Here is a 288358-nt window from a genome sequence, read left to right as displayed (position 1 = left end):
AAAAAAATCAGCGCAGACAACAATTACACTTTTTTAATTAAATACAGGATAAGTAACCAAGATTTAGGAAACTAACTCATGTGGAAAAAGGTTTAAAATTGGATGCAGTTTCTAAATGCACAATGGAAATTAATAATATACAGGAATGGAATGAGTATATAATTTCACAATCAGAAACAAAAACAATATGGCTTACCCTTGACAGAGAAAGGTTAAAGGTTGTGAATTGGGCTCACAGACTGTTTTCAGCATGCTAATTAAATCTCAGATTTGCACTTCATATGGGCCAAATTGTTATTACCGGTTGATGGATTTAGTTGTGAGAGTTCCTGAAGTTAATTACAGTATTAGCAATGCAATGCCCCAAACCTGCTGTGACTTGTTAAATCCAAAGCCTCCCCAGGATGCAGCTTAGTCTCTCTTTAATGATCCATGCTGTTATGTTGACATTTAAAACACTGTGTATGAACACAGAGACTAACATGGATGGTAAAGTATGGGTGAGATAAAAGTTTGTGTAAATAAGAAAACGCAATGTTCAAAAGATGTTGCAAAGCACATCGTGATAGAGCTATGAAAATAAAGATTTGATGTTATTCTGAGTGTTTGGACTGTTAAAATCTAGAGGTTAAGGCATTAATGGAACTTGTTTTTCATCTCGGGCACAGGACAAAGAAGGGGACATATAGGTTTACTTGAAAACTGTTGAAGGTCTTGGAGTAACAGAGCTCCCTAGGGGTTAAAATGTGATAATTCACTCAAAGTATGCTGCAGATGGATAACATTAGTAAGTTAATAGAATTTTGAATCTTATGAATAGGGCCAAAGAGAAATGGAGTCATAAGCAGGTAACGTTAAATTCATACCAAATCCCGAATTAGTCCACGTTTGAGAACGACTAATATTCCTGACCACCCAACTCATAAATACACAAAAAAGATTCACCCGCATGTCACCGGGATTGGGAAAAGCTTAGCAATGAGGGGATACTAAGACTATTCCTTCAGGATCAAGGAAAGCTAAATTAAGTTTCAGAAACAATTTGGATATAAAGTCTGGAAGAACATTGTTATTGGTATAAGTTTGTCGTAAACTCATCAATTTATAATTCTCTGCGAAAGAATGTAGACTGAGTTTAGGAAATAGATTTATTTCGACAGAAAACTATTTGGTACATTGAATGTTTTACATGATTGAGAAAGAGGTGATGTTTCTTTGGATACAAACTTGCCTCGCATTTGAATTGGAACGAGCTAAAGATTGGAGAGCAGGGTAGTGGAATTAAGTTTGGATTTTTCAAGAAAATGCTGGTATCTGCAGAGATGGTCTGTGCAGTGTCCATTTTTAGTGCAATTCTTTGAGTACTGGGAAAGAGTGCAGAGAAGATTTACAAGGATGTTGTCAGGACTAGAGAGCAGGGGGTAGAAGGAGAAGTTGGGCAGACTAGGACTTTATTCCTTGGAGTGCAGGAGACAGAGCGAGGATCTTATATAGGTATATAATGTCATGAGGGGAGTAGATAGGGTGAATGTACACATACCTTTTCATTGAGTAGAGGGCATAGGCTTGAGGTCAGAGGGGAGCAATTTAATAGGTCATGAGGGGCAGAGAGAGTGGTGCAGAGATTGGAACTAGCTGCTGGATAAAGTAGTTGAGGCAGGTGCAATAACAAGATTTAAAATACATTTGGACAGGTGCATGGACAGGAAAGGATTAGAGAGATAAGGCTATGTGTGGACAAATGCTCCCAGCTTGGATGCGCATCTTGGTTGGCATGGACAAGTTGCACCAAAGGGTCTACTTCCATGCTGTATGACTTCATGACCCCATGACTCTACCAAGATTTCATTACGGTGGGAAGGAAGCCATGTGCATATTTCTTCCTGAAAGTATGTCACCCACTATCTTTGGTAAGGACAAATAGGAGCTACATTTAACCACACCTGAAGTAGACTTCAGGTAGTTTGTCTTTCTGGCCCAATGCCTTCTCTTCCCTTCTTTTAAAACTTATTTTATTTGGCCATCAATCTGGTCAGGGCTCCTGAATCTTCTTCCATTCCATGGTGTCTGCTTTGGACTTGATATACTATCTTGTACACAGTTTACTGTGCAGATGTATTGTGTGGGGATTAGTAGGCATAGATATGACCATGGTGGACATTTTAAAAGCAGATTTAATGCAATAAATGGCCCCAAAGATGTTCGTGAAAAGTCGAGAAAGGAGACTTTAGGATCATAAAGAAGGACACTGGATATCAAAAATTACAGCAGGAATTTGATCAGTTGAGCAAATGGGCTTAGGAATGGTTAATGGAGTTTAATGCATTTAAGTGGAAGGTACAGCATTTTGAGAAATCAGACAAGGTTAGGATCTACACGGTGAATGGCAAGGCCCTGGGGAGTGTTGTAGAGTAGAGGGATCTAGGAGTGCTGGTATATAGTCCCTTGAAAGTGGTGTCACATGTAGGTAGGGTGGTCAAGAAGGCTTTCAGTACATTGGCCTTATTCAGTAAGGGTACTGAGTATACAAGTAGCGATATTTTGTTACGTTTGTAAAAGACTAAACATTATTCCCTTTATCCTGTGTCTGTAGACTAGACGGCTTGATTGTAATCCTGTTTCATCTTTCCGCTGACTGGATAGCATGCAACAAAAAAGCTTTCCATAGTACCATAGTACACATGGCAATAAACGAAACTAAAATAAACTAAACTAGACATTGATGTGGCTGCATTTGGTGTATTGTGTTCAGTTTTGTTCCCCCTGCTTTCGGAAGGATGTTGTTAAGCTGAAAAGAGTGCAGAGAAGATTTACGAGGATGTTGCCAGAACTTAAGGGCCTGAACTATAGGGTTGGGCAGCCTTGGACTGTTTTCCTTGGGGCTCACGAGACTGAATGATCTTATTGAGGCGCATAAGTTCATGAGGAGAATAGACAAGGTGATTGCAGAGTCTTGCCAGAGTTGGGAAATAAGGAACTAGAAGTCATAGATGTAAGGTGAGAGAAGAAAGATTTAATAGGAACCTAAGGGGAAACATTTTCACACAGAGGAACAAGCTGTCAGAGGAAGTAGTTGAAGCAGATATACTGTAACAAGATTTAAAAAACATTTGGACAGAGACATGGATAGGATAGGTTTAGAGGGATTTGGGCCAAACGTGGGACAGGTATGACTGAGTGTAGATGGGGCATCTTGGTAGGCATTGACAAGCTGGGCTGAAGAGCCTTTATGACTTCAGCACTCTATGAGGAGAGACATATGGATGCATAAAATCTGGAATCTAGGTTCTACATAGATGAAGGCAAGCCTGTTAATATGGGGATGAAGTAAGTCCGAGATGCACAAAATATAAGAATTGGTATAAAGCACAGCTATTATTGGTCACTTCATGCAAAGTTATCATACTCAAGGTGAAATCAATGTACATATTGTTGAGTTGTAAGCTAGGGCCACGGTGGCGCAGCGGTAGAGTTGCTGCCTTACAGCAAATGCAGCGCCGGAGACCCGGGTTCGATCCTGACTACCGGTGTTGTCTGTACGGAGTTTGTACGTTCTCCCCGTGACCTGTACGTTCTCCCCTTGGGTTTTCTCCGAGATCTTCGGTTTCCTCCCACATTCCAAAGACGTAAAGGTTTGTAGATTAATTGGCTTGGAAAATGTAAAAATTGTCCCTAGTGTGTGTAGGATAGTGTTAATGTGTGGGGATCGCTGGTCGGCGTGGACCCGGTGGGCCGAAGGGCCTGTTTCCGCGCTGTATCTCTAAACTAAAAAACTAAACTACCCAAGCAGAATATGATGTGCTGTTCCTCCAGTTTGCATGTGGACTCACCCTGGTGATGGAGGAGGTCCAGGACAGTAAAGTCAGTCTGGGTGGACAGGAACTGCAGGTGCTGGATTGTACAGAAGGTAGACACGAAGTGCTGGGGTAATTCAGCAGGTCAGGCACCATCTCAGTACGGGAATTGGAAGGGGAGTTAACATGGTTGACAACTGAAAGATCTAGCTGACAGAGCACAAACGTTTGTCAAAATGGTTGCCTGATCTACGCTTGGTCTCGCCGATATAAAGGAGGCCACTTTGGGAATACCAAATGCAGCACACGTGGTCAGACAACATGCATATGAACCTCTGCCACACCTAGAAGGGCTGCTGGGATCCCTGGATGGGTGTGAGGGAGGAGGTGTAAGGACAGCTGTTACATCTCGGGCGGGTGCAGGAGGAAGTACCTGGGGAGAGAATGGTTGGGTGCAAAAGGGCTGAGTGAACTAAGGAATTGTGGAGGGAGTTAATCCCCCTTTTTTCCCTCTCTTCCCTTTGTCCCATTTGGTTGAGCACCCCTTTCTCCCACTCTAGTTCGCCCCATCACCTATAACTCTTCCTCAGGTTTCACAATTTACTCCTTTCCTTATCTTACAGCCTTTCGTCTTCTTTTCATCTCTGGCCTTTGTCCACCCATCTGCCAATAATAAAACCCTTACCTATATCCACCTATCTCTCGCCAAGCCTTGTCTCATTCCTGCCTCTTTTCTCAGCGTTGTCCTCCCTGCTACAAATAGTCTGAAGAAGAGTTCTAACTTAAAGCATCGCCTATTCATGTCTTCCAGAGATGTTCCCTGACCTGCTCAGTTGCACCAGTACTCTGTGTCCTCACATGCTGGTTGGCATGTTAATTGGCCAGTGTAAATCGCCCTATTTTGTCGATAAGTGGTAGAATGAGGGGGAAGTTGATAGGGATGTGGGTTGAATTAAATGTGATTAGTGTGGGATTATGGTAAATGGGTGCTGATGGTCACTGTAAACTATTTCCTTATGACTCTATAACTTAACAGCGTGGAGTTATAGTCATAAATTGTCCCGACACGGAGGGCCCGACCGCCAGCTACGGGAGACAAGTTCGTCCCGTCAACGGAAGGCTCAAGGCCCCCGACTGCGGAAGAACAAAGAAGGGAAGTAGATTGACCTTTTCTTTGCCTTCCATCACAGTGAGGATTGTGGAGGAGTCACTGTGGTGGTTGTTTATGTTAAAATGTATTTTATGTGTTTTGTTGCTTTTTATTGGCATGACTGTATGGCAAGTCAAATTCCTCGTATGTTGCAAATCATACTTGGCTAATGAAGTATGAGTATGAGTATAAAGTCTATTCTACATCGACTCTCTAAAGGGTTTCACAATCTATCTTTAGACTGGTTCTGAAATCATGTGCCAATCAACCAGCCACAGTCTTCACGGACCTCTTCAACCTTCCACTTCAACAATCTACTGTCCCCAATCCATCTGCTTCAAGGGAATCTCCATCATTCCAGTCCCCAAGGGAAACAAAGTTGACCTATATAAATAAAGGAGGGAATTAATGCTTGGAGTGAGGGGTGTAGGTGAGGTACTCAACGAATATTTTGGATTTGCTACCACCAAGAAGAAGGACATGAAGAACAGTAAGATCAATCGTGCAACGTGACCTGGGTGTCATGGTGCACCAGTCATTGAAAGCAAGCGTGCAGGTGCAGCAGGCAGTGAAGAAAGCGAATGGTATGTTAGCATTCATAGCAAGAGGATTTGAGTATAGGAGCAGGGAGGTTCTGCTGCAGTTGTACAGGGCCTTGGTGAGGCCGCACCTGGAGTATTGTGTGCAGTTTTGGTCTCCTAATCTGAGGAAAGACATTCTAGCCTTAGAGGGAATACAGAGAAGGTTCACCAGATTGATCCCTGGGATGGCAGGACTTTCATATGAAGAAAGACTGGATAGACTAGGCTTATACTCGCTGGAATTTAGAAGACTGAGGGGGATCTTATAGAAACATATAAAATTCTTAAGGGGTTGGAGAGGCTAGATGCGGGAAGATTGTTCCCGATGTTGGGGAAGTCCAGAACCAGGGGTCACAGCTTAAGGATAAAGGGGGAAGTCTTTTAGGACCGAGATGAGAAAACATTTCTTCACACAGAGAGTGGTGAGTCTGTGGAATTCTCTGCCACAGAAGGTAGTTGAGGCCAGTTCATTGGCTATATTTAAGAGGGAGTTAGATGTGGCCCTTGTGGCTAAAGGGATCAGGGGGTATGAAGAGAAGGCAGGTACAGGTTACTGAGCTGGATGATCAGCCATGATCATATTGAATGGTGGTGCAGGCTCGAAGGGCCGAATGGCCTACTCCTGCACCTATTTTCTATGTTTCTATGTTTCTATGTTTCAATCTGGAGAATATTAATATGCGTGGTAGTTTGAGATCAAAATGGAGGAGGTGTTTGGGCTTTTGAAGAATATTAAGGTGGATAAATCTTCAGGACCTGATGGGATCTACCTTAGGTTATTGAGAAAGGCAAGAGTGGAGATTGTGGAAGTCTTGATGAAGATCTTTGCATCTTCTCTTGCCATGGATGAGATTCCAGAGGATTGGAAATGGTTTTTTTTACGAAGGGAAATAGAAATAATCCAAGGGATTATAAACCAGTAAACCTCATACCAATGGTATGATTTACTTACATACGGTAGAGAATGGGTTATCTACGGACAGTCAGCATGGCTTTGTATGTGGCAGGTCATTTCTCATGTATGCAGTTTACTCTGTAAGCTCCATGTGAACAATACATTTCACAAACTCATGTAATTTTCTCTGAATCTGATCTGTACATTGTGTCGCTTAGTGTAGTCTGCTCTGACTGTTTTCCAGTCTGTCAGAAAAGGAACAAAAAAAATGGAGTATTTCAAATTGTTTGGAACTTTTAACACTTTAATTGTTCACTTTCCTGAAGAAGTTGTAACAATTATCACCTAATGAAGGGTTATCATCTTGAAGCATTATCTGTTTCTCAACAAATACTGCCAGATTTGTTGAATGTATTCAGGAGTTCAAATGTCCAACGTGTGTGATATTTGGCTTTGGATGATCAATTTTTTAATATTTATTGACTACTTTGTTTCATGTGATGACATTCCACAAATTCTAATAGACTTAATAGCGATTAAAATGGCAAAGAATGAAAATCTTTATTCCTGTGGATTGGAGGGTAGCTAATGTTATCCCACTTTATAAGAAAGGAGGGAGAGAGGAAACAGGGAATTATAGAGCAGTTAGCCTGCCATCGGTGGTGGGGAAGATGCTGGAGTCAATTATAAAAGATAAAATAGCGGCACATTTGGATAGCAGTAACAGAGTCAGCATGGATTTACGAAGGGGAAATCATGCTTGACTAATCTTCTGGAATTTTTTGAGGATGTAACTAGGAAAATGGACAAGGGAGAGCCAGTGGATGTAGTGTACCTGGACTTTCAGAAAGCCTTTGATAAGGTCCCACATAGGAGATTAGTGGGCAAAATTAGAGCACATGGATTGGGGGTGGGGTACTGACATGGATAGAAAATTGGTTGGCAGACAGGAAACAAAGAGTAGGGATTAACGGCTCCCTTTCAGAATGGCAGGCAGTGACTAGTGGGGTGCCGCAAGGCTCGGTGCAGGGATCGCAGCTATTTACAATATACATTAATGATTTAGATGAAGGGATTAGAAGTGACATTAGCAAATTTGCAGATGACACAAAGCTGGGTGGCAGTGTGAACTGTGAGGAGGATGCGATGAGAATGCAGGGTAACTTGGACAGGTTGTGTGAGTGGGCAGATGCATGGCAGATGCAGTTTAATGTGAATAAATATGAGGTTATCCACTTTGGTGACAAGAACAGGAGGGCAGATTATTATCTGAATGGTGTCAAATTAGGAAAGGGGAAGTACAATGAGATCTGGGTGTCCTTGTACATCAGTCACTGAAAGTAAGCATGCACGTACAGCAGGCAGTGAAGAAAACTGATGGCATGTTGGCCTCCATAACAAGAGGAATTGTGTATAGGAGCAAAGAGGTCCTCCTGTATTTGTACAGGGCCCTGGTGAGACCACACTTGGAGTATTGTGTGCAGTTTAGCTCTCCAAATTTGAGGAAGGACATTCTTACTATTGAGGGAGTGCAGCTTAGGTTCACAAGGTTAATTCCTGGGATGGCGGGACTGTCATATGTTGAAAGAATGGAGTGACTGGGCTTGGATACTGGGCTTGGATACACTGGAATTTAGAAGGATGAGAGGGAATCTAATTGAAACATATGATCATTAAGGGATTAAACACGCTATAGGCAAGAAACATGTTCCCGATGTTAGGGGAATCCAGAACCAGGGGCCACAGTTTAAGAATAAGGGGTAGGCCATTTAGAACGGAGATGAGGAAATTTGTTTTCAACCAGAGAGTTGTGAAACTGTGGAATTCTCTGCCTCAGAAGGCAGTGGAGACCGCTTCTCTAGATTCTTTCATGAGAGAGTTAGATAGAGCTCTTAAAGATAGCGGAGTCAAGGGATATGGGGACAAGGCCGGAACAGGGAACTGATTGTGGATGATCAGCCATGATCACAGTGAATGGCAGTGCCGGCTAGAAGAGCCGAATGGCCTACTCCTGCACCTATTGTCTATTGTCTATTGTCTATTGTCTATTGTAAAGACATCTTTGCCTAAACTATTGGAAACTTGTGAGAGAAATCAATTTATAGTTGAACGTGGAGGACTGGGGAACAATTTACAATTCATCTGGTCATTAAAGTCAAAACATTGCCATATTATGTGGGGCAAGCAAAGCAATGTGCTTTTGAGTTGCTGTTACTATTGCAATTTCGGGGATTGGACCCATTAACAGTTGATTTATATTGAATGCACAGGAAACATTCCCTTGCTTCCTGGTTCTAATGAAATCCTGCAGTGCAAACAGTTGGCTGCTCTGGGAAGGTTTGGATGGATGTAATTTTGTCAGACTTCCAGAACAGTTTGGAATTTGTGTGTTTGGATGCTATACGCCCAGGGTTCCTCTGACTGCCTATTCTTTAAACCATGGAGATTGCAGGACAGTGATGCAGTATTTCATTTGCATAGGTCAGGCTAGTGCGAGTGCCATTTTCTTGCACTGGCCAACTCTCTTGCTTGCCAAAACCCTGTACCACAGAGCAAGAGAGCCATCTGTCAAAAGACACCCTTGACAAAAATTGTAATTCCTTATTGACTCCTGCCAAGCAAACAACAGTGGGACTTGCACAAACCTTGCAGAGCCATATGCCTCCATTCACTTGATGTACCTGTTACAACACAACAAAACACAATTGCTCTTCCCTGTATGGGAATGGGAATATGTGGTTTAAGAACATCTCCCTTATTGTCCACCCATCAACGCACCTCCCCCACCACCCACCCTCCCCCACCACCTACTGTGCCGACTCTCTACTTCTAATGCCATTTGCCCTATGAGAGGTAGATCAAAGTTCTGTTCCTGTCAGAGGTAACTAAGATCCGACCATAACCAGAGAGCAGTGTTGAACTACTATATACCTCATTGGTGACCCTCGGGCTATCCCTGATCAGACTTTGGTGGCTTAACCTTGCACTGAACGTTATTCCCTTATCATGTATCTATACACTGTAATGGCTTGATTGTATGATGTATTGTCTTTCTACAGATGCACCATAAAAAGCATTTTATCACAATGCATCACAGCTTGGTTTGGGAACAGTTCCATCCAAGACCGCAAGAAATTGCAGGGAATTGTGGGCGCCGCCCAGACCATCACACAAACCAACCATTGATTCCATTTATACCTTATGCTGCCTTGGCAAGGCCAGCAGCTTAATCAACGAAGAGTCGCATCCTGACCCCTCCCTCTTCTCCCCATCAGGAAAAAGTTATAGAAGTGTGAAAATGCACACCTCCAGATTCAGGGACAGTTTCTTCCCAGTTGTTATCAGGCAATTGAATCATCCTACCACAACCAAAGAACAGTCCTGAACTATTATCTACCTCATTGGTGACCCTTGTACTATCCTTGATTGGATTTTGCTGGCTTGACTTTGCACTAAACGTAATTCCCTTACCATGTATCTGTACACAGTGAATGGTTCGATTGTAATCACATATTGTCTTTCTGCTGGCTGGAGAGCATGCAACAAAAGCTTTTCACTGTACCTCAGTGCACATGACAATAAACTAAACTGAACTGAACTCTCTTAAAGATATGAAGGGCTCAGCTCAAACTCAATCTTTGCCAGTTTTATGTTGTTTCTATTCCTACTGGAATCATAGCTTCCACAGCTATTTAAAACATATATGTATTCCTGAGCACACCCAATGGGTTAGTTAACAAACAAATTTATGTCCTGCAAAGAAACCCTACATGCTAAGTAGATCCCAGATCTGATTATTCATCCAGGCTGTGATCTCCAGAGAGTAAGACCATTTTTCTCAGGTAATGATGCCTCCAAGAAAAAACACAAAAGGAAAACAGAGCAAGTAAAAGATTTGAGTAAAAATCAAGCAGATTTTCCCCTGAGTTAACTTTCATGAGAAAAAGGAAAATAAAATTACTGTTGGTAATTTGGTTCATGATTCTCATTGGCGTTGTCCCTACATGTCCAATATCCAACAATCCTGACTGAAAATTGTCAAAAATAGCATTGCTGCAAGGTGTCTAATCCTAATCCTACAACACGGACCTATTGTCACAAGCAAGAACCTCCTGTGCTTCCACGATGGTTTGTTTAGCTCTTCCGACAGACTCATTTTCTGTCCTTCCCTCATCTTCTGAGAATGTATGAACATTAGAAAGAATAAAACATGGCCATTTGGCCCTTCGAGCCATCTGCACCATTTGTTGAAGACCACTGTGATCTTTCTGTTTCAGTCCCCCTTTCCAGCACTAACCCATGTCCCTCAATTTCCTCAATATCCAGAAATCTATCAATCTTTCACGCTATCGCCTTCATCGTGTATCTGTACACTGTGGATGCCTTGGTTGTAATCATATATAGTCTTTCCGCTGACTGGTCAGCACGCAACAAAAGCTTTTCACTGTACCTCGGTGCACATGACAATGGACCAAAAGCCAAACTCACACTCTGTTTTGAATGAATTTAATGACTGAGTCTGCACGGTCCTCCAGCAGATTTGTAGAGGTCAAACCACCTCTAAGTGAAGAAATTTCTCGTCATTTGAGTGACCCCGTCTTGTTTGCAAACCATGCTTCTTGGTTTTAGACTGCTCAGTCAAGACAAACAATCTCACTGAAATCATCCCATCAAGCATTTATCACCGTTGTAAGTACAATGAGAACTTATCTCACTCTTCCAAACTCGAGAGAATATAAACCCAGTCTACTCAATACTTCCTCGCAAGGCAAACCTGAGATCCCTGCGCCAATTCTGGTTGGTCTTTGCTGTACGCGCTTTGTGTCAAGAGCATCCTACCTTTGGTTAGGAGACCACAAGTGTGGACAATACTTCAAGTACAGTCTCATTAAGGTCTGATACAATTGCTCTTATATCCAACCCCTCCTGTTAGAAGGTTGCCATTTACTCTTGCATGGTGCACCTGCATATCGATATATGAGGCATGTATTTCACATGCCTTCTTTACTACTATATGTACTTGCATTGCCACTTTCAGGGAGTTATGGACTTGGACTGCATGATCCCCCTGTAAACCTCAGACCTCCCTGCCCTGGGGAAAAGATTGTAGTTATTCACCTTATCTATGGCCCACAGAATTTTATAAACCTCTCTAAGGTCATCCCTCTATGCTTTTGGGTAATAATGTCCATCCTGTCCAGCCTCTTCTTATAATTCTACCCCTCCAGACCCAGTAACATCCTCTTAAATCTTTTTTATGGCTTTTCCAGCTAAATGGCATCCTTTATACACCATTATAAGAACTCCCATGGTCCAATTTTTATATTAATTATTATCTTGATTTCTATTCCTAATATAATTCCTGTTGAAACCCATTTGTCCCAGCACTGAGCTTCAAGCTTCTCTCACCTTCCAAATCGCTGAAGAAGCTTCTCTGCAGTTTTCTGCCTTTGGTTTTCCTCACAACAACTGATTAGCAGACTCGTTTAGCTGACTCTAAGTGAAGTAAAAAGTGTTCAATTGTTTCACTGTTGCATTGAGCATGAGCTCTGTGTCGCAAACTGGGAAGTACTTCGTACACGCTCTCTCACATATTCATTTTGTCTCGGCAGTATCCATCCTTCAGAAAGTTTGCAATATATTGTTTTCTCTTACTTCTTCCAAACTGACGATTCTTGATTATACAACTGCCGTAGTGTTGAGTACCTGAAGATAGACACAAAGTGCTGGAGTAACTCAGCGGGCCAGGAAGCATCTCTAGACAAAAAAGGATGGGTGACGGTTTGGGTCGGAACCCTTCTTCAGACTAGAGTGGGTGGGGGTGGGGGTGGGGAGACTGGACTTAGGAAAAGACCAGAACAAATCAGGGCTGGCACTAGATGATCATGGAAGGGTGGAGAGCCGGAGTAGGAATCACAGACAGGGAACAGCGAAAGAGGGTCTCACAGGACGCTCATCAGATAGAGGAGGAGAACAATAGACAATAGACAATAGGTGCAGGAGGAGGCCATTCGGCCCTTCGAGCCAGCACCGCCATTCAATGTGATCGTGGCTGATCATTCTCAATCAGTACCCCGTTCCTGCCTTCTCCCCATACCCCCTGACTCCGCTATCCTTAAGAGCTCTATCTACCTCTCTCTTGAATGCATTCAGAGAATTGGCCTCCACTGCCTTCTGAGGCAGAGAATTCCACAGATTCACAACTCTCTGACTGAAAACGTTTTTCCTCATCTCAGTTCTAAATGGCCTACCCCTTATTCTTAAACTGTGGCCCCTTGTTCTGGCATACCTTGAGGAGATTTTGCAGTGATGCAGACAAAATGTGTAGGCAGGAACTGCAGCTGCTGGTTGAGTACCGGATGCTTTCTCCTGCCTCATTGCTGGGGAATCATTGCTTTAGATTGATCATCCTCACTACTTGTAAGGATGCGTTTGGTTTCTGAAGATTCTAAATGCTCCTTACCAAATGATGATGTTTCTTCCAGCTCCTGGAGAACATTCCAGTACAATCTTTTATCCAATAAATTCTTCTTCCTCTGTGGTGATGAACTTAATGTTGGTAACTATCCACCACTTCTTCCTGTCAGCAACTGGATGAACATTTGAAATCAGCCAGAAGAGTTATCTCCCAACATCTCCTGTAACTTAGATGTTTGTGAGTAGACAGCCTGTGCTCTCTGAGAAATTATTTTTTCAGACATTTCTATCTGCCACCAAAGGCCAACCATGACTTTAACAGGTGGCCATAGCATCAAAATGGTTGCAGCATTCCTAAGGAATAGGAGTAGAATTTGGCCATTCGGCCCATGACTTCTACACCATTCAATCATGGCTGATCTATCTTCCTTCCTAATCCTATTTTCCTGCCTTCTCCCCATAACCTCTGACACCTGTACTAATCAAAAATCTATCTATCTTTGCCTTGAAAATATCCACTGACTTCTGTGGCAAAGAATTCCACAGATTCACCACCCTCTGACTGAAGAAATTACTTGCACTAAACGTTATTCCCTTTATCCTGCATCTGTACACCATGGATGACTGGATTATATATAGTCTTCCCGCTGACTGGATAACACTCAACAAAAATCTTTTAGCTGTACCATAATAAACTAAACTAAAAGGTGATATTCTGCCATCACTCACATGTCTCTGAACCTACATATTTTCGATTACGAAGTATCAAATCATTTTCTGACTAGGGTTTCCTTCTAATATTTTAATAAAGGTGGCACGGTGACGTGGCATTGACTATAGGTGCTGTCTATATGGTGTTTGTACGTTCTCCCCGTGACCTGCGTGGGTTTTCTCTGAGATCTTTGGTTTCCTCCCACACTCCAAAGACGTACAGGTTGGAAGGTTAATTAGCTTGGTATAAATGTAAATTGTCCCTAGTGTGTCTAGGATAGTGTTAGTGTGTGGTGATCGCTGGTCAATGCGGACTCGGTGGGCCGAAGGGCCTGTTTCTGTCCTGTAGCACTAAAACGAAAAAAACTGAAATGTATAAATCAATTTTCATTGATAAAAACATAACATTAAGGTCAATGCTGGATCTGTGCTAAGATAGGGGATCTGTGCCAGGGGATCTATTGCAAAGGCCCTGAGATTGGAGCGGTCTTTTCAACATTGGGCAAAGTCCTTGACAACAGAATCGTGGTGGTCTGTGCATCATGTGTGGTTCTCTTCTCATTCTGAAGGGAGGAGGGGATAAGCAGGGACTGGGATGAAAACCAGAGGGGATCATGCCTCAGTCTAGTCTGTCGGAAGAAGTTTGAACAAAATATTTAAATCCAGCAGTTTTTGTTGCAAATGTCATTTTAAACAATGAAATATCAGTGTCGAGCTTCATGGTACTTCGTGCAAAGATTGACTTGGTTCATTTCTGGGTTGCATTGCCAACATGACAGGTTTCATGCTGACCTGTTGAGCATAGAAACATAGAAAATAGGTGCAGGAGAAGGCCATTCGAGCCAGCACCGTCATTCAATATGATCATGGCTGATCATTCTCATTCAGTAGCCTGTTCCTGCTTTCTCCCGAAATCCCTTGATTCCTTTTGCCCGAAGAGCTATACCTAACTCCCTCTTGAATACATAACTCTTGAATCAGTCTGTGAGTCAAACAATAAATGATGTTTCATAAAAGGAGGCTTACGTAGATTTTGAATAAAGATTGGTTTGGTAGACGTTATGTCCTCTGGGGAAAAAAAGAGGGAAAATTACTGGGTGTATTCATACTGCTCAATCTTACACTCACTCATTTAGCTGTTGGGTTGTTTCGGTGCCTTAACTGCTGTGCTTTTGTTTCAGTTGGATACGTAAATGTCAAATACTGACATTTTGTTTACATGTTATTTATTTGTGTTTTGCAGCTAATTCCTGTTGTTGAGACAATGATACATTCTGCCTTTAGCCGCTGGAAATAAAACATCTCAAGCAGAGCATTAAGCAGATCGCACATGAAGTGGAGCTTTTGCTACACTGCTCCTACAACGTGACTTAGACCAAACTACAGGAAAATAGTTCCAGACTCGATTAATCCTCAGCCTCGGCCAGGATGAGGGATGCTTGACCGATTGACGTCAATGTCAACATTTTTAGGTCCTAAGGTTGTTGTTTAACTTTGGGCCCATTGGATTCTAACTGGGATAAGACACTGTAGGTTCTTGGCCATTCTATTAGCTGCAGTCAAAGCCCAAGTGCTCTGCAGGTCTGCACTAATTGATATGGAGTTTGTTCCCCACCACAATATTCCTCTTTTGCGTCAGGAGGGTAAAGAAGACAAACACTGAGATGAATGAGATAAATGTGAGATGAGCATTTAGCTCCTGGCACTAAGGCACAGGTTATCAATAAGATTTTTGTATTAATACCGAGGTTTTGGTAAAAGCTACTTTCATCTCACACTTCCACTTCTGATCCCTCGTCCTCTCTTTCCAGTTCTATAACTGAAAAGTTATTTGGGCCAACCAAATCGGTAACAGTGCTGAGGAGGAGGATTTCCTGGAATGTATATGGGATAGGTTTTTAAACCTATAAGTAGAGGAACCGACTAGGGGGCAGGCCATCCGAGACTGGGTATTGTGTAACGAGGAAGGATTAGTTAGTGATCTTGTTGTGCATGGCCCCTTGGGCAACAGTGACCATAATATGGTGGAATTCGACATTAGGATGGATAAAGGAGACTTTGAAGGTATGAGATGGGAATTGACTAGGATAGACTGGCAAATTATACTTAAAGGGTTGACTGTGGAGATACAATGGCAAAGATTTGAAGATGGCACGGATGAAGAGGCATATAAAGTGCCCAGAAGAAGTCCAGAGGACTGGGAGAAATTTAGAACTCAACAGAGGTGGACAAAGGGGTTAATTAAGAGGGAAAAAAGGAGCATGAAAGAAAGCTTGAGGGGAATATAAAAACTGACAGTAAAAGCTTACAGTATGTAAAAAGGAAAAGATTAGTGAAGATGAATGTAGGTCCCTTACAATCAGAGACAGGTGAATTTATATGGAATTTAGAAGGATGAGAGGAGATCTTATCGAAACATATAAGATTATTAAGGGGTTGGACACGTTAGAGGCAAGAAACATGTTCCCAATGTTGGGGGAGTCCAGAACAAGGGGCCACAGTTTAAGAATAAGGGGTAGGCCATTTAGAACTGAGATGAGGAAAACTTTTTTCAGTCAGAGAGTTGTAAATCTGTGGAATTCTCTGCCTCAGAATGCAGTGGAGGACAATTCTCTGAATGCATTCAAGAGAGAGCTAGATAGAGCTCTTAAGGATAGCGGAGTTAGGGGGTATGGGGAGAAGGCAGGAACGGGGTACTGATTGAGAATGATCAGCCATGATCACATTGAATGGCGGTGCTGGCTCGAAGGGCTGAATGGCCTCCTCCTGCACCTATTGTCGATTGTCTATTGTCTATATTGGGAAACAAGGAAATGGCAGAACAGTTAAACGAGTACTTTGGTTCTGTCTCCAATAAGGAAGACACAAACAATCTCCTGGAAATACTAGTGGACGGAGGATCTAGTGGGAGGGAGGAACTGAAGAGAATCCACATTAGTCAGAAAATGGTGTTAGGTAAACTGTTGGGACTGAAGGCAGATAAATCCCCAGGGCCTGATGGTCTGCATCTCAGAGTACTCAAGGAGGTGGCCCTAGAAATTGTGCATGCATTGGTGACTATTTTTCAATGTTCTCTCGACTCTGGATCCGTTCCTGTGGACTAGAGGGTAGCCAATGTAACTCCACTTTTTAAGAAAGGAGGGAGAGAGAAAACGGACAATCATAGAGCAGTTAGCCTTACATCGGTAGTGGGGAAGATGCTAGAGTCGATGATTAACGATGTTATAGCAGTGCATTTGGAAAGCAGTGACAGGATTGGTCAAAGTCAGCATGGATTTATGAAGGGGAAATTATGCTTGACTAATCTTTTGGAATTTTTTGAGGATGTAACAAGTAGAATGGATAAGGGAGAGCCAGTGGATGTGGTGTATCTGGACTTTCAAAAAGCCTTTGACAAGTTCCCACACAAGAGATTAGTGTGCAAAATTAGAGCACATGGTATTGGGGGTCGGGTATTGACATGGATAGAGAACTGGTTTAGTTTAGTTTAGTTTAGTTTAGAGATACAGCGCAGAAACAGGCCCTTTTAGCCCACCGGCTCTGCGCTGACCAGCAATCCCCGCACATTAACACTATCCTATACCCACTAGGGACAATTTTTTTAAACATTTACCAATGTAACCTACATACCTGTACTTCTTTGGAGTGTGGGAGGAAATCGAAGTTCTCGGAGAAAACCCACACAGGTCACGGGGAGAATGTACAAACTCCGTACAGACAGCATCCGTAGTCGGGATCGAACCTGGGTCTCCGGCGCTGAATTCGCTGTAAGGCAGCAACTCTACCGCCTTGTCAACATGCCGCCCTAAAATTGGCAGACAGGAAGCAAAGAGTAGGAATTAACGGGTCCTTTTCAGAATGGCAGGCAGTGACTAATGGGGTGCCACAAGGCTCGGTGCTGGGTCCCCAGTTGTTTACAATATATATTAATGATATGGACGAGGGAATTAAATGTAACATCTCTAAGTTTGCGGATTAAATAAAGCTGGGTGGCAGTGTGAGCTGCGAGGAGGATGCTATGAGGCTGCAGGGTGACTTGGATAGGTTGGGTGAGTGGGCAAAAGCATGGCAGATGCAGTATACTGTGGATAAATGTGAGGTTATCCACTTTGGTGGCAAGAACAGGAAGGCAGATTATTACCTGAATGGTGTCAGATTAGATTAGGAGAAGGGCAGGTGCAACAAGACCAGGGCGAGCTTGTACATCAGTCACTGAAAGTAAGCAAGAAGGTACAGCAGGCGTGAAGAAAGCTAATGACATGTTGGCCTTCATTGCGAGAGGATTTGAATTTAGGAGCAATGAGGTATTCCTGTAGTCGTACAGGGCCCTGGTCTCCTAATTTGAGGAAGGACACCATTGCTACTGAGGGAGCGCAGCATAGGTTCACCAGTTTAAATCCTAGGATGGGGGGATTGACATATGATGAAAGAATGGGTCGACTGGGCTTGTATTTGCTGGAATTTAGAAGGATGAGAGGAGATTTTATAGAAACAAATAAATTTCCTAGAAGATAGGACAGGGTAGATGCAGGAAAAATGTTCCCGATGTTGGGGGAGTCCAGAACCAGGGGTCACAGTTTAAGAATAAGGGGTAGGCCATTTTCACTTTTTCACCCAGAGAGTTGTGAATCTGTGGAATTCTCTGCCACAGAAGGCAGTGGAGGACAATTCATTGGATGTTTTCAAGAGAGTGTTAGATTTTGCTCTTTGGGGTACGGGAATAAAGGGATATGGGGGAAAAAGCCGGAACGGATTACTGATTTTGAATGATCAGCCATGATGATATTGAATGGCAGTGCTGGCTCGAAGGGCCTACTCCTGCATCTATTTTCTATGTTCCTATAAATGTCTTCCTTCTTTTCAACCAGCTGCCATCTATTCCATTCTGTGGAAACAAAGAAAAGCAGATTCTGAAGTATGCAAAAGGAGTATGAAGAAGGGTCCCAACCCGAAACATCACCCCTCCATGTTCCCCAGAGGTGCTGCTTGACCCGTTGTTTTACTACAGCACTTTGTGTCCTTTTTATCCTATTCTGTTATCTCCTGGAAAGATGATCCTGCTTCTCTTGACTGCATGAAGACGCAAGGAAATGCCGATGCTGGTTTACCAAAAAAAAGGACACAAAATACTGGGGTAACTCAGCTAGTCAGCTGCATCTCTGGAGAACATAGATAAGTGATGTTTCGGCACAGGGTCCTTCTTCAGACTATATGGGGAAGACCCCCACCCCCCTCACCCCACTTCACCTGCATCCACCTATTATTTGCCAGACTTTGTCCTGCCCGCACATCTCTTTCAGTTTTCCGCTCCCCCTCCCCTCCCCTTCCCCCCCCCCCCCCCCCCCCCAACCATAATCAGTCTGTGGAAGTCTGTCAGAGTCATTGGAAACATGCTGAATTTCCTCACGCTCCTTTGGCAGCATAGGCGTTAGTGCACGAGAGATGTTTGATAATATTAAGGCCGATCGTTGAAGCTCTCAACCATCACCAGTCGATAACTGGCCCCTTTGCCTTGCTGACATTAAGGAAGAGGTTGTTGTCCTGACAATACTTTACGAAGTTGTCTATCTCCTTTCTACACTTCTTCTCATCATTGTTCATGATCCAACCCGCCACAGTGGTGTCGTCTGCAATCTTGTAGATGGAGTTAGAGCCGAATTGGGCCGCACAGTTGTGAGTTTGTTGATTGGCTGAACGTAAGTGTGCTACTGTCTTGCCAACTATGAATAGACTGACTAGTTGCCTGCAGATGGACCCATTGACAAATTATGAATAGCCTGACTAGTTTAGGGTGTGCCAGCAAAATGTTTATTGGTGCCCTGCCTAGCTAGTTGCTCATGATCTGCCTCCCTTTTGACTTTTTAGTTTAGTTTAGAGATTCAGAGCGGATACAGGCTCTTCGGCCCAACGAGTCCGCGCCGACCAGCGATCCCTGCACATTAACACTATCCTACACACACTAGGGACAATTTACAAATGCACCAAGCCTATTAACCTACATACATGTACGTCTTTAGAGTGTGGAAGGAAACCAAAGATCTCGGAGAAAACCTACGCGGTCACGGGGAGAACTTACAAACTACATACAGACAACACCCGAAGTCGGGATCAAACCCGGGTCTCCGGCGCTGCAAGCACTGTAAGGCAGCAACTCTGCCGCTGCACCATCGTGACCTGCCAGCTAGTTGCTCATCATCTGCCTCCCTTTTGACTTCTGGCTACTGCAGCCTCCACACTCTCCACTCACCTGTTCATAGAAAGTTTATTTTCCAAATGTCATTTGTTAAACAGTAAATTTAAAAGAACAGCTTCTTTAGTAATGTGCCACAATTTAGTAACGTGCTGCAGAATTTAATTGGATTTGCCACAAAAATTGATATCATATACTATGGACTTCTAGTTTAGTTTATTCACAAAATGCTGGAGTAACTCAGCAGGTCAGGCAGCATCTCGGGAGAGTAGGAATGAGTGACGTTTCGGGTCGAGACCCTTTTTCAGACTGAGTTAGTTATGTTTACTAATGTCACGTGTACCGATATACAATGAAAAGCTTTTGTTTCGATCTATCCAGTCAAGTAAAGACCATATATGAATACAAGCAAGCTGCCCACAGTGCACAGATAAAGGATAAAGGGTACAACATTTTAGTGCAAAGATGCACCTTTGAAGTCCGATTAAAGATAGTTTAAAGATCTCCTATTAGGTAGATGGGAGGTCAGGACCGCACTCTAGCTGATGAAGGATCTTGACGATAGATTCTAGGCCAACATCATCATCAAGTTTAGCATTTAGAACATAGCACAGGAACAGGCCCTTCAGCCCACACTGTCTGTGCTGAATATAATGCCAAGTCATACTAGCCTCATCTGCCTACACATGATCCATTCCATTCCTGGCTAATGCACGTGCCTATCTAAAAGCCTCTTAAATGCCACTAAGGTATCTACCTCCACCACCACCCTGGCAGCACGTGTCCAGATTACCTTCAGTCTTAATTTCAGTAGTATTACGTATTTGTTCCCAAGATCAAAGCCATTTATAGTTTTCTGCTCTTCTATATCTTGCCTGACTGCTTGTGCCATGCATGGCATTGACTTTAGCTTCTCAAGAGAAAGAGAGAGAGAGAGGGAATAGTTTCTGAAGTATGGCTAAGCCAGCTGGAGCTCTTTATCTCTGTGGTGTAACGGATTCACTTATCACACCTCTCTTATTGTTACTATTAATCCTACGGTGGTTTTTACCATTTGCCCTTGAACACATGACTGAGAGCAGGCAGGTAGTGAACGTTGTCATCGACGCAGCTGAGGAGATCAGGGTGAGTATGTTCGCAGTGATGTATCACGAATAAAATAAAATCTGTGCGAGTTGACATAAAAAGTAAAATAGCAACAGAAGATTCTGGAAATGCACTGACACTCAGTGAACATGTGGAAAGAGAAGGGCAGGTGGGACTCATCAGCAAGTCCTTTCTGACTCCGAGTCATCCTTTAGCTTCAGAGATGACAGTGAATAATATGGCGGCGTTGCGTTTGAGACAGATCAAGCGATCAGTACAAATGAGAAGGGAGGGAAAGGAATGATTGTGATGAAAGAGAAGATGGCACATAGTTTTTTGTACACACATTGCTGAGCAGGACATTTCATGGTGTGTTAATTTGCTCCAATGCTAACTTTGTGAACTGAGATTTCTAGTTTAATTCATGATATATAAAGCACTGAAAAAAATACAGCAAGATAAATAAATTGGCTGTCTGAAGAAGGGTTCCAACCCAAAATGTCGCTTGTCCATGTTCTCCAGAGATGCTGCCCGACCTGCTCAGTTACTCCAGCACATTGTGTCTTTTTTAAAGATAGACAACAGACAATAGACAATAAACAATAGGTGCAGGAGGAGGCCATTCGGCCCTTCGAGCCAGCACCACCATTCAATGTGATCATGGCTGATCATTCTCAATCTGTACCCCGTTCCTGCCTTCTCCCCATACCCCCTGACTCCGCTATCCTTAAGAGCTCTGTCTAGCTCTCTCTTGAATGCATTCTGAGAATTGGCCTCCACTGCCTTATGAGGCAGTGAATTCCACAGATTTACAACTCTCTGACTGAAAAAGTTTTTCCTCATCTCCGTTCTAAATGGCCTATCCCTTATTCTGAAACTGTGACCTCTGGTTCTGGACTCCCCCAACATTGGGAACATGTTTCCTGCCTCTAACGTGTCCAACCCCTTAATAATCTTATATGTTTCGATAAGATCCCCTCTCAACCTTCTAAATTCAAGTATATACAAGCCTAGCTGCTCTAGTTTTTCAACATATGACAGTCCCGCCATTCCGGGAATTAACCTAGTAAACCTACGCTGCACGCCCTCAATAGCAAGAATATCCTTCCTCAAATTTGGAGACCAAAACTGCACACAGTACTCCAGGTGCGGTCTCACTAAGGCCCTATACAACTGCAGAAGGACCTCTTTGCTCCTATACTCAACTCCTCTTGTTATGAAGGCCAACATTCCATTTACTTTCTTCACTGCCTGCTGTACCTGCAGGCTTCCTTTCAGTGACTGATGCACTAGGACACCCAGATCTCGTTGTAAATAAATCGCCAGTTTTTTTGTAGAGCAATGACTGTAGTCTAAACGATCTCTGGGTTTAATGACTTTAGACTTTAGACTTGAGAGATACAACGCGGAAACAGGCCCTTCAACCCACAGAGTCTGCACCGACCAGCGATCATCCCGTGCACTAACCTACACACACTAGGGACAATTTTACAACTTACCGAAGCCAATTAATCTACAAACCGGCACGTCTTCGGAGAGTGAGGAAGCCGGACCACCCAGAGAAAACCCATGTGGTCACAGGGAGAATGCACAAACTCCGTACAGCCAGAACCATAATCAGGATCGAACCCAGGTCTCTGGCTCTGTAAGGCAGCAACTCTACCACTGTGCCACTGTGCCACCCAAATGATGCAACTTTGACTCTCCAGAAGAAAATTAAATTAAATTTGTCTCTTCATCACTATTGTCTAAAAAAATGTATTAACCCTGACTAAGAGACCACATAGCTGCTTAGCTCAGATGATATAGTCGTACATCAGGAGATGCGTGGCAGCATCTTGTCAAATACATTGTTAAATGTATCTGGAGACATAGTTTAGAAACCACAAACAAAAATGATGTTTGAGCCCAAGATCACAGTCAATCTCCCACTAATAGACATTACTGCCTCATAAAAATCAGATTATTTCTTATATTTACCCCTCTTAGGTTAAATACTGTTTCTATCCTGACCTCAGCTAATGATGTATTTTAATGCTTACTAGACCAAGTGGACTGTTGGGCCCAAACCTCTCCTGTATTGGTGCAGCACCCTCTCCCCCCTCCCTCCCCTCTCCTCCCCCATCCCCCCTCCCCCCCTTCCCCCGACCTCTCCCTCCCTCCCTCCCTCCCTCCCTCCCTCCCTCCCTCCCTCCCTCCCTCCCTCCCTCCCTCCCTCCCTCCCTCCCTCCCTCCCTCCCTCCCTCCCTCCCTCCCTCCCTCCCTCCCTCCCTCCCTCCCTCCCTCCCTCCCTCCCTCCCTCCCTCCCTCCCTCCCTCCTCCTCCCCTTCCCCTCCCCCTCCCCCCAACTCCATCTCCCTCAACCCCCCTTATCCTCCCTCCTCTTTAAAAGTATTACACTGATTTCAATTAAACTTCTTCCATTATCACCAAAGGGATGATGGTGAGTAAGGTGGGCCTAAAATTGTTGCGCTATCATGTACCGTTTTGGCTGTAGTTCAGGAACAAACAAACAAACAAACAAGAGTTTTAGTATATAGATACAGTGCAGGGAAATGTAGCACCCAATTTTTCCAAGCAAACAACAATGTGTAGCGACCATAGAGAATGGTCCAGGTCGTCGAACCCTCGGATTGGCCAGCGAGGTCACGTGGGAACGCGACCATGGGGATTGGTCCAGGGAACGACATCGCTGATTGGCCAGCGATGTCAGGTGCGCGTTTGGCGCCCGTTTTGGTCAGTTCGGCGAAGTCTTCAAGGAAGACAGTAAGTTTGTATTGGTTGTCCTGTACCTTGTTGTTTAACTCTGTATTCGTGTATTGCGGCTGCAATAAACTTCGTCTACAACCAACAAGTTTCGGACTCGCCATATTGGTGACCCCGACGTGATCTGGACGATCACCGACTGAGCAGGAACCCGACGCCTCGTTGACGATGGCTGAGCAGGGCACACCGGAGTCAAGCGCGGCAGGCGTTCATCTTCCGTTATTTTGGACGTACGCACCGCAAGCTTGGTTTATCCACGCCGAGGCTCAATTCCATATAAAGAAGGTGTCGGACGAGTCCACGAAGTACTTCTACCTCGTCAGCGCGCTATCGCCGGACACAACCAAGCGCGTGATGCGGTTCATCGTAAATTCACCTGCGGAAGACAAATACGAGGCCATGAAGAAGGTATTACTACGAACCTTCGGGTTGAATAAGCATGGTGGTGCGGCAAAACTTCTGCACCTACCGGATCTTGGAGACCAACTGCCTTCCGTCCTCATGGCCGAAATGATGATGTTAGCCGGTGAGCATACGGATTGCCCGATGTTTGAACAGGCATTCCGCGAGAAACTTCCCGAGGATGTCCGACTGCTGCTTACGGATTGTTCTTTTAAGGACCCCGAAGCATATGCAGCGAAAGCGGACGCGCTCATAGCGGCAAAAAACAAGGCAAGTGGTTCAATCAACAAAGTCTCGACATCAGTGACCGCGCCACAGCGACGGCAAGATGGCGCCATGTCTCCCGCCAATTCTCCGAAAGCCCGCCAAAAAGATCCGCACAAGCGCGGCTGGTGCTATTATCACCTACGATGGGGTAACGAATCCCGCAACTGTCGTTTGCCTTGTACCTTCGCGGGAAATGCCTCGGCCGATCGTACATAGGGGCAGTTACGATTGGCCAGAACCGGCCAATCGACCGGCCAATAGAACATGATCGATTCACGGACACAGAATTTTTGGTAGACACGGGAGCCATCGTCAGCATAGTGCCGCCGACCGACCTCGAAACCAGATCGGGTAAGACAGGTCCCACCCTCATCGCGGTTAATGGCAGCCCAATTCGCACTTTCGGTACATGGAAGATGTCCCTTGTGTTAGGCCTCCGCACGTACGAATGGCCATTCATCATAGCCGACGTCAAACAAGCGATCCTGGGCGCAGATTTTCTCTGGGCTTTTTCACTGGTTCCTGATGTCCGCGGTAACGACCTCCGACCCTCTGCCGAAGATGAGCAAGTCGCTCCGACAATCGCCTCCTCGCCCAGCCCTACTGTCCAGGCCGTCGTCGCGGCCCCCGACTCGTATGCTGCGATTCTGGCAGAGTTCCCAGAGCTGCTCGTCCAACGTTTTGACGCACCTTCGGCTAAGCACGGTGTGGTCCATTACATCCGCACCGAAGGCCCTCCCGTTTTCGCTCGGGCCAGGAGACTACCGCCAGACAAACTGGTGGTGGCAAGGGCGGAGTTCAGGAAAATGGAGGAAATGGGAATTGTCCGTCAGTCTGACAGCCCGTGGGCCTCGCCGTTACACATGGTCTCCAAGGCATCTGGGGGGTGGAGGCCATGTGGCGATTATCGGCGTCTCAATGCTGTCACCACGGCTGATCGCTACCCCATACCGCACCTACAGGACTTTTCATCTGGGCTGGAAGGAGCGGTGGTGTTTTCCAAAATCGATTTGGTGCGAGGATACCATCAGATTCCGGTGCGACCGGAGGACATACAAAAAACTGCAACTATTACTCTGTTCGGGTTGTTTGAATGGTTGCGTATGCCTTTCGGTTTAAAGAACGCGGCACAGGCTTTCCAGCGCCTGTGGACCGCGTGGGCCGGGGTTTACCCTTTTTGTTTATTTATTTAGACGACATCCTGGTAGCCAGCCCCTCAGTGCAGGAACACCAGGCCCATTTGCGGACCGTGTTCCAGCGGCTCCAAGACCACGGGCTCATTATCCAACCCTCCAAATGTCAATTCGGCCTGCCTGCCCTCGATTTTCTAGGGCACAGAATTACTCCTGCCGGCGCCGCCCCTTTGCCCGAGAAGGTGGAAGCTATCCGGGCTTTTCCCAGGCCTACCACAGTAAAAGGGCTGCAGGAGTTCGTAGGCATGGTTAATTTCTACCATAGATTCGTCCCGGCAGCGGCGCGAGTCCTGCGCCCGCTTTTCCAATGCCTTGCAGGGAATCCGGTAGAGTTGTTGTGGTCCCCGGCCGCAGAGTCGGCTTTTACGGCAGCTAAGGCAGCCTTGGCAGACGCCACCATGTTGGTCCATCCGAGCCCCTCCGCCCCCACGGCCCTGACGGTTGATGCCTCTGACGTGGCGGTGGGTGGAGTTCTGGAGCAGCAGGTCGGTGGCCGTTGGCAGCCTTTAGCGTTTTTCAGCCGGCAACTAAATTCGGCCGAGCTGAAATATAGCGCTTTTGACCGAGAGCTTCTGGCTCTCTATTTAGCTGTCCGTCATTTCAGGTATTTCCTCGAGGGCCGCCCATTTGTGGCATTTACGGACCACAAGCCATTAACATTTGCTTTTTCGAAATTGTCTGACCCATGGTCGGCCCGCCAGCAGCGGCACCTGACTGCTATCTCCGAATTTACCACAGATGTCCGTCATATCGCGGGTAAGCTTAATGCCGTGGCTGACGCCCTGTCTAGACCTGCTTTTCCCCCTATTTCGGCGGTGGACTGCGAAGTGGATCCCCAGGAGCTCGCGGAGGCACAGCTCCTAGCGGATACCGTTTCGGCTTACCAGTCCACCACTTCGGGATTGAAGTTGGCCCAGGTAGCTTGTGGGTCGGAGGGCACGAAAGTCTGGTGCGATGTTTCTCTTCCTCGTCCCAGGCCGGTAGTACCGCCCTCCCTTCAGCGCCGGGTTTTCGATGCCATTCATGGGCTGGCGCACCCGTCCATCCGCTCCACCTCTGCCTTGGTAGCAGCGAGGTTTGTCTGGCATGGCCTGCGGAAACAGGTAGCGGGATGGGCACGTTCCTGCGTGCCTTGTCAGACCGCTAAAGTCCAGCGCCACGTCCAGCCCCCCGTACAGGATTTCGAGGTCCCGGCTTGTCGTTTTTTCCACATCCACGTGGATTTGGTCGGGCCTTTGCCTTCTTCCCGGGGCTACACCCACCTCCTCACGGTGGTGGATCGGTTCACCCGGTGGCCAGAGGCTTTCCCATTGTTTGATATCTCGTCAGCGTCTTGTGCTAGGACTTTGGCCCTTCATTGGGTAGCTCGTTTCGGGGTCCCGGCAGTTATTACAACTGACAGGGGGCCACAGTTCACTTCGTCCCTCTGGGCCGCGCTGGCGGAACTGTACGGGTCCAAGTTACAACCCACAACTGCATATCACCCCCAGGCAAATGGACTCGTAGAAAGGTTCCACCGCCAACTTAAGGCGTCCCTCAGTGCAAGGCTTGAAGGCCCGGACTGGGTAGACCAACTCCCTTGGGTTCTTTTGGGCATCAGGACTGCTCCTAAGCCAGATCTCGGTGCGTCGTCCGCAGAGCTAGTATATGGCTCGACACTTCGAGTACCCGGAGATCTGTTTCCGGACCCTTCAGCCCTGCTCCCTACAGTCCCATCAGCGTTAGCATCTCTCCGGGAACGGGTGGGCTCCCTGGCTCCAGTGCCGACTTCACGTCATGGGTGTCCCATGGTACATGAACCGTCTTCCCTGAAGGACTGTGAGTTTGTTTTACGTAAGGGAACGGCTACTTTCACCTTAGACATGGGCGGCAAGAGTGAACTCGTCTCGGTGTCCCGGCTTAAACCTGCCCATTTGGACCCGGATCAACCAGTCCTGGTCGGTCAAACCCCTAGGAGAGGCCGACCTCCGTTAGTTCCGCCCAGTCCAGAAACCCCCGTTCCGACAGTTCCTCCAGGACCCCCCGTTTCGGCAGTTCCTCCAGAACCCCCCGTGCCGGTAGTTCCTCCAGAACCTCTCGTTCCGGCTGTTCCTCCAAGTCCGGAACCTCCGGCTCCTGTGGTTCAGGCTGTCCCTCTCCGTACTCGTTATGGTCGCGAAATCCGGCTCCCAGCTAGGTTCCGCACCTCGGGTTCTGGGGGGGGTCATGTAGCGACCATAGAGAATGGTCCAGGTCGTCGAACCCTCGGATTGGCCAGCGAGGTCACGTGGGAACGCGACCATGGGGATTGGTCCAGGGAACGACATCGCTGATTGGCCAGCGATGTCAGGTGCGCGTTTGGCGCCCGTTTTGGTCAGTTCGGCGAAGTCTTCAAGGAAGACAGTAAGTTTGTATTGGTTGTCCTGTACCTTGTTGTTTAACTCTGTATTCGTGTATTGCGGCTGCAATAAACTTCGTCTACAACCAACAAGTTTCGGACTCGCCATAAATGGATCAATGATCAGAAAGTGTGCTGGTAAACTATGCTCAAGGATAAATATTGGTCAAGGCACCAGGGATATGTTCCTGCACTACAAATTATGCTATGGGATCTTTTACACTTAACTGACAGTTCAGACTATGCATCAGCTTAATGCCTTATTTAAAAGATCGCAGTTCCAACTGTGCAACACTCCCTCAGCACTGCACCGATGCGTCAACCTAGATTATGTGCTGAGGTTTCTTGATCTGGGCTTCAATCCATGACCTTTTAACATAGAGGTGAGAATGCTACCACTGAGCCAAGGCTGACACCTGGGATACTTAAGATATGTACATTTGTCAGCACAGAGGGCTGAAGAATATTTACAAATGGAACTGACATCGCTATTTGTCATGCATATCAAAATCTGAATAAGTAACACAGTCAAAACCTGACTTTTCCATGCTGTCTTTAAGGACATGCTTTTAAACTTATCAAACAAGAGAGAGAAAAAAAACAACGAAAAGAGAACTTGAATCTTTCTTATTTTCAAAGGTACATAAATCTAGTGTGCAGTTAAAATTTCAATTGAAGTAACAGTTTTACTTAATGCCCTGGAGTTTGGTTAGTGGACTGTCTTAAACAAGGCTTAAGGCTTAAACAACTGGAATTACTAAGTGCCGATGTTGGAAATCTGAAATAAAAACAGAAAGGATTCATAAGTTCATAGGTTATAGAATCAGAATTAGGCCATTCTGCCCATCAAGTCTACTTCACCATTCAATCATGGGTGATCTAACTTTCCCTCTCAACCCCATTCTCCTGCCTTCTCCCCATAACACCTTGATGTATCACCATTCAAACCACTTATGAAATTGGGTAGCATCTGTGGAGAAAGAAACAGAAAGTTAATGTTTTGGGGTGAGAACAGCCTGAAATGCTAATTCAATACCCAAGAGTCAAAAGTGTTCGATAATACCAAAAAGGAGCAATGGAATTCTTACTTGCAGGCGCACAACAGGTTTGTAAACAGAGTACACAATAGATAACATAAGAAACAAACATAAAAAGATTCAATAAATATAAAAGCCCAATATTGTACAAAATACAAAACAAAGCCCCAAGTCCCCAGTCCAACCAAGATAGTTTGTAGTTTAGAGTTTAGTTGGAGTTGTAATGTTCAATAACCTGATGGTTGGTGGGACGAGTTGTTCCTGATGCTGAATGACACAGTTTTCACACTCATATACCTTTGTCCCGAGTAGGAGTGAAATGATAGCATGACCAGGGTGGTGTGGGTGGCTGATGATGCTGGCTGCCTTTTTGAGACAGCGCCTCCTATAGATCCCTTTGATGGTAGGGAGGTCAGTACCAGTGATGGACCGGGCAGTGTTCACCATCTGTAGGTAGTGCTTAACCTGCTGAATATTTCTAGCATTTTCTGTTTTTACTATGTTGGACAAATCACAGGATCACAGAATCATCGCCCTGAAGGAGGCCATTTGGCCCACTGTGTCTGCACTGACTTTACCAGAGAAACCGAACAATTCCATCCACCAACTGCTCTGAAAATTGTTGTCTATATATCTAGGCAAATTAGCTTGAAGACCACTATGGGAACTGCCCCCTCTATATCTGCAGGCAATGCATTCCAGATTCAAAGCACATTCTGTGTAAAAAAAGATTTTCCTCGTATCCTCATGTCTTCCTCGTTATTTTATATTAGTCCTCATCCCTCTACCTAAAGTGCCTGTCCCACTTAGGCGATTTTAAGGCGACTGCCGGTGACTAGGCTGTCGCTGACTGTTCGCCGGGGTGTCGCGGGCATGGTTGTGAGGAGTCTTCAAAGAATCGTAGTGGATCTCGGCGCGTCGCTGAGAAACCAACCGGTATGAAATTTCTCAGCGACAGCTGGCTTGTCACCAGGTATTGTTGCTTATTGTGGGCGCTGTTGCATGCTGTCCCCAGGTTTGCTAGATGCATTTAGAAGCACGTAATATAAAATTAAGTAAAGTCATTTGAAGATACCATAAAATACTTGTGTTTAACCAATTTATTTACCGTCCGGACATTTGACAGGTAGATTGGAGGCGACAGTTTGATGGTCAGGTAAGCGTGGGAATTTTCGCGATGTCTATGGCCATCAGCGATTACATTTAAAGTAGGCTCCCAACCCAGATATGCAACCCAGAAACCAGATATGTATCTCTCGTACATTTTCAAAGAATGCCCACACTCCGCACAAAAATCCATTGAACCACTTTTAAAATTAAATTTCTTAATACTGCTATTAGTAAACTGGAAGTCAATCCAGTTTATGCCGTTACCGTGAAGCTTGGTTTTCAAGTAACCCGGGCAAGATGTTATATTTCAAAACTCTCAAGTACTTACTGACTTGTCAGTGATTTCAGCGAAAATTAGGACGCCGGAGAAGCATTGACAGCGTGGGAATTTTGCGATGTTTCCGAAGACGGTGTAATCTCAACCGGGCTCGGCATTGTCGTGGTCATTGTCGTCAGGTAAAAGAAAATTTTGGCGATCTGCTATGACTTTGACAGTCGCCGGCAGTCGCCTAAAAAATCACCTAAGTGGGACAGGCCCTTTAGTGTCATAGAGTGATACAGTGTGGAAACAGGCCCTTCGGCCCAACTCGCCCACACCGGCCAACATGTCCCAGCTACACTGGTCCCAGCTGGCTGCTCTTGGTCCATATCCCTCAAAACTTGTCCTGTCTAACTGTTTCTTAAATGTTGGGATAGTCCCAGCCTCAACTACCTCCTCGGGTAGATTGTTCCATATACCCACCACCCTTTGTGTGAAAAGGTTACCCCTCAGATTCCTATTAAATCTTTTCCCCTTCACCTTGAAACTATGTCCTCTGGTCCTCGATTCCCCTACTCTGGACAAGAGATTGTGTGCATCTACCCGATCTATTCCTCTTGGAACTAATCCATTATCTCACTATCTGCTCTGCTGTAACCCCACAAATATTGTTTATTTATTTACCCACTTCTCTGAGATTGTCCTAGATGACAAAGATAAATTCTGTCTCTTTTTTTGAATTGCCAGCTGTCTCCTGAACTTCTAGTCCCGTCACGTCTATTCTCACCTTCAACAAGATGGAAGAAACTCAAAGATTTAATTACGACTAGGACTGAGATCAATCATTTACATGTCTCTGTTGCTTCTACCTTTTTTACTTCCCAGCTGCTACTGAGCCAGATTTAGACTTTAGACTTACAGGTCGTACCTGTGGAGCGAGAATCAGTTAACATTTCAGGTCAATGATCATTTCTCAAAACTAGTAAGAATAACTTTCCTGGTTATCCAACACACTACAGAAGGGACACAGCATCAATAGACAATAGACAATAGGTGCAGGAGGAGGTCATTCGGCCCTTCGAGCCAGCACCACCATTCAATGTGATCATGGCTGATCATTCTCAATCAGTACCCCGTCTCTGCCTTCTCCCCATACCCCCTGACTCCGCTATCCTTAAGAGCTCTATCCAGCTCTCTCTTGAATGCATTCAGAGAATTGGCCTCCACTGCCTTCTGAGGCAGAGAATTCCACAGATTCACAACTCTCTGACTGAAAAGGTTTTTCCTCATCTCAGTTCTAAATGGCCTACCCCTTATTCTTAAACTGTGGCCCCTTGTTCTGGACTCCCCCAACATTGGGAACATGTTTCCTGCCTCAGTGTTGTCGAGCAGAGCCAACCGAGTAGAGAGCTTCTGTCATGCAATTGTTCAGGGCAAGTCTCTTGAATGCTTCAGTAAGAGAAAGGATGGTGAAGCTCAGCCTCCAGGTGCGTTGGAACACATTGTAACAACCACTGAGCTTCGGGTGACATTGTTGCTGTCACCATAGTTCAAACAGTTTTCCATGAGTTCTGAAGATTAGCTCTGCTTTCTCAGGAGGTTTGTTGGAGGTGATGTGAAGAGAAATAAACGTTTGGGCAACGATACAGCCTTTTTGGAAACAATCTTCACTGAGGTTGTCCCTGTTGTAGACTTGTTGATTAGTATCATTGCTTGCATATCGTCAAGGAGTAAAGGTAAGATGGAGATGCATTTCTCTGAGCATTGGATTTGAGGAAGATGTTTCACAGTCCTTTCTGGTTGATAGGGTCAATGAGATCAAAATAGACAATAGACAATAGGGGCAGGAGTAGGCCATTCGGCCCTTCGGCCCTTCGAGCCAGCACCGCCATTCAATGTGATCATGGCTGATCATTCACAATCAGTACCCCATTCCTGCCTTCTCCCCATACCCCCTGACTCCGCTATCTTTAAGAGCTCTATCTAGTTCTCTCTTGAAAGCATCCAGAGAATTGGCCTCCACTGCCTTCTGAGGCAGAGAATTCCACAGATTCACAACTCTCTGACTGAAAAAGTTTTTCCTCATCTCCATTCCAAATGGCCTACCCCTTATTCTTAAACTGTGGCCCCTGGTTCTGGACTCCCCCAACATTGGGAACATGTTTCCTGCCTCTAGCATGTCAAATCCCTTAGTAATCTTATATGTTTCAATAAGATCCCCTCTGATCCTTCTGAATTCCAGTGTATACAAGCCCAGTCGCTCCAGTCTTTCAACATACGACAGTCCCGCCATTCCGGGAATTAACCTAGTGAACCTACGCTGCACTCCCTCAATAGCAAGAATGTCCTTCCTCAAATCTGGAGATCAAAACTGCACACAGTACTCCAGGTGTGGTCTCACTAGGGCCATGTACAACTGCAGGAGGAGCTCTTTGCTCCAAAGAGCCATGCCTTGTGATTAGAGCTGTTCCCAGGCATTTCCTTGGAATTCTGGCAGGATGAATATCATGCCCACCATGGATCTAAGTGGATGGAATCCATGCTGCAATTTGGAAAGCAGTTCTTCAACCACATTTTACTTTAGTTTAGTTTAGAGATACAGTGCGGAAACAAGCCATTCGGCCCACCGAGTCCGCACCATTCAGCAATCCACGCACATTAACACCACCCTACACGCACTAGGGACAATTTTACATTTACCCCAAGCCAATTAATCTACAAACTTCTACATCTTTGGAGTGTGTGAGGAAACGAAAGATCTCGGAGAAAACCCCCATAGGGGAGATTGTACAAACTTCGTACAGACAAGCACCCATAGTCAGGATCAAACCCAGGTCTCTGGCGCTGTAAATGCAGTAGCTCTACCGCCGCGCCACCGTGTACCCACTGGTGAGGAGATCCCTAGCAAATAGTTCTCTTGTGGCAAACAACAGGGAGACTCCTCTGCCTTTACAACAGGTAGTTTTGTCTTCTTTCTTGAAAATGGTCACAACTGCAGCATCTCCCTTTATCAATAGACAATAGGTGCAGGTGTAGGCCATTCGGCCCTTCGAGCCAGCACCGTCATTCAATGTGATCATGGTTGATCATTCTCAATCAATACCCCGTTCCTGACTTCTCCCCATACCCCCTGACTCCGCCATCCTTAAGAGCTCTTTCTAGCTCTCTCTTGAATACATTCAGAGAATTGGCCTCCACTGCCTTCTGAGGCAGAGAATTCAACAAATTCACAACTCTCTGACTGAAAAAGTTTTTCCTCATCTCCGTTCTAAATGGCCTACCCCTTATTCTTAAACTATGGCCCCTGGTTCTGGACTCCCCCAACATTGGGAACATGTTTCCTGCCTCTAACGTGTCCAACCCCTTAATAATCTTATACGTTTCGATAAGATCCCCTCTCATCCTAATCTATCTATCATCCTATCAATCTCATTCCAGATGCAGACAACAAATGTGTGGGATTATGACTGAACCTTATCATTGCCAAGTTCCAGAATCTCATTGGGGATAATCCTAATGCCTTTTTTTGATTTTTATAAAATATTTTGGCCTCTTGTTAGTCAGCCAATGGCAACAACATTTCCACATTTATCAACATTCCCATATTCTTTTGTGTTCTGTTGCTGATTTAACATGGCCTACTTTGCCCATAATGCATGTATAAAAGACAACATAGGTAAATAATCCAAAATGTATTAAAAAATCAAAGCAACTGTATTGCAAAAAAATGCAACTGACTATTCTAACCTGGGAGCCTGCCTCTCAGGTACTTTAGCCCATCCTGTACTCTTGTTCAGCTCTCCCTTCCAGGTCTGCAACATGGGTGTTTGAAGGATGTTGATTTACAATGGCTTCTAAGAATGACCTTAAATCAGCTTTGGTACTAGGAAGCTCAGTGCAGACTGTACCACATTATCAGGTACCACTGTACCATAATGGTATACCACTGCGTATGATACCATTGTACCATATTCAGCAGACATCTAAGATTAGCAAGTTTGCAGATGATACAGAAGTGGGTGGTTTTGCAGATAGTGAAGATGGTTGTGAAAAATTGCAGTAGGATCTTGATCAATTGGCCAAGTGGGCTAAGGAATGGTTGATGGAATTTAATGCAGAAAAATGTGAGGTGTTGCATGTTGGGAAGTCTAACATGGGCAGAACCTTCACAGTGAATGGTAGGGCTCTGGGTAGTGTTGTAGAGCTGAGGGATCTAGGAGTGCAGGTGTATAGCTCCCTGAGGTGGAGTTGCAGGAAGATCGGGTGGTCAAAAAGGTATTTAGCACATTGGCATTATCAGCTAGAGTATTGAGTATAGAAGTTGCTAAGTCATGTTGCAGTTGTGACCTTGGTGAGGCCATATTTAGAGTATTGTGTTCAGTTCTGGGCACCATGTTATAGGAAAGATGTTGTCAAGCTGGAAAGGGTACAGAGAAGATTTACCAGGATGTTGCCAGGACTAGAGGGTCTGAGCTGTAGGCAGAGGTGGAGTGGGCTGGGACTATTCCTTGGAGGATAGGAGGATGAGGGGTGATCCTATAGAGGTGTATAAAATTATGAGAGGAATAGATTGGGTAGATGCACAGAGTCTCTTGCCCAGAGTAGGGGAATCGAGGACCAGAGGACATAGGTTTAAGGTGAAGGGGAAAAGATTTAATTAGAATCTGAGGGGTACCTTTTTCACACAAAGGGTGGTGGGTGTTTGGAACAAGTTGCCAGTGGAGGTAGTTGAGGCAGGGACTATCCCAACATTTAAGAAACAGTTAGATTGGTACATGGATAGGACAGGTTTGGTGCGATATAGACCAAATGCTAGTAGGTGGGACTAGTATAGTTGGGTGTAGTTGGCCGTTGTGGGCAACTTGGGCTGAAGGGCCTGTTTCCACACTGTATCACTCTATGACTCTTTGACTCTATGCAGAATTGCAAGGGTTCTGCCAGAGTAACAAAGGAAGGTTTACTGTGTTCAGGTTACAATTCATGGGTATCTGAGAGGAAGAAAAGAAAAATAGAGTTGGATTGACACGCGTAGGAGGAATATGCTTATATCACCTGCAACCTTTGAGCCTGAAGCGATTGTGGCTTGAGAAGCTTTGTGAAGCAAGTAGGTAGGGTGGACATGAGGAGCCAATATCTTTGATAACTTCTGCATTCCCACCAGCCACAGCACCAGAACGGAAGTCCCAGAGGTGGCTTCACTCCATCGGGTGTTGGATGTTGGTAGGACAGGAATCAGTAAGTTCCTTCATCACTTTAAAATTGAAAAAGAGAGGCAAGTGTGCCAATGATTGCCCTACAATCTGTTTTTTGTGATGTAGCTGTGATGGCTGAGTAACTGGCACTTTGTGCAAGTGTGAGATGTGGATGTCAGTCCTGAATCAGCACTAAAGGTGTGAAGAAGAAGTGGAGCATTTTAATGTTATGCCTAAGCCCTGACTGGTAGTTTGTTGCCAGGTGAGTAATGAGCTTGATGTGAATTGAGGAACGGCTGACGTGAGTGGTGATTTTGTTGGTATGCAGCATTTGAAGATACTCTGGCTGACCATGACCACTCATGAAAGATGACTGAACCCCTGCCGGACCTCCAGATGGGTCCCCTGGTTTAGACTCATTGCATTGGCCTCACCGGCTCTCACTGTCGTTTGGCCATGTGTCAGGTGGGACTCTCAGGCTCTCTGACTATACACAATTCCTCTCCTGAATGAAAGCCAGCATATCATTTGCCTTCTCAACGGATTCCTGTACCTGATCACTTGATGTCAGCAGGACGGATTAATACGTGAATGGGGATAGACTGGGAAAGGGGAAGGTGCAGCAAGGGCTGGTTGTGCTTGCCCACCCATCACTGAAAGCAAATGTTCAGGTGCAAATGGTCTGCTGCCTTACATAGCAGAAAGGATTTGATTGCAGGCACAAGGCAAAGCATTATTAAAGACCCAAACCACCCTGGCCACGCTCTCATTTCACTCTAACCATCAGAGAGAGGGTATAGGAATCTGAAAATCGTGACCTACAGATATAAGAACACCTTCCCAACAACCATCAGACTCTTGAAAAATACAAAACACAAATTGAACTATGAACCACGGACTGTCTTGGTTGCACTAAGGATTTGGGCTTTTTTCACACATATTGGGATTGTTCTTTATTAATTTTATTTTTGTTTGGTACATGTTATCAATGAGTATTGATGTTATGCTGCTGCAAGTAAGAATTTCATTTCGGTGTAGGTTTAAGTTTATTATTGTCAAGTATAACAAGGTACAGTGGAAAGCTTTGTTTTTGCATGCTGTCCAAACAGATCAGATATACCATACTTAAATGCCACCAAGTCAAACTCGAGTACGATAGATATTCAAGGACTAGTGTAGAGGTGAATTGGACAGTATCCAGGCTTATTTAAGGACCGTTCAGAATCCTGATAACAGAGGGAAAGAAGCTGTCCTGAGTCTGGTGTTGCATGCTTTCAAGCTTCTGTAACTTCTGCTGGATGGGAGCAGGGAGAAGAAGGAATGAAGCCTTTGATTATGTTGGCTGTTTTTCTGAGGTTGTTGGTATATATGACAATTAAACACTCTTGACATTCTTGACACTCCCTTGACTATCTTTAATCAGACTTTTCTGGGCATAATCTTGCACTAAACGTTATTCATGTTATCATGTATCTGTCACGGTGGATGGCTCAATTGTGATCATGTACAGTCTTTCCGTAGACTGGTTAGCATGCAACAAAAGGTTTTCACTGTATTGAGATACATGAGACAATAAACTTAACTAAACTAAAACACTCTAGGTGAGACCATTCAGGAGCTTAGTGCTCTTGGCAGGGAGACAGTGCCATGTGCACTTACTAAACTGACCTCTGGGAAGGTTTCAACTGACATTTGAGGAGAAATTTGGTTAATTAGGACAATATTAACTTGGGTATCATGAGTGTAGAATATGTGAAAAGGATCAACTCAGCAGGTCAGGCGGCATCTCGGGAGAGAAGGAATGGGTGACATTTCGGGTCGAGACCCTTCTTCAGACCGAAGACCCTTTGTCAGTCTGAAGAAGGGTCTCGACCCGAAACGTCACCCATTCCATCTCTCCCGAGATGCTGCCTGACCTGCTGAGTTACTCCAGCATTTTGTGAATAAATCGATTTGTACCAGCATCTGCAGTTATTTTCTTATACATGTGAAAAGGATCACATGGAAACCAATAAATTGCAAACCAGAGCAAACTGACTAAGTACAGGAAGACTGATTTACCTGGAAAGCATGCAAAACAAAGTTTTCCACTGTATTTCAGTACATGTGGCAAAAATAAACCATTACTAATAGGATGTTTCCAATAGCTAGAAGGTCCACTATCCAGAGTCACAGCCTCAGAATATCAGATACATTGTTTAGGTTTGGAATTAGGTACTTTTTTTTAATCCTGAGGGTGGTGAATTGCACAACAGTCTATATGGAGTTTATACGTTCTCCTTGTGACAGTGTGGGTTTCCCCCGAATGCTCTGGTTTCCTCCCGCACTCCAAAGACATACTGGTTTGTAGGTTCATTGGCTTCAGCAAAAATTGTAAATTGTCCCTCGTGTGGAAGAGTGTACTAGTGTACGGGTGATTGCTGGTCAGCGCAGACTCGGTGGGCCGAAGGGCCTGTTTCCATGCTGTATCTCTAAGCTAAATGGAAAAAGAAGGCAGTGGTAGTCAAGTCATTAAATCTATTCAAGAAAGAGGGAGATTTATATTTTAATGTCAAAGGGATTGAAGAAGGCAGGAAAAAGATACAGTGGATGATCATGTTGGTGGAGTGATCCTGAAGGGCCAAATGACCTGCTCCTGTTCCTATTTTCTATATTTCACTGTTCCATATTTCATTGTTTACATCCCCACAATTTACCGTCCCTTTAAGACGGTAAAATTGCCCTCAGTCTGAAGAAGGGTCTCGACCCGAAACACCACCCATTCCTTCTCTCCTGAGATGCTGCCTGACCTGCTGAGTTACTCCAGCATTTTGTGAATAAGTCCCTTTAAGAAATGCAGGTTGACTTGAATTAGACCAAGCTTGCTTTAACTGATATATCAGAGACGTTAAAGACTGCCGATGCTGGAGTTCGGAGGAAAGAAAAACTGCTGGAGGAACTCAGCGGGTCAGGCAGCATCTGTGGAGGAAAATGGACAGACAACGTTTTGGGTCGAGAACCTTCAGTTGGACTGGAGACCACATGAAGGGCCCCGACCTGCAACATTGACTCTCCATTTCCGTTCGCAGATGCTGATTAACTGGTATCTCCTTCATCACGCACTTTCAAATTCATTTATGAAGGAGTAGTCACATACTTGATGGCTTTGTGCCCAGAAATTTATAAGCTAGGGAAAAGATGAAAAGCAGCTTCGCAGAAGAAAACAAATGGTAACAACTGCTGCCCATTATCATGTGTGCATGCATCACATAAGCTTTAAGATCATTATTTTGCTTTGACCCCGATCATCTTTGTCTATGATGTGAAATGAACTGTAACTTGAATTGTTTTTTCAGCGAATCTTTAAAGATGACTAAAGCATTCTGTGGAACACAACTCAGGATTTACCCTCCCATGTCTTCTATTATTTCAGAATGGTTTACGGGTATGTGAAAATTCATTATCCTTCGATAAGATGGTGTCTTGGGATCAGAACTGCTTCATGATACATGATACATTAAAGATCAGAGTGAGAGATTCATTGAACTGAGAAATAGAAAGGTAACATAGAAGTAGTGATGGGGCTTTCTGCCAGAGCCTATTATGCGATTCAGTCAGATCAAGGCTGATTTGTTCCAACGAGTCCTTGCCACATTTGTTCCATATTCCTTGGTACCTTTTATCCATTAAGGTTTATCTCAATCCTGAAAATTGCAGTTGACCAAGCCCAGACATTTGAGGAAATGAATTCAAGACTTTCCTTTGTGTGAAAAAGTGCTTCCTGATTTCACTGGCAAATAGCCTGGCTCTAATTTGAAGATTCTGCTCTTTGTTCTGGATTCCACCAGCAGATGAAATACTCTTTCTTTGCCTCATCCAGTGAATTCTGGATGTTCATAGCTGATATATATTTTATTTCCACACCTATTCCCTTTAAAAGATATGAACAGAATCATTGGAAAATCACAACTAATGTACACACTGAGTTGAGTATTTAATTGGTACTATCCACAAATACATTATCTGATGATTTCGCAGCAAAGCCGACTAACACCGACTAAACATCAATGAAGTGGAAAAAATGGGAATTGGCAATTTTAAAGTATAAATTCAAATAGATAGATTAGTGTATTAGGAAAATTAACTGTAGCTTCACTTAGTAACCTTTGACCTATTTAAATATTCATTGTTTCTTAATGCTGTTCTATTTTCCACAGTACAGTGCACAGTTAGGATGTAAGGATAATAAGACATATTACTATCATTAAGCATGAGTTGTGCTAATGAATCTCATACGTCTCTATGACAATAACTTGGCAACTATAGAGCACAAAAGCCTGCTGTGTTTGAAAGTTTTTTTGGTTTAACAGCAAAAGTCTGTGACTTATTTAAAAAAATGATAATGTAGATATGAATCTTAAGTAATTAATGTGAACAATGCTAATTAACCATCATAATTAAAAAACTAATAATCTAGAACATTGTTTTTTTTCACAAGTGCATTAGCTGTAATTGCCTAGCAACACATTTGGGCTTCATTAACTTATGCACAAAACAGATTTTTTTTAGACTTTGTCTCCATAGCAACAAACCGTTCAATAGTCTCAAGAGTGCGTGATTCTAAATTGTTTATGTGTGCACGTTCGTTTTTATTGTCTTAAGCAGCAACGATAAACATATCAATGTGCAAATAATTTCAGCCTAATTATTAACTAATTAATTTATCATAAAGTTTGGCATGGGATGTATGTATCATTGAGTACCTCCAAATGCATCAGATACAATGCATCAAAAGACATTACTGCCATGCTCTCTCAAAAGTTTCCTGGGTAGATGCATCACCCAGTGTGGTATAGGATCTCACCCATCACAAACACCCAGGCCTGCATTGTGCTGGATTGGCTGTTTGGAATCCAAATTATAGGAATATAGATATTTCCGAACGTTTGAAAGTATAATGTAGAGCACATGACTAGTGTCAGCTATTTCATTTCTCTTAGTCCTCAAATGTCATTGTTTGGGTATCACCACTACCTCCTTGGGAAACTCATTCCACATTTTCGATTCCATGTGAAGTGGGTAAATCTAAACTGTTTCGGTAGCATTCCACTTCATTGTTACTGGTCTCGGTAGAAACGTTGGACATATTACCAGGATTCAATATTTCATTTTGTTAAATAATACTTTCTCCTCTCAAGAGTAAATAGTCCAAATTTGTCTGACCTTTCCTCACCACTTGGATGATTTACACTGGGTATCACTTCCTTCAATGAGTCTGAGTCAAAGTGTCTAAGAGCTATTCAACACAGAAATAGGCTCTTCGACCCAACTAGTTCAAGCTGATCACGTTACCTAATTGAGCTAGTCTCACTGGGCTGGATCTGGCTCATATCCTTCCAAAACTTTCCTATCCACGTACGTATTCAAGTGTCTTGCAAATGTCGTAATTGCACCCACCTCTACCACTTCCTCTGGCAGCTTATTCCATATACGCACCACCACCTGTGTAAATAAATTGCCCCTCAGATACCTTTTAAACCTTTCCTCCCTCACGTAAAGCTACCCCCTCTAGTTTCAGACACCCCTTCCCTGCGGAAAAGACTGGGCTATTCACCTGACCTCTGTTCTTGATGATTTTATAAAGATGAAATTCGTGTTGCGGAATAGACTTATACTCAACCTGCCAGTTGTAGATTCATTCCTCCTTTCAGTCCTCATGACTTTGCGATTAGCTACACTGATTCAACAGTTCCAGAGATTTATATATTAGTAACCATAGCTTCTCCCCCTCATGTTCTTTGGCCTATATCCCCACTATTCTTATTTTTTTATCTCATCTTCTTGCATTTGTTCACTTGAAGTTTATTTGCCATTCATTGGATGAACTTCCAATAGAAACATTTGAATTGTTTTGGAAAGATGTTGTTAAGCTGGAAAAAGTGCAGAGAAGGTTTACGAGGATGTTGCTAAGACTTGAGGGCCTGAGCTATAAGGAGAGATTGGGCAGACTAGGACTTTATTCCTTGAAGGATAGGAGGTTGAGTGGTGATCTTATAGAGGTGTATAAGATCATGGGGAATAGATGGAGTAGATACCCAGAGTCTTTTACCCAAAGTAGGGGAATGAAGGTGAGATTTAAGGTGAGGGGGGAAAGATTTAATAGGAATCCAGGAGGAAAATTTTTCACATAGAAAGTGGTGGGAATATGGAATGAGAAGGTAATTTGAATTTTAAAGAAACGAACTTGGAAAATCCAAGATGTAAAGCAGACTTTTGATTCCCCCTATGTGTTTTTGCAGCATTTAATCATCCCTTTCATGCCATTGAGACCTGAAGTTGGATGTTATAAGCTTACCAAACAGTTAAAATTGACCCTTTTAAGCAAGAACTTTTATATCCTGATAGATATTTACAATTTAACATAGAAACATAGAAAACATAGAAAATAGGTGCAGGAGTAGGCCATTCAGCCCTTTGAGCCAGCACTGCCATTCAATATGATCACGGCTGATCATCCAAAATAAGTACCCTATTCCGGCTTTTTCCCCATATCCCTTGATTCCATTAGCAATGAGCTAAATCTAACTCTCTCTTGAGCACATCCAGTAAATTGGCCTTCTGTGGCAGAGAATTCCACAGAATCACAACTCTCTGGGTGAAAAAGTTTTTCCTCATCTCAGTCCTAAATGGCCTACCCCTTATTCTTAAACCGTGACCCCTGGTTCTGGACTTCCTCAACATCGGGAACATTTTTCCTGCATCTACCCTGTCCAATCCTCTAAAAAATTTACATGTTTTTACCCTCTCGTCCTTCTAAATTCCAGCGAATACAAGCCCAGTCGACCCATTCTTTCATCATACGTCAGTCCCGCCATCCCAGGAATTACTGGTGAAGCTATGCTGCACTCCCTCAATAGCAATAATATCCTTCCTCAAATTAGGAGACCAAAATTGCACACAATACTCCAGCTGCGGTTTCACCAGGGCCCTATACAACTGCAATAGGACCTCCTTGCTCCTAAATTCAAACCTTTTCACAATGAAGGCCAACATGCCATTGGCTTTCTTCACTGCCTGCTGTACCTGCATGCTTACTTTCAGTAACTGATGGTACAAGCATACCCAGGTCTTGGTGGGTTGTTTTTAAATGTGCTATACAAATAAAATTGACTTGACTTGACTTGACTTGTTGCACCTCCCGTTCTCCTAATCTGACACCATTCAGATAATAATCTGCATTCCTGTTCTAGCCACCAAAGTGGATAACCTCACATTTATCCACATTATACTGCATCTGCCATGCTTCTGCCCAATCGCCCAACCTATCCAAGTCACCCTGCAGCCTCGTAGCATCCTCCTCGCAGCTCACACTGCCACCCAGCTTTGTGTCATTGCAAACTTAGAGACGTTACATTTAATTCCCTCGTCTAAATCGTTAATATATATTGTAAACAACTGGGGTCCTAGCACCGAGCCTTGCGGCACCCCACTAGTCACTGCCTGCCATTCTGATAAGGACCCGTTAATTCCTACTCTTTGCATCCTGTCTGCCAACCAGTTCTCTATCCATGTCAATACCCTACCCCCAATACCATGTGCTCTAATTTTGCACACTAATCTCTTGTGTGGGACCTTGTCAAAGGCTTTTTGAAAGACCAGATACACCACATCCACTGGATCACCCTTATCCATTCTTCTTGTAACATCCTCAAAAAATTCCAAAAGATTAGCCAAGCATGTTTTCCCCTTCATAAATCCATGCTGACCGTGACTGATCCTGTCACTGCTTTCCAAATGCGCTGCTATAACATCTTTAATAATTGACTCTAGCATCTTCCCCACTACCAATGTAAGGCTAACTGGTCCATAAGTTCCTGTTTTCTCTCTCCCTCCTTTCATAAAAAGTGGAGTTGCATTGGCTACCCTCCAGTCCACAGGAACTGATCCAGAGCTGAGAGAACATTGAAAAATGATCACCAATTCATCTACGATTTCTAGGGCCACATTCTTGAGTACTCTGGGATGCAGACCCTCAGGCCATGGGGATTTGTCTGCCTTCAGTCCCAACAGTTTACCTAACACCATTTTCTGACTAATGTGGATTCCCTTCAGTTCCTCCCTCCCACTAGATCCTCGATCCCCTAGTATTTCCGGGAGATTGTTTCTGTCTTCCTTATTGGAGATAGAACCAAAGTACTAATTTAACTGTTCTGCTATTTCCTTGTTTCCCAAAATAAATTCTATTGTATGGGACCTACATTCGTCTTCACTAATCTTTTCCTTTTTACCTACCTAAAGGAACTTTTACAGTCAGTTTTTATATTCCCCGCAAGCTTTCTTTCATGCTCTTCCTCCCCTCTTAATTAACCCCTTTGTCCTCCTCTGTTGAATTCTGAATTTCTCCCAGTCCTCAGGTTTTCCGCTTCTTCTGGCCAATTTATATGTCTCTCCTTGGCTTCAACACTATCCTTGATTTCCCTCGTTAGCCACAGTTGAGCCGCCTTCCTAGTTTTATTTTTTCGCCAGACGAGGATGAACAATCTCTCGCGTTCATCCATGCGGCCTTTAAATCTTTGCCATTGCATCCCCACTGTCATCTCTTTAAGTATAATTTGCCAGTCTATCCTAGCCAACCCCCGTCTCACGCCTTCAAAGTCTCCTTTACTCAATTTCAGGACTCTAGTCTCTGAATTAACTGTGTCACTCCATCCGAATTCAGAATTCCACCATATTATGGTCACTGTTGCCCAAGGGGCCTTGCACACCAAGATAGTTAACTAATCCTTCATCATAACACAATTCCCAACCTAGGATGGCCTACCCATCCTCAACACCTCTACATATTGGTTTAAAAACCCATCCCGTATACATTCCAGGAAATCCTCCTCCTCGGCACCCTCACCAATTTGGTGGGCCCAATCTATAAGCAGATTAAAGTCACCCATGAAAACCGCTGTACCTTTACTACAAGCATCTCTAATTTCCTGCATGATGCTATCTCCAACCTCCCTACTGCTGTTTGGTGGTTTGTATACAGCTCCAACAAGTGTTTTCTGCCCTTGGCTATTTTGCACTTCTACCCATACTGTTTCTACAACATCCAAGCTAATGTCTCTCCTTGCTATTGCATTAATCTCAATAGACAATAGACAATAGGTGCAGGAGGAGGCCATTCGGCCCTTCGAGCCAGCACCGCCATTCAATGTGATCATGGCTGATCATTCTCAATCAGTACCCCGTTCCTGCCTTCTCCCCATACCCCCTGACTCCGCTATCCTTAAGAGCTCTATCCAGCTCTCTCTTGAATGCATTCAGAGAATTGGCCTCCACTGCGTTCTGAGGCAGAGAATTCCACAGATTCACAACTCTCTGACTGAAAAAGTTTTTCCTCATCTCAGTTCTAAATGACCTACCCCTTATTCTTAAACTGTGGCCCCTTGTTAGGATTCCCCCAACATTGGGAACATGTTTCCTGCCTCTAACGTGTCCAACCCCTTAATAATCTTATATGTTTCGATAAGATCTCCTCTCATCCTTCTAAATTCCAGTATATACAAGCCTAGTCGCTCCAGTCTTTCAACATATGATAGTCCTGCCATTCCGGGAATTAACCTAGTAAACCTACGCTGCACGCCCTCAATAGCAAGAATATCCTTCCTCAAATTTGGAGACCAAAACTGCACACAGTACTCCAGGTGCGGCCTCACTAGGGCCCTGTACAACTGCAATGTACAACTAACAACTCCTCTTTAACCAGCAATGCCACCCCACCTCCTTTTCCTTTCTGTCTATCCTTCCTGAATATTGAATACCCCTGCATGTTTAGCTCCCAGCCTTGTTCACCCTGGAGCCATGTCTTTATAATTCCAAATATATCATATCCCTTAACTATTAATTGCACATTCAATTCATCCACCTTATTTCGAATGCTCCTCATATTAAGGCACAAAGCTTTCAGGTTAGTTTTTGTTATCTCCCTTCTCCCTTTTGCTTCTGTCCTCGTTTTACGTCCCTCTGTCTCCTTGCATTGGGTCCCATCCCCCTGCCCTGTTAGTTTAAATGGGGCTTTCCCTACACTCTTTCCCATTAGCTGCACGGATACGTGTTCACGTTGTTGACTCCACGCCCCCCCCCCCCACCCCCCCCACATTTTAGTTTAAACCCACCTATGTATCACTCGCAAACCTGCCTGCCAGAATATTGGTCCCCTTCCAATTAAGGTGCAACCTGTCTTTTTTGTATAGGACACCCCTACTTGCTATTGAGGGAGTACAGCGTATGCTCACTAGGTTAATTCCCGGAATGGAGGGACTGTTGTATGTTGAAAGACTGGAGCAACTGGGCTTGTATACACTGGAATTTAGAAGGATGACAATAGACAATAGACAATAGACAATAGGTGCAGGAGTAGGCCATTCAGCCCTTCGAGCCCCCCCCCCCCCCCCCCATGAGAGGGAATCTTACTGAAACATATAAGATTATTAAGGGATTGGACACGCTAGAGGCAGGAAACATGTTCCCAATGTTGGGGGAGTCCAGAACCAGGGGCCACAGTTTAAGAATAAGGGGTAGACAATTTAGAATGGAGATGAGGAAAAACTTTTTCAGTCAGAGAGTTGTAAATCTGTGGAATTCTCTGCCTCAGAAGGCAATGGAGGCCAATTCTCTGGATGCTTTCAAGAGAGAGTTAGATAGAGCTCTTAATGATAGGGGAGTCAGGGGGTATGGGGAGAGGGCAGGAACGGGATAATGATTGTGGATGATCAGTCATGATCACATTGAATGGCGGTACTGGCTCGAAGGGCCGAATGGCCTACTTTTGCACCTATTGTCTATTGTCCATTGTCTTTTGTCAACCCCAGAAGAGATTCCAGTGGTCTAGAAATCTAAATCCCTGCCCCCTGCACCAACCTCTCAGCCACACATTCAGATCCCCTATCTCCCTGTTCCCACCCTCACTGGCACCAGGTACTGGAAGCAACCCAGCGATAGCAACCCTAGAATCTGCTTTTCAGCCTCCTACCTAGTTCTCTAAACTCACGTTGCAGAACCTTCTTCCATTTCTTACCCACGTCATTTGTTCCTACATGCACAACTACGTCTGTCTGCTCACCTTCCCTCACGAGGATGTTCTGAAGTCGCTCTGAGATGTCTTGGACCCTGGCACCAGGGAGGCAACATACCATCCTCAAGTCTCGCCTGTCGCCACAGAATCTCCTGTCCGCACGTCGGACAATGGACTCACCCAGCACTATGCTCTGCCTGACGTTGGTCTCGCCAGTCAAGTCTCAGCGCTGGGATTTGAGTAACAGACCTGTCGGCCGCTCGGACTGAAAGCGCCGTCTGCCCCGACAGCTCCCAAGAAGGTGTACCTGTTTCCAAGTGGTACTTCCACTGAGGTTTCCCGCACTCGCTTCATCCACTTTCTTTCCGTCTCTACCCGTTGCACCTCCTGCACTTTTGGGATGACGAACTGACTGTAGGTCCTGTCCAGAAAACTTTTGGCGTCCCAGATGGACCGCAGGTCATTCAGCCGCTGCTCCATTTAATATAGAATTATGTCTATCTAGAGGATAGCATGTTTGACATTTTAATTTCTCTCTGCTGAACAACTCTCACACTTGACAGAAAATGGAAAGTTTTCCATCATTTGATGCATCAACTGAACTATTAAATTAGACCTGAAGTTGTAAATATCTCTCTGACCCTCTCTGCTACAAATGGGCATTTTCTGCATTGTTCTTTACGGATACCTTACGGATATCAGTTGTGAATTTGCATTGTCATCGGGGGGACGGTTCTGTCGTGTATAAGGGTAATATAGGATGGCATGGTGGTACGGTGCCACAGTGGTAGAGTTGCTGCCTTACAGCGTCAGAGACGTGGGTTTGATCCCGACTGCAGATGCTGTTTGTATGGAGTTTGTACATTCTTCCTGTGACCGCATGGGTTTTCTCCGGGTGCTCCGGTTGCCTCCCACATTCCAAAGACATATTGGTTTGCAGGTTAGTTGGCTTCGTAAAGATTGTAAATTGTCCCTAGTGAATGGGATAGTGCTGGTGTATGGGGAACGTTGGTCGGTGCGGACTTGGTGGACCCTAGGGCCTGTTTCTGAGCTGTATCTCAAAACTAAACTGAATTAAGAGGGACATCCCGTCCATAAATTGCAACCAAAATGTAACTAAATTTCAATAAATGCTACTGGCTGTTAGGTTTCCTAGCCATGTAGTAGAATTACCATTATGGTCACTAATTACATTGTTTTAATGAATTACTAGTTCGAAAATGAGAAGAAGAACTAAGAAAGCAATTCAACATTCCCAAGCAACAAATGCTCTTCTTGAGAAACTCAGCCATCAAGCAGCATCTGTAGAGGGACAACATTTTTGCCGTTTTCGACCAAAGCCCTGCATCAGGATGAAGAGCGGAGTGGAAAGTGGAGAGTAAAGATAGTCAGTATAAAGAGCAGAAGGGAAGTGGTGAGACAGGGGCCATGGGGCGATTGGTTTAACATTTCTAGTTTTATTTCCTCGGCTGCAGTCACGGCCCTTAAATACTAAAACAGTGGTAGTAAAATATTGAATGGCTGTTCCATTTTATCTTGGTCGTTGGTGATAAAACGGCTATAATAAATCGTCTCGGGTAATTTATCCCCTCATTTTATTTCCTGGTCCGGAGGTGTAGTAAGTACCTCCATTGAGCACCTTTCCAAATGACTTTAATGATGCTCGAAACACAGGTCATTGCGCCACTGTTGAAATAAACATATTTCAATATTTGTGGAGCCATCATTAAGCTTCATGGATGATTTCTAGTCTCAAAGTAAAGAACATTCATGAAGACTTACTTACTGATCGTGATAAATATAACTCTCTACGTTTACGATATCTATTCACATTAAAATATCTATTATGATTAAATTATTTGGAAGAAGGAGAAAATGTTTTTAAAGAATGTTTCCATACGATCATGCCATCGGAGCAGAGTTAGGCCATTCAGCCCACTGAGTCAGCTCTGCCATTCTATCATGGCTGATCTATTTTTTCCTCTCAACCCCATTCTCCTGCCTTCTTTCTTTTGGCATCCTTACTAATCAACAACCTGCCAGAGGAGGTAGTTGAGGCAGGGACTGTCGCAACTTTTAAGAAGCAGTTAGATAGGTACATGGATAGGACAGGTTTGGAGGGATATGGACCAAATACTGGCAGCTGTAGTGGAAATGATTGGGAGCTTCACCACAATCCCCCACCACAAGCAATCTGAAGCATTCCAACCTGAAACGTCACCTATCCATGTTCTCCAAAGATGCTGCCTGACCTGCTGAATTATTCCTGCAATTTGTGTCTTCTTTTCATAAATCAGCATCTGCAGTTCCTTGTTTTTCCTTTTGTTACACCTGTTTGTTAAACAAATGAAAGAATGATTTTCTAATTAACAGGGAACAGTTTCAAGTAACTATGGCAGAGAAAAAATAACAGAGATGAAAGACTACAAAGAAGTGCTGATCAATGATGAATTATTTCAAAAGTGTGGAAACCACACGTATCCATTGTGTTGCCTACTTTAAAAAGGCTGTAAGTGCTGTGAGCCAGTGAAAGACTTTGGGTTCTCTCAGAGTGTTTCCCACTGCATACTGTCAACGCCTTGAATAAACTGATTTGTTTGCGAAACTCACTACTGCTTGACGAGATGTGCTGTCCTGATCTTCAGCAGTAGTTAAGAGGGTGACTGAGCCTCATGTGAATGGCAGATTCAGGGTACACGTCAACCACCTAATTTCCTCCAACTAATGGTACTCTGAGCAAGATACTGTGCAGGGCGACCATCAACAAGGTGGCTCCTCAGCAGGCAAATATGTTTCAAATTACCACTCGTAGTTAGAAGAGTAAATCCATATTGTTGTCAGTCGACCATAACTCCCCTAAAAGAAAAGGTGGAGGAAAAAGAAAGTGTTGTGACTTTGCTGGGCACAATCAGTGGAGGGTTATGTGCTGGAGCAACTCAGTCGGCCAGGCAGCATCTCTGGACAAAAGGAACCGGCGATGTTTTGGATCGGAACCCTGGTTGGAAGACAGCCTGAAGAAGGGTTCCAAGGAGGAGCCAGCGCTGCCGTCGCAGCTGCGGCTTGCCTGCAGTCCGTCTGTCTTTTGTGTTTTTTGTTGTTTTTGTCTGAATTGTAGTTTTAATATGATGTAGTGTTGTATGTTATGTTTTGGGGGTGGGGGGTGGGAGGGAACGGGAACTGTAACATTCTCTCTCCCGAACGGAGACGCGACCTTTGTTCTGTGTCGTGTCTCCGTTCCCGTTGCGGCCTACCACCGGCCATGCACCTGGGACCACCTGGGGCTCTGGTTCGCAGAGCCCACGGCCCGGACTCACCACCTGCGGCGCTGGCTGCCTGCGGATGCTGCGGGAGCGGCTGCGACTCGTCTCCGGAGGCTCCGGCGCGGGCCGCGTGGACGTCAGAAGCCCGCAGGCCCCTGGATGGGGGCCGACATCGGGAGCTCCGGCAGCGGCAGCGTGTTCGCCCGCCCCGAATCGCGGGGCTTGGGTCGGCCCGCCGCGGACCTTTCACCATCCGGCGCGGCCTGAAATAGGCCGCGGGATTTTTCACCGCCCAGCGGGGGCTTCAATATCGGGAGCCCCGACCGCCCCGACGTGGCAACTCCAACAGCCTGACCGCGGGACAAGACGGCAGGGAAGAGAAAAAGACATTCTGGCCTTCCATCACAGTGAGGAGGGACTGGAGGAGACTCACTGTGATGGATGTTTCTTTTTGTTTGGTGTTAGTGTATGATTGTATGTGTTATTGCATTTTTATTGATTAATCTTATTGGTCTTATTGTTCAACTGCGGGTAATGTTTCATTTCACTACACATTTATGTGTATGTGACAAATAAACGACTATTGACTATTAACCTGAAACGTCACCTGTTCCTTTTCTCCAGAGTTGCTGCCTGACCCACTGATTTGCTCCAGCACTTTGTGTCTATCTGTCATATAAACCAGCACCTGTAGTTCTTTGTTTCTATATGTTCCACAAAGTGGTCATGCAATCTGTGTTTATCTTTGGTATAAACCAGCATGTGCAGTTCCTTCCAACACATGAAGACATTCTATACAGACAAAGTGATGCGAGATCTTAGATGCTGTCATAATGATATATAAGACAAAAAGTACTGACGTGGTGAAATATATACGACACAGGGTACTGTCATGATGAAATATATAATCAGAAGAAGGGTCTCGACCCGAAACGTCACCCATTCCTTCTCTCCAGAGATGCTGCCTGTCCCGCTGAGTTACTCCAGCTTCTGGTGTCTATCTTCGGTTTAAACCAGCATCTGCAGTTCCTCACTACACGATACATAAGGCAACAAGTACTAGTGCAGTGAAATAAGAAGTAGGGACAGCTTTGTTGGGGAGAAACATGAAGGTGCTTTAAAATAGTACAAAGTATCGGTAAGGCACTCGACATACTGATAATGGCCACAGATAAGAAAAGTGCTAACATCAAATGGAGATTCAAGGGATCCATAGTACAAAGAATAGTGGATCATTATTAATTTTAATTCAAAAAGTGATGGAGAAAGGATTAGATTGGGAAGCACTCCTCGCTGAGCAAAATGCTTTGTGACAGGGAGAAACATAGAACCATAGAAAATAAGTGCAGGAATAGGCCATTCGGCCCTTCGAGTCAGCACCGCCATTCAATATGATCATGGCTGATCATCCAAAATCAGTACCTGGTTCCTGCTTTTTCCCCATATGCCGTGATTCCATTGCCCTAAGAGTTATATCTAACTCTCTCTTGAAAACATCCAGTGAATTGGCCTCCACTAACATGAAAATGGATTAAATATACAAGCAGCCACGGTGGAGAAGCAACAAGAAAGGGTAAAAATAGCAGTAGTAGAACTCTCATAGGATGAGGAATGGAAGAAACCATGCAGGAGAATGGCAGTGGCTGTGTCACCCACCATCCCACCAGTGGATGGGAATGATGTTGACTGGGGAAGTTTAGACAAAGAGGCATATAGATATTGGCATAATGAAGAGTATGGGCTACTCCGATCCTCTGAAAAGGACGTAAAGAAATTACCCACTGTCCCTGCAGCTCCATTTTGTAAAGTAGTCAGGAAGACAGAGGGACAGAGACTAAACAGAGACAGTCCATGAGGAACCTTTGGCAGCCTCAGAGAAACAGATAATTTAAAAATAAATACTTGTCCTAATGAGAAAAAAAAGCCGGAATCAGGTATCTTGGGATAAGTTAGCAGAGGCAACGGAGGGTCAGGTGTCAGCAGTAGTGCGGGGAAATGCGGGAACAGTGAAGGAAGAGAAACCAGAGGGTACGTGTTTAAAATGTGGGAAACCGAGTCACTTTACTGGGGAATGTAGGTCACCGCGACACCAACCAAGGAAAGGAACAGGATGTCTCACAGCTTTTAAATGTAGTGGGAATTGGAAGCTGCTGGAGTCTGGGTTGATAGGGGGATGTTTAAATGAATGTCTTTTCATGAACAATAACTTCCAGCATTCGTGTGTATCAAAGCCTTTAGAATTTCAATTATTTCCTTGAGGTGTGTGCGATTGTGTTTTACTCTTGTTTGAATTTTTGAGTAGGAAATTGCATTGTGATTGAAGTGTGTGAATGCTCTGTGAATTTCAGCATATAGCATGAGGTGTGGAAAGTTGTGGGTTAGTTTTGATTCATAGTAAGTAAAAATGCATGAAGTAAGTGGCTGCAGAGGTTGTTACTTGTTTGTTAAATCTGTCTGGAGAACGTTGAATTAATCGTATAGAACAGATGGAGGAGGATGTACTGAATGATTCTGTTCCTCTATGTGAAATAAATTTACAGTACAGTACCTCGTGTCTAAGAGGCAGTGACACTTTAAGAAGCAGTGTGAGTTGTGTGAGTGGGTACCCTCAATCCATTCATCTTTTAATCTTTGGGCTACACGGTAGAAGCTTTCACTGTGGAAATTAACTGTTTATTCTTTGTTTATTTTTCAGAACAAATTTCCACAAAATTCCTACATTAATTAAATTGACAATAGACAAGAGACAATAGGTGCAGGAGGAGGCCATTCGACCCTTTGAGCAGCACCACCATTCAATGTGATCATGGCTGATCATTCTCAATCAGTACCCCGTTCCTGCCTTCTCCCCATACCCCCTGACTCCGCTATCCTTAAGAGCTCTATCTAGCTCTCTCTTGAATGCATTCAGAGAACTAGCCTCCACTGCCTTCTGAGGCAGAGAATTCCACAGATTTACAACTCTCTGACTGAAAAGGTTTTTCCTCATCTCCGTTCTAAATGGCCAACCCCTTATTCTTAAATTGTGGCCCTGGTTCTGGACTCCCCCAACATTGGGAACATGTTTCCTGCCTCTAACGTGTCCAACCCTTTAATAATCTTATACGTTTCGATAAGATCCCCTCTCATCCTTCTAAATTCTAGTGTATACAATCCTTCAGCATATGACAGTCCCGCCATTCTGGGAATTAACTTAGTAAACCTACGCTGCACGCCCTCAATAGCAATAATATCCTTCCTCAAATTTGGAGACCAAAACTGCACACAGTACTAGTAAGATTAAATGAGAACTTACCAGTTCGAAGTTTGATCTGTATTTTATGAGGAGTTACGATGAGGGACTACGTGAAGACCCCGTCCAGCACGCATGCGCGACATTCTTCAAAGCAGCGGTGTGGATTCACAGAAAAAACACAATGATTGAAATAAACATAGTAAAGAAAGGATAAGAACTTAATTACCAGTTGATCTGTATAAAAGAGGGTGGGAGCGGAGGGCACGTAGTCCCTCATCGTAACTCCTCATAAAATACAGATCAAACTTCGAACTGGTAAGTTCTCATTTAATCTTACTATTTTATTTCGGAGTCACGTGAGTGACTACGTGAAGACTTCAAAGCTCTGTGATTCCGAACCGTGTACCAGCTCATGCTTCACTCACTGTCTGAAGACCTTAGAGGGAGGAAGTATGTTATCGCAATCAAGAACCCTGTTTGTGAACAAAAAAGGTTTATTAATGACAACAAAGAACAGAGAGCTCCCCAGGGCTCAAATTAAATATTATCTGCAGACTCTAAAATTCTGTCTGCAAATGTAGCAGGTTGCGCCAGCGGTTTATTATAAAACCTTTGGAAAGTTCTTTCCGAGGACCATCCTGCTCTGGCCAGAATATGGTCGATAGGCACGTCCATTCGACTAGCCGCCGACGTAGATGCAGCCCTGGTGGAGTGAGATTTGTAAACATTAGTATTCACTCCTGCGGACTTAAGCACCTGCTTGAGCCACCTTGAAATGGTTTGGCTCGTCACCTGACCATGAGGCTTCTTGTGGCTTATCCATAAGGCTTTTTCTCTCCCTCTTAAGTTGTATGTTGTGTCTATGTAATTGGCGAGATGGGTCTTGGCACACAGCCGTGGGTCAGATGAATATGCCCAGAACTCCATGACTGGAGGCGTGGTACCTGGTCTAGTTTGTTTGACCAGTCCCTGAATATGGAATGTGAAACAGTCCAATGACTCTGTCATGCTGTCCAGCCTCAGAAGGTGGAGGGACTGTACCCTTTGAGCTGACACTGGTGCCATGAGCATGACTGATTTCAGTGTAAGTTGTTCCAGCGTGAGTGCCCTGGGCGGTGGCCATCCCCTAAGGTACGTCAGCACAATGCTGACATCCCAGATCTGAGTGTACCTTGGTCTGGGGGAATTGGTGTTAAAAAATGCACCTCATGATTTTTACCACTAATGGATGGGACCCCAAAGTCAGTTGTCCTGCTGCTGGAACCAAATAAGCTGACAACGCATTCCTGGCTGTATTTATGGCGCTGTAGCTGAGTCCTTCCCGATGTAATCCAACCAGGAACTCCACAACACTGGTGGCTGTCGCTGTAGTGTAGGTAGTTCCTGTTTTGGAGCAATACCGTTCCCATTTCCTTATGTTGGTCAGGTATTGTCTCCTGGTGGACTCCCGGTGGGATGCGGTCATCATGTTGATGGCGTCCTCAGACAGTCCCAGGCCCAGTAGAGGTCTTTTTAGAATCTGCAAGCCAGGAGATTGACTCTGTCATGGCACGGGTGACTAATGCCTGACACTGGGTGGATTAATAATTCCGGACTGCTGGGGAATTCCAACGGTGTTTCGACAGCCATGTCGAGGGCCACTGGGAACCATGGCTGTGTAGGCCAGTCGGGTGTTATCAAGATTCCTGAAGCGGAATCCAATTGAATCTTGCGTGACAGCCGACTGATGAGGCAGAAGGGAGGAAAAGCATAAAAGAACATTTTCCCCCAATGCAGCGTGAATGCATCAACTGCTGCTGCCTCAGGGTCTGGTTCCCAAGCGACATATGTTGGTACCTGGTGATTCAGCCTGGATGCAAATAGGTCGATATCTGGTGTGCCATATTGCTTTGTAATTTCGGCAAATACTTTGGGATTTAACATCCATTCGATGTTATCGTTAAATTTGCGTGACCTGGTGTCTGCCACTGTATTTTGCTTACCTGGTAGGTAAGTTGCTGATAACCAAGTATGTCTTTCGACACACCATTGCCAGATTAGGTTGACCAATTTGTCACACGATATCGACTTTACACCACCCATGTGTTTGATATAAGCCACCACCGTGGTATTATCTAATTGCAACCGGACATGTGCATGATGCGTATTAGATGAATATGCTTTTAAACCATAAAACGCACCCAACATTTCTAAATAGTTGATACCCCGTGTCTGTAGGCAAGATGATTTAGAATTAGTCCATCTGCCCCTTGTGCTGGATTGCATGTTAGTTGCTCCCCAGCCCAAAGCACTGGCATCCGTTTGCATGGTTAATACTGGGTTGGTTATTATTATGGGACTGGAACTGAGCCTAATGTTCCTTGTCCACCATTGTAACTCTGGAATGGATTCAGCAGTTAAATACATGGCTCGGTCAAAGTGACCTGAGTTTTGCTTTAGTGCGTGCACTTTTGCTCTTTGTAAATTTTGCAAAGGTCCAAATTGTACAGCTGGAAAAGCTGCTACCATTTTACCAAACTCTAGCTACCTGCCGTATGGTTGGCTGACGTTTATCCATTAGTTCGTGGCATGATAGTGCCAATTCTGATGCTTTCCCCTTCGGCAGAGTTACAAACATGCGAACAGTATCAATCGTAAATCCAAGATAGTCCATGGTAGTGGACGGTGTAAAATTGGATTTATCTGGATGTATGACAAACCCCAAAGTTTCAAACAAACGTTTGGTAAGGCTTTAAATTGCCATAGCTGTTTCATCCAGATAAACTTTAAGTATTTACGATGCTCCTTGTGTATGGGTACTGAGTAGTAAGCATCTTTTAAATCAATGCCTGCTAGAAAGTACCCTCTAGAAATCAAAAGTCTGGCGGTTTCAAAAGTTTCCATCTTGAAATGTGTATAGTTAACTGACTCGTTAAACGTAGTTAAGTCAATGATGATGCGACATCCACCATCTTTTTTAGTTTTAGTGAAAATATTAGACACAAATTCCAAAGGTTCATGTTTTGTTCTTTCAATGACACCTTTTGCTAGTAGCCTCATAAGTTCAGCTTGACCCTCTTGTTTCTCTTTGAGTGAGAGGGTGAATACCCTTTGGGGTATAAGCTGAACTGGCGGAATATTTTTATGAACAAAGTCAATTTTATAGCCATGAATGCAGCTTAGTATGTACTTGTCATTAATGATGGTTTCCCATGCATCCAAAAACCAGTGCAATCTCCCCCCTGATAGTATAGAGCCCGTACTGGTCATATGCTGAGAGGGACCAGACCCACCTACCTCCATGGTTACTGGTGCTACTTCTGCCTCTTCGCTGGACGATGAGGTGTCTGCTGGGCTGTAGAGGCCTGCTGTTGGCGTTGATGTTGTTGGGGGTGGCACATTTTCCATGGGGTCCGCTCTGGGCCCTGGCCTAAAAAGGCTTACGGGGAATGGTTGCGGGTCCCGAGCTTTCACCAGTCCCATATGGTGGTCGACGACTGGTGGACGCCGTGGGGTACTGCCGCCTGGGTTTGTTGGGTCTGCTCGGTCCTAAACCTGCCCTCACGAGACCAAAGGTCTTGGACTCTTCCTCTAGGTCTTTCACCTTTTTTTGGAAGGTCCTTTACAAAAAGCAGAATTGGAGGTTCTGAACCCGGTGTTTTGCAAGCCTGCAAACTTAGGGTTGAGGGCAGGCTTGATGATCTCATATTGAGTGGTGCACAGCAGAGCTAATGTATCTTGCTGATTTGTGGAGATGTCCACACCATCAATGGACCGAGCATATGATTTTCTGGAGCTTCAACTCCAGGTTCCTGATGTTCTGCCCCAGATGTCCCCAAATTTGGCTGTTTACAGCTGGTACATGCAATGATGTACAATTTTCTGGGGCTGTATATAGCTCAAAGGGCCTCATTGACCACCCGTTCTTGTAGGGGTTTTGAGGACAGGTGGTCAATGCTGGCTGCAAGTTTTTGGCTCTAAAAGCCGACCCCCTCGTGGAATGACCACGTAGCGGTTGACCACACCCAGCAGCTCTTCCTGATCCTGTACACCCTGCGTACTCCGGAGATCTTCAGCCAAGAACCCATCTTGTTGACCAGCCCAGACCTGGTCGCCAATGCTGCCTTCAAAAGAAGGTGAGGCAATGGCCAGTGCCACAAAGGGCACTGCGGGAGTGCCTGGGCGCTCTGGGCCCTCCCTTGGCGAGTCTGCTGCTGCTCTCTCAGCAGATCTCGCTGGAGCATTTGCTCCATAAGCCGTTTGGCTTTAGGCGGCTGCCAGTGCCGCTGTGTAGCGGTGTGGCATCTTCATCCGAAACGTCGGACACTACCGCCCGGTTCTGGCTGCAGGTACCTCCAGCTCGCTGCTCAGGCTGCACTAGCGGTGCTGGGCTCGGCTCGGTAGTTGCTGCCGCCTCTTGCCCCCCCTCCAAAGAACGTTCCTCAACGGAAGACGAACGGGGGCAAGCTGAAATTTCTTTCCTCTGGTCTTGCTCATCTTGTGTACCTAAAGCAGACCAGAGAAAATACTCACGGCCACGGTAGACTTACCTGTCGGCCCGACTTTTTAGTTTGTAGCGGGAGCACCTTGAACTCCCGTTCGTCGCGGGTGCACTGCGTGAACGCTAATGTCGCGCATGCGTGCTGGACGGGGTCTTCACGTAGTCACTCACGTGACTCCGAAATAAAATCCAGGTGCGGTCTCACTAGGGCCCTGTACAACTGCAGAAGGAGCTCTTTGCTCCTATACTCAACTCCTCTTGTTATGAAGGCCAACATTCCATTGGCTTTCTTCACTGCCTGCTGTACATGCATGCTTCCTTTCAGTGACCGATGCACTAGGACACCTAAATCTCATTGTACGTCCCCTTTTGACTTGACACCATTCATATAATAATCTGCCTTCCTATTCTTACCAACAAAATGGATAACCTCACAATTATCCACATTAAATTGCATCTGCCAAGCATCCGCCCACTCACACAACCTGTCCAAGTCACCCTGCAACCTCATAGCATCTTCCTCACAGTTCACACTACCACCCAGTTTTGTATCATCTGCAAATTTGCTAATGGTACTTTTAATCCCTTCATGCAAGTCATTAATGAATATTGTAAATAGCTGCGATCCCAGCACTGAGCTTTGCGGTACCCCACTAGTCACTGCCTGCCATTCTGAAAGGGACCCATTTATCTCCACTCTTTGCTTTCTGTCTGTCAACCAATTTTTATCCATGTCAGAACCCTACCTCCAATACCATGTGCTCTAATTTTGCCCACTAATCTCCTATGTAGGACCATGTCGAAGGCTTTCAGAAAGTCGAGGTACACCACATCCCATGTCAATTTTCCTAGTTACATTCTCAAAGAATTCCAGAAGATTAGTCAAGCATGATTTCCCCTTCGTAAATCCATGCTGACTCGGAACGATCCTGTTACTTCTATCGAAATGCTCCGCAATTTTGTCTTTTATAATTGACTCCAGCATCTTCTCCACCACTGATGTAGTGGCGCAGTGATAGAGTTGCTGCTTTACAGCACCAGAGACCTGGGTTCGATCCTCACTCCGGGTGATGTCTGTATGGAGCTTATACATTATCGCTGTGACCGCCCGGGTTTTCTCGATGTGATCTGGTTTCCCCCCACATTCCAAAGACGTCCCAGTTTGTAGGTTAATTAACTTCTGTAAATTGTCGCTTGATTGTCCCTAGTGTGTGGGATAATAATAATAATAATAGTCCTTTATTCGTCCCACAACGGGGAAATTTGCATGGTTACAGCAGCAAAGTGGATAGCAAAAATAAATAAGTATTCATTAAAAAATAAAATAATGGTAATTATCTTTATTTACTGGTCTGCTGGGACTAGTGTATAGAACACGTGTATGGGCGATTGCTGGGCGGTACAGACTCAGTGGGCCGAAGGACCTGTTTCCACGCTGTATCTCTTAATTAAACTAATCTCAGCACTGTCTTATACTTTTCGTTGTTATCGGTTGGGGCTGGTTTAGCCTGCTTCCTTTAGCCTGTTCCCTTTTTTCATTGTGTGGGAAGGAACTGCAGATGCTAGTTTAAACAGGAGATAGACACAAAATGCTGTAGTAATTCAGTGGGACAGACAGTAACTCTGGAGAGAAGGAATGGGTGGCATTTCGGGTCCGAAGAAGGGTCTCGACCCAAAACATCACCCATTCCATCTCTCCAGAGATGCTGCCTGTCCCGCTGAGTTACTCCAGCATTTTGTGTCTATCTTCCCTTTTTCCATTACAGTTGCCGGATCCACTTTCTGGTGGCTTCAATCTTGTTCTAACAGTTCATAATATAGTGGCCATTAAATCCCTCCTACCCTTTCTTGTTCACTTCTTAAATGGTGAATATTGTCTCCACTTTTGCCATAGATGATGGGCAAATTGTGTACTACTTGTATTACATTTATCCGTGGGAGACTTTGCTGTCCACACTTGGAACCCTTTCAGTTTCAATTATTTTACTTCAGAATAATTCCCTCGAACCCCCTTTCAGTAAGATAGGGTCTGAAGTAATCAACTACCAGATCGAAGGTATTTATTCACAAAATGCTGGAGTAACTCAGCAGGTCAGGCAGCATCTCAGGAGAGAAGGAATGGGTGACGTTTTGGGTCGAGACCCTTCTTCAGACTGATGTCAGGGGGGGCGGGAAAAAAAGGAAGGATATAGGTGGAGACAGGAAGATAGAGGGAGAACTGGGAAGGGGAGGGGAAGGGAGGGACAGAGGAACTATCTAAAGTTGGAGAAGTCAATGTTCATACCGCTGGGCTGCAGGCTGCCCAAGCTGTTCCTCCAATTTCCGGTGGGCCTCGCTATGGCACTGGAGGAAGCCCATGACAGAAAGGTCAGATTGGGAGTGGGAGGGGGAGTTGAAGTGCTCAGCCACCGGGAAATCAGGTTGGTTAAGGCGGACTGAGCGAAGGTGTTGAGCGAAACAATCGCCGAGCCTGCGTTTGGTTTCGCCGATGTAAAGAAGTTGACATCTAGAGCAGCGGATGCAATAGATGAGGTTGGAGGATGTGTAACGTCACCCATTCCTTCTCTCTTGAGATGCTGCCTGGCCTGCTGAGTTACTCCAGCATTTTGTGAATAAATACCTTTGATTTGTACCAGCATCTGCAGTTAATCAACTACCAGGGTACTGTATGAACCCGCTTCTGCATTTTGCCACACACATGCTGAACCTCAAGCACAATACACATTTGCAATCTTGGAGACAGGAATCCTGGCTACTCATTTGTGTTTTACAAGGCAAACACAGTGACTACACAAAGCAAGCTTTAAGAACTCACAAACTTAAATCTATAATACAAAGGGCTTGAGAAACACCTTTAAACCTTTCGGAAAAACGTTATTGTTTAGAAAAGCAAAGTTTAAGATTATTCCCCCAATTATTCCAATCTCCCAAAATAGCAATTTGAAATTCCAAAGGACCAGTTATTGGGAAATGATAAAAGCATGTAGAACCTGCAGAGGACTAATAGAGAGAGAGAGAGAGAGAGGGAGAGAGAGAGAGAGAGAGAGCAGAATTTGCACAGGGATATCAATAGACAATAATAGACAATAGACAATAGGTGCAGGAGTAGGCCATTCAGCCCTTCGAGCCAGCACCGCCATTCAATGCGATCATGGCTGATCACTCTCAATCAGTACCCCGTTCCTGCCTTCTCCCCATACCCCCTCACTCCGCTATCCTTAAGACCAGCTCTCTCTTGAAAGCAACCAACGAACTGGCCTCCACTGCCTTCTGAGGCAGAGAATTCCACACCTTCACCACTCTCTGACTGAAAAAGTTCTTCCTCATCTCCATTCTAAATGGCCTACCCCTTATTCTTAAACTGTGGCCCCTTGTTCTGGACTCCCCCAACATTGGGAACATGTTTCATGCCTCTAATGTGTCCAATCCCCTAATTATCTTATATGTTTCAATAAGATCCCCCCTCATCCTTCTAAATTCCAGTGTATACAAGCCTAATTGCTCCAGCCTTTCAACATACGACAGTCCCGCCATTCCAGGAATTAACCTAGTGAACCTACGCTGCACGCCCTCAATAGCAAGAATATCCTTCCTCAAATTTGGAGACCAAAACTGCACACAGTACTCCAGGTGCGGTCTCACCAGGGCCCGGTACAACTGTAGAAGGACCTCTTTGCTCCTATACTCAACTCCTCTTGTTATGAAGGCCATCATTCCATTGGCTTTCTTCACTGCCTGCTGTACCTGCATGCTTCCTTTCAGTGACTGATGCATTAGGACACCCAGATCTCGTTGAACATCCCCTCTTCCTAACTTGACACCATTCAGATAATAATCTGCCTTTCTATTCTTACTTCCAAAGTGAATAACCTCACACTTATCTACATTAAACTGCATCTGCCATGTATCCGCCCACTCACACAACCTGTCCAAGTCACCCTGCAACCTTATTGCATCTTCCACACAATTCACACTACCCCCCAGCTTAGTATCATCTGCAAATTTGCTAATGGTACTTTTAATCTCTTCATCTAAGTCATTGATGTATATCGTAAATAGCTGGGGACCCAGCACTGAACCTTGCGGTAACCCACTGGTCACTGCCTGCCATTCCGAAAGGGGCCCATTTATCCCCACTCTTTGCTTTCTGTCTGTCAACCAATTTTCTATCCATGTCAGTACCCTACCCCCAATACCATGTGCTCTAATTTTGCCCACTAATCTCCTATGTTGGACCTTGTCGAAGGCTTTCTGAAAGTCGAGGTACACCACATCCACTGACTCTCCCCTGTCAATTTTCCTAGTTACATCCTCAAAAAATTCAAGTAGATTTGTCAAGCATGATTTCCCCTTCGTAAATCCATGCTGACTCGGAATGATCCTGTTACTGCTATCCAAATCCTCAGTTAATAACTGCAGATGCTGGTATAAATCGAAGGTATTTATTCACAAAATGCTGGAGTAACTCAGCAGGTCAGGTAGCAGGAGAGGGAATGGGTGACGTTTCGGGTTGAGACCCTTATTCGGACTGAACCCTCAGTTAATATCATTCTCATTCATCCTCAGTTAATATGATGGATGTAGCAGGTCTTAAGGAACAGATAGTACAACTGAGAGAGAAGATACGGAGGCAGCAGAAATATGATTTAAAGATTCTGAAAGACTCAGTAAGGCAAGGAGGGAAGCAGTCCAATTATTTCTAAAGGAAGTTAAGATACTCAACCCATATGAGGGGACAATAACTCAAATAATAAACTGAGTAAGTAATATTTCTCAGGAACAACATAGGGAACATACATGTAGTGTCTCTAGAGATTTAAAAGTGTGGAGTGAATGTAACATGTGATTATAGATCTGCTTTTGTGGCAAGCAAGCAAATAATCTCCTGGTATACGTAGGAAAGAACTGCAGATGCTGGTTTAAATCGAAGATAGACACAAAATGCTGGAGTAACTCAGCATGATGTTTTGGGGTGAGGGCCAAATGCGGACCCAAAATATCACCCATCCTTTATCTCCATAGATGCTGCCTGACCCGTTGAGTTACTCCATCACTTTATGTCTATCTTTGGTATAAACCAGGACCGGCAGTTCTTTGTTTCTAAATGTTCCACAAAGTGGCCATGCCGTCTGTGTTTAGTTTACTACTGTAGAGGAACCCACATTGTTAACACCAAATGCAGTATATTAGATTGGAAGAAAGATTTGAAGTTCTAGTTGGATAATTTAACTTATGTACCACTAATAAGGTAGCCCAACAAACAATAAATAATTATCAGATGAAAGCTGGAGATTTGTCTACGGTTTTGGTCTCCACTCTGTAGGTAGGACATGAGTGCTCTGGAGAAGGTACAGAAGATGTTCACCAGGACGTTACCTGGAATAGGTCATTTCAGTTATAAGGAGAGACTGATTTTGCTGACCTTGGAGCAAAGACCTGAGATGGAATCATTTGAAGTGGCATAAATATGAAACGTAGGGTTTAAATGGGATCCGAAGAAGAACCTTTTTATCCTGAAAGTAATTGGAATCTAAATGCACTGCCAAAGAGGGTAGTCGTGGCAGGTAGTCGGACAAGGTTTAAGAGTTTCTGGAATAACCCAGGCATAGAAGACTATGGACCAAGTGCTGGAACATGGAATTGGTATGGAGTCATAGAATCACCCAGCACAAAAGCTTTGGCACAACTTGCCCATGCCGACCAAAATGCCCCATCTATACTAATTCCACCTACATACAGTTGACCCATATCCCCGTAAACCTTTCCTATCCATGTACTTGTCCAAATGTCTTTTAAACGTCATTATAGTACCTGGCTCCTTTGACTGCTCCTTCCACATATACATCATCCGCTATGAAAAAGTTTCCCCTGAGTTTCCTATCTTTCCCCTCTCAACTTAAACCTATGATTTCTCGTTCCTGATTTCCCTACTCCAGTAAAAGACTCTGTGTGTCTACCCCAACCATTCCCATCATGATCTTATACAGTACACCTCTATAAGGTCGCTCAGTCTCCTGCTTACCAAGGAATAAAGTCCTAGCCTGTTCAGCCTCTCCCTGTGGCTCAGGCCCTCAGGTTCTGGCAATATCCTTGTAAATCGTCTCTGAACTCTTTACAGTCTAACATCATTCTTACAGCAGGGTGACCAAAATAGAACACAATACTCTGAATGTGACCTCACCAACATCTTGTACAACTGTAAAATAACATCCGACTTCTATATTCAATATCCTACTGATGAAAGACAATGTTTCAAAAGCCTTCTTGGTTATCAAGAATACCTTTGGTATGGCTGGTAATTTGATGGCTGGCATGGACATGATGGGCTAAAGTGGCTATTTAGTGCTTTATGGCTCAATTACTCTCTGACTATTCCTAAATTGATTTAATCTTCCGCGGCATATGTAACCGCATGGAGGAAGTTGAAGGAAAAATGCAATTTTTGTGAAGCTATCAATGAAAGGTGCAAGCAATGTCAAGTCAAGTCAAGTCAATTTTATTTGTATAGCACATTTAAAAACAACCCACGTTGACCAAAGTGCTGTACATCTGATTAGGAAAAAAAAAAAGAAACATACGTCAACCTTCAATCTTCAATTCCCGGGCTATCCAATCCTTGCAGTAAATTCCTGACTGACTTACATCCAAAACTATTATGTGTTATTTGCATATTTTTGTCAAAAAGTTCCTTTTTCTTTGCTACCTCTTTCCGACCCACACCAGTGTGTACTGCTTAAACATAAAAACATAAGATACAGAAACAGGGGGGGGGGGGGGGGGGGGCATGCTGTTCTTTAAGCTTGCTCTACCTTTCAATTTGATCTGATCTTGGCCTCAAAACTTTGTTGACCCTTTTGTAAAACCGTTGATCTCCTTAGAGTCCAAAAATCTAAACAGATCTCTTGAGGTGATTTCACATCAGCCCAACTGACTATTGGTTGAATGACCAATCGATAATGAAACTGAGAGGGGGAGAAACAGAGAGGGGGAGCAAGCCATACCAATCAATTTACTAATCCACCAGTATTGAGATATGTTATCATAAGCATGTTGTAAATGAAGTATATCATAATTACACCAAGAAATATTGCAGATATTTAGCAAAAGTGAAATGGAGAAATGTGGAGAAAGTTACTAACGAAGCAAATTATTCGGAATGGTGGTGGTGGAAGCAGATTCATTGTTTAGATTTAGATTTGTTTAGATTTAGAGATACAGCGCGGAAACAGGCCCTTCGGCCCACCGAGTCCGTGCCGCCCAGAGATCCCCACACATTAACACTATCCTACACACACTAGGGACAATTTTTACCTTTTACCCAGTCAATTAACCTACATACCTGTACGTCTTTGGAGTGTGGGAGGAAACCGAAGATCTCGGAGAAAACCCACGCAGGTCACGGGGAGAACGTACAAACTCCGTACAGACGGCGCCCGTAGCCAGGATCGAACCTGAGTCTCAGGCGCTGCATTCGCTGTAAGGCAGCAACTCTACCGCTGCGCCACCGTGCCGTCTTGTTAGTTTTAAGAGATAAACTTATAGAGATTTTTGGAGGGAAAAGACAAGACGGGCTGAATAGTTTCCTTCCACAGTGATGGATTACTCGACGTTTCTGAGTGTAAATCAGTGTATACTTAAAAAAAATAACCATGGAAATAATAGCCGAGTAGCTTAATAGCCGAAGTTTGTTCTGGCTTTTTTTCTGCGTTTGTAAGCATGACACCAAGGGAGGGCTACATTTTCTCACTGAGTGTCTGTTTTTCTTTTTGGCATCATTAAAATGCTAAAATCCAGAACCAATTCTTGCATGAGTAGATGTTTCTCCAGAGCTTTAGATGGATCTGATCGGTAAAACAGGACGCTGAATTAGTTGTCATTTCGAAGTTTGAAATGACAGTGTACGTCCGGGGAAATGTCAGGCCATGTTATGTAAATACTTAAACATAAATTAAAGGCAGTCGGTATTTGACGGTGACAGCCACTAATCCTTGGATCCACTGAATTTCCTTGTGTTATATGCTAATTTGAACAAAACCCTGTTTATAAGACCATATGTCAGTAACAGCCTGAGGCATTTCTTTGATGACCTTTTGCTTCTTCCAGACCAGTTAGGAAGATGCATTTAATCAGCAATTCAAAGCTGTCAGAACTGGTCCACCATGGAACAGCTATACCAAAAGATAGTCTGGCCCTGTCAGCATTGAGGTCTATCCCCTGATCATATCAAATGGTTACTTACACACCATTGACAATTCACACCATGTGAGAAAAAGTTTTTTTTCCCCCCTATATTGACCACCTGTCTATATACAGCCATGGAGGGGCTGTTCAAATGTACCAGATCAGTTTAACTACATGCACAAAAATGTATCAGTTCATTAGGATTGAGTGCGCTTAAGCACAGCTAGAAAAATACTGCCATCTGGCCACTTCACGATCTACATTGCAAGCAACCCCAAACAGTGGATAGAGTAATGAAAGAGTTAACATTTTTCGTTCTCGCTGTCGGGTCAATGTTTCAAGTGGGACCGTTGATCAGAAATAGCCACTTCTGAGGAAAGGTCCCATCGGAAGCATTAACTTGTCTCCCTTTCAGATGTTGATTAATCTGTAATGTATTTTCAGTGTTTGGGGCTTGTGGTTACATTGTATGGAAAAAAATAACAAGCCCTTTTTTTGCTTGGTAATCTCATTAATACCATTCCACCTGTGATAATGTATACCTGATATTGATCCCTGTTCCCTGTTCTAATGAACATATGTGTCATGTAGTGAATAACATATTGGAGTGATTTAAACCACTTAACCTTCTCAAAACTGCTGATCATAAATCACAAAACACCTACCCTCACACATTGGCAACAAGTTGATTTAAGCAGCAGCCATATTACAGGCAAAAGAAGGCAATTTATAACTTGAGTTTCATAACACATGGTCCAATGCAGTGCAATTAACTGCTTAAAAGGTGCTGAAATTAATGAAATCCAGGAGTACAAGTCTATATAAAAGTGGTTTGGTGCTGCACGAAACAGGTGGTGTATTTATGGTGGGAAATCAGTGGAAACTCCAGAGAAACAGCTAAAATTTGCCATCTATAGTTATAACTAAAGGAATGTTCAATAGTGTAAAGTAGGGGAATTGAGTGGCATCGTGCCTATTGAGCTGATCAAACTTTCCAGCAACCAGAGCAAGGAATTGTCATATCTTTACACTCACTTAACTCTGCATGATATTACCTTGCTTCATAAGGTCGTAAGGGCACAGCGGTAGAGTTGCTGCCTTACAGGGCCAGAGACCCGGGTTTGATCCTGATGATGGATGCTGTCTGTATGGAGATTTTTTACGTCCTGCGTAGGTTTTCTCTGGGTGCTCCGGTTTCCTCCCACACTACAAAGACGTACAGGTGAATTGACCTGGTATAATTGTAAATTGTCCCTGGTGTGTGTAGTATAATGTTAGTGTGTGGGCATTGCTGGTCGGCGTGGACTCGGTGGGACCGAAAGGGCCTGTTTCCATGCTGTATCCGTAAACTAAACTAAACTGAAGTTCATAAATTATTGGACCAGAATTGGGCCATTCAGCCCATCAAGTCTACTCCATACAATCATGGCTGATCTATCTTTCTCTCTCAACCCCATTCTCCTGCCTTCTCCCCATAACCCCTGACAATCCTTGAATGATGGAGAGGGTCCAGAGGAGGTTTACAAGAATGATCCGAGGAATGAGTAGGTTAACCTATGATAAGCATTTGTCGGCAATGGGCCTGTACTCACTGGAGTTTAGAAGAATGAGGGGGGACCTCATTGAAACATACAGAATAGTGAAAGGCTTGGATAGTATGGATGTGGAGAGAATGTTTCCACTAGTGGGAGACTCTAGGACTAGAGGTCAGTGCCTCAGGATTAAAGGAAGGAGATGAGGAGAAATTTCTTTAGTTAGAGGGTGGTAAATCTGTGGAATTCTTTGCCACAGAAGGCTGTGGAGGCCAAGTCAGTGGATTTTTTTTAAGGCAGAGATAGATAGATTCTTGATTAGTGCAGGTGTCAGAGGTTATGGGGAGAAGGCAGGAGAATGGGGTTAGGAGGGAGAGAAAGATCAGCCATGATTGAATGGCGGAGTAGACTTGAATGGAGATAATTCTACTCCTATCACTTATGACCTTATGACTTTATATTGTCTTACTGATAATCTTTTACATCCACTTCTGTTTGCTCAGTGGCGCTTTAAGGTCATTCAACTCACTGGTTCTCTGACCAGAACATACGGTGTTTGTTTTGCTCTCTTTATCGTATTTCTTTTTCAACCTTTACATTATAATTTCCAATCCATATGGCGCGTATGTAGACATTGATTAACTTCCACTTTCTCTTCAGAGATATTGACTTAACTGTTTCTATCTCCGATTTGCGACCTCCCTCCACACCCTGTAGTGATATGTTGAATAAGTAATTCAAAATTCTTTCTTTAGGAGAGCTTTCTGAGGCTTTGAAGATAGACACAAAATGCTGGAGGCAGCATCACTGGAGAGGAATGGGTGATGTTTCAGGTCGAGACTCTTCTTTGAGCTTTACTTGACCATTGGGAGAAACTCAGAACTCCTCAGGAAAGTTATCTAATTGCTTATTTAACATGACCAAAATAAAAGACAAAATATTCTAACTGATGGTTAGAATTTGATAATCCATTGCTTTGCATTGGAGATAGTCTGACATAGAGTCTCCTGTGTACTTTGTATTAAGGTGCAAAGTGTAGATTGGCCAGTTCTGTGATGTATAACGTCCATACCTCCCATGTGAACGCATTGTAGATACTGGTTGGTTATGTAATTTATCGCATTGATACCTCATGTGAAGGTGTGTGTTGAACACAGGTTGTTTCAATGATCCATAGCATTAGTAACCCCTCTGAGGGTGAATATAATGGATGCTGCTCAGTTATGTAATAAAGAGCATGCTACGGTGTGTGTAGACATATTGTGGAAACTGAAGGTAGACAAAAAAGGTTGGAGTAACTCAGCAGGCCAGGCAGCATCTCTGGAGAGAAGGAGTGGGCGATGTTTCAGGTAGAGACCCTTCTTCAGACACCAGATGTCAACTTATTTACCAGCGAAGCCAAACGCAGGCTCGGCAATCGCTTCGCTCAACACCTGCGCTCGGTCCGCGTTAACCAATCTGATCTCCCGGTGGCCGAGCACTTTAACTCCCCCTCCCATTCCCAGTCTGACCTTTCTGTCATGGGCCTCCTCCAGTGCCATAGTGAGGCCCACCGGAAATTGGAGGAACAGCACCTCATATTTCGCCTGGGCAGCTTGCAGCCCAGTGGTATGAACATCGACTTCTCCAACTTTAGATAGTTCCTCTGTCCCTCTCTTCCCCTCCCCCTTCCCAGATCTCCCTCTATCTTCCTGTCTCCACCTATATCCTTTCTTTGTCCCGCCCCCCCCGACATCAGTCTGAAGAAGGGTCTCGACCCGAAACGTCGCCCATTCCTTCTCTCCCGAGATGCTGCCTGACCTGCTGAGTTACTCCAGCATTTTGTGAATAAATACCTTTGATTTGTACCAGTATCTGCAGTTATTTTCTTATACTTCTTCAGACACATTGTCTATTGTGGAAACTAGTTGGTTACATCAGTTGATTAAATCCTAATTTGAGGAAGGACATCCTTGTAATTGAGGCAGTGCAGCGTAGGTTCACGAGATTGATCCCTGGGATGGCGGGACTGTCATACGAGGAAAGATTGAAAAGACTAGGTTTGTAATCACTGGAGTTTAGAAGGATGAGAGGGGATCTTATACAAACATATAAAATTATAAAAGGACTGGACAATCTAGATGCAGGAAAAATGTTCCCAATGTTGGGCGAGTCCAGAACCAAGGGCCACAGTCTTGGAATAAAGGGGAGGCCATTTAAAACTGAGGTGAGAAGGAACTTTTTCACCCAGAGACTTGTGAATTTGTGGAATTCTCTGCCACAGAAGGCAATGGAGGCCAAATCACTGGATGGATTTAAGAGAGAGTTAGATAGAGCTCTGGGTACTAGCGGAATCAAGGGATATGGGGAGAAGGCAGGCACGGGTTATTGATTGTGGACGATCAGCCATGATCACAATGAATGGCGGTGCTGGCTCGAAGGGCCGAATGGCCTCCTCCTGCACCTATTTTCTATGTTTCTATGTTTTATCAGGTTCCCACTTGATAACCCCACTAAATGGTCAGTGTTTTTTATGTGCTTGTTAACATGTAGGTAGCCGATTATTACATATGGAGTTGTGTGGAAAAATAACTGCAGATGCTGGTTCAAATCAGTGGAAACATCCTTTCCACGTCCACTCTATCTATGCCTTTCATTATTCTGTAAATTTCATTGAGGTCCCCCCTCAACCTTCTAAACTCCAGCGAGTCAAGGCCCAGTGCTGTCAAACGCTCATCATATGCTAATGCACTCATTCCGGGAATCATTCTTGTCAGCTCAATCAAGGTTGAACCATGAAGCGATATGAGAACAAAGCTGAGAATTTTAATAGAGTCACATTACTTCATCAGAAAGCAGATGGATGATGCGTTGGTTGTTACCAGGCATAAGATTGTCAGGCAGACCCTACAGCACAGGTATTGGAAAATTGCAGTGCCTACATTACATGCTGAACTGCATGAACATCAGAGCATCATTCTGCAGTAACCCATTGGCAGACAGGCAGGGAGATCGGAGCCCATATCCTGGTGGTTACGCTGTCCTGGGGCCACTCACGTGGTGAAGGGTTGACCGTTTGGTGTGGAAATGGAGGCATTTCCCAGCAAAATCCAGCCCAATGGCTCTTATCTTCCCAATATTCAATTGAAGTAACTTCAGTTCAGCTTACTTTATTGTCATGTGTACAGTGAAAGTGTACAGTGAAAAGTTACAATGAAAAGCTTTTGCTGTGCGCTATCTAGTCAGCAGAAAGACAATACAGGATACAATCGAGCCATTTACAGTGTAAAGATACATGATAACATTTAGTGCAAGGTTAAGCCAGCACAGTCCGATCAAGGATAGTCCGAGGGTCACCAATGAGGTAGATCGTAGTTCAGGAATGCTCTCTGGTTGTGGTAGGATGATTCAGTTGCCTGATAACAGCTGGGAAGAAACTGTCCCTGAATCTGGAGGTGTGCATTTTGACACTTTTATATCTTTTGCCTGATGGGAGAAGAGGAAGTGGTCAGGGTGTGATTAGTCCTTGATTATTGCTTTCTGCTCATCCCATACTGAATATTGGAAAAGTACTCCAGCGATTTAAGCCCCATGGAGGAATGAAGAGAGGTGGTGCAAAGGTAGAGCGGGACAGGCGAAGTACTTGTCCATAAATAGGAAATCTCTTAATGGAGCATTATTGCAGGCCCCTCTTACACACTCGAGGGAACTTTTAACTTTGTTTGGTTTTGGAATAGTTTGCTATTTAGAAAATGTAAATACTGCTCCAGTAACTAACTCCAACTCCAGTAACCAACCAATTACTGCTCCTGTCTCCCCCTTCTTTTCTTCACAATTACGTAATTCTATACACGTTTAGTCTCTTGATATGTATTTTACTTGAGAAATTCAAGGTAGAATGGTATATTCTCGATGGCATGTTAAGCTAAGTGCTACCCGAACTCCATGTTGTGTGCTCAACTGGTTAGAACACAGGGGACTGCAGTCAATCTGCAAACTCTGCTTTCCATTATAATGGAAAAATATATTTAGAAGTCAAATGTAAGTGTAAGCCAAAAATAGTAATGTAACGCTCCCAATGGGAAGGTTCATTAAGAGAACACATGGGTTTGAGAACAGGGGCGAATGTTAGTTTTATGGCTAAACTTTATTCTCTTGTGAGAGTTGTGGAATTACTCTTTAAATAGCATGAAAGTTACTCTTGATTTTATTTGTAAGGTGAGCTTAATGATTTAATCAGTTGAAAATGTTATTATAAATAGTCATCCAGATTGCAGAAACAAAAGGTCTGGGAACGTTTCTAAGTCTTCCTGTCGTGACATCAGAGTGTATTAAAATCCTGTTTCTAAATTACCTTTGAAAGCGTAGTCTAAACGGAATAAAATAAAGATACAATAAGGTGTCACCACTTTGATTACTTGCATGGGTAGCTATTAGTCATTGCTGATGAGGTTGATGCACGTAAGGCCATAGGACCATAAGACATAGGAGCAGAAATAGGCCATTCAGCCCATCGGGTCAGCCCAGCCATTCATTCATGGCTAATCTATTTTTTTCCTCTCAATCCCATTCTTCTGCCAAATCAAGAACCTATCAATCTCCACTTTGTGTGGCAAATGGCAGTGGTTAATTTGTCAGTGAGGGTATAATGCCCAGCTCACTGCTCCGCTCCTGGTTATACCCTTGAGTTTCTAAGGTCAGGTATTTTGAGATTTGTAATGTCTAAAAATCTTCTCTGGGGGATATTGCAATGCAATGTAGGCAACAATGGACATTCCGGTGCCATGGAATTGAATGGATTGTTCTCTGAACAATGCATCCATTAATTCACTGATAAAATATAAATTTTCTCCATTAGTATCATGCTATTGTGTTGATGAAGTCCAAGAACCAATTTAGCAGCAGCTGAAACAACTTGCATTTAAATCAAAGATAGACACAAAAAGCTGGAGTAACTCAGCGGGACAGGCAGCATCTCTGGAGAGAAGGAATGGGTGACGTTTCGGGTCGAGACCCGTCTACAGACTGGTTAGGGATAAGGGAAACGAAAGATATAGATGATGATGTAGAGAGATAAAGAACACTGAATGAAAGATATGCAAAAATGTACCGATGATAAAGGAAACAGGCCATTATTAGTTGTTTGTTGGGTGAAAACAAGAAGCTAGTGTGACTTGGGTGGGGGAGGAATAGAGAGAGAGAGAGGGAATGCCGGGGCTACCTGAGGTTTGAGAAATCACTGCGGCCACGGTGGAGCAACGGTATTGCTGCCTTACAGCGCTTGCAGCACCGGAGACCTGGAATTGATCCCGACTACGGGTGCTGTCTGTATGGAGTCTGTCCCCGTGACCGCGTGGGTTTTCTCGGAGAACTTCGGTTTCCTCCCACACTCTAAATACGTAGAGCCATGTAGGTTAATCAGCTTGCTGTAAGTGTAAATTGTCCATAGTGTGTGTAGGATAGTGTTAATGTGCAGGGATCGCTGGTTGGTGTGCACTCAGTGAGTCGAAGGGCCTGTTTCCGCGCTGTATCTCTAAACTAAACTAAACTAAATATTCATACCACTGGGCTGTCAGCTGCCCAAGCGAAATATGAGATGCTGTTCCTCCAATTTGCATTTAGCCTCACTCTGACAATGGAGGAGACCTAGGACAGAAAGGTCTGTGTGGGAATGGGAAGGAGAATTAAAGTGTTTAGCAACATTTAAATCGTTCAGTTGTAGCGGCCCCTGGTGGTGAGCCACACAAGGTACATAACCTTCGGCTCGTCAGAGGTCACGGGGTGCCTCGGGGGAGTATGGGTTTTGGCGCGCGTGGCAGATAAGGGAGTGAGTGGAGAGAGAGTGTTCTGTGGCAGTGAATGAAAGTGGTGTTGGATAAACTTGGTCTGCTGCCTCGTTCTTGGACGGACAGCTCCGTGCCCGCTACATCTGATGACCCCGACGTCCAAAATAGACATTTTGGAGGATCAGAATGCACGCTGCCAGCGACCAACCCGCCATCGCCGCCGACCACGCCCAACCCGACGCAGTTGCCCTGAAACTGCCTACTTTCTGGACCGCGCAGCCGCGGGTATGGTTTCAACAGGCCGAGGCGCAGTTTTATCTTCGCCGGGCCACGACTGACAAGACCCGCTACTATTACGTGGTTGGCGCGCTCGACCAAGAGACGGCCGGTCGGGTACTTCCCTACCTGCAGAATCCACCGGCGGCCGAGAAATATGGGGGCCTCAAGGCGCTGCTACTCCGTACTTTCGGCCTCAATCGTCTGGAACGAACGGCCCGTATTTCCAACATGGGCGGGCTGGGCGACCGGAAGCCCTCGGTCCTCATGAGTGAGATGCTCTCGCTCATGGACGGCCACCAGCCCTGCATGTTATTCGAATACGACTTTTTGCAGCAGCTTCCGGATGATATTCGCCCGCTCCTCGCAGGGGTGAGTTTCCAAGACCCTCTGGCTCCAGCGGAGCGTGCCGACGAGCTGTGGCTGGCCGGGCGGCAGGGAGTGGGCGCACTGGATCGAGTGTCCACAGTGCCTGGGAAGGCGCGGCGGCCTACATCCACACCTGCCGGGGGCTCCACGGAGCCCTCTGAGCTTGCCGGAGAAGCCCGTGGAGGAGCATGGTGTTTCTACCATCAGCGCTGGGGCTCGGCGGCCCGCCAGTGCCGCCCGCCTTGTACGTTTCCAGGAAACGCTGGGGCCGGCCGCCGGTGATCACCGTGGCGGTCGGCAAGATTCACCGCCTGTACGCCTGGGACCGGCGTTCAGGCCAAAGATTTCTAGTGGATACAGGGGCCGAAGTCAGCGTTGTGCCCCCGTCCGGGATGTACACCTGTGCTGGCAAGCGGGGGCCCTCGATGACCGCCGCTAATGGCAGCCCCATACGGTCGTATGGCGTCCGCACCATTCCCCTCATCTTTGGCGCTTGCCACTTTTCCTGGACATTACCGTGGCGGACGTATCCCAGCCACTGTTGGGCGCGGATCTCCTCCGGGCACAATCTCTGTTGGTGGACGTGAGGGGTCCATGCTTCTACGCTTGAAGCAATCCCCTTACGGCCTCCTACGTCCGCTGTGCCAGTCCGCAACCCGGTGGCGGCAGTGGATAATATCTACGCCCAGACGGAGGTGGGCGCAATGCTCCTGCCGTGAACGACTCGCCACCAGGATGTCATCCATGTAAATAAAGATGAACGTCGGGGCGGTCGTGGCAACCGAAGTCAACCTATGTCCACCCGCGACAAGCTATGCCAAGCTACGAACCTTTCGGCGACAACTGAAGACAACTGAAGACAATTCACGTCATTTTGGCCTCCGGTTTTGACCCCGCACCTGACGCCCGTTGACGTAGGTTGACGTAGGTAGTCGCCAATGGAATTCACCGAAGTCAGCACCGGCAACAACCTACGTCACCTGGCGACAACCTATGACTGCACCTACGTCAGGAGACGTCATTGGTGTCAAACCCACTGTCGCCGTAAAAGCAAAGAGCAAATTTGATCGAAATTTCACACTGCAGAACATGGACTTTGCAGCAATAGCCAGCATTTATTTTTTGTTCCTAATTGCCTTTCAGAAGGTGGTGGTGAGCCCCGGTCATTAAAGACCCATTCTCTTCTGGTGAACAGATGTCAGAGGTTATGGGGAGAAGGCAGGAGAATGGTGTTAGGAGGGAGAGATAGATCAGCCATGATTGACTGGCGGAGTAGACATGATGGGCCGAATGGCCTAATTCTACTATTCCTTATGACTTGATGACCTTATGACCCTGAATAGTCCTTGTCAAACAGGGTTCCCTAATCTTACCATCTTTGTCTTTCACCCTGACAGGAACTCTTCAATCTTACTTTTATAATACTGACTTGTTGGATGTCATTATACTGTATCGGCAATCAGCCTATCTACTTTTGTCAGGTTAGTGTCTTACACTATGAAAATCAGAGAAAGAGACAAGGAAGTATAGATGCTGGTTTACAAAGAAAAACACAGAGTGCTGGAGTAACTCAGCGGGTCAGGCAGTATCTCTGGAGAACATGGATAGGTGAAGTTGTGAGTTGGGACAATGGAAATCAGCTTTCCCCAAGTTCAAACCTTTAACCTGTGGATCAATGTTATCCCTTTCCAGGACTGAGAAAGGACTTATCCTTTATTTTATCTGTATAAAATAAAACATTCATTTTCGGAAAAAATATATATGGAACATAATCTATATTTCATTGCAAACAATCCTACAAGTGTACAGTAGATGGCGCTGTTGACCAAAATGCTTCTGTTTCACTACATTGTTATTTATATTTATTCCATTAATGTATCTCGATCTCTCTAAGCACAATGAGTATTGCGTTAAGCAGAGGAAAATGGAGAATATGAGTGAGAGCTCGTGGGAAACGAGGCTCGTGGAGCTGGAGAATTGTTTGCACACGGAGGACCTCTTTGATAATCCTCAGACTATCCTTGATCGGACTTAGCTGGCTTTACCTTGCACCCAACGTTATTCCCTTATCATGTATCTCTACACTGTAAATGGATTGATTGTAGTCATGTATCGTCTTTCTGCTGACTGGTTAGCACGCAACAAAAGGCTTTTCACTGAACCTCGGTGCACATCACAATAAACTAAACTGAACTGAATACATTCATTTATTTTTCAGCAAAAAGACAAACCGCTGGGGAATTTATGGGGACAGCCAGCATCTGTAGAGGAAAATGGATGGACAACATTCTGGGTTGGGACTCTTCTATGGACTGATGTAGTAGAGGAGAGAAAGAGAAAGAGGTGGGGTGGGGGGGAGTTGGTTGGGGGGGGGGGGGGAGTTGGCAAGTAATAGATCTAAGGAAGGAGGGGCTAAATGGCAGATGAGTAGGGTAAGGGAGAGAAGGGTGGAGTTAGTAACAAAGGCTAGAGGCGATGTGTAGAAGGCAAAGGAGTGGGAATAGTGGAATGTGATGAGAAAGGAAGGCAGGGAGTGAAATATAGAACCAGTGAGAGGGATGATGGGTAGTTGGAAACTGGACGGGGAGGAGGGTGTGGGGGTGGAATGAATGGACAATGTAAGGGCTGGAGGATGAAAAGTGGATTGAGGAGGTGAAAGAGGAAAATAACTAGGTGACAGGGTCGGGGCAGTAGAAAGAAAGATGTGTGTGGGGGTGAGGAACTGGGTAGATAAGAAAGAAAAGGGAGGCTTACCTGAAAGTGGAGAATGTAGGGTTTACATCATTGGGTAGTGGGCTACCCAAGAGGAAGAATATGAGGTGCTGTTCTTTCAGTTTACGTGTGGCTTCAATCTGACTAGAAGAGGAATTGAAGTGGCCTGCAACTAAGAGATCCAGCTGGCCTTAGCAATTAGACAATAGACAATAGGTGCAGGAGTAGGCCATTTGGCCCTTCGAGCCAGCACCACCATTCAATGTGATCATGGCTGATCATTCTCAATCAGTACCCCGTTCCTGCCTTCTCCCCATACCCCCTGACTCCGCTATCCTTAAGAGCTCTATCCAGCTCTCTCTTGAATGCATTCAGAGAATAGACAGAATTAAAGTGTAAGTGTTTGATGAAGTAGTCGTCCAATCTAGCTTGGTCTCAATGTAGAGGAGGCCACATTGAGAGTATTGAAAACAATAATACAATAGACAAGGAATGAAGAGGGGATGATTGTGTAATGCGATCTCTTCTGAAAAGTTTTAAGTGTAAAAAGCTCAATTTTAACATTATCTGAGTCATTATTGTGCTTCCTCTTTTGATATGGTTCTGTGGCCTTTTTATGATGCTTCTTGGTGTCCTCCTCAGCTGCATATTATCATGAACTCAAGGTTTCATCAGTGTTGAGGATTTCAGTACTGAAGCATGCATGTAAACTTCTGTCTCACCTGTAAGGGCTATTTGGGTTCCTGAATGGAGGTGAGGGAGGAGGTACAATAGGAAGTGTAGATGTTGCACCTTTTGTAGTTCTGGGGAAAGTCCATGGGGATGGGAAGGGGAAGATGGGAAGAATGAGTGAACCAAGAAGTTACAGTGAGTGTGCTGTATGTCTAAAGCAGAAAGGAGTAGAGATGGGAATAGTGCCTGGTACATGCTGCAAGGGTGATGGTGGATGCAAATATGATAATGGTGTTAAAGAGGCTTTTAGATAGGCACATGCATATGCAAAAAATGGATGGATTACTTGCAGGCAGAGGAGATTAGTTTAACCTAACATCATGTTTAGCATGGACATCATTCAATAGACATTGTGCTGTGCTTTTCCATGTTCTATGTTCTATTCCAAATTGGGGAGTTCAAGCCTGATTATTTTTTTTGATGATTTAACGAGACATCAGGTCTGCGCTGCCCTAGCAGCTGCGGCTCACCTGCAGTCCGTCTGTCTTTGTGTTTTATGTTGTTTTGTTGTCTTGATTGTAGTGTTTAGATGTGATGTAGTTTTTTGTGGTTGTGTACTATGTGGGGGGGACGACTGTAAAATTGTCTCTTCCGAACAGAGACGCGCCCTTTTTCTGGGTCGTGTCTCCGTTCCCGCTGCGGCCTACCATCGGCCAAACACCTGGAGCTGGCGGCCTCCACCTGGGACCACCTGGGTTCTGATTCGCAAGCCCGCGGACTGGACTTACCATCTGTGGAGCTGGCTGCCTCCGGGGGCTGTGGTGGCGCTGCGAGAGCGGCTGCGACTCGCCTTCGGAGGTTCCGGAGGCTTTGGCACAGGCCGCGTGGATGTTGGAAGCTCGCAGCCCCCCTGGGTGGGGGCCAACATCGGGAGCTCCGGCAGCGGCAGCGTCTTCGCCCGCCCCGGATCGCGGGGCTTGGGTCGGCCCGCTGCGGGCCTTTCACCGTCTGGCGCGGCCTGGAACGTGGCAACTTCAACAGCCTGACCGCGGGAGAAGACGGCAGGGGAAGAGAAAAGACATTCTGGCCTTCCATCACAGTGAGGAGGTGACTGGAGGAGACTCACTGTGATGGATGTTTCTTTTTTTTTTTTTGTGTTGGTTGTGATTGTGTGGGAAATTGTTTATTTGTATTGCTCTATTGCTGGACTGTGGGTGACCTTTCATTTCACTGCACATCTTGTATGTGTATGTGACAAATAAACTTGACTTGACTTGACTTGACTTGAGGTAGGGAAAGATACTGCATCACTTGCCCTTCTGAGTAATACAAAGATAAAAATCCATACTGCTGTCTTTTTGAGCATCAATGGGTAAAAGTGTATTTGTTTGAACTGAGCAGTATTCTCTATTCAAACATATCACAGTATGTTGGCAATGTGTTCTGTGGAGTAAGAGCACAGAGCTGTCCAAGAAAAGATTTTTAGTTCATATGCATTTTCTCTTTGGTGAATTGTAAAAAAATTGGTTTGTTATTCACATCCTACCAAACAGCCAATCTCAATGCATAAGAACGTAAGAAGGAGGAGCAGGAGAAGGCCACCCAATCCCTTGAATCTACTCCATGTTTATCCAATCTTGGGTCCAATAGCTCTTTTCCATTTTCTCCCTGCACCCCTTGCCTCCTTGCTAGTATAGTCCATCACCTTGAATGTATCCAACATGGCTCACTAAGCCAGGGACTATCAACGATTCTCCAACTTTCAATAGAATAAGTTTTTTCTTCATCTCTGCTGAAAATCTCCTTTGGGTTACCAGGGATGCCAAGAGAGAATTACAGAACAAGCTAGAAGCTCATTTCAATCAAGTTCTGTGTTCTAAGTTGATGCAATGCAGCCATGGCAGGGCCTAATTACCATCGCACGTCATGAGACAAAATTGTGGGTGATTTCTTAAGCCAACATCTACAGTCCGTCCTACACACTCAATGACTTTTACGCCTGTTTAAAGCAGGCAAACCTCCAGCCCCTTTGCTGTTTCTGTCCTACACATCTTGGTGGCAGAAGCCAGATCTACTTTCACGAAGATAAATTCTCAGAAAGCGACCGATCTGGACTTCCGGTGGCGCTATGGACTGAGTAAGTCGCATGCCAAATAGCTCCGTGAAAATTTCGATTTAAGGAGAGAGGAACGGGACGGGCCCGTTGCAACTTACCGGCAATTCTCAACGAAGGGTGGGTGATGTCATCAGATCGCGACTTTTAATAGTAAATGTCGACAAGTCGCACCCCCCCGTTAAAAACCGTTGAAAAAGGAACGGTTAAAACAAGACTGTTGGAAGAAGAAGAACCAGGACAGATGGAAGCCTCTGCTGCAGCCCAAACTTCAGCGTTGACTCAGGAAGAAACTTCCAAACGAACCCGGAATCCACAGCCAAAAAAATTGGTTTGGAAGAATTTCGTAGCGTTGTTGGTGAGGAGCTTTCAGGTATGAAGTCTCAAGTAACGAATATGACGGTTGAACTCCAAGAGATGAAAGTTGAATTAGTATCGCTTAAAGGAATGAAGGTGGAAATACTAACTATTATTAAGGATCAGTTGGCTTCATCAAAGGCTGAAATATGTGAAATCATGAATGAACACATGGAGGAAGTAACCTCCAAGCTACAAAAGTTGGACTCCGATTTTTCCGGTAAGGTGAACCACATCACTGCGTCAATACAACAACATGATGAGGCTATATGTGAGTTGGAAGCCTTAGCCGAGACGAGTGCTGAAACAACAAAAGCAGTATTGACGGAGACTCAGCGTTTATCTGATTTATTAATGAAATTAAATGAAAAATGTACTGACCTAGAGGGTCATTCTAAACGACAAAATTTAAGAATTCTTGGAGTTAAAGAAGGTAAAGAGAAAGCTAAAAACCTTCGTGACTTTACTGCTGAGCTGTTACAAGAAGTTTTGAAAATGGATTCAAAGCCCATGCTGGACCGAGCCCACAGAGCACTGAGAGCACGTCCAGGTGCTAACGCCCCTCCAAGGCATTTGATACTGAAGGTGCATTATCCTCACGTTTTAGAAGATATGCTGTCGAGAATTGCTAGCAACAGAACTTTATCATTTCAAGGCGATGAGATTCGCATCTTCAGAGGTGGTCAAGAAAAGAGCATTGTTCAATGAGTCAAGATCTATTCTTAGGAAGATCCCATCGCTCAGATTTGGTATGTTGTATCCAGCAAAACTCCGAGTTACCTACAATCAAATAGAATCCTTTTTTACTGACCACAATAAAGCACTGGAATTCCCTTGGGAGATCGAAAGGTCGCTGAAGGGTTGAATATGACTTCACGGCTTTATTAATTGGCAGACAACTGATTGGACTTTAAGATATTAAAACCTAAAGATTTAAGCTTAGTGTATATACTATACGAATATTAACCGTAACTAATTACTATTAATCAAAAAACATATATATTATTATTAATCATTACTAATAAGAAGTACAAGTAATATTTGATTTATGTAAACTTTACTTCGAACACTTAATTAATATACCTTAGACAGAAAAATCGATTTATTATAGACTAATTAGTTTCGGGCCTGCCCCGTTTAACTCTCTTTTATTTTAAAAAAAAAACAACAACTTCGTTAAAAAACGGAGCTAGTATTATTTATTTTTTACATCCCACGGAAGTCCTTAGATTTTTTGCCACCTTAGGGTGGCTATCACTAACTGCACTAATTGTAGTTGTAGTTTTAGTTGTTTCTTTTTTTTTCCTGCACTCTTTTAACCTTTTATATATTGATTTTTTTTTTAGATTCAATTTTTATTATTATGTCATTTTTCAGAATTTATATACCTTTGGGAGATATTTCCGGGAGACATTCTACATAGTACAAAAGATCATCCACCCTTCATTCAAGAAAAATGTTGTAGTTCGGGTGCCAAGCCATTTGCTTTATTATAGACTATTTATCGGTTAAGATGCAAGATACTACTATGAAAACAGGGGGTAAAGGTATTACATTTTGTAGTTGGAATGTCAAGGGTATTAATGAACCAATTAAAAGAGGTAAAGTACTTTCACATTTAAAATCTATTGATGCTGATATAATGTTCCTTCAGGAAACTCATCTCAAAAACGTAGCACATAATAGATTGAAAGGCAAATGGATTGATAAATTATTTCACTCATCATTTCCCTTTAAATCAAGAGGTGTTGCCATTTTAATTCGTAAGGGTATACCATTTATACATACCTCCTCTATAGTTGACATTGAAGGTAGATATGTTATATTAGTGGGAGAACTATACTCCACAAAATTGATATTGGTGAATGTCTACGCACCAAATTTTGATAATCCGTTATTTAAAAAATATATATTTAATACCATTCCAGAATTTGGACAATATAACGATAATTGGAGGAGATTTAAATTGTACATTAGATCCTTACTTGGATAGATCGTCAACTCAAAGGAAAACAAAATCCAAGTCGTGTGAATTATTAAACTCTTATATAAATAGTGTAAATATAAAAGATGTTTGGAGAATTGAAAACCCTTCAGGCCGAGAGTATTCATTTTATTCACCAGTGCATAAAACTTACTCAAGAATTGACTATTTCTTGGTGGACTCCAAACTTATTCCTTATACATATAATTCAAAATATCATAATATTATTATATCCGATCATGCCCCTTTAACATTTAGGGTAAAACTCCAAGGAGTAACGGGGAAACAGACCAATTGGAGATTTAATCCTCAAATTTTAAATGAAACAGCATGTTATGACTATCTTAAATCGCAAATTGAAACTTTTTTTTACGCAAATGACCTCCCTGAAACACCTGCGTCCCTGCTTTGGGAAACATTTAAAGCGTTTGTGAGAGGATGTATTATTGCCTTTCAAGCGTCTCAAAACAAGAAGAAGCGGGTTGAACAACATGAGCTAGAAAGTCAGATAAAACAGTTAGACATAACAAATGCCATCGCTCCCTCTATTGAAATACATAATAAAATCGCAGCTCTCAAATACAAGTTAAATTATATACTCTCAGCTCACATTTTAAGGCTTTTCAATATACTAAACAAAAACATTTTGAATTTGGAGATAAACCACAGAAATTGCTAGCACGTCAACTCCGTAAATTAGAAGATGATTCTACAATTCATAAAATTAGATCAGCAAACGGAGATTTGCTTAAACTACCCAAGGATATTAATCAGAGATTTTTGCAATTTTATCAGACATTATATTCATCAAAAATAACAGATAGCTCTGCGCAGATGCAAAACTTTTTGCAGGAATGTAACCTCCCTGGTTTGAATGTGAGTGACAGAAATTTACTGGGCGCAGAAATAACTATGAAAGACGTTGAAGAGACCATTAAATCCATGAAAAATGGGAAGACTCCTGGCCCTGACGGCTTAAATAATGAATTTTATAAAAAATTTAGTGATTTGATCTCTCCACGTTTGCAAACTGTATATAGTTATGCCTTTAAACAACAGAGATTACCACAAACTCTGACTGAATCAACAATAATACTTATTCCTAAAAAAGATAAGGATTCTGAAGACCCTGGTTCATACAGAGCGATAGCTCTTTTAAATACTGATCAGAAGATATTAGCGAAAATCTTAGCTCATAGATTAAGTCTAGTTATAGATAAATTGATACACCCCGATCAATCAGGCTTCATAGCTAAACGATATTCATTTTTCAATTTGAGACGCTTGTTCAATATAATATATTCAAATAGACTATTAAACGAAGATTTAGCAATCATTTCGCTAGATGCTGAAAAAGCATTTGATCAAGTAGAATGGCCCTATCTTTACTCAGTGATGGAAAAATTTCAATTAGGTGAAAATTTTTGTTCATGGGTGAAACTTTTATATACATCCCCAACAGCTAGAATATTAACTAATCAAATGCTGTCATCCAAATTTCATTTATTTAGGGGTTGTGGACAAGGATGCCCACTATCTCCGCTTCTATTTGCCCTCGTTATAGAACCACTTGCTGAGAGTATTAGATCAAATCCAGACATTCACGGTTATAACACTAAACATACAACCAATAAAATTTCTTTATATGCGGATGATGTATTACAAATGTATTTGTGATACATTACAAAGCCAGAAATTAGTATTCCGAATTTATTAAATCTCATAACTCAATTTGGTTCATTTTCAGGTTATAGAATTAACTGGTACAAAAGTGAAATGATGCCAATAATGGAACAAAATCCGGCCATACTCCAACAATTTCCTTTTAAAATTGCCTATGAAAAGTTTAAATATCTTGGAATTTACGTGACTAGGAAATATACTTCTTTATTTAAATTAAATTTTCCTCGTTTACTTACTAAATTACACAGAAATATTCAATTTTGGAAAACACTTCCTATATCATTAGATGGTCGTAGTAATGCTATAAAGATGATCTTTCTTCCACAGCTACAATACTTATTTCAAGCAATTCCGATCTATCTTCCAAAAAAGTTTTTTTTAAAAATCTATTCAATTATTACTAATTTTATTTGGGACTACAAGACTCATAGAATAAATAAAAGACATCTATGTAAGTCTAAAACTAATGGAGGAATTGCCTTACCTAACTTCTTATTTTATTATTGGGCGGTTAACATTAAAAATATAACCTGCTGGTTGGATGACACTGATCAACAACCGGATTGGTTAAAGATGGAGAAAGAGGATTGTTTACCATTTGATATTGGTACGATCCTCTTAGCCCCAATAAATTTAAATAAAAAAACATATGGAGGTAATCCGATTATACACAGTGTTATCCGTACCTGGAAACAATTAAAACTTAATTTAAAACTGAGTAAATTATCTGCTTTCCTCCCTATTGCAAATAACCCTTCTTTTAAACCGTCTGTCTTAGATAGAGGATTTGCTCAATGGAAAAGTTATGGAATTAAAAGGGTGGGAGATCTTTATCATAAGGGAACTTTTCTTTCTTTTCAGGAGTTACAGCAGAAGTACGGATTACATGTTAATAATTATTTTAGATATTTACAATTTAGAGATTATGTAAAATTACACATGCAAGAATATAAATTTAGAGGTCCAGAAACTCTTGATGTATGCCTGAATCGACATTATAATTCAAATAAATTAATATCCTTTATTTATAATACTCTCCTAGATACTGACATTCCGTCATCAGGATCATATAGACGAGCATGGGAGGACGAATTGAACCAACTCATAATGCAAGATATATGGGATGAAAGTTTACAACATATACACCAATGTTCATTAAATACTAGACATTCCTTAATACAATTTAAAATAATACATAGATTACATTATTCGAAGACGAAATTAAATAGGATTTTTCCTAGTATCTCTCCTATTTGTGATAAATGTCAATTTCAAGAAGCTAATTTAACTCATATTTTCATAACTTGCATAAAAATGCAAAATTTCTGGTTGGATATTTTAAAAATAGTTTCTAAAGTTATCGACAAGCAATTGGATATGGATCCAAAATTTATTATATTAGGATTATCAGAACATACTGCAAACTTTACAACAAGTCAGGTACATTTTCTTGATTACAGTTTAATAACTGCGAAAAAATTAATACTTAAATTCTGGAAAAAACCAATAACCCCCACAATTAAAATGTGGACTACGGAAATGACAGAAACCCTGCATTTGGAAAAAATAAGATTTGCCTTAATTGACAAACCTGATTTATTTTTTAAAATATGGTCTCCATTTATTGAATTTTTAGAAAAGTAAATGGGTTTGACACAGGACTAAAATAAAAAAATTAAATTAAAAGTTGAAACTTGAGTTTAGGGTTGGATGTACAACTATGGTTATTGTCTCCTGGATCTACCCCCTTTAATTTTTATAGTTATACCTTTTTTTAAATTTTTATTATTTTCTCTTCCCAATAGTTTATAGTTTTTTTTTTCTTTCTTCTTTATTTTTTATTTTTTCTCTTTAAAAATTTAAAAATTGAAGCTATGTAAGAAATTTGTAATAAATTTGTCTTTTATTTCTATCTGTACATATGCTTTTCCAAAAAAAAAAAAAAAAGAAAGCGACCGATCTGGATGGAGACCCCAGATGGATTCCGAAGTTGCTACTTCCCGCACCCTGGGCTGATAATGCACATGTTTGGTGCCTCGGTGTAAAGAAGTCATTTTTGTGTGGGAGATGATGGAGAGGATGAACCGATGTGTGTGCGCCTGGGAAAAATTGTGGAGTAGGATTGAACAGTGTCGTGGAGTTACTGCTGGGAATAAAGGTAGAATCTGTTGAGTTTACGTAGTTTATCTCCTTTTAAAACCAAAGCAGGATTTCACTGAAGAAGTAGGTACTGTTGGGTAAATTCTCTGTAACTACAGTGGGATAGCTATATAATCCACTCCATTTAAATGGAAAGCTACATGTGGTCCTATGTTTTCACACAGTTCCCCAATGCTAAGGTTACAAAGATGGAAAATTATTTCTCAGAGGTACAGTGGTAGAGTTGCTGCCTCACAGCACCAGAGACCCGAGTTTGATCCTGACTAGGAATGCTGTCTGTACAGAGTTTGTACGTTCTCCTTATGACTGCATGGATTTTATCCGGGTGCTCCGGTTTCCTCCCACATTCCAAAGATATGCAGGTCTGTAGGTTAATTGGCTTCTGTGAATTGTCTCTGGTCTGTAGGACAGAACTGGTATATGTGTGATTACTGCCCGGTGTGATTTGGTGGAACAAAGGGCCTGTTTCCACGCTGTATCTCTGAAGTAAACTAAAAAAAACTAAGATGCCTAGCACACAATGGCATTGGAACTAATTGGACTTTTGATGACAATGCGAGTTTAGCCTGGTTTCCGAAAGTTGTTGATCTCACAAATCTGTTGCTCCTGCCTTTCTAAGGTGAAGATATTGCTGTATGACGTGTTGCGATATTTTTTGAACAAAAAGAAACATCTCAACAACTATTGAAATGTCCATTGAAGTATTATGTTGTGATTTTGCATTTGGATCATTGTTATTCAGTACATTCATGTTTGAGGTTGATTAGAAATTGACAGTGGAAGCTGATGGTTCCATTGACACCGTCTACACTTCATGCTGCTTTGGCAAGGCCACCAGCACAATCAAGGACGATTCTTGTCCCAAACACTTCCTCTTCTCCCCTCTCCCATCAGGCAAGAGGTACGGAAGTGTGAAAACACACACCTACAGGTTCAGGGACAGTTTCTTCCCAGCTGTAGTCAGGCAACTAAACCAACTAGAGAGAGCGGTCCTCTCCTACCATCTAACTCATTGGAGACCCTCAGTCAATCTTTAATCGCACTTTACTGGACTTTATCGTACACTAAACGTTATTCCCTTTATCCTGTATCTATATATTGTGGACAGCTTGATTGTAATCATGTATAGTCTTTCCACTGACTGGGGCAGCATACAACAAAACAGTTTTTCACCTTGGTACACGTGACAATAAACTAAACTAAACTAAACGGATAATTGGGGTTGCTAATGTGATACTAGAATGCTGTGTGAGTATTCTGTAAACCCAAGAACTTGGTAGAAATGTTATCGATGGAATTCTGTGACACCAGGCACAAGAGTATAGAGTCATAGAGTCATAGATTCATGTAGTGTTGAACCAGGCCCTTCGGGCCAACCTGTCCATGCCAACCAATATGCCCCATTTACACTAGACCCACCTGCCTACAAATGGCCCATATCCTTCTAAACCTCTCCTATCCATGCACCTCTCCAGAAGCTTAATTGTACCGGATGTAAGACTCCCAGCTAATCCATCACTCCACTGCATCCATTTGGGGCGGCACAGTGGCGCAACCATAGAGTTGCTGCCTCACAGTGCCAGAGAACCGGGTTCGATCCTGACTGTGGGTGATGTCCATATGGTGTTTGTACATTTTCCCTGTGACTGCATGGGTTCCATCCAGGTGCTCCAGTTTCCTCTCATATTCCAAAGACATGCAGGTTTGTAGTTTAATTGGCTTTTGTAAATTGCCCCTATTGTGTAAGATACGAAGCTGGGATAACAGCTCGATGGGCTGAATGGCCTCCTCCTGCAACTATTTTCTATGTTTTCTATGTAACACAGAACTAGTGTACTGGTGATGGTTGTTTGGTGTGGACTTGATGAGCCGAAGGGCCTGTTTCCGTGCTGAATCTCTAAAACTAAAAATTAAAAACTAAAACTAAAATGAGTTCTCCAGCTATATTCTGTCGCTGCTCTGTTTAGTTAACTGTGAGAAATCAAGACGTGTATATGGAATATAATATTATTGGTTTTGATTGCAGTGTTGTTGACGTAACATGCTGCAAACCACCTTTGCAGTTATGCTTCCAATATTTGCCTTGCTTGTAAGGGTTTTAGTGAATCTTTCTGCTTCCCTATCTTTATATTAACAAACACTTGTATTCAGAGCAAACATTGACCACGAGATGGCAATGCTGAGTCAGAGCCCTGTCTCAATCACAGTGCAACATTTGTACCTTCTACTCTGGTAGAACTCCTTGCTCAGTTGGTCAGTCCTGGCCTCTCCTGATCATTTTTTTCTTTTGCTTTTAAACAGATCAATTTACTCCAGGTTTCTATATGAAGGTTCAGGATGATATTCTTGCCTGAACTGATCTATCTGCCTTGACACTATTTTTTCAACTTGCAAACAGTCTGAAAACATTTTATAACAGGATAAACAGGATCCTAACAAAATTAAAATAAAGCCTAGCATTTCTATGTCAACTTTCATGATCTCAGGATATCCAAAAGTGGTTTAGTTTAGTTTAAAGATACTGCGTGGAAACAGGCCCTTTGGCCCACTGGGTCCATGCCAACCAGCAATCCCTGCATATTAACATTATTCTACACACACTAGGGACAATTTACAAGTGTACCTAGCCAATTAACCTACAAACCTGTATCTCTGGAGTGTGGAAGGAAACCGATGAGCCCAGAAAGAAACCCAAGCAGGTCACGGGGAGAACGTACAAATTCCATGCAGACAGCACCCATAGTCAGGATCGAACCGGGTCTCTGGCACTGTAAAGGCAGCAACTCTACTGCTGAGCCACTGTGCTGCCCAAAGTTAGTAGCAGATCAAGTACTTTTTGAATAAGAAAATAACTGCAGATGCTGGTGCAAATCAAAGGTATTTATTCACAAAATGCTGGAGTAACTCAGCAGGTCAGGCAGCATCTCAGTCGGGACAGGCAGCATCTGAAGCATGAGATGCTGCCTGCCCCGCTGAGTTACTCCAGCATTTTGTGTCTACCTTCAATTTAAACCAGCATCTGCAGTTCTTCCCTACACACTAAGTACTTAAAAAAAATATAGTCATTGCAGCAATGTAAGAAAAATGTTGAATTTTTGCACCAAACCAACACTAATAAATTGCAGTGTGCCAAAAGTCAGATAATCTGTTTTTAGGTGTTGAGTATAGGACCTCTCCCATTGACCCTCACCTCCCATTTACCTCTTTGGAGACCTTCGAACTATCTTTAATCAGACAGTTCAGACTTTATGGGACTTTATTCTGCACTAAATGTACACCCTATAACCAGTAGATGGCTTGATTGTAATCATGTACAGTCTTTTCGCTGACTGGATAGCATGCAACAAAAAGCTTTTCACTGTACCTCAGTACACGTGACAATAAGAATCTAAACTAAAGTAAATAAACCAAATAAATATTGTGAGGATAGCAGTTCATCTTCAAAACCATGTCTTGGGATGTATTAATCCATCCACAGAGAAATTGAACATTTCACCTGAAACACTGCAATTTCCCAATTCTACACTGGAGTGTGTGCATCAATCTTTATACTCAAGCCTTGAGAGTGGGTTGGTCCTCAGCAGTAAAGCACAAGCTACTTAGGTGATCACAAATCATTGTGCCTGCCACCCAAAGATTTTCAACCAACATTAACCTAAAATTGTCTGCAAAGTTAGATTTATAGATCTATTTATAGATATGCCCAATTTATAGATATGCATAAAGATAGACACAAAAAGCTGGAGTAACTCAGCGGGACAGGCAGCATCTCTGGTGAGAAGGATTGGGTGATGTTTCGGGTCGGGACCCTTCTTCAGACTGGTTAGGAATAAGGGAAACGAGAGATGTAGACGATGATGTAGAGAGATAAAGAACAATGAATAAAAGATATGCAAAAAAAGTAACGATGATAAAGGAAACAGGCCATGGTTAGGGTGAAAACGAGAAGCTAGTGTGACTTGGGTGGGGGAGGGATAAAGAGAGAGAGAATGCCGGGGCTACCATGATACAGATATGCACCACAGTATCTATGCAGCCAGAGTGTTCATCCTATTTCCTGCAATCAAACTTCTATTACAATTTTTATATTTTGTGGACCTCTTGAACCTTCTATGCTTTTCTGTCTGAAATTGAGTATCACATTTCAGTGATCATATACCTCTTAAATAATTATTGGATATTTTTTCAATACAACAATAATGAATAAGTTCCTGAAATTATTTACAATGGCAACTTAAAGAATGGCTCATGCACGGCATATCCTTGCTGAACAGTGATTTACCAATGGTTTTGTAAATGATAACCAATAGATTCAACATTTCCTACATTACCATTAAAATTGATCGTAAAGACATTTGACAATCTTATTATACAACGTTTAGCAAGTTGTGGGCATGCAAGTGAAAAACTGTGGCTCAGTGACCCCAGAACACCAACAGAGGGCACCACGGGTTGACAAGACAGGTTAGTGCCAAACATGGACATTGATGGACTTTTGTCTCTGTCTTTGAGGGGTAGGATTCAGCAGGGTAGGATACAAATTTCAAATGAAGACTCACCCCTCCCCTTCAAGAGCTCTCGAGATGTTACACTATGTCATTTCAGGAATTTGGTGGAACAAGTCTAGATTTGGTTTCTTGTTTTGTTCAAAACATGCACAAAAAGTATTTCATCAATACTTTCCCAAGGAAAGCAAATGTTATTAAATGTGACTTTTTTGTCATTAAATGTGCCCATCGATTTTTTAACAGTTGCAGGGCAGCAACAGACTGACAGTGGTGTGGTATGAAACCTGGACAAACTACTACCCGACTCTATAGACTGGCACTTCCACAAACTCATCCATTTGTGTGGTGACTTACAATATAATTATTTATTTATCTTTGCATTAATAATATTCCTTGCTGTATTTAAGAAGGGTAATGTGATACAAATTTACCACAAACAAACAATAGATTTTTAAACAGGGTAAAGGAAGTTGAAAGCTTACAGAGAGACATCCGTTTTACTGCTGCTTATCAGTCACTTTATTAGTAAATTAAATACATTTTAAAATTAGAAACTTTTTCACTACTATATTTTATGTTATTATCTATTACCAACATTGCAGCTTGGTAATTGATAAAAAGAAGGAAATCACATTCGAGTCAATTTTGGGCAGATTTAGTAGAATTTTGCAATGGTGAGTAATTTGATCTAGGGAGGGCCCTTTAGTTTTGACAGTGATGGCTTTCAAACACATATGTTTTGAACTGATGCAAACTTAGCTATTACATTCAGTTGGCAATGAAAATGGCACACATCTTGTCAGAAAACTGACTGCAGCCAATATCAGGGTGAAGTGTGTGTGAATTGTAAACAGAAGGTTGATTGGGTGGAACCTGCTCGACCAGCAGAACATGGAGGAATAACTATTAATGGAAAGACCTGGTGAACAAGTTCAAGATGACAATAATACAGGTGAAGCCACATGGATAAATCATGCACAAGAAACCATAGCAACAACAAAACTGCAGAGTGGAAATTATTGTTGGACTTGAAACATGGAACTGGAGTTAATGGGAATTACTATGATTTTGTGTGTCAGTGTGGCAGGGACCTTCTACTCCCCTTCCAACACCTAGTTAGATTCTTAAGAGGGTAAGCACTTAGGATGACAAGGAGCAATGCAGAGCAAAAAGAATTTAAGGAGCTACTGGCATGTTCATGGTTAATTCACTCAGAAACCTGGCTGACTCTGCAAAAACCTGACCACTATCTATTCAAAACAGTCAGAAGGCACCAGAGGTCTATTATAAGAAAATAACTGCAGATGCTGGTACAAATCAAAGGTATTTATTCACAAAATGCTGGAGTAACTCAGCAGGTCAGGCAGCATCTCGGGAGAGAAGGAATGGGCGACGTTTCGGGTCGAGACCCTTCTTCAGGTCTGAAGAAGGGTCTCGACCCGAAACGTCGCCCAGAGGTCTATTCATCTGTGTGAATGTTTACGGAAAGTTGAAACATTTCACAGGGAGTTCACTCATGTCTCGCCATTCACATTAGTTCAAATTTCAGTCAAGATTACATCTTTGACATGTTTCAAATTTATACCCAAGTGTCACAAAAATACTACAAAAGCCTTTGTGGAAATGTGAGCATGATCATTAAGCATGAGTGCAGTTCGTCTTTCCGAGCTTCAGCTGGCAATTAGGCTGCCCTGTGGGAGAATGAGCCAAACGGACAAGAAAGATAAAGAAGTTTAATATAGTACATTCAATGGTAAGTGATGGTAGATCTGGATTGCTCCAGTAATAGACAGGTGTAGACCCAATGGAACCAAGTGGCCTGCTTTTTTTTGCACCTCCCCATGAAACAACCATGCTGAACTATGGATCGTAGAGCATCACAGAAGGGGGGGGCATTCAGCCTACCTTGGCCATGCTGGCAATACTCTACTTTAAATTCATCCCACACCCCAGATCTTCAGTTAATAGTTTTCATCCCAAGTAACATTAGAGAACCTAGACTTTCTTCCCCTATTGTTATATGAAAAAGGGCAGGAGAATTCTCAAGTGGAGCGCAGACATAAAGTGGAACCAGCTGATAGTCAAACTTTGAGGTTGTCTTTTAGATAGAAGATTGCAGGACTTTGGCAACTTGGGAAAATAATTTTGCAAGAATAGCCAAATCCCATATTCCATTGGTGCCACCTGACATGGACTTCCGTTTACTATGCCTGGCACAGTGGTACAGCTGGTGGAGCCACTGCCTCGCAGCTCCAGCAACCGGTTTAATCCTGACCTATGGCACCGTCTGTGCCCACCTGCCAGTGACTACGTGGGGCTCCCTTGATGCTCCAGTTGTCTCCCTCATCCCCAAAGTGTGCGGATCGATAGGTTAATTGACTGCTGTAAATTGTTCCTGGTGGGTAGGTGAGTGGTAGAATCTGGAAGTTGATGAGAATGTGGGGAGAATAAAATGTTCATCTAGGATTAGTATAAAAACAGGTGCTTCATGGCCAGCATGAACTCAGTGGGCCAAAGGGCATGTTTCCTTGCTGTATCTCTAACACTGTGACATTTTGGATTTGAATAGCCTTATTCAGTGATGTAAATAAAAGGCAATACACTGTGGAAATGGGTGGGACTTCTGCACTGAAACACCTTTGTTCCCTTTTATTTTGATAACCTGACTTTTTCCATTCACTTCTGTGTAGGCGTTGAATATGTTGGCGTTGTCAGCAAATAAAATACTTGCAACCTACTCTTTAGTGGGGCAGCCTCACAGATGATTGCTTACAGTTAATCAAAAGCTAATACACTTATGATTACGAGCTACTGAAGGACAGTAAAAGATCTTCCAAAACAAAGTTACCCTTTACCATGATCCTGATCCAAAAGCCAGGGGGAAGGGCAGAATCAATTAAAGTCAGCCATCATTCTGATGAACCCACAAGCTTCTCCTTATCACACCCATGTGAGATTTGCAATCTGGCTTTATTAAGGACCTCTCAAATAACATGGCCAACACTTAACTAGCACTAAATAAAGCACCACTGACCATTGAAGAGCTGCATGTCTTTTCACTGTGGCAATTTGATCGGTTGCCAGGAAACATATGTTTGGGACTATTAGTCATTCAAACCAAACTGGGTGGTATGATGGTGTAGCAATGACAGGGACCAAAGTTCAATCATAACCTTGACTATTGTCATAGGGGTTTTGCACATTCTGCCTGACTGCATGGGTTTCTGCTCTGGCATTCTTCAACATCCTAAAAATGTGCTGATAGATTGATAGGCTACTTTAAAGTACATTAGTGTAGGTAAGCGACAATAGGAATAGAAAGTAGGTTGAAGGTAGATAGAAAATGCTGGAGTAACTCAGCAGGTCAGGCAGCATATCTGGAGAGAAGGAATGGGAGACGTTTCAAAAGAATAAGCCAGAACAAGTTGGATTGGACACACCCTCAGCAAACCTGCCACAAACATCACCCGGCATGCCCTGAAATGGAACCCCCAAGGAAAAAGGAAAAGTGGTCGCCCTAGGAACAGCTGGAGAAGAGGTGTCCAGGAAGAAACGTCTGGGAGTGGGCTAAACTGCGGAGATCTCGAAAGAACCGCCAACAACCAAGTGAGGTGTAGGACATTTGTCAATGGCCTATGCTCCCTAGAGGAGCCAAGGGTTTAAGAAGAAGAAGAACTGAACTGAATTCCTCTAATTTCAACAAATCAGCTATTAAATTCATAAACTACCCAAACCTTATCTGTTGAATTAGCCTGTATTTTTATTATAGGTCAATATTATAACTACAGCAAAGTAAAGTCACAAGGTTAGTCAAGGCCAGCAACCTTAAATATGAACACATTTTGCACAGAAGCTGCGTAGCCTGCAGAATGTTTCCATCATTGTCAGATTAAGTGCAAATCCAACATAATCCGGGATGAAGTAACCTTCTTTATTGGTACACCATCCATCATCCTAAACATTCTTTTTCTCTGCTGATGGTGTTCAGAGTGCTCCATCCAAAAATTGCTTTGTATTTAGGAAGCATTTCCCCAAAACTACCACATCTCATCAAATATATCAGGCAGCTCCTCTTGAGATGCATGTATATATATATTTATATTGGGGAAATGCTTCCTAAATACAAAGCAATTTTTCCACACATATACCAATATCCACACATATCCACACATATACCAATATCTCCACACATATACATCAATAAATACACACACACACCAACATATACACACTCACGCACACACTTCAATATATACACACGCATGCACATACATCAATATATATTCACACACACATCAATACACACACACACACACACACACACACGTATGTGTGTGTGTGTGTGTGTATTGATGTGTGTGTGAATATATATTGATGTATGTGCGTGTGTATATATTGAAGTGTGTGCGTGAGTGTGTATATGTTGGTGTGTGTGTGTGTGTATTTATTGATACAGTCCCATTAAAGTGATCATTTGCTTCCTGTTTCTAAGTTCGACCCATAAAGCCTCATTGGACTGTTCAATCGATTTCAGAAGTGAGACCTAACCATTGAATCCAGATGCAGTCAGATTTTATCATCAGTACAGGATATGAGTACTACCAAAGTGATTTAACTTCATAGCAGCATCCTGGTGGAATAAACATATACCTTTGTCCCATATTAGTACATTACTCTATTATTTTCATTGAACTATGGAGTCAATTATGGAATATCTATGATGACGTTTTTCTAAAACGGCTGGCTTAGTTAGAAATAAATTCCCTGGGAGAGTTGAGATATAATCATTCCTAATAACACAATGGACATGATCATCTCCCTTGTTTTTGATCATGCACACTTGTATTTTAAACTCCCAGCTTTTATTTGACTTGTAGGGAATGTCTGCACTGTTTATGGTAATATACTAAATATCACATGGTCTTATGCTGATATAGGAAATGGAAGTTAAGTTCCTTGGCTATCTTAAACCAAGTTCGCTCTCTCTGGGTTTAACTGAAATTGTCACCATACTAATTTGAAAGCCTTTGCCTGTAAAGTACACTTGGAAATATTCAGACTGATTCACATTCATAATGCAGAAGTTTCGTTTTTACAGTATTTCTACACGGCAAACAGCTGAATGTATGACGGCCCAGCTTTAAGAAATGTTTTTGCTGTTGGCAACCTGCCAACGAGGAAGTACAAAGGTGTAGCTTGCGTTTCAGAGACAATTAACATGTTGTGCAGTGTAGACAAGAATGAAAGAGTTTCAATAGATAATCGGCCACAAAACTTTTCAATTTGCTGCACGAATGAATATCACCATGCTCCATGATTTGGATAACCTGCTTACGAAGCGTTCGTGCTGGTAGCAGCTCATTCAGCAGGTGCAGTATTACAGGCATTTCCAGTTTTCAAAGATCCCCTTCCATTTTAGAAAGGTGAGTATTATTTACCTTTTTGTTTACTCAGAAGCAATAATAATCCCGATTATATAAATTATTTTTGTTAAGGAAATCTGATGTGTTTTGTGTAAGAAGGAATTGCAGATGCTGGTTTAAACTGAAGATAGACACAAAAAGCTGGAGTAACTCAGCGGGACAGGCAGCATCTTTTGAAAGAAGGAATGGGTGACGTTTCAGGTCAAGACCCTTCTTCAGACTCAGACTCTGTCCCGCTGAGGTGCTCCAGCTTTTTGTGTCTATTCTCAGACCATTGTCCTGAATTACCAGTTCATTGGGAGCTCAGGAAGAATTAACAGCGATATAGCATTGTATACACATAAATAATCTGCAATTAATTTCCCTTCATCGTTGATTGACGTCTAGAATTAATGAGTCTGGACAACGTCCACTCTTGTAAAGTGGGGTAATCGAGGAAAATAAAGTTGCACATAAACCAGAATAAGGAGGGTAGAAGAAGTTAGAAGCTAATGGAGCATGTAGGGAGGCAGTAGGTAAAGGTGGATAGTTAGAAGAGGGTTACAGTCTGAGGAAGGGGTCTCGACCCAAAATCAAATGAGTGCCTGTCAATACGTAATTACTTTTGTGGGTGTTAATGAGAAAGTATTATTAGTCCGGTTGATGACTTGTGCTGAATTGTGTCTTTTACTGGGACACACAAAGGCACTGAATCAAGCACACTGGACAGATTGGATCGACAGGCCATATAGATCTCAACAGTCCCATATTCTGGTCGGTTTGGTTCTTACCTTTTACTGTACATCTTTTTAGCACTGAGGCATAAACAGGAAATGCTGAAAACGCTCAGCAAGTCAAATCTGTGGAAAAGAAAATACCGTAACGATCTTGATCAAACGCCCTTAGACAGAACTGGGAAAGAGAGAGAGAGAACAATACCAAGCATATACGTGGCAATTGTTTCGCTAAATACTTATGCCCAATATGCCTTGGCCTACATGATCTCCCGGTTGCCAAACATTTGAACTCCCCTTCCCATTCCCATACTGACATTTCTGTCCTGGGCCTCCAAGGATGCTACCTGACCCACTGTTTTACTCCAGCATTTTGTGTCTATCTGAAGTATGGGTTCTCTGTTCGTTTATTTATTTACTTATTTATCTATTTATTAATTTCCCTATGTTCTCTAAATCTCTGTAAAGCATCTTTGAGTATATGAAAAGCGCTATATAAATAAAATACATTATTATTATTATTATTATCTTCAGCTTTTTAAGGTGTGGGGAGAGCAAAGGGATAGATAGGAAGAAGAAATATCTCTGACATGATAAGGCTTGAGTTGCCATGGTGCATAGCTGCTAATAATGCTTTTTCCACCATGGACAAATTTCCTAATTGTGTTTTTCATTAATATGTCATTTTTGCAGTATTTCTTCTTCTGCTACCTTGCATAATTTATGTTTTGTGTGTTTGTCTGAGACCATCTGCCTGTGATGCTGCTGTAAGTAAGCTTGTTCATTGTACCTGTACCTCACCCATACTTGTAAACATTGACAATAAACTCAGCTTGATTTTTGGTACCATCCCTCCCCCACTCAGTCTGCAACTTAAAACTAACTAGCTTCATTCTTTTCCTGTTCTGACAAAAAGTCTATAACCCGAAACATTAATTATGTTTCTCTTTCCTACAATCTGTGCCTAATCTGTTGAATGCTTCCAGTATTATTTTGCTTTTCAGATTTCAATGATCTATATTTTTCTGATTTTCATTTATCTATTAGTCTTCCAATTGTTGATGACTCGGATCATTGAAACATACATTCATACATTGAGGGGACCTCAATGAATCATATAGAATGGTGACAGGCTTGGATAGAGTGGATGTGGAGAGGATATTTCCACTAGTGGGAGAGTCTCGGACTAGAGATCATAGCCTCAGAATTAAAGGATGTTCTTTTAGGAAGGAGACGAGAAGGAATTTCTTTAGTCAGAAGGTGGTGGATCTGTGAAATTCTTTGCCACAGAAGGCTGTGGAGGCCGTCAGTGGATATTTTTAAGGAAGAGATAGATAGATTCTTGAATAGTACAGGTGTCAGTAGTTATGGGGAGAAGGCAGGAGAATGGGGTTAGGAGGGAGAGATAGATCAGCCATGATTGAATGGCGGAGTAGACTTGACGGGCTGAATGGCCTAATTCTACTCCTATCACATGACAATAGACAATAGACAATAGGTGCAGGAGGAGGCCATTCAGCCCTTCGAGCCAGCACCGCCATTCAATGTGATCATGGCTGATCATTCTCAATCAGTACCCCGTTCCTGCCTTCTCCTCATACCCCCTGACTCCGCTATCCTTAAGAGCTCTATCCAGCTCTCTCTTGAATGCATTCAGATAATTGGCCACCACTGCCCTCTGAGGCAGAGAATTCCACAGATTCACAACTCTCTGACTGAAAAAGTTTTTCCTCATCTCAGTTCTAAATGGCCTACCCCTTATTCTTAAACAGTGGCCCCTTGTTCTGGACTCCCCCAACATTGGGAACATGTTTTCTGCCTCTAACGTGTCCAACCCCTTAATAATCTTATACGTTTCGATAAGATCTCCTCTTATCCTTCTAAATTCCAGTGTATACAAGCCTAGTCGCTCCAGTCTTTCAACACATGAAAGTCTCGCCATTCCGGGAATTAACCTAGTAAATCTACGCTGCACGCCCTCAATAGCAAGAATATCCTTCCTCAAATTTGGAGACCAAAACTGCACACAGTATTCCAGGTGCGGTCTCACTCGGGCCCTGTACAACTGCAGAAGGACCTCTTTGCTCCTATACTCAACTCCTCTTGTTATGAAGGCCAACCTTCCATTGGCTTTCTTCACTGCCTGCTGTACCTGCATGCTTCCTTTCAGTAACTGATGCACTAGGACACCCAGATCTCGTTGTACGTCCCCTGTTCCTAACTTGACACCTTTCAGATAATACTCTGCCTTCCTATTCTTACCACCAAAGTGGATAACCTCACACTTATCCACATTAAACTGCATCTGCCATGCATCCGCCCACTCACACAACCTGTCTAAGTCACCCTGCAACCTCATAGCATCTTCCTCACAGTTCACACTACCACCCAGCTTTGTATCATCTCCAAATTTGCTAATGGTACTTTTAATCCCTTCATCCAAGTCATTAATGTATATTGTAAATAGCTGCGGTCCCAGCACCGAGCCTTGTGGTACTCCACTAGTTACTACCTGCCATTCTGAAAGGGACCCATTTATCCCCACTCTTTGCTTTCTGTCTGTCAACCAATTTTCTATCCATGTCAGTACCCTACCTCCAATACCATGTGCTCTACTTTTGGCCACTAATCTCCTATGTGGAACCTTGTCAAAGGCTTTCTGAAAGTCAAGGTACACCACATCCACCGGCTCTCCCCTGTCAATTTTCCTGGTTACATCCTCAAAGAATTCCAGAAGATTAGTCAAGCATGATTTCCCCTTCGTAAATCCATGCTGACTTGGAACAATCCTGTTACTACTATCCAAATGCTCTGCAATTTTGTCTTTTATAATTGACTCCAGCATCTTCCCCACCACTGATGTCAGACTAACTGGTCTATAATTTCCTGTTTTCTCTCTCCCTCCTTTCTTAAAAAATGGGACAACATTAGCTACCCTCCAATCCACAGGAACTGATCCTGAATCTATAGAACATTGGAAAATGATCACCAATGCGTCCACAATTTCTAGCGCCACCTCCTTAAGTACTCTGGGATGCAGACCATCAGGCCCTGTGGATTTATCAGCCTTCAGTCCCATCAGTCTACCCAACACCATTTCCTGCCTAATGTGGATTTCCTTCAGTTCCTCCATCACCCAAGGATCTCTACCCACTAGAACACCTGGGAGATTGCTTGTATCTTCCTTAGTGAAGACAGATCCAAAGTACCGGTTCAACTCGTCTGCCATTTCCTTGTTTCCCATAATAAATTCCCCCGCTTCTGTCTTCAAGGGACCCACATTTGCCTTGACTATTTTTTCCCTCTTTACATACCTAAAAAAGTTTTTACTATCCTCCTTTATATTATTAACTAGTTTACCCTCGTACCTCATCTTTTCTCCCCGTATTGCCTTCTTAGTCATCTTCTGTTGCTCTTTAAAAGAGTCCCAATCCTCTGGCTTCCCACTCTTCTTTGCTTTGTTGTACTTCCGCTCTTTTATTTTTATGCTGTCCTTGACTTCCCTTGTCAGCCACGGGTGTCTCTTACTCCCCTTGGAATCCTTCCTCCTCTTTGGGATAAATTGATCCTGCAACTTCTGCATTATTCCCAGGAATACCTGCCATTGCTGTTCCACCATCTTCCCTGCGAGGGCCTCCTTCCAGTCAATTCTGGCCAGCTACTGCCTCATACCTCTGTAATCCCCTTTGCTATACTGTAATACTGACACTTCCAATTTACCCTTCTCCCTCTCAATTTGTAGAGTAAAACTTATCATATTGTGATCACTGCATCCTAATGGCTCTTTTACCTCGAGTCCCCTTATCAGATCAAGTTCATTACACAACACTAAATCCAGAATTGTCTTCTCCCTAGTAGGCTCCAGTACAAGCTGTTTTAAGAATCCATCTCGGAGGCACTCCACAAACTCTCTTTCCTGGGGTCCATTACCGACCTGATTTTCCCAGTCTACCTGCATGTTGAAATCTCCCATAACCACCGTAGCATTACATTTGTGACATGCCAATTTTAGCTCCTCATTCAACTTGCACCCTATGTCGAGGCTACAGTTTGGGGGCCTGTTGATAATTCCCATTGGGGTCTTTTTACCCTTACAATTCCTCATTTCTACCCATACTGATTCTACATCTCCTGATTCTATGTCACCCCTTGCAAGGGAGTGAATATCATTCCTCACCAACAGAGCGACCCCACCCCCACTGCCCACCTGTCTGTCTTTTCTATATGTTGTGTACCCCTGAATATTCAGTTCCCAGCCCTGGTCCTCTTGTAGCCATGTCTCAGTGATTCCCACAACATCATACTTGCCAATGTCTAACAGAGCCTCAAGCTTATCCACTTTATTTCTTATACTTCGCACATAAAAATACAACACTTTTATTTCCGTATTCACCTCCCCTCTCACACCGGTCACAATTGGCCCTGACCTTACTCTCTTATCCCTTCTAGAACTTCCCTCCCCATTCATTCGAGAGTCCTTTGCAATTTCTCCTGTATTTGCTTCCCCTTTAACTCCATCTCCATATTCCCAGTTTGTCAACCCCTCCTTCCCACTACTTAGTTTAAAGCCACACTTGTAGCACTAGCAAACCTACCTGCCAGAATGTTGGTCCCCCTGCTGTTAAGGTGTAGCCCGTCCCTTTTGTACAGGTCATCCCTACCCCAGAAGAGATCCCAGTTGTCTAGAAATCTAAATCCCCGCTCCCTGCACCAGCCCCTCAGCCATACATTCATATCCCCGATCTCTCTGTTCCTGTTCTCACCAGCACGAGGTACAGGTAGCAGTCCAGAGACAACCACCCTCGACGTCCTACTTCTCAGTTCTCTTCCTAACTCTCTAAACTCACTTCGCAGTATCTCCTTCCTCTTCCTCCCGACGTTGTTCGTGCCCACGTGCACAACTACTTCCGGTTGATCGCCTTCCCTCGCTAGGATGTTCTGAAGCCGCCCCGTGATGTCTTGAACCCAGGCACCAGGGAGGCAACAGACCATCCTCGAGTCCTGCCTGTCGCCACAGAATCTACTGTCCGTACCTCGGACAATGGAGTCACCCACTACTATGGCTCTTCCAGACTTTGGTCTCCCCAGTCGAGTTTCCTTGCCTGGATTAGAGCCACCGACCTGTCCGCTGCTCGGACTGGAAGCATCTTCTGCCCCAACAGCTCCCAAGAGGGTGTACCTGTTTGCAATAGGCACAGCCACCGGGGTCTCCTGTAGTCCACGTTCACTCCCCTCTAAAACGGTCTCCCACCTTCGCTCGACCTGGACCCTATGACCTTATGATCTTATCAGGTCTATTATTGAGGGAGCTACAAATTTGCAGATCAATGTTGTTACGGATATTGGCATTAACTGTATACTTTCCCCTTACATTCCACCTCCCAAAGTGCAGCACCTCACACTTGCTCAGATTAAACTCCATCTGCCATTTCTCTGCCCTGTTTTGTAGCTGATCTATCTCCGGCTCTATATCTTAACAGCTTCCCACATTGTCTGCAACTCCATTAATTTTGGATAGATACAAAATGCTGGAGTAACTCAGCAAGACAGGCAGCATCTCTGGAGAGAAGGAACGGGTAACGTTCGTGTTGAATCCCTCCATCAATTTTGGTGTCATTTGTAAACTTACTAATCAACCCAACTGCATTAACTTCCCTGTCATTTATATACTGTATATCACATATAACAACGTTCGATTGGTCACATATACCTCCCTTCCACCACAATCCTCTGTCTTTTATGAGTAAGCTAGTCCAAATTAACTGGTCACAGTGAATCCCATGCATCTTAAACTTCTGGGACAGCCTATCATGAGGGGTTTTTCCAAATGACTTACATGTAGACAACATCCACTGTCCTGCCCTCATTGATCACCTTTGTTGTATCAATTTTTTGTTACTAATTCTTAGTTAGACAATATACAATAGACAATAGATGCAGGAGGAGGCCATTCGGCCCTTCGAGCCAGCAACGCCATTCAATGTGATCATGGCTGATCATTCTCAATCAGTACTCCGTTCCTGCCTTCTCCCCATACCCCCTGACTCCGCTATCCTTAAGAGCTCTATCTAGCTCTCTCTTGAATGCATTCAGAGAATTGGCCTCCACTGCCTTCTGAGGCAGAGAATTCCACAGATAGTTGCTCTGTTGCAATTTCAAATGCTAGAAATTATTCATGTTGCAGGAGTATTCAAGATGTATTCTAACTCGGAAGCTAAATCAGAAGTTTAAAAAAATAAATCCAATTACCAAACACACCCATGAGATTATGTTATCAAATTGTGGGAATCGTTACTTTGTTTAAAATCTTTCTCCTCCATCTCCTGTGCTTATTCTGTAATACCTTCAGTAAATATCACTCTTATTTGTTCGTGAAATGATCATAAAAATAATTTCAAAAATTAAGATTTATTTTTCTAATATGTGGTTTTATTAACATTCTGGGTGAGGCAACTGCATATTTGTGGTTTTGTTTCTTCACACTTCACACAGTCACTTCAGCAATGTAAATGTTTAAACACACATTTTTGGTTTTAAATGCCAGCTTATTCTATATACATTTTCTTGCTCAGCATTCTGAGCAGATAACAAGATGATATTTAACTGAAAAATAACCGTAGTACAATTATTTGGTACCATATTAGTTTAGTTTAGCTTAGAGATAATAATAATAATAATAATAATAATAATAATAATAATGCATTACATTTATATAGCGCTTTTCATATACTCAAAGACGCTTTACAGGGATTTAAAGAACATAGGGAAGTGAATAAATAGATAAATAAGTAAACGAACAGAGAAAGGAGACAGAAGGTGAGGTGACCTTCAGTGGTTGAAGGCAGTACTGAACAGGTGAGACTTCAGTGATGTTTTGAATGTGGTGAGTGAGGAGGAGTCTCTGATGGTTTGGGGTAGTGAGTTCCATAGGGTGGGAACAGCGATGGAGAAAGCCCTGTCCCCCCAGGATCTGAGTTTGGTCCGGATGTGGGGGGATAGGAGATTGGCAGCAGCAGAGCGGAGGGTGCAGGTGGGAGTGTGCCTGTGGAGGAGGTCGGTCAGGTAGGATGGGGCCAGGTTATGGAGGGCTTTGTAGGTCATGAGGAGGATTTTGTACTGGATTCTCTGGGGGATGGGGAGCCAGTGGAGTTTGTAAAGGACGGGGGTGATATGGTCACGGATCGGGGTGTGGGTGAGTAGACGGGCAGCGGAGTTTTGAATGTATTGAAGTTTACTGATGATTTTTGAGGGTGCGCCATAGAGGAGGCTGTTGCAGTAGTCCAGACGGGAGGTGATGAAGGCGTGGATGAGGGTTTCTGCAGCTGTGGAGGAGAGGGATGGACGGAGACGGGCAATGTTTTTGAGGTGGAAGAAGGCTGTCTTTGTGATGTGTTTGATGTGTTTGTCGAAGGAGAGGGTTTGATCAAAGATGATTCCAAGATTCCGGATGTGAGGGGAGGTGCAGAAACAGGCCCTTCGGCCCACAGAGTCCGCAATGACCAGCAATTAACACTATCCTACGCACACTAGGGTCAATTTACACATACACCGTCAATTAACCTACATACCTGTATGTCTTTGGAGTGTGGGAGGAAACCGAAGGTCTCGGAGAAATCCCAGGCGGTCACGGGGAAAATGTACAAATTGCGTACAGACAACATCCGTAGTCGGGATCGAACCCAGGTCTGTAAGGCAACAACTCTACCACTGTGCCCATATTGTATGGACATTTTTGTTGAGCGTAGAACAGCCAGGAGTTGCAGCAGCTGAATACTTCACAGTAGTGAATGTAACAGCTGACAGTGGAACCTGAGGTAACAAATCTGAAGCAGGACATTCAGTACTGCCTGTATTAGAAGGTATTAGATACAAGGAGAGATTGGACAAACTTGGATTGTTTTTATCAGTTCATAAGTGATAGGAGCAGAATTATGCCATTTGGCCCATCATGTCCACTCTGCCATTCCTGCCCTCTCCCCATACCCCAGCAGATGAACCATCCAGTATGTCCTCTCTGAGTGCCGCCTTGCCAGTCTCCCTGATTAGCAGTGCAATTCTTTTACCTCTTTAGCCTCTCTCTCTATCAAGTTTGACCATCGAACCCTGGAATATTGATCTGCCATTCATGTCCTTCTCACAACCACATTTCAGCAATGGCCACAACATTATAGTCCCAGGAAATGTTTCAGGCTCTAAGTTCATCTGCACTCTTCACAATAATCTTTGCCCATCAGGACAACATATTCCTCCACCTCTCCCTGCCTGTCCTTCCTTAGCTTCCTAACCTCTACCTTACCATCATTCCTTCCAATTGCTGACCTACTACTCTGTTCTCACCACCCCCCCCCCTCCCCGCCCCCTGTCTCTTACCCTCTCTAGCTAATCTCTCTGTGTGGATCAGCTGGGGAAAGGGTGGGGGCAGCTTTTCAGAGGATATTATATTATTATGCTAGCATTTATATCAAGAGGACTGGAATACAAAAACAGAGCAATGCTGAGGCTCTTGAATGAATGAATGAATGAATGAATGAATGAATGATTCAATCAATCAATCAATCGATCAATGCGTTTGTTGGCCAAGGAATGTGCTTTGGTGCTCCTCTCGCAAGTAACAACACGAACATACAGTAAACAATTAAGAATAAAGCATGAAACATTAAAACATTAAGAATACAACATGTGAGTGAAATAAACCAGAGCAAAAAGAGTCGATAGACTTTTGGTTGTTCAGTACTCGTGGCGGCTTTGATAGTCCGGAGAAACTTTCCAGAGGGAAGTGCTTCAAAGAGTTTGTGGCCAGGGTGAGAGGGGTCAGAGATGCTCTTGCCCGCTCGCTTCCTGGTCCTTGCAGTGTACAGTTCGACAATGAGGGGAAGGTTGCAGCCATCAACCTTCTCAGCTGATTGAACGATTTGTTGCAGCCTCTGGATGTCATGCTTGGTGGCTGAGCCAAACCAGACCATGATGGAGAAGGTGAGGACAGACTCTACGATGGCAGTATAGACTTGGACCATCATTGCCTGCGGCAGATTTTGTTTCCTCAGCTGCCGCAGGAAGTATATCCTCTGTTGGGGCTTTTCGACTGTGGAGTCGATGGTGGCCCCCCATTTAAGGTCCTTGGAAATGATGGTTCTAAGGAACTTAAATGACTCCACAGATATGACTATGGTGTTGTTGATGGTGAGTGGGGGGAAAGGAGGGGGAGCTCTCCTAACGTCTACTATTAATTCCAGTCTTAAGAGCATTGAGCTCCAGGTTGTTACGAAGGCACCAGGACGCCAGCTGTGTCACTTCTTGTCTGTAGACAGATTCCTCCCCATCCTGGATCAGTCCAATTAGGGTTGTGTCATCCGCAAACTTGAGAAGCTTGACAGGGGAGTCTGTGGAGGTGCTGGTCAGGCTGCATTTGGAGTACTGTGAGCAAATTTGGGCCCCATATCTGAGGAAGGATGTGCTGGCTCTGAGAGGAGATTTATAAAAATGATTCCAGGAATGAATGGGTTAGCATATGATGAGTGTTTGACAGCACTGGGCCTCTACTCACTGGAGTTTAGACAATTGAGGGGGGACATCATTGAAACTTACAGAATAATAAAAGGCATAGATAGTGGATGTGGAAAGGATGTTTCCACTGGTGGGAGAGTTTAGGGCCAGAGGTGATAGCCTCAGAATTAAAGGACGCTTTTTTTAAAGGATGTGAGGAGGGACTTTTTTAGTCAGAGGGTCATTAATCTGTGGAACTCATTGCCGCAGAGGGCTGTGGAGGCCAAGTCAGTGGATATCTTTAAGGCAGAGATGGACACATTCTTGATTAGAACGGGTGTCAAGGGGTTATGGGGAGAATCTAACTTCACTAGCGCGTGGCATCAGGAGTAATCCAGAGGTTACTACCCATGGCCCTGCTTTTTGATCTTTTGCCTAACTCCCTATATTCATTTAGATGCAATTACGACTTTCAAAAGACATTTGGATAGATGTATGGAAGAAAGGGTTTTAAGGGATACAGGCCAAATGTAGGCAAATGGGTCCAGAATGCCAAAAAAGTAGGCATAAACAAGGTGTGCCGATGGGCCTGTTTCCATGCCATATGACTGTGATTCTAAAATGTACTAATGGTCTGACCTGAACATTAACCATCACTGATCTAATAAGATACAAGAAAATCATCCTGCTTTGAATCATCAAAACTATTTAAGTCATTGTCTAAAGGTTTCCTTTTTGTTACTAATTCAGGTTATATATTATTTGCATCTGTAATGTACAACACCAAGGTCAGGGCATTGGAAACCAACAGTCATGAAAAAGAAGAAAGAAATCTATTATATGGATCGGCCATGACACACATCAAAGAAGAGACAGGATATATTAGAGAGGTACATTAATACTAATTCGGTGGGCAATCTATAATGTTCTTTTTGTCTAATATAGTGATATAATTATTCAAAATATTCATTTGGGCCTCATGTGATCGTCATTACTTAACAGCACTTATAATGACTGCCAAAATGAAAATGATGCATAAAATAATAGCAAAGTTAACCAAATTGCATCATTAGGACATCAGGGTCAGTGATGGACTTCCTGCTCAACAGGAGACTGTGGTCAGGTATGAAGAGAAGAATGGAGTCTTTGGCTCCATTTACCTAGCAACTTTGGATGGGCATGAAGGTTGGCCTGGAGAAGCAGAGTGGATAGAGTGGTGATGGAGAGGATGTTTGCACTAGTGGGAGAGTCTAGGACCAGAGGCCATAACCTCAGAATAAAAGGACAAATCTTTAGAAAAGAGATGAGGAAGAATTTCTTTAGAGGGTGATGAATCTGTGGAATTCGTTGCCACAGAAGGCTATGGAGACCAAGTCAATGGATATTTTTAAGGTGGAAATTGATCGGTTCTTGATGTATAGGGCTGTCCAGGAGTTATGGGAGGAAGGCAGCAGAATGGGGTTGAGAGGGAAGGTAGATCAGCCATGATTGAATGGCAGGGCAGACTTGATGGGCCGAGTGGCCTAATTCTGCTCCTATCACATATGAACTTATAAGGGAGTGGTGGTCAGCAAAGTGGGGTGGATAGTCAATGGCAGCTTTCCACTGTTTCAATTGGAGCCGGTAGGAGGACTAAAAAATGCAGACTGTTAAATGCAAACTACTGCAGATATTAGAAATTTGAAATAAAGCCAGAAAATATTGGAAATATTCAGTGGATCAGGCAGCAACTGGTCAGATTTTAGGGGCAAGGGTTGGCAAGAAAGCTGGAAAAGAGGAGAGCAGAACAAAGCATGGCAGGTAACCACTGAACCCAGGTGAAGGGGTGGGGGGGGTGGGGGGGGGGGGGGTTGATGAGGCAGATGGTTGGACAAAGGCCAGAGATGAAAAAAGGTATGCGACAAAAGGATTGAAGAGTTGTGAATTGTGAAGCTAGAAGAAAGAATGTCAGGGGAGGGGAGAAATGGGTGCGGGTCCAGGTGGGGCACAAGGGATGGGGGAGAGGGAGAAAGGGGGCGTGGGTGAGAAGGGGGGAGATGTTTGTTAGAGGTTACCTAAAATTGGAGAATTTGATTTTAATACCATTAGTCTATAAGCTACCCAAGCGGAATATGAGTTTCGAGATACATCGCAGAAACAGGCCCTTCGACCCACCAAGTCTGCACAGACCAGTGGTCCCCACACATTAACTATCCTATACACACTAGGGACAATGTGCATTTGTACCAAGCCAATTAACGTACAAACCCGGACGTCTTTGGAGTGTGCGAGGAAACCGAAGATCTCAGAGAAAACCCAGGGGGAGAACGTACAATCTCCATACAGACAGCACCCGTAGTTGGAATCGAACTCGGTTCTCTGGCACCGTCAGAGCTGTTCCCAATGTTGTTCCCAATGTTGGGGGAGTCCAGAACAAGGGGCCACAGTTTAAGAATAAGGGGTAGCCCATTTAGAACGGAGATGAGGAAGAACTTTTTCAGTCAGAGAGTGGTGAAGGTGTGGAATTCTCTGCCTCAGAAGGCAGTGGAGGCCAGTTCGTTGGATGCTTTCAAGAGAGAGCTGGATAGAGCTCTTAAGGATAGCGGAGTGAGGGGGTATGGGGAGAAGGCAGGAACGGGGTACTGATTGAGAGTGATCAGCCATGATTGCATTGAATGGCGGTGCTGGCTCGAAGGGCTGAATGGCCTACTCCTGCACCTATTGTCTATTGTCTATTGTCTATTGTAAGACAGCAACTCTACCACTGCACCACTGTGCCGCTCACTATTTCTTTATAGCCACTGTTTGACCAGTTGAATCTTTCCGGCATATTCTATTTCTATTTTGCATTTATGCACATTTTTTTGCCTGCAGTAATAACCCTGCAAAACATATCCTGACCACCAATACCCCCTTCACCAAGCAACAATTGTAACTTGAATAACTTCAAGTCGTGTTTATTTATTGGTATTAGATTTCATTCCTTTGAAAGAAAAGCGCAGTTTAAACAATTAATTGCAACATTATACATTGTATGGTAAATGACACCGTACTGTAAAACTCTGATAATCTGACACCTTGAGACTTTGGTGCTGGACTGGCAGATTTTCTAGGGGGAGGATTGGATTTCATTCCTATTAATACGTCAGCGCATCTTTAATTCACAACATTTAGATGTTACATGGTAGCATATTACATTTCCCAGAAAACCCGTTTTAAAAGGAGCTTTAGAATTGGATCCTGGTGATTTAAAAACAGTGTCGGAAGCACATCCCAGAGAGTTTAAAGGAAGCATAAGAAATAGGTTCCTGTTGAGTTTAAGAGGGATTCAGGAAATAAGGCTCTGGCGGGTTTAAAGGGAGAGCAAGAAATGCAGTCCTGGTGGGTTTAAAGGGAGTGTGGAAAACCAAACGCAGTGGGCTCAATGCTGAGCCAAAGGGATTTCTGAGGATTGTTGGCACTTGGCTATACTTCTGTGTTGTTAAGCATTAAATATTTGGCTAATACAGGCATAGAGCTCGTTCTTGTTTAAGATAAAGTCTCTTGTGCAAACCAAGAGCTTGATTTATGAACAGATTACGAGGTGTCAGTTGTTAAAAGTCTGATTTTCCTGCCCCCCCCCTCTTAAATTGTCATCCAACTAGATGCGAATTACACTGCAGAGAATACGAGAGCAGATGTTCTCGACTGACGATGGAGTGACTCACAGCCAATTAACTCAAGAGATAAAGGTACTATTGACTACGTCTGTTGATCTTACTGTTGCTCCCCGAGAATGGGGAAAATTTATTTAGAAATACAGTGTTGGAACAGGCCCCTCTGCCCACAGAGTCCATGCAGAACATCGATCACCCGTACACTAGTTCTATGTTATCCCAGTTTCACATTCTACGCACTCCGGGCAACTTTCGGCCAATTAACCTATAAATCTTCATGTCTTTGGATTGTGGGCGTAAACTGAAGCACTGGGAGAAAACCCACACAGTTAAAGGGAGGAGGTACAAACTCCTCACGGACAGCACCCGTAGCCAGGATCGAACCCGGGTCTCGGGTTCAGCAGAGTTGCGAGGCAGCAACTCTACCAGCTGTGCCACTGTGCCAATTAACAGAAATGTGTTGCCAATCGGAAACTGTCTTGCAATGGGTCAATCTTCCACTGCCCTGAGATTGCTGGTTGTTCATCCATCTCATAAGATCATAAGTGAAAGGAGCAGAATTAGGCCATTCGGTCCATCAAGTCTACTCTGCCATTCAATCATGGCTGATCTATCTCTCCCTCATAACCTCGTTCTCCTGCCTTCTCCCCATGTCCTCTGGTTCTTGATTCTCCTACTCGGGGTAAAAGACTGTTTATCTACTCTATCTATTCCCCTTGTGATCTTATACAGCACTACAAGAGCACTTTCATCCTCCTGTGCTCCAAGGAATAAAGTTCCAGCCTGCCCAACCTCTCCCTGTAATTGAGGCACTCGAATCCTGGCTACCTCCTCATAAGTCTTCTCTGCATTCTTTTCAGCTGAATGACAACTTTGCTCAACAGGGCAACCAAACTGAACACACAACACCAAATGTCATTTGCAAATTTGCCTTGCACATTCTCATCTAAATACAGTGGCAAGGAATGTGAGATAGAGTGAGGAAGAACCAAAGGCAAGGTTGGTGTTGGACTAGAAGGCAGGAGAGATGAAGCAATAAAAGACACATGACTATAAGTAAAACAGGGTGGTAGCGGTACACGTAAAGAAGCTGAGATGCTATTAGGATTTGTCCTCGTCCTCGTCCTCGTCCTCACAGAACAATTGTCATCCCATTTTGTCATTCAATTTCCGTCTTCTGCCTTTCATAGATCTTTCTCTCCACTTATTAGTCTCCCGGCTCCTATTCCTTGCGAATACATTTGCTTAACACCTCTAATTTCTCCCTTTTTTAAAGCAAGGTCAATGACTAAAAATATCATTTGTCTCTAAATTAACATCTAATTCCTGACGCATTGTATTCTTCCAGCATTTTATGACTGTACTAGACCAAGTGGACCCGTTGTGCCCAAACCTCTCCTACATTGGTGCAGCACTCTCTCCTCCCCCTTCCTCCCCCCTTCCCCCCATTCCCCTCCCCCACTCCCCCCCTCCCCTCCCTCCCCCCTCCCCCACTCCCCTCCCCCCTCCCCTCCCCCCCTCCCTGCCCCCTCCCTCCCCCCTCCCCCTTCTCCTCCCCCCATTTCATCCCCCTTATCCCTCCCCCCTCCCACCCCCCTCTCCCTCCACCCCCCCCCTCCTTCCCATGGAGATAGATTTAAACTTTAAAATGTGAATAACTTAAAAAATATAACACCAATTTCAATGAAACTTCTTCCATTAGCACCAAAGGGACGACGGTGAGTAAGGTGGGCCAAAAATTGTCACGCTATCGTGTACCGTTTTGGCTGTAGTTCAGGAACAAATAAACAAACAAACGAGAGTTTTAGTATATAGATTTCAAAATCTTTCATTATCTGTTAACTACTTTGTGGTGTGCAGGGATTGTCAAGATATGATTTTATATCTTAGTGATTTTACACTTGTCCTGTAATATAATTCACTTTAAACATATATTCAAATTTTGTGTTGACATATGCCTGCAAAATTTGACTGTGCCTGCAGAATAATGTGGAATGACTCAGTGGGCGATACCACCTGTTTAAAGCTGCACCCTAGGTGATGCAAGTCGTCTACAATGCCACACCTATATTTCTGTGCGTTACCCCACGGGAGTTAATACTAATTTGGATGAATTTCTGCCACACCTGCCATAATAACATTTTCCCAGAAGTTACTTCATTTATTAAATAGCTTTGGTTATAATGGCAAAGTTAATGGCCCAGGTTTAGCTGGAACTGTTGGTCTTTGGTGGGGAAATCCGCTCTTGAATAATGCATTCACTTACTTGGTGCAGGAGCCCAGCCATTTTAAATATGGAGTTGTAGGTAAGGAAACAAAGAAAGTGATGCATGCATACTTTAATTATTTAGAACATAAAGCAGTACAGCACCACACCAAAACACACAATATCTGTGCCGAACTTGATGCTAAATTAAACAAATTTTCTCTGCCAGCCCTTGATTAACCCTTGATTCTGATAGCTCTTTGGTCTAACAGGATCAAGGTATACGGGGAGAACGCAAGAACAGGGTACTGATTCTGGATGATCAGCCACGATCATATTGAATTGTATGTACTGCTGGCTCGAAGGGCAGAATGGCCTACCCCTACACCTATTTTCTATGTTTCTATCCATATTCATGAGCCTATCCAAAAGTCTCTTGATCCACTACCCCTCACACCTCTTTCAAGGCACCACCCTCTGTGTAGTTTTTATAAAACGTGCCTCACACATCTCGTTCAAACATTCCCTCTCTGACCTTAAAGCTCTGCTCTCTAATCTTTGACATTTCCACCCTGGGGAAAAAGGTTCTGACATCTGCCCTACCTGTACCACTCATATTTCTTTATATTTGTGTCAGGTCTCCCCTCTACAGATTGCTCCAGAGAAAACAATCCACGTTTATCCAACCTTTCCATATAGTTAATATCTTCTAATCCAGGCAGCCTTCTTGTGAACTTATTTTGCACCTTTTGCACATGCTTCATGTAATGGGGCTACAAAAACTGCACAGGATATTCCAAATGCAGCCTAAATAAAATGTTATAAAGTCGGGAACATGACTTCCTGACACTTGTATTCAATGCCCGAGCAATGAAGGCAAACATACCATACGCCTTTACCACTCTACCTACTCGTGTTGCCACTTTCAGTGAGCTATAGACTTGGATCCCAAGATCTCTCTGCACATGAATGCTACTAAGGGTCTTGCCATTTGCAGGGAAATGCCTGGGAACTACAGGCCAGTGAGCCTAATATCTGTGTAGGAACGTTACTAGAGAGAATTCTGACAGATAATACACATCGATGAACCAAACTATTATGACCACTGACAGGTGAAGTGAATAACATTGAATATCTTGTTACAATGGCACCTGTCAAGGGGTGGGATTATTAGGCAGCAAGTGAACAGTCAGTTCTTGAAGGTGATGTGTTGGATGCAGGAGAAATGGGCAGGAGTAAAGACCTGAGCGACTTTGACAAGGGCCAAATTGTTATGGCCAGACGATTGGGTCAGAGCTCTCTGAAAGGGCAAGGCTTGTGGGGTGCTCCCGGTCAGCAGTAGTGAGTACCTACCCTACAATGGTCCGAGGAAGGACAAACCACAATCCGGTGACAGGGTGTTGAGCACCCAAGGCTCATCGATGCGCGAGGGCAATGATGGCACCAGGATGCACTGTGGGAAGATGGCAAGCCGGTGGAGGGAGTGTGATGCCCTGGGCAATGTTCTGCTGGGAAATCCTGGATCTGGCCATTCATGTGGATGTCAATTTGACATGTGTCACCTACCTAAACATCGATGCAGACCAGGTACACCCCTTCATGGCAGTGGTATTCCCTGATGGCAGTGGCCTTTTTCAGCAGGATAATGCGCCCTGCCACACTGCACACATTGTTCGGGAAAGGTTTGAGGAACATGATGAAGTGTTCACGGTGTTGCCCCGGCCTCCAAATTCTCCAGATCTCAATTCGATTGAGCATCTGTGGGATGTGCTGGATCGACAAGTCCGATCCACGGCGGCTCCACCTCGCAACTTACAGGACTTGAAGGATCTGCTGCTAATGGTTTGGTGCCAGATACCACAGGACACCTTCAGGGGTCTTGTTGAGTCCATGCCTCGGTGGGTTGGCGCTGTTTTGGCAGCACAGGGAGGACCAACAGCATTTTAGGGAGGTGGTCATAATGTTTTGGCTCATCGGTGTATACATGCATCTAGATGGACAAGAGTTGATTGGAGAGAGTCAGCATGGTTTTATACGTGGGAGGTCGTATCGCACAAATCTGAGAATTTCGAAGATGAGACCATAAAGGTTGATGAGGGAAGAACTGTAGACGTTGTATGTATGGATTTCAGCAAGACATTCGAGAAGGTTTCACATGGTAGGCTGCTCTGGAAGGTTAGAGCACATGGGATTCAAGGAGAGTAGGGGAATCGAGGACCAGAGGACGTAGGTTTAAGGTGAAGGGGAAAAGATTGAATAGGAATCAGAGGGGTAACTTTTTCACACAAAGAGTGGTCAGTGTATGGAACAAGTTGCCAGAGGCGATAGTTGAGGCAACGACTATCGCAACGATTAACAAACAGTTAGACAGGTGCATGGGACTTGTGTAGCTGGGACATGTTGGTCGGTGTGGGCAAGTTGGGCCAAAGGGCCTGTTTCCACACTGTATGACTATTACTCTGAGAGATAGCTGAATGGATAGAAAATTGGAGTAATAAAAGGAAGCAGAGGGTGATGGTGGACTGGAGGCCTGTGACTAGTGGTGTGTCACGACGTTCAGTGCTTGGTCCATTGTTGTTTGTCATCTACATCAATGATTTAGATGAGAACGTACATGGAATGATTAGCAAGTTTGCAGTTGACACAAAAGTTGGCGGTATTGCAGATAGCGTAGACTGATAACAACTGGGAAGATAACTGTCCCTGAATCTGGGGGTGTGCGTTTTCACACTTCTATTACTTTTTCCTGATGGGAGAGGGGAGAAGAGGGAGGGGTCAGGGTGCAACTCGTCCTTGATTATGCTGCTGGCTTTGCCAAGGCAGCATGAGGTATAAATTGAGTCAATGGAAGGGAGGTTCGTTTGTGTGATGGTCTGGGATGCGTCCACAATTTCTGCAATTTCTTGCAGTCTTGGATGGAACTGTCCCCAAACCAAGCTGTGATGCATCCTGATAAAATGCTTTCTATGATGTATCTGTAGATGTTGGCGAGAGTTGTAGGGGGGGGCATGTCGTACTTCCTTAGCCTTCCTAAGTTGATGTGCTTTCTTGGTTGTAGTAGCTACTTGTTTCCAATATATTTATGCTCCAGGATATCATTGTGCACTCCCCTGTAAATACTGACAAGAAGAATTCATTTAAGACCTCTGCATTTTCCATGGCTGCACATCCAGCTTACTTCACTGATCCTTAATGGAACTTAATCTATCCCTATCCTTTTTACTCTTAATATAGTTTATTGAATCTTTTTCGTATTTTCTTGTATCTTGTCTGCCAGGGAAATCTCGTGGCCGAATTTTGCATTCCTAATTTCCTTCATTAGTGTACACCTACATCCCTTGTACTCCTCAAGGGACTGGGTTGATCCCAGTTATCTGTACTTGACGTTTGCCTTCCTTTTTCATGAGCAGATCCTCAGTATCCCTCGTCAAACAAGATTCCCTAGTCCTGCCACGCATGCTCTTTACTCTAATAGAAACATGCTGGCCTTAAACTCTTCCTATTTCTTTTTTAAAAGCCTCCCTTTTAAGACATTCCCTTTACCTGGGAACGGTCTCTCTCCATCAAGATTGCGAGCTGTATACAACTCTGCCTTGGACAGTTACCAGGAATGTTTTGTTATTGATAGCTGAGGAAATAGAATTACAATACAATACAATACAATATATCTTTATTGTCATTGTACAGGGGTACAACGAGATTGGGAATGCCCCTCCCATACGATGCAATAATTTAATTAATTTAAACAACAACAACAACCTAACAAAACAAATTGTAACAGTTTTAAGACAGAATAAAGTGCAAGTAGATCTGTGCCGGATCACTGTGCAATGTGACCATCCGGCTCAGCAGGACCAGTTCATAGCAGCTATGACCCTGGGGATGAAGCTGTTCCTGAGTCTGGAGGTGCGGGCGTAGAAGGCCTTGTATCGTCTGCCCGATGGAAGGAGTTCGAACAGACTGTTGCAGGGGTGTGAAGAGTCTATGTGGATGTTGGTGGCTTTTCTGAGGCATCGTGTGTTGTAGATGCCCTCCAAGGCTGGTAGCTGTGTTACTGGTGGCTGGTAGCTGGTAGCTGTGTTATCATTATTAATGATTAATAATGATGAACATTAGCTTGCCATTGTTCTGTTCTGATGGCACTATGGCATTTACCTGCAAATGCAAACTGGCTCCCTTTAAATGGAAATATCTCCATAAAATACTTATTCAAAATTTTTTTTGCCAGAATAGTAGCACTTGCACATAAACTGACATGAAATATACCCGTGCCATGAAAGAGACTCGGGGATAACTACTTATCAGACAGCAGCAATTAAACATGATGTGATGTTTTACAGATACCTGTGACAGAGTCGTCTGATCTTAATGAATCCGACCCTTATTTGGCTGAACTGTGCTCCAAGTATCAACAGACCCTTGATCAGATTAAAGCAAAGGATGCCGAGCTTCGTGCCATTCTACAAGAAAACCAGGAGCTGGCCACACAGGTATGGAGCGTTAGTCATTGTGACAGAAATTATGGTGCAGTAGGAAACTAAAACTCTGGAATTGCAGACTGGATGCACACAAAGTAAGTTGTCATGAGTTCAATACTGAAGAGGTCTTGTATTGTTTGAGATGTTTTTCTTTGGGCAAGAAGTCAAATTGTCGGGCATTGGAAATATTCGAGTTCTCAAAAAACATTCCTCCCTCAACCACCGTCACTGGAGAAAAAAAACATAGTCATCGTAACAAATGTCCTCCATCGAAACCACAGTGAATGGAGCTCTCAACCTGATTTCCTTGATTTCCCATGTTTCAGCACTCTCCCCTCTCTCTAGGACAGAATATTGATAGATTTCCACAGTGCTCACCTCCTTCATTCCCAGCCTTTGCACATAACACATTACCCTTCAAAATTGCCACTAGAATCAGACTCATACAATGTGAAAACAGGCCCTTCGGCCCAACGTCCCCACGCCGACCAACATGTCCCATCTACACTAGACTTACCTGCCTGCGTTTGGCCCGTATCCCTCTAAATCTGTCCTATTCATGTACCTGTCTAAATGTTTCTTAACCGTTGCGATAGTACCTGCCTCAACTACCTCCGGCAGCTCGTTCCATACACCCACCATCATTCGTGTAAAAAAAGGTCACCTCTCGGGTTCCTATTAAATTTTTTCCTCCTTACCTTCAATCCATGTCCTCTGGTTTTTGATTTCCCTACTCTGGGCAAGAGACACTGTGTGTTTACTCAATCTATTCTTCTCATGATTTTGTACCCCTTTTATCCTCCTGCATTCCAAAGAAGAGGGTCCTAGCCTGCTCAACCTCTCCCTGTAGTTCAGGCTCTTAGTCCTGGCAACATCCTCGTAAATCTTTCTGCACCCTTTCCAGCTTGACAGCATCTTTCCGATAACATGGTGCCCAAAACTGAACACTAGCTTCAACATTACCCCACCTCCAGTCACATATTCCCCCCTTCTCCCCTTTCTGCATTTCACAGGGACGATTGACTTGGTCACTCTCTCTTCCATCCCCACCCACTGTACCCCACCCTGCAGCACCTTCCCGTGCAGACCTCCAGGATGAGAGGTCGTACCCTCAGAATTTAAGGACGTTCTTTTCGGAGGACGAGGAGAAATATCTTTAGTCAGTGGGTGGTAAATCTGTGGGAATTCTTTGCCACAGAAGTCAGTGGATATTTTTAAGGCAGAGATAGATACATTATTGATTAGTACAAGTGTCCAGAGGTTATGGGCAGGAGAATGGGGTTAGAAGGGAGAGATAGATCAGCCATGATTAAATGGCGGAGTAGACTTGAAGGCCCGAATGGCCTAATTCTACTCCTATTCCTTATGACCAGATGAGCAGGAAGAATTGGAAAACTTGTCCATTCATCTCTTTCCTTCCTGCCATCCAGTGTCCTAAACAATTATCCTGGATGAAGCATCAGTTCATTTACACGTCTTCCAAACTAGTCTATTGTATTTGGAGTTGACAATTGTGTTCAAAATGTTGCCTCCCATACATTGGAGAAACCAAATTCATATTGGGTGATCACTTTGTGGAGCAGGGATGATCCTGAGCTTCCGGTCGTATAACTTCTGATTCTCAATCCCATTCCTTGTATATTCGTTAATTAATTCATTTCACCATTGACCTTTGATTCTGCAGTCACTTCCACTGCTGTACTGTGGTCCAATGTAAACTGGAAGACATCATTGTATCTTTCTTCCAGGTACTTGACAACCTTCTGGAATTAACATTAAATTGTCTAATGTCGGGGAAGTTCCCCTTTCCTGTTGTCATACCTTTCTTACCCTCTTTAGAAAATAGAACAATACAGCATATGAACAGGCCCTTTGAAACATAGAAACATAGAAAATAGTTAAGCAGGAGTAGGCCATTCGGCCCTTCGAGCCAGCACCACCATTCAATATGATCATGGCTGATCATCCAAAATCAATACCTCGTCCCTGCTTTTTCCCCATATCCCTTGATTCCATTAGTCCTAAGAGCTACATTTAACTCTCTCTTGAAAACATCCAGTGAATTGGCCTCCACAGCATTCTGTGGCATTGAATTCCACAGATTCACACAACTCTGGGTGAAAAAGTTTTTCCTCATCTCAGCCCTAAATGGCCTACCCCTTATTCTTAAACTGTGATCCTTGGTTCTGGACTCCCCCAACATCGGGAACATTTTTCCTGCATCACATCGGGAACATTTTTCCTGCATCACATCGGGAACATTTTTCCTGCATCATTCATTTCCTTTGGCTCAAAATGTCTGCATTGACCATGAAACAAATCTAAATTGATCCTATCTGTCTGCACAAAGTCCATACTACATTCCCTGCCTGTTCATGTGTAAAATGCCTTTTACATGTTGCTTTCATATCTGCTTCCACCATTTTCCCTGGTAGTATGTTCCAGGCACATATCACTCTCAGTATAATTTATAAAATGCTTTACGAATCTCCTTTAACCATACTCCATCTCATCTTTAACCTGTGTGTAAGAAGGAACTGCAGATGCTGGTTTAAACCGAAGATAGACACAAAAAGCTGGAGTAACTCAGCGGGGCAGGCAGCATCTTTGGAGAGTAGGAATGGGGGACTTTTCGGGTCGAGACCCTTCTTCAGATCCTATCATCTTAAATCTATGCCCTCTGACATAATATTGAATACAGTATAGTGCAGGAACAGGCCTTTTGGCCTACAATACCTGTGTTGACCATATACCAATTTAAACCACTCCCATCTGCCAGCACATGGTATGTATTGCTCCATTCGTACCTATTCATTTATCTGTCTAAATTCCTCTTAATCATTGCTATTGTTTCCACCGCTTCTCCTCTCACCACATTCCAGGCACTTAGCACTGTGTGTTTGATTCAAAGAAATGGATGCCTTGTTGATCTTCTTTAGCCTTTTTTCTCCCCCTGCTGTTTAGTATTTGACATTTCTATCGTGGGGTGATAAATGCTAACTGTATCTATGCCGCTAAGAAGTATATAAATAGATATCAGGTTGTCACTCAGCCATTGATGCTCCAGAGAAAACAATCCTTTTGTCCAACCTTCCATTTATAGCTAAGATTTTCTAATCCAGGCAAAGTCCTGGTGGACCCCTCCTCCAAAGCTTCTACATGCTTTTTGTAATGCAATAACCGGAACTGCTCACAATACTCCAAATGTGGCCTAACCAAAATTTGATAGGGTCACAGCGTGAATTCCAGTCTTTTATACACCAACCTGACTAATGATGGCAAGTATGTTGTATTCCTTCTTAATCACTCTATCTACTTGCATTGTCACTTGCAGAGAGCTGTGTACTAGTGTCGAGTTCGCGTTCCCGGTCAGTTGGTTGATAATAATCAGAGTCGGCACAGACCTCACTTATCCGTAGTTTATTAGAGATCTCGTAGACAGGTTTCTAAAAGCACACACAGAGTTGCGGACTCCGGGGCCAGTGGAAACGTGTCTCACCAGCCCCTAGAATTAAGCCCACTTTATTCCCAAATTCCGCAAAATTTACAGTTATTACAGCCAATCAATATTGGAACAAAGTCAGTTTTCCCTTATAAGGCCGAATATTGGAACAAAGTCAGTTTTCCCTTATAAGGCCCTAACATGCTGTTATTCAAGGTTTAGCCGGCGTCTGTTTACTGTTTTTTGTTCTTATACATTGTGTTTTTCTCCTCTGAAGACGAGCTGGAACATTCTGCGGTTTGGGCTACTGATTACTACTAGCTTTAGCAAGTTCAGCATTTTTGTGATTACGTAGCCTCAAGCAGGTGAGCGAGAGAGAGAGAGAGAGAGAGTCTCAAGCATGAGATTTAACCTAGCACACAAGGTTGCAAAGCCCATGCAAAGTCCAGTGGCCCAAGCAAACAAATAAGATAGATCTGGCTCTGCGTTCCTCATCTCCACACTAGGACCCCAAGATCCTTCTGTGCATCAACGCTGCTTAGGGTTCTGCCATTTACTGTATTTCTTCATCTTGCATTTGACCTCCTAAAATGCATTATCCCATACTTGTCTGGATTAAATTTCATCCACCATTTCCTTGACAACCTTCCTTGTTATCCACAACCCCATCACGTGTGGTTTTAAACTAAGTAGTGGGGGGGAGGGGTTGACAAATTGGGAATATGAAGATGGAGTTAAAGGGGAAGCGAATACAGGAGAAATTGCAAAGGACTCTCGAATGAATGGGGAGGGAAGTTCTAGATGGGATAAGAGAGTAAGGTCAGGGCCAATTGTGACCGGTGTGAGAGGGGAGGTGAATACCGAAGTTAAAGTGTATTTAAATGCACGAAGTATAAAAAATAAAGTGGCTGAGCTTGAGGCTCAGTTAGACATTGGCAAGTATGATGTTGTGGGAATCACTGAGACATGGCTACAAGAGAACCAGGGCTGGGAACTGAATATTCAGGGGTACATAATGTATAGAAAAGACAGACAGGTGGGGAGAGGGGGCGGGGTAGCTCTGTTGGTAAGGAATGATATTCACTCCCTTGTAAGGGGTGACATAGAATCAGGAGATGTAGAATCAGTATGGATAGAAATGAGGAATTGTAAGGGTAAAAAGACCCTAATGGGAGTCATCTACAGGCCCCCAAACTGTAGCCTCGACATAGGGTGCAAGTTGAATCAGGAGCTAAAATTGGCATATCGCAAATGAAATGGTGGTTATGGGAAATTCCAACATGCAGGTAGACTGGGAAAATCAGGTTGGTAATGGACCCCAGGAAAAAGAGTTTGTGGAGTGCCTCCGAGATGGATTCTTAGAACAGCTTGTACTGGAGCCTACCAGGGAGAAGGCAATTCTGGATTTAGTGTTGTGTAAAGAACCTGATCTGATAAGGGGACTCGAGGTAAAAGAGCCATTAGGAGGCAGTGACCACAATATGATAGATTTTTACAAATTGAGAGGGAGAAGGGAAAATTGGAAGTGTCAGTATTACAGTATAGCAAGGGAGATTACAGAGGCATGAGGCAGAAGCTGGCCAAAATTGACTGGAAGGAGGCCCTAGCAGGGAAGACGGTGGAACAACAAGGGCAGGTATTCCTGGGAATAATGCAGAAGTTGCAGGATCAATTTATCCCAAAGAAGAGGAAAGATTCTAAGGGGAGTAAGAGGCACCCATGGCTGACAAGGGAAGTCAAGGACAGCATAAAAATAAAAGAGAAGAAGTATAATATAGCAAAGAAGAGTGGGAAGCCAGAGGATTGGGACTCTTTTAAAGAACAACAGAAAATAACTAAAAAGGCAATATGGGGAGAAAAGATGAGGTACGATGGTAAACTAGCCAATAATATAAAGGAGGATAGTAAAAGCTTTTTTAGGTATGTAAAAAGGAAAAAAATAGTCTAGGCAAATGTGGGTCCCTTGAAGACAGAAGCAGGGGAATTTATTATGGGGAACAAGGAAATGGCAGACGAGTTGAACCGGTACTTTGGATCTGTCTTCACTAAGGAGGATACAAACAATCTCCCAGATGTTCTAGTGGCCAGAGATCCTAGGGTGACAGAGGAATTGGAGGAAATCCACATGAGGCAGGAAAAAGTTTTGGGTAGACTAATGGGACTGAAGGCTGATAAATCCCCAGGGCCTGATGGTCTGCATCCCAGGGTACTTAAGGAGGTGGCTCTAGAAATTGTGGAGGCATTGGTGATCATTTTTCAATGTTCTATAGATTCAGGGTCAGTTCCTGTGGATTGGAGGGTAGCTAATATTATATCATTTTTTAAGAAAGGAGGGAGAAAAAAAACGGGAAATTATAGACCAGTTAGTCTGACATCAGTGGTGGGGAAGATGCTGGAGTCAATTATAAATGACGAAATTGCGGAGCATTTGGATAGCAGTAACAGGATCGTTCTGAGTCAGCATGGATTTACGAAGGGGAAATCATGCTTGACTAATCTACTGGAATTTTTTGAGGATGCAACTAGGAAAATTGATAAGGGTGAGCCGGTGGATGTGGTGTACCTCGACTTTCAGAAAGCCTTCGACCCACAATGGTGGTGCTGGCTCGAAGGGCCGAGTGGCCTACTCCTGCACCTATTGTCTATTGTCAGTCATTGTCTCATCTGCAAACCTGCAAATCAGGCCATTTTGATCATTGATAATATATCATATACCAAATGCGTATTTTTAAAGAAATATATTTTTCTGTAAAATGCCTCACTTAACAGCCAATACACAAACTATCAGCTGTTTTGTCGTAACATGTCTCCATGGATCTTTTGTGGTGCACCTCACTGTTCCACCACCCCCTGCTCTGCTTTAAAAACTAACACCACTCCTCTCTTCCCTCAGTTCTGACAGAGAGTTCCTGAGTCAACATTGACTCATTGCTTTCTCAATAGATGTTGTTTGACTGGCTGAGTTATTCCATCATTTGTGGTTTTCTTTTAGTAACTCTTCATTGGTTGGTAAAGTAATTTTTTTGTAGTTTCTGAATAGTTGTATGCTGACTATGATCTATATATCACATAGTTGACAACACTTCTTTGTATGCAAGACTTGTTTTATAAAACACTAGACCAAGTGGACCCATTGGGCCCAAACCTCTTCTGCATTGGTGCAGCACCCTGTCCTCCCCCTTCCCTCTCTCCTCAACCCCCCCCCTCCCCTCTCCCTTCTCCCCCACTCCCCCCTTCCCCCTCCTTCCCTCCTCCCCTCCTCCCCTCCCCCTCCCCTCCTTTTAAACTTTAAAATGTGAATAACTTAAAAAATATAAGACCGATTTCAATAAAACTACTTGCATTATCACTAAAGTGACAATGGCGAGTAAGGTGGGCCTAAAATTGTCGCGCTATCGGGTACCGTTTTGGCTGAAGTTCAGTCACAAACAAGATAACAAACGAGAGTTTTAGTATATAGATGATAGCATGCTGAATGAATGCAAGACTAGTTATTATATCGTTCTCCTGGGAAAAAAATTGTGCAATAGCTCCATAATTGTGGTGTTCTTTAAAATAAAATGAGAAGCCTCCTGAAAAATAATTATTTTAACTGCAGTCTTACTTGAATTTGCACATTGTGTCAAAATCAATATACAGCACTACATAATTGGTATGATGTTAAATAATTTGGACAAACTACCAGGTCAACTGAAAGCATTTCTGGCAAATTATCAGTCTTAAGTAACATATAAACAGTGCAGATGGATTTTCAGTGGAGTTCCTCTCACTTAATGTTTGTAGCTGAGGCATAAATTCAAATCCTGCCATTGCAGGAGAAGAATTTAAATTCAAGTGAATAAATATATCTGAAATGAAAAGGCTTGTACCAGCAATCATGACCATGGAACTATTGAATTATCATAGAAATCCATCTTGTTCACTAATGTCCTTCGAGGAAGCAAATCTGCCAACCTTACTCAGTTTGTCCAATGTGAGATTCCACACTCACAGATACGGTCATAAGGTCATAAGCAATATGAGTAGAATTAGCCCATGCGGCACATTAATGAATTAGGCCACTCCGCCATTCAATCCTGGCAGGGCGGCACGGTGGCACAGCGGTAGAGTTGCTGCCTTACAGCGAATGCAGCGCCGGAGACTCAGGTTCGATCCTGACTACGGGCGCCGTCTGTATGGAGTTTGTACGGTCTCCCCCGTGATCTGCGTGGGTTTTCTCCGAGATCTTCGGTTTCTTCCCACACTCCAAAGACGTGCAGGTATGTAGGTTAATTGACTGGGTAAATGTAAAAATTGTCCCTAGTGTGTGTAGGATAGTGTTAATTTGCGGGGATCGCTGGGCGTCGCGGACTCGGTGGGCCGAAGGGCCTGTTTCCGCGCTGTATCTCTAAATCTAAAATCTAAAATCTAAATCTAAATCTCTCCCTCCTAACCCTATTCTCCTACCTTCTCCCCATAATCTCTGACACCTGTACTAATCAAAAATCTATCTATCTCTGCCTTAAAAATATTCACTGACTTGGCCTCCACAGCCTTCTGTGTGCAAAGAACTCCACAGATTCATCACCCTCTGACTAAAGAAATTTCTTCTCATCTCCTTCCTAAAAGAACGTCCTTTAATTCTGAGGCTATGACCTCTAGTACTAGACTCTCCCACTAGTGGAAACATCCACTCTACCCAACTCTTTCACTTTTCTGTATGTTTCAAAGAGGTCCCCCCTCATTCTTCTAAACTCCAGCGACTATAGGCCCAGTGCCGACAAACACTCATCATAGGTTAACCTACTCATTCAAGTTCCTTGGGCACCATGGGCTGTGAGATGAACTGGGCAGTATCTACAACTCCCTGCAGTAACTTGCAGTCTTGAGCAAATCGGTTCCCAAACCAAGCTGTGATGCTACCTGACAGTATGCTTGTTCCTGGGCACTATAGTACCAATGGTCTGTCACGGACCATCAATAATGATGCAACAGCCAAGAAGACGTACCAACGCCTCTACTTCCTTAGGAGACTGAGGAACTACAGCATATCTTCAATGGCTCTTACAAACTTTTACAGATGCACCATAACAAGCATACTGTCAGGTTGCATCACAGCTTGGTTTGGGAACCGATCTGCCCAAGACTGCAAGTTACTGCAGGGAGTTGTAGATGTAGCCCAGTTCATCACACAGACCATACTCCCCACCATTGACTCCATCTACACCATGCTGCCTTGGAAAAGCAGCCAATGTAACCAAAGACGTCCTACTCCAGTCATTCCTACTTCTCCCCACTCCAATCCAGCAGAAGGTAAAGAAGCTTGAAAGCATGCACCAGCTTCTTCCTCTCTGTTATCGGGCTTCTGAATGGTTCTTCCATAAGCTAGGGGCCTGACTGATTCACCTCTACCCCATAGCGAGCATTGTACTTTATCAATGGAATTGGTGTGCTACTATGCTGAGAACAATATTCTGCACTCTGCACCTTCTCCTTTGCTCTATCCATTGTAGTTCAGTCTAACTTGATTGTATTTATATATTGTATTATCTGATCTGTTTGGATAGCATGTAAAACAATGATTTTCACTGTACCCCAGTACACGTGACAATAATAAACCTACAGAAACATGAACAAAGGTTTCGAGGGATATAGGCCAAACATGGGCAAATGGGTGCAGTTTAGATGGAGCATCTGGGTTGGTATGAATGACCAAAGGGCTTGTTTATGCATTGAATGACTGTGAATCATTGTGAGTCAGAATAGCATTCCTCCCACAAATTTAATTACATTTTCAGCACTGTATCAGGTAGTATTGTTTGATCCTCTAAGTTGCACTGATTAAAGGGGCAAGGGCTTCATTACTAAGATCTTGCAATTGTTTGATCTCTTCGATTTTGTTGTATTCGTCAGGGAGCAATAAGGTGGTTGATATCCTGACCACACAGAGATTTGGAGAACTTGTCCACATCAGCAGAGTGACCAAGACTTACTTAAAGCAGTGATGCACACTGTATAATAAAATTGTACAAAATTGTAATAAACTAGAATTTTTTGTGTCATGGTGTGATACAGCAAGGAAACAGGCCCTTCGGCCCTACTTGCCCAAATGGGCAACATGTCCCAGCTACACTAGTCACACTTGCCTGCATTTGGCCCATATCATTAAAATACGTGCAGTGTGTCATTATAACTGTGAAACACAGCTTTGAGGGGACATGAGAAGTTGAGATGCAAGGAACTGCAGATGCTGGTTTACATAAATAGACATAAAGCGCTGGAGTAACTTAGCAAGTCAGGCAGCATCTCTGGAGAACATGGATAGTGACATTTCGGGTTGGGACCCTTCTACAGACTGACTGATGTGGTGGAGAGAAAACTGGAAGAGTGGTGGGGGTGGTTTTTGATTGGCAGTGGATTGGACAAAGGCCAGAGATGAAAAGAGAAAAAAGTTTGAGATGAGGATTGAAGATCTGAGAATTGTGAAGCCAGAGGAAAATATATAGATGTAAGGGGTCTGGGGGTGGAGGAAGGGGAGAAATGGGGGAATCCAGGTGGGGCAGAAGGAAGATAGAGGAGTGGGGGGGGGGGGGGGGTGCTTGTAAAGTTAGATACCTAAAATAAGAAGTCCCTCTTTTCCCAGCGTTAAATGAGTAGCTGGCGCATTCACCATCACACATTCAGTTCCCTTGAGCTCAGTGGCTCTGTTTCAGTAGCAGAGTGCAACCTGTGTCCAGTCGTCTTGCACAAGTTGAGAGCTGCCTATTTAAAAAGCAAATATATCCCTCAAGAGATTCCCCCCCACCACATTGCAGAGGGAGCATAGATGGGGTGGACAGTCATAGCGATTATTAAAGATGTAATAGCATCACATTTGGAAAGCAGTGACAGGATCGGTCAAAGTCAGCATGGATTTATAAAGGGGAAATCATGCTTGACTAATCTTCTGGAATTTTCTTTGGATGCAACAAGTAGAATGGATAAGGGCGAGCCAGTGGATGTGGTGTATCTGGACTTTCAAAAAACCTTTGACACAGTCCCACACAAGAGAGTAGTGTGCAAAATTAGAGCACATGGTATTGGGGGTAGGGTATTGACATGGATGGAGAGCTGGTTGGCAGACAGGAAGTAAAGAGTAGGAATTAATGGGTCCTTTTCAGAATAGCAGGCAATGACTAGTGGGATGCCGCAAGGCTCAGTGCTGGGACCCCTGTTATTTACAATATATATTAACGATTTAGATGAAGGAATTAAATGTAACATCTCCAAGTTTGCGGATGACACAAAGCCAGGTGGCAGGTTGAGCTTTGATGAGGATGCTATGAGGCTGCAGGGTGACTTGGATAGGTTGGGTGAGTGGGCAGATGCATGGTAGATGCAGTATAATGTGGATAAATGTGGATAAATCCACTTTGGTGGCAAGAACAAGGAGGCAGATTATTATCTGAATGGTGTCAGATTAGGAAAAGGAGAGGTGCAATGAGACATGGGTGTCCTTGTACATCAGTCACTGAAAGTAAGCATGCAGGTACAGCAGGCATTGAAGAGAGCAAACAGCATGTTAGCCTTCATATCGAGTGGATTTGAGTATAAGAGCAAGGAGGTCCTACTGCATTTGTACAGGGCCCTTGTGAAACCACACCTGGAGTATTGTGTGCAGTTTTGGTCTCCTAATTTGAGGAAGGACATGAACATGGGGGAGTTCAGTACCAGCGGTCACAGCTTAAGAATAAGGGGTAGGCCATTTAAGACTGAGACGAGGAAAAACTTTTTCACCCAGAAAGTTGTGAATTTGTGGACTTTTCTGCCAGAGAAAGCAATGGATTCCAATTCACTGGATGTTTTCAAGGGAGAGTTAGTTATAGCTCTTAGGGCTAACGTAATCAAGGGATTATGGGGGGAAAACAGGAACGGAGTATTGATTTTGGATGATCAGCCATGCTGGCTCGAAGGGCCGATTGGCCTAATCCTGCACCTATTGTCTATGTTTCTATGTTTCTAACCCTTTTCCCCCAGGATGCATATATCAAATTTTAGAGGGCATAGCTTTAAGGAGTGAGGGGCAAAGTTTAAAGGAGATGTGCGGGGTTTTTTTCCCCACACAGAATGGTGAGTGCCTGGAACACACTGCCAGGAGTGGTGATTGAGGCAGATACAATGGTGGGATTTAAGAGACATTTGGATGTGAGCAGGTATCTGGAGGGAAATGGATTATGTGCAGGCAGAAACAGAGCTGGTCTTGGCATCAGGTTCAGTACAGACATTGTGGGGCGAAGGGCCTGTTCCTGTGTGGTACAATTCTATACTTCATTAAGTTCTGATGGTGGAAAAGAGGAGAAAGCAAGGGCAGATATTCATGAGAGTCCTGTGAGTCATTATGAGGAGGCTTGTCAAGGGAATGGCAAACGTATTGTCCATTAGCAGTATGAGCTAGTAGTGGGAGGGGGTGAGGAGACTTGGCATGTTCCTATTCTTAATTCAGTGCAAATTTGCATTCTCCAAGACTGTAGTCTCGACTATCAAGAAAGATGAGAGCAGCAGCACCATCACTATACCATCTGATACACCACAATACCTTCATTATTGCTTGGTATAAATCATGGTGTTCATCCCCAACAGTACTATGGGTGGACATTGGCAAGCAAGGCTACAGTGATTCAAGAAGTTGAGTGTTCACCACTCACTCAAAGACAATAAATTGTGGCCTTGTCGCTAATACCCACAGCTTGAAAAATGAATACAAATTGATCAGAATGAGCTCTCAATATGTTGGGTATGAAACTTGCACACTGCCACAAGTGTGCAGAAAGGAGAAGACATCATGTGGTTATGGTTGAATCTATCGTCGTCCAATGTCTAAAGAAATTGTAACTGATCATAAGGTCATAAGGAATAGAAGTAAAATTAAGCCATTCGGCCCAACAACTCTATGCCATTCAATCATGGCTGATCTATCTCTCCCTCCTAACCCCATTTTTGTGCCTTCTCCCCATAACCCCTGACACCTGTACTAATCAAGAATTTATTCACTGAAAATATCTAATGACTAGGCCTCCACAGCCTTCTGTGACTAAGAATTCCACAGATTCACCACCACAGATCGGTAAATAGTTCAACTTAGTAAAAGGTGCTTGACAATAGATAACATACCACTTCTAAACATTTACACCCATTGCTTTGATGGGACATGCATGTCTGCTTTTGCACCATTCGTAAGTGTAGGGTTGATTAGACTTAGACAATAGACAATAGATGGACTATAGACAATAGTTGCAGGAGTAGTCCATTCGGCCCTTCGAGCCAGCACCGCCATTCAATGTGATCATGGCTGATCATTCTCAATCAGTACCCCGTTCCTTCCTTCTCCCCATACCCCCTGACTCCGCTATCCTTAAGAGCTCTATCTAGCTCTCTCTTGAATGCATTCAGACAACTGGCTTCCACTGCCTTCTGAGGCAGAGAATTGCACAGATTTACAACTTTATAGGTAGAGCATGGAAACAGGCCCTTTGGCCCACCGAGTCCATGTCGACCAGCGCTCACCCTGTGCACTAGCACGATCCTACATATTAGGGACAATTTATAGAAGCAAATTAACCTACGAACCAGTACGTCTTTGGAGTGTGTGAGGAAACTGGAGCACCCAGAGAATACCCACGTGGTCATAGGGGGAACATGCAAACTCCATACAGACAGCACCTGTAGGTGGGATTGAACCTGGGTCTCTGACCTGGGTCTTAATGCTGTGCAACTGTGCTGCCTTCACGCAGTGCATCACTCTTTACCTGCTCCGGTTCTAAAATGTGTTTTCTTTTTAGTATGAGGCCACCCAGGAAGCGGGAGCAGCGGCACTTCGGAATGCCTCACAGAAACTCTACAAGCAGTATCAAAAGCAGATGGATGAACTAAAGCAGAAGCATGAGCTGGAGAAGCAGAGGCTGCAGGTAATGTGTGAAGAATATACAGTAGAAGGAATTACAAAGAATGGGTAAAGTAGCATTTGTGGACATTACACATCAAAATGTAGGTATGTTTCTGGTCTTTATTTGAACATCCAGAAAAGAAACCATATAATCTTACATGGAAAATGGTTTATTTTGTGTTTGAGTAAAAACTTTAAAAAACTGCAGATGTTGGACAACTAAAATAAAATATACTCTGAGCAGCATTTGTAGAAAAATAAAGAGTTAACATTTTACACCTGACAAAGGGTCCTGAACCAAGTGTCAACTCTGTTTCTCTTTTCACAGATCGGGTTTGAGTTGCTGAGTTTTTTCCAGCACCCTCTATCTATATTTAATCTTCTATTGATCGTGTTGGCAGCAGAGGCTGTATGGAAGTAGGTTGCACGCCAGTCAAACACTTTAATGTGTTGTAGGGTGAACTGAGGAGACTAGGAGAAAAGCCTTCACGTGTCCAGAAAGCCATTCATGTTGGAAAAGCTGCTTTGGAATGTTTGATTGAACCTTGCAATTTAAAGGAGGAATCGTTTGGCGAGTAAAAAAGAAGAAAATATGATGGACATCCACGTGAGCATTAACTTCTCATGTTATGTTTCCCTTTTAGGCTTTTACCGAGGAGCAGGAGGAAAAATTGAAAAGTAGCGTTGAAAATTTCAATAACCTGGAGCTGAAACTTCTGCACAAACAGAACAGCCTGACAGAACTGGAAAGGCGAATAGAAAGGATGGAAAAGGTAGAACGAATGAGCCTGAATGGAAAACAGTGCTATCTCTGGACATGAACCTGCTACATGATTGCCCTCGGTTTTGACAGATTGAATGTTTGCAGGCGCAAGGCAGCACAGTGGTGCAGCGGCAGAGTTGCTGCCTTGCAGCACTAGAGACCAAGGTTCTGTCTGTATGGAGTTTGTATGTTCTCCTTGTGACCATGTGGGTTTTCTTCGGGTGCTCCAGTTTTCTCCCACACTCCAAAGACGTACAGGTCTGTAGGTTAATTGACTTCTGTAAATTGTGTGTAGGATAGTGCTAGTGTCAGGGGTGATCAATGGTCAGCGAAGACTCGGTCGGCCGTAGGGCCTGTTTCCGTGCTGTATCTTTAAAGTCTAAAAGTAAAGTCTAAAGATAGTTCTGTTATAACGCCTGTTTCCAAGGCACACATTGGATATAATTCGACTGAGGCATTAAGGAGCATTGTTAGCATTACATGGCCAAATGGGTTTATTATGCATTTTCTATCAGGGACTAGAGAATCACTCAAAAGTTATTTTGTTGAAATTAATGAGCAGTAAACAGCATGTTGTGTATTTGAACAGCATAGGCTAAGAAATATGATTCCATAGTGTCTCTTATGATTACTGCTGCTACTTTAATGACAGGAGGCCATTGAAAATAAGAATCGATCACTTTTATTGGCACTTGTGCATGGATACTCTATTAAGCAATGTAACATACAACCTTCAGAACTTTTAGCTTGCAGTAATAAAAATGAACTTATTGTTCTGCAGGAAACTAACGCTGTTTTTATGCATTGGAAATTCTAAGCCTCAACTCCCTTCACCCTCCAGTTTTTTAGGAATCCAACAATACTTGTACTGCAAAAATGGCTGTGTTATTCATGCGGTGCAAACTGTCGACTGGATCTGGGTCAAACTCAACACTTTAAAGTTGTTTCTTGATTATCCTACTCGGCAGGTAGAGATAAGGGGAGTCAGGAGTGGGAAGGGGAGTTAAAATGGTTAGCATCTGGGAGATCAAGGAGGCCTGGGTAGACTAAGCGCAATTGTTTGATGAAACGGTTGCCTATTCTACACGAGAGATGAATAGGAGACAAAAGGGTGCAAGATAAGGAAATAAGCGGAATGAAATGTGAGTCCAAAGGAAGGGATATAGGTGGAAAAGGATGGGGGAGAGGGGAGGGGGTAGGGAGGTAGGGGAAAGGAGGCAGGATAGTGGCAGAAATGAGTACACCCAGAAAGACTGGAGCGACTAAGCTTGTATATGCTGGAATTTAGAAGGATGAGAGGGGATCTTATTGAAACATATAAGATTATTAAGGGATTGGACACTTTAGAGGCAGGGAACATGTTCCCAATGTTGGGGGAGTCCAGAACCAGGGGCCACAGTTTAAGAATAAGGGGTAGACCATTTAGAACGGAGATGAGGAAAAGAAAAATCATTCAAAGAGTTGTAAATCTGTGGAATTCTCTGCCTCAGAGGGCAGTGGAGGATAAATTCTCTGGATGCTTTCAAGAGAGAGCTAGATAGAGCTCTTAAAGATAGCGGAGTCAAGGGATATGGGGAGAAGGCAGGAACGGGGTACTGATTGTGAATGATCAGCCATAATCATATTGAATGGCGGTGCTGGCTCGAAGGATCGAATGGTCTGCTCCTGCACCTATTTTGTCTATTGTTCCTCCAGTTTGCGCATGGCCTCACTGACAATGGCTAGATTCCACACTTGCTTCCATTTCCAGGGTAAGGCCACTTGCAAACTGGAGAAAGAATACCTCAACAATGTTTACGTTGAATTCTCCAATTTTAGGTAACATCCCATCTTCCTTCCTGTTTCCCCTCCCCACCTGGTACGCAGAAATGGCGGTGCTCGGCCACTTCTCCCACTATTGTGCCGTCTACATACCTGAATATCCCTCCTCTAGCTTTACTTTCCACTCCTCTTCTCTCCTAATCTGACCTTCTTTGCCATCCCTTACATTTCTAGCCTTTGTCTACCCATCAACCCCCCACCTCGCCTGTACCCACCTATCACTTGACAGACTTTGTTCTGCCCCCTCATCTCTTCCAGCTTCCTTCCCCCCTCCCCATCACTGCAATCAGTCGGAAGAAGGATCCCAACTTGAAACGCCACCTATCCATGTTCTCCAGAGATGCTGTCTTGCCTGCTGAGTTACTCCAGCACTTTGTATTTTACTCAAGATTCCAGCATCTGCAGTTCCCTTTGTCGCCAAATTAGCAGTAATACTAGGTAATCAGACCATTACAGTGCAACCCAAAGTACGTAGTGCCACCGATTCAAAATCCATAGTAGATATGAGGAACTGCACATGCTATTCTACAAAAAAAGGCACAAACTGCGGGAGTAACTCAGTGGGTAAGGTAGCATCTCGAGAGAACATGGTGATGTTTCGGGTCAAGACCCTTCTTCAGAATGGATGCATTGTAATATCCATAGTAGATTGTTGCTGAGGTCGGGTCATGGTTAGGGTTGTGCACCATGGCTCAAGAGCCTGATGCTTGATGAGAAGAAGATATTCCTGAACCTGGAGGTTAGACTCACGTACCACCTTCCCAATAGTAGCAATGGGATGAGAGCATGGCCAGGGTGTTGTGGGTCTTTGATGATATGAGCTGCCTTTTTGAGGCCGTGCTTCCTGTAAATCTCTTCCATGCTGGGAGGTCAATTGAAAACTTTATTGTCACCGCGGAATTCTTTGCTTGCATACCCAAGGTATGCAAATAGTCATAGCCATAAAGGGCCACGAAGGACGCTTACAAAGTTATAAATCCCCCCCCCCCCCCAAGCTAGTTCCCCCTTTGTTCTTCCCCCCCCCTCCCTCACTGCGGTCCCCCCCACACCGGGTCCTCCATTGTCCATTATTCTTCCCCCCCACGCCGGGTTATTATTGTCAAATGGAATAAATTCTGAACTTTGTATTTCCAAAGAAATGTGTATGTTAATAAGTGGATTTCCAATTGAAGTAAATGGATTCAGTGGAAGAAAGATTTGATAATGTAGTCTCTTAAAAAAAAAAAAAAAAAGTGCAATCGGATGGCACAAAAAACGAGATATAAGAGTTGAAGGAAAATAATTTCGTGTGGTTTATTAATTTCCTCCCTTATACCAGGGATATGCCGGTAGGTTAATTAGTAATCGTAAATCACCCCTGGCTTTGTGACAAAATTATCATTGCAGGAGTTGATGGACATGTACGAGGATACGAGCAAACAAGATAGTCCCAAACAAATCGAATCCTTTTGTTGTATAATATGTATGTAAGGAAGAGGAAATCTATACATTTTCTCTTGAGGGAGAGACGTCTATTGAAACTACTGTGACATCAGGTGTGCCACAGGGGATTTTCATGGGTCCACTGCTCTTCCTACTGTATATCAATGACATTCCAAATGCAGTTTTGTCCAGAGTTCGACTCTTCGCAGATGATGCCATAATTTATAGATTCATTGATGCTCTCTCACTTAGACACCAACACCATCATTCTGTGAGTTACATAATCCTGAGTCACCATTCATCCAAAATGTAATTAGACAGCAAATACATGTGGGTACAAGCTAAAGGCTCAAATTCTGCAGTGGGTGACTCATTGTATAATGAACCAGATTTGATAAGGGAACTCAAGTTTAAAGAGCCAGTAGTGATCATAATATGATAAGTTTTAATCTACAATTTGAGAGGGAGAAAGGAAAATCGGAAGTATCAGTATTGCAGTTGAGCAAGGGGGACTATGGAGGCATGAGGGAGGAGCTGGCCAGAGTTGACTGGAAAGAGACCCCAGCAGGGAAGACGGTGGAACAACAATGGCAGGTATTTCTGGGAATAACACAGAAGGTGCAGGATCAGTTCATTCCAAAGAGGAAGAAAGATTCTAAGGGGAGTAAGAGGCCACCGTGGCTGACAAGGGAAGTCAAGGACAGTATAAAAAGAAAAGAAAAGAAGTATAACATAGCAAAGATGAGCGGGAAGCCAGATGATTGGGACTCTTTTAAAGAGCAACGGAAGATAACTAAAAATGCAATACGGGGAAAAAAGATGAGGTACGAAGGTAAGCTGGCCAATAATATAAAGGAGGATAGTAAAAGCTTCTTTAGGTATGTGAAGAGGAAAAAAATAGTTAAGACAGATGTGGGTCCCTTGAAGCCAGAAGCAGGGGAATTTATTATGGGGAACAAGAAAATGGCAGACGAGTTAAACAGGTACTTTGGATCTGTCTTTACTAAGGAAGACACAATCTCCCAGATGTACTAGTGGACAGAGGTCCTAGGGTGACGGAGGAACTGAAGGAAATTCACATTAGGCAGAAATGGTGTTGCGTAGACTGATGGGACTGAATGCTGATAAATCCCCAGGGCATGATGGTCTGCATCCCAGGGTTCTTAAGGAAGTGGCTCTAGAAATCGTGAATGCATTGGTGATAATTTTCCAATGTTCTGGTTCTGGTTGATTACTGCACAAACACCTCATAAGTGGTTATCTCGCGCAGGTCGGAGTGAGTAGAGCAGTGATTACATGTTGAAGTGGGCCTTTATGACCAAGTTGAGGAGACCTAGTTGCTCAATCCCCTTTTTAAATGACTGAACATCGGGAGCGGCGCGTGTGTTGGGTGGTAACATATTCCATTCCCTTATCGTCCTAGGGTAAAGGGAATATTGGGAGCAAAGTTTTTATTGAAATTCAGCGAGTTGATGATGTAGGGACTGGTATTTTGTCTCGTTTCATGGCAGTTGGTGCTCTGGGATGTCGGGAGATTTGATGGCGTGATTTTGTGAATCTCTTTGTAAACTGCGACAAGTCTTAGCCTGATTCTGCGGAGCTCTAGGGTATCCCATCCGAGAGAAGTCAGCATATTATTCACGCTTGATTTGCGCTTGTAGTCATTACACACAAAGCGAGCAGCTCGGCGTTGTACTTCTCCAGGGTGATCTTGTTGGTGTTGTTGAAAGGATCCCATACAGCTCCACAATACTCCAATTTGGGCCTGACCAGGGACTTGTAGGCGTTCTCTTTGACGGATGTACTACATGTGTGAACATTTCTTTTAAGAAGGCCGAGTGTTCTATTTGCTTTGTTAGAACTTGACCAATATGCATCGCCTAACTTAAATCTTTGCTTAATTCTACTCCTAGATATGGATGATGGTCGACAGCAAGTAATGTATGGCTACCCATGTTGTATTCCAATAAAAGTGGTTTAGTCTTGTGTGGGACATGCATGGTATGACATTTGTTGTATTGAATGACTTCTGCCAGGTTTTTCCCCACTCACAGAGAGCATCCAGATCCTTTTGTAAGGACAGGCTGTCTTCTGGTGTTTTAATCTCTCTATAAATTATGACATCATCTGCGAAGAGTCGAACTCTGGACGAAACTGTATTTGGAATAGCATTGATATAGCAATGGAAGAGCAATGGACCCATGACAATCCCCTGTGGCATACCTGATGTCACAGGAGTTTCAATAGACGTCTCTCCCTCCAAGATCCCTCAAAAAGATCTCAATCCATTTTAGGAGGTTGCCGTCTATTCCTCCAAGGTTGAGCTTGTACAGGAGCCGCTTGTGGGGAACCTTATCAAAAGCCTTGTTATCGAGTGACCTGGGTCGGTCATCGATGAGTCCCGCCAGTTGGGTTTCACATGATCGACCCTGCCTAAGCCATGTTGGTGGTTTGTTAGTACCTTGTGGAAGTCAATATGTCCATGATATGTCGGTGGGTTATATGTTCAAGAATCTTGCATGGTATGGAGGTCAGTGAAACTGGGCGATAGCTTGCAGGATTTATCCTATCTCCTTTTTTATAGATGGGGACAATGTTAGCATTCAACCAATCTTCTGGGAGTTCTCCATTGTTCACAGCCTTCTGAAAAATCTTTTGAAAGACTGGAGCTAAGCTTGCTGCACAATTCTTTAAAACTCTGGCTGGTATCTGGTCTGGTCCTGATGCCTTCTTTGGTTTTATTTCTTCCAATAATTTCTGCACCCTGTTCGTTGTTACCTTAAGAACTGCAATTTTTGGAGTTTGTTGGGAGTTTGAATGACGTAAAAACTGAACAAAACTGCTGGTCTAACACTTCGGCCTTTTCTGCTGCCAAGGATACTGTCCGCCCCATCGATGTGAGGCTTGAGATTCCATATACTTCTTGGCTTCTATAGATTCAGGATCAGTTCCCATGGATTGGAGGGTAGCTAATGTTATCCCACTTTTTAAGAAAGGAGGGAGAGAGAAAACGGGAAATTATAGACCAGTTAGCCTGACATCAGTGGTGGGGAAGATGCTGGAGTCAATTATAAAAGAAGAAATTGCGGAACATTCAGATAGCAAATCTCTGATGTGCCCAGGATGAGGTGTTTCACACTAGGGCACTAGGGCTATAATCTTCCATTATAGATGAGGCTCTCACGAGGGCCTCCTCTATATCCCTCAGCTCCGCTCTTGCTCCCTCTCTCCCCATTCGTAACAAGGATAGAGTCCCCCTTGTCCTCACCTTCCACCCCTTCAGCTAGCATATACAACAAATTATCCTCCAACATTTCCGTCACCTCCAACGGGATCCCACTACTGGCCACATCTTCCCATCTCTTCCCCTTTCTGCTTTCCGCAGAGACCGTTCCCTCCGTAACTCCCTGGTCCACTCGTCCTTCCTACCCAAACCACCCCCTCCCCAGGTACTGTCCCCGGCAACCGCAGGCGATGCAACACTTGTCCCTTTACTTCTCCCCTCTACTCCATCCAAAGACCCAAACAGTCTTTCCAGGTGAGGCAGAGGTTCACCTGCACCTCCTCCAACCTCATCTATTGTATCCGCTGCTCTAGATGTCAACTTCTCAACATCGGTGAGACCAAACGCAGGCTCGGTGATCGTTTCGCTCAAAACCTTCACTCAGTCCACCTTAACCAATCTGATCTCCCGGTGGCTCAGCACTTCAACTCCCCCTCCCTCGCCCAGTCTGACCTTTCTGTCATGGGCCCCCTCCATTGTCATAGTGAGGCCCAGTGCAAATTGGAGGGACAGCATCTCATATTTTGCTTGGGCAACTTACACCCCAGCAGTATGAACATTGATTTTGCTAACTTCAGATAGTTCCTCTGTCCCTCCCTTTCCCCTCCCCCTCCCAGTTCTCCCACTGTCTTCCTATTTCCCACTACATCCTATCTTTGTCCCGCCCCCTCCCCTAACATCAGTCTGATGAAGGGTTTTGATTCGAAACGTCACCCATTCCTTCTCTCCAGAGATTGTGCCTGACCCGCTGAGTTACTCCAGCATTTTGTGATATCTTAGATAGACACATTGATAGGAAGGGTTTGGAGGGATATGGGCTAAATGCAAGTAAATGAGAATAGCTGAAGTAGACAATTTGGTTCGGCTAAGGGGTCTGTTTCTGTGTTTAACTCTGAGACTCTAAGTTATGTTACCAAGGAGTTTTGACTCATTGCTCAAAATGAGTTGCATGATTAGACGGAAGGTCAGGGAAAATGAAGCTATTTTACTTTCCTATTTTTCCATCAATACATATTTTCTGAGATGTGCTTTGCCCAGCTTATTAATTAAATGCAGGCACATTAAAAGAAAAATCCTTCTCAAGGTTCACAATTGTGATTCAGGATGGTTTTCAGTGTTTATGTTGACATGGTAAGACCTTTCCCGATGCTGAAATCTTATTGGCAATACTGATATCGTGTTCCCGATACTGATATCTTATTGGCAATACTGACATCATGTATTTAACATCTAATATATTATTTGAGTAGAATTGCAGGCTGTGAAGTAGCAAGATATATGTTATCCTTTGGGTTTAATTTATTCTAGTACTGCACGAATGAGCAATTTGCGCAAGTCATTTTAGTTCTGTTTTAGCATCTGTGTTATTTTGTGACTGTGCTTTGCAACACTTTCTGAGCCAATGTCGTCCATATAATTTATGTCCTCCTGCTCGTCTTGAGTTAAGAATGGCTTTTTTTTAATAACAATCTATATAAACTTAATGTCGACCCTATTTGTTTTGAAATATGCTGTGCACTTAAAGTGCTCTTATGGGGTGCAATTCAAATATTTTTCACAGGAGAAGAAAGAGTTGATGGGAAGGAAGCTTTCTTTGGAGAAAGAGATGGAATGCAAGAATTCAATGGATTTTCCAGACAGCTCAAAGGGGTAGGACATTCACTTTCCAGGCACCTCTTCCTTGATACATTTTAATGCTCTTTGCCTCATTGATTTAATAGCAACATTTACTCTTCTTTTATAAAACTGGGTTAATTTTATTGATGAAATCAACACACAATAGACAATAGGTGCAGGAGGAGGCCATTCAGCCCTGCGAGCTAGCACCACCATTCAATATGATCATGCTGTTCATACACACAAGTATCTTTGAAAGACTCAAGGTGCTGGAGTCATTCAGCGGGTCAGGCAGCATCTTTGGAAAGCACAGATAGGTGACGTTTCAGGTTCGGGACCCTTCTTCGGATCCTTCAGACTGAAGAGGGCTCCCAGCCTGAAATGTCACCTATCCATGTTCTCCAGAGATGCTATCTGACCTGTGGAGTTACTCCAGCTTTTTGAGTCTTTGGTAGACCAGCAGCATCTGCGTTTCCTTTTCTATTACACAAGTATCTTTGTTAGTTTATTGTGCAAGTGAAGATTAATCCTTTATTAACTTTTCCTTACCCTGCTATTTCATTTGTGCCTCCTTATATCTCATCTTATTTTTGTCTGTCACTGTTTCTCTACTCCTTCCCCCAGTTTGCTTGTAAATAAATGTCATAATATTGAGTGCATAAATAGATCAATGGCTTGCTTCTCACCAGTTGCAGGCAGATTCATGGACACTTGTATATGTTACACACTATATTGAAAAATGAGAGAATACCATCTTCATGAAGTAATCCCAAGTAATTTTGATGAAATTTATGAACAGATTGCCCTCTCCCCCCCTCCGCCCCCCCTCATCATCACATCCTTTCTTCAGACGTAGACTTCTGTGTGAGTTCACAAACTTTGAAAAACCTTCCATGAGCCAGACACTGAAATCTCTACTCAGTGATTCAAGCTCCCAGCAGCATTGCAAAAATCGAAATTATATTGATTAGACATGTATTCATAGCTGCGTTAAAACTGATCTGAAAATAGATACAAAATGCTGGAGTAACTCAATGGGTCAGGCAGCATCTCTGGAGAAAAGGAATACGTGGCATTTCAAGATTGGAGCCCTTCTTCAGACCTGACCTTCAGACAAAACTGATCCCAAATATTTTCCATTTCTCTTTCCCCTTTGGATTTTTCCACTTTTCTGGAGCAGACTTTTCAAGAAATATAAAAACAATGAATTCTCTTTTTTAAACGATTGCATTTGTTCATCTGCCATCACAGAGCTTAATCTAATCTCCCAAAAAGCATCAGCCATCCTGATCCTCACATCTTCCTCACTGGCGTTGTTTAAATTTTAAGTGGCTGAATTTTGAACATAAAATTATTTCACATTATGAACTCTCTTCTGTGGATCCTAATTGTCATTATCTACACAGAAGAAGAGTTTAAAATATTCTGTACTTTTCTTAATTGATCAATGTATTGTTCTAGAAAATTCCCTTAGAGATATTCCATGATGTAATCCTTCAATTTCTTTTTGTAAGTTCCTTTGAGTTATGTTTTGTACAGTCCTGCTAGGAAGGCTGTAAGCATCTCCCATCTGTGTTTTCTCTCCTTGTTTTGTTTTAATTAGAGTCATAGAGTCACAGAGTGATACAATGTGGAAATGGGCCCTTCGGCCCAACTTGTCCACACCGGCCAACATGTCCCAGCTACACTAGTTCCACCTGCCTGCATTTAGTCCACACCCCTCCAAACCTGTCCTATCCATGTACCTGTCTAACTGTTTCTTAAACGTTGGGATAGTCCCAGCCTCAACTACCTCCTCTGGCAGCTTGTTCCATACACCCACCACCCTTTTTGGGAAAAAAATGCCCCACATTGAATCTATATTTAATCTTCTGGGCTGAAATTCTATTACCTCATACTTCATGAGGAGGCCGAGTCTCACTATTTTTATTTTGCCTATCTTTTGTAAAAGTGTTATTGCTGTTAAGATTTATTTCCCGATAAGTCATTATTTATTTCTATTTGAGCCCTTTATTCATATTTATTGTTCCTAAAAAACCATGAGTTTATTTTGGGGGAATTGATTATACTATTAACTGGAAGCACCATATTCCAATCTAATCAACCCCACTGGATGATCTTTCGTACATTCAAACTCATTATATTCATTATTCTTATCTGCTGCTACTGCAGGACCTTTTACCTAGTGGATAATGACAAAGGCTGAAGCACCTCCACTCGTGTAACTTGAGCAGCCTGAGTCAAAAGGCAGAACTGTATAACATTGGAATAGGCCCTTAGGCCCAGTATATCTGTGCTGACCATGATGCCAATCTAAACTAATCCCATCCGTGCGCATGGTGTTCTGTATATCGCTCAATTCCCTGCCTGTTCATATGCCTTGTCTAAATGCCTCTTAAATGTTGCTATCATATCTGTTTCTGTGTAAAACAATATGTGCCTTGTAAATCTCCTTTATGCTTTCCCTCTCTCGCCTTAACATTTACCATCTATTATTTGCTACTAATATTCTGACTATCTATGCCTCTCATAACTTGATATACTTCTATTACGTCTCCCCTCAGCCTCTGACACTCAAGAGAAAAAAATCCAAGTGAGTTTAACCTCTCCTTATGGCTGTTGCACTTTCATTTACGGAACATCTTGGTGAATCTCCTTCTAACCAAAGTAGTGTACTCCTGCATCATTACTTCCCGACTATTATACTCAATGTCCCAGCTGATGAAGTGAAGCATTGGTATGAAGATGTGCCCTGACCCGAAACGTCACCTTTCCGTGTACTCCAGCGATGCTGCTGAGCTGCTGAGTTACTCCTGCATTTTACGTTTTTCCCTGGCACATCAGAATCTGCACTTCCTTATTTCTACAGCATGACATATGTTGCCTTTACCACTTACATTACCATTTTTATTGCTATGGACTGGCTCTCCAATATCCCCTTGAATATCAATGCTTCCAAGGGTCCAGTACTGGAGACATTCTCTTACATTTGTCCACTCAGCATAAAACAACTCATAGTTGTCCAACTGCCATTTCACCCATATTTCTAACTGATCTCTATTCTGCTGTATTCTTTGACAACCTTCCCCACTATCCATAACTCAACCGATTTTCACGTCGTCTGCAGTAATGTATTTTCTCCCTACTATAACAAAATCAATCAAATCTAAATCTTTATCTAACCCAAGGGAAAAGAGTCTTGGTGTTGATGGGTCATAGAGAGATACAGCATGGAAAAAGGCACCTCAGCCCATCGAGTCTGCACTGACCATTAAACACCCATTTACACTAATCCTATATTAATGCTTTTTTAAATTCTAACTCACTCTTGAAAACATCCAATGAATTGGCCTCCACTGTCTTCTATGGCAGAGAGTTCCACAGATTCACAACTCTGGGTGAAGAAGTTTTTCCCCATCTCAGTCCTAAATGGCCTACCCCTTATTCTTAAACTGTGACCCCTGGCTCTGGACTCCCCTAACTGGAACATTTTTCCTGCATCTAGCCTGACTAATCCTTTAAGAATTTTATATGTTTCTATAAGATCCCCTCTCATCCTTCTAAATTCCAGGGAATATAAGCCCAGTCGACCCATTCTTTCATCATATGTCAGTCCCGCCATCCCGGGAATTAACCTGGCGAACCTGCACTCCTTCAATAGCAATAATGTCCTTCCTCAAATTAGGAGACCAAAATTGCACACAATACTCCAGGTGTAGTCTCACCAGGGCCCTGTACAACTGCAGTAGGACCTCCTTGCTCCTAAACTCAAATCCTCTCGCAATGAAGGCCAACATGCCATTGGCTTTCTTCACTGCCTGCTGTACCTGCATGCTTACTTTCAGTGACTGATGTTCAGGCACACCCAGGTCTCGGTGCATCTCCCCTTTTCCTAATCTGACACCATTCAGATAATAATCTGCCTCCTTGTTCTTGCCACCAAAGTGGAAACCTCACATGTATCCACATTATGCTGCATCTGCCATGCATCTGCCCATTCACCCAGCCTATCCAAGTCACTCTGCAGCCTCATAGCATCCTCCTCGCAGCTCACACTGCCACCCAACTTTGTGTCATCCGCAAACTTGGAGATGTCACATTTAACTCCCTCGTCTAAATCGTTAATATATATTGTAAATAACTGGGGTCCCAGCACCAAGCCTTGCGGCACCCCACTAGTCACTGCCTGCCATTCTGAATAGGACCCGTTAATTCCTACTCTTTTCATTCCTGTCTGCCAACCAGTTCTCTATCCATGCCAATACCCTACCCCCAATACCATGTGCTCTAATTTTGCACACTAATCTCTTGTGTGGGACCTTGTCAAGGACTTTTTGAAAGTCCAGATACACCTTGTCCACTGGCTCTCCCTTATCCATTATACTTGTTACATTCTCAAAAAATTCCAGAAGATTAGTCAGGCGTGATTTCCCCTTCATAAATCCATGCTAACTTTGACCGATCCTGTCATTCTGTCATTGAGCATTCTGTTCAACCTGTGACACGTCTAAGTATTTCTGGTTGTTCCAAAATGTTAGTAATCTACTGCTCATGGATTCTATGACTCTATAACTCTCATGGGAAGTGCTGTAAATTTAATTTTGCCAAAGTATTTAAGTGATTGTTGGCAAGAATGCCCAGAGACAATGAGATACTATTTTTATAACGTTGATGTGCAACTAATTTGTTGACAGGTTTCAGAATCTTCAGTCGGAGTCTTCCACACTGGAGGAGAAAATCTTTCACCTCGACAATGTCATCACACAACAACATCGGAATCTGCACAGTGCAATAAACACGGTAAGATGCAGGTTAATATGGCTGGTAATTATATTTCTTAAAATAAATTTTATTTCTTCAGTAAGGGTAAAAATATCTTCTGATGTCTGGTTCTCCAGCTGGCTTAGTTGCTAACTACATCTCACACAGTGACAGTGGGCAATAAAGAGCATGCTACCTTCAATCCATGGTCCTGGTTGAGATTGCCCTGGTGTGTAGACAATGAATTGGAAAGTGGGATAAGATGGAACAAGTGTGAATGTGTGATCAATAGTCAACGTGGGCGGTGGGGTCTGTTTCCATGCTATATCTTTCAATTGATCAATCAAACAATCAATGACTGACCTCAGTTTGGTTTGTCAGTGTAGATTAATTCATTGGCCACCTGCCAGCACTGAGCTACGACACCAACAAATTGGAATGGAGAGAGTATCAGTGCGTTGCTTGCACCTGCTCATAGATCTTAGAGAGTCTGCATCAGAGGTGTCATGAAAGGAGAATTGCCTAGAGGTTGTACAAATACAGACTTTGGGGTTGAGTTGGAGGTTTTCTTCATTCCAAGAGACCTGTGCATGGTTTAAGCACTCATTCACCAGCGAAAATCAAAAGTAGCATCCAGCCCCCGAGCTGCAAGTTGTTGCACAATGCTGCTTGTGTCTAGACTCCTCCTGCCTGGTGCTACAGGTATGTGCCAGGCCCATAATGAACCCTGGAGTGAAAACTGGGCTGCTGAAAGTTCCTTATTTTTAGTAATGTTTAGTTTTTCAGGAAAATTAAGTTAAAAATGTGGCACTGTGCAATCTGAATAAGATGGTATATAAAAGTCCTGTTGTAGTGGCCTGGCGGAGGCCAGAGAAAAGGCAAGACAGTTTAAGGTAAGGTCCTTTATTAGGCTGTGAGCTCCTGCTCACAGCGTAGTCCACCTAGGGATGAGCCGCGCCTCCCAACGGGCTGGCTTTTAACCCCTTACGCCTGTCCGTCACGTAACGAGGGGGCTGACCCAAGGAGTGGCCTGATCCACCGGGACCGCCACAGGACCCCCCCCCCCCCAAGAACCGGAGGTACAAAACGGACAGGAGGGCGCACGAGGCGACCAGCCCGGGTGCCGGCGACTGACCGACAGGTGGAGGGGTTGTAGCAGACACTGGCGGGGGTATCGAATGATTGACATTTGTAACACCTTATTATATTTGTCTGCTTTCTGAATAGTAACGATATCTTGTTATGAATATAGTGAATTTGGATAGTTTTGCAAGTCTCTAATAATAGGATGTTTTTTTGTGGACCAATTATCCATCAGCTGGTTGGGAAAACCAACAAATGAATCAGAAGCTACAACTGGACTCGCACACACTTCATAGATTACTTCAATCATTAACTTATCAGATTATTCCAAAATACTTGGTATTTCCAGTATTTCCCTTGTTGTAAATGGTTTAAGTGCAGATCAGTCATGATCTAATTACTTGGGAGATTTGGTTAATTGAATGGCTTTCGCTTGATGAGGTTGCAGGTTGACTTGGACAGGTTGTGTGAGTGGGCGGATGCATGGCAGATGCAGTTTAATGTGGATAAGTGTGAGGTTATCCACTTTGATGGTAAGAATTATCTAAATGGTGTCAAGTTAGGAAAAGGGGACGTACAACGAGATCAAGGTGTCCTAGTTCACTGAAAGGAAGCTTGCAGGTACAGCAGGCAGTGAAGAAAACCAATGGAATGTTGGCCTTCATAACAAGAGGAGTTGAGTATAGGAGCAAAGAGGTCCTTCTGCTGTTGTACAGGGCCCTGGTGAGACTGCACCTGGAGTACTGTGCCAGTTTTGGTCCCCAAATTTGAGGAAGGATATTCTTGCTATTGAGGGCATGCAGCGTAGGTTTACTAGGTTAATTCCCGGAATGGCGGGACTGTCGTATGTTGAAAGACTGGATTGACTAGGCTTGTATACACTGGAATTTAGAAGGATGAGAGGGGATCTTATTGAAACATATAAGATTATTAAGGGGTTGGACACGTTAGAGGCAGGAAACATGTTCCCAATGTTGGGGGAGTCCAGAACCAGGGGCCACAGTTTGAGAATAAGGGGTAGGCCATTTAGAACGGAGATGAGAAAATCCTTTTCAGTCAGAGAGTTGTAAATCTGTGGAATTCTTTGCCTCAGAAGGCGGTGGAGGCCAATTCTCTGAGTGCTTTCAAGAGAGAGCTAGATAGAGCTCTTAAGGATAGCGGAGTCAGGGGGTATGGGGAGAAGGTAGGAATGGGGTACTGATTGGGAATGATCAGCCATGATCACATTGAATGGTGGTGCTGGCTCGAAGGGCCGAATGGCCTACTCCTGCACCTATTGTCTATTGTCTATTGATTTTATTATAAAAAAATGGACATTCTTTTTTTCATAGGACATTAGTTAGGCTGCATTTGGAGTATTGCATGCAGTTCTGGTTGCCCCATGCAGGAAGGATGTGGAGGTTTTGGAAAGGATGCAGAGGAGGTTTATCATATTGATGCCTAGTTCAGGGGGTATTAGCTACAGGGAAAGATTGGACAGACTTGGATTGTTTTCTTTGGAACGCCTGAGGTTGCGGGGAGACCTGATAGTAGAAGTGTATAAAATTATGAGAGGCATAGATCGAGTAGACAGTCAGAATCCTTTTCCCAGGATAGGAAAATCAGATAGCAGAGGGCATGGGTATGAGGTGAGGGGAACCAAACTGAAAGGAGATGTGCTGGGCAAGTTATGTTTTTACAAGAACGGCGGTGAATGCCTTGAGCACGCTGTTAGGAGTGGTGGAAGCAGATATGATAGTAGCATTTAAAGAGAATTTTGGATAGGCATATGGTTGTGCAGGGTAATAGAAATATGGACTATGTGCAAACAGATAAGGGCACCATGTTTGTTGCAGACATTATGGGCCAAAGGATCTGTTCTTGTGCTGTAGCAGTGTATGTTCTATACTCAATCAAGTATCCTTAAACTATTTCAACTTATGTTAACCAAGAGTGATCAGTCGGATTTGATGTTATTAATGACTGTTTTTTTAACACATAGATAAGCTATGAACTTTAAGGTTATCCCTGCTTGACTGGGAATATCAGTGGCTGCTTTAACTGCCTTTCACGTAATGTTTTTTAAATTTTATTTCTGTTTACAGATTGAAAACTTAAAAATTGAGTTGGTGAAACAGGATCAAATCATTTTGAAACTGAAGGAGCAAGTAGGCATACTTGAAGCCGAGGTACGTATGTACTTTAAAAGTGTAAGCGCACAGACCTGAAACATTGATTGAAGTTCATTATCATTGTGACCAGGAAGGTAGAGAGAAGGTACAGATAGGCTTCACACTTTTATCACCCCTCCATTTTTATAATCACAACAAAGAAAAGTGAACACTGCATGGATGTGCCAATTCTTTTAGCAGAGAGCAATATTGCTCCTGTCTCTGCAAATGTTGCCTGACTTACTTATTACAACACAGAAGAAGGCTGCTAGGCCTATCTGCCCAGCCCATGCTGTTTCCTGGCAGAGCAGCTCCATCAAACGAGGTAGTTGAGGCAGGTATTATAACAACATTCATTTGGGAAGGAGATGAGGAGGAATTTCTTTAGTCAAAGGATGGTGAATCTGTGGAATTCTTTGCCACAGAAGGCTGTAGAGGCCAAGTCAGTGGATACATTTAAGGCATAGATAGATAGATTTTTGATTAGTCCGTGTGTCAGGGGTTATGGGGGAAGACCGGAGAATGGGGTTAGGAGGGAGTGATAGGTCAGCCATGATTGAATGGCAGAGTAGACTTGATGGGCCGAATGTCCTAATTCTGCTCGTATCAGTTCTGACCTTGTGAACATTTAAAAGACATTTGGACAGGTGCAAGGATAGGAAAGGTTTATGGATAGGAAAGCTATATGGGCCAAATACAGGCAGGTGGGATGAGTGTAGATGGGGTATTTTAGTTGGCAAGTTGGGCCGAAGTGCCTGTTTCTGTGCTGTATGACTATCCCTCTATCCCCTGCATATCCGTGCGCTTAGCTAAATACCCCTTGAACATGACTATCGATCTGCTTCCACCACCACCCCTGGTGGCGTGTTATCTAAAGTGTAGTGTATTTAGGTCATGGGAGGAAACTGGAGCCCCCAGTGGAAACCCATCCAGGTTCCATGGGTGAGCAGCACCAACTGCTGCACCACCACGCTGATCATGGGCCAGTGTTATATTTCCATCACAATTTCATACTTCCTTTAATATGGAATTGGGGAAAGAAGAATCCAAATTGGTTTTAATACTTTTTGGTAAACAATATTTAACTGAAGTTTATTTACAATGTCTTTCATAAAATTAAAATGAATATTTGCGTGGAAAGTTAACTTTATACTTGAAATGAGTTTCTACTTGTGTAGAGGAAATAATAATTTTCAGGGCAAGGGAGACTGAATGAGTAAATAAGGCTGACAGGACTACGGTTGGAATAAACCTGGCTGTTTTTCCAATTGGGAAAATCAGGCCAATGTATAACACTCAGAACCTGTGCTTATTGTTCTGATTCACTCAGTGACATAAAGATTGTGGTCTGTACATGGTCACCCAATAGGATGTGCTCTTTGATTTTCAAGAAGCCATTTAACAATATTTGATACAGAGTAATGAATTTATTGATGGCCAGGTGAAGAATGCATCAGAGATATTGCTAGCTGATGTAATATAGTGAATATATTGTTCTTTAAATCCACAATCTCGAGTCTTTGAGTCATGTTTATTAATTTTGAGCTGATTCACACAGCCCATGGTGGGCTGGTAATTCTGTTACCTTTTGGAATGTAAAACCTCATTTTACTTCCTTGGATTAAGGTCACAAGGAATAGGAGTAGAATTAGGCCATTCGGCCCATCAAATCCACTCCGCCATTCAATCATGGCTGATTTATCTCTGCCTCCTAACCTCATCCTCCTGCCTTCTCCCCATAATCTCTGACACCTGTACTAATCAAGAATCTTGATTTTTGCAAGTTTCCAATATATGAAATCAATGTCGGTGTTTCAGCTCAAGCAATCTTGTCATCGTTATTGACAGCATTTATTTTCATTTGTCATTCCGAAAGTTTCAACATAATTTATGTTGAAGTTGGATCTTTAGCAAAATTATCAAGTTCTTGTGTCTGACTGTTTTCTTGGAGATTATTTTCTGTCCTGCTTAATTAGATGCAACAGATTTTATTAACCTAGAACATACAAAAGTACAGTGCAATTTAGCCCACAATATCTGTGCTGAACATGAATTGGTTTTAGAGATACAACGTGGAAACAGGCCCTTTTGCCCACCGAGTCCGCACCAACCAACGATCACCCATACACTAGTTTTACCCTACACACTAGGGACAATTTACATTAACCTGCAAATCTGCACATCTTTGGAATGTGGGAGGAAGCTGGAGTACCCAGTGAAAACCCATGCAGTCACAGGAAGAATGTACAAACTCCATACAGACAGCAACGGTTGTGAGGATCGAACCCGGGTGTCTGGCGCTGTACGGCAGCAACTCTACTGTTGCACTATTGTGTCCCCCCCCCACACCACTGTGCCGCCAAGATAAACTAATCCTATCTGTCTGCATATGATCCATATCCCTCCATTCTCTGCGTATCCATATGCTTATCAAAAAGGCTCTTAAACACCACTGTCAACACCATCCCTGGCAGCACGAACCAGAATCCCACCACTCTTATCTATGTAAAAAAAAACTTGCCCAGCACATCTCCATTCAACTTTTCCTTTCTCATCCTAAAGTTATGCCCTCTAGTCTTTGACATTTCCACCCTAAGGAAAATTATTTTTTGAAAGTATAAAGCTGCAGATTCTTGAAATACTTGGCAGCTCAGGCAGTGTTACAGAATGGAAACAGTAAATGTTTCCGGTTGATGAAAGGGACACATAACATCAACTCTGTTTTTGCCACTACAGATGCTGCCTGACCTGCAGAATACTGCACCACTTTTTATCTTTGTTCTTTGTTATTTTTAACCACTATCTCTGGCCACTTTTATAGTGACTATAAAATGAGCCGTATCCTTTCAATAAATGTAACGCATGTTTAGTCTCAATATATCAGCGAGCCTCCTATTAATGCAGTAGTGGAATATGGAACTGTTTACAAATGAATGAAAAGTACTCTTAACTGTCTATTTATTATACAGAACAATCGGCTGAAATATAAAGTTGAAGTTTGCTCTGAAAAGCAAAAGGAAAATAATTCACCAGCTTCACCTGACAGGTAGTTTTCCATAGGTTTTTCTTAAGCCGTACAATTTTGTAATCAAGTAATTCTGAGAGGGAAATACATAGTGAGGTGAATTAAACGTTTTTCATTAAATTGTGCTCACTTTATTGATCAGAGTAATTGATAAAATGCCAAATGTTAATACTAAACAGTCAAAAAACTAAATGTCATAAATACGATTTTTTTTAAAACACATTGAATACAGGCTAGTTTTTAAAATCAAATTTGATTGAAGGATATAATGGTAATCAATGCAAATTTAATGAAGACAAAAAAAGTCGAGCACTTCTAAGGAGTTTGAATTAATCATGTATTTATCAAACGGAATGAGCCTTGAGATTGGTAGCAGTGCTATATTTTTACATCAAGAAAGACGGTATCTTTTGTGAAATGTTGTGAATGTCAGTCATTTCATTATTTTCTGCCTCTGTCTTTTACTCTCTTTTCTTTATTCCTCCAGCCCTCTTCCCAAATCCATTGGTGAATCAAAAAGAAACGAAACCCCCTACCAAATGCTGATGAGTTGGAAAAAGACAAGTGCCTGACCACGGACTAGCTGCCTCTTCATTGCAGTGCATTTACCACAGAGGAATTCTTAAAGAAGAGAGCCCACGTCTCCAAGCACACTTGCCTGCCAGCTTCTCATGACCATCTACTTTGTAAATTGCCAAATGATAGAATACAAAATCGCAGGTCTGCAACTGGATGTACACAGGAAAATTAAAAACCTGCTGCGCTCTGTGGTTTTTTTAAAACAATATCTGTCAAGAAATAAAGTGAAATATTGAAGTGGAAGACAGATTGAGGGAAACTTTGGGGTAATCAAATGAAAATGGCTCAGAAGGACAGAACAATTCAACTTCCATGTAATTTTTCTACAAATACAGCTCTAAACTGGTTTCACAAGAGTGAGCATTTAAAATGTCGAAACAATATGTCTCGTATTGCTTCACTGAACACTTGACTGTGCAAGCAAATGTACAGACTTATTTGATTGTCTGAAATAAATCTATTTAATTGTTCTCATTGTTCATTCTTGGGAGCAAGGGATATGGGGAGATATTTGGAAGAGGGTAGTAAACGTTGCTGAAAAGCCCTGACCCTATAAAAAGTCAAGCCGGAGCAGAGGACTGAATGGCCTAATTGTGCTCCTTTAGCCTTTTAGACCTTAGAAATACAGCGTGGATCACTGGGTCCGTGTCGATCAGCAATCACACTAGTAGTATCCTGCTCACTAGGAACAATTTACAGAAGCCAATTAACCTACAAACCTCATCGTCAGCCATGATCGCATTGAATGGCGGTGCTGGCTCGAAGGGCTGAATGGCCTACTCCTGCACCTATTGTCTATTGTCTATTGTCTATTAATAAGGGGTAGGCCATTTAGAACGGAGATGAGGAAGAACTTTTTCAGTCAAAGAGTGGTGAAGGTGTGGAATTCTCTGCCTCAGAAGGCAGTGGAGGCCAGTTCGTTGGATGCTTTCAAGAGAGAGCTGGATAGAACTCTTAAGGATAGCGGAGTGAGGGGGTATGGGGAGAAGGCAGGAACGGGGTACTGATTGAGAGTGATCAGCCATGATCGCATTGAATGGCGGTGCTGGCTCGAAGGGCTGAATGGCCTACTCCTGCACCTATTGTCTATTGTCTAAAAGGGATTGAATGGCAGAGTAGACTAGTTGGGCCAAGTGGCCTAATTCTGCTCCTGTCACTTATGAACTTATGAAGGAGTGGTCGACAACAAAGTGGTGTGGATAGTCGATGGCAGCTTTCCACTGTTTCAATTGGAGCCAGTAGGAGCACATGTGCATAGGCAAAAATTGCATGATATTTTGCTCCATCTTTAAACCACTTAACATGTGTTTCAAATCTTTACAATTTGAGTCGAGCGGGGTCACACTGTCTGCCGGAAGATCTTTCGTGGCTTTGGGGAGGAGCTCCGGTTTAGCCCAGGATAGGATAGCTGGTGTAGAAAGTGTAATTCACAGCGTTGGTCAGATTTCTGATGTATCGCTATTTAAATGAATTGAACCATAAAATGTGTCTGTCAAGTAAATAACAGTCATTTATAAATATAAAGTTTTCCCTGATTCCTCTTCCTTATTCCTGGCAATATAATAACAATCTTATTACACACATGGATACAAAAATGAAGAGATATCAAATATCAATTATTTTTATTTCCAGAGATAAATTGGCGATGGAGTTGTGAAATAAGCAGAAAAGTACAGATTTAGTTCAAATGATGAAAATTTGAAGTCAGGAAATTGTTTTATTTTAAGGTGAATCAATAAAACTATCATTGGGTGCAATCTTTTGGATAGGCACTGTTTGGAACATCATTAAGAAGAAAGAGAGCACTGGTAAGCTTACTAAACACAGGGACTGGCAGGCCAAGGAAGACCTCCACCGTTGTTGACAAAAGAATTCTCTTTATAATAAAGAAAACCCCCCAAACACCTGTCCAACAGACCAGAAACACTCTTCAGGTATGGATTTGTCTATGACCATTGTCTGCAGAAGATTTCATGAACAGAAAAACAGAGGCTACACTGCAAGATGCAAACAACTAAATTTAGTTAGCTGCAAAAATAGGATGGCCGGGTTACAGTTTCCAAGAAGTACTTAAATGAGCAACCACAGTTCTGGAAAAAGGTCTTGGGGACAGATGAGATGAATAGACAATAGACAATAGGTGCAGGAGGAGGCCATTCGGCCCTTCGAGCCAGCACCGCCATTCAATGTGATCATGGCTGATCATTCTCAATCAGTACCCCATTCCTGCCTTCTCCCCATACCTCCTGACTCCGCTATCCTTAAAGGCTCTATCCAGCTCTCTCTTGAATGCATTCAGAGAATTGGCCTCCACTGCCTTCTGAAGCAGAGAATTCCACAGATTCACAACTCTCTGACTGAAAAAGTTTTTCCTCATCTCCGTTCTAAATAGCCTACCCCTTATTCTTAAACTGTGGCCCCTTGTTCTGGACTCCCCCAACATTGGGAACATGTTTCCTGCCTCTAACGTGTCCAACCCCTTAATAATCTTATACGTTTCGATAAGATCTCCTCTCATCCTTCTAAATTCCAGTGTATACAAGCCAAGTCGCTCCAGTCTTTCAACATATGACAGTCCCGCCATTCCGGGAATTAACCTAGTAAACCTACGCTGCACGTATCAGATTAACATATCAGAGTGATGGCAAGAGTAAAGTATGGAGGAAAGAAGGAACTTCCCAAGATCCAAAGCATACCACCTCATCTGTGAAACACGGTGGTGGGCCTGGGCATGTATGGCTGTTGAAAGTACTGGCTCACTTATTTTCATTGATGATACAACTGCTGAAGAATTAATGAATTAATAAATTTATTAGCCAAGTATGTACACATACAAGGAATGTGCCTTGGTGCTCCACTTGCAAATAACAACACAAACATACAGTAAACAATTAAGAATAAAGCATAAAACATTAAGAATACAACATTACGGTTTAAACATGTGAATGAAATAAACCAGAGCAAATAGAGACTACAGACTTTAGGTTATTGAGTAGAGCTGCTCCTCGCGGTAAAAAGCTGTTTTTATGTCTGGCTGTGGCTGCTTTGACAGTCCGGAGTCGTCTTCCAGAGGGAAGTAGCATAATGAACTCTGAAGTGTATAGACTCAGGTTCAAACAAATGCCTCAAAACTCATTGGCCGGCAGTTCATTCTGCAGTAAGACAATGATCCCAAACATACTGCTAAAGCAACAAAGGGGTTTTTCAAAGCTAAAAAATGGTTAATTCTTGAGTGGCCAAGTCAATCACCCGATCTGAAACCAATTGAGCACGCCTTTTGTATGCTGAAGAGAAAACTGAAGGGGACTCGCCCCCAAAACAAGCATAAGCTAAAGATGGCTGCAATACAGGCCTGGCAGAGAAGTCACCCAGCAACTGGTGACGTCCATCAATTGCAGACTTCAAGCAGTCATTGCATGCAAAGGATATGCAATAAAATGTTAAAGATGACTACTTTCATTTACATGACATTGCTGTGTCCCAAAAATTATGGTGCCCTGAAATGGGAAGGGGGTGGGGGGGGGGGGGGGGGGAACTATGTATAAACACTGCTGTAATTTCTACATGGTGAAACCAAAATGTATAAAAAATGGCCTTTATTAAAATCTGACAATGTGCACTTTAACCACAAGTGATTTTTCTCTATTAAAAATCTCAAATTGTGGAGGACTGAGGCAAATAAATAAATGATGGGTCTTTGTCCCAAACATTGTGGAGGGCACTATAGCTATTACGCTGAATCAACAAAAATCATGAGATGACTAAAATACTATTTGCATTGGGGCGGTGTAGTTTACACTCAAACACAGATGTTAATACAGGACCTGCACATTTTTTGACTCCTCCCAATTTGGCACATCCCTCAATGCTCCATTGCGGTCAGATGAGGCTCGCTAACAGATGGCAGCAGCACAATCTCTGCCACAAAAGTGACAGAGGCTATGGTAGGAGAGAATGAGCAAGAACTCTCACCTCACTAATAAGGATATTGAAGTCCTGTCTTGTAATTAAACAAGTTTAACCCTGTGCAGGGCCTGTCACAGGTGACTACAGTTGTGCATCTCTCCTTGGATCCCATGCGATCTAACCTTCCAGAGCAGCCTACCATGCGGAACCTTGTCGAATGCCCTACTGAAATCCATGTATACAACATCTGCACCTCTGCCTTCATCGACCTTTTTGGTCACGTCTTCAAAAAAATCAATCAGATTTGTGAGGCACGACCTCCCACATACAAAACCATGCTGACTATCCCTAATCAGCCCTTGCCCATCCAAATGCCTGTATAACCTATCCCTCAGAATATTCTCTAGTAACTTTTCAACTACAGATGTTAAACTCAACGGCCTATAGTTCCCAGCATTTCCCCTGCAGCCCTTCTTGAATAGAGGCACAACCATCAACCATCTACCGGCACCTTTCATGTATTTAAGGATGACTTGTAAATTTCAACCAGGGCTTCCGCAATGTCCTCGGATATATCTGATCAGGCCCTGGAGATTAGTCTACCTTCATACACGATAGTACCTTCAGTACTTTTTCGACGGTAACACGGATTGCTCTCAAGACACTTCCATTGACTGCCCCAAGTTCCTCCGTCCTACTGTCTTTCTCCTCGGCAAATACAGAGGAGAAATACTCATTGAGGACCTTGCCCATCTCCTGTGGCTCCACACAGAGGTGACCACTTTAATTCCTGAGAGGTCCCACTCTCTCTCTAGTTACGCTTTTTCCCCTTATGTATTTATAACATCTTTTGGGATTGTCCTTAAAGCTGCCCACCAGAGCTATATCCTGGCCCCTTTTTTCCCTTCTGATTTCCTTTTCCAGTTTACTCCTTAGTTCCTGAAACTCCTCCAGGGCTTCCCTTGATCCCAGCTGCCTATACCTGTCCCATGCATCCTTCTTGTTTTTGACCAATGCCTCAATTTCCCTCGTTTGCCTGCTTTGCCCTTCACTCTAATGGGGACGTACTGTACCTATCCTGAGCTTTTGTCAGCACACTTTTGAAAACATCCCACTTGGCCGATGTTCCTTTCCCTCAAATAACCTGCTCCAGTCAACTTGAGCGAGACCTTCTCTCACACCCTCAAATTTGGCCTTACCCCAGTTCAGCATTTTAACACATGGACCTATCCATGGTCCCTATCCATAACTATCTTAAACCTAATCGAACTGAGGTCACTGGTCCCAAAAGGCTCCTCCACAAACTTCATTAACTTGGCCTTCCCAATTTCCCAATACTAGATCCAGTTTTGCCCTGTCATGTGTGGGGGCCTCCACATAATGCTTAAGAAAACTCTCCTGAACACTTTTGAGGAATTGCACCCCATTTCAATCCTAAATTGTGAGAAAAAAATTGTAAAACTACAAAGAGAGGGCTAAGGGGTTGAATTTGTGAGTTGTTGTGGTAGAGAACAGAATAGACACACAATGTGTGGTAACTAGTTTTGACTATCATAAAGCAAATATGATCCAGTTTTGCAATTTTCTTGTGTGATCCTTTATACAGCAATAGGACAAAACTTATTTGATACATCAGAAATGGATAGAATCCCATTTCTAGGTAGTAATTTGATTTTAAAGAAAAAAACATAAAATCCCAGTGATAAATCTGAACGTTCCAACATCACAACCTAACCTCCTGAGAGAATGTATTATTTTTAATAAAAAGGAATGGCAGAACCAATTAATGCACAAATGACCATGCAGTTAATCTTTAAGTCTTATTTTTGTCCCACAGGGTCAATGTAAGGTTTATAGAATAGTAGACCAAGTGGACCCGTTGGGCCCAAACCTCTCCTGCATTGGTGCAGCACCCTCTCCTCCCCCCTGTCCCCCTCCCTCCCCCCTGCCCCTTCCCCTCCTCCCTCCTCTCCTCCCCTCCCTCCACCCCCCTCCCCTCCCCGTCCCCCCTCCCTCTTCCTCCCCCTCCCTTCTTTCCCTCCCCCTTCCCCCCCACTCCATCCACCTCAACCCCCCTTATCCTCCCTCCCCCCCTCCCTCCCTCCCCCTCCATCCACCCCCCTCCCTCCCTCCCTCCCCCCTCGGAGATAGATTTAAACTTTAAAATGTGAATAACTTTAAAAATATAACACCGATTTCAATAAAACTTCTTCCATTAGCATCAAAGGGACGATGGTGAGTAAGGTGGTGAGTAAGATGATTTTTAAATTGTGTATGTTTAAACAATTAATCTGTCCAAAAATGTAGAGCCTTCAACAATAAAGGGCGTCTTTGAATCTCCCAATCAAAAACCACTCTATCACTCGTTAGGCTTTGTTCGGCACCCACATCTCTTCCAGTTTTCTTCCCCCCCTATTCCCCCCCCCTCCCCGCCCACCACCGTCAGTCTGAAGAACGGTCCTGACCTGAAACATCACCTATCCATATTCTCCAGAGATGCTACCTGCCTCGCTGAGTTACTGCAGCACTTTTTTTTTGTAAACTGGCATCTGCAGTTCCTGGTGACATTCAAATTAGAATAAAAGTATGCTTGCCGATTTATAAAAACTGTAATATAATATTCTCAGACTGTAATAAGTAGCTACAAGGATTAAGATAAAATTCATTTTATTTCTTTTCATCCATCTGAATATTTGCATTTAATAATGAATATGGAAAATATTTTTAAAAGTCAACTTGAGTTGGAAGAGAGATTGAGCCCAGCAGTAAGGGCAAGTGGGTGTATGGAAAAATAGAGTCCCTGGGTCAAAATGCTTCGATTACCAGGCTGGTCCAATAAAGATACATTCATTTAGCTTCCTCCACCTTGCTGCTTGCAATTGGTCCTATACATACATGAGTTTCAACAATACACATTCATTACCAAGGAAAGTGGTACCTTATTACATAAAGTGTTACCATCACATTGTTATATTTCTTATCGTTCTTGCTGCTCAGTTGAAGAAAAACAGACATGAATAAACGTTGAGCTCACCTAACACTCTCATCTCATTGTGTGACTATGTAAACCTCAATTGTGAAACATGGTACGCCCACAAATCCAAAACTCCCAAATCTCAAAGGGAAGACAGAAACTAAAAATGACAGCAGAATTTGAAATTGAGAGTTTTTCTATCAAAAATGTAAAAATCAAAGCAGAGCTAACAAAATGTGTCTCTTCAGATTTGTGCACTTGGTGCCCGTCCTACTTAAGTGCTTCATTCACTAATCCTGGTCATTTGTCAAGTTCATGGGAGTTATCAGAATAATGGAGGGTGTTGAGACAATTTCTGAAAATGCTGCAGATATCCAGTCGTCTTTATGAGCTTTGTATGCAAAAACAAAGAATTTCACTGCACCTAGGTACAAGTGACAATAACGTATGATCATTATCATCGTCCCAGTTCACAGACCACTGATGTCCAAATTGACAAATGGGTCCACAGATGAGATTACTTGATCAGCTAAGTTCTGAAAGGATAATTCCTATTTTTATCTCCCTCTGCGGAATCCTCGACCTGCTGAAATATTGCATAGCCTGCTGAGAATCTCCATGGTTTCCTTATTTTTTTATTTCAGATTTCCAGCATCTGCAGTTATTGCTTTTCCACTACATGGTCATCATTTGTCTTGGTAACAAAATTCAGCTAACGGCGAGGCAGACACCACGAAGCAGGATTTCAGGCGTGGGAAGGTGGAATCAATAATGGTGAATCAGGATAAACTGTTGCTGATCTGCTGATCAACTGAGTAAATTACACTCTTGTGTGTAAGAAGGACTGCAGATGCTGGTTTATACCAAAGATAGACACAAAATGCTGAAGCCATTTAGGCAGTATCTCTGGAGAAAAGGAATAGGTGACGTCACCTATTCCTTTTCTTCAAAGACGCTGCCTTACCCGCTGAGCTACTTTAGCACTTTGTGTCAAAATTCCACTCTCCTTGTTCTCATCCATGTTCGATATTCATGTAAGCAAATCATTACTCAAAGGCCCATTCTTCAGAATATTTATATGGGCTCATGCAAAGTATTGAAAATTTGTCATTATTTGGGTGAATTTATTAGGGTTATTCTGGATTGCTCATAATTTATTGAAAAGAGTGGCTTCAGATAATGTGAATGTCGCTACAAAGTTTGATATTTCTAGCTTTAGTCTCTTCCACTGTGATGTGGTGGAGATTTAAGTGCCTTTGACTGTCTAGAACAGTGATGTATTTTCACCCAGAGGGTTGTGAATCCGTGGAATTCTCTGCCACAGAAGGTGGTGGAGGCCAATTCACTGGGATGTTTTCAAGAGAGAGTTAGATTTGGCTCTTCGGGCTAACAGAATCAAGGGATATGGGTGAAAGCAAGAACGGGTCACTGATTTTGGATGATCAGCCATGATCATATTGAATGGCGGTGCTGGCTCAAAGGGTCAAATGGCCTACTCCTGCACCTATTTTCTATGTTTCTATGTTTTACCTAATAAACTAGCGGAAGGGACAGAAATCCCAAATTAATCTCCCCTGCAATCAATGAAAACAAAGCAGATGATAGAAATCTGAAATAGAAAATGCTGAAAATCCTGAAAACACTCTGCAGGTCAGGCAGGATCCATTGAAAAGAAAAAGAGTTAATGATGACCCCGCAAAATGAAATAGTAGCCTATTTCTCTTCATAGATGCTGTCTGACTCACTGAACATTTCCAGCATTTCTTGTTTTTCTAAAGGGTGACAACAGTTAGCTGTAAGAATTTCTTAGAAGACCCAAATTGCATTACACGAGCAGAGACGTGATTTTCAATTTCTAAAAAGTGGTCAAATATTCAATCCAGGCAAGCAGCCAGGTGTATAACTGAGAATGCAACGGCTATCACAGAATGTTGAAGTTTTATTTGTTTGGATGTCTCACTTGCTAATTAATACCACGTGGAATGGTGATTTTTATCACCGTTGTAATATGTACAGTCTGATCACTGGAGTGGAGAGATATAGAGCGGGCTCCAATCAAAGTTACCACCTCCTCAAATGTGAAGGGTTGGATGGAGCTCAAAGCTTTTCATTAGGTGGAAATTAGGGGAACAAAAACATTGATTACACCTCAAAAGAACCTGATATACCTAAAAAGAACAAGACACATCTTTATAAGGAGGGCTCAATATTCAGTTAAGATTGCATCCATGGATATATCCTCTGACGTTTGATTGAAGTGTAACTTATTTTGCAGGTGAGTTTGCTGTTGCTTTTTGCAACTTGATAGCCTTCTTATCACCTTTGCTTATATGACTTATTTGGCAAACATCAGCATTTTGGCAGGAAGCATTTTTAGCGGCATTCATATATGGCTGTGTTGGATCATTTTGTGTGGTGAGGTATATATTCACGGATGAAATCTTGGAGACAACTTCTACCTTGGAGACAACTTCTACAATACCTAAACAGTGGTATCTACAACTATTTCTCCTAGTTATAGTGAAGATGGACAGCATAAGTGTAAAAAAAACCCAATGAGATAAGAAAATAAACTTTCTGTAGAACCATTCACGCATGCAAAACTTCTTTAGGTGGGACGACGCTGGTCTCTAGCAGGCACACTTCTTCTCATTTGGATCGGCAGCTTCAAGTTTTTTGCCAGCACCTCCATTGACTGATTCGGGTATTTGACTCTTGTCAACACACTCCTCCATGCGTTTCATTATTAAGTCCAGCAACGCCAGTACAGAGTTATCAATCCCTTCTCCAGTGACAGCACTAGTTTCAAAGTACGGAATTCTGCGGAATGAAGAGAAGATTAGCTGAGCTTCCATTTTGTTTTGTGAGGAAACCATGTGTACCAGGAAAACAAATAACAAAGCAGTGTTTTATTTATTATCTTATTTTATTAAATGCAGGCCCAAACTGTTTCCTATTTCCCTCAAGGAGCGGCACAATGGTGCAGTGGTAGAGTCCTTGCCTAACAGCGCCAGAGCCCCGGGTTCGATTCTGACTACGGGTGCTGTCTGCACAGAGTTTGTATGTTCCCCCTGTGAATGTGTGAGATTTCTCTGGGTGCTCTGGTTTCCACTCACATTTCAAAGACGCAGAGGTTTGTAGTTAATTGGTTTTGGTAAAATTGTAAATGTTTCCTAGTGTGTAGGATAGTGCTAGTGTACAGGGTGTTCACTAGTCCGTGTGAACCTAGTAGGCCGAATGGCCTGTTTCCGCTCTGTATCTTTAAAGTCTAAATGTCAGCAAGGTGAAGAAGCTAGTTATTGACTTCAGGAAGTATGGTGAAGTACATGCCCTAATTAGCATCAACGGTGCCAAAGTGGAAATGGTTGAGAGCTTCAAGTTTCATGGCTTTAAAATTACCAACAATCTATCGTGGATCAAGCATACTGAAGTCACAGTCAAGTTAGCACGCCAATGCCTCTATTTCCTGAGGAGACTGAGGACATTCGGCATCATAGAAAGCAAACTGTTACCTTGCATCAGAGCTAGGTTTGGAAACAGCTATGCCCAAGACCGCAAGAAATTGCAGAGTTGTGGATGTAGCCCAGTCCATCGCACAGATCAAACTCCCCACCATTGACTCCTTCACACTTCATTCTGCCTCAGAAAACCAGCCAACATAATCAAAGACTTGTCCCACCCCAGTCATTCCTTCTTCTCTCTGTTTCCATCTGGCAAAGGTACAAAAGCTTGAAAGTGCACACTTCCAGACTCTTCCCTACTGTTAACATGCTTCTGAACAGTCCTTCCATAAGCTAGGGCGCTGACCAATTCACCTCTACCCCATTGCTACATTGGACTCTGTCTATCAAACTGATGCGCTACAACACCGAGAATTATATTCTGCACACTGTACATACCGCTTGCTCTACCTATAACTTGAGTTTGACTTGATTGTAATTATGTAGAGTATTGTCTAGCCTGTTTGGACAGTACACATCACAAAGCCTTTCACTGTACATTAGTGCATATGACAATAATAAACCTAAACCTAATCACTTTCTGGATCTCTCTGTCTCCATCTCAGGAGATAGTCAAGCCTCATGTCTTCCTGTAAGAACACCATTCCTTTTTCTTCATTTTCCATTTTCTTCATTTTCATCTATTTGTTTCAATAATGAAGATAGTCCCACCTGCTTGCATTTGTCCAATATCCATCTAAACCTTTCCTATATATGTACCTGGCCTAATGTCTTTTAGAGCTGAGATCCCCCCCCCCCCCCCCCCCCCGATGCAGGGGTTTGATCGCCCCGATACGGAGGGCCTGACCGCCGGCTACGTAAGATCGTCCCGTCAACGGAAGGATTGAGGACCCCGACTGCGGGAGGTCAAAGAAGGGAAGAGATTGAACTTTCTTTCGCCTTCCATCACAGTGAGGAATGTGCAGGAGCCACTGTGGTGGATGTTCATGTTAAAATGTATTTTGTGTGTTCTGTTGCTTTTTATTGGTGTGACTGTATGGCAAATGAAATTCCTCATATGTTCCAAGACATACTTGGCGAATAAAGTATGATTTTGATTATGATGATGATGGAACTGTGTTACAGTACCTGCCTCAACTACCTCCTCTAGCAGCTGAGTTGACCCACAGGTTTGTATTAAATCTTTTCCCTCTCATCTTAAACCTATGTCCTCTGGTTTTTGATTCCTATACTCTGGGTAAAAGACTGTGCATTCACCTTATCTATTCCCCTCATGATTTTATACAACTCCACAAGATCACCCCTTAACCTCCTACATTCCAAGGAATAAAGTCCTAGCCTGCACAACCTCTCAAGGCCCTCAAGTCCTTGCAACATCCTCTTTAAAATTCCATGCACCATTTCCAATCTTGAAACCACATTTCCTTTTTTCATGTCTCTGGCCAGGACACAACAAACCTCGTTAGGGATTGTTAAACTTTCTTTATGCTTTCGGGAGCACCAGAATCATTCCACCATTTCCTAGTTAGCTTCTTTAGCTGTATAATCCTTTCCCATTCCCTTTCTTCCCAAGCATAAGACCATCATGTGATAGAGATGGCAGCAGAAACCACTATCTGGGATTACTTCCCAGGTTACCTTATAATGCTTCCAGTCTACAACAAAGAAGTGCGGCACGGTGGCGCAGAGGTAGAATTGCAGCATTACAGTGCTTGCAGCGCCGGAGACCCGGGTTCGATCCCGACTACGGGTGCCGTCTGTATGGAGTTTGTACGTTCTCACTGTGACCTGTGTGGGTTTTCTCCGAGATCTTCGGTTTCCTCCACACTTCAAAGACGTACAGGTATGTAGCTAAATTGACTTGGTAAATGTAAACATTGGCCCTAGTGTGTGTAGGATAGTGTTAATGTGCGGGGATCGCTGGTCGGCGCAGACCCGGTGGGCCGAAGGGCCTGTTTCCGCACTGTATCTCTAAACTAAACTAAACTAAACTGAAGAAGGCAGCACCAGTGTTTAAACAGTGTGCAATTTACTTATGAATAGATGGCAAGTTTCTAATCGTGCCAGATAGAGTCATAGGGTGATACAGTGTAGAAACAGGCCCATTAGCCTAACTTGCCCACACCGACCAACATGTCCCATCTACACTAGTCCCATATGCCTGCGTCCATATCCCTCTAAACCTGTCCTATACATGTACCTGTCTAATTGATTCTTAAACATTGTGATAGTCCGCACCACAGCTACTTCCTCCGGCATCTCGTTCCATACACCCACTACCCTTTGCGTGAATAAGTGGCCCCACAGATTCCTATAAAACCTTTCCCCCTTCACCTTAAACCTATGCCCTCTGGTTCCCTCTGGATGTTAAAAATCACACCCATTTTAACCAACCAATTTTCAGAACCTCTTCAAACTGGTCAGGAAATACACTGACATATTTGTATTTGATTTGATGGGGAAGGGGTGATGCTGGGTGAGTAAAGACCAACTTCCCATGAAGAGTAAAAAAAGGATGAATTTCACTCACCCATATTTATCTGCCAGCTCTTTTGCTTGCTTCTCCTGTACTTCCCTCTGATCCGTTAAATCAGCTTTGTTCCCAATTAAAACCACATCTGGATTCTCACAATATGCATTTGCTTGAAGCTGACCTGAATGAAAGAAAGAGTTAAAGAAATTAAATACCCCAAACAAACTGGTGGTGGCAGTGTAGAGTCAGAGATTCTTCAAACCAGGAAGTTCAAGAGTTATAAGTTGTTTACCAATTAAGGAACTTAAAAGGCATCTAAGACTAAGTTTTCTTAATTTGCAGCACCTCTACCACTTTTAACATGATTTCCTCTTCTGCCAGTGTGCCATGTCCACAGTGTGTCTTTTCAATGGAAGATACTACCTATAACATTTTGCTATTTTGGACGGCATGGTGGCGCAGCGGTAGAGTTGCTGCCTTACAGCGCCAGAGACCTGGGTTCGATCCCGACCACGGGTGCTGACGCATGGTGTTTATACGTTTTCCCCCTGACCTACGTGGGTTTTCTCTGAGTGCTCCAGTTTCTACACTTCAAAGATATACTGATTTGTAGGTTAATTGCTTTGCTATAATTGTAAATTGGCCCTAGTGTGTGTAGGATAGCGTTAGGGTATGGGGATCGCTGGCCGGTGTGGACTCAGTGGACCGAAGAGCCTGTTTCCTCACTGTATCTCTAAACTAAGCTATTGCTTCTTTGCAGTTCTCCCACCCAGGGTGACATGGATAAAGAATGTATAGGATGCTATGATTGTGTGTCAGTATATTAGTTTATTTTTTACGATTGCTGGTTTAAGAGCACAGTTAATTGGATAACACTGTGCAACGCAAGAACATCATAGTACAAAATCAGAGGAAAATAGGAGCAGGATTAGGTCACGCAGCTCCAAAAGCCCCCCATTCCCTTCAGGACGAAGTGGCTAATTTGCTCTGGCCATCACTTTGACTTCTTTGCCACTTTTCTCCACCTCTCAATTTCTAGATTATTCTAAAAAGTTTGTTGCACTTATACAAACCAGGCTTCCTCAAACTTAGGCTGTTCTCAGACAAGTCTTGACAAGGACCCAGGAATGGAGAAATGTTTTTGAAAGATTGCAAAAGCTCATCTGGTTCAATAAGCTCCTTCAGGGGAGGGAGGTGTCCCAGACATCTGGTCCACTTTGGATCCTGGTGCAAATGTTACATGGTTGACTCAAAAGTTCTTGAGGAGACCACAAGTTGGCAATAACCACTGCTCTGATAGGGTTACCCACATTCTAACAAATAAATAGAAACTATATCAGTTATTTCACTGGCTTTTTCCAGAGTACAAATAATGCAATCATTCTCCCTCAATACAAGGTTGTCACAGCTGCTTTGAAACATTTCTCTATACATAAAGAAGCAACAGTTGCTGGCTGATGTGGAAGCAAGATTCCATCTAAGAGAGAAAGCAATCGTTGAGATTACCCATTGGACTTTTTTTATTAACGTACTCTGACTGATTAAAGACTACCCCATTTTTAAGAATACCGCTATCATGCGCAATGTTTAATGACCAGGTGATAGCAAACTAAAGAAAACCAGAGCATTCTCATTTTAATAAAAGGAATGGGTGACATTTCGGGTCGAGGCCCTCCTTCAGACTGAAGAAGGGTCTCGACCCGAAACATCACCCATTCCTTCTCTCCAGAGATGCTGCCTGTCCAGCATTTTGAGTCTACCTTCGATTTAAACCAGCATCTGCAGTTCTTTCCTGCTTATTACAATAAAAGTTAGGTTGATGCAGTACAACACCAATGAGATTAATGGATCTAAGATATGTAGAATATGGATTTTGTTAAAAACATCAGAAAATGTAATACGGTCAAACCACTAAGCTCATCAACTCTATTCCAACCACATCTGGCTCTGCTTCTTCACCCTTGGATCTCCTTCTAACTGCACTGATGGACTCTTGCTAAAATTCCCTTCATCAGATCCTCGTAAATCTTCTCTGCAGCTTAATGGCATCTTTCCGATAGCAGAGGGACCCAAACTCATAATGTGGTCTCACCAATGTCTTGCACAAATGTATCATAACATCCCAACGTTTACACACAATTCGCTGAGATATGAATGCCAATTTACTAAAAGCTTTCTTGACCACCCTATGTACCTGCTCTCCCAGATTCCTCTGCTCTAATGACACTCCCCAACGCCCGACCATTCACTGTGAAGGCCCTGCCCTAGCTTGACTTCTCAAAATGCATTACTCACCTGCCTTTAACTGCAATAAATATTCCTCAGCTCACTTGCCCAGCTAATCAAGATTCCTGCTGTACATTTTTGATAACTATGTTCACCATCTACGATACCTCCCATTTCAGTGTCATCTGCAAACATACTGATCACGCCTTGCACATTCCCACCCACATTGTTGATATAAACCACAAACAGCATTGGGACGAGCAACGATCCCCGAGGCACACCACTGGTGGGCCAGGCCTCCAGTCTGAAAAACAACCTTCCACCATCACGCTCCGCTTCCTTCCATGAAGTCGATTGTTACTGTGCCAGGCGGAAGAGGGCTCTGCCCGAGCCAGCTGCCTGCCCCTTTTCCGGGGTTACATCCGCACCCGGGTGGTGTTGGAGAGGGACCATGCGCTGTCCACGGGTACCCTGGGGAATTTCTGGGACCGCTGGGCACCGCGGGGGATTGGATGTATCCTGGATAGATATTGTAATATAATTGTATAATTGTTTCAATTGGTATATTTGTTTGTATAGTATTCTGGTGGACTGTTCTGTTTTGGTTTTAATGTATTGTATATATTTTTTTAATATTTGAATAAATATTTTTGATTTATAATATATTTTAAAAAAGTCGATTCTCCATCCAGTCAGCTAACTCTCCCTGGATCCCATGTAATCTAGGTCCCATTAATTGTTTGAAATCGTCCATCAAATTACCCTATACTGCAGGGGCGATTATTCCACTTCGGGTCACCGCTCCGCTCACGTATTATTCTCATATGTACTATAAGAAAATAACTGCAGATGCTGGTACAAATCGAAGGTATTAATTCACAAAATGCTGGAGTAACTCAGCAGGTCAGGCAGCATCTCGGGAGAGAAGGAATGGGCGACATTTCGGGTCGAGATTCTCATATGTACAATTCTCAGTCTCCTCAGTTCCTCTGTCTCCCTAGATTCTCCGTCACACTTGGCCATACTCTCCTATCCCTTCATGAGCTTTATACGCTTTATAAACCCATATCTACTTTATAATGTGTTGGCTTGCTCTCCCCATAAATAGTGGAGTGACATCCAAGCATTTTCCAAGCTGTGAAAGCTTGTGGTCACGACAACTGCAATGTAGTCACTTACTTACCTTAACTCCAGGATGAATATCACCTTGTACTCCAGGTTTATTACTCATTATTTTCTTCATTGGGCAGCGCAGTGCCGCTGCTGGCAGAGCTGCTGTCTTACAGCGCCAGAGACCTGGGTTCAATCATGACTTTGGGTGCTGTCTGCATGGAGATTGCACGTTCTCCCTGTGACCTTGTGGGTTTCCTCCGGGCTCTCCGGTTTCCCCCTCCACCTCAAAAGTATATAGGTTTGTAGTTTAAAAGGCCTTATAAATTGGCCCGAGCGTGTAAGATAGTGTTAGTGTTCAGGGTGAGCGCTGGTCGGGACGGACTCAGTGGGTCTGAGGGCCCTTTTTCCACACTGTATCTCTAAAGTGCAATCAACCCTACACTTACAAATAGTCCAAAACTAGACATGCATGTCCCAGCAAAGCAATGGGTGCAAATGTTCAGAAGTGGTAGGAAAGTGGGATAACATGGAACTCGTGTGATTGCGTAATCGATGGCCAATGTGACCTTGATGGGCCACAGGGCATGTTTCTGTTCAACATCACTAAACTAAACTAAATTACTGTCCTTTGCTTATGTAAATTTTGATGAGTATTAGTCCCTGATTCAATATCAGTTTCCTTGGAGTGACAGGCAATGTGTTTAGTGCTAACTCTACTCCAAAATGTGCAAACAAATTAACTGATGATACTCAAATAAATAAACCTATGAGGTTCCCAAACATAGGGTGATTCCAACTAACATTTGCCCGATGCACTGACACAAATTGAAAGCTTCTCTTCATGCTTGCATTCTCAATGTAGTGAAACGGGAAATTTGAGTTTCGATAAACTCCACCCTTCAAATGGAACTAAATTATCACCATAACTTACTTATCCAGTTTCTCACATTGAGGAAACTCTGCTGACTCGTTAGGTCAAAGACCAATAAAAATCCCATGGCGTCTCTGAAGAAGGCTGTGGTGAGGCTTCGAAATCTACAGGAACAAAGTAAACGCACTTCATTGAAACCATTTTAAAAACACACACCAAAGACAGGTAATCAGTCTCTTTCATCTATTGCTGTGATTTGTCGGTGCGATGTCTCATGCAATAGCTTCTATTTTTCGAGTTAATAATTTAAATTTATACAATATAATATTTTAAGTACCATTTCCCTCTTCCAGTTCCAGTTGAGGCTCTATAAGGCGCTGGTCAGGCCGCATTTGGAATATTGTGAGCAATTTTGGGCACCGTATCTGAGGAAGGATGTGCTGGCTCTGGAGAGGGTCCAGAGGAGGTTTACAAGAATGATCCCAGGAATGAATAGGTTAACCTATGATGAGTGTTTGTCGGCACTGGGCCTGTACTCACTGGAGTTTAGAAGAATGAGGGGGGACCTCATTGAAACATACAGAATAGTGAAAGGCTTGGATAGAGTGGATGTGGAGAGGATGTTTCCATTAGTGGGAGAGTCTAGAACTAGAAGTTGATTGTACTTATGTACAGTATGATGTGCCTGGACTGCACACAAAACAAAGCTATTTACTGTATCTCAGTATACGTGGCAATATGACGCCAATACAAATGTCAAATATCAATACCAAACTCTACCCTATACTTTCATAGATATAACTGATTTTAAGATCTGGATCTGTAAGTTTATACAAGTTCTGCCATTAAGGGGTTAAATTCACTTTGAAATCAGACAATGCTGGTGGAAACTGAAACCAAAGATGCCATCAGGAAGTCTTTGGCAGTTTAGTGTCTCCATTATCGTTTAAGAAAATGGGTATATTTGTTCTCGGATAAATATTTGCCTTTTTCTTTTCATTCGCAGGATATGGAAATCATCAGAAAGGCCAGCAAATTTTCTGTCTCCCTTGTTGCCCCTTGAGTTGTATGACTATCAAGGCAGGCAGTTAAAAGACAACCAGATGTACAGGCCACACCAGTTAAGAATGGCCGACTTCTTCTGCTGAAGTCATTGAAAAATTAGATAATCCATTGGCTTCATACTTACCTGGATATAATTTTAAATTAATTTAATTATTTAAGTTTAGATCCCTCAGCTGCCATGGTCGAATTTCAACTTATTTCAACATTTCAGGCCTAAGACACAATGAACTGCAGATGCTGGCTTAGAAAAAAAGACTGGAATAACTCAGCAGGTCAAGCAGAATCTCTAGCGAACATGGATAGGCAACTGGGACCCATCCTCCAAATGCCACCTATCCATGTTCTCCAGAAATGCTGCTTGACCCATTGAGTTACTCCAGCTCTTGTGACTTTCTCTTGATAATATAACCAGCCATCATATGTCAATAGGTCTGATGGCATCAGGAAGATTGACTGCATGGGAAAATTAAATAATTGTAATAAATATAAGAGTAACGGTGAAAACAGTTCTGAACCATTACCTTTCCTGGCCAGCTGTGTCCCATAGCTGTAGATGGATTCTAAAGGGGTTCCCTGTTTTTCCATTTGAGCTTCCAACATGGTGCACCTAGAATGTAAATAAAATCTTTTAGTGGGTTTGGTAGGATGCCGTAGATGGTTTGCTGCAGGTGGCATTATCCACTGAAGTAAATAATTAAGCACAAAAGTCTGCAGATATTGCATGAAATGATTGCATAATCAATATGATCATGGCCGATCATCCAAAATCAGTACCCTGTTCCTGCTTTCTCCCCATATCCCTTGATTCTGTTAGCCCTAAGAGCTAAATCTAACTCTCTCTTGAAAACATCCAGTGAATTGGCCTCCACTGCCTTCTGTGGCAGAGAATTCCACAGATTCACAACTCTCTGGGTGAAAAAGATTTTCCTCATCACAGTCCTAAATAGCCTCCCCTTTATTCGTAAACTGTGATCCCTGGTTCTGGACTCCCACAACATTGGGAATATTTTTCCAGTAACTCGCCTGTCCAATTCCTTAAGAATTTGATATGTTTCTATAAGATCTCCTCTCATCCTTCTTAATTCCAGTGAATATAAGCCCAGTCGATCCATTCTTTCATCATATGTCAGTCCTCTCCTCCTCTGCAACCCCTCCACCCCCCCGTGTCTGAGTCATGCAAACCTTCTAGGTTTTGGTTTATTGGTGTCACATGTACTGAGGAACAGCGAAAAGCTTTGCATGCGATCCAAACAGTTGAGATATACCATGCATAGATACAGTCAGTTCAAACTCAAGTACAATAGATAGAACAATGGGGAACATTCAGAGTGCAGAATATAGTTCTCAGCGTTGTAGCACATCAGTTCCTTAAACAAAGTCCAATGTCCTCAATGGGGTAGGGGTGAATCAAGTAGGGTCCTGGCTCATGCAAGGTCCATTCAGAAGCCTGATAATGGAGGGGAAGAAGCTGTTCCTGAGTCTGGTGGTCTGTGCTTTCTTAAAGAGATCTGAATAATCGTTTTCCCTTAAACATGCATTTCACACCAATTTATCACAGCAGCTTTGGAATTGAGAGATTTCAATCCACAATAGAAAATAGACAATAGAAAATAGGTGCAGGAGAAGGCCATTCGGCCCTTCGAGCCAGCACCGCCATTCAATGTGATCATGGCTGATCATTCTCAATCAGTACCCCATTCCTGCCTTCTCTCCATACCCCCCTGACTCCGCTATCCTTAAGAGCTCTATCCAAAGATCTCTATTCTCTCAACTCTTTAATGATAAGGAGCACACTTTGCTTTTTTTGAAGGTCAGTGAGATCGACCATTTTGTCTCTCCACTAGTCAGTTTCAGTTTCGTTCAGTTTATTGTCACGTGTACCGAGGTATAGTGTAAAGCTTTTGTTGCGCGCTAACCAGCCAGCGGAAAGTCAATAATGGAGATCCGTGAACTATCAAATAAAGAGCTGTTTAGGACTGGTCTGACAGTAGCTCAGAGAACACAAGTTATGCAATGTAGACACAAAATGCAGGAGTTACTCTGCGGGACAGGCAGCATCTCTGGAGAGAAGGAATGGGTGACGTTTCGGGTCAAGACCCTTCTTCAGACTGAAGTTACTCCAGCATTTTGTGTCTATGTTCGATTTAAACCAGCATCTGCAGTTCTTTCCTACATAGAGGGAGCCAGCGCTGCCCTGGCAGCTGCGGCTTGCCTGCAGTCCATTTGTCTTCTGTGTTTTTTGTTGTTTTTGTCTGAATTGTAGTTTAAATATGGTGTAGTGTTTGTGGTTGTATGTTATGTGGGGAGGGGGGGGGGGGGGTGGGAACTGTAAAAGTGTCTCTCCCGAACGGAGACCCGACCTTTGTTTCTGTGTCGTGTCTCCGTTCCCGCTGCGGCCTACCACCGGCCATGCACCTGGGCTCCACCTGGGACCACCTGGGCTCTGGTTCGCAGAGCCCGCGGCCCGGACTCACCACCTGCGGCGCTGGCTGCCTTCGGATGCTGCGGGAGCGGCTGCGACTCGTCTCCGGAGGCTCCGGCGCGTGCCGCCTGGACGTCGGAAGCTCGCAGGCCCCTGGGTGGGTGCCGACATCGGGACCTCCGGCAGCGGCAGCGTCTTCGCCCGCCCCGAATCGCGGGGCTTGGGTCGGCCCGCCGCGGACCTTACACTGTCCAGCGCGGCCTGAAATAGGCCGCGGGATTTTCTCCGCCCGGTGGGGGCTTCAATGTCGGGAGCCCCGACCGCCCCGACGTGGCAACTCCAACAGCCTGACCGCGGGAGAAGACGGCAGGGGAAGAGAAAAAGACATTCTGGCCTTCCATCACAGTGAGGAGGTGACTGGAGGAGACTCACTGTGATGGATGTTTCTTTTGTTTGGTGTTGCTTTATGATTGTATGTGTTATTGCATTTTTATTGATTATTCTTATTGGTCTTATTGTTGAACTGCGGGTAATTTTTCATTTCACTACACATTTATGTGTATGTGACAAATAAATAAATGACTATTGATATGCAAGGGCAGAGCAAGCTGAATGATCACTCGGCCTGGTGCAACTTGTTAACAACCGGCCCACAGATGCTTTATGTGGCCGGTACTGACCTCATTTTAGACACAATGAACTGCAGATGGTGGTTTACAAAGAAAGGCACTAAGTGCCAGACCAACTCAGCATGTCAAGCAGCACCTCTGGAGAACATGGAAAGGCAATGTTTCAGGTCGGGACTCTTCTTCAGACTGATTGTCGTGGGGGGAAAAAAGCTAGAAGAGGTGGCAGCAGGACAAGGAATGGCAAATAACAGGTGAGTGCAGGTGAGAGCATGCTCAATAGTATTTGCACCTGTCTTTAAACAAAGCACCCTTGCCACTCATGTTGCCTCCTGGGGTGATATCCCTTCCCTTGTTTGAGGGGCGTCCCCACCGGACTCTCCCCTCAATATCCAGCAGTGGAAAGACCCTAAACTGTGGGCCCCATAGAGTATTTTCTTTGCCAGCACCAAACCTCAATGCATCCCTCAGCACATACTCCTGCAGCCTGAAACGGGCTAGTTGGCCACATTCCATGTCGGACATCTCACTGTGCTGGAAAACCAACAGGTTTTGGGCAAACCAAAGAGAGTCTTTCACCAAGTTGATGGTCTTCCAGCTGCACTTGTTGTCCATATACATGTGTCTCCTTGGGAATATCCTGCAAATCAGAGTAGTCTTTTAAGGAGCTGTTCAGGATGAACCATGACAAGCCTCCTTTCATCCTGCTCCAGATCCTCTTTGCAACTCCACATTCTGCATTGAGATAATTATCTCCTCTCCGTAACGAAACGTATAAGATTATTAAGGGGTTGGACACGTTAGAGGCAGGAAACATGTTCCCAATGTTGGGGGAGTCCAGAACAAGAGGCCACAGTTTAAGAATAAGCAGTAGGCTATTTAGAATGGAGATGAGGAAAAACCTTTTCAGTCAGAGAGTTGTGAATCTGTGGAATTCTCTGCCTTAGAAGGCAGTGGAGGCCAATTTTCTGAATGCATTCAAGAGAGAGCTAGATAGAGCTCTTAAGGATAGCGGAGTCAGGGGTAATGGGGAGAAGGCAGGAACGGGTACTGATTGAGAATGATCAGCCATGATTACATTGAATGGCGGTGCTGGCTCGAAGGGCCGAATGGCCTACTCCTGCACCTATTGTCTATTGTCTATTGTCTATTGTCTATTGTCCGTAGTAGCTGCCTGCATTGATAGTAAGACTGCAACGGTGCAGGAAGGATCTGACTGATAGGGCCCCTCTCAAACGAGGTCTTGGTGCTTGTCAAGGAGTTCAGACTTTTCGGCATTAATGCCAGAGAAACTGGACAGTCTGCTCAGGGAACCAGCCCACAGGGTCCATCGAGTCATTGTTCTGTGGTGACTATGGGATATTCAATGTTGACCACTGCCCGATAGACTTGTGGTCTTGAACATTACTTCCTGAAGCCTGTTTTACTTAGGTAATATTATGGTGAAATTTGTCACAAGTTAACTCTTGGTCCACCAGGTTTAGACTGAATCATCTACACCATGTCACTTACTCTCATTGAAGATGGCCTCGGGCGGAAGCTGATCACAGGTGCAGTATTCGTAGACTTGTCCGCAGCACATGACACTGTAAACCGCCGTACCATGAAAGCCAAACTGCAACAAACACTACAGGACTCCCATCTTGTCCAGTTCATCATGAGAATGATGGAGAACCGCCGCTTCTTCGTAGGCCTGAATGGTCAGAACAGCCGTTGGAGACGCCAAAAGAATGGTCTACCACAGGGCAGTGTCCTTGCCCCAACGATATACACCAATGACCAACTCATCACCCCAAAAACGAGGTTGTTTCTGCATGCCGATGACTTATGCAGCGCAACGCAATCCTCAGACTTCAGCCAGATTGAGACCGTACTAGTGGCTGCTCTGCAGAATATGACAACACACTACCAACAGAATTCCCTGCGTCCAAACCAAACAAAAACTCAAAGCGCAGCTTTCCGCCTCCGGGAACGGGATGCGAAAAGTCAACTGCAATGGAATGATGTCCTGTTGGAACACTGCAAAGCCCAGAATTACCTAGGTGTGATCCTCGATCGCACGTTATCATATCGCCAACATGTTGAGAAAACCAAGGCAAAGGTCAACACCCGGAACAATGTCATCGCGAAACTGGCAAACAGCTCATTTGGAAGTGACCCAAGAACAATCCGCACTGCAGCCCCGGCGCTCTGTTTCTCAGAGGCAGAATATGGAAGCCCCGTCTGGAGCCGCTCTAAACATGCAGGCAAGGTGGACTCTGCATTGAACACTGCCAGCAGGAAAATCACAGGATGCCTGAAGCCGACAAAAGTTGAACATTTGTATGAGCTGGCTGGCATCGACGAACCTTCTCGAAGACGTGTTCGGGCAGCTGCAGTAGAACTCTTCAATGCGGACACCGACACCCCTTGCACAATCACCAACATGCCAAGAAACGCTTGAAGAGTCGGAACAGCTTCATGGAACTAGAGCCAACCGTGCCAGGTACCAAAACCAAACAACAGATGGCACCAGGACACCACCTGCCTCATACTACCTGGAAAGCCCTAAACTGCCTCCGCACTGGAGTGGGACGTTGCGGACTCAACCTGAAGAAGTGGATCTTCTCGGACTCTGACAAATGCAACTGCGGAGAGGCACAGACAATGGCCCACCTCCTGACTTGCGGCAGAGAGGCATGCACTGCGGACGATCTCCGCAGAGGCACAGATGTGGCACTGGCTGTGGCAAAGCGATGGCAGAATGTCACCTGACACACGAGTGGAAAAAAAATCACTCTCAGGGGAGGTTTTTTTTAAACAAAGCAGGAAAATATCTCACTTCACATCATAATTTTAACATAACTGCACTGAAATATCCAGCAATATGTCTTTGAAGGATTGATGCTGGCCATGATTTGTATTGCAAATTAATGAGAAATGGAAGGAAGTTCTCCCATTACCATTTCTTGTGGATAATTAGGCAAATCGTTTGCGAGTTATATAATGCATGCTCCATACATGGATAAACAAAAGAGCTTCAGCATCTGACAGAAGTAGACTCAGATGAGAAATATCATCCGAGCGTATCTACCAGAGAGAATCCATTGCAGCACTCAGCAAATTTTTGAACAACATAAGACTTTTACCTTCGTGATCCGATTAGGAAATGAAACACATCTGTTGTTACCAGTGTGCCTACTTTCATTTTTATTAAGAGTAAGGTCCTGATTTACCTTTTCAATACTAACATGGACCACAGGAAACCGAGTCAGTCCACCCCTTTCCTGCTTCATTGATTTTCTGATATTGAAAATCAATATGACGACGCATTTCTTTCATAAGGTTGGTACTGTGGTAAATAATGTTCGATTCATTACAGTTGTGGAAATGGGAATGGTGTGTAGACTTTGTGTGACTATATAAAAAACGGTATAATGAATTGACAGCGTGTTTCACTGCTGTTGAAGCTTTTAATCATATGTACCAATAGACCTTTCATTAGGAAAGTATCAGTTTTTCCACAGTTGTTACGATCAACATCAGGAACAGTCTCCCCGCCCAAACCTGCAGCTCGCACTACATTATCTGTACCTTGTGGAAAGAACACCACAGAAAATGTTAACACCCTGGCAGAATTTTTAATTGCAATATCCTATGATATCAGGATTTGGTTAAAACAAGTTGATGATGGTGCTCAGAGATTCAAACACTCTGAACCCTTTTAAAGTTCTACTCTGCTTCGTGTACAGCAGTGTGGGCATATTTTATATACAACGCGCTGTCACGTGCATTTGGGGGCTCACGTTGTCGACCTCCCCGTGGTGAGCCCTGTCAACTGGCCTCACTCAGTCAGGCGAACGACAACAAACAGAGACAGCAGAAGCAGAAGCAGCTTCATAACGTCTGCTGCCTCAAACGCAAGAAGAAGAGGATGTGCATTTGGTTCTGTATTTAATGACAGTTACTTCCCAGCTGTTATCAGGCAACTGAACCATCCTACCAATAACTAGAGAGGAGTCCTGAGCTACCATCTATCTCATTGGAGACCCTCAGGCTACCTTTGATCGGACTTTACTGGACTTTATCTTGCACGAAACATTATTCACATTATTCCCTTTATCATGTATCTGTACACTGTGGATGGCTTGATTCTAATCGCATATTGTCTTTCCGCTGACTGGTTAGCACGCAACAAAAGCCTTTCACCGTATCTTGGTACAAGTGATAATAAACTAAACTAAACTAATGGAGCATTGCAATGACTTTATAGAGGTATATAAAATCCTGAGGGACAAAATCAAAGTGAATAGCCACAACCTTTTTCCTTGGGTAGGGGAATCTAAAACCAAAAGGTATAGGGTTATGGTGAGATGGAAAGGTTTTGACAAGGTCGTTTACCAAGACTCCATGATATGCTGGTTAGATCACGCAGAATCTAGGGTGAACTAGCCGACTAGCTTCAAAATTAGCTTGGTGGAAGGATTCAAAGCATTGGTTTTCTGATTGAAGGCCGGCTACCAGTGATGTACTGCAGGCATCTCTGCTAGGTGAACTATTGTTTGTCATCTATATTAACAATTTGAATGACAGCATAGTTAACATATTTAATAAACATTGGGCATAACATTGAAATTTGTGATCATGTTAGCATATGATGAGCGTTTGACAGCACTGGGCCTCTACTCGCTGGAGTTTAGAAGGTTGAGAGGGGACCTCATTGAAACTTACAGAATAATGAAAGGCATAGATGGAGTGCATGTGGAAAGGAGGTTTCCACTGGTAGAAAGGTCAAGGACCAGAGGTCATAGCCTCAGAATTAAAGGGCACTCTTTTAGAAACGAGGTGAGGAGAAACTTCTCTAGTCAGAGGGTAGTTAAACTGTGGAACATTGCCACAGAGGGCTGTGGAGGCCAAGTCAGTGGATATTTTAAAGTTAGAGATAGACAAATTCTTGATTAGAATGGATGTCGAGGGTTATGGGGAGAAGGCAGGAAAATGGGATTAGGAGGCAGAGATCAGCCGTGAGTAGGCCCGATGGGCCGAATGGCCTAATTCTACTCCTATAACTGGTGAATGTAAGAAAGACTATCAAAATTTACAAAAGGGTTTGGATCAACTAGAGATGTGGGCCAAGTAATGGCAGGTGGAATTTAACTAAGAGAAGTGTGCAGTGATGCATTTTGGTAAGTCAAACCTGGGCAGAAATTACAGTAAGTTGAAGGAGCCTATAGAATGTTGTATAGCAGAGAGACCAGAGGTACACAATTCCTTGAAAGTGGCGACACAGGTAAACAGGTTGAAGAAGGTATTTGCCTTCGTCAGAACTTGCCTTCGTCAGAAAAGGTGTCAGATTAGATAAAGAACTAATATGTATCCAAGGCAAAGGAACTAGTTATAGACTTCAGGACACACGGTGGAGCACATGCCTCAATGGACCATAGTGGAAATGGTTGAGAGCCTCAAGATTTTTAGCATCAATATTACTAACGACCTGTTGTGGACCAATCACACTGATGGCAGGAAAGTGCATTCACACCTCTACTTCTTCAGAAAACCGAGGAAAATCGGCAAGTACTGAAGAAATAACTAAGAAGGTTAATGAGGGCAAAGTGGTAGATGTTGTCTATATGGAGTTCAGAAGGTGAAGGTTCCGCATGGTAGGCTACTCTGGAAGGTTAGATCGCATGGGATCCAGGGAGAGCTAGCGGAATGGATAAAGAATTGGCTTCATGGAAGGAAGCAGAGTAATTGTGGAAGGTTATTTTTTCGGACTGGAGGCATATGATTAGTGGTGTGCCTCAGGGATTGGTGCAGGGCCCTTTCTAGTTTGTGGTTTATATCAATAACTAATGAGAATGTACAATGCCCCAATTAGTAAGCTTGCAGATCACACAAAAGTGGGTAGCATCGTAGATAGCGAAGATGGATATCAAAAACTGCAGCATGATCTAGATATGCATAGCAGGTGGGCTGAGGAATGGTTAAAGGAGTAATACAGATATGTGCGGGGGTGTTGCATTGTGGGAATTTTAACCAGGGCACGACCTTCACACTGAATGGCAGGGCTCTGAGGAGTTTTGTAGAGCAGAGGGACCGAGGAGTTAAGGTATTCAGGATCAGTTCCTGTGGATTGGAGGGTAGCTAATGTTGTCCCACTTTTCAAGAAAGGAGCGAGCGAGAAATTGGGGAATTATAGATAGACCAGTTAGCCTGACATCAGTGGTGGGGAAGATGCTGGAGTCAATTATTAAAGAGGTAATAATGGTGCATTTGGATAGCAGTAAAAAGATTGGTCCAAGTCAGCATGGATTTATGAAGGGGAAACCCTGCTTGACTAATCTTCTGGAATTTTTTGAGGATGTGACAAGTAAAATGGATGAAGGGGAGCCAGTGGATGTAGTGTATCTAGACTTTCAGAAAGCCTTTGATAAGGTCCCACACGGGAGATTGCTGAGCAAAATTAGAGCACATGGTATTGGGGGTAGGGTATTGACATGGATAGAGAATTGGTTGGCAGACAGGAAGCAAATAGTAGGAGTCCTTTTCAGACTGGCTGGCAGTGGCGAGTGGAGTGTCGCAAGGCTCGGTGCTGGGATCGCAACTGTTTACCAAATATATTAATGATTTGGATGAAGGAAATAGAAGTAACACTAGCATGTTTACAGATGACACAAAGCTGGGTGGCGGTGTGGACTGCGAAGAGGATGTTAGGAGGTTGCAGGGTGACCTGGACAGGTTGAGTGAGTGGGCAGATGCATGGCAGATGCAGTATAATGTAGGTAAATGTGAGGTTATCCACTTTGGCAGTAAAAACAAGGAGGCAGATTATTATCTCAATGATGTCTGGTTAGGTAAGGGGGAAGTGCAGCGAGACCTGGGTGTCCTTGAACACCAGTCACTGAAAGTTGGTGTGCAGGTACAGCAGGCAGTGAAGAAAGCTAATGGCATGTTGGCCTTCATAACGAGAGGATTTCAGTATAGGAGTAAAGAGGTTCTTCTGCAGTTGTATAGGGCCCTGGTAAGACCACATCTGGTCTATTGTGTACAGTTTTGGTCTCCTAATTTGAGGAAGGACATCCTTGTAATTGAGGCAGTGCAGCGTAAGTTCACGAGATTGATCCCTGGGATGGCGGGACTGTCATATGAGGAAAGACTAGGCTTGTATTCACTGGAGTTTAGAAGGTTGAGAGGGGATCTTATCGAGACATATGCAATTATAAAAGGACTGGACAAGCTAGATGCAGAAAAAATGTTCCCAATGATGGGGGAGTCCAAAACCAGGGGCCACAGTCTTAGAATAAAGGGGAGGCCATTTAAAACTGAGGTGAGAAGGAGCTTTTTTGACCCAAAGAGTTGTGAATTTGTGGAATTCTCTGCCACAGAGGGCAGTGGAGGCCAAATCACTGGATGAATTTAAGAGAGAGTTAGATAGAGCTCTGGGGGCTAGTGGAATCAAGGGATATGGGGAGAAGTTGGGTACAGGTTACTGATTGTGGATGATCAGCCATGATCACAGTGAATGGCCTCCTCCTGCACCTATTTTCTATGTTTCTATGTTTCTATGTAGAAAGTTCCTTGAAAGTGACGGCACAGGTGTATAAGGCGGTCAAGAAGGCTTTTGGCACATTGGCCTTCATCAGTCAGGGTACTGAGCACAGAAGTAAGGATGCAATGATAAAGCTGTACAAGGCTAACAGTTGGCCACAGTTGGAGTATCGTGTTCTGTTTTGGTACGATCATAACATTCATAAGACATTTGGACAACTACATGATAGGAGCGATTTAGAACAATATGGGCCAAACACAGGCAAACTGGGCTGGTGTAGTTGGGCCATCTTGATAAGCAGGGACATGTTGGGATGAAGGGCCTGTTTCCATCATGTATGACTCTATGATTCCAATAACTCTTACGAACTTCTACAGATGAGTCATAGAAAGCATACTGTTGGGTTGTATCACAGCTTGGTTTAGGACCAGTTCTGCCCAAGACCACAAGAAATTGCAGAGAACTGGGTGGATGTAGACCACAAGACAGACCAGACCCCACCATTAACTCCATCTACATTTCACACTGCCTCAGGAAAGCAGCCAACATAATCGAAGACTATTCCCACCCTGGCCATTTGATCTTCTCCCCACTCCCATCAGGCAGACGATGCAGAAACTTGAAAGCACGCCCCACCAAACTCAGGGACAGCTTCTTATCCTGGGTTATCAGGCTCTGAACAGTTCTTCCCATCTGATTGCAACATTGCATTTTCTCTCTGGAACTGTTGTGCTACAATGCGGAGAACTGTATTCTGCACTCTATCTTACACTTTGCTCACCCAACTGTACTTGAATTCGGCTTGATTATCTTTGTGCACAGTATTATCTGATTTGATAGCATGCAAAACAAAACGCACTGTATACACGTGACAATAATAAACCTAAATCCTAAAATTAAGTAAAGGATATGGGAAATCATGTTACAATTGTACAAGATGTTTGTGAAATCACATTTGGAGTATTGTGTGAAGTTCTTGTCACCCTGCCACAGTAAGGATATCATTAAACTATAAAGGTTGCACAAAGGATTCAATTTTAATGAAACCTGGATAGGCAGGGACCCTTTTTCCTGGAGGACAGGAAGCGGGGGGGGGGGGGGGGGGGGGGTGGTGACCTTATAGAGATACACATATTCATGAGAGATAGTGAATGATCCATGAATGATTACAGTCATTTTCCCAGAACTTGACTAATGGAGTCCAGAACTTGATGGCATAGGTTTAAGGTAGGAAGGGGAAGATTTAAAAGAGACCCGAGGCGCAATGTCTTCAAACAGAGGGTGGTGCGTACATGGGATGAGCTACCAGGGGACACTAAAAGGGCAGGTATAATGGAAATGTTAAAAAATTATTTAGATAGGTACGTGGATACGCAAGAGTTAGAGGGATTTGTGTCAAATGCAGGCAAATGGGATTAGCTCAGTTATAGGTCCTGATTGGCATGGATGAGTTGGGCTAAATGCACTGTATGCACCTGTGTCAGGATTCCAGACTGAAGATAAATTTCATGCTGGTGCAAAAGAGCAAGAGATAGGGTGCGCTAATGTGACCGGATTATGAACAAATAGGAATTTAAGCACAGAGTTAGTTTTAAGTGGGGTACCCACTGGTAGTTTGAGTGCTTAGAACAGTTGCTTCAGAAGGCAACAGTCTTCGTGAGCAGGTAGGTATAACAGAAAAATAAGATAGATCTCGGGTTGGTTTGGTCCAAGTTGCGAGGTGCTAGAGAAGGGGACGGTAGTTCAAAGAACCAAATGGTGGTTGAACGATTCAGCATTGGATGGTGGGGAGGTGCAATGCTTGTAAGGATTAAACTCGAGCGCTACAGGAGCACTATTAAACAGAAATCTACTCACCGATATACCGATAGAGATCATCAAAGGAGCGCACCGCGGCAGCAGCAGTGGGAACGCAGGTCAGTAGGAAAGTCGGAAAAAACACCGAGGGAAGCGAGGGGGGATTCGGAACAGGCTGAGAACCCAAGCCTTACGTCCACCTCTGCCCAGCATACTTCTGGCCAACGTCCAGTCCCTGGAGAACAAGCTGGATGACCTGAGGGCAAGGATCAGATTCCAGAGGGACATAAAGAACTGTAACATCCTTTGTCTGACTGAAACATGGCTGACCCCGCTGGTGCCTGACCAGGTGATCTGCCCATCCGAGTCCTTCACTGTTTTCCGGGCGGACAGAACGGAAGAATCCGGGAAATCCAAGGGCGGAGGAGTCTGCTTCTTGACCAATAATAACTGGTGTAATCCCGGGAATATTAAGACACTTTCTCGTTCCTGCTCGCCGGACCTGGAACATCTAACTATCCTATGCCGACCATTCTACCTACCCCGGGAGTTCAGCTCGGTGATCATCACAGCCGTCTATATCCCACCGCATGCGGACACCGACGTGGCACTGTCCACCCTACACGATGTGTTGTGTCAACACCAAAACAAGAACCCTGATGCGGCTGTGCTGGTGGCTGGAGACTTCAATAGGGGAAATCTCAAAAAGGTCATGCCCAACTTCTACCAACACATCACGTGTGTCACCAGGGGGGAAAGAACTTTGGACCACTGCTACACGCCGTTCAGGAAAGGCTACAAGGCCGTTTCTCTCCCTCCTTTTGGGAAATCTGACCACGCTGCCATTTTCCTGCTGCCGGAGTACAAACAACGGATAGTACGGGAAGCGACAGTGACGAGGGACGTAAAGCGGTGGGCTGACCATTCAGAGGCCATGCTGCAGGATGCACTGAGCGAAGTCGACTGGAACATGTTCCAAGAAAGTTCCAGAGACGTAAATGAGTTTGCGGAAGCGGTTACGGACTTCATTGCCACAATAGCCGATACCATCATCCCCACGGTAAGGGTCAGTATCTTCCCTAACCAAAAACCCTGGGTGGACAGGCCTATTCGCGTGGCCTTGAATGCTCGCACCGCTGCTTACAACTCCGGCCTGGCATCCGGCAACATGGACGACTACAAGGGAGAGTCCTACCGACTGCGAAGGGCAGTGAAGGATGCAAAAAAGAGGTACCGGGACAAGATGGAGTCACAGATGGAGCAGCAGGACACCAGGCGCCTTTGGCAGGGGCTACGGACTATAACTAGCTACAGGTCCAGCACCCCCTCAACCGGAAGTGCCGGCTCCTCCTTAGCTGATGACCTGAACTCTTTTTACGCACGGTTTGAGACGGGTAACACCACCAGCTCGCCGTCTAAAAACAGCACCGAAGGGGCGCTGGCTAGCGAGGCTGGAGGGGGATCCACCGCCGGGGATGTGCACACATTCTCGGTGTCCGAGCATGAGGTGAGGTGGGCTCTGACGCGTGTGAACACGAGGAAAGCTGGAGGCCCAGATGGTATATCTGGGCGAGTACTAAAGTCTTGTGCTACTCAGCTTGCTCCAGTGCTCACCACAATATTCAACCTCTCCTTGGCAAAGTCCGTGGTCCCTGCATGCTTCAAAAGATCCATCATTGTACCGGTGCCAAAGAATGCCTCTCCAGCGTGTTTAAATGACTACCGACCGGTGGCCCTCACCTCGGTTGTCATGAAATGCTTGGAGAGGCTAGTCAAGAAGCACATCTGCGCCCTCCTTCCTCGCAACATGGACCCACTACAGTTCGCATACCGTCCGAACAGGTCCACGGATGATGCGGTCTCCCAGGTTCTACACACCGCTCTCTCTCATCTGGACAGCCAGGGGGGCTATGTGAGGATGCTGTTCATTGACTTTAGTTCAGCATTCAACACAATAGTCCCCAGCAGACTGGTTGAGAAGCTGCTGGAACTGGGGCTTAGCACCCCTCTGTGTGCCTGGGTCCTGGACTTTCTCACTGCCAGGCCCCAAGTGGTCAGGATGGGAGAACACACATCTAGCTCCCTCACCCTGAACATAGGATCCCCCCAGGGCTGCGTCCTTAGCCCCCTACTGTACTCCCTGTACACACATGACTGTAGGGCCAGGTTCAGCTCAAACTCCATCATCAAGTTTGCTGATGACACTGTGGTGGTGGGCCGGATCTCCAACAACGATGAGAAGGCCTACCGGGAGGAGGTGGCTGATCTGGCACTCTGGTGTCAGGACAATAGCCTCCTCTTGAATGTCACTAAAACAAAGGAGCTGATTGTGGACTTCAGAAGGGCTAAACATCCAAGGACGTACACGCCACTCGAGATAAATGGGTCTATTGTGGATAGGGTGAGCAGTTTCAAATACTTGGGAGTCCGCATCGCAGAGGATCTGACGTGGGCAACGCACATTGCCGCACTGGTGGGTAAGGCTAAGCAGCGCCTTTACCACCTTAGACAACTGAGGAAATTCAGAGTGTCGCTGAGGATCCTTCATTGCTTCTACTCTGGGGCTGTAGAGAGCATCCTGTCCGGCAACATTACAGTCTGGTTTGGGAACAGCTCTGCCCAGGACAGGATGGCCCTGCAGAGAGTAGTGCATTCGGCAGAACGCACCATGGGAACTACACTCGTCCCCCTGCAGGACCTATACATCAGGAGGTGCAGATCCAGAGCAAGCAAGATCATGAGGGACCCCTGCCACCCCAGTAACGGACTGTTCCAGATGCTACAGTCAGGCAAACGCCTCCGCTGTCACGCTGTGAAAACGGAGAGGATGAGACGGAGCTTCTTCCCACAGGCCATCAGGACTGTCAACTTTGATAACCCCAGAGACTAAATTTTTGTCGACACTTTTTGTGCTATGTTTAGTAACTTATTAACTTTATTTATATGCTGTAACTGTAATTCTTTTTGTGCACAACCCGCAGGCATTGCCACTTTCATTTCACTGCACATCGAGTATGTGTATGTGACAAATAAATTTGACTTGACTTGGATAAAGGGTGAATGGTGAGTGTTGCTAATTTGCCAGTACTTGGTTGAACCTGAAAAAATGAAAGAAAGACGACTTGTAAAAAGCCTTTGACAAGATCCCACACAAGAGATTAGTGGGCAACAGTAGAGCACATGGTATTGGGGGTAGGGTTTAGACATGGATAGAGAACTGGTTGGCAGACAGGAAGCAAAGAGTAGGAATTAACGGATCCTTTTCAGAATGGCAGGCAATGACTAGTGGGGTGCTGCAAGGCTCAATGCTAGGACCCCAGTTATTATTACAATATATATTTACGATTTAGACGAAGGAATTAAATGTGACATCTCCAAGTTTGTGGATGGCAAAGTTGTGTGGCAGTGTGAGCTGCGAGGAGGAGGCTATGAGGCTGCAGGGTGACTTGGATAGGTTGGGTGAGTGGGTAGATGCATGGCAGATGCAGTATAATGTGGATAAATGTGAGGTTATCCACTTTGGTCGCAAGAACAGGAAGGCAGATTATTATCTGAATGGTGTCAGATTAGGAAAAGGGGAGGTGCAATGAGACCTGGGTGTTGGGTGTCCTTGTACATCAGTCACTGAAAGTAAGCATGCAGGTACAGCAGGCAATGAAGAAATCAAATGGCATGTTGGCCTTCATAGCTAGAGGATTTGAGTATGGGAGCAATGAGGTCCTACTGCATTTGTACAGGGCCCTGGTGAGACCACACCTGGAGTATTGTGTGCAGTTTTGGTCTCCTAATTTGAGGAAGGACATTCTTTCTATTGAGGGAGTAGAGCGTAGGTTCACCTGGTTAATTCCAGGGATGGTGGGATTGACATATGACAAAATAATGGATTGACTGGGCTTATATTGACTGGAATTTAGAAGGATGAGAGGGGATCTTATGGCAACATAAAATTCTTAAGGGATTGGACAAGTTAGATGCAGGAAAAATGTTCGCGATGTTGGGGGAGTCCAGAACCAGGGGTCACAGTACAAGAATAAGGGGTAAGCCATTTAGGACTGAGATGAGGTAAACTTTTTCATCCAGAGAGTTGTGAAACTATGGAATTCTCTGCCACAGAAGGCATTGGAGGCCAATTTATTGGATGTTTTCAAGAGAGAGTTCGAGATAGCTCTTAGCGCTAACAGAATCAAGGGATATGGGAAGAACGCAGGAATGAGGTACTGATTTTGGATGATCAGCCATGACCATATTGAATGGTGGTGCTGGCTCGAAGGGCCGAATGGCCTACTGCACTTATTTTCTATATTTCTGTGTTTCTATGACTTTGGAGTGTGGGAGGAAACCGGAGTTCTTGAAGAAAACCCACGCAGGTCATGGGGAGAACGCACAAATTCCATGCAGACAGCACCTGTAGTCTGGATCGAATCCAGGTCTCTGGCGCTATAAGGCAGCAACTCTACCGTTGCACCACCATGCTGCCGATGATTATATGATGATTGCATTGTTCCTCAGCAATAAAGCAGCCCATACCTGCATGCAGTGAGATCAGAGCCCAAACTCAGGCCTGAGCTGATTAAGGGTGAGAAATGTTCATGTCACGAAAGTGCCTGGTAATGACTGTCTGTTATCCAACAAGATAACAGTCTAACTACCTACCCTTGGTACTTAATAGCATTAACATCCTGAGGCTCATTACTGACCAGAGACTCAACTAAACCAGCTACATAAATACTGTGGCTACAAGAGAAGTTCACAAGCTGGAAATCCTACATCAAATAACATGGACGCGAGAAATTGCAGTGAATTGTGGACGCAGCCCAGACCATCACATAAACCAACCTCATTTCCATTTACTCTATTTATACCTCAAGCTGCCTGCAGCATAATCAAGGATGAGTTACACCATGGCCACTCCCACTTCTCCCCTTTCCCATCGGGCAAAAGGTATAGAAGTGTGAAAACGCGCATCTCCAGATTCAGGGACATTTTCTTCCCAGCTGTTACCAGGCAACTGAATCATCCTACCACAACTAGAGAGCAGTCCTGAACTGTTATCTACCTCATTGGTGCCCCTCGGACTATCTTTGATCAGACTTTACTGGCTTCACCTTGCACTAAACGTTATTCCCTTATCATGTATCTATACACTGTAAATGGCTTGATTGTAATCTGGTATTGTCGATCTGCTGACTGGATAGCACGCAACAAAAGCTTTTCACTGCACCTTGGTACACATGACAATAAATTAAACTGAACTGAATAAATAGACACCATCCATAAGGTGCAAGTCAGAATATAATGGAATCACGGTTGAAAGACATGATTGATTCTGCTTCCTCCACTTCTATCAGCAGTGAATCCTAGACCATCTTTCACCTCTCTGATGGGGTCAAGGAAAGAGCATTCACGTTGCGGCCCTGTTTCCACCAATCTTTCCACCGCTACGCACAAGAAGCAGAAGAGGCGCAGGACGCCATTGTCTGCAGATGCCGAGAAGTGTGTTCAGCTCTGGCTAAACAATTTCTAATCTTGTGATGTGGACTCGATAAGAAGACCTCTCTGATAATTAATAATTAACCGAAGCTGTCTATTCAGACAATAACTCTATAAGTAAAGTTAAGATATAACTTTACAGTATATTCAGCTGCATTTTCCTTCCTCAGTCCAGACTTTGTCATAGAGCCACAGAATCATAGTGATACAATGTGGAAACAGGCTCTTCGGCCCAACTTGCCCACACCGGCCGACATGTCCCAGCTATACTAGTCCCACCATCCTGCGTCTGGTCCATATCCCTCCAAACTTGTCCTATCCATGTACCTGTCTAACTTTTTCTTAAATGTTGGGATGGTCGCTGTCTCAACTACCTCCTCTGGCAGCTTGTTCCGTGCACCCACCACCCTTTGTGTGAAAAACATACCCCTCAGATTCCTATTAAACCTTTTCCCCTTCAACTTAAACCTATGTCCTCTGGTCCTCGATTCACCTACTCGGGAAAAGATACTCTGTGCATCTACGCAATCTATTCCTCTCATGATTTTATAAGATCACCCCTCATCCTCCTGCGCCCCATTAATAATGACATTGCAATAGAGCTGGAGTGATAAGAAAAAAAAGCAACTACTCACCAGTCTCTTTTCCCGGAAGTCAATTCCCACTGTGGTGCAAAACTTGGGGTTGAATTTATTTTCTGTGTATCGATAGAGAAAGGTGGTCTTCCCAACCTCAGCGTCCCCAAGAGCCAGAAGCTTGATCAGATAATCATATTCCCCATCAGTCATGGTGCTGGTCACGTTAACCCTGTAAAAACCAAGTCAGAAAGTACAGGACTTGAGAAACAGAATATTTCAATGCAAGACATTTCCTTCATTTTTCAGCCTCTATCCAAAGATTCATCAATAATTAATTACAAACAACTTCAATTTGTCACGAAGATATGAGATTATCGAATATTCCTGACCTCGGCAGATAATTTTTTTACGATGATACAATACAATACGATAGAACTTTATTTATCCCAGGAGTGAAATTGGTCTGCCAACAGTCATGAAACGCAACGCGATACATGAAACACGAAATTAAAATGACGAGTGGATAGTCCACTCTAAAATTTTACAGCTCTTTGTTAAGATCAATACTACCTCTTAATTATTTTCTTGGCAGTATTACATCCGATATTACCTTTGTTCTCAAGTTTTTCATTACCAATTTTATGTTCCCTTTCGTAACAGCAGTTGCATGAGTAAAGCTGTACACTCTTATTCTAATCTTTCATCAGTCAACGGTGCTGCCTTGTAGGGCCTTAGCTTCCAGGCATCCCTGCAAAATGTAGCAACAAGGAACTGCAGATAGACACAATAAAACCTGGAGTAACCCAACGGGTCAGGCAGCATCTTGGCAGAAAAGGAATAGGTGATAGGTGACAGGTTTGAGACCCTTGTTCAGACCTTCTTGACCCAAGACGTCACCTATTCTTTTTCTCCAGAGATGCTGCCTGACCTGCTGAGTTATTCCAGCTTTTTGTGTCTATCTTCAGTTTACAGCAGCATCAGCAGTTTCTTCCTACACAAGGAACTGCTGATGCTGGTTTATACCAAAGATGGACACAAGAGCTAGAGTAACTCAATGGGTCAGGCAGCATCTCTCAAGAAAAGGGATGGGTCCTTTTCCTTCAGAGATGCTGCCTGACCCACTGAGTTACTCCAGCACCTTGTGTCTATCTTTGTGCCTATCCCTGCAAAATGCCAGGCCTTCCAAATTGCCCAAATATTTTGACATCACTTCATCATAAAAAGTACATTTGTTCAACTAAATATAAGGTTGAACACGAGGACTGCTTGTGATAAGCCCACTTTTCCTCAGTTTCCTTCTGCAGTCTGGCCACTTGACCTGTGGAACACATTTCACTACTTGATACAGAAATTTAGTTCTGGTCGGTAACTTTGAACATGCTGTACACTAATGTTTCAATCCATTTCTTTAACAGAACAGAATGTAGAAAGTAGGGACGCAGAGCTGTAAGTGTAATTGACACTACATGACATATTTTCATACTAGAGATGGATTTCTAATCCGTGAGACCTGAGCACTCTAAGGACTGAGGCCTGAACAGACCTCATGTTACTTTGCACTCAGTTGAAAGGAGAAAAGTGTGGTGAAAAATGAGTACCGTAACCAAACAAGTTCTGTTCTGCCCAAATATATGTGTAGGAGCCATTTACGCTTAAGTTAGTTACTGTTATTGTATTATGGCCATGTTTAATATTTCTAGTGTCTATCTGCCTGTACTTTGGAAGGTGGGATTTGAGACATATAGGGGCGTGTCTACATCGTCGCCCAGCCAAACGAGTATCAGCGAGCTCCTAACTCAACAAAATCTTCCACCTTACCCCCAATGGAAATTCCTAAGTATGACGGTGATCCTTTGCAATATGAAATTTTCATAATAGCGTTTGAAGAATGAGTGAAAATGAAAACTACTAGTGACAGAAATCGCTTACGATTTCTGGAGCAACACACAAGCAGATATTCGAAGCAGCTTGTTAAAAGTTGTCGACATTTGCTGTGGATGAGGGCTATCGAACGGCAAGAGAGTTGCTTAAAAGAGCATTTTGGTAAGGAACAGAAGATTGCTAATGCATACATGAAGAAGGCCTTTGCTTCGTCAGTTATCAAGGCGGAAGATGTGAAGATGTTGCATGAGTTTGCGATATTTCTTAGGGGTTGTTATAACTCAATGAGAAATATCAACCACATGGAAGAAATGCGTACTGTACGACTTCAGATTAAGAACAACATCTTGGTAAGACCGATAACCAAGATATGTCTGCTTTGAGAAGGTGAAGGAGAAGATTGAAGAATCGCTAAAGAGGTCTGAATGTTAACATATAATACATACTACTTTTGTTTTCGATATATGTTAAGCTTTTATAGCTCCTTTTAATATCTATTGGTAATTGCTTCGTTATATACATAGAACAATTAGGGGCCGGTGTGTAGGAGCCATTTACACATAAATTAGTTATTATGGCCTTGTTTAATATTTCTAATTTCTATCTGTCTGTACTTTGGAAGGTGGGATTTGATACGCATAGGGGCGTGTTTACATCTGAGGAGGCTAGCGCAGCCACAGAGATTGGTGGTCAGTTTAGTCTTGGAGGATGGAGAGAAAACAGTTTTTTCCCACACGGTAACAACTGCACGGTCACGACTGCACGTTCACGACTGTGTTGTTTGAAGAGGAAACAGTTGATAAGAACGCTAAGTTATGAGTTATTCTTTTGATTTGTGCTACTTTAATAAAGACCAATTAATCAAGAAAGAGCGTTTGGAAGATTCGTTTTTGCTATCTTAGAGTGCAGTGTGTGCGTAAGCTATATCTCCACCACATCCCCGAGAAGTAATGGCTATCGAAGTTGGACTTTGAGGAGATATAGAAACTGCCATTTACAATATGGGTTTAAAACCAATGTATTAGACAATAGACAATAGGCGCAGGAGGAGGCCATTCGGCCCTTCGAGCCAGCACCGCCATTCAATGTGATCATGGCAGATCATTCTCAATCAGTACCCCGTTCCTGCCTTCTTCCCATACCCCCCTTATTATTCTTTAGTCCCTGTTTACTCTTTAATCAATGCACATATTAGGAGAAACAAAAAAGGAATGGCCTTCAAGAATCTTTAGGACAGGATATGCAGAGAAAATTTACGTGGATGTTGCCAGGACTTGAAGCCTGAGGTATAGGGAGAGGTTGAGGAGGCTAGGACTTTATTCAATGGAGCACACGCAGATGAGGAGAGTTCTAAAAGAAGTATAAAAGATCATGAAGGGAATAGATAGGGTGAATGCACAAGAGTCTTTTATCCAGAGAAGCGGAACCAAGAATCAGGGATCGCAGGTTTAAACAAGAGGGGAATGATTTATTAGGAACCTGAGGGGCAACGTTTCCACGCGGTAGGTATATGGAACGAGCTGCCAGAGCAGGTAGTTGAGGCAAGTACTATAACAACATTTAGAAGACATATGAACAGGTACATGGATAGGAAAGGTTTAGAGGGATATGGGCCAAAAGCAGGCAGGTGAGACTAGCGTAGATAGACACCTTGGCTGGCATTGGCCTGTTGGGCCGAAGGGCCTGTTTCCATGCTGTAATACTATACCTGATGATATAAGATTAACTGAGTCGATTAATGGAAGAGAATTAATTTAGAAAGTTCCTCTGTCCCTCTCTTCTCCTCCCCCTTCCCAGATCTCCCACTGTCTTCCTGTCTCCACCTATATCCTTCCTTTGTCCCGCCCCTCTGACATCAGTCTGAAGAAGGGTCTCGACCCGAAACGTCTCCCATTCCTTCTCTTTAAGATGCCGCCTGACCTGCTGAGTTACTCCAGCATTTTGTGAATAAATGGAAGAGAATTGATGTCCACTTGCCCAACAGCACGACTCTGTAAAAGTCGGTTTGATAGTTTATTTATTGCCACAAGTACAAAGATACAGTGAAATGCTTGTTCTGCATGCTCTCCAGTCAACTCTCATTGTACATGAGTGCCATAGATCCTCCTCTGGAACACAGGACAGAGAGTTACCATAGTCTGGCCGCATCTTGCAACTCCTGTCTATAAAAAGACTGATCTTGATCAAAGAAGCTGTGCAATTTTTTACCTTCTCATTTTAAGGCCCAGTGTCCTGACTGCACAGGATCGATGAATTAGGGACCAGCCTGGCTGGAATGAACCCGTTGGTTCCTCCCACCGCTGCTCCATACAGCTGCCACAGACTGCATTCGACCTCACCTATTGGCCTCCAACGGCCACCTCCATCAACCCCACCACCCACGGCCACAGTAACAGTGTCATCAGTTGCCTCCAGTAGCCAACCTGGCAGCTTTCATACGCCCGGGCCACATTGCCCCTCTTTCCGAGACGATCAGGGAATCTTAGGACACTTTCGAAGGGAGAGGGAGGTGAGATGAAGGACCTTTCGCAGCCATCAACTCTCCCCTTCACCCCCGCCATTCTGAAGCAAGCCACATATTTGCAATTATCTGATCTACATTTCACCAGCAAAGAGTGTGCATTTTTCTACAAGGCTGAGTGTACTTGAGGTGAAGCGAAGCTCAGAAACCAACTGATTTCATACTTTGGATTTCTCACGGTATCAATGCAGCAATTCTTTATTATATGTGCAATTTGTTTTTATGTTGCTCCTGACTGTTATACAAGAATTTCCCGAACAGTCTGTGTGACCCATGGCACTGTGGCCAAAGCGCTTTGTTTAAAGCCCATAGCGCTGCAGCCACATTCTGACATTCGTGATCGAGTCACATTTCTCCCACTTTTATTGTAATTTATTGTAATTTATTGTAATTTATCTCCAGCCATTTGCTTTCTTCCCCAGTTTTGCTTTCTCAGCCTCTTCTAAAATGTATATTTTTCTAGATGAAAAGCTTTCTTTTAATTTTGCATTGATTTGGTTAATGATAGTAGACTTCTATTCCTGAAGGGTCTCCACCCGAAACATCACCCATCCCTTCTCTCCAGAGATGCTGCCTGTCCCGCTGAGTTACTACAGATTTTTTGTGTCTATCACTGAGGCCGCGATTTGATCACATCTTTGAAAGGAAATATCTTCACTGCAACCACCCTATCAAGTTCTTTCAGAACCTTAAAGTCATCTATTAGCTCATTGTGTAACGTTCTTTCTCCTCGAGGTAGAAAACCCAGTTTGTTCAATTTTTTTTCTGATGTGTCATTCTACTAAATGCTTTTGTTTTCACTTTTTTCAATGCATTGGTATCCTTTGTATAATATGGAGACTGGGAGCTCTCATAGTAATAACATTAATAATGAATCTACTGAAGGCTCATTCTTTAGTGGGTAACATTTACATTAATTAAGCCCTAACTAGAGATAGACATGGCCACACCATGTTGTCTTCATCAAAGAGCCTGTCTTCATGAATATTCTCATGGATATCACCGAGCAAAAATGAGATGAATCAATGTGCAGCTACAAAAGTGAAGCAGTGACTGATGGACCTACTTTTTGAACACTTAATAGCCATCTGCCATCTTACTGATCAATCATGCCAGTCCTAAAAACTCCCTAACCTGTCTGGATCAAATATTATTTACTTTATTATCATATCATCATACAATTATTATCACAATGTTCCTGCAAACCATCTGGAAGATTTTGTTAATGTAAGGGACTATAATAATTTGAGATTGAACAGAGGCAATGGAGTGCATGCAATCAGTGAAGGAGCTAAACCAATCTCAGTCTGTGTCCAATGCCACATACGATTACATCAGGAACTTAGAAGGATGATAGGGGATCTTATAGAAACATATAAAATTCTTAAGGGATTGGACAGGATGGATGCAGGAAAAATGTTCCGCATGTTGGGGGAGACCAGAACCAGGGGTCGAGTGTTTAGGAATAAGGGGTAAGCCATTTCGGACTGAGATGAGAAAAAACTTTTTCAGCCAGAGAGTTGTGAATCTGTGGAATTCTCTGCCACAGAAGACAGTGGAGGCCAATTCACTTGATGTTTTCAAGAGAGAGTTAGATTTAGCTCATAGGGCTAACGGAATCAAAGGATCTGGGGAGAAAGCAGGAACGGCGTACTGAATTTCGATGATCAGCTGAATGGCTTACTCCTGCACCTATTTTCTATGTTTCTATGACTTTAGAGTGTGGGAGGAAACCGGAGTCCTTAACGAAAACGACACAGGTCACGGAGAGAATGCACAAATTCCATGCAGGCAGCACCCGTAGTCAGGATTGAACCCAGATCTCTGGCGCTATAAGATAGCAACTCTACCACTGCACCACCATGCTGCCGATGATTGCATGATGATTGCATAGTTCCTCAGCAATTAAGCAACCCATGGCCTACTCCTGCATCTATTTTCTACGTGTCTATGTTTCTATCAGCTTACTTTAATTAAAACAAATCAAAATTGCCAGAGACAAGATTTACTCATTGCATTAGATAGAGCAGAAGTTATTTATCATGTGCTTTCTCAAGCATATAATTTAGATAAATTGGTATCGCCTTGTGATTATTTGTGCAAAGTTAAAAAAATGTAGCAAAAACAAACACTGAACAATCTCCAACCCTGGAGGCACACAAATATTTACTTATTATTACAGACACATTCAAAAACAGCTATCCAAAATGCAGTAATGCTCAGTATATAAATAAGAAATCCTTCATAAAAAAAAATAATATCTGATCTGTCATAATATATGAAGGTTTATAAACCTAATCCTATCAATCCAAAGTCTTTAGTCCCAGTTCTTACTTTTGGGTTGTGTGATCATTCTACTCCACAGATAGTTTGCTGTTTTCACTGTTTGGCACACATATTTTTGTTTTACTGCTCAAGCACTTGATTTTTAGATAAGCCTTTGGGCTGCCTCTTGCATGATATTCTGCACTCCTCTCTGAACTAGGGTGGACGTCTTGGCTTGGACACACTGCCAAAACCTGGACCGGGAACCCCATCCCCACCCTACCAGTTCCACTGTTTGCATCCCTATATCCCTTCATTATCACCCCTTTGTAGTGGCCTGGCGGAGGCCAGAGAAAAGGCAAGACGCCAGGCAGTTTTTAGTAAGATTCTTTTATTAAGCTGTGAGCTCCTGCCCACAGCGTAGTTCACCTAGGGATGAGACACGCCTCCCCTTGGTCTCACTTTTAACCCCTTACGCCTGTCCATCACGTAACGAGGGGCTGACCCAAGGAGTGGCCTGATCCGCCACACCTTTCCCATTACATGCCCCACCCTTCCTTGGTCATCTGTTGCCGGCCCTGTTTTGTTCTGGCTTTTTCCTACCTCCAGATCCCTCTCCCCACTACTTTCAGTCTGAAGAAGGGTTCCGACTTGAAACGTCACTTATTCCTTTTCTCCAAAGTTGCTGACTGACCCGCTGAGTTACTCCAGCACTTTGTGTCTACCTTCACTAGGACCAGGACTATGTTGGGCCATGAGATCTGGTGGAATGTTGAAGGCTGCAGCACTCCATGATGTTCATCATCCAACAGTCAGATATGTTCTGAGTCTGTCCCATTTATGAATGTGTTTGCACCATCCAAGTTGATGGAGGGTTTTCTCAGCCCCAACATGGAACAATTCCAGACCTCCCAAAATTTGATTTTGATGTCCAAAATTCAGAATATGGCACGTAATGCAACTTTTCAGCAAAAAAAAGTATGCACGCCAAATGCGCGTACGCGTTGCGCTACATTCATGTGTGAAAAACGACTATTATTTCCAACAGTCTGTAGTTCTTGGAGTACATGTACAATGTCAGGCCTATCATGAGTATATTCTGCTAATTATAGAAAAGTTATTGAACAGAAATACTTTCTACAACACAAAGAAAAAATTGTTTCGTTTTGTTTTCTCTATTTTGCTTTTTCCTCACACAAAATGTATGACTAAGCTATGAAGAAAGAGTTTCATTTAAAACTGCACATACCTAATTTCAATGAAGACATACTTGCTCCAGTGGTCTTCAACAGCAAATCACAATAGTCCATGTCCACCCCACCCCTCCCCATTACCCTCACCACCCCCAACCCCCTACTACCCTCCCCCCAACCCCCCTACCCCTCCGCCTCACTCCCCCACCTCTACCCCCCACACTACCCCCACTCCCGACTCCGCCCTTTCCCCCCGACTCCTGTCCTCCCCCTACTCACGACTCCCGCCCTCCCCCCCACTCCCGCCTACCCCCTACTCCCCTCCCCCTATCCCCCCCACTCCCACCCTCCCCTCCCCACCTTTTCCCCCCACCTCCACTCCCCCTCCCCCCCACCCCCTCCCCCTCCCATCCCCACCCCCTCCCTTCCTCCACCCCTCCGACCCCCACTCCCCCCTCCCTAGCACCCCATCCCCTCTCAACATTAACGAACCTCGCGCTACGCAGCGAGGCGAGCCCAGCAGCAAGGCGAGGCCTGGCCAGCGGCGAGGCGAGTCGGGGCCAGCGGTGAGGCGAGCGACAAGATGAGGCGAGCCCAGTGGCGAGTCGGGGCCAGTGGCGAGGCGGGGCCAGCGGCGAGGTGAGGCCGGGCCAGCGGCGAGGCGAGCGGCAAGATGAGGCGAGCCCAGTGGCGAGGCGGGGCCAGCGGCGAGGCAAAGCGGGGCCAGCGGCGAGGTGAGGCCGGGCCAGTGCCAGCGGCGAGGTGAGGCGGGGCCAGCGGCGAGGTGAGGCCGGGACTGCGCCAGCGGCGAGGTGAGGTGGGGCCAGCGGCGAGGTGAGGCCGGGCCAGCGCCAGCGGCGAGGTGAGGTGGGGCCAGCGGCGAGGCACGGCTGGGCCAGCGGCTAGGCGAGGTGGGGCCAGCGGCGAGGTGAGGCGGGGCCAGCGGCGAGGCACGGCTGGGCCAGCGGCGAGGTGAGGCGGGGCCAGCGGCGAGGTGAGGCGGGGCCAGCGGCGAGGCGAGGCGAGGCGGGGCCAGCGGCGAGGCGAGGCGAGGCCAGCGGTGAGGTGAGGCGGGGCCAGCGGTGAGGTGAGGCGAGGCCAGTGGCGAGTCGGGGCCAGTGGCGAGGGGAGGCCAGCTGCAAGGTGAGGCGAAGCCAGCAGCGAGGCAAGGCCGGGCCAGCGGCGAGGCGAGTCGGGGCCAGCGGCGAGGCGAGGCGAGGCCAGCGGCGAGGTGAGGTGGGGCCAGCGGCGAGGCGAGGCGGGGCCAGCGGCGTGAGGCCAGCGGCGGGGCGGGGCAAGCGGCGGGGCGTGTGTTTTGCGGAAAAATGTGAGGTGAAATCGGAATGGCGGAAATGAAATAAGAAAGCGGAAACTTTCCGCCAAATTTGGAAGGGTTGGAAGGTCTGCAATTCATTTCCCCAGGACTTAGCAGTAAAATTTTCTTGCTGTGGCCAGTTGCAAATGCAATGTTGGATTGCCACGGAGAAAGTCAGATAATTTTTTCCTTTGTGTGGGTTCTCACCACTTGCTACAGATGGAACCTGTCAGCAATGTCCTTCAGGCCTTGACCAATTTGGTGAGGGGAAGTACAACTGACTGTTTTGAGACTAATTCAAATAGCACTCCTGGGGACATATCCTGATTGCTAAGCAAGGTATCAAAGTTGTATCAAAAATAGTTTAAATCAAGTCAATTTTTCTTTGTATTTTTTTGTATGTCCTGAGGTGGAGTGTTTCGCTCCACAATGGTTGTAAAAGGTACAGAAAAATACAGGACCACCATTTCTTGTTCACCCTCTAATAATTTCCAAAACGTTACAAAGCTTGTCTTTGGTCAAGCACCAGTTTACGAAGGAATCCCCACATTTTACTTTAATGTCGTGACCACAATTTTTTGTAAGTTTTTGACCTAATACATGCCACAGAACACCAGAAGTGTCACCAGAAAACCACTGATTAACCAGACTGAAAATAAATATTTGCAGGTTTGCATCATGCAAATTTTCACCCCACAACAAAACTAGTTCTACAGGATCTAAGAAACGACATTGCTAACCAGATCAAAGAAACTTACTTCAATCGAATCAAAGACAGAATTTGATCGGCACTGGGCCTCTACTCACTGGAGTTTAGGAGGATGAGAGGGGACCTCATTGAAACTTACCGAAAGAGAAAGGCCTGGATAGAATGGATGTGGAGAGGATGTTTCCATTAGTGGAGAGTCTAGGACTAGAGGTCATAGCTTCAGAATTAAAGGATGTTCCTTTAGGAAAGAGATGAGGAGGAATTTCTTTAGTCAGAGGGTGGTAAATCTGTGGAATTCATTGCCACAGAAGGCTGTTGAGGCCAAGTCACTGGATATTTTTAAGGCAGCGATAGATTCTTGGTTAGTACAGGTGTCAGGGGTTATGGGGAGAAGGCAGGAGAAGGGGGTTAGGAGGGTGAGATAGATCAGCCATGATTGAATGGCGTGGTAGACGATGGGCTGAATGGCCTAATTCTGCTCCTATCACTTAGTGATCTTATGATCTATGTAATGAAACCAGGAGCTTGAACTCTGTTGCACCCATGTTGATCACTGTCAATGGTGTACAGAGAAACTCTAAAATGTGACATACCTAATTAAATCTCAGTTGAGTTAGTTTAATGGCAAAATGTTACAGGCCTTTATAATTTATTCAATATGTTATTTCAATAAAATAATGGGAAAATGTAACATTCATTGTTCCTTATTGTTAGTTATGCTGTTTTGGCCAGTCAGTTGAACAAATGCATTAGGCAGCACAGCAGCAGAGCAGTGGTGTTGCTGCCTTACAGCTCCAGATACCCGGGTTCGATTCTGACCAAGGCTGCTGTCTGTATGTTCTCCCCATGACCGTGTGGGTTTTCCCCGGTTTCCCCCCCCACACTCCAAAGATGTACAGGTTTGCAGAATAATTGGCTTTGGTAAAATTGCAAATTATCCCTAGTGTATAGCATAGTGCTAGTGTACGGGGTGATCGGCATGGACTCGGTGGGCTGAAGGGCCTGTTGCCGCGCTGTATCTCTAAACTGTGATTGTCTTTAGATTTCCATGCAGATAAATTGAGACATCAGCCCCATTAAATTACACTTGCACTTGTGAGTCCCTCCAGCAGTTTGTTTTTTTTCCTTCCTAGGACCTTGCCTTACTTGAAATTCAATGTTCACACTGTTAGGTTGTGTACCAAGCTGAGTGTGAAATGCTATTGAATTTGGCCTCACTCTGGCAGTGGAGGAGGTCAAATATAAACTGGTTGGTATCGCAATTGGAAGGGGAAATGCAGTCATTTGCAGCCGGGAGCTTCAGCAGTTTGGTCTCACCAATGTAGAGGAGGCCATATCGAGAGTAACAAATACAGTAGATGAGGTAGGTGGAGGTGTATGTAAACCTCTCTCTCACCTAGAAGGACCGCTAGGGTTGCTGAATAGAGATGAAGGACAGGTGTTACACCTCCTGTGGTTGCAGGGTTTAAGTGCGTGTGGGGGGTGTGGTGGGGGGGAGCTCAGCAAACCAGGAAGTTATGGAGAGTGTGGTCTCTACAGAAAGCAGAAAGAGGTGGGGGGAGGAAATGTGGTGGAATCGTGTTAAAGATCAAGGGGAACTTTACAGAACAGAACTTTGGGAGGAGAGCCCTTGGTGACGAAGATGAGGCTGAAAATCCAGCCTCCATATGGCTACTGTTCAATTCAAAATGGCATTCGGAATACTCGGGGAGCCTGGTGCAAGTGTCAAGTCAAGTCAAGTAACATGATGTGCAGTGAAATGAAAGTAGCAATGCCTGCGGATTGTGCAAAAAAACCAAACAATTACAACATATAAATTGAAAATAATACAGAAAATAAAATTTAGTCCCTGGAGTTATACTAGTTAACAGTCCTGATGGCCTGTGGGAAGAAACTCCGTCTCATCCTCTCTGTTTTCACAGCATGACAGCGGAGGCGTTTGCCTGACCGTAGCAGCTGAAACAGTCCGTTCCTGGGGTGGCAGGGGTCCCTCATAATCTTGCTTGCACTTGATCTGCACCTCCTGATGTATAGGTCCTGCAGGGGGGCGAGTGTAGTTCCCATGGTGCGTTCTGCCGAACGCACTACTCTCTGCAGGGCTTCCTGTCCTGGGCAGAGCTGTTCCCAAACCAGACTGTGATGTTGCCGGACAGGATGCTCTCTCCAGCCCCAGAGTAGAAGCATTGAAGGATCCTCAGAGACACTCTGAATTTCCTCAGCTGTCTGAGATGGTAAAGGCGCTGCCTTGCCTTACCCACCAGTGCGGCAATGTGTGTTGTCCATGTCAGATCCTCTTTGATGTGGACTCTCAGGTATTTAATGAAGTGCTCTGCCATTCACCAAGATGCTGCCTGAGATGGATCACCACAGTTAAAGGGAGAGATCAGATAGGTTGGGCTTGTTTACCTTTGCCCCCAGAGGGCTGAGTAAGAGATCAAGAAATCATGATGCATCTCCATTAGAGGCCACATTTGGAGTATTGCAATTGTCTCCCTTATCTATGCCTCTCATATTTTTATATATACATTACTATTTAAACTCAAAGTACATGCTATAATACCAGGATAAGCACTCAACCAAGAAAACCATACCCAATGTCAAACTGTCTATACACACTTACGGTAAAAGACAATAACTAATCCCGTATTCAGCAATAATCTAGCTACATGTTAACAAGCACATAAAAACTAAGCATACAGATGCCAGTATATCATTGGGATTTTTCAAGTGGGCACCTCCCTTCACTGGTGTATTGTTGCGTTCGGCACACGACACCTTGGGAAGGCTCAACAGTTAGTTCTTCTATCTGGTCTTCAAATGCAGCCAAACCAAATTCTTATGGAGCTGCATCATGACTTCCTGGAGTGCCGGAGTAACTTAGCGAGTCAAGCAGCATCTTTGGAGAAAAAGAATGGGTGACGTTTCGGGTCTGGAACCCTTCTTAAGACTGAAAGACTGATCAATTACTCAATGAAGGCAAGTCTACCATATGCCTTCTTCACCACTCTATCTACTTGTGTTGACACTTTCAGGAAGCTAAGAACCTCATGACTCACACTACAGTACCTTTTTAATTTTTAATTGTATTTAAAATTTAAAATTTAACTCCTACCACTATCACTATTAGGAGCCAGAGTCCTAACGCACAGGGAAGGGCCCTTCCACCTAACACATTTTTGTCCGTCTACATACCAATCCCATTTGTCTGCATTCGAGCCATATATTCACACAACACACAAGTCAGACAACACAGAAACAGATCCTTCGGCCCAACTCATCCATGCCGACCAAGATGCCTCATCTAAGCTAGTCCCATTTTCCCGCATTTGGCCCATATCCCTCTAAACCGAAATTAAGACTTGATTCAAAGCCAGTAGCTATGAACGCAGAGCTTATAGACGAGAATATTTGGCTTGTTCCGCATTAAGATATGGCCACCTGGGTCGGTATGAAGGGGTTGGGCTGAAGGACCTGTTTCTGTGTTGTACGACTGTGACTACATGATTCTAATGTTCCATGCAAAGGTTCTAATGCTGACAAATGGGACTGGTATGTAAATGGTCAAAAAGGTGGTAGGCGGAAGGTTGATTCTTGTAAGTGAATTCATTCCTATTGTTTCGTTTGGAATTTCAAGAAGGTGTTATTATCAGTTGTATAACCACACATGCTTTTAATGTTCAACAATCATTCAACTGCTTTCAAACCACTCCCAGTTCCAGCAACCACCTGCTTGTTACTATTTCATTTAGCCGTTCCTCTGCAAGCACCACTGGGTTTAAACATCCACGGCATCATATTCCAGTCAGGCTTGTTTTATTGCCTAATTACACTAATCTTAACAGCCTGGAATTTGAATTCGGAGTGGCAGGGAAGGTGTTTACTGAGTGAGTCAGTAAGAGACCGAGGCCTGGCCAGTATGACTGCACAAAATCCGTATGTAGGAAGGATCTGCAGATGCTGGTTTATACCAAAGTGCTGGAGTAACGCAGTGGGTCATGCAGTATCTCTGGAGAAAAAGGCGAGGTGGCGTTTCAGGTCAGGTCCCGTCTTCCTGCTTGGACCAGTATGAAGAAGGGTCCTGTCCCAAAACATCACCTATCCTTTCTCTCCAGTGATGCAGCCCGACTCGCTGAGTTACTCCAGCACTTTGTGAGCATCACTGTATTTCCGTGGAGGGAACCTGTGTGGCGGCTCAGATTTCAATGGATCGCCCTTGGAAATGAATTGGTCACAGTGATCTCATCACCGCATGGATCAATACGGACTGAGCCCGAGGCAGAGTGTCGTGGCTGCCGCCAGCGAGGGCTGGGCCATCTAAAAGTCTTGCAGCCTCGGCAAAGCAGCCAACGCAATCAAAAACCTGTCCCAATCGGGTCATTCCTTCTTCTCCCTGCTCCCGTCTGGCACAAGGTACAGAATCTGGAGAGCGCACACCAGCAGACTCGGGAACAGCTTCTTCCCCTCCTTTATCAGGCTTCTGAATGGTCCTTCCATGAGCTAGGGTACGGTCCGATTCACCTCCACCCCATTGAGGAGATTGGACTTTGTCTAACAAACTGATGCACTGCAATGCGGAGACCTATATTGTGCACTCTGTGCCTTTCCGTTTACTCCATCTATTGTTCTTGAGTTTGAACTGATTTTATCTACGTATGGTCATAGAGTCATACAATAAAGAAACAGGCCCTTCAGCCCAGCATGCCATGCCACCTAAGGTGCCCCATCAACACCAGTCCTACATCCTCGTGCTTGGCCCATATCCGATAAACTTTCCTATCCATGTACCTAGTCAAATGCCTTTTTAATGTTGCAAGATGATACGATACGATAAAACTTTATTCATCCCCGACAGTCAGATTTAGAGATACAGCGCAGAAACAGGCCCTTCGGCCCACCGGGTCCACGCCGCCCAGCGATCCCCGCACATTAACACTATCCTACACCCACTAGGGACAATTTTTACATTTGCCCAGCCAATTAACCTACATACCTGTACGTCTTTGGAGTGTGGGAGGAAACCGAAGATCTCGGAGAAAACCCACGCAGGTCACGGGGAGAACGTACAAACTCCATACAGACGGCGCCCGTAGTCAGGATCGAACCTGAGTCTCCGGCGCTGCATTCGCTGTAAGGCAGCAACTCTACCGCTGCGCTACCACAACACACAAGGTACCCAAAAACTTGAATTAAAGGTGAAAACAAAAAGAAAAAGACAAGCGACTGTTGTCTGGCTGCCGTGTGCACAGCACCGTCCCTGGAACAAATGAACAAACAAACACAGACTTATCCCCTGGGCAGAGAATCCTAAACTAGAGTGCCCCCTCCCCTCCCCCATACCAGATCCACCTTTGTTCTCCCACCGTCCCTCACGGCGGTCCCCCCACGCTGGGTCCCCCCACGCTGGGTCCCCATTGCCTTCCCTCCCCTCCCCCCCTCACGCTCATCGATTGCGAGGCCCTACCGCCACCAAGGCCGAGTCTCCCGCTGCCACCGCCGAGGCTCCTATCGCCGCAACCGCTGAGGCTCCTTCGGTCCATAAAGACCTCACCGCCCGGCTTCTCCGCAGTCCCCTGGAAGGTCTGTGGGGTGAGTTGTCGTTCTGGTTGTCGGCGGCGTGGTTGCTCGGCAGGTGGATCGGGCGCGCGCGGCTCCCCGGGACACTCCCACCGCCATTTCTGCCTCAACCACCTCCTCCGGCAGCTCATTCCATATGCCCACTAACCTCTGTGTGAAAAAATTGCCCCTCAGATTCCTATGAAATCATTCCCCTCTCACCTTAAACCAATGTCTTGATTCCCTTACTCTAGGTAAAAGACTGTGCTTCTACCATATCTATTCCCCTCATGGTCTTATGCACCTCTATAAGATCACCTCTCAGCCTCCTACACTCCTAGGAATAAAGTCCTAGCCTGCCCAACTGCTCCCTATAGCTCAGACCCTCAAGTCGCGGCAACATCCTTGTAAATCGTCTCTGCACTCTTTCCAGCCTAACAACATCTTTCCATTCACAGGGTGACCAAAACCGAATATGGTATATCTACCTGTTTGGAGAGCATGCAAAAAACAAAGCTTTTCATGTACATAAATGATGGGTGCAGAATTAGGCCATTTGGCCCATCAAGGATTAGTACAGGTGTCACATGCTATGGGGAAAAGGGGGGAGAATGGGGCTAGGAGGGAGAGATAGATCAGCCATGATTGAATGGTGGAGTAGACTTGATGGGCCGAGTGACCTAATCCTACTACTATTCCTTATGACCTGATGACCTTAAGTATACTCCGCCATTCAATCATGGCTGATCTATCTATTCCTCTTAACCCCATTCTCCTGCCTTCACTCATAACCTCTGACATCCGTACTAATCAAGAATCTATCTATGTCTGCCTTAAAAATATCCATTGACTTGGCCTCCACAGCCTTCCGTGGCAATTAATGGTACAACAGGTTCGGCTGCAACCAACGGTGGGGTGAATAAACTGACCATAGGACCTGGGCACTCTGCTGCTGCCAGACCCCAGCAATGCCGATACTGACTGTGCCTGACGGGGGGGGGGGGGGGGGGGGGGCGAGGCGGGGAGCTCACTCCTGCTCACACAGGCAACTACTCCGCCTCTACGGTTCACTCCTGAATGAGTTGTGCAGTGAATACTTTGTGGAGATGCAGGAGTTCACACCTGGAGAAACAATGGTGCAAAGATCAAGATGCTGTCCTTTTCTGAAGTACAGGAGAGTTTAGTTTAGTTTAATTTACAATGTGGAAGCAGGCCCTTCGGCACAGAGTCCATGTTGACCAGCGATCACTCGTACACTTGTTCTATCCTAGATACTAGGGACAATTTACAGAAGCCAATTGATCTAAAAACCTGCTTAGGAATATGGGAGGAAACCAGAGCACCTGGAGGAAACCCACCTGGTCACAGAGTGAATGTGTAAACTTCGTACAGACAGCACCTGTGGTCAGGATCGAACCCGGGTCTCTGGCGCTGTAAGACAGCAACTCTACTGTTGCTCCACTGTGTCAATAGTACACAGTGTTTACTGTTAATGAGAGTAAACAGTAAACACTGTGAGAGTGTTTACTGTTTACACAGTATGTGTAATGAGTGTGTTCCGATTCCAGCATAGCACTAAAAAGAGTACTATCGGTAGTAGTGTACTCGAACATCAAGGCCTCAAACCTAGCACAAAACACATGGTCTAACAGGCGACAATGATTCATGCCCTCCTATGTACAATTACAGAAACTTGGAAAAAAGTTGGAATAAGTCACTTGATCCTTTGAGTCTGCTCTGTCATTCAACGTCATCATGACTGGTCATTCACTCAGGCCCCTGAACCCACCATCGCCCCAGATTCCTTCATCGTTTTGGCATTAAGAAATATATCTTTCGCCTTCTTGAGTAACAATAGCTTGCAATAGGTTTGACAGCATCAAAGACAAAGAAAAGATTATAGCTATAAAAAGTCAAGGTTGATAACTAGAAATTCTAGTCAATTTGTCTTCACTTAACATACTTTTTGATCTTTAGGTAACTTAAAAATGCTTCCCCAGTGCAAAGTAGTTATCTTCAATTATTTGGTAGCCACACTGATTGTTATCACTTTATGATTTCATATTATTTTGTAACTGCGTACTTTATAGTATGTAGCGGTTCACTTCTAGGTAATTCAACAAATATTCCAAAACATTGTGGTCTTTTTCCAACAAAAACGTTCTTAACACATCATTTCCAAAAGAAAAAAAATACTAACATAGATTGCATTAGGGTTTCTTTATTTAAAATAAAATCTACCTAAAAAAAGATCATGAGCACTCTTTATTCTTGATGAATGAATGAATGAATGAATGAATGAATGAATGAATGAATGAATGAATGAATGAATGAATGAATAAGTTTATTGGCCAAGTATGTGCATATGCTCCGCTCACAAATTACCACACAAACACAGGGCCGTTTTTACAGCATTATGGGCCCCCGGGCAAAGCAGTGTACTGGGGCCCCTACCGTTACTCTCCCCCACCCCCCTTTCCCTACCAGCCCCCCCCTGTCGTGCTGGCAAAAAGCACTTACCGAAAAGCACTTAGCGATGGACTTAGGGTGCTACATTGTTGCGAAAAGCACTTACAGATCTCTGTGAGAAGCACTTAGGGACCGAAAATGTTGCGAAAAAAGCACTTATTGAACCTACATTTTTAAAGCAGTATTTATTTATTGCAAGTCACTTAACATACACAGATCAGCATGGGGCCCCTATGCTCGTGGGCCCCCGGGCAAGTGCCCATCAGGCCCATGCGTTAAGACGGCCCTGCACAAACATACAGTTACCAATTAAGAATAAAGTATAAACACATCAAAACAATAAGGATACAGCATTACGGTCTAAACATGTGGGTGAAAATAAACCTGAGCAAAAAAGAGACTACAGACTTTGGTTATTGAGTAGAACTACTACTCGTGGAAAATGTAATGCAACTAACAAAGTCTATGCCTTAACAAAGCTCTAGGGCACAAGATTAATAAAATGCAGTAAGGCTTTTAGTATTGCAACACTAGAGTATGACTAATGAGTCATTCTATTATCGGATTATTCAGTTCAGCCCTAAATATTTGAAGATCTTAATGAAATTTAAAAATGAAAAGTACTGATAATGCTGCGTAATTTAATCTCTCACTCTCACCCACACTCAAATATTCACACGACACATACACATGCATACATAACACATCAGTTTGACTAACAAGAAAATTGTGCCATGAATGTGCAGGTGGAGAGGTAGATTGCATTTTTGATCAGGGAGGACAAAACTACGGTGCTTGAAGAGTCTGAAGAAGGGTCTCAACCCGAAACGTCACCCATTCCTTCTCTCCTGAGATGCTGCCTGACCTGCTGAGTTACACCAGCATTTTGTGAATAAGTGCTTGAAGAGGATGTTCTTGGGGGAATTGTCCAGTGAGGCTACAAGGAGAGGACTTAGAAATAGGAAGGGAATGATCACTTTGATGGGACTGTGTTACAGACCCAATAATTAACATGAATTATGGGAGCAGATGCAGAGGGAGATTATAGATAGCTATAAAAGTAATAGGGTAGTATTAGTGGGAGATTTCCACTTCACTGATATAGACTGGACCACCCATGGCGAAAAGAGCTTGAATGGGGGAGAATTTGTTAAATGTGTCCAAAAAAGGTTCCTTAACCGATGCATAATACACCCAACTAGAGTGGGTACAACACTGGACTCCTCTTAGGGAACGAGGTAGGGCAAGTGTCTGCAATGTTAATGGGGGAGCACTTTGGGACCAGTGACCAGTAGAAAGGAACTGCAGATGCTGGAAGATACTGGAGTTACTTAGAGGGTAAAACAGCATATCAGGAGAAAAAGGATTGGGTGATGTTTCAGGTCAGGACCCTTCTTCACACTTTTTCTCCAGGGATGCTGCCTGACCCGCTGAGTTACCCCAGCACTTTGTGTCTATTAGGTTTAAAGGAGAAGGATCGGTCTAGCCCACAAGTTAAACTCCTAAATTGGGGGGGAGAAGGGGGAAATGCAGAGGTTGCCCAAAAGTCTTTTTGCAGGTATTGGATGGCTGACAAGTGGGAGGCTTTCTAAAGTGAGATAGCCAAAGTATAGAGGCAACAAGTTCCTGTTAGGGTGAAGGGCAAGGCTGGCTAGGGCTCTCCGGTTGATGAGAGATGTTGAGGCTCTAGTAGGAAAAAGGTGGAGGCATATATCAGACTTAGGCAGTCAGGGGTCAAGTTACCATGAGTACTTTCAAGAAGCATACGGTGTTCACTTAAGAAAGCAATCAGGAGGGTAAAAATTGGACATGAAATGGATTTGGCAGGCAAGGTAAAGGAAAATCCCAAGATATTCTACTAATATATTAAGGGAATATATAGGGTATATTAAGGGTGAAAGGGTGACTAGGGAAATAATAGGACCCCTAAAAGATCAGCATGGTCATTTTAGGTAGGAGGACAAAAGATGGGGGAGATATTAAATCAATACTTCCCATCCATTTGTACGTGGAAGATAAGAAGGTAGACACAAAATGCTAGAGTAACTCAGCGGGTCAGGCAGCATCTCGGGAGAGAAGGAATGGGCGACGTTTCGGGTCGAGACCCTTCTTCAGACTGAAGGTAAGAAATTGAGACATAAGAGTTGTGACCTCTCAACTCATATACAAATCTCCAAAGAGGAGGCGTGGCCAGTTTTTAAGTACATTGAGGTGAATAAATCCCCAAGGCTTGACCAAGTATATTCTCAGACTTTGTGGCAAGCTAGGAGAAAATTGCAGAGGTCCTTACAGATGTACTTCGATAATCATTAATGACAGATGAAGTTCTGGAAGACATAGAAACATAGAAAATAGGTGCAGGAGTAGGCCATTCGGCCCTTCGAGCCTGCACCGCCATTCAATATGATCATGGCTGATCATCCAAGTCAGTATCCCGTACCTGCCTTCTCTCCATACCCCCTGATCCCTTTAGCCACAAGGGCCACATCTAACTCCCTCTTAAATATAGCCAATGAACTGGCCTCAACTACCTTCGGTGGCGCAGAATTCCACAGATTCACCGCTCTCTGTGTGAAAAAAAACTTTCTCATCTCGGTCCTAAAAGACTTCCCCCTTATCCTTAAACTGTGACCCCTTGTTCTGGACTTCCCCAACATTGGGAACAAACTTCCTGCATCTAGCCTGTCCAACCCCTTAAGAATTTTGTAAGTTTCTATAAGATCCCCCCTCAATCTTCTAAATTCCAGCGAGTACAAGCCGAGTCTATCCAGTCTTTCTTCATATGAAAGTCCTGCCATCCCAGGAATCAATCTGGTGAACCTTCTCTGTACTCCCTCTATGGCAAGAATGTCTTTCCTCAGATTAGGAGACCAAAACTGGTCAGTAGACCAAAACCAAGACAGTAGGGCAGCCAATGTATTTCTATTTAAGACAAGCAGCAAGGACTTTCCAGGGGTACAGATGGACGAGCCTATCAGCTGTGGTGGGCAGGATCCTGACTGCGATTGATGGTGTGCTTCAGGGATTGGTGCTAGGTCCACTGTTTGTTCGATGACACCAACGTTTGTGGTATAGTGGACAGTCAGGAAGGATATCTGAGTTCACAACAAGCTCTATGCTTCTATCTATGGCTCCATGCATCAGCTGAATGCATGGTAATGAGGTGTTAACTGACCTACATCAAACCAGGTATCACAAAAAGCTGGAGTAACTCAGCGGGTCAGGCAGCATCTCAGGAGAGAAGGAATGGGTGACGTTTCGGGTCGAGACCTTTCTAACCAGGTGCCTGCATCTTAAATTATTTCACAGCATTGCTATAGGGAGAGGTTGAGTAGGCTGGGTCTCTATTCCATGGAGCGCAGGAGGATGAGGGGAGATCTTATGGAGGTATACAAAATCATGAGAGGAATAGTTCGGGTAGATGCACAGAGTCTTTTGCCCAGAATAGGGGAATCGAGGACCAGAGGACATAAGTTCAAGGTGTAGGGGAAAAGATTTAATAGGAATCTGAGGAATAACCTTTTCACACAAAAGGTGGTGGGTGTATGGAACAAGCTGCCAGTTTGGCAGAAACAGTTAGACAGGTACATGATTAGGACAGGTTTGGAGGGATATGGACCAAGCGCAGGCGTGGGGCTAGTGTAGCTGGCACGTGTTGGCCGGTGAGGCGAGTTGGGCCGAAGGGCCTGTTTCCACACAGTATCACTCTATGATACAATGTTGATACAATGCCGAAGTGGAGATGATTGAAAGGGTATAGGAGTATATATCTCCACAACTTGTCCTGGATAACCCATATTGAAGTTCGGGCAGAAGAAGCTCACCAGTGTATCTACTTCCTTACAAGGCTTCGGAGGTTCTGCATGTCCCCACCAACTCTCATCAACATCTACAGCTGTGCCGCAGAAAGCATTTTATCGGGATGCATCACATCATGGTTTGGAAACTGCTCCATCCAAGACCGCAAGAAATTGCAGAATATTGTGGACGCAGCCCAGACCATTGCACAAACCAAGCTCCCTTCCATTGACTCCATTTACACTTCACGCTGCCTCAGCATAATTAAGGACTAGTCTCACCCTGATCACTCCATCTACTCCCCTATCCCATCAGGCAAGAGGTACAGAAGTGTGAAAATGCATACCTCCAGATTCAGGGACAGTTCCTTCCCACCTGTTATCAGGCAACTGAACCATCATACCAACAACTAGAGAGCAGTCCTGAGCTAGTATCTACCTCATTGGAGACCCTCGGACAATCTTAATCGGACACTACTGGACTTTAATTACACTAAACATTATTCCCTTTATCGTGTATCTGTACAGTGTGGGTGGCTTGTTATACATGATTGTTATCATGTATAATTTTTCTGCTGACTGGTTAACACGCAACCAAAGCTTTTCACTGTATCTCGGTACACGTTACAATAAACGACACTAAAAATGTATAAAATTACCTTGACAACCCACAAAGACATGTTGAAAGTTCAAGGGACCCCGAGGTCTCAGTGATAAAGGACTGCAACAATTAAACGGGGCAATAAAGCGGCCAATGGATTGGATAAATCAGAACATGAACTGTACTGGTACTCTGGTCTGATGCTGGGTCCTGAATATGGCATATTAACTGTTTAACTTGCTGATGGTTTCCGACTACCTCCAACCTCATCTACTGTATTTGTTGTTCAAGTTGGGAACTCTTATACATCGGCGAGACCAAACATAGACTGGGCGATCATTTCGTTGAACACCTTCGCTCAACCCGCCTGGACCTCCATAATCTCCTGGTTGCCAAACACTTTAATTCCCCTTCCCATTCCCACACTGATCTTTCTGTCCTGGGCCTCCTCCATTGTCTAAAGTGAGGCCAAACGCAAATTGGAGGAACAACAACTCATATTTCACTTGGGCAGCTTACAACCCAGTGGTATGAATAATTAATTTCTCTAACTTCAAGTAACCCTTGCACCCCCCTCTCTCCATCCCTCCCCCACCCATGTCGTACTAACTTCAAAGTCGCCTTGTTGAGTCTCATTGTCTGTAAGAAAGTAGGGGAAAAAAATTGTAGATGCTGGTTTAAATCGAAGGTAGACACAAAATGCTGGAGTAACTCAGCGGGTCAGGTAGCATCTTGGGAGAGAAGGAATGGGTGACGTTTTGGGGCGAGACCTTTCTTCTGAAGAAGGGTCTCGACCCGAAACATCACCCATTCCTTCTCTCCTGAGATGCTGCCTGACCCGCTGAGTTACTCCAGCATTTTGTGTCTACACTCATTGTCTGCAACTTGTTTTTAGCTAGCCCCTAGCTAATAATGGTCTGTTTCCTTTATCATCATTACTTTTTTGCATATCTTTATTCATTTGTCCTCCTGACTCTCGACCTGAAAGGTCACCTATTCCTTTTGTCCATAGATGCTATCTGACCTGCTGAGTTACTCCGGTCTTTTGTGTTTATCGACTGTTTCTGGCATTTTCTGTTTCAATTTTTTATTTTCAGTATTGGATTTTGATTTTCATTTTCATGTATGCAACTTCCTGTTACTTCAGTTGCAAGGGAAGTTCTGCAAAACTAGATGCTGCTCTTTTGAAGATTAATACGTTTTTGGCATTGAATAAAGAAGCATTGAACTATGCTAAATCTGGTTTGACAACTTTGCATACTTGCTCTATAATAATGTTCCACCCTCCCTACATACACATTCCTTCTATTACATAACCAGAGAACAGCAAGGAATAAAAATAAATACTCAGCTCATTATCACATATACACTGAAAGAAAAATGCACATTTCTCTGTAATCGAGATTCACTCATGACAAGGGTTTTCATCCAGCCACTTCCAGATGATCTGTATCACACTATCAATTAACATCAAAAGAGCCCAGATGTAAAGTGATAAATGGTAATACTCCACTGTAAAATATTAGGCAAGGAGAGAAACTAGAAAGCTTCTCAAGAAGTCTACTCTGAGGGAAGCTTCCTTGAATAGAACTTAATTAAATTTAATTAGGGCAGAGTTGCTGCCATGCAGCGCCAGAGACCTGGGCTTGATCCCGACTACGGGTTATGTCTGTATGGAATTTGTACATTCTCCCCAAGACCTGCATTGGCTTTCTCCCACACTCCAAAGATGTACAGGTTTGCAGGCTAATTGGTTTGGTGAAATTGTAAATTGTCTCTTGCGTGTGGAGGATAGTGTTAGTGTGTGGGGATCGCTGGTCAGCGCGGACTCGGTGGGCCAAAAGACTGTATCTCTTAAACTACACTAAACTTAGAATGTAAAAAAGAGCTCTCGCCAAGGGGAAGGGTTCGGCCCAATACTTTGAAATCCATCAATCAACAATTTAAAAAAAAATAAGGTCATAATGTCATTGAGTCATACAGTGTGGAAACAGGCCCATCGGCCCAACTTGCCCACACCGACCAACATGTCCCGCCTACACTCCCGTCTGCCTGCATTTGTCTCATATCCCTCTAAAACTCTCCTATCTATGCACCTGTCTAAATGTTTCTTAAACGTTAAAGTTTTTAAAAAATGATAGGATGTGTGCATTGCTAGTAAATACAACATTTATGGCCCAGCCTTAATTGCTAGAGGAGATGATTTGTTCGAACATAGAAGAGTGTAGTACAGGAACAGACCCTTTGGCCCACAGTGACTGTGTTGAACATGGTATTAGTTTTAGATATAGGTTTATTATTGTCACATGTGTCAAGATATAGCAAAAAGCTATGTTTTGCATGCTATCCAATCAGTTCAGATAATACTATACTTAAATACAATCAAACTCAAGTACAATAGACAGACCAAGGGGGAAAGATACAGAGTGCAGAATATAGTTCTCAGCTTTGTAGCGCATCAGTTCCATCGACAAACTCCAATGTCCGCAATGATACAGAGGTGAATCTGACAGTATCCCTAGCTTGTGCACGGGCTGTTCAGTAACCTGATAACAGAGGAGAAGAAGCTGTTCTTGAGTCTGGTGGAGCGCGCTTTCAAGCTTCTGTACCTTCTGATGGACAGGGGAAGGGAGAAGGAGGAATGACCAGGGTGGGATAATCTTTTGATTATGTTGGCTGCTTTTCTGAAACAGCGTGAAGTGTAGATGGAGTCAATGGTGGGAAGTCTGGTCTGTGTGATGGACTGGGCTACAACTACTATTCTTTGCTATTTCTTGAGGTCCGAAGCAGAGCTGTTCCCATACCAAGCTTTGATGAAACCCGGATGCCAGGCTAAACTAATCTCCTATGCCTGCTTGTGATCCGTACTCTTCCATTCCCTGGATATATATGTGTCCATCTAAAAGCATCTTCAATGTCAGTGTTATATCTGCCTCCACCACCACCACCACCAGGTTGTTCCAGGCACTCACACTGTATGTCGAAAACTAGGCCTTTACACTTTGCCCTTTTCACCTTAAAGTACAGCCCTTTAGCCTTATCGGGCCTTTCCAGAATTGGCTTTGCTGTGGGCTGGAGACACAGATAGGCCAGACAAGGCAAGCACAACAGATTGGCTTTCATAAAGGATATCAGTAAACCAAATTAGTTTTATAACAATCTGGTCACCACAGTCAATCTTTGCTTGTTTAAAATCTGTATTTTGATAGTAAAATAAATGTAAAGAAAATTCAAAGAAGAAAGGTTTTCCTCTCACTAAAAGTAACTGGGAATCTTTGGTTTTAGTTCAGATTTTCAACTTTAAGAGGTTTTCTTTTCATTTTATATAAAAGTAGAATATTTTAGATTAAAACATAGGTCTTTGGATTTAAAAAAAATATATACACTTTAGTAATTGATCACTGTGGAACATAGAACAATGTAGCACAAGAACAATGGAGCCCTTCAGCCCACATTATTTGCACAAACATTTTCCTCTCTCCTTCGGGTTTCCCTAATTTGGGGAGTATTTTCAGTTGTTCCTATTTCTACCATTTCTACCATATATATTGTCTTAGATTTAGATTTAGAGATACAGCGCAGAAACAGGCCCTTCGGCCCACCGGGTCCGCGCCGCCCAGCGATCCCCGCACATTAACACTATCCTACACACACTCGGGACATTTTTTTTAACATTTTACCTAGCCAATTAACCTACAAACGTGCACGTCTTTGGAGTGTGGGAGGAAACCGAAGATCTCGGAGAAAACCCACGCAGGACACGGGGAGAACGTACAAACTCCGTACAGACGGCGCCCGTAGTCAGGATTGATCCTGAGTCTCCGGCGCTGCATTCGCTGTAAGGCAACAACTCTACCGCTGCGCCACCGTGCCGCCACTTGCTTCTGGGAAGAAGTGTGGTGGTGGGGGGGGGGGGAAATAAGGGGAATAAATCTATCTTTATCTTATAACAACGCGCAGGGGGCTATTTGATCCATAGGGTCCAGGCAGCTCCCCAAGAAACAATTCTATCAGTCCCACCCCTACTCCCCTCATTCCCTGGGACCCCTGTAATTTATTTGCATTCATATACATCCATCGGTTGTTCAAAGATGTTGGTAGGAGTGCAGATTGCTAGTCGTATATCCATCTGCCACACATTCCGTTCCATTTAGTGGGCCATGTCCAACAAGGCCGAGGGGGCTTTGGCCTGGGAGTAATGAAACCTACCTGGCAAAAGGCTACTCCAGCTGAACGTCGGCACCTGGTGGTGGAGGAGGTGCGCCGCCAAGAAGAAGCAGCCAGGTGTGCCAAAGCCATATCTCAAGCCAAGCAAGGCCGCTGGATGAGGTGGGATAGTATTGAGAGGAGGAAGATCACATGGAGTGAGCTGTGGAGCATGGAGTCAAGTATGTTGAGCTTTATTATCAGAGCCACATATGACGTCCTTCCCTCTCCCATAAACTTAAATCTTTGGCTGGGAGAGGATCCAGCCTGCCCCCTGTATACACATCCTGGTCGGTTGTAAGACCAGCCTAACACAAGACAGATACTCCTGGCGACACAACCAGGCGCTGAGGTGTTTGGCAGCTGCACTCGAGTGCAAGAGAGTTACCACCAACGCCATGCCTATCAATGCACAGCTAATATTCCGCAAATCCAATCGTTCATCCGGGAAGGAGAGAAACGGAAGACTACCACCTCGCCTCTCAACTCATGCCCACTGAGCGCAGCCAGAGACTGGGAAATGCGTGTTGACCTAGGCCAGAGGCTTTCGTTCCCAGTTGAAATCGCAGCTACCAACCTGCGACCAGACCTCGTCCTCTGGTCCAACTCCTGTCGGCGTGTTTTCATCATTGAGCTGACGGTGCTCTGGGAGGAGGCTGTGGACGAAGCATTTGAAAGGAAAAGGCTGAGATATTCCAACCTTGCGGTAGAGGCAGAGGAGCGAGGTTGGAGTGTAAGAGTGCGTCCAGTGGAGGTGGGGTGCAGGGGCTTTGTAGCCAGTTCCACTGCAAGGCTCCTGAGGGAAGTTGGAGTCAGAGGGCAGGCCCAAAGGAGGGCAATCAAAGAACATTGCAAATGCCGCCGAACGGAGCAGTCACTGGCTGTGGCTGAAAAGAAAAGATACTGTCTGGGCTGCCACGTGACCATCTAGAGGCTAACCATAAGACACACACCCAGGTCTGATCACCCTGCGGTGGGCCTGCCTCAACTGAGGGTGTCTTGTGATAAAAGGCCGAAACACCCAGTGACGTTGAGGTACACAACTGAAGATGTGTCGGAATGGTAGCAACATCACCTAGTGGTCACCCCCAAGAACAACACCAGTCAATTGTAGTGCAAACCTTAGGGATTGTAACATCTCGCCCTACTAATCAATCCCACACCTTCCGTTCCATTTACTTCAAAAGCAGCCAATACTCTCCTGAAACAAATAATGAAAGGTGGATTCCTCCCTCAGGTCTTTTACTGGATGTAAACTCTACCTTCTCATGGAGAGAAAGTTCCCCAAGTACAGAGTATACAAAGCATTTATACACTCTCAATGGGACAAAATGGGAATTACAGGAATGAAAGTTATAACAAGAAAAAAGGGGAAAAATGGCAACTTAGAAAATGCTTGATTTTATCAATGGGGTTGAGTCAGCACTTACTGAATGAATACTGTGTGTTTTGCATCGTTAAGTAAGCCATATACAAGTTAAGGCCTGTCAAATTTCAAAGTCCTTTGATTTAGGTTCAAATACTCTCCAGCCTTTCAACGCTAAATTACTCGGCTTTCAACTAATCCTGGCAGATCACCACTTCAGGCATGGAAGAGTCACACAGGCACCAACATTATTACACAGCGAACCATAAATATTGTAAACAGGAGTGCAAGCATTCCTGAATTAATAGCCCAGAATAGCAGCCAACACAGTCACTCATAAATCACACTGCTACTGTATATTGGCAGAACATAGCCCCAGTGAGTGCTTAGCACAAAACAAATTGGCCATTCCACCAGAATTATCCACATCCTCGACGACATTTAAGATAAAGTCTTACTTACTTACTCACTGCGTCTAGGAACACTCTAGCTCTTTTTCCTGTCACTCTGTAAATGAGAGAATTTAAAAGGCTCCACCTCAGACAGAGAACATTATCCAACTGCACAGCAGCTGTGGGGCGTGGCCTGCTACAGCAAATTGAGAAATTCACCCAGGGCCAACTTTTTTTTTAAACAAACGTGAACCTACCTGGGTGGAGAAAGCCAAGCCTCAGCTGAATACTTACACAAATATTTAGGTAATATAGCTCTTCCTGACCCTGCCAAAACTCCAAAAATAAATTGAGAAACCAAATACTTACAATGAGTGATTACAACTCTTATCATTTGGAGCATAGAGCAACAAAATTGCACACCTTTGATAAAAATCGAGAGCACTCAAGAAATATTGCTGGCACAAAGGTGAAATACAACTTTTCAGTATTTTGGTGTTCTCTCTTTCTTCTTGTCACTGAGATATTTGTTTGACCAAAGGGACTATTTAAAGCTGGTTGGGAGGTGGGAGGCCATGGAACACTACGAACCACCTTTTGCACGACCATGGATTGTTTTTTTTCTTGTATTTTATAATAATAATAATAATAAGCATTTATTTTATATAGCGCTTTACCAGGTGCTCAAAGCGCTTTACAAAAACAGTCATAACATAAAAACAAACAGACAAACTATCCTGACGGAGAAGCGGCGAACAAACAGCGCCAGCGTCCTCTCACGTCAGGGTCCGGCAGTAGACAACAAAAAGCACAGGACACACAAATACAATTTTAACACAAATAGCCATCACAGTGATTGCTCCAGGCACACCCTCACTGTGATGGAAGGCAAAGAAAAGTCATTATCTCCTCCTCATTCTTCTCCCGTGGCGCCACGAGGCGATCGAGGCTCCCGACTTTTGAAGCCCCCACCGGGCGATGGAAAGTCCCAGGGCCGAGCCGAGCCGAGCAGGCCGATGAAGGTCCTGAGCCCCCACCGGGTGATGGAAAGTGCCACGGCCAGGCCACGCAGGGCGATGAGGGGCCTGCGAGCGGGTCGATCGTACCTCGCGCTCCGGGGCGGTCGAAGCTGCTACGGCTGGAGCTCCTGAAAGCCGGTCGCCAGCCAGGGACCTGCGAGCTCCCGATGTTGCGGTCTGCAGGGCCCACGGTCGAAGCCTCCAAGATGGTAAGTCCAGGCCCTGCGACCGGAGTCTTCAAGGTCGATCCCAGCTGGAGGCCGCCGACTCCACGATGTTAGGCCGTAGCGCGAACGGAGATATGACACGGTAAAGGTCGCATCTCCGTTGAGGAGGAGATTAGAAAAAAAATGTTTCCCCCCCCCACATAAACAGAGTTAAAAATAGAACAAAACGTACATTAAACGATGACAATAGACAAAAAACAAAAAAAAGACAGAGAGACTGCCGGTGAGCCGCAGCTGCAGAACACAGCCACGCCCCCTGCACACCTTTTTTTGCTAATACAGTAATAGACCCCTAATAGACATTTTAATAGACCCCTTTATAAAGGATGCGTGGGAAGCAACTGCAGATGCTTGTTTACACCAAAGATAGACACAAAATGTTGGAGTAACTCAGCGGGACAGGCAGAGTCTCTGGAGGGAAGGAATGGGTGACTTTCCTGGTTGAGACCCCTTTTCAGAACGGTCTCGATCCACAATGCCATCCATTCCTTTCCTCCAGAGATGCTGCCTGTCCCGTTGTGTTACTCCAGCATTTTGTGTCTATCCGTTATAAAAGATTCCGGTTAAAGAGAACAGACCTGCCGACGCCACCCCGGCTCACAAGGTGCACCATTGAACCAGTGAACAGTGTGGTGAATCTGCGGAATTCTTTGCCACAGAGGGCTGTGGAGGCCAAGTTAATTGATATTTTTAAGGCAGATATAGATAGATTCTTGATTAGTACGGGTGTCAGAGGTTATGGGGAGAAGGCAGGAGAATGGGGTTAGAAGGGAGAGATAGATCAGCCATAATTGAATGGCGCATTAGACTTGATGGGCCGAGTGACCTAATTCTGCTCCGATCACTTATGACCTTATGAACCCTTCTTCACCCCATCTTATTTCATTCCTTTTATCGGGAAGGTACAAGAGTTTGAAAACCATGACCACCAGGTTCAAGAATAGATTCTTCCCAGCAATGCTCTTGAACTCTACACAACACTAACTTCAACAAATGAGTGCTTCCGTAGAAACTCTGTCTTTTGTTACACTTTTTCATTTGAGGAGTGTTTGCAATATTATGGCAACATAATATGGTTATTAATTAATAGATTTTTTAATTATATTTTTTATCTGTGTGTTTTGCATTCTTGGGCTTGTTAAGCTGCCGCGAGTAAGAATGTTATTGATCTGTTGTCGGTACATATGACAATTAACACTTGACTCTTGTCTATGTGCCTGCAACACTACTGCATGCAAGATTTTCATTCTACCTATAACTCACTGGACTTGTGCGTATGACAATAAGATCAACTTGACTTGCAGATCTCACGTTATGCAAAAGTACTTTGCAGATTCTCAAAATTCAGCATTTATGGTTAGAGTGATACAGTGTGGAACCAGGACCTTCGGCCCAACTCGCTCACACAGTCCAACAATGTTCCAGCTACACTAGTCCCACTTGCCTGCGCTTGGTCCATATCCCTCCAAACCTGTCCTATTCATGTACCTGTCTAACTGTTTCTTAAACAATGGGATAATCCCAGCCTCAACTACCTCCTCTGGCAGCTTGTTCCATACACCCACTACCTTTTGTGTGAAAAGATTACCCCTTGGATTCCTATTAAATCTTTTCCCCTTCACCTTGAACCTATGTCCTCTGGTCCTCAACTTCCCTACTCTAGGCAAAAGACTTTGTGCATCTACCCGATCTATTCCTCCCATGATCTTATACACCATGAAAATATCCCGCCTCATCCTCCTGCACTTGAAGGGCCGAATGGCCTACTCTTGCACCTATTGTCTATTGTCTATTGCTCCATGGAATAGAGACCCAGCCTATTCAAACTCTCCCCAGAGCTCACACCCTCTATCCATTCAGCTATCTCTCCTTGGATCCCATGCGATCTATCCTTCCAGAGCAGCCTAGCATGCGGAACCTTGTCGAACGCCTTACTGAAGTCCATGTACACAACATCTACAGCTCTGCCCTCATCAACCTTTTTGGTCCCTGAGAGGTCCCACTCTCTCTCCAGTTACCATTTTCCCCCTTATGTATTTATAAGATCTTTTGGGATTGTCCTTAATGCTACCCGCCAGAGCTATCTCCTGGCCTCTTTTTGCCCTTCTGATTACTTTTTTTCGTTTACTCCTTAGCTCCCAAAACTCCTCCAGGGATGCACTTGATCCCAGCTGCCTATACCTGTCCCATGCACGCTTCTTGTTTTGGACTAATGTCTCAATTTCCCTCATCAGCCAAGCTTCCTTACGTTTGCCTGCTTTGCCCTTCACTCTAACGGGGACGTACACATCCTGAGCTTTCTTCAGCACACTTTTAAAAGCATCCCACTTGGCCGATGTTCCTTTCCCCTGAAATAACCTGCTCCAGTCAACTTGAGCGAGACCTTCTCTCATACCCTCAAAGTTGGCCTGACCCCAGTTGAGCATTTTAGCACGTGGACCCTCTCTGTTCCTATCCATAACTACCGTAAACCTAATTGAACTGTGGTCCCAAAAGGCTCCTCCACACACACTTCATTAACTCGCCCTTCCCAATTTCCCAATACTAGATCCAGCGTTGTTCTCTCTCGTGTGGGGCCTCCACATACTGCTTAAGAAAACTCTCCTGAACACTTTTGAGGAATTGCACCGCTTCGGAACCCTTCACGCTATGATTTTCCCAATCTATATTGGGAACGTTAAAATCCCCGACTACAACAACCTTATTTGACCTGCAGCTGCCTGCAATCTCCCGGAACATTTGTTCATCTAATTCCCATTGACTATTCAGGGATCTCTAGTACACTGCTAACAAAGTAATCATCCCTTTCTTGTTCCTCAGCTCCACCCAAAGAGCCGTACTAGACGAACCTCTGAACACAGACGTGACATCCTCCTAAACCAACAATGCAACCCCCCCCCCCTCCTCTTTTTCCCTCACCAGTCTCTCTAGAAGCTCCTGTTCCCCGGAACATTGAGCTGCCAGTCCTGCCCGTCCCTTAACCAGGTTTCAGTCATGGCCACAACGTCCAAGTCGCTCGTGCTTACCCATGCCCTAAGCTCATCTGCCTTACCCGTCAGGCCCCTTGCATTAAAATGTGCAGTTTAAAGCAACCCTCCTTCCTCGCTCCCTGCCTTTCACCTGCCTATTCTGTCCACGTACCTTTCCCACCCCATCCTCCATACCACCGAGACTCTCACGTGCCTCTGTCCTGCACAAGATCCCACCCCCTGCCAATCTAGTTTAAACCCTCCCGTGTCGCATTAGCAAACCTTCCCGCTGGGATGCTGGTCCCCCTCCAGTTTAGGTGCAACCCGTCCCTTTTGTACAGGTCACCTCTGCCCCGGAAGAGATCCCAATTATCCATAAATCTGAATCCCTATCCCCTGCACCAACTCCTCAGCCACACATTCATTTCCCCTATTCTTACCTTCACTAGCACGAGGTACTGGAAGCAATCATGAGATCACGACCCTTCAGTTCCTACTTTTCAGTCTTCTACCTAATTCCGCATAATTACAGAACCTCCTTCCTCTTCCGACCGATATCATTTGTACCAACATGCATAACAACCTCTGACTGCTCCCCCTCACTCTTGAGGATGCCGTGCAGCCGCTCCGAGACGTCCTGGGCCCTGGCACCAGGGAGGCAACACACCATCCTGGAGTCTCGCCTGCTGCCGCAGAATCTCCTGTCCGCACCTCTGACGATGGAGTCTCCCACCACTATGGCTCTGCCTGACATCACTCTTCCCGGTTGAGCCTCGGCACCAGGGTTTGGATCCCAGCCCTGGCTACCACTCAATCCTGTCGTGTCGTCCGCTCCCAAGAGGGTGTACCTGTTTACAGTAGGTACAGCCACCGGGGTCTCCTGCACTCCACGTTTACTGCTCTTTCTCACAGTCACCCACCTTCTCTCATCCTGTATCCCAGTTAACAGAAATCAGTGAACTGGGTGTAGCTACCTGAAATCCTGGTTGGGTCTGAAGTGGGAGGTTTGGAAACGGAGACGGAAGCCACATGGCACAAGACGGTTCATAATAATGTTCATAAGATATAGGAGCAGAATTAGGCCATTCGGCCCATCAGATCTACTCCGCCATTCGATCACGGCTTCCTAACCCCATGGCAACGCAGGCAAGAGCTGAGGAAACACACGTGGTTGTACTCGCGGGTCCTGGTCAGAACTTGGCCGTAGATCAGGTGAGCGCAGGAAAGACAGAGAGGGGGCAGTGTGAGAGGGTCTCATGGAAATCTCGTCAGAGGAGGAGAACTTCATCAAGACAGGTCTACCTTGAGGAGATTTTGCATTGGAGCAGTAAAATGTAGAAACACGGAAATGTAGAATCACAAAAAAAGACTCAAAGTGCTGAATCTTTTTCTCTCCCCACTCCCAAACGAGTCCCCTGCTCTCCAAATCTGCTGTCTGACTCGTTGAGTTACTCCTGCATTATTGAGTTCTTCAGTTCACTAACCAAATTGGACCACTCCGACATAAGCCTCGTTTTAATGAGGCCCAATGCAGACATAAGAAACAGCACCTTATCTTTCTTCGGAGTCCTCAGAGTGCTTCTTCAAAGCACTTTGCTGCTCTTGGCTTAATAATGAGTTTAAATGTTTTCAATGAATCATACCAGGATGTTCTGTGAGATTGAAGTGCTCATACTTCCAGAGATTATATAAGGAGGTGATGAGTGTGGGACTTCTGTATGATCTCTTCCCTCTCATGTGCGTATTTAAGTCTCAGATTTCTTTATTCAGGCCTTCATGTGTGCGGCTTTCAGCTTTACTTTCCACTTGTTTGAATTAATTTGTAATCCTGGAGCTTGGAATACTGATTTAGACATGAGTCAAACCTCACCACAGCACCGGCGCAGGTGAGGGAGATGGGGGGGGGGGGGGGGGGGGGGGGGGGGGAGGGAGGAGAAAGACTAATATTTTTGTTGGAACAAAAAAAAACTGCTTGAGGAACTTGGTGGATCAACCAGGATCTGTGGAGACAAAGGAATAGTCGACCCTCAAACAGCATCTGATCTCATTTATGTAGAAACAAAGGAACTACAGTGAAAGGCTAAGATAGAGTGGATGTGGGGAGGATGTTTCTACTAGGGCGTGCAGCGTAGGTTTACTAGGTTAATTCACGGAATGGCGGGACTATCATATGTTGAAAGACTGGAGCGACTAGGCTTGTATACACTGGAATTTAGAAGGATGAGAGGAGATCTTATCGAAACGTATAAGATTATTAAGGGGTTGGACACGTTAGAGGCAGGAAACATTTTCCCAATGTTGGGGGAGTCCAGAACAAGGGGCCACAGTTTAAGAATAAGGGGTAGGCCATTTAGAACTGAGATGAGGAAAAACTTTTTCAGTCAGAGAGTTGTGAATCTGTGGAATTCTCTGCCTCAGAAGGCAGTGGAGGCCAATTCGCTGAATGCATTCAAGAGAGAGCTGGATAGAGCTCTTAAGGATAGCGGAGTCAGGGGGTATGGGGAGAAGGCAGGAACGGGGTACTGATTGAGAATGATCAGCCATGATCACATTGAATGGCGGTGCTGGCTCGAAGGGCCGAATGGCCTCCTCCTGCACCTATTGTCTATTGTCTATTGTCTAGGACTAGAGGTCATAGCCTCAGAACATAAGGACGTTCCTTCAAGAAGGAGATGAAGAGGGATTTCATTAGTCAGAGGTTGGTGAATCTGTGGAATTCATTGCCAGCAGGTTGCGGAGGCCAAGTCAATGGATATTTTTAAGGCAGAGATAGATAGATTCTTGATTCGTACGGGTGTCAGGGGTTATGGGGAGAAGGCAGAAGAATGGGGTTGAGAGGGAAAGATAGATCAGCCATGATTGAATGGCAAAGTAGACGATGGACCGAATGGGGGTGGGGAGTGAGAGAAGGAATGGGTGAGAGTCCAGTTCAGGCACACGTGAGGGAAGGGGGGGGGGAGGGGGGGGCGGGATGAAAAAGATTGTGGGAGAAAGCAGGAGTGGGATTTGAGAGGTTATCTAAAATTGGAGAATTCAATGCTCATACATCTGGGTTGTAAGCTACCCAAGCAGAATATATGGTAGACACAAAATGCTGGAGTAACTCAGCGGGTCAGTCTGAAGAAGGGTCTCAACCCGAAACGTCACCCATTCCTTCTCTCCAGAGATGCTGCCTGAACCGTTGAGTTACTCCAGCATTTTGTGTCTACTTTCGATTTAAACCAACATCTGCAGTTTTTTTTCCTACACAAGCAGAATATATGAAGTGCTGTTCCCTCCCTCTGGCAATGGAGACGGCCCAGGATAGAAAGGTCGGCGTGCAAATGGGAACGGGAATTATGAAATCGGGGGGACCAGCAGGTCTTGGTGGACCGAGCGCAGGTGTTCAACCAAACGGTCGGGGCGTCTATGTTTGGTCTCACTCGATGTACTGGAGGCCACATTGGGGAACCGGATGCAGATCTCATTCGTTTTATTGTTGCAGAGGATGTGGACATAATTGGCAATGTCATTGTTTATTTTTCGATTATAAACTAATCTAAACTAAACAGATCTGAAGCAAAGGCAAAACAGAGTACAGGGAGGAGATAGAGAGCTTACTAACGTGGTGTCAAGACAGCAATTCCTCCTCTCTGACAGCAAGATGAAAAAGCCAGTTATTGACGCCAGGAAACGCGTGGTATGCACACCCTCAATGATGCCAAAGTGGAGATTGCGGAGAGCTTCACAACTTGGTTTAGCAACAGCTCTGCCCAAGATTGCCAGCGATTGCAGAGAGTTGTCGATGTGGCCCAGAACATCAATCTAACCAATCTCCACCACCATCGACTTCATGCTGCCTCGGGTAGCAGCCAACATTAGCAAGGACCTTTTATGTCCTGATCATTCCCTATTCTCCCCTCTCCCACTGGGCAGATGGTACAAAAGTTTGAAAGGACGCACCACCAGATTCAGGACCAGCTTCTTCCCCAGACCACTGAATGGTCCTCTCATCAGCTAACGGTATAGTCCCAATTTACCAACCTATTTCATTGTTCCCCTTGCACTTTAAAAGAAAATTGCACTTTTCTGTAGGAGTAAAGGCCAAGTAGAAGGTTTAAGGCACAAGGAAGGAGTTATTCATGGGAAAATAATGCATGGAAGTTGACAAAAATCACGTTGACCCCAGATCCTGTAAGACAATAGACATTTGCAAGTCAGCATTTATGCACGGCAATGGCTGGGTGCCAGTGAGAAGAGTGTTAGGGTAATTATGTACGAAGATGACAAACATGGAAAAGATAATTTTTGCTGAAGGGGTGGTGTGACAGAAGTGAAGGTGGATGGGGATTAGTTATGGTTATGACTGAAAAGAGGGTGAATGATGATTACTTAAAGTGGAAAGTCTTGGAGGTATTTGGAGATTCCAGCGAGTCAGACCAAAGGGCAGATGAAATGATGAATCTGCATGTTTATCGCTCACAGGCTGCCAGAGAGGGAGAGATTCAGGTCATAGGCACAGGGTTTTGGCAAGAGGCATCCAGGGTGGAAACCCTTGTCCATATTAATTTGAAGGAAGAACCTTCTCATCAGTGATGGCAAGGTGGCGTAGCAGTAGAGCCCCAGAATTGATCCTGGGTAGAGACCCAGAATTGATCCTGACTACAGGTACTGTCTGTATGGAGTTTGTATGTTCTCCAGGTGACTGCATGGGTTTTCTCCGGGTGCTCCGGTTTCCTCCCACATTCCAAAGATGGACAGGTTTGTAAGTTAATTGGCTTTGATAAAATTATGAATTGCCCATGGTGTGTAGGATAGTGGTAGTGTACAGGGATCAGGGGGTATGGGGAGAAGGCAGGAACGGGGTACTGATTGAGAATGATCAGCCATGATTATATTGAATGGCGGTGCTGGCTCGAAGGGCCGAATGGCCTACTCCTGCACCTATTGTCTATTGTCTATCACTGGTCGGCATGGACTTGCTGGGCCGAAGGGCCTGTTTCTGCACTGTGTTTCTAAACTTAAGTGACAGAATGTCAAATAAGTAGTTAAAGGGCTAGAAAATGAATGTCTATGGAATCTACAATAACAACAGTGAAGATGAAATGAGATGTTAAAACTGACCTCCTGCTCATGAATGTCATGAAAGGGTCAATGCTCAAGATAACTAAGCATGATAGGGGAAAGTGCACCATAGAGTCAGAGAGTGTGGAAACAGGCCCTTCGGCCCAACTTGCTCATGCCCACCACCTGCCTGCATTTGGCCCATAATCCTCCAAACCCAAACCTATCCTATCCATTAGTGCTGACTCTATTTGGTGGAAAGAAGGGCACTTCAAAACAATACTATGGAGATAGCGCAGAGGAGAAGCTACAGAGTTAGGGTGAAATCTGATATCAAACTATAAAATGGAACAGTGGAATATTGTGAATGACGAAAGAGTGTGACTTATCATAAAGGATGCTTTGTAACTTTGACAAGAGCAATCTAGGTGTTGTAAGAATGACAGTGGATTGATGAGCGTCAACAGGGAGAGGTAGAGGAAAAGAAAACGGAAAGTCATGGTGATGACTTCTGTCCGATAAAAAGATGTAGATTGGCCAGAGGAAAGATCAGACAAAGGAGGTTATTGTGGCAAATTTTGAAGATTTTTAACTCTTTTTATTCACTTGTTATGACCCAAGCATTGTGGTCAAGGTCAGCATTGACTGCCCTTCTTTACCTGCCAGTGGGGTGATGGTGATTAGCTGCCGCCTTGATCCACTGCAGTTGTTCTTGTGAAGGAGCTTTCATAGTGCTGTTGGGAGGTGGAGCCATGATTTAGAGGCAGCCATGATGAAGGACGGTGGTATATTTCCAAGTCAGGTCGGTCTGCGAGTTGGAGGGAAACCTGCAGGTAGTGGAGTCCCCTTGTGTCTGCTGCACGTGGCCTTCTTGTTCATGGGGGTTGTGGGTTTGAGACGCGCTGTGTGGGTGGGCAGCCTGGGCGACTAGCTGCAGTGCATTTTGTAGATGGTACACATCGTGGCCAATGTACAATGGTGGAGGAGGGATTGAATGTTAGTGGCAATTGATGGGATGCCAAGCAAGTGGGTTTCTTTATAGAAACAAAGAACTGCAGATGCAGGTTTACAAAAAAAAATGACCAAGCCTGACAGGAGAAAGTGTGCTGACTCTATTTGGTGGAAGGAAGGCCAATGAAAAACAATCCCATGGGTTTCTTTGTTTTGGATGATGTTTATTCATAGATTCATTTATGCAGCTCAGAACCAGGTCCTTCGCCCGTGTCAACCTTCCTGAGCTAGTCCCATTTGCTTGTGTTTGGTCGATATTGCCACTTGATAGCGCTGTCAGTGTCACATTTCGTCCCTTTGAGTATAGACAGACTGGATTGTTGTAGGAAGGAACTGCAGATGCTGGTTTAAACCAAAGATAGACACAAAATGCTGGAGTACCTCAGCGGGTCAGGCAGCATCTCTGGAGAGAAGGAATGGGTGACGTTTCAGGTCGAGACCCTTCTTCAGACTGACCCGAAACGACACCCATTCCTTCTCGTCAGAGATGCTGCCTGTCCCGCTGAGTTACTCCAGCATTTTGTGTCTTTCTTCGGTTTAAACCAGCATCTGCAGTTCCTTCATACACAAAGTCTGATCAAAGATAGTCCGATAGTCCCCTATGAAGTAGATAGTAATTCAGCACTGCTATCTAGTTGTGGGAGGATGGTTGAGTGGTCAGGAGAAGGCTTTCAGCTCTCTGAGTCAGTTGTGCCACTCCCTTTATTTGATCATATAGTCTCCCTTAACTCTAATAACCATCTAGTTTACATAACCATCAGATATGTTATTGCTGCCCATGATGCAGAATCACAAATGGAGTCTAACTGCAGCATTATATAACCATACCATGTCATCTAAAAAGGAACAAAACTAAAATTAATGACTGTGAAAGTTGACCCAAGTAATTATTTATCCCCGATTTACAAATAAATAAAGTTGTATAAAATATCTGATCCACAGAATCCCCCGTGGATAAACACAGGTTACAGAGTGTGTCACAAGAACAACATGCAAAACATGATTACAATCTGGGTAGTGCATGTGACTCACTGTCAAATGAATTGGGAGTTCTCAAGGTATTTGGTTTTAAACAAGTAGCTTACTTACAACAAGGTGATTCAACTGAGAAGTCAAGTTGAAGATCCAATCTAATTTTTTCAGCGATAACTCCAAGCAAACTAAATTGGATCGGTAGACACAAAGTGCTGGAGTAACTCAGCGGGTCAGGCGGCATCTCTGGAGAGAAGGAATGGGTGACGCTTCTGGTCGAGACCCCTGAAGAAGGGGTCTCGACCCTTGTCCCTAACCAGTCTGAAGAAGGGTTTCGACCCGAAACGTCACCCATTCCTACTCTCCAGAGATGTTGCCTGACCTGCTGAGTTACTCCAGCATTTTGTGTCTACCTTCGCTTTAAACCAGCATCTGCAGTTCTTTCCTACATAAATTGGATCGGTTATGTGAAGTTGTTCAATTCTGACTGTGCATGTGTCACCCAAATGTCGACTAATTTAGTTATTTGCACATAATGCAAGTACTGTTCAATCCTTGACTTATTACAGTTGACAAAACATCATGAGATGGCGTTCCTGCAGGGATTCTGACGATTTCTCGGTATTTAATTGATAGGAATTTGGAAGAATCTCCAGAATGTTTATGTTGACTATTTTCTGCTCGACAGCAGAAAATATGGAGAACAAATCTAAAGAGAAAATATGACTGTGTAGCAATTAGACCTTCAGACAGTTTCTGTCAATGCCTTTACACTGCAACCGGAAAGGCATGAAGCAATAAAATGTCCAAGTTTATTTAGCATTAGTAATATCTAGGTAAACTGGTTAACCCAGGAGTGGGCAGCACAAGGGAGGAGATGGGTGGGTCATAAAACATTGCTCAGAGCTTCCAACGAGAGTTAAGGGGAGGGAGTGCGAGGATAAAGGAGATTACACGACCACGAATCTATCATAAAATATGCTTAAAACTAATATTGGCAGAAATGTAAAGAGTTTTAAAACACTAACACCTGTTCCATTCAAACTTGGTTTTCAACTGAGAGCACCGTGTGACCAAAATTAACCTGATATTTGCAAAGTATTGTTGGTGACCCAAGCCTCTGCAGCAGAGACAAAACAACAAGCTTATAATGCTGAAGTGAAAGTGCTATCAGTAGAGGCAGAAATAATACATCAACCAATTTGTTGTCATAGAAATCAATTAGCGTTTGTTACTTTTCACTGCAATTAAAATACGGGTCCACCGCTGATTTTCCGGCATCCTTGGTTCCAGAGCCTTTCTGGATTATCCGTTTTGTCAGACTCAGAGATGTCACAGCCTTGGGGGAGGGGGGGGGGGGGGAGAGGGGGACACCGGCCCGTAAAATCAGCCGCGGACGTCGGCTATGGGAACGGATCTGACAATAGACAATAGACAATAGGTGCAGGAGGAGGCCATTCAGCCCTTCGAGCCAGCACCGCCATTCAATGTGATCATGGCTGATCATTCTCAATCAGTACCCCGTTCCTGCCTTCACCCCATACCCCCTGACTCTGCTATCCTTAAGAGCTCTATCTAGCTCTCTCTTGAATGCATTCAGAGAATTGGCCTCCACTGCCTTCTGAGGCAGCGAATTCCACAGATTCACAACTCTGTGACTGAAAAAGCTTTTCCTCATCTCCGTTCTAAATGGCCTACCCCTTATTCTTAAACTGTGGCCCCTTGTTCTAGACTCCCCCAACATTGGGAACATGTTTCCTGCCGCTAACGTGTCCAACCCCTTAATAATCTTATACGTTTCGATAAGATCCCCTCTCATCCTTCTAAATTCCAGTGTATACAAGCCAGTGTTGGTCGGGCCGGAATTCCAGAGCCCCGGCCGATCCCGCCGATCGGCCGCGGAAGTCGGCTGTGGGAACGGATCTGCCAGCTCTGACCGGGCCAGAGTTCCAGAGACTGGCTGCGGAAGGTGGGGGTAATTAAACCCACCGATCGGCGCAAAATTCCTGATGAAATTCTGAGATCGGCCGCAACCGGGTGTCGGAAGAGGGCAGAGGGGATATGGATTGAAGCGTTAGACGCGAGAGGCCAAAGGCCTCAACCAAGCATAAACTCAAACTTAGGGTGGACCCTGACTGACTCCTACAAATCTACAGAAGGGCAAGTGCAAATGAATGGCGGTTCTGGCTCGAAGGGCCGAATGGCCTACTCCTGCACCTATTGTCTATTGACTATTGTCTATAACACTCGTCCCAGGTGCCACATTTTCCGGAGGACATCCGCAGGGGGATTTTAGCTGGATTAAAGGGGGGGGGGGGGCGGACACAGACCACCAGTTGCAGGAATATCGGTGGTGGACCTGCAACACATTACCATGAAGTAACAAACTATATATTCAATCCCATATTTGGCAAGTCGGAGTTTTATTTAAATCGAGGAGGAGATACGAAAATAACTATGTTGATAACTTTCATGCCTGATCAGTGCTTAGATTAAAGAATATTTCATGTCTTGAACAGAAAACAAAACAAAACTGCAAGAGCAACTCATCCGGTCAGGCAGCATTTGTGGTAAGAGGCACAAAGAACTGCAGATGCTGGAATCTTGAGCCAAACATAAAAGTTCTGGGGTATCACAGTGGATAATAGACAATAGACAATAGGTGCAGGAGTAGGCCATTCGGCCCTTTGAGCCAGCACCACCATTCAATGTGATTATGGCTGATCATTCTCAGTCAGTACCCCGTTCCTGCCTTCTCCCCATACCCCCTGACTCCACTATCCTTAAGAGCTCTATCCAGCTCTCTTTTGAATGCGGCATCTGTGAAGGGAATGGGCTGGCACTTTTTGAGTTGGGAGTCTTCAAGACTTTTTTTGCTCAAGATTACAACATCTGCTGTTTCTTGCACCTTTCTTTCTTACCTTAGCAGTTGTGGAGTTTAAGATTAAAATCCACAACTTTCAAATTCTGCTTCTTAGTAGGAAGCAAAATTTAGAAAAAAAACATTATTTAAGAAGACAGTAATTGTCCATCTGAATCTACTTTGTACCTACTTAGTACTTTCCTACGGTACCATGCCCTATTATAGGAAGGATGTGGATGGAGCCTAGTAAAAGGTGGAGAGGTGGTTTACTAGAATGATGACTGGATTAGGGAGGTATTAGCTATATGGCTGGTTAAACAGACTTTTGAAAAACGTTAAGGCAGTACAGTGGCACAGTAGTGGAGTTCCTGCCTTGCAGCACCAGAGACCCTGGTTCAATCCTGACTGCTACCTGCATGGAGTTTGCATGTTCTCCCTGCGAATGCCTGGGTTTTCTCCGGGTGCTCCAGTTTCCTCCCTCATCCCAAAGACATGTAGGCTTAAAGGTTAGTTAGCTTCTGTAAATTGTCTCCAGTGTGTGGGATGGAACTAGTGCACATGTGATCTTTGGTCGGCACAGTGTCAGTGGCCGTGGGGCCTGTTTCCACGCTGTATCTCTAGACTAAACTTGGATTGTTTTGTCTGCAAAACCAGAGGTTGTGGGGAGACCCGATAGAAGTACATAAAATGATGAGAGTGAACAGGATGGAAAAGTCAAATACCAGAGGGCATAACTTTAAGGTGAGAGGGACAAAATTTAAAAGAAATGTGTGGGGCATTTTTTTTCCACACAGAGGGCAGTAAATGCCTGGAAGTGGTGGTTGATGCAGATACGATAATGGCATTTAATAATTTTTTGGATAAGCACATGGATATGCAGGGACTGGACAGATATGGACTGTGTTGGCCTTGGCATCATGTTCAGTACAGGCATTGTGGGCCGAAGGGCCTGCTCTTGTGCTGTACTATTCTATGTTATATGTTCTTAGTCATTAGATGGGCAATTACTGGCTTCTTAAATAATCTTTTCTCTAAATCATTGTATTCTTTGAAAGTGCCTTTAATATTTTCAAAATATTTGGCATTCCACACAGTCAGGTTAATTGCTGGCATGTTTTTAAAAAAAATGTTGCTTTAGTCCTTGTCAAACAGGCCCAAATTTGCATAAAGGTTATAAGCTACAGAGTTCAGAAAATGTAAACAATGCCCTATTAAGTACCGCCTACAGTAGCCAGAACAAAAAGTGCTGAAGGAGCCTACAGTAGCCAGAACAAAAAGTGCTGAAGGAATGCAGTGGGTCAGGCAGCATCTATAGAGGGAATGGACTGATGATGTTTCGTGTGACTGATTGGATTTGGGGAGTGAAAGCTGGAGACGAGGTGGGGCAGGACATAGCTTGGCTATGATGGGTGGATACAGGTGAGGAGGGTTTGATAGGCAATTGGATGGAGTTAGTGCCAAAGGCTAGAGGTGAGGAGGAGACAAAAGAGTGTCAGATGAGGGGGCATTGTGGGAGCAACCTGGGAGTATTGGCTGGGTCACAGATGGTGGGATGCTTTAATAATACTACGGTGACCTGTACGGTTCACAAAAGGAATACTATGTGCTTTAGCTGATCCTAGACTGAAGGTTGCTAGAATTCTTTGTGAATCTCAGGCAGCCCGAACTCCAGAAGGGGCCATCACATCATCAGGTTTAAGTTTAGTTTAGAGATACAACGCTGAAACAGGCTCTTCGGCCCACCGAGCCTGCACCAATCAGCGATCCCTACACACTAACACTATCCTACACACACTAGGGACAATTTACAATTTTACCAAGCCAACTAACCTACAAACCTGTACATCTTTGGAGTGCGGGAGGAAACTGGAGCTCCTGGACAAAACCCATGCATGTCATGGGTAGAAAATACAAACTCTGTACAGACAGCACCCAGAGTCAGGATGGAACCCGGGTCCCCGGCGCTGCATGGCAGCAACTCTACCTCTGCGCTACCATGCCACTCTTAAGTGCTATTCTTAAATGTCTCTTCATATTGAAGTAAGTTGAAAACTATTGCAAAGCCAAACAGGCTTTGACAGGAGGGCAGGCTGGTGCTGTAAGGCAGCAACTCTACCGCTGTGCCACCATGCCGCCCCGAGTTTAGTTTAGCCTTCAGTAGGAAGGGTTTGCATTCTGCCGAGTGTCAACAATTGTGGCTTCCATTCAGTGGTGAAATCTCTGCCCTCTATAATAGAATTTTATCAGGATGTGATCAGTAAGTTATTACACCATTCACAAAATTCGCAAATTGTTTTTGGGTCCCGTGTGACAATGAAGCCCTAATTCAGAGGCTCCAGGTCAAGGGGAGTGGGATACAGTTGATCTATGAACGTCGAACTTCCATTTCCAGGAATCTAAGTGCACGTGGTCAGTTTAGATCAGGCATGTAAAATAAACTTCCCCATTACCATCTGCCCCTTTGATTCTCCTCACCCATTTCTGGTCATTTTCATCTTGACTGTAAGGCATTCTGACTCTCCTAGTTGTGATCTTCCCACCTTCACTCATTCTTTAGTGGCAGACTGAATTAAGCCATGGCTTTTATTGAATTGAATTGAATATTTTTTTTATTAGCCAAGTATGTATACATACAAGGAATTTGCCTTGGTGCTTTGCTCGCAAGGATACCCACACGATATACAGTAGACAATTAAAAATACAACATTATAATTTAAACATGTGAAGAATAAAATAAAATACCAGAGCAAAAGGAGGCTACAGACTTTTGGCTGTTTAGAGCTACGACCTGAATTGTTTACTGCATATCGTGTGGTTATCCTTGCAAAAATGGAAAAAAAGCTGTTTTTATGTCTGGCTGTGGTGGCTTTGACAGTCCGGAGTCGCCTTCCAGAGGGAAGCACTTCAAAGAGTTTGTGGCCAGGGTGAGAAGGGTCAGAGATGATCTTGCCCGCTTGCTTCCTGGCCCTTGCAGTGTACAGCTCGTCAATTGGGGGGGGGGGGGGGGGGGGGGAGGTTGCAGCCAACAAACTTCTCGGCTGATTGAACAATGCATTGCAGGCTCCGGATGTCATGCTTGGTGGCTGAGCCAAACCGGACCATGATGGAGAAGGTGAGGACAGACTCTATGATAGCAGTATAAAACTGGACCACATTTGCCTGTGGCAGATTGTGTTTCCTCAGTTGCTGCAGGAAGTACATCCTCTGTTGGGCCTTTTTGTCTGTGGAATCGATAGTGCCCTCCCATTTTAGGTTCTTGGAGATGATGGTTCCAAGGAATTTAAATGACTCCACAGATGTGACTGTGGTGTTGTTGATGGTGAGTGGGGGGAAGGGAGGAGGAGCTCTCCTAAAGTCTACTATCAATTCCACTGTCTTAAGAGCATTGAGCTCCAGGTTGTTGCGATGGCACCAGGACGCCAGCTGTGTCACTTCCTGTCTGTAGGCAAATTCCTCCCCTTCCCGGATCAGTCCAATCAGGGTTGTGTCGTCCACAAACATGAGAAGCTTGACTGAGATTTGTTGGTGTAGAGAGAGTAAAGAAGAGGGGAGAGTGCACAGCTCCTATGCTGAAGGTTAGCGGGTCCAAGATGTACTTTCCCAGCCTCACATGCTGCTTCTTGTCTGTCAGGAAGTTAGTGATCCATTGACAGAGGGGTTCAGGCACAGTCAAGAGAGTATGCACTTCAGGAGAGTATGCACTTTAAACATACATGTCTTATGTAGTGAGCACAATAACCTTGGTTTTTCTATGTGATACAATTTTGCTTCCAAGATGGTGCCCAACCCAGGCAACTATTTGTGTGCTACCCACAGAAGCAGATCTATAATCACTTATTGAAATCATTTAGCACTCTTAAACCTCTATTCCTACAGCAACATTTCTTAGTTTAACTGTGATCATTAAACACTATTCCCTTATCATGTATCTATAGAGCCCTTGCACGGCCCGTGAGGTCACGATCCCTGACCCATACTGTTGTCATGCAACGCCTTCTGGAGGACAAGCGGTGTACTGGAGGCAAGCACTTACTATGGCTGCCAGAACAGCAGGACCGTCTTCGGTCCCAGCAGCCGTTGAATTGTTACCGTTTTTTGCCAGAATTCTGTCAGAGACTCTGAAGCCAAAATCGCCACTAAACCTGCAACGCCCCAGTCCCAACCAAAAATCTTTATGAATGGCACCACAGAATTACAGTGCTTAATCACATCAGGCTGCTTAACATCATCCCAATAAACTTAGTACAGCTGCAAACCTCACGCTACATACCACAACATGCATACACTGCCTATTGAACCATGCCAATTTCACCACCCCAGTATAATCCACAACACTTCCTCATTCTTGTAGAAGACAAGTTTCTGCAATTAGGGGTAGCAAGAACGAATGAAAATGGGAGAGACTTTCCTGCAGGGCCTGACCCCCATGGAGGATACAATGTTGGTCATTGTCAGAGAGACATGAGACAGGGCTGGATGAACATTTGAATTGCCAAGGCATAAAAGACTATAAATGAAGTACTGCAGATGAGAATAATATAGCTAGGTTGTTGATGATGGGCAGGACATGATGGGCCAAAGTGCCTGTTTGCTGCTAAATTCCTCTATGATTCTATGAAATGCTACTTGCTGAGTGTTCTCACTATTCTTTATATTTTGTTTCAAATTCTGTTTTTCTTCTTTTTCCTTTTGGAAATAAAGGCCAAAACACCATTTGACACACAGCATTTTAATTTTCTATATTTTATGCATCAGCACTCTTGTAATTCTTTACAGTGATATTTAGCTGAATGTTAACTTTTTTCTAAATAAATCTGTTTTTTTAAAATTCTTCGTATCAAAGTAAATAATTCATCTCATAGCTGAAAATAGACAGGATATATTCCTCTCCTTGTGAACCAGACCTTTTTTTTATTCAATTTTTCTTTTCTTTTTTCTACCTTTCTGGAAATGACTTATGGAATATGGTTCACTCAGCTCTGGTTCTGAGCTTTGGCTCTGAGCTCTGGTAATTTCTCCATATCCCCCAGCAACTTCTTTCCTACATTCTCCCTAGCCTTACTCATTGATTGGGTGGACTAATTTGCCCTTGTGTTATTTTGTGCCATTTGTCGTAGCGTTCTTTGGGACCTCTTTCTATGGTGAAGATGATATTTAAGTTTAAGATGCTCTTTTGATGACAGATGATAAGCCATCTAAGATACCAGCTGCAGAACTCACAAATCACTGTTCCTTGGGGCTTGTAATAACAAGGAATTGCAGATGATGGTTTATACCAGAGAAAGACACGTATGCCAGAATAATTCAGCAGGTCAGGTAGCATCCCTGAAGAATGTGGATAGGCGATGTTTCAGGTTGGAACACTTCTTCAGACTGATCTGAAGAAAGGTCGAGACATCACCTATCCATGTTCTCCCAGGTTGCTGCCTGACCTGCTGAGTTACTCCAGCACTTTGTGTCTTTCCTTAGGGCTTAATGAAAAAGAGGTTACTTATATTTTACAGTTCCTTTTTCTTACTTTGGTACACAGGAGACCAATTGCAGTGGCTCTGATTAGATTTTAAAAGGTATTCCTGCAAAGCCTTTAAGGTTATGGATACAATTGGTGGAGGGATTTAAATCACTGCACTTAAATGCTGGAATTGGAAGATAATGGAGACAGACAATAGACAATAGGTGCAGGACTAGGCCATTTGGTCCTTCGAGCCAGCACCACCATTCAATGTGATCATGGCTGATCATTCTCAATCAGTACCCGTTCCTGCCTTCTCCCCATACCCCATGACTCCGCTATCCTTAAGAGCTCTATCTAGCTCTCTCTTGAATGCTCTCTGACAGGGAGTGTAGCCAGGCTGGATGAAGTTAAGGAGAAAAGGATGGCCAGGGTTGGCCTGACAAAATAATATAGCGGAATCACACAGGGGGAGCAGTGAGAGAGGATGTTGCCGAACTCTCGTCGGAGAGAGGAGGAGATCTTCTTCAAAGTAGACATACCTTGAGGAGATTTTGCAGTGGAACGGACAAAATGTGTAGGAAAGAAGTGCAGATGCTGGTTTAAATTGAAGGTAGACAAAATGCTGGAGAAACTCAGTAAGTCAGGCAGCACAAAAACTGACCATTTTGATGGTATTTTCCAGGTAAGAACGTACGTGTTGAGTGTGTGACGAGTGTATGCCGGAAGCTTGCTTGTCCTCCAGTACGCTTAAGTGACTCTGTGCATCACGTCCTTTGACCTTACGGGGTCTATACACTGTAAATGGCTCGATTGTAATCACATACTGTTTGACCGCACTGGGCCTGTACTCGCTGGAGTTTAGAAGAATGAGGGGGGACCTCATTGAAACAAAATAGTGAAAGGCTGGAAATGAGTGGATGTGGAGAGGATATTTCCACTAGTGGGAGAGTCTATGGCTAGAGGTCATAGCCTCAGAATTAAAGGATGTTCTTTTAGGAAGGAGATGAGGCGGAATTTCTTTAGTCAGAGGGTGGTAAATCGGTGGAATCCTTTACCATAGAAGGCTGTGGAGGCAGTGGATATACTTAAGGCAGAGATAGATTCTTAATTTATATGAGTGTCAGAGGTTATGTGGAGAAGGCAGGAGAATGGGGTTAGGACAGAGAGATAGATCAGCCATGATTGAATGACAGAGTAGACTTGATGGGCCTTTACATCAAACATTTGCTTGCTCACCAGACACCACATACCGAGATAACAGGTAGACGCAAAATGCTGGAGTAACTCAGCGGGTCAGGCAGCATCTCAGGAGAGAAGGAATGGGTGATGTTTCGGGTCGAGACCCTTCTTCAGACTGATGTCAGGGGTGGGGGCGGGACAAAGATAGGATGTAGTAGGAGACAGGAAGACAGTGGGAGAACTGGGAAGGGGGAGGGGAAAGAAAGGGACAGAGGAACTATCTGAAGTTAGAAAAGTCAATGTTCATACCGCTGGGGTGTAAACTGCCCAAGCGAAATATGAGATGCTGTTCCTCCAGTTTGTGCTGGGCCTCACTATGACAATGGTGGAGGCCCATGACCGAAAGGTCAGACTGGGAGTGGGAGGGGGAGTTGAAGTGCTGAGCCACCGAGAGATTAGGTTGGTTAAAGCGGACTGAGCGAAGCTGTTGAGCGAAACGATTGCCGAGCCTGCGTTTGGTCTCGGCGATGTAGAGAACTTGACATCTGGAACAGCGGATACAATAGATGAGGTTGGAGGAGGTGCAGGTGAACCTCTGCCTCACCTGGAAAGACTGTTTGGGTCCTTGGACGGAGTCGAGGGGGGAGGTAAAGCGACAGGTGTTGCATCTCCTGCGGTTGCAGGGGAAAGTACCTGGGGAGGGAGTGGTTTGGGTAGGAAGGGACGAGTGGACCAGGGAGTTACGGAGGGAACAGTCTCTGCGGAAAGCAGAAAGGGGTGGAGATGGGAAGATGTGGCCAGTAATGGGATCCCGTTGGAGGTGGCGGAAATGTTGGAGGATAATTTGTTGGATACGCTGGCTGATGGGGTGGAAGGTGAGGACAATGGGGACTCTATCCTTGTTACGAATGGGGTGAGGGGAAGCAAGAGCGGAGCTGCGGGATATAGAGGAGACCCTAGTGAGAGCCTCATCTATAATGGAAGAGGGGAACCCCGTTTCCTAAAGAATGAGGACATCTCTGATGCCCTAGTATGAAACACCTCATCCTGGACGCAGGTATCTGTGCTCTCACTAGGGTGGCACGGTGGCGCAGCGGTAGAGTTGCTGCCTTACAACGAATGCAGCGCCGGAGATCCGGGTTCGATCCTGTCTACGGGCGCTGTCTGTACGGAGTTTGTACGTTCTCCCCGTGACCTGCGTGGGTTTTCTCCGAGATCTTCGGTTTCCTCCCACACTCCAAAGACGTACAGGCTTGTAGGTTAATTGACTTGGTATAAATGTAAATTGTCCCCAGTGGGTGTAGGATAGTGTTGATCCACAATAGTGGGAATCGCTGTTCGGCGCGGACCCGGTGGGCCGAAAGGGCCTGTTTCCGCGCTGTATCTCTAAACTAAAACGAAACGAAATATTTCAGCTCAGTTTTTCGGCAAAAGACTAAGCCAGAACTCAATATCCTCTGAGCAGGCTTTGGCTTTGCAACCTGGATGCATGCGGTGTAGTTAATTTCTACGTGTAACTTCTGCTACTCGTGCAATTCGGGCACTCACCACCGAGACCAAACTTATCCCTCTGCCAGCTAATATGCTTCTGGCCCATAATAAAATGTTGCTTCCTGCCTGCAATGCCGGAAGATCCATTGACAGTATCTTCTAAACCCACAGCCTAAAATAATACAAGAACTTGATCCACTCTAAGTTCTCCTCCAAGCTATGCAGCATTCATATAACATATAACAACATATAACAACTACAGCATGGAAACAGGCCTGTCCGGCCCTACCAGTCCACGCCGACCATTCTCCCTGACCTAGTCTCATCTACCTGCACTCAGACCATAACCCTCCAATCCCCTCCTATCCATATACCTATCCAATTTACTCTTAAATAATAAAATCGAGCCAGCCTCCACCACTTCCACCGGAAGCCCATTCCATACAGCCACAACCCTCTGAGTAAAGAAGTTCCCCCTCATGTTACCCCTAAACCTTTGTCCCTCAATTCTGAAGCTATGTCCCCTTGTTGGAATCTTCCCCACTCTCAAAGGGAAAAGCCTACCCACGTCAACTCTGTCCGTCCCTCTCAAAATTTTAAAAACCTCTATCAAGTCCCCCCTCAACCTTCTACGCTCCAAAGAATAAAGACCCAACCTGTTCAACCTCTCTCTGTAGCCTAAGTGCTGAAACCCAGGCAACATTCTAGTAAATCTCCTCTGTACCCTCTCCATTTTGTCGATATCCTTCCTATAATTTGGCGACCAGAACTGCACACCATACTCCAGATTTGGCCTCACCAATGCCCTGTACAATTTCAACATTACATCCCAACTTCTATACTCGATGCTCTGATTTATAAAGGCAAGCATACCAAACGCCTTCTTCACCACCCTATCCACATGAGATTCCACCTTCAGGGAACAATGCACAGTTATTCCCAGATCCCTCTGTTCCACTGCATTCCTCAATTCCCTACCATTTACCCTGTACGTCCTATTTTGATTTGTCCTACCAAAATGCAGCACCTCACACTTATCAGCATTAAACTCCATCTGCCATCTTTCAGCCCACCCTTCCAAAAGGCCCAAGTCTCTCTGTAGACTTTGAAAATCTACCTCACTATCAACTACTCCACCTATCTTAGTATCATCTGCATATTTACTAATCCAATTTGCCACACCATCATCCAGATCATTAATGTAAATGACAAACAACAGTGGACCCAACACAGATCCTTGGGGCACTCCACTAGACACTGGCCTCCAACCTGACATACAATTGTCAACCGTTACCCTCTGGTATCTCCCATTCAGCCATTGTTGAATCCATCTTGCAACCTCACTATTAATACCCAACGATTTAACCTTCTTAATCAACCTTCCATGTGGAACCTTGTCAAATGCCTTACTGAAGTCCATATAGACAACATCCACAGCCTTGCCCTTATCAATTTCCCTGGTAACCTCTTCAAAAAATTCAAGAAGATTAGTCAAACATGACCTTCCAGGCACAAATCCATGTTGACTGTTTCTAATCAGGCCTTGATTATCCAAATAATTATATATATTGTCCCTAAGTATCTTTTCCATTAATTTTCCCACCACAGACGTCAAACTAATAGGTCTATAATTGCTAGGTTTACTTTTAGAACCTTTTTTAAACAAAGGCACAACATGCGCAATGCGCCAATCTTCCGGCACCATCCCTGTTTCTAATGACGTTTGAAATATTTCCGTCATAGCCCCTGCTATTTCTGCACTAACTTCCCTCAATGTCCTAGGGAATATCCTATCTGGACCTGGAGACTTATCCACTTTTATATTCTTCAAAAGTGTCCGTACCTCCTCTTCTTTAATCCTCCTTATTTCCATCACTACTCTACTTGTTTCGCTTACCTCACATAATTCAATATCCTTCTCCTCGGTAAATACCGAAGAAAAGAAATTGTTTAATATCTCCCCCATTTCTTCCGGCTCAGCACATAGCTGTCCACTCTGACTCTCTAATGGACCAATTTTATCCCTCACTATCCTTTTGCTATTGACATATCTGTAGAACCCCTTGGGGTTTACTTTTACATTACTTGCCAAAGCAGCCTCATATCTTTTTTTCGCTTTTCTAATTTCCTTTTTAAGATTCCTTTTACATTCTTTATATTCCTCAAGAACCTCATTTACTCCCTGCCGCTTATATTTATTGTATATCTCCCTCTTTTTCCGAACCAAGTGTCCAATTTCCCTGGAAAACCATGGCTCTTTCAAATTATTATTCTTTCCTTTCCACCGAACAGGGACATAAAGACTCTGTACTCTCAAAATTTCACCTTTAAATATCCTCCATTTCTCTATTATATCCTTTTCATAAAACAACAATTTCCATTTCACTCCTTTTAAATCCTTTCTCATCTCCTCAAAATTAGCCTTTCTCCAATCCAAAATCTCAACCCTTGGTCCAGATTTGACCTTCTCCATAATGATATTGAAACTAATGGCATTATGATCACTAGACCCAAAGTGCTCCTCAACACATACCTCCGTCACCTGACCCATCTCATTTCCTAACAGGAGGTCCAACACTGCCCCTTCTCTGGTAGGCACCTCTACGTATTGCTGCAAAAAACTATCCTGCACACATTTTACAAACTCCAAACCATCCAGCCCTTTAACAGAATGTGATTCCCAGTCTATATACGGAAAATTGAAATCACCCACAATCACCACTCTGTGCTTACTACTAATATCTGCTATCTCCTTACATATTTGCTCTTCCAATTCTCGTTCCCTATTTGGCGGTCTATAATACACCCCTATAAGTGTGTGGAAAGTATTGGAAAGATATTATTATTTACTATGACTTTGGGTATTAATCCTGGAACCCCCTCCTCTGCTAAAAAAATACTCAAATCGTCTGAACACTATGTTTATTTTACCTCCAAAGTAAAAGGAAGCCTGCTAAACCTGACAGTAGGAAAATAACTGCAGATGCTGGTTCAAGTTGAAGGTAGACACAAAATGCTGGAGTAACTCAGCGAGTCAGGCAGCATCTCAGGAGAGAAGGAATGGGTGTCGTTTCGGGTCGAGACCCTTCTTCAGACCGAACCTGACAGTATTTCATTTGAGACTGGAACCATTTTGAATAACACTTAACTACCCTTTGAAGTGATCTCTTAAGGCAATTAGCTGTGTCAGACAGCTGAAACAGGATGGAGGCAGAAGGAGATAAGCAATAAATGCCTATTGCCAAACAACGACCTGCAACAGGAAAATGTTTGTCCAGCATGGAGGGAAGCAAGTGAACTCTACCCCCCGTTATCACCAAGCTGAAGTTATGTTGCTGCACGGCACACATAACAGCAATGGAACACGTGGTGAGGATCTGAAAAGCTGTATGGACTTTGCAAGACAAAACTACACCAATTAAGAGCTTTACAGTTGTAGGAAGTGGCTAACACTAGCAGAACAGTTTGACCACAGACAACAGATCAACTGTTATCTGCAATGGTGAATAATGTATAAGAAACATTTAAAAGACTTACTGTCACAAATGTATAGTTGATTGTCAACATCCAAATATTGTTTACAGCGATCAGATCAACGTGATATTTGAGTATTCAATCGGAATTAATAAGGTAAGAAAGATAAAGTGCAAAGATGTCTTCCCTCAAGGAACTCTCTCTCCTACTATATTTCCAATCAACTGCAAGGCAGCCACTTTGTCAGATCAACAGCTACATACAGGAAACTCCAGTTTGCAGCATGAGATCTTATCACCTTCTAGTTCTGTTTCTATGCAGCAAAATTTAATCTGTGTACAAGTATGGCATTTTATCATTGGTACTTGCTTAATTTTGCAATGTCACGTAAACAAGGAACAACAAGACAAAAACGTACCTTCATTACGATAAAACTAAGAAATTACTTTAACCAACTTGGTCATCAAGTCACACACATCAGTGGGCAAGTTACACAGCCAGTTCTAGACCTCTAGTAATTACATCGAATTTATACATCCTGGTTTTTCACATCTCTAATAAAGGAAATGGGCTTTTTCTATTCACTCCATCTAACCCTGGCATAATTTTGTACATTTTAATTTCGATCGCTCCTCATTTCTCTGCTTCGTTTAACCCGTATAATCTCTTCACTAGAATTTCCCATTCCAGCATCATCCTTGTAAATCCCCCTTGCAGCCTTTCCACTGCGATCATATCTTTCAAGTAATCAGAGGACCAGAAATCTGTACATCTCACATGCTTTTTTTAAACCACCTGATTGATACACACCACTTGATATTCTCCCGTTCATCTTGTATTCCATTAGCGTGGAGTACATCCCTGAATGCATTTCTTGACACTTTTCTTGATTAAATTCCAGATACCACTTTCCTGCCCAATAAACCAGACCATTCATACCTTCATTCAGTCTAAAATTCTCCTCTTCACTGTGAACGATACAGCCAATTATCATTTCATAAGTAAACTTCTTATGGTCCCTACATATATACAAATTATTAATATATATTAGAAAATGGAAGTGGACCAAAACTGAGCCCTCTTTAAAATGTAGTTAACAACCATTTGAACATTGGTTTTTCAAAGCCTGCTGTATCTCCCAGTTGCTAACCATTTCAACTTCCCTTCCCATATTGACCTTTCTGTCCTGGGCCTCCTCCAATGCCACAGGGAGGCCACATGCAAACTGGAGGAAGAGCTCTCACATTCCACTTGGGTAGATTGCAACCTAACAGTATGAGCATTGTATCCTCCAATTTAAGGAGTTATCTACAAACACCCCCCCCCCCCCCATTCCCCCCCCCCCCCCACCCCCCTTCCGAGTGCTCCACGTGGATTTGCATCCATTTTTCCCTTCCACTTTCATTCCTTCCTCTGGTTTTACAATTTGCTCCTCTTCTATCCTGACTATATATCAGACTTTTTGTCTTTTCATCTCTGACCTTTGTCCAACTATTTGCCACCAAAATAGCCCCATCACCAATTTTCACATCACTTGCCGGATTTTATTCCGCTCCCACCTCTCTATCAGTTTTATTCCCCCCACTACAATTAGCCCGAAAAAAGTTCCCAATCCAAAATGTTACCTATCCATGTTCTCCGGAGATACATAGATACATCGATACATATATACATCGATACATAGAAAATAGGTGCAGGAGGTGGCCATTTGGCCCATCGAGCCAGCACCGCCATTCATTGTGATCATGGCTGATCATCAACAATCAGTAACCTGTGCCTGCCTTCTCCCCATATCCCTTGATTCCACTAGCCCGTAGAGCGCTATCTAACTCTCTTTTAAATTCATCCAGGGAATTGGCCTCCACTGCTTTCTGTGGCAGAGAATTCCAGAAATTCACAACTCTCTGGGTGAATTTTTTCACCTCAGTTTTAAATAGCCTCCCCTTTATTCTTAGATTCTGGCCCCCTGGTTCTGGACTCCCCTAAATTGGGAACATTTTTCCTGCATCAAGCTTGTCCAGTCCTTTCATAACTTTATACGTCTCTATAAGATCCCCTCTCATCCTTCTAAACTCCAGTGAATACAAGCCCAGTCTTTCCAATCTTTCCTCATGTGACAGTCCCTCCATCCCAGGGGTTAACCTCGTGAACCTACACTGCACTGCCTCAATAGCAACGATGTCCTTCCTCAAATTAGGAGACCAAAACTGCACACAATACTCCAGATGTGGTCTCACCAGGGCCCTATACAACTGCAGAAGGACCACTTTATTCCTATACTCAAATCCTCTCGTTATGAAGGCCAACACACCATTAGCTTTCTTCACTGCCTGCTGTTGCTGCATGTTTACTTTCAGTGACTGGTGTGGAAGGACACCCACGTCTCATTGCACCGTCAAAGTGGATAACCTCACATTTATCCACATTATACTGCATCTGCCATACATCTGCCCACTCACTCAACCTGTCCATGTCACCCTGCAACCTCCTAATATCTTCTTCGCAGTTCACACTGCCACCCAGCTTTGTGTCATCTGTAAATTTCCTAGTGCTGCTTTTAATTCCATCATCCAAATCATTAATATATATTGAAAATAGTTGCAGCCCCAGCACTGAGCCTTGCGGCACTCCACTTGCCCCTGCCTGCCATTCTGAAAAGGACCCGTTTATTCCTACTCTTTGCTTCCTGTCTGCCAATTAATTCTCTATGTCAATACCCTACCCCCAATACCATATGCTCTCCTGTGCAGGACCTTATCAAAGGCTTTCTGAAAGTCTAAATACACTACATCCACTGGCTCTCCTTCATCCATTTTGCTTGTCACATCCTTAAAAAATTCCAGAAGATTAGTCAAGCAGCATTTCCCCTTCATAAATCCATGCTGACCTGGACCAATCCTTTTACTGCTATCCAAATAGAAACATAGAAATATAGAAAATAGGTGCAGGAGGAGGCCATTTGGCCCTTCGAGCCAGCACTGCCATTCATTGTGATCATGGCTGATCATCCACAAACAGTAACCTGTGCGTGCCTTTCTCCCATTTCCCTTGATTTGACTAGCCCCTAGAGCTCTATCTAACTCTTTTAAATTCATCCAGTGAATTGGCCTCCACTGCCTTCTGTGGCAGAGAATTTCACAAATTCACAACTCTCTGGGTGAAAAAGTTTTGTCTCACCTCAGTTTTAAATGGCCTCACCTTTATTCTTACATTGTGGCCCCCTGGTTCTGGACTCGCCCAACATTGGGAACATTTTTCCTGCATCGAGCTTGTCCACACCTTTCATAATTTTATACGTCTCTATAAGATCCCCTCTCATCATGGGTTGACTGGAAAAGCACTGTTATTACTTCTTCTATAATTGACTCCAGCATCTTCCCCACCACCGATGTCAGGCTAACTGGTCTATAATTCCCAGTTTTCTCTCTCACTCATTTCTTGAAAAGTGGGATAACATTAGCTACCCTCCAATCCACAGGAACTGATCCTGAATTATTGAATATTAGAAAATGATCACCAATGCATCCACGATTTCTCGAGCCACCTCCTTGAGTACCTGGGGAGCAGACCATCAGGCCCTGGAGATTTATCATCCTTCAGTCCCATCACTCCACCCAATACTATTTCTCGCCGAATGCAATTTTTTTCAGTTCCTCTGTCCCCCTTGATCCTCTGTCCTTTAGTACATCTGGGATATTGTTTGTGTCTTTGTTACTGAAGACAGAACCAAAATACCTTTTCAACTCTTCTGCCATTTCCTTGTTCCCCATAATGATTTCACCTGTTTCTGCCTTCAAGAGACCCACATTTGTCTTTACTAATCTTTTTCTCTTAACATACCTAAAGAAGCTTTTACCATCCTTCTTTATATTCTTGGCCAGCTTACCCTCGTACTTCATCTTTTCACCCCGTATTGCCCTTTTTGCTACCTTCGGTTGTCCTTTGAAAGTTCCCCAATCCTCTGGCTTCCTGCTACTCTTTGCTATGTTATATATCTTTTCTTTTAGTTTTATTCCATCCCTAACTTCCCTCGTCAGCCATGGTTGCCTCTTACTCCCCTGAGAATCTTTCTTCCTCTTTGGAATGAAATGATCCTGCATCTTCTGGATTATGCCCAGAAATTCCTGCCATTGCTGTTCCACTGTCATTCCTGCTGGGATCCTTTTCCAGTTGACCTTGGCCAGCTCCTCTTTCATGCCTTCATAGTCCCCTTTGTTCAACTACAACACTGACACTTCTGATTTAACGTTCTCTCCCTCAAATTGCGGATTAAAACTTATCATATTATGGTCACTACCTCCTAGCAGTTCCTTTACCTTGAGTTCCCTTACTAAATCTGGTTTATTGGACAGCACTTAATCCAAAATTGCCTTCTCTCTGGTAGGCTCCAGTACAAGCTGCTCTAAGAATCCATCTCGGCGGCACTCTACAAACTCCCTTTCTTGTGGTCCAGAACCAACCTGATTTTTCCCAGTCTACCTGCATATTGAAATCTCCCATAACCACAGTGGCATTATCTTTGTTGAATGCCAATTTTAACTCCTGCTGCAACTTACACCCTATATCCAGGCTATTGTTTGGGGGCCTGTAGATAACTTCCATTAATGTCTTCTTACCTTTACAATTCCTCAACTCTATCCATAGTGACTCTACATCATCAGTCCCTATGTCACCCCTCGCAAGGGACTGAATTTCATCCCTCACCAACAGAGCTACCCCAACTCCTCTGCCCACCTGCCTGTCCTTTCTATAAGAGGTATAACTCTGAACATTCAGTTCCCAGTCCTGATCCTCCTGCAGCCATGTCTCTGTAATCCCCACAATGTCATATCTACCAATCTCTAACTGAGCCTCAAGCTCATCCACTTTACTTCTTATACTTTGCGCATTCATATATAATACTCCATTCCTCAACCTCACCTTTCACATTGATTCCTATTACACTTGGCCATACTCTCCTATCCCATCGTGAGCTTTCTGTCCTGTTAATTCTAGGGTCTTTCTTAACTTTTCCTATACTCTCTTTCCCTTTAACATGCTTGTCTTTCCAATTTGTCTCCCCCCCCCCCCCTCTATTTAGTTTAACCCCACCCGTGTAGCAGTGGCAAACCTGCTTGCCAGAATGCTGGTCCCCCGTCTCTTAAGGGGGACCAGCATGGGAGGCCAGATGTGGCCTGATCTCCTGAGTTACTCTCGCAGTTTGTTCAGTTCAGTTTAGTTTATTGTCACGTGTGCTGAGGTACAGTGAAAAGCTTTTGTTGTGTGCTAACCAGTCAGCGGAAAGACAATACATAATTACAATTGAGCCATTCACAGTGTACAGATACATGATAAGGGAATAACGTTTTGTGCAAGGTAAAGCCAGCAAAGTCCGATCCAGGATAGTCCGAGGGACACCAAAGAGGTAGATGGTAGTTCAGCCCTGCTCTCATCATCTACAGTTCCTTGTGGCTACATCGATCTATCTCTGTTTTTTTTAAATAAAGATTCAAATACTCTATTTCCACTGCCCTTTGAGCTGTGCCAAAGGCAGATGACCTGCTGGGAGAAGAATATATGCCTCATTCCTGACTTTTTAATTTTAAACAGCGATTTCTAGTTCTAGATTTTCTCACCGGAAGAATCATCCTCTCCACATCCACCCTGTCAAGTTCTCCCTGGATCTCATGCATTTCATTAGTTTCCTGCCAATTTACGCACGTCAAGATTGCACCAAAGTGATAATTACTCGGTAGCCTGCTGTGTTCTGAATGGAGTTTAGAAATGTTTAGGAAAATTTGCCAGTGATTAATATATTATTTCTTCACATCTACTACTTATTATTTAAACTCACAGCGCCAGAGACCTGGGTTCAATCATGGCTTTGGTTTTGGAGTTTTCCCATGCTCCCTGTGGGTTTCCCGTCTCGGTCCTCCAGTTTCCTCTCACATTCCAAAGATACGCGGGTTTGTAGCTTAATTGGCATCTGTAAAATTGTCCCTAATGCGTAGGATGTGAAAGAGAAAGTGAGACAACAAACCAGTGTGACCGGGTGATCGGAGGTCAGCGTGGACTCGGTGGGCTGAGGAGCCTGTTAAACTAAACTAAATAACTATCTGAAGATAGACACAAAAAGCTGGAGTAAATCAGCGGGTCAGACAGCATCCAGAGATGCTGTCTGGTGCACTGAGTTACTCCAACTTTTTGTGTCTATCTTCGGTTTAAAGCAGCACCTGCAGTTCCTTCAAACACATAAATAATTACCTGTATTTTCTAATAAGTCATAAAAATAGGTAGTTATTGGATATTGGCCCCGTGATTGTTAAATCGACTGTTGTCCCTCAAAGGAAAGCCATTCGTCTGAATGAACAAACAGTGACAGATCAGCCTTATCTCAGATTAAAATCTCAGGTTTAATTCACTTCACTAGCTTTCCATCTGATCACAGTATGCTCCAGGTTTTGGTTAGACTGACATAACTGGGAACACTTGACCTTTAAAGGCACACGGTCTTTGAGTCATGACTTTTAATCAGCTCTCTTCACATGGGGTGCCAACTTGCTGCTGACAATCTAAAGTAACAGCTTGCTGTGCCTCACTGCTGAGGTCCTCCTGTGGATCACCATTGGCAAAGGTTGCAAAACAAAATTCCCACTGTGCCGTCAATTTCCTGGCATCAGTCAGTCTTTTCGGTTTATCTCTCTGACTGGACTTGGGAACAGTGTCAAGCTGAGACCCAAACAAAAGAAATCATTGGAAACACTCGGTGAGTCAGGCAACGAACCTAAAGAGATACAAGGTTAAGGTTTCAGGTTGAAGAATTGGCATCAGTTCCCTGACACTGAACTCTTTTCCGTTTTCACAGATGCTGAATGTTTCCACCTATTTCGTTTACATTTCAGGTAGTAAGCTTCTGTAGTTTTTAAAAATTTGGATTTAGCTTCAACTGAGCTTTTCTCATCGATCAGAGTCAGAGTCATATGGCATGGAAATAGGCCCTTTGCCCAAATTGTCCACACTGACCAAGATGCCCGACCAAGTTGATCCTATATTCCTGCATTTGGCCCATATCCCTCTAAATCATTCCTATCCATGTACTTGTCCAAATGTCTATTAAATGTTCTTATAGTACCTGTCTCAAATACCTCCTCAAATGTCGACAGATACTATACTGAACTTCTGGAGGTGTATCGTAGAGGGAACACTGACTTGTTGCATCGTGGCCTCTACAATACACCTCCAGTGGTAGATACTGAGGAAACTGAGGAATCCTCAGGATCACTCCAGGCTTCTTATACTCAGCTCTGCTGTATCTGCTCATTGCTGCATTAGGGAAGACGCCAGACTCCTTCGAGTCACAGAGTCATAGAGTAATACAGTGTGGAAACAGGCCCTTCAGCCCAACCTGCCAACACTGGCTAACAATGTCCCAGCTACACTAGTCCCACCTGCCTGCACTTGGTCCATTTCCCTCAAAACCTATCCTATCCATGTACCTGTCGAACTGTTTCTTAAACATTGGGATAGTCCCAGCCTCAACGACCTCATCTGGCAGCTTGTTCCATACACCCACTTTGTGTGAAAAGGTTACCCCTCAGATTCCTATTAAATCTTTCCCCCTTCACCTTGAACCTATTTCCTCTGGTCCTCAATTCCCCTACTCTGGGCAAGAGACTGTGCATCTGCCCAATCTACACTTCTCGTGATTTTGTACACCTCTATAAGATCACCCCTTATCCTCCTGCACTCCAAGGAATAGAGACCCAGCCTATTCAACTTCTCCCCATAGCTCACACCCTCTAGTCCTAGCTACATCCTCGTAAATATTCTCCGAACCCTTTCAAGCGTGACAATATCTTTCCTATAACATGATGTCCAGAACTGACACAATATTCTAAATGTGGTCCCACCAAAGTCTTACACAACTGCGACGTGACCTCCCAACTTCTATGCTCTAAACTCTGACTAATGTGCAAAAAGCCTTTTTGACCACCGTATCTACCTGCAACTCCTTATTCAATGATTGAGGTCTTCATCTAACTTTTCTTCAGTCCAAAGGGGAAAGAAGAGCTGGCAAAGTAATGTGCCCATATAATAGACCTGCCCAGTTTAGCCATTTATTAGGCATGTTTATGGCCTCACAGAGAAGTCTCAGACAATTCAGATACATCATTGCCCATTATTTATCCAACAACGGTGGTAACATTGGCAAATTCAAAGGCTGTGTTGGAACGGTATCTGGCTACCAATTTCTGGTTATAGAATGAGTCGAGCAGGTCACTGAGTACAGATCACAAAGAAAGCTCGTCAATGCCTCTACCTTCCGAGAGGATTCAAGGAAATTTGGCATGTCGACAAATACTCTCTTGAACTTCTACAGGTGTATCTTAGAGGCACGCTGACTGGTGGCATCATGGCCTGGTTTTGGCAGCTCAAACGCACAGGAACAAAGATGACAGAGAGTGGTAGACACTACCCTGTCCATTACAGGTACTAACCTTCCCACCACTGAAGGGATCGACAGAGGAGGTGCCACAAAAAGGCAGCCAATATCATCAAAGACTCACACCCACCCTTCCCACACTCTTATTTCACTCTTTCCATCAGGAAGATGATACAGGAGACTGGAAACCATGGAGCAGCTTCTTCCCAATAGTTATCAAGCTCTTGAACACTATACAATGCTAACCTCAGCAACTATGGATTTTTAAGGACTGGGTAGGTGGGATATAAGGATTGGAGCACAGACTTCAGTTTTTGCACTATTTTTAATTTATTGAAGTTTTGGATTATTATATTTTGTGTGTGTATTGCATTATGGGCCTGTTATGCTGCTGCAAGAATCACATTGTTCCATAGTCCGTACATATAACAATTAAATACATTTGACTCTATCACAAACACTTCTAGAGTGAGTAGATTGACAAAAAAACATGGGAACCGTCTTTCAGCTTAGATACAACTCCACAGATGTGCTGAGGGACATTTAGAAAAACATAGAAAAAAATAGGTGCAGGAGTAGGCCATTCAGCCCATCGAGCCAGCACCGCCATTCAATATCATCATGGCTGATCATCTAAAATCAGTACCCTGTTCCTGCTTTTTCCCCCATGTCCCTTGATTCCTTTAGCTCTAAGAGCTAAATCCAACTCGCTCTTGAAAACATCCAGTGAATTGGCCTCCACTGCCTTCTGTGGCAGAGAATTCCACTCAATGTCAATGCTAAGGAAAATTTGAGTACATTCAATCAAAGCAGCAAAGGAGTGGGTTCATAACAGGGTTATTAATCAATAATCCAAAACATCAACTGCAGAACACTAGCAAGCCTGCCTCCATCCCAATGAAAAAAAAATGTTTTGCCAAGAGTTTACTGATTTTGCAGAACTGTCTGCAAATACGCAGATAGTTATTTTAATCTAACATCATGGCCTACACTGGAATAACATATATGGGAATTGGAATGACTATTAGGAAAGCAAGAGTTCTAGATAAAAAGGCATTGCAAAACATCCCAAAGTCCTTTTTCATTGTAGTCAACTTGATAAAACCACTAGAAAACCACTAACCTCTTTAAAACCTTTTTTTTAAATTGTTAAACAATGCCAGGAAATGGGTTCATAAATGTTTTACCAATTCTAAATATCTCATCCAATAAGTCACTCATGAGATGACAAACAACATCTGTAGGCCACTGCACCAGAGACCATTATTAATTACAGGGTTATAGTATTGTAGCAGATATTATTGAGGATCTCCAAGTGTTGACTTATTTCTTCCCTCCAAGGTATTAAACTCAAGTGTAGCTTTTTCCTTCCATGCCACTAAAAATCAGCTACAACAATGTATTTGGGAAATAGAGCCAGTATTCACATTTCTTGATTTTTATAAATGGTAACGGAGTAGAGTTCTGATGTGTCCAAGTTCATCTGTTAGTAAAACCCTCATCCACTTTGTTACCTCTGGGCATACATAGAAAATAGGTGCAGGAGGCGGCCATTTGGCCCTTCGAGCCAGCATCGCCATTCATTGTGATCATGGCTGATATCCACAATCAGTAACCTGTACCTGCCTTCTCCCCATATCCCTTGATTCCACTCGCCCCTAGAGCTCTATCTAACTCTCTTTTAAATTCATCCAGTGAATTGGCTTCCACTGCCTTCTGTGGCAGGGAATTCCACAAATTCACAACTCTCTGGGTGAAAAAGTTCCTTCTCACCTCAGTTTTAAATGGCCTCCCCTTTATTCTTAGGCTGCGGCCCCTGCTTCTGGACTCCCCCAACATTGGGAGCATTTTTCCTGCATCTAGCTTGTCCAGTCTTTTCATAATTTTATACGTCTCCATAAGATCCCCTCTCGTCCTTCTAAACTCCAGTGAATACAAGCCCAGTCTTTCCAATCTTTCCTCATATGGTAGTCCCGCCATCTCGAGGATTAACCTTGTGAACCTATGCTGCACTGACTCAATAGCAAGAACGTCCTTCCCTTGTAGTTGTGGCCCCAGCACCGAGCCTTATGGCATTCCACTCGCCACTACCTGCCATTCTGAAAAGGACCTGTTTATTCCTGCTCTTTGCTTCCTGTCTGCCAACCAATTCTCTATCCATGTCAATACCCTACCCCCAATACCATGTGCTCTAATTTTCCCACCAATCTCCTGCGTGGGATCTTATCAAAGGCACTAACACTATCCTACACACAATTACATGCACTCCTGGATGATTTGCCACATTTTCTATTCTGCAAAGTGGTCCTCGTTCAAAGTTTTCTGCTCTTGCTCCAGGGATCCTTCATCCACCATCTCAGTAGTAGCTGGCTCTCACACTGGCAAAACCACAACTTTCAAACCCTCGCTTTCAAGCCTTTCATTGGTTTCACTATCGCATTTCGCTGCATCCCCATGCAGCTCAGTCCTCTTGATTTTCACATTTCTCTGATTTGGGCTGTGGTCTTGATTTTTTAAATCATTGGTAACTATGTACTTTTAGATTTAGATTTTAGCTTTTAGCTGCCTGGACTCTTAAATATGACATTTTGTCCCTGGAAATCGCAGACACAGAGACAGGTGCCGAGAATGTGCTGCTCAGCGGTGGTGTAAGAAAATAACTGCAGATGCTGGTACAAATCAAAGGTATTTATTCACAAAATGCTGGAGTAACTCAGCAGGTCAGGCAGCATCTCAGGAGAGAAGGAATGGGTGACGTTTCGGGTCGAGACCCTTCCTCAGACTGAGGATGGGTCTCGACCCGAAACGTCACCCATTCCTTCTCTCCTGTGATGCTGCCTGACCCGCTGAGTTACTCCAGCATTTTGAGTATACTGTATTGTTTACTCTGGATACATGCCTGTAGCAGCATTCAAGAGAGAACTGAAGTAGCAGCCACTGGGAAACAATCAGCCAGATCAGTCTTACAGCGCCAGAGACCTGGCTTTGATCCTGACTATAGATGCTGTCTGTATGGAGTTTGCATGTTCTCCCCTTGACCGTGTGGGTTTTCCCTGGGTGCTCCGGTTTCCTCCCACACTCCAAAGACAATAGACAATAGAAAATAGGTGCAGGAGAAGGCCATTCGGCCCTTCGAGCCAGCACCGCCATTCAATGTGATCATGGCTGATCATTCTCAATCAGTACCCCGTTCCTGCCTTCTCCCCATACCCCCTGACTCTGCTATCCTTAAGAGCTCTATCTAGCTCTCTCTTGAATGTGCTCTAACGTACAGGTTTGTAGGTTAATTTGGCTTCTGTAAAATGTAAATTGTTCCTAATGTGTAGGAAAGGGTTGGTATCTGGAGATTGCTGGTTGGTGCGGACTCGGTGGGCAATAGAGCATGTTTCTGTGCTGCACCTCTAAACAAAAGCAGTTGATTATTAATGGACCATAAAGTAATATTTTTTCCTTTAAAAAGCACCGAGACAAGATGTTTTTCTCTTCCTTGCTGCTACAAGTGTGAAGAGTAAATGTTATCTGGGGTTTCATCCTCAAAATGTCAGCGTTGGGTTCCTCAAAATTACTGATGCACGGCTCCTATAAGTGGCCCGGAGTTGACAAGAAATGTGGTGTAAAGACTTTGCATCTGGAGTAAGCATTCTGGCTTGTGATGGGCTTTGTGACCAACATGTACCCAATGAGAATGAACTAATTGTCCCGTGGCAACGTTACAAAAAGGCTACGGCTGTGAGCTAGGAATTCAATTGCATAAACTGTTTCCTTCAGGGCAAATTTGATAATGATTTTGTAAGGCTCACACTGCCTCTCTCACGCATTCAACTGGATGCTAACAGTCATAAGTAACCCCAAAATGACTTGCTCCTCTGTATACAGTGCCGGCTCCTCCTTAGCTGATGACCTGAACTCTTTTTACGCATGGTTTGAGACGGGTAACACCACCAGCTCGCCGTCTAAAAACAGCACCGAAGGGGCGCTGGCTAGCGAGGCTGGAGGGGGATCCACCGCCGGGGATGTGCACACATTCTCGGTGTCCGAGCATGAGGTGAGGTGGGCTCTGACGCGTGTGAACACGAGGAAAGCTGGAGGCCCAGATGGTATATCTGGGCGAGTACTAAAGTCTTGTGCTACTCAGCTTGCTCCAGTGCTCACCACAATATTCAACCTCTCCTTGGCAAAGTCCGTGGTCCCTGCATGCTTCAAAAGATCCATCATTGTACCGGTGCCAAAGAATGCCTCTCCAGCGTGTTTAAATGACTACCGACCGGTGGCCCTCACCTCGGTTGTCATGAAATGCTTTGAGAGGCTAGTCAAGAAGCACATCTGCGCCCTCCTTCCTCGCAACATGGACCCACTACAGTTCGCATACCGTCCGAACAGGTCCACGGATGATGCGGTCTCCCAGGTTCTACACACCACTCTCTCTCATCTGGACAACCAGGGGGGCTATGTGAGGATGCTGTTCATTGACTTTAGTTCAGCATTCAACACAATAGTCCCCAGCAGACTGGTTGAGAAGCTGCTGGAACTGGGGCTTAGCACCCCTCTGTGTGCCTGGGTCCTGGACTTTCTCACTGCCAGGCCCCAAGTGGTCAGGATGGGGGAACACACATCTAGCTCCCTCACCCTGAACATAGGATCCCCCCAGGGTTGCGTCCTTAGCCCCCTACTGTACTCCCTGTACACACATGACTGTGGGGCCAGGTTCAGCTCAAATTCCATCATCAAGTTTGCTGATGACACTGTGGTGGTGGGCCGGATCTCCAACAACGATGAGAAGGCCTACCGGGAGGAGGTGGCTGATCTGGCACTCTGGTGTCAGGACAATAGCCTCCTCTTGAATGTCACTAAAACAAAGGAGCTGATTGTGGACTTCAGAAGGGCTAAACATCCAAGGACGTACACGCCACTCGAGATAAATGGGTCTATTGTGGATAGGGTGAGCAGTTTCAAATACTTGGGAGTCCGCATCGCAGAGGATCTGACGTGGGCAACGCACATTGCCGCACTGGTGGGTAAGGCTAAGCAGCGCCTTTACCACCTTAGACAACTGAGGAAATTCAGAGTGTCGCTGAGGATCCTTCATTGCTTCTACTCTGGGGCTGTAGAGAGCATCCTGTCCGGCAACATTACAGTCTGGTTTGGGAACAGCTCTGCCCAGGACAGGATGGCCCTGCAGAGAGTAGTGCGTTCGGCAGAACGCACCATGGGAACTACACTCGTCCCCCTGCAGGACCTATACATCAGGAGGTGCAGATCCAGAGCAAGCAAGATCATGAGGGACCCCTGCCACCCCAGTAACGGACTGTTCCAGATGCTACGATCAGGCAAACGCCTCCGCTGTCACGCTGTGAAAACGGAGAGGATGAGACGGAGCTTCTTCCCACAGGCCATCAGGACTGTCAACTTTTATAACCCCAGAGACTAAATTTTTGTCGACACTTTTTGTGCTATGTTTAGTAACTTATTAACTTTATTTATATGCTGTAACTGTAATTCTTTTTGTGCACAACCCGCAGGCATTGCCACTTTCATTTCACTGCACATCGAGTATGTGTATGTGACAAATAAATTTGACTTGACTTGACTTGACTTGACACCACTTGCACTCTCCCATCAAGCAAAAGGTATAGAAGTGTGAAAACGCACACCTCCAGATTCAGGAACAGTTTATTTCCAGCTACAAGCAGGCAACTGAACCATCCAACCGCAACTAGAGAGCAGTCCTGAACTACTATCTACTTCATTGGGGGCCCTCAGACTATCTTTGATCGGAATTTAGACACAAAAAGCTGGAGTAACTCAGCGGGACAGGCAGCATCTCTGGAGAGAAAGAATGGGTGACTTTTCGGGTCGAGACCCTTCTTCAGACAGTCACTCCCGCTTTTTGTGTCTATCTTTGGTTTAAACCAGTATCTGCAGTTCCTTCTTACACATTTGATCAGACTTTACTGGCTTTATCTTGCACTAAACGTTTTTCCCTAATCATGTATCTATACACTGTGAATGGCTCGATTGCAATCATGTATTGTCACTCCGCTGGCTGGCTAGCAAGTTACAAAAGCTTTTCACTGTACCTCAGTGCACGTGACAATAAACTAAACTGAACTGAACTGATGGTTGGAATAACATAATTGCCCGTGCAATGTGCAGTATGGAGTGTTGAGGGATAATTCAGATAAAGTTGTCCACTAAGCAACCAATATTGGTCCATACTCCTGGAATCAACAGGTGTTGAGACACTCCGACGCACCAGAAGTTATCAGCCACACAGACATGTACTCAAATCCTGGTCTAGCTATCCCCTCAATTAGTGACTGAACATTTACAGTACAAGAGGTCATTTAACCAAACACACGTCTGTGTCACTCAACATGCTGCCTAAACCTACATTCCTACTCCAGATCGAAAGCCCTGCAAGTCAGAGTTCTCCAAGGGTCCATCCACATACTTCATAAATGTGTTGGAGTTTATCACCTCTCCCACTCTTTCAGGCAGGGGTATCCAGAGCTTCAACATTTTCTGGCTGGAAAGCTTTTTCTTAGCTCCCCTCAAATACTGGTACCAACTACTTTAAAGAAATGGTAAAGAAAAAAAAAGAAGAAAAAAAAAGTAGACAAAACAAAGATTTTATATAAGACAAGGGGGATGTTGTGATATTGCAGGGACTACTTTGTTGTATCACAAGGACTACTTTGTTTGCCTGTGTAGTAATGTCTACATAAGAGAATGAGGTGATTAGGTGGCCACTCTGGTTCCAGGTGGCCTTGGAATAAACAGCCTGGATTTAAGCTCCAGCATTATAACCTTTTTAAACACGTGTACTTGTGGTCCGTCCAGAGTCATAACAAAGGTACAACAGATACCGGACCACGAAGTACAACACTCCCGACCCACAATCCCCATCTAATTTTGTATCATTAGCCAACTCTGAAGTATAATGTTTGGTCCCCTCAGCCAAACCACTGATACAGATCATAAACAGCTGTGGCCCATGCACTAATCCCTGTGATAGATGCAATCATGCAGCTGACTCACAGCTCCAGTAATGCTGGTTTGAATCGGACCCCCCTTACTGTGTGCAATTTGCACATTCTCCACGTGAGTGTGTAGATTCTCCCCCAACTGCTCCGGTTCCCCCCCCCCACCCCCATTGCCCCCTTGATCTTTGACAGGTATGTTGAGCGCTTTGCCTTCCCACTCCTGCATCAAGTCTTAGCCTCGGGCTGTGCAGATTTATTTCCAAAAATAAGAAATGCTTGTTCAGTTACAAAAATACAACAAGGAACAGTAGTTGACAGTGCAGCCTTTGAGCCTTCTCTGCCACTTAGTAGGTCATGGCTAATCTGATTGCAACCTCCCATTTGTTTACTGGTAACATTTCATCCTCTTGATTTCAAGAAACCTAACTAACTCTGCCCTTTAAAATATTCAAAGACTCTAGGTCCACCACTGTTTGAGGAAGAGAGAGTGTAGCTGGGACATGTTGGCTGGTGTGGGTAAGTTGGGCCGAAGGGCCTGTTTCCACACTGTATCACTCTATAAGGTATAAAGAAATCTGCTCATTGCAAATAGGCAACCCTTACTTTTAAAGAGTGATTGCATCATGGCTTGGTTCAGCAACTCGAAAACCCAAGAACAACGAAGGTTATCAAAAGTGGTGAATATTGCCAGGTACATCACGGGGACTGACCTCCCCACAATCAAAGGGATCTATAGGAGTCGCCACCTCAAAATGGCAGCCATCATCATCAAGGACTCACAGCATCCTGGCCACACTGATTTCACTCCTGCCAACAGGAAGGTATCGGAAAACTGGAACATCCAGGTTCAGGAACAACTTCGTCCCAACAACTATCTACTGTCTGAATACTACGAGCTCCAACTAAACTGCCTGGTTTGCACAAGGGGCTTTGGGTTTGTAGTGCTATCTATCGAGTCCACGCTGTCCAGCGATCATCGACCATTAACACTACCCCACACACACTAGGGCCAATTAACCTACACACCTGTACGTCTTTGGAGTGTGGGAGGAAACTGAAGAACTCGGAGAAAACCCACACAGGTCATGGGGAGAACATACAAACTCCATACAGACAGCACCCGTAGTGAGGATCGAACCGGCGCCTCTGGCACTGTAAGGCGGTAGCTCTACCGTGACACCACCATGCCGCCTGCGCTGCTGCAAGAAAGAATTTCATTGTTCTGTCTCGGACATGCAACAATAAAACACTCTTGACCCTTCATTTTATATTACTCTAATGGTGGAAACATTCTCTCCACAGATACCAGGTGTGACCACTGAGAAGCCTGGTCACTGAATTCTGTATCGAGCAGGACTCATGATCAATCTGGTACTTAGTGTCTTCTTCTTCTGCTGCTGCTGCTGCTGCTGCTGCTCCTTCTATTCTCAATGCACCAGAATTTCCAGGCCTGTATCTTTATAACACTTTCATTGTTAAATTATTCAAAAAACAATTATAAGAAAGGGCATTACCCTTACCTAAATTTCATCAGCCCAGTTTACAAAAGCTTTTATCTCTTCTGATCACTTGTTCTTCTAATCACAGAGCAATTAACGGAAAGTACTGGTTATTCTTTGCAGGTTTATTTGTATGGCAGTCATTAGTACTAGCACAAATACAACAATAGACAATAGACAATAGGTGCAGGAGGAGGCCATTCGGCCCTTCGAGCCAGCACCACCATTCAATGTGATCATGGCTGATCATTCTCAATCAGTATCCTGTTCCTGCCTTCTCCCCATACCCCCTGACTCCGCTATCCTTAAGAGCTCTATCTAGCTCTCTCTTGAATGCATTCCGAGAATTGGCCTCCACTGCCTTCTGAGGCAGAGAATTCCACAGATTCACAACTCTCTGACTGAAAAAGTTTTTCCTCATCTCAGTTCTACATGGCCTACCCCTTATTCTTAAACTGTGGCCCCTTGTTCTGGACTCCCCCAACATTGGGAACATGTTTCCTGCCTCTAACGTGTCCAACCCCTTAATAATCTTATACGTTTCGATAAGATCTCCTCTCATCCTTCTAAATTCCAGTGTATACAAGCCTAGTCACTCCAGTCTTTCAACATATTACAGTCCTGCCATTCCGGGAATTAACCTAGTAAACCTACGCTGCATGCCCTCAATAGCAAGAATATCCTTCCTCAAATTTGGAGACCAAAACTACACACAGTAATCCAGGTGCGGTCTCACTAGGGCCCTGTACAACTGCAAAAGGACCTCTTTGCTCCTATACTCAACTCCTCTTGTTATGAAGGCCAACATTCCATTGGCTTTCTTCACTGCCTGCTGTACCTGCATGCTTCCTTTCAGTGACTGATGCACTAAGACACCCTGATCTCGTTGTACGTCCCCTTTTCCTAACTTGACACCATTCAGATAATACTCTGCCTTCCTATTCTTACCACCAAAGTGGATAACCTCACACTTATCCACATTAAACTGCATCTGCCAGGCATCTGCCCACTCACACAACCTGTCCAAGTCACCCTGCAACCTCATAGCATCTTCCTCACAGTTCACACTACCACCCAGCTTTGTATCATCTGCAAATTTGCTAATGGTACTTTTAATCCCTTCATCCAAGTCATTAATGTATATTGTAAATAGCTGCGGTCCCAGCACCGAGCCTTGCGGTACCCCACTAGTCACTGCCTGCCATTCTGAAAAGGTCCCATTTATCCCCACTCTTTGCTTTCTGTCTGTCTACCAATTTTCTATCCATGTCAGTACCCTACCTCCAATACCATGTGCTCTACTTTTGGCCACTAATCTCCTATGTGGAACCTTGTCAAAGGCTTTCTGAAAGTCAAGGTACACCACATCCACCGGCTCTCCCCAGTCAATTTTCCTAGTTATATCCTCAAAAAATAAAAATTGCATCGTGTTCAATTCCATTCATAATTCTGCAGCAAATGAAGCAGCTCGAGCCTGGAAGACCTGGACAACATTCACACACAGGCTGATTACAGGCAAATAACATCTGCTCCATAAACTATCCAGATGATGGCTCTCATAGTAGAGACTCTAACCATGAGCCCTTGATAGTAACAAGGAACTGCAAATGCTGGTTTATAAAAGAAGACATAGAGTGCAGAAGTCGATCAGCAGGTCAGGCAACATCTCAAGATAACATGGAGAGTTCATAAGCTCATGTTCAAAGCTTATAGGAGCAGAATTAGGCCATTAGGCCATTTGGCCCATCGTCTACTCCACCATTGCCTTCTCCGCATAAACCCTTGACGGGTAACAGAATTCCGTCAAAAAAAAAAGTTTTTTTGGATGACAATAAAGGTTAATCTGATTCTGACACCCTTACTAATGAAGAATCTGTCAATCTCCACCTTTAAAATATCCATTGACTTGGTCTCCACAGCTGACTGGCAATTAATTTCACAGGTTCATCATCCTCTGACTAAAGTAATTCTACCTCATCTCCCTTCCAAGGGTTCTAATGGTTAGGTGACATTTTGGGTCAGGACCCTTCTTCAGACATATTGTGGAGGGGGAAGAAATGCATCCTTGATATTCAATGGCATGGTTTTCCAACTCCTTTAGCCTCTTCCTGATGGCAGGGGTGAAATGAGAGCATGGCGTGGGTGGTGAGAGTCCTTAATGCTCATATCTAAATGAAACCTTTGCTGCTGGCTGTTACAGTCTTCTGGCTTTTTAGAAGTTTGTCATTTTTGCTTGCTAAGTGCAGATTATTATCAGGATGTGTGGAGTTCTCTTAAAGGGAGATAGCACATCTTGTGACAGCAAACTCTCCCACCAGTTGAAAAGGACCCATTTATACACTGCAGAAAAGGAAAAGAGATGTTACTATCAAGGACACATGGTTAGAGTCTCTACTATGAGAGCCATCGTCTGGATAGTTTATGGAGCAGATGTTATTTGCCTGTCATCAGCTTGTGTGTGAATGTTGTTCAGGTCTTCCAGGCTCGAGCTGCTTCATTTGCTGCAGAATTGTGAATGGAATTGAACACGATGCAATTTTTAATGAGCATCTCCACGTCAGAGTTAATGATGGACGGTAGGTGACTGAGGAAGCAGTTACAGATGATTGTATCTCAGCGTATTTATCATCTGGATTATCCATCAGACATTCGAAGTATAATTTATATTGGTAATTAATTTCAACTGCTTAAGTTCTTCATGCATTCACAACAGCTAAAACTGCGTGGCACACAGCCCTGTAACAATTCATTTAAAATTATCCATATTATTTTAACCCTATATATTGATTCCATGATCTGTATTGTATTAAATCCCTTTAATATATTTGTCCGTGCTTTTGTGGGCTAAGCAATACTGTGATAACTTTGAGACTGAAATACTTTAATTATTTTGGGGGTGAAATTCTTCTGGAATGTAATGAGAATTTAATGAGCTACTATCCATTGATGGTCTGTTCACAGCCAAAATGATATTAATTTCCATTCCCGTGAATGCAAGAGTGCAAATCGATTGATGTACAGGTGAAGTGGGAGCAGACGGACACCAATGATGTGCAGATCCAAGGAACTGCAGATGCTGGAATTTTGATGAAAACACAAAGTGCTGGAGGAACTAAGCATGTCAGGCAGCATCAGAGGAGAGAATAGGCAGGTGAGGTTTAGTGTCGGGATTTTTCTTTAGACCAAATGTGGTAGATAGCTGGACGAGAGAGATGAGGGCGGGACAAAGCCTGGCGAATGATAGGTTGATACAAATAAGGGGGGGAGTTGAATTGCAGACGGGTGGAGTAAGTGATAAAGGCGACAGATGAAAAAGAGCAAAAGGACGTCAGATAAGGAAAGGAGGAGTGAAATGTAAAGCTGGGGAGAGGGCTGAGTGTGGAGAGGACAGGAGGGAGAAAGGGAAATGGGAGGGATGGGAGATAAGCGTATGAAGGTAGGGAAAGGAACAAGGTGACTGATGGTATTGGGAAATGGTGATAGAAATGGGGGCGCACCGGGTTGGGGATGAGAAAGAAAGTGGGATAGGGGGGTTATTGCAATTATAAAATGAGTCAATTATAAAAGACAAAATTGCGGAGCATTTGGATAGCAGTAACAGGATCGTTCCGAGTCAGCATGGATTTACGAAGGGGAAATCATGCTTGACTAATCTTCTGGAATTTTTTAAGGATGTAACTAGGAAAATTGTCAGGGGAGAGACGGTGGATGTGGTGTACCTTGACTTTCAGAAAGCCTTCGACAAGGTTCCACATAGGAGATTAGTGGGCAAAATTAGAGCACATGGTATTGGGGGTAGGGTACTGACATGGAAAGAAAATTGATTGGCAGACAGAAAGCAATGAGTGGGGAAAATGGGTCCCTTTCAGAATGGCAGGCAGTGTTGAGTGGGGTACCACAAGGCTCGGTGCTGGGACCGCAGCTATTTACAATATACATTAATGACTTGGATGACGGAATGGCGGGACTGTCGTATGTTGAAAGACTGGAGCGACTAGGCTTGTATACACTGGAATTTAGAAGGATGAAGGGGGATCTTCTTGAAACATATAAGATTATTAAGGTGTTGGACACGTTAGAGGCAGGAAACATGTTCCCAATGTTGGGGGAGTCCAGAACCAGGGGCCACAGTTTAAGAATAAGGGGTAGGCCATTTAGAACGGAGATGAGGAAAAACTTTTTCAGTCAGAGAGTTGTAAATCTGTGGAATTCTCTGCCTCAGAAGACAATTCTCTGAATGCTTTCAAGAGAGAGCTAGATAGAGCTCTTAAGGATAGCGGAGTCAGGGGGTATGGGGAGAAGGCAGGAACGGGGTACTGATTGAGAATGATCAGCCATGATCACATTGAATGGTGGTGCTGGCTCAAAGGGCCGAATGGCCTCCTCCTGCACCTATTGTCCATTGTCTATTACCTGAAGTTGAAGAATTCAATGTTCACACCATTGGGCTGTAAGTTACCCAAGCAGAATACAAGGTGCTGTTCCTCCAGTTTGCCTGCAGTCCAGCAGTGGAGGAGAGCCAGGACAGAGAGATAAGTATGGGAAGGGGAGTTATAATGGTTTGCAACCGGGAAATCCAGTAGGCCTTAGTGGACAAAACCCAAGTCTTCAGTGAAATGGTCTCCACATGGTCTCACCAATCTAAAAGAGGTGAGATCGGCCATATATAATCTGCACTTGGCATGGAGAGATATAATGTCGAAGAGGGAAAGTGGAAGCAGGATGAGTATAGTGAGATGTAACATGCAGATGGGGAGTTTGACCAGAAGGACACTGGTGGGATGTAATGTGCAGAGGTATTGAAAGGAAATGCAATGAAAAATAACGACGTAGTGACCGTAGAGCAGGGTTAAAAATCTACATGGTTTAGTTATTGTTCTCACGTGTACAGTGAAAGGCTTTTGTTTTTGTGCTATCCAGTCAAAGAAAAGACTATACAAGACATCCACAGTGCACAGATAAAAGATAAAAGACATAACATTTCATGCAAGATAAGGTCTGATTAAAGATAGTTCAAAAGTCCTCCAATTGGGTAGATGGGTGGTCAGGATTGCACTTTAGCTGATGAAAGGATGGTTCAGCTGGAAAGAAACTGTCCCTGAATGTGGAGGTATGAGTTTTCAAACTTCTGTACCTCTTGTCCGATAGGTAAGGGGAGAAAATAGAGTGACCGGGGTGAGAATGGTCCTTGATTATGCTGATGGCCTTGCCAAGGCAACACGAGGTTTCAATAGAGTCAATGGAAGGGAGGTCGGCTTGTGTGATGGTCTGGACTGCATCCACAATTCGTTGCAATTTCTTGAGGTATTGGATGGAGCTATTCCCAAACAGGGCTGCCCCAATAAAATGCTTTCTATGGCACATCTGCAGAAATTGGTGAGAGTTGCTGGGAACATGCCGCACTTCCTAAGCCTTCTAAGGAAGTAAAGGCTTTGGTGAGCTTTCTTGGCCATTGCTTCGACGTGGTTGGTTCAGGACTAATTGTGGTGATATTTACGGCGAGATACAGTGAGGAACTTGAAGCTGAGGAGCACCCCTACTTTGGCACCATCAGTGTATGTACTGTTTAGCTTCCTGAAGCCAATCACTACCCCCTTTGTCTTGCTGACATTAAGGGGGAGGTTGTTGTCTTGGCACCAGGTTACGAGGGTCTCAATCTCCTTTTTGTACTCCCATGTTTTGTGCTTCTGCTTCCCAGTAAGTGGCATTGCCCGTGGCAGCATTAGGTAACAAAGTTAAAAAAAATACTCTGATGAAAGATTATTTTATTTTTCTCCACAAGGGCGAATTAGAACATTCCATAACCGTTTAAATATCAGCTTTGATGATCTGGGAATGAGAAATGGTATTAATGTGAGCTAAAGACCTTTCATTAGAACTGGGCATGAGCCGCACCCTTTGCACAATAATCCTTGCATGGTCTTAGTTGTTGAAAGGATCTATTGAAGTAGCAGAGGACAAGATAACCACCGGCATCATTGGCAAACATTGGTAGATGAACGGCAGTGATGTTTGAGAATGTGAAATGAAACCAGAAAAGATAGGGAAGATAGGTTACCATTCTCAGCTTGGCCTCTCTCCTCCCCACTTGCCACACTGCCTATTCTCTATTATACATTTCAATGGAATGGTTTCCATTGAAGTGAGAGTTTATACTTTTAATATGTACCAAGTACTCCTAAGAGTCTGTTCATGTACACCACATTGAAAAATTGTGGAATTATATAGTACGTCTTGGAATGCAAGTGTGCCTAGAGGGGCAAAAAGCATAGAATTTATTCTTAAGTCGGTCACTTATTTGTATATACCAGCGTGTCTTGTCTAAGTTATTGGGACAAGGAATTGTACATCCTGGGCTCAGTGGTGGTGAGAAGAATGAGATCTCAATGAGATATGTAGGATCACATGGGAATTATTAGGGTTTATATTGGGAATAATAAGATTCAGGATGAACCAAAATCCTATTAACAGCTGAATGGTTCAATGGTATTTTATTGTTACATATACCTAGGTGCAGTGAAATTCTTTTTTTGCATACAATTCAGTAAAATCTTACTATACTAATCACAATCACCACTTAAGTAATAGAGTATAGGAACGATAGATTAAACATACAGCACACAAGAGTTGCCACAGTTCTGGTGCCAACTTGTATCCTTCAAGTATTAAAGTTGTTAAAAATATAAAGACTCAACTTGTCCCATTGTCCTGATGGTGGCGTTGAGTTAGAGTTGCAGGGGTTGGCTTGGCCAGGCGACATTGTCAATACCCCCAGATGCAGCAGGGCCTCCTGAAGCACACTCCACAGATACGTTGACATGCAAACACGTCGTCCCTCTCCTCCCACTGCCATCGCTCTGACTCTACAAAACATGGTGGCATAGTGGTAGAGCTACTGCCTTACAGTGCCAGAGACCCAGGTTCAGGTGCTTGTAGGTACAGAGCTTGTACGTTCTCCCTGTGACCTGTGTGGGTTTTCTCCGAGATCTTCGGTTTCCTCCTACACTCCAAAGACGTACATGGTTTCCTCCTACACTCCAAATTGTCACTAGTGTGTGTACAGTAGTGTTAACGTTTGTGTTGAGCACTGGTCGGTGCAGACTCGGTGGGCCGAAGGGCCTGTTTCCACGCTGTATCTCTGAGTTTACTTGTGCACACAAATCTCAACACATAGTTTGGTGCAGTTGGGATGAAGTATTGTTTTGTCACAGGGTGTTGTCGGGTAAAGAATAGTGAGGGCTAATAATTACTAAATCGGGATGTGGATTGTGTTAATGTAATGACAGGGAACTGCAGACAAAGGCTAATGGTAGAGACATGGAATGCTGCAGTGACGACACCCAAGGTTCAGGAACTTCATTGTTAATGTGATAGTGTACATCCATCATTGTAACAGAAAATTGGATCTACTGTAAAAACGAAGTCAGAATTGTGGATAATCAACTCATTCTGCTTGCCACCTAATTAAGTCTTCCTGAGTTCCAGTCTGTGCAAGACCTAATTTTACTGTTTGTCAAGTTTCTGTGCAAGACCTTGTTTTATTGTTGGTCTAGTTTCTGTAATTAAGACCTCATTTTACTATTAAGGTTCTGAGTAATCTTGGCATCTGAGAATATAAAAATCATGCTAAAGTCAAACTTGGGAGATCAGCTTTGATTGGTCTCCTGGTGCACGCCAGTTTTAATAAATCTCCCGTTACTTCGAACACCAACTCCTCCTGGCCTTTCCATTTTGTTCCTGCACAGGGGTTGCCTTTAGGGTACTCTGTTAAATTGGACCTTTAGCGATTTATATATATAGGCTTGAGGGATCAAATGATCTGGTTCCCTCAGGTTTTCATGGTGCAGGTCATCTTCTGCAACATTGCAGTGGAACAAATTAGGTAGGCACTGTTGCTTCCTGGATATCTCTGTATAAAGAATGATTGTTGCTCTTGTAACCAGAGTGTCTGTACTACAAAATAATTCATCATGTATGCAGAGCACAAATGTGATAAAAATGTTGGTTATGGCAATTTGGTGGTTATATTAATTGACTTGTTTCTCAAGCAGAGAAAAGGTACTGCAAAATAAGACATGGAGCACTGGAGTAGTTCAGCGGGATAGAAAATAGGTGCAGGAGTAGGCTATTTGGCCATTTAGCCAGCACCGCTATTCAATATGATCATAGCTGATCATCCACAATCAGGACCCCATTCCTGCCTTTTCCCCATACCCCTTGATTCCGCTAGCCCTGAGAGCTTTTGAATGGATCCAGTGAATCGGCCTCCACTGCCTTCTGAGGCAGAGAATTCCACAAATTCACAACTCTCTGGGTGAAAAAGTGTTTCTTCATCTCAGTTCTAAATGGCCTACCCCTTAATCATAAACTGTGGCCCCTGTCCGTGGGCTCCCCCAACATCGGGAACAACAGAGGGAGCATCTCTGGAGGAAAGGAATAGGTGACGTTTTCCTTTTCCTTTCCACCTATTCCTTTTCTCTAGAGATACTGTCTGACCCGTTGAGTTACTCCAGCATTTTGTGTCTATCTTCGGTATAAACCAGCATCTGCAATGTATTCTTGCACATCTCAGGAGAACATGGACAGGCGACATTTCGGGTCAGAACCTTTCTTCTATATAATGGTGGGGGGGAGGAGCAGGGGAAGAAATCTCTAAGAGAGGAGGGGCAAGAAAAAGCTTGGCAGATAATATGTCTTAATCCCTGCCCTTCATCCCCCACCTCTTCCTTGTGCCCCACTTTGAGGTGCATCTATCTCTCCCCTCCTTCTCCCCTTCCACCCAGACTCCTCCATCTAGCTTCACAATTCACAACTCTCAAATTATTTTGTCTCACACCTTCGGTCTTTCCATTTCTGGCTTTTGTCCAACCATCCTTGTGCTGTCTTATTACCTGCTGGGCTTTGGCCTGCCCCATCTCTCTTCCAGCTTTATCTTGCCTCCCCCTCCCCCCCAACCTCACCCCCACAATCTGGCTGAAGAAGTGTCCCAACCTGAATCGTACACTTCTCCTGAAATGCTGCCTGACCCACTGAACTACTCCAGCATTCTGTGTCTTCTTTTATTTCTAAAGTATGTGACCTTAATTGCAGCCATTGAACTTGAATTCAGTTCAAACAATGTGGCAAGACATGGGTAATGGTAAAACGACCATGAAGCTGTTAGATTTTTATAAAAGCCCAACAGGTTTTCTGATATATTTTAGGAAGAGTACATAGTCTAACCTGTATGTGACCATGGTTGGTTATTACAAAACAGTGCAATCACAATTACCGTCTGTGGTGACCTAGTCAAACACTGACTGACCTTAAAGAATGTCAGAATCCAGAACCTCTTAGTTAGCAGTACCAAGTGTGCACATTTCTGTGGGAGGGATATCAAAACAATAGGGCATAGATTTCAGGTGAAGGAAAGGACTTTAAAAGGTGATCTGATGAATGACTTTCTTACAGTTTGATATATATATATATATTTAAATTTAGACATACAGTGCAGAAACAGGCCCTTTGGTCAACCGAGTCACCGCCAACCAGCGTTCCCCGCACATTAACACTACCCTACACACACTAGGGACAACTTTACATTTATACCAAGCCAATTAACATACAAAACTGTACGTCTTTGGTGTATGGGAGGAAACTGAAGATCTCGGAGAAAACCCACACTGGTCACGGGAAGAACGTATAAACTTCATACAAACACCCGTGGTTAAGATCGAACCCGGGTCTCTGGAGCTGTAAAGCAGTAGCTCTACCACTACACCACCGTGCCGACCAGATATTTGGAACACGCTGGTGGAAGAGGTGGTGGGATAAGATACAATGACCACGTTTAAGAAGCATTTTGACAAATGCCGAAATCGGGAAGGTGTAAAATGATAAAGTCCTAATGCGGGCAAATGGGATTAGTGCAGATGGTCAAAAAGGTGGGAAAGGATGTGATGGGACAAAGAGCCTATTTCTGTACTATGGCTCTACAACTGCACAGTGGGGCGGCACAGTGGCACAGCGGTAGAGCTGCGGTCTTACAGCACCAGAGACCTGGGATTGATCCTGACTGTGGGTGCTGTCTGGACGGAGTTTGTACGCTCTTCCTGTGACCGCGTGGGTTTTCTCCGGGTGCACTGGTTTCCTCGCACACACCAAAGATGTACAGGTTTGCAGGTTAAATGGCTTTGGTTAAAAAAAAAGTAAATTACTCCTAGTGTGTAGGATAGTGTTACTGTATGGGGTGATCACTGGTCGACACAGACTCGGTGGGCCGCAGGACGGCATCCTAAAGTAAAGACTATCTGTGCTGTATCTTTAAAGTAAAGACTAAAGTGCAGTTCCTCACAAACCACCATCGTCTTCTCAAGGTAGCTAGAGAATTCAGAAGTCTTCCAACACTCAGGTTAAAGGTCATTGGCCTGAAACATTGCTTCCATTTCTCTTTGACGAATTGAGTCAGGAATAAAAAATGTTTCATTGTCATTTGGACTGATGACAGGACAATGAAATTCTTACTCGCACCAGCTGGGCAAGCCTGTAAATGCAATACGCGCAGATAAATATAATCATTTTAAAAATCAATGAATTAATAACCGTAATACTAGTGCAAAAAAATGATGTCCCCAGAGCAACCAAAGACATGCAGAAGTTCATAGTTGCTGAGGTTTGTGTTGTGTAGTGTTCAAGAGCCTGATGGTTGCTGTTGCAAAACTATGCTTGAGATTTTCCAGCATTTTTACTTATTTGAGATATCTAGTATCTGCAATACTTTTTTTTTAACGAGAGAAAACCTGTTGAAAATATCCATTCCTGGAAGAGCAGAGGAAATATAAACTAGTCTACCTGTCTTGTTCAGTAATTAATTGACACCTATATTTTCCACCAATGAGCATGATGAAGATTCAGACTCTGATTCAGATGAGACGATTATCATATTCAACAGGGTGCAATGAATTTCCTTCTTCGCTTGAAGCTCACAGAGTAAACAATTTACATGATAATGATAGATGTAATAATAAATATAATGATAGATGCAAAACAGCAGAATGGTGCAAAGATCGTAGTGCAGTCTGAGCAACAGTGATTGATGATGCCTTCCTGCAATTAAGTTGTGATTTAAGTCTCACTAATCACTGGGTTTGACTGGTTTATTGGCTGCACTTTCACTCTGGAGCAGAAAGGTTCTGAGCTCAAATCCCATTTCATAAACTTGAGCACTTAATCCAGCTTGACATTAAAGTGTAGTACTTAGCGTTCTGCACTCTTGAAGACGTTGTCTGTCAAATGTGATATTAAATTGTCTTCTCGGATGATTATGAAAGATTTATTCCAACTGTGCAGCATATTTTTTTAAATGTGATGTAGATTTCCATGATATATCATTTCCACCATACCCAGCAGTGTGGATCAAGATGCCAGGGGGAATCCCAAGACGTACAGGTTTGTAGTTAATTGGCTTCAGTAGAATTGTAAATTGTCCTTAGTGCGTTTAGCTTAGTGTTTGTATGTGGGGATCGCCGGTCGATGTGGGCTCGGTGGGCCAAAGGGCCTGTTTCCACGTTGTAGCTCTAAACTAAAAAGCTTAACTAAATTCCTAACCAAAGGACTTTATGAAAGACTATTTAACTTCCCATCGAAGTCAACGAAGGCAGCATTTAATTTGATGAAAAGAGTTAGAAACGCCACAATCAAATAGCAAGTTACCCGTCACTTTTCACTCTAGCTTCGGAGCAACCATGTGATAAAGGAATCTGCAAGAACCAAAACAGTGCAAACCTCAGGAAACTTGAATTGGCTCCTTTCTGCAATTTCAGTGATCATCAAAGCTGATATTTAAATGTTATGGATGTTCTAATTCACCCTTGGGGAGAAAAAATAAATAAATCTCTCTTCAGAGTTTGGGACAGTTGACTGGTATTTTTTTTACTCTGTTACCTAATGCTGCCACGAGCAATGTCATTTACTGGGAAGCAGAAGCATAAAACATGGGAGTACAAAAAGGAGATTGAGACCCTCGTAACCTGGTGCCAAGACAACAACCTCTCCCTTAATGTCAGCAAGACAAAGGGGATAGTGATTGACTTCAGGAAGCTAAAGAGTACATACACTGATGGTGACAAAGTAGGGGTGCTCCTCAGCTTCAAGTTCCTAGCCATAAATATCACCACAATTTGTCCTGGACCAGCCACGTCGAAGCAATGGCCAAGAAAGCTTACCAAAGCCTTTACTTCCTTAGAAGGCTGAGGAAGTGTGGCATGTCCCCAGCAACTCTCACCAATTTCTACAGATGTGCCATAGAAAGCATTTTATTGGGACAGCCCTGTTTGGGAATAGCTCCATACAAGACCACAAGAAATTGCAACGAATTGTGATAAACAATAACTAAATCATGTAGATTTTTAACCCTACTCTACGGTCACTACGTCGTTATTTTTCATTACATTTCCTTTCAATACCTCTGCGCATTACATCCCACCAGTGTCCTTCTGGTCAAACTCCCCATCTGCATGTTACATCTCACTCTACTCATTCTGTTCCCACTTTCCCTCTTCGACATTATATCTCTCCGTGCCTAGTGCACATTATATATGGCCGATCTCGCCTCTTTTAGATTGGTGAGACCATGTGGAGACCATTTCACTGAAGACTTGAGTTTTGTCCACCAAGGCCGACTGGATCTCCTGGTTGCAAACCATAAAACTCCCCTTCCCATACTTATCTCTCTGTCCTGGCTCTCCTCCACTGCTGGACTGCAGGCAAACTGGAGGAACAGCACCTTGTATTCTGCTTGGGTAACTTACAGCCCAATGGTGTGAACATTGAATTCTTCAACCAGGTAATAACCCCCCTATCCATCTTTCTTTCTCATCCCCAACCCGGTGCGCCCCCATTTCTCTCACCATTTCCCAACCCCATCAGTCACTTTGCTCCTTTCCCCACCTTCGTACGCTTATCTCCCATCCCTCCCATTTCCCTTTCTCCTCCCTCCTGTCCTCTCCACTCTCAGCCCAGGGCCGTTTTTACAGCATTATGGGCCCCGGGCAAAGCAGTGTACTGGGGCCCCTACGACAACTACTCACCCCCACTCTCTCCTCCTCCCACCCTCCCCGTCGCCCCCACTGTTACTCTCCCCCACCCCCTTTCCCTACCAGCCCCCCCCCTGTTGTGCCGGCGAAAAGCACTTACCGAAAAGCACTTAGCGATGGACTTAGGGTGCTACATTGTTGCGAAAAGCACTTACAGATCGCTGTGAGAAGCACTTAGGGATGGAAAAGCAAAGCATTTAGGGAGCTAATTGTTGCGAAACAGATCGCTGTGAGAAGCACTTAGGCATGGAAAATGTTGCGAAAAAAGCACTTATTGAACCTGCATTTTTAAAGCAGTATTTATTTATTGCAAGTCACTTAACATACACAGATCAGCATGGAGCCCCTATGCTCGTGGGGCCCCGGGCAAGTGCCCATCAGGCCCATGCGTTAAGACGGCCCTGTCTCAGCCCTCTCCCCAGCTTTACATTTCACTCCTCCTTTCCTTTCCTTATCTGACATTCATTCCTCCTTTTCATCTGTAGCCTTTATCACTTACTCCACCCGTCTGCAAATCAACACCCCCCCCCCCTTATTTGTATCCACCTATCATTCGCCAGGCTTTGTCCTGCCCTCATCTCTCTCGTCCAGCTATCTACCACATTTGGTCTGAAGAAGGGTCCCGTCCCAAAACCTCGCCTGCCAATTCTCTCCTCTGATGCTGCCTAACACGCTGAGTTCCTCCAGCACTTTGTGTTTTCCTCAAAATTCCAGCACCTGCAGTCTCTTGGATCTGCACATCATTGGTGTCCGTCTGCTCCCACTTCACCTGCACATCAATCGATTTGCACTCTTGCATTCACGAGAATGGAAATTAATATCATTTTGGCTGTGAACAGACCATCAATGGATAGTAGCTCATTAAATTCTCATTACATTCCAGAAGAATTTCACCCCAAAAATAGTTAAAGTATTTCAGTCTCAAAGTTATCACAGTATTGCTTAGCCCACAAAAGCACGGACAAATATTTTAAAGTGTCTTAATACAATACAGATCATGGAATCAATATATAGGGTTAAAATAATATGGATAATTTTAAATGAATTGTTACAGGGCTGTGTGTCACGCAGTTTTGGCTGTTGTGAATGCATGAAGAACTTAAGCAGTTGAAATTAATTACCAATATAAATTATACTTCTAATGTCTGATGGATAATCCAGATGATAAATACGCTGAGATACAATCATCTGTAACTGCTTCCTCAGTCACCTACCGTCCATCATTAACTCTGACGTGGAGATGCTCATTAAAAATTGCATCGTGTTCAATTCCATTCACAATTCCGCAGCAAATGAAGCAGCTCGAGCCTGGAAGACCTGGACAACATTCACACACAGGCTGATGACAGGCAAATAACATCTGATCCATAAACTATCCAGATGATGGCTCTCATAGTAGAGACTCTAACCATGAGCCCTTGATAGTAACAAGGAACTGCAAATGCTGGTTTATAAAAGAAGACATAGAGTGCAGAAGTCGATCAGCAGGTCAGGCAACATCTCAAGATAACATGGAGAGTTCATAAGCTCATGTTCAAAGGTTATAGGAGCAGAATTAGGCCATTAGGCCATTTGGCCCATCGTCTACTCCACCATTGCCTTCTCCGCATAAACCTTTGACGGGTAACAGAATTTCATCCAAAAGACTTGTTTTTTTGGATGACAATAAAGGTTATTCTGATTCTGACACCCTTACTAATGAAGAATCTGTCAATCTTCACCTTAAAAATATCCATTGACTTGGTCTCCACAGCTGACTGGCAATTAATTTCACAGGTTCATCATATCATATCATATCATATATATACAGCCGGAAACAGGCCTTTTCGGCCCACCAAGTCCGTGCCGCCCAATGATCCCCGTACATTAACACTATCCTACACCCACTAGGGACAATTTTTACATTTACCCAACCAATTAACCTACATACCTGTACGTCATTGGAGTGTGGGAGGAAACCGAAGATCTCGGAGAAAACGCACGCAGGTCACGGGGAGAACGTACAAACTCCTTACAGTGCAGCACCCGTAGTCAGGATCGAACCTGAGTCTCCGGAGCTGCATTCGCTGTAAAGCAGCAACTCTACCGCTGCGCTACCGTGCCGCATCCTCTGACTAAAGTAATTCTACCTCATCTCCCTTCCAAGGGTTCTAATGGTTAGGTGACATTTTGGGTCAGGACCCTTCTTCAGACATATTGTGGAGGGGGAAGAAATGCATTCTTGATATTCAATGGCATGGTTTTTCAACTCCTTTAGCCTCTTCCCGATGGCAGGGGTGAAATGAGAGCATGGCGTGGGTGGTGAGAGTCCTTGATGCTCATTTAATTACCTGAATGAAACCTTTGCTGCTGGCTGCAGTACTGGAAACCAGAGGGCTGTTACAGTCTTCAGGCTCTTTAAGACAAGAGATCATAACCTCAGAATTAAAGGGCGTTCCTTTAGGAAGGAGATGAGGAGGAATTTCTTTTGTCAGATGGTGGCAAATCTGTGGAACACATTGTCAGAGAAGACTGTGTAGGCCAAGTCAATGGATATTTTCAAGGCAGAGATAGATAGATTCAGTCTGAAGAAGGGTCTCGACCCGAAACATCATCCATTCCTTCTCTCCCGAGATGCTGCCTGACCTGCTGAGTTACTCCAGCATTTTGTGAATAAATCGATTTGTACCAGCATCTGCAGTTATTTTCTTATAGATAGATTCTTGATTAGTACGGGTGTGAGGGGTTATGGGGAGAAGGCAGGAGAATGGGGTTAGGAGGGAGAGACAGATCAGCCATAATAGAATGGTGGAGTAAACGATGGGCTGAATGGCCTAATTCTGCTCCTATCACAAATGAAAACGTATTTCCAGGATTTTCTAGTGTTATTTCAAATTTTCAGGCACCTTCAGGACGACTTTAGGAATAGTATTTAGTGCTGTTAGTGCTGGTTTTGAGCTATAAATTACTCCTGATGCAGGTAGAAGAATCAGGAATTCTTAATGGGCATGTGTCAGAATGAGTTTCAGGAAAATAAGTGGGATATGAGCTTCATGGTCATAATCATGGAATCAAAGCATGGGACAGGCCCTTCGGCCCAACTTGCACAAGCTGGTCAAGATGCCCCATTTACCCTCGCCCTACCTGCCCGTGTTTGGCCCATATCTCTCAAATCCTATGATAGGTGCAAAAAACTGAAGTAACTAAGCAGGACAGGCAGCATCTCTGGAGAGAAGGAATGGATGACGTTTTGGGTCGAAATCCCTTTTCAGACTGAAAAGTTACTCGAGCTTTTTGTGTCTGTCTTTGGTTGAAACTAGCATCTGTAGTTCCTTCCTACACATCTCTCTAAGCCTTTGCTATCCATGTACCTGTGTAAATGTTTTAAATGGGGTCGTAGTAGCTGCCTCAACTACCTCCTCCAGCAGCTTGTTCCACATACCCACCACCCACTGTGTGAAAAAGTTGTCCCTCAGGTGGATTCCTGTGATGAGCATTCTCATTTTTCACCACGATCTGACTGCCAAGCTATTCAGTTTTATGGTTCACGAGAAGCCAAGTGTGAACATTTAGCTCTTGTCCCAAAACAGCCATTGTCTTACTTGCTTCACAGGCAAGGGCAGAGTGGAAATAAGGGAATTCTCTTTTTATTTAAAATACCCTTTAACTCTGTAATGAAGAAAGGCACTTTGACCAGAACAATGATTAAAAGGACTCAGTCCAATTCTAAATCCTGTTATCGAGTAAGATCTGATTTCACAGCCTCCTAGGTCAATAACAAGAGGACTAGCAACCAAATCAAGCTGATGACCTATAATGGGAGAAGGCTAATGGGAAAAGGGGACTGTTGGGCCAATTCTGCAATAAACAGTGGTCAATTTCAGTAATGACCCCAATGAGAGAATCATTTTCTTTGATTTCTCCAGTGCATTCAACACCATCCAGCCGGGGCTTCTGGTGGGCAAGCTCACCACCTCACATCCTGGATTCTGGACTACCTCACCAAATGACCACAGTATGTGAGGACAAAGGACCTGGTCTTGGACAGGGTGGTCTGCAGCACTGGGGTTCCGCAAGGAACAGTGCTAGCGCCATTCTTGTTCACCCTGTACACTGCGGACTTCAGGCACAGCTCCGCAGACTCCTATCTACAGAAGTTCTCTGACAACTCTGCCATCGTCAGCCTCATCATGGGCGACGAGGACAGGACGTACAGAGAACTGATCAAGGAGTTTGTGGACTGGTGCCAGCGGAACTGCCTCCGGATCAACGTGGGGAAAACCAGGGAGATGGTGGTAGATTTCCGCAGGCGCAGCCAAGTCCCCCCGACACCGGTGAACATCCAGGGAATGGACATCGAGAGGGTGGATTCTTATAAGTACCTGGGTGTCTACCTCAACAATAAACTGGACTGGACTGAAAACACCGATGCGCTATACAGAAAGGGTCAGAGCAGACTTTATCTGCTAAGGAGACTCAGGTCCCTTGGAGTGCAGGAGGCACTCCTAAGGACCTTTTACAACATGGTGGTTGCATTGGCCATTTTCTATGGAGTGGTCTGCTGGAGCTGCAGCATCTCAGCGGCGGAAGGGAAGAGACTTGACAAGCTGGTCAGGAAGGCCAGCTCTGTCCTGGGTTGCCCCCTCGACTCAGTGCAGGCAGTGGGAGAGAGGAGGATGATGGCAAAACTAACATCGCTGCTGGACAACGACTCCCACCCCATGCAGGACACTATCACTGCACTGAGTAGCTCCTTCAGTGACAGACACCTTCACCCCAAGTGCATGAAGGAGAGATATAGGAGGTCCTTTCTTCCCGCTGCTGTGAGACTGCACAACCAGCACTGTTCCCAGCAGAAGAGTCAACAATAACAGCTAAGAACACACAGAAAACTGATGACAATTTATGTATCTTTGATTTATAATGAATGATCTCTTGCTCTACTGCTATCCACTTTGCTGCTGTAACACTGTAAATTTCCCCGGTGTGGGACGAATAAAGGAATTTATTATTAATTAGTTTTTTATATATTAAGAGGATATTGTAGACTTAATGATAGGATTTTGACTTCACGCAAACCCTCTGTTGAGTTGCCAGAATCTGGCATCCATCATGGATGCTTTGTTTGTTTGTTGAGTTTTAAGATTCACTGTGGAATTGCAAGTATTAGTCGTTGGACGTTAAACAAAAAAGGTGGAGTTTCTGTTATAGGGTGGTGTAGCAGATTTCATATTATTCAGAGGAGCTTGGGGATAAGAGGAGTTGGGAGTGAAATTATGAACTTTTGCCAAATCACAGATGAGCAAGTGAGTGGCACTGCTCGGGGGATGTCTTGTTCGAATCTCCTTCTTTGTTGCAGATGCAAACTCAATAAAACTCTTGCTGGCTGAACCTGCTTCTCCAAAGTTGTAGAGTGAAAACAATGCTATCTTTTTGCAAGAAAAAAACCCCACAATATCTTGATGCCAAGTTCATCAATAGTTTAGTTTAAATATACAACATGGAAACAGGTCCTTCAGCCCGCTGAGTCCAGGCCAGCCGTTGACTACCCGTTCACACTAGTTCTACATTATCCCACTTTCTCACCCACTCCCAACACCTTCGGGGCACCTTACAGAAGCCAATTAACATACAAACCCGCACATCTTTGGGATGCGAGAGGAAACCCACATGGTCAAAGGGAGAACGTGCAAATCTCACACAAGTCAACACCCGAGATCAGGATCGAACCCAAGAACCTGCTGCTGTGAGGCCAGATCTTTATCAGCTATACCACTGTACCCCTCCACATGTACAAGTATTCAGGTGCCAAATCCTAAGCCAAGCATATTTTGAGCTGGTGTTGAGGTGGGACAGGGGACAGAACATACTATTCAAGTTGCATGCCATTTAAAAGGACTTAAAATAGTCTGAATGATAAATCTACCAATGGAAGACAGAAATCAATCTTCAATTTGTGAATCCTAAGTCCACCGGGATTCTGCTCTCCACATGCATGGCAACAGCCTGGACAGCTGGAGTTGTCTAATGCTTGGGCTGATGGCTGCTGGCATCTTCCATGAAGCTTCCCCATGACTTCTAAGTCCATTGGGAGTCATACAGTCATACAGCATGGAAACAGGCCCTTCAGCACAACTTGCCCATACAAACCAAGATGCCCCATCTATACTAGGCACAACGTTTGCCCCATATCCCTCAAAACCTTAGATAGGCACAAATAATGCTGGAGTAACTTAGCGGGTCGGGCAGCGTCTCTGGAAAAAGCTAATAGGTGACATTTCAGGATGGAACCCTTCTTTAGACTGAAGAAGGGCTCCAACCCGAAACATTACATATTCCTTTTCTCCAGAGATGCTGCCTGATCTGGTTAGTTACTCCAGCATTTTGTGTCTATCTTCAGTATAAACCAGGATCCTTCCTACACAATCCCTCTAAACCTTTCCTATCCAAATATCTTTTAAATGTTGTTATAATACCTGACTTCACTACCTTTTCCAGCAGCTCATTCCATATACCCACCACCCTCTGCGTGAAAAAGTTGCCCCTCGGGTTCCTATTAAATCTTACTTCTCTCATCTTAAACCTATGTCCTCCCCCAACCTGGCTCATAGAAACATAGAAACATAGAAAATAGGTGCAGGAGTAGGCCATTCGGCCCTTCGAGCCTGCACCGCCATTCAATATGATCATGGCTGATCATCCAGCTCAGTAACCTGTACCTGCCTTCTCTCCATACCCCCTGATCCCTTTAGCCACAAGGGCCACATCTAACTCCCTCTTAAATATAGCCAATGAACTGGCCTCAACTACCTTCTGTGGCAGAGAATTCCACAGATTCACCACTCTGTGTGAAAAAAAACTTTCTCATCTCGGTCCTAAAAGACTTCCCCCTTATCCTTAAACTGTGACCCCCTTGTTCTGGACTTCCCCAACATCGGGAACAATCTTCCTGCATCCAGCCTGTCCAACCCCTTAAGAATTTTGTAAGTTTCTATAAGATTGCATTCACCCTATCTATTCCCCTCATGATCTTCTGCAAGATCACCCCTCGGCCTCCTGCAAGCCAAAAAAAAAGTTCTATCCTGTTCAACCTCTCCCTATAGCTCAGGCCCTTGAGTCCTAGCGACATCCTTGTGAATCTTCTCTGCACTCTTTCTAGCTTGACAACATCCTCCCTATCTATTTCTACTCTCTAGCGTTTGAGGTTCATTGAGGAGGCGCTGTGAACTGTTTGCGTGCTACTGTATATTTCTTTTTTTTTTCCTTAGTACCTAATCAGATGTACAGCACTTTGGTCAACGTGGGTTGTTTTTAAATGTGCTATACAAATAAAATTGACTTGACTTGACTTGACTATCGCCACGATACCAACACTGAATACAATAGTCCAAAAGCAGTCTTACCACCGTCTTGTACACCTGTAACATCACATTCCAACTTCTATACTGATGAAGGGGAATGTACCTACCCTATCGACCTGTGTTGCCACGCCAGACAAATCTTGTTCCCGCTTACACAGTGATAGCAAATGCCGAAAGGGCTACAGAGGACGTGAAATGTTTCTGTACAAACTATATATCAATCCCATAAAAGACCTCGTTCGTGGGCAAATCGCATGCACGATTGTACAAGTGGCATGCAGTGTCTTTATGCTTCAAGGCCAGCTTGCGAGACACCAGGGCAATGGCACACTAACTTTGGAAAGATTGGCTTTGGGATTGATTTGGAGTCTAACAAGTGGATGCAAAACACAATAGTCGCCTTTCCAACTCCAGCACGGTATAACGTTCAAGAAAAAACAAACAGACCAACCTATAAAACCTAACTGGACAGACCTTGGGTCTTAGAACAAATTCCAATGTACCTTGTAGGCAAATACATTACAACTTGTTATACTACCTATTTACAGAGAAATGCAAAACGACTCACTGAATGCAGCTTACAATTTAACTGTCGTAAACAAACCACTACGAAGAAGGATTATTAAAAATATCACAGCAGAAGGATTGGTCTTCCTTTAATAACAAATAACCGCACCATTCCCGTGCTTGCCTTCAGCGGTAATATGAACAAATACAGTGCACGGGGTTACATACAGCTTTAGTACCTGCAGCAACTGAGAGAGAGAGAGAGAGAGAGAGAGACTCACAGGCTCCTCGTCCGGTGAAGTCGGTTCAGCAACAAAACAGACGAGCAGCACAAGGAGGGGAAGGGAAGGGGGCGTTCTTCCTGCTGTTGCGGTTGCCTTATGGCTCCTCCGCACGGTGATGTCCTTGAGCCCCGCGTTACAGACAAGCTCCTCCACCCTGGACACTCGTCCTCACGCTCACACTGTTAGAGCAACGGCAAGGAAGCAGTCTTTCCAGCTTGCACTCCCAATATCTTTCTGCAACCATACAGCTATCGTGCAAGTTAAATGGGACGATACATTTAAATATTTTCACATGGGATACCTATCCCATCTCATTTATATAGATGGGTTATATATTGGCAGGATAGGATGGGTATCCCATGTGAATATATATATTATATATATTCCCATTTAACTTGCACTATATACTGTATGTCATCACACGGGATACCAATCCTTTCCTCATCCATATATATTGGTTCGAAGATATAGATGGGATATTTAACTTGCATCAAGCGACTAGGCTTGTATACACTGGAATTTAGAAGGATGAGAGGGGATCTTATCGAAACATATAGGATTATTAAGGGGTTGGACACGTTAGAGGCAGGAAACATGTTCCCAATGTTGGGGGAGTCCAGAACCAGGGGCCACAGTTTAAGAATAAGGGGTAGGACATTTAGAACGGAGATGAGGAAAAACATTTTCAGTCAGAGAGTTGTGAATCACTGGAATTCTCTGCCTCAGAAGGCAGTGGAGGCCAATTCTCTGAATGCATTCAAGAGAGAGCTAGATAGAGCTCTTAAGGATAGCGGAGTCAGGGGGTATGGGGAGAAGGCAGGAACGGGGTACTGATTGAGAATGATCAGCCATGATCACATTGAATGGTGGTGCTGGCTCAAAGGGCCGAATGGCCTACTCCTGCACCTATTGTCAATAGTCTATTGTCTATTGAATTGCATGAACTGTGTCTATTTAGTATGGTTTAGTTTAGAGATACAGCGCAGAAACAGGCCCTTTGGCGCATTGACCAGCGATCCCCGCACATTAACACTACCCGACACACACTAGGTACAATTTACACTAATATCAAGCCAATTAACCTACAGACCTGTACGTCTTTGGAGTGTGGGAGGAAACCGAAGATTTCGGAGAAAACCCACGCAGATCACGGGGAGAACGTACAAACTCCGTACAGACAATTACCCGTGGTCAGAATTGAACCCGGGTCACTGGCGCTGTAAGGCAGCAACTCTACCGCTGCGCCACTGTGCTGTATATAAAATTAAGAATTTATTTTGCAACATATTTGCAAACATTGCATGGTTGTAGCATAACTAGAACTGTAAGAGTCAAGAGGATAAAACCCATTGAGTGGGCAGTGTTAGAAAGCCATGAGTAGGGATAGTAATGGAGACACGTTTAATTTCAGCATGCAAAAAGAGTTGGATAAGTACCTGTGAGGGGAAAATATTGATGGAGCAAGGGGGACATAGATACAAAGTAAAGGTCCGTCATTTAAAACTGAAGTGCGCAGACATTTCTTCTTTCAGAGTGTGGCGAATCTCTATAATTCTCTGTCCCCGTGGGTGGTAGAGGCAGATCATGCGAGTCATGGAGTCATACGTGGAGTAACATGCCCTTCAGTCCAACCTGCCTATGCTGACCAACATGTCCTGTCTACACTAGTCCCACCTGCCTGCGTTTGGCCCATTTCCCACTGAACCTATCCTATCTATAATAATAATAATAATAATAATAATAATACATTACATTTATATAGCGCTTTTCATATACTCAAAGACGCTTTACAGGGATTTAGAGAACATAGGGAAGTGAATAAATAGATAAATAAGTAAACGAACAGAGAAAGGAGACAGAGGGTGGGGTGACCTTCAGTGGTTGAAGGCAGTACTGAATAGGTGAGACTTCAGTGATGTTTTGAATGTGGTGAGTGTGGAGGAGTCTCTGACGGTTTGAGGTAGTGAGTTCCATAGGGTGGGAGCAGCGATGGAGAAAGCCCTGTCCCCCCAGGATCTGAGTTTGGTCCGGATGTGGGGGCATAGGAGATTGGCAGCAGCAGAGCGGAGGGTGCAGGTGGGAGTGTGCCTGTGGAGGAGGTCGGTCGGTACCTGTCCAAATGTTTTTTGAAAGTTGTGATAGTACCTACCTGCTCTGGCAGCTCTTTCCGTATACCTACCACCCTTTGTGTAAAAAAAGTTGTCCCTCACGTTCCTATTCAATTTTTCCCCTCCTCATCTTAAACCTTTGTCCTCTGATTCTTGATTCTCCTCCTCTGAGAATGTGCATTTACCCTATCTATTCCTCTCATAAGGATACATTAGATGTGTTTAACGTGGATATGGCTAAATATTTGAAAGAACAAGGAATTGAAGGTTATGGAGAACTGGTACGAAAGAGTTGAGACCAGCATAGATCAAGCCATGATCATATTGAATGGTAGAGCTGGCTGCAGTCTTCGTAGGCTATTCCTGATCGATTTCCTGGTAGCAAAGACTTTGCACAAACCTCCTTTTAATAATAATTTTCTTGTATTTACTTTTTTATTGTCAGCTGTGGTTCTGTTTCTTGCACTTGGGATCAAGTCCGACAGCAAAGATGAATATGAAACAGCCAGTTCTGCAATGTAGTCCTGAGAGAGGCCTCATCCTTTGGATAAGGCCATATTTCACTTGGCTCTTTTCAAAGAAATGCAAGATACTTTGGCTAATATTTATCGCTTGTGCGAAAATTGATGCAACCAAACTTATTTGATTAATATCATATTGCTATCTGCAGGAGTTTGAGGTAAACAAAATGCCTATTGCTCTTCCCAAGTTCAAGGAATACACTTCACAAGGCACTTCAATGTAACGGAAACAGGCCATTCTGCGCCGACCAGTGATCACCCCGTACACTAACACTGTCCTACACACGAGGGACAATCTTACAATTTTACCAAAGCCAATTAACCTACAAGCCTGGACATCTTTGGAGTGTGGGAAGAAACCGGAGCACCTGGAAAAAATACACATGGTCACAGGGAGAATATACAAACTCCTTACAGACAGCACCCATAGTCAGGAGCCACCCCTAGTCTGTGATGCTGACAGACAGCAACTCCACCGCTGCGCCACTGTGCCGCCTAAAAGAGTTGTGAAGGACACATACCAATACAATTTTTTTTTAAATTCTGTTCAATATTCCTATGTTGGTAAATTTGCTGTTTCAACATATGAGATTGCGACCTAGATGGGAAGCAGAGCTGATCGCCTATCCGTGAATAAATGAATGAATGAATAAATGAATGAATGAATGAATGAATGAATGAATGAATGAATGAATGAATGAATGAATGAATGAATGAATGAATGAATGAATGAATGAATACTTCATTGTCACATGTGGCAAGTCACAGTGACATTCTTTGTTTGTATACCAAAGGTATGCAAATAGTCGCCACATAGAGGCGCTTACAAAGTTACCAAGTACCCCGTGCCAGGTCCCCCTTGTTCTTCCCCGCTCCCCCTTTGTTCTCCCCCCTCCTCCTCCCTCATGAGCTCTCCCCCAATGCCGGGTCCTCCTCTGTTCCTTCCCCTGGCAGTGGTGTCCTTACACCCACGTGGCCCGTCCTCACCAGTCGGTCAGTGCCATCATCGACCGCCGCACTAACCTCTCCACGAACGCTGCCAGGTCCGCTCCGGACGCCTCCGTGGTGCCGACCCAGGTCCCATCCCCCGGCCGCGGGCTCGATAGACCCAGGCTCCGTCGGCCGCCGGCTCCGTCGACTCTGTCGGCAGCATGCTCCAGCCCGCGAGGCTCCAAACTTGGCTTCTCCGCAGCCTGCCGGGAGGCGTCTCATAGAGTTACACCCGACGTGGACATCATAGAAACATGATGACCAAATTGGCATTCTCAGCTAGTCCCATTTGTCAGGATATAGCCCATATCTCTCTAAACCCTTCCTATCCATATATATCTATCCAAAGGTTAGACATGCAAAAGCCTAGCTTACAGGGATGATCACTGAGATTAAGAGAGCTTATAATCAGCGAACCAAGTATTGTAGCTTTTAACAGCTATGACTTCCATTATTAAGAGTATGCCGCAGGTTTGACTTGTCATGCAATTATCCTGATTCGATTCCATCACAAGACTATATGGTCAGAAATATGATAGATTTAGGTAGGGTCACTGAGGCACGACCTCCAAAGGGTACAAAGTCATCCTCTCTTGAATGTACTATGTAATGCAGTAACACATGCACATGTGGGGCATTTCTTCTGTAGCAAGGCAATGAATATATCCACCGGGTGGCGCCAGCAATGGCTGTCTCGCCAACAGTCTGTCTTGTCCTTTCCTTCTTTGGGTTTTAATAGTGTGTGTTAAATGTATGTTTTTAGTGTTCTTTAGCTTGTTTTATGTGGAGGGTGGGGGGTTGTTGGGGGAAACATTTTCTAATCTCTTACCTCGACGGAGATGCAATTTTTTTCCGCATCGTATCTCCGTCCGCACTGTGTCCTAACATCGAGGAGTTGGTGGTCTTTGCTGGAGACCGACTTTTGAGAGCTCCACAGCGGGTGCCTCTGGACTTCCCATCACGAAGCCCGCGAACCCTTTGCCAGAGATCGGCCTCGGAGCTCCAACCATGGGTGCTTGCGGACTTAACATCACGGACCTCGCGGTCTCTGGTCAGAGACCGACTTTGGGAACTCCAAGCAGCAAGAGCTTCGACTTCCCCGAGGCGGGAGTTTTGATCGCCCCGACGGATGGTTCGACTGCCCGACCGCGGAAGAATAAAGAGGAAGAAGTTTGGACTTTTTTGCCTTCCATCACAGTGAGGAACATGGGGAATCCGCTGTGGTGAATGTTTATGTTATGTAGTTGTGTGGCTTGTTGCTTTTTTTCGTATGGCTGTATGCTAATTCCATATAACACTGTACCTTAATTGGTACATGTGAGAATAAAAGATCTTTGAAACCTTTGAAACCTTTCAATTCAAGTCCAGAAGATAATTTTGAAGTGTGTGCACTGTTATAGCATGTGTGCATCTCATACAATGATAAAAAAAGATGTCCACAGTCTACATTCCACTGTTTCTAGATTCCACAGTCTACATTCCACTGTCCCTGATTTCTCCAACAAATGTATTTCCTTCTTGAAATTGCTTTGCTACCAACCCACCCCCATCTCTCCTCTCTGTTCACCAGACTCGCACGTCTTTAATCTTTGGACTGCACTATTTATGTTAGTCGCCTTTTTTGGTCAAATATTTCAAGCCACGTATCTGACAAACTCACGATCCTAGCCTGGAGTGTCACATGTTGAGATTTATTTTAGGAATTTGGCAGGAAGCTTAATGGCCATTGTGGGATTCTCTGTCCATTCGATTTACTAGTTGGAACATACAGCTGATCTTGATTCCTAATTCCCTTGTTTATTATGTGGCACAAAACAGTGGAAAGATTGCAGAGATTTGAAAACTTCCTGTCTTAATAAGTCAAGCTCTTCCTACAACCCAAACACATATTGTCAGGTTATTACCTATGGTAAATCACACAATTTGTGTAGGCTAATGACAAAAAAAAATTCAAGAGTGAAAAAATAAATTGTCGGGATACAGGCAAGGAGGGAGAGGGGAAACAACACGAATGGGATTGCTCCTCAAAGGGCCGAAATGACCCATAAATGGTGTCATTATAATTATAGATATGAGGCAATACAACTTCATTCCCTCTATATGTGTAATTCCTTGCCCTGAACTGTTATCTGATTCTGATTTTCGTCTTTTAAAATTAAATGCTTACGATACGATAGAGCTGCATCGTCCAAGATGCTCCGCAGTTTGAGGAACATCCTCCCCTCCAAGACCATTTCCAGTGAGGGAGCCAACCTTCCTGATGAGCTTGTTAATTCTGTTGGCATCCACGGCCTTCTCCCTGTTACCACAGCAGTGAAGAAGATGGCACTGGTATTGGTAGAACATCTGCAGCATCTTACTGCAGATGTTGAAAGAGCGGAGCCTCCTCAGAAAGTACACACAGCTCTGTCCCTTCTTATGCAGTGTCTTCAATTAGCTTCAATTTGTCATTGTAAATTGTCCCTAGTGTGTAGGAGTGGATGCAAAAGTGGGTTAACATAAAACTAGTGTGATCAGGTGATCGATGGTCGGCGTGGACTCGGTGGGCCAAAGGGCTTGTTTCCGTGTTGTACCTCCCACACTCCAAAGACATATGTGTGTAGGTTATTTGAATTGAGTAAAAAATTATAAATTGCCGCTAGTGTGTATGATAGTGCTAGTGTATGGGGTGAACGCTGGTCGGCACAGTTTCAGTGGGCCAAAGGGACTGCTTCTAAGTGTCTGTTTCTAAAAGTCTAAAAGTGTCAGCATAGGACACTTAGCCCCAGAACTGTTCTGGCACCCATGGTATTTATGTGGCCATTCCATTTGATTGTTAATTCCTCCCAACTCTATCACAGGCATTCCACCCCTTCCCATCCTCTGCTACTTAAAACCTTTTCTAGTTCTGGTGAAAAATCATCAACATGAAATGTTGACTCTCTATCGCTCTCCATAGATGCTGCCTGACTGGCTGAGTATTTCCAGTATTACATACAGCAAAATGCTTTTAACAGTCATGAGAGAACCAAAATAAATCCAGGAAAGGCTATGACGCACGCCACAGGATGCTGATGTTTAAAAAAAGATGAAGTCATTCAGAAAACACTAGTGGCTGTTGCTCTTTTTGACTTGTGAGGCGCACACAAACCAAACGAGCTTGTCGCCGTGACAACGGGCTTTTGAGAGCGTGCGGCATCTTTAAATGCACTTATTGCAAAGCAGCAGCAGAAACCTGATGACTCTGAGGATGTACATAAAAGGATCACCACAGCTGAAGAGTGTTGATTTTGCAAATGGTTTTTCGGTTGCAAGCCGCAGATTGCACATGGATTATTAAAGCAGAAATTGATTGTTTTCAAATGTACACTTTTCTGTTGTCAATGTAACTCTGACAATTCTCTATGAGTCAGACTATTCCCAATAAGTAGTAGTTTCTTGCCAGAAAGTATTTGTTAGGTGATCAATACAACAATTTTAAAAGGGAAACATTTGCAGGAGGGGAGAAGGTGTCTACATGGAGGAAGTAGAGGAAATAGAGTCCAAGGAAGGGTCCCCTATCCAAAACGTTGCCTATGCATACTCTCCAAAGATGCTGCCCGGTCTACTGAATGTCTTTTTTAAAAAAACCAAATCTGCAGTTTCTTGTGTCTAAGTAGAGTAGCATGTTCTTTTCAGTTAATATAATTAAGACGCAAGTAGTTTGATAGGGTTTTGAGTTTTAGTTTAGTTTAGTTTTCGAGATACAACGTGGAAACAGGCCCTTCGGCCCACTGACTCCACGCCGACCAGTGATCCCCGCACATTAACACTATCCTACACACATTAGGGACAATCTACAATAACACCAAGTCAATTAACCTACAAACCTGTACGTCTTTGGAGCGTGAGGGAAAACCGGAGCTCCCGGGAAAAACGCACGCAGCTCATGGGGAAGAACGTACAAGCACCGTACAGACAGCACCCATAGTCAGGATCGAACCAGGACCTCTGGTGCAGCAACACTACTGCTGTACCTCCATGCCGCCCACTGAAAAAGTAGTTACAAACAGTTTTGAGTGTTAGATAAAGGTCAGGCAAACTACACACTGGCATAGACTGCGCTTCATAAAAAATGAGGCTGGAGGTTGAAGTCTTCAGTGAACAGACCAATATCATGAAAATAGAGAAAGAAAGAAGAGCATTTGCAGTGGATGCAGATACACTGTGGAATTAATATTAAAGTAGAATCAGATTTATTTTCATCTCGTAAACTCCCTGGAGATTCAATGGTACATTCAGAGATTCTCACAGATGTGAAAGCTCCAGTCAAATTTCAGATGCCTTTCGCTTTTGCATAGATTTAAGTGTTTTTGTAAAGATAAATGTTTAACACAAAAGCTGAAACCATGTTTTTTTAACAAAAGGTGATAATCTACTTGAAATATACATTTTTCACAATAATTCTCAACAATAGTTGGAATTATACACATATTCGTAAGGCATCGTGGATTTTCATAGAGTCATAGAATTATAACTGGCCATCTAGCCCAACTCATCCATGCTGGCCAAGAGTGTAGGAAGGAACTTCAGAAGCTGATTTACACCAAAGGTAGACACAAAATGCTGGAGTAACTCAGCAGATCAGGCAGCATCTCTGGAGGAATAGAATAGGTGACGTTTTGAGTCGAGACTCTTCTTCAGTACCAGGGGATCACAGTTTAAGAATAAGGGGTAGGCCATTTAGGACTGAGATGAGGAAAAGCTTTTTCACCTAGAGAGTTGTGAATCTGTGGAATTCTCCACCACAGAAGGCAGTGGAGACCAATTCACTGGATGTTTTCAAGAGAGAGTTAGACTTAGCTCTTCGGGCTAAAGGAATCAAGCGATATGGGGAAAAGCCAGAACGGGGTACTGTTTTTAGATGGTCAGCCATGATCATATTGAATGGCGGTGTTGGCTCGAAGGGCCGAATGGCCTACTCCTGTACCTATTTTTCTATGTTTCTATGTTCAGACCACATGTTTATTGAGCTACTCTCATTTGCCTAGGCACGATCCACAATTTCCCTGCATTTGGCTCATCTTGTTGATACATCACATCACAAAGGATCTGACATGGGCAACGCACATTGCCACACTGGTGGGTAAGGCAAAGCAGCGCCTTTACCACCTTAGACAGCTGAGGAAATTCAGAGTGTCTCTGAGGATCCATCATTGCTTCTACTCTGGGGCTGTAGAGAGCATCCTGTCCGGCAACATTACAGTCTGGTTTGGGAACAGCTCTTCCCAGGACAGGATGGCCCTGCAGAGAGTAGTGCGTTCGGCAGAACGCACCATGGGAACTACACTCGCCCCCCTGCAGGACCTATACATCAGGAGGTGCAGATCCAGAGCAAGCAAGATTATGAGGGACCCCTGCCACCCCAGCAACGTACTGTTCCAGATGCTACGATCAGGCAAACGCCTCCGCTGTCACGCGGTGAAAACGGAGAGGATGAGACGGTTTCTTCCCACAGGCCATCAGGACTGTTAACTTTTATAACTCCAGGGACTAAATTTTGTCTTCTCTATATTAACTTTATTAACTTTATTTATATGCTGTAACTGTGATTCTTTTTTGTGCACAATCCGCAGGCATTGCCACTTTCATTTCACTGCACATCGTGTATGTGTATGTGACAAATAAACGACTTGACTTGACTTGGCTAGAAGGTTGAATGGGTTTGCCAGGGATTGATATCACGGTTAAATATAATAATAATAATAATAATAATGCATTACATTTATATAGTGCTTTTCAAACACTCAAAGACGCTTTACAGGGATTACTAGAACATAGAGAAGAAAATAAATAGATAAATAAGTAAACGAACAGAAAAAGGAGGCAGAAGGTGAGGTGACGGTCAGTGGTTGAAGGCAGTGCTGAACAGGTGAGACTTCAGTGATGTTTTGAATGTGGTGAGTGTGGAGGAGTCTCTGACGGTTTGGGGTAGTGAGTTCCAGAGGGTGGGAGCAGCAATGGAGAAAGCCTTGTCCCCCCAGGATCTGAGTTTGGTCCAGATGGGGGGGGACAGGAGGTTGGCAGCAGCAGAGCGGAGCGTGCAGGTGGGAGTGTGCCTGTGGAGGAGGTCAGTCAGGTAGGATGGGGCCAGGTTATGGAGGGCTTTGTAGGTCATGAGGAGGATTTTGTACTGGATTCTCTGGGGGATGGGGAGCCAGTGGAGCTTGTAAAGGACGGGGGTGATATGGTCACGGATCGGGGAGTGGGTGAGTAGACGGGCAGCGGTGTTTTGAATGTATTGAAGTTTACTGATGATTTTTGAGGGTGAGCCATAGAGGAGGCTGTTGCAGTAGTCCAGACGGGAGGTGATGAAGGCGTGGATGAGGGTTTCTGCAGCTGTGGAGGAGAGAGATGGACGGAGACGGGCGATGTTTTTGAGGTGGAAGAAGGCTGTCTTTGTGATGTGTTTGATGTGTTTGTCGAAGGAGAGGGTTTGATCAAAGATGATTCCAAGATTCCGGATGTGAGGGGAGGTGGATACTGGGAGACCATCAATATTGAGGATGAAGTTTTGGGTGGATTTGGTGAGCGTTTTTGGACCAATGATGATGATTTCAGATTTGTTG

The 288358-nt window shown here is 44.0% G+C and overlaps 2 protein-coding genes across 3 annotated transcripts; one reads left to right on the top strand and one right to left on the bottom strand.

Annotated features, from left to right (window-relative positions):
• The first annotated feature begins 95017 nt into the window (after positions 1–95017).
• Positions 95018–149950, top strand: LOC144598919 (coiled-coil domain-containing protein 68-like). The gene is made up of 11 exons (XM_078409504.1): positions 95018–95181; positions 106128–106267; positions 109001–109087; positions 115559–115708; positions 128936–129061; positions 129684–129812; positions 137890–137978; positions 142640–142745; positions 145874–145957; positions 148909–148985; positions 149452–149950. The coding sequence occupies exons 2-11, from the start codon at positions 106151–106153 to the stop codon at positions 149534–149536; spliced, it is 1050 nt and encodes a 349-aa protein (XP_078265630.1). The 5' UTR covers positions 95018–95181; positions 106128–106150; the 3' UTR covers positions 149537–149950.
• A 6172-nt stretch (positions 149951–156122) lies between these two features.
• Positions 156123–278244, bottom strand: rab27b (RAB27B, member RAS oncogene family). 2 transcript variants are annotated; one of them, XM_078421706.1, is made up of 6 exons: positions 278150–278244; positions 186131–186302; positions 168154–168239; positions 166628–166731; positions 162415–162538; positions 156123–159243 (listed from the first exon to the last, which is right to left on the bottom strand). In XM_078421706.1, the coding sequence occupies exons 2-6, from the start codon at positions 186281–186283 to the stop codon at positions 159054–159056; spliced, it is 657 nt and encodes a 218-aa protein (XP_078277832.1). In that variant the 5' UTR covers positions 186284–186302; positions 278150–278244; the 3' UTR covers positions 156123–159053. The 2 variants fall into 2 exon arrangements, with proteins under 2 accessions (XP_078277832.1, XP_078277914.1); XM_078421788.1 differs by lacking the exon at positions 278150–278244 and adding an exon at positions 214412–214488.
• Positions 278245–288358: the final 10114 nt, after the last annotated feature.

The sequence above is a fragment of the Rhinoraja longicauda genome, chromosome 1 (assembly GCF_053455715.1).
Source record: "Rhinoraja longicauda isolate Sanriku21f chromosome 1, sRhiLon1.1, whole genome shotgun sequence".
In the NCBI taxonomy this organism is placed as follows: Eukaryota; Metazoa; Chordata; class Chondrichthyes; order Rajiformes; family Arhynchobatidae; genus Rhinoraja; species Rhinoraja longicauda.
This window is presented reverse-complemented; position numbering and strand designations above follow the sequence as displayed.

Bases quoted from the DNA above. Each gene is read 5' to 3' on its own strand.
- LOC144598919 (XM_078409504.1), top strand. From the start codon at position 106,151: ATGTACAACACCAAGGTCAGGGCATTGGAAACCAACAGTCATGAAAAA. The intron at 115,709-128,935 runs GTATGGAGCGTT...TTTTCTTTTTAG, and splicing joins ACCAGGAGCTGGCCACACAG to TATGAGGCCACCCAGGAAGC. The intron at 148,986-149,451 runs GTAGTTTTCCAT...TTATTCCTCCAG, and splicing joins TCACCAGCTTCACCTGACAG to CCCTCTTCCCAAATCCATTG.
- rab27b (XM_078421706.1), bottom strand. From the start codon at position 186,283: ATGACTGATGGGGAATATGATTATCTGATCAAGCTTCTGGCTCTTGGG. The intron at 168,240-186,130 runs GTGAGTAGTTGC...TTTACATTCTAG, and splicing joins ACTTCCGGGAAAAGAGACTG to GTGCACCATGTTGGAAGCTC. The intron at 166,732-168,153 runs GTAATGGTTCAG...TTGTTCCTGTAG, and splicing joins GACACAGCTGGCCAGGAAAG to ATTTCGAAGCCTCACCACAG.